Source organism: Felis catus, chromosome C1, assembly GCF_018350175.1.
Source record: "Felis catus isolate Fca126 chromosome C1, F.catus_Fca126_mat1.0, whole genome shotgun sequence".
NCBI lineage: Eukaryota > Metazoa > Chordata > Mammalia > Carnivora > Felidae > Felis > Felis catus.
The window spans coordinates 205,933,219-206,221,576 of NC_058375.1; the positions used below are offsets into that span (position 1 = coordinate 205,933,219).

Below are 288,358 nucleotides of genomic sequence, written 5' to 3' on the forward strand. Positions count from 1 at the left end.
AGGCTCCGAGCTGTCAGCACAGAGCCCAACGCGGGGCTCGAACTCACGAAAGTGATTTCATGACCTGAGCCGAAGTCAGACCCTGAACCGACTGAGCCATCCAAGCACCCCCGAGAAAATGTAATTCTGAATCTTCTGAGGTTCCAGTGAGTATTCTCTTAGATACCCCCACATTCTACCCCTTGAAGGAGGAAGGTCAGTGATGACAGTCATTGACCTGGAAAATTCGAAGCAAAACCTTAATATGACTCCTCAGTCATCAGATATGAGTAAAATTATTTCAAGGCCAATGGAGTTTGCATCTGGGTCAAAAGATTCTGGAATCTCTTAAGCAGTACTGACAGACACTGTTATTTTGTGAACCGTGAAATGGTGACTTCTGATACTGTGATCTAGCATTTGAAGCTGACTTCACAATTTCAATTCAAGCGTGACTATGTCCATGATTTAAAAAAAGAAAGACGCTAGGGGAAGGAAAAAAAAGCCCCACTGAAGGATAAATGCTGCTGAGAGAAGGAGATCGGGCAGTGAAAACTGTGTAGACTAGAGCAAAGAGCGGGTCTCAGAGTTCCTTGGAACCACGCGTGGCAGCGAGGACAGAGGCATCCTGGGGGCCAAGACCAGAGAACGACTCCAGCGAACATATGGCGGTGAATTAAATTATCTTTTAAATGAAAAAATGACATGTTCCTGGAGCCAATTAGAGCTGGACCCAGTCCTGGCTCTTGTAATTGAATATGGGAAATGATTTGGGGCTGCAGTTTATGTTGACGAAGAAACAGGACCTGTGATACAGGCTCTTTTCTTTCAAAGAAAAGCGCTTTCCTGGTTTAGAGCTTAGAAGCACATTATTTGCTAGACCACTGAAAGTGAGGTGAGATATGCCTTCAAGACACCTGATTACAGTGACAGACAAATCACCGATGTGGAAAAGGCTTCGACTTCATTGTGTCAAGGAGTCACGCAAAGATTTTGGGGGGGGGTCTCGGCACAGTCATTATCTTCGTATCATAGAAACCCCATTTCCTTTGTCTGAGGTAGGACATTTTTGCATCTGAGGGTATCCCTTTATGTCTAAAACGGACAGGAAAGCCCAGTAGAGGGCTTTAGAAACCACGTCAGCCCTTCCTGGCCGAGGTCACAGGCTGTTGGGAGACTCCGTTCCTAGAAGTCACTTTTGGGGGGTGCTCCTGCCAAGGCTTTCTGGACCCCAACGGGGCACCGTGCAGCTGGCAGGCATTATGTCAACTTCGCGTGTTTCTAAGCAGAGCTCTGCTGTACACAAACACAACTCGGAATTCCCTCGTTGAACATGACCTTCTGTTAGAGCCAGAACTGTGCCGACAAAAAACTTCATACCAGAGACTTCGCAGTAGAAGCCACTGCGGGAGCTGGGAGAGGGAGGGAGACAGGGAGGACCCCACCAAGCATAGAAGGAGTACAGCATGTCTGGGCACTCTAGGGAGCAACAGAATAAAAGCAGAAGTAAATGAAGGGGAAGCATTTACCAGCGAGAAATAATCTAAGTGAAACGCCGCTCCGGTCAGCGTACTGGAAAGCATGTCTGCAAGGGCCAGAAATCGGCCTTCCAACTCTTACTCACCCCTGCTCTGCGTATACTGTGGCGACTTGTTTCTTACACCATCGTCCGTTTCTACTTCTTTTATTATCGTTGGCTCAACTCTATGAGAGCAATAAGAAAGGGGAAAAAAGGAAAGCAGATCACTGAAGTGGGCTTGGAAACGAGAAAAAGGCTGTATCAAGATGACATTTGAAACACTGGCCCAACGTTTCCTTTGAATTGCACAGTTAAGATCACAGAACAATATGGGAAATGAGCCAGATTACACGGTACATTAAAATAAACTAGAGTTATTTCCTCAACCCCACAAAGCCGGCAAGGCCACGGACCGCTGCCTTTCCAGGAGATGGCGAAGCCCTTCCCATCTTTTGGAGAGGTTCTATTTTAGTCCTTGGAAAGCAGATTTGGATTTCTTTATTTTATTTGCTTTGTAATTCTCTCCCTCGTTAATATATTCTTTAGAGCATAAGGCCTAAGCCTCTTCCCTTTGGCTGGTAATTCTGTGAGTTGGAGCAGTGCCGTGTTGCAGGTTTTTCAAAGTTTATCTGCACTTGGCTACTTTCGTGTTGTAGAGGAGTTAAGAAGGGTATTCCGAAAGTTTCTTTGCAAGGGTGTTGGTTTTCTTTTTCCTCTGATGAGAAGCAATCTACTAGTTACTACCAGTCTTAGACAATTAGGTTTCTTTATATCCATTTGCATTAAAAACATGAATCACTTCAAATTAACTTAGTATCTTTTATGCAGGTTGGCCTTTGAGGCCCACAGGAATGACTAGAAGAAAGCCAACTGAACTAAGACCCAGCTGCCAAAAGTTATATTTAAAATTAGAGTTTTCTTGCTTGCTTCTCTTTGATAGACTTTGAGGTTAATGCTCCTGCAGAACATTCTTCAGTAGTCATTTTAAAGCTACTTTAAAACCGTTCAGCCTAAGGTCATAACCGAACAAAGATAAGACTTCTTGTTAGTTCACTCGGTCCTAAGGTCAGCTTCATAGAATTTCAGGAAGTATTCATTCCTACAAGCAAGGTTCATATCCTATCTGGTTAAACTAAAGATGACAGGAGACCAATACTCCATTGAAACCTGAAACCATGCTCTTTTAATTAATGAATAAATAAGTATTTTGTCCATGAAATAAAGACAAAAGAATATTAACTAGACAGCTTTTTATACTCTGGCAAGCAGATCTTACACATTAAACTATGGAGAAAAGAATTTTTTTTAGTAAGGCAAAGTATATTTTATTATCCTATTATCGAAATGGAGAACCTGTGTTTGTAGGTTGTGTGGCATAAAATGTAAGTATATCTATTCTAGTTAAAGCTGAAAGTTTTCTCTGCCTTCAAAGTTGTATTTGTATCTTGTTTTCATTTTTTTAAGACGCTGTTACAACTCGGACATTTCCCCTGAGTGTTCTGAAAAATATAATCCTGCCCTTTGGGCTCCCCATTCTGCACTCAGAGTCACCCTTTCTTTCTCATGAAAGGTAACCCATATTTGTAGCTTCAAAGTTTTTTGTTTTTTTTTTTTTATCAACGTTTATTTATTTTTGGGACAGAGAGAGACAGAGCATGACGGGGGAGGGTCAGAGAGAGAGGGAGACACAGAATCGGAAACAGGCTCCAGGCTCTGAGCCATCAGCCCAGAGCCCGACGCGGGGCTCGAACTCCCGGACCGCGAGATCGTGACCTGGCTGAAGTCGGACGCCCAACCGACTGCGCCACCCAGGCGCCCCTCGAAGTTTTATCAGCTAGTTTCCTGACTGTGGAATTTGAGAAGTGTGTTAGCCTGCTTTCATCTTGTCCTCTCTCTGTGCCTCTCGATCCAAGTTGGCCGTGTTTGTGACAGTGTAACAATTCTCCAACAAATTGTGGGTCTCTTTCATTTGTCATGGAGATTTACTCCATTAGACAAGAGGTTCTCCACAAGTCTGTCCCGAATAATCCCACATCTATTCCTGGCTTCTGGTGAGATGGTCAAGGGGGGGGGGGTCCCTGAGTCATATGCTTAAATCTCTTCAAAGAGCCTTCTGTGTGATTGAATATAAAGCCGCTTTGACCCTTCTCGGAGAAGAACTGCAAAAGGTTGTCTATTTTTCCCAGATTACTAGTGAAGAAACAGAAGCTTGGAGATACCGTTAACTCGCCCAACTCTCTCTCGGTCCACCAGAGCCACACTGTGGTCTTTATTATTCCTCTAATAACAGAGCCTCACTCATCTCAAGGTCATTACTGTTCTCGTTGCCTAGAATGTTCTTCCTCCAGGTATCTATTGAGCTGAAGGGTTTCCTGGGAGGTGGGACTCAGTGCTAAAACTGGGAAAATTGAGGCAAATTGGACAAGTTGTTTACCCAGCTAGAATATGTGCTTTACAAAGGCAGGAGTCTTGGTTACGTATTGGGGTTTGTTTCTACAGCTCCTAGAAGGGGCATATCGTAGATGTTCAAGAGATATTTGTTACATGAATAAATGAATAGTATGCAGAGTCCATTCTGGCAATGGGAGGCAGTTGGGACAACCAGACAGAGTTTCCAGAGGCAGCATCCGATATCAGAGTTGACGATGTTGGAGGCACTGTACGGGGTCTAACGCACAGTGATGTGATGGTTTAATTTATGCATCAACTTGACTGGGCTAAGGAATGCCCAGATAGCTGGTAAAACATTATATCTGGATGTCCCTGTGAAGATGTTTCTGGAAGAGATGAGTATTTGAATCACAAACTAAAACACAGAAGAACTGGCAGGGGAGGACAGAACAGAGCATCTCAAGATCTGTGTGACCATATCATTCAGTTTAACATACATGAAATTTGTTTCCCAGGAATAGGGGGCAGATAGAATGGGGGGGGGGGAATGTGTGAAAAGATGTCAAAAGCACTCCAAACGATGAGTGATATGAATTCACAGATCCTAAACTCAAAGCAGGATAAATACAAAGAAATCCATGTGTATGCACAGCATAATTAAACCAAAAATGAAGGCAAATCTTCAAGGCAGGCAGTGAAAAAGACACATTGCATTCAGTAGACACGATATAAATAATAGATGATATCACCAGAAACAGTGGAGGCCAGAACACAATAAAATGACATCTTTAAGGCACTGAACGATAACTCCAAGCTTTTGTCTTGACTTCCAAAATGGTGCTGTCATCCGTGGAAGCCCTATCTCACCACAGGCATTGCTGGGTGGTTAGAGCTGGACCACCCAGTCAAGAGATACGATGAGCTCTCAGAAGTAGAAAGAGAAAGTGAGGCCTTGACTAACACAGATTGGCAAGAGGGGAAAACCAATAAAGGAAACAGGGCAAGTAGAGGTACAATGGGACTGCCCCTTTCCAGAAACAAGTGTGCTCTTTGCACACAGCTCCTCAGGATGTTTGACATCCTTAGCTCCAGTCATTCAGTCATCGTTACCACCAAAGGGATGGCATTGCTCCTCGCATCTTCCAATGCCCCTCGAGACACTATAACGCTGGTTATGGCAGGATTCCCCAACCTTGGCGATATTGACATTCTGGGCTATAGGGTTCTCTGTTGCAGGGGCCATCGTCTGTACTATAGGATGTTTAGAAGCATCCTTGGCCTTTAATTGGTCAAGGTCAGGAGCACCCCTCTCCCCCAGTTGTAATAGCCAAAAATATCTCCAGGCATTGCCAACGTCCCCTGGGGGCAAAATCCCACCTCCTCTTTCTCCTCTCTGTTGAGAACCACTTAGGTATAAGATAGCAACCCCCCCCCCCCGCAAGAATCTTTTAAAAAGCGGGGGGGGGGGAGGGGGGAGAGGGGGCGGGGATCAGAAACAAAGAGGTAAAGGAGAATGTTCAAGAAAAGAAAACACTTTTTATATGGCAGTGGATACTGAAGTTAGAGTGTAGGGTAGAGAGAGAGCGGGTTGAGTTAATAAGACAGCAGTAAAGGGACATTGAGTCGGGAACTTGGACAATGGAAGAAATCGGAAATACCAAGAGAGGCAGCAGCGTACTTTTGTTTCATGTCGCTTTCTCAAAAGAATGAAGAACTTTGAAACCTCAAAGGCAGAAGGAAAGAAGCTGATAGAAAAAGGGAGCTCCAGGATGAAGGCAAGGGAAGAGGACTGAAGAGGCAGAGACACTCAGACCACATGAATACCACTGAAACCAGATTAAGCATGCAGATGCTGTGATGTAGGTAGTTTAGAATGCGATAGTTCTCCCAAAAGCCATCCACCTTTTCATAAACATAAAGTTGCTATCCCTCCTTTGTTTCTGATTGAGACAAATGAAATCAGGGAGTCAGAGCTCTTTGTTTTTAATCTACATATGGTCATGCCCCACCCGGATCTCTAGGGTGACAGGCTTCCTCCAATCCCACTGCAGTTTGAGAATCATTGATTTGCAGTATGAAGGCAAAATCAGTTCTCACTTAGAAACAGTGACTGATGAGAAGAGGAAGAGGAGGAAGGGGGTTGGGAAGGGAAGGGGACAGAGAGGGAGAGGGAGGAGGAACAGAAGGAGGGAAGAGGGGAAGGGAATAGAGACAGAAAGGGGAAGAGATGGCTAATGTAATACATACATTCAGCTGAATCCAGGGCGTCTCAGCTTCTGCCCTTAGTAGTTAATGCGTAGGAGCCATCCCACTCTCGACACATAACAAGAAATAGACAATGATGGGAGGTAAATCTAAATTGGATTGGGAGAGCTCAATCCCTACCTCATTCCCTATACTAAAATAAATTCCAGACCAATCCATGTTAAACTTAAAAACTGAAATAATGACAATACTGGAAGGAGATGTGGGGGGATTTTTTAAAAATAATATGGGCGTATAGAAGACCCTTTAAAGCATGTTACAAAACCCAAACTAACTCCAGGAAGGCCAAAAATTGCTAAACACGACTGTACACAATTTTTAAGTTCTGCATGGCAAAACTAACATCATCAAAGTAAAAAGATAAATGAAAACAGGGGGAAATTGCCATAAGTACTATGGACAAAGAGTACAAAGAATCCATAAGCAAACAAGAACAAAATATTTGGAAAAAATAGAAAAACGAGCAAGGGAAAATTGATCAGGCAGTTCACAGCAAAGGAGATACATGAGGGCAGTAAACCCTTCTAATTATAAAGAAGCAATTAAAGTAATGAAATGACCTTTTCACCTACCAAATATTTAAACGATTGATACTGGTTAATATCAGCAACTGAATAGGAAGTGCATTTCATAGCCTCTTAGAGGGCCTTGGAATTGGTGACATCTCTCCTCAGGACAATTTTGGAATATCTTTCCAAACGAAACACGCACAACCCTTTGGCCCAGCAAGTTCACTTAATAGAAGCTCTCCACCACGACTATGGTGGGACGCTCCCTGCGTCCCTGTTTCTGAGAGCGAACGCTGGGAACAGCTCCAAGTGTCCAGCAGTCGAGGGCTGGTTATAGAAATGATGGGATTGTTTTCCTATGCGTGAATCACTGAGGAACAAAACCCTTAGCTCTAAAAAGCAAGCTGTTACTTTTACAAAAAAAAAAAAAGAAAGTTCAAGTGCTCGGGTGCATCTGCATCTGGTGAGTCCAGAAGTTGCAGGCTGGGATAGGCTGCCGGAGGACTGGAAGCCCAGCCGCTGGCGGATGGGGCCACCAGAGGCAAGAAGTGCGTTCGTGCGAAAACCGTCTCTCCAGGGGATGTGTGAACCAACAGCAAAAGTGAATCGACATTGATGCCGATTCCTCTCTTCTGAGCCAGGATTTGTCTTAGAGAGCAAGGCAGTGCTGAGCACAGGGGAGAGATGGCAAAATGGGGGTGGTTAGTGGATAGCTCGGGTGGAAAATCAGAAAGACCTAGATAGACAGCACCACCCAATGCGTATGCGCAGCTCTTTTAATAAAGAGTTTCAGGAAGGCCTGGGTGGCTTAGATCACGATCTCCCAGTTTGTGAGTTCGAGCCCCGCATCGGGCGCTGTGCTGACAGCTCAGAGCCTGGAGCCTGCCGCGGATTCTGTGTCTCCCCCCTCCCCCTCTGCCCCTCCCCTGTTCACGCTCTGTCTCTCTAAAACAAATAAACATTTTTAAAAATTAAAAAAAAAAAAGTTTCATTTTTTACAGAATTCTTTAAAGAGTTAGGTGTAGAAAAGCATACCGGCATTGCTCTAAAAGTACATCTTTAGTAATAGTAGGGGCTTAGAAAGTCAGAGCAAATACATCTGGTGCATTATGCTAGTGTGAACCAGTTATCATGAGTAAAGTGAAGCTTATGCCAGAACAATTAATGACTGAATGAATTTCTCTAAGACGAGTGAGCTCAAACGTCATCTTCCATATCATCAAATTATGGTTTGGAAACAATTATTGTTTCCATAAAGACATTTCATAAGAATGAAGTCGGTGAACCAAAGGCTAAATATTTGGAAAACATATGTATGTATCCAAAGTACATTAAAATGGGTGGTGCACCTGGGAATCTTGTGTAAATTATATTAAAACCCAGCGTTACAGTTCCAATGAAAGAGACAGATTGCAACACTTCGCCGGGAAAGTATTGCACATCTATGTGTTCATCACTTGTGTATTTTAAATGAGGGCCACTTCCCTTGCCCAGATTTTGCTCAAGGTATTGATTCATACCTTAGTTCGATAGTTCTTAGAAGTTTGCTCTAAATATATTTTCTACCAGCGAAAACATTTTCTCTTTTTAAAAACACAAATCAATATATGCCTTCTTGGGTCCTGTTATCGCTGTTTTTGTGATTCACCTGATGTATCTATGGTAAGGAGTACATTATGGTCAGTACAGAAGTAGACTTCCATTTTGCAATTAAAGCAGTTCTCGCTATAATTATTGTTTACATGCCCGTGTCCTCCTCCCTCCCCAACCTACACATCTACACACCCACACGCCCACGTGTCTGTGCGCATGCACGTGTACACACACACACACACACACACACACACACACACACACACACCATCTTTGTAAACCTTGGGCCTTACCCTAATAGATACTCAGTAAATCCATCTAGTTAATTATGCTGGTGTGATTTTGTTGAATTGATGATGAAATGCCCTTTCCAACTGTGGGAAACACTATCTGTTGCCTACTCAATACCCATTCTTATCTCAGCCCTTCTTATGAAGAAAACTTTGCTTTGTTGAGGTGGTGACAGGTATCTCTACCCCAAGGCAAGGGGATGAATTGTGATTGGTCTAAACCAATGAGTGCGGGTAAGCTCAGTCCCCTTGGCCAGTATCGCTCAACAGTTGGCCATGTAATCCAGATGTAAATGAGTTTTCTAAATAGGCTTTCAGAAAACATTTTGCTTTCTCAATAGGAAAGATCAGACTCAGTTGGAAAAACCCTTTGCCCATCCTTTTCCTGACTAGAAAACATGAGGTGCCCAGAGTCATCTTATCATCATTGGCACTTGAGAACAAAGAGCCAACAAATTAAAAATGGCGGGAACTTGGAAAGATAGAAAGGACTCATGCCACACCAGCTCTGCTTGTGCTCTCCGTGGTCAATAGCAGTAGTTGAATATTCCATTACCTACAACCAAAAGCTCTCCTTACTGACACCACCCTTAAATGTATATCATTAAAGGACATATAAGTACTTCAATATAGGGAAGCCATTTCCGGCTCTTCCCACTCTCTCATTCTCAGTATTCCATTAGTTGGTGACTTTAATGTGTCTTACCCAAATTCACTTCTATATTAGTTTTCTGTTGCTGCATAAAACTTACCACAAACTTAGCAGTCTGAAACAACATTAACTTATTATCTCACAGTTCCCGTGGGTCAGGATTCTGGGCGTGGCTGAGCTGGGTTTTCTGCTGAGGGTTTGACAAGGCAGAAATCAAGATGTCAGCTGGGCCACATTTCATTCCAGCTCACATGGTCCTAGAAAACTTCAGTTCCTGCAGTTGTGGGACTGAGGTCCCCATCTCCTCGTTGGTCATAAGCCAGGTCACAAGCTGCTTTCAGCTCCCAGAGGCCACCCGCATTTCTTGCGCCTGTCATCTTTAAGCCAGCCGTGGACAACTTCTCACACGTCAAATCCCTCTCATGCTTCAAATCTCTGACTCCCTCTGTCTCTCTAGACGCTGATTTAAAGGGTTCATATGGTTAAGTCAGGCCCACCCTATCTTAAGGTCAACTGATTTGCAACCTGAATGACATCTGCAGATCCCTTCAGAGCGGTATCTAGGTTAGCATTTGATTGGATATTTTGGAGACAGTGTGTGTATGTCAAGGGCTAGGAATCCTGGGGGTTGTCTTAGAACTCTGCATACCACAGCTTCTTGAGGGCAGGGACTGGGCCTTACACGTATTTTTTTTAACTCCCTATCTTTTCTACTCTAAGATCTGTGATGTTTTCCCTCTGCAATCAGAAGTTCGGGTCAAATGAGTTTATTTCAGTGATTTCATATTTATGCTGAATGCTTCCTAAAAGTACAGGTCTGTTTTATGGGCCACCTTTGTAGAGTATCAGCCAATGGTTTATCCCTTGTGGATCTGATTCAGCAAGTCCAGGGGGAATCTGGGAATTTGCATTTCTAAGCAGTACTGTTGAAGAGTTATGAGGTGGGTGGCCTGCTGCTGGGGCAAACAATTCCCTAGACCGTGTGCCTGGAAGGGACGGGCCATTCTTTCCAGGGCTGCCATGAGGCACTGATGATACAAAGTATATAAATCTCCTATGGGCCACCTGGGTGGCTCAGTCGGGTAAGCGTCCAAATTTGGCTCAGGTCATGATCTCGCGGTTTGTGAGTTCGAGCCCCACGTCGGGCTCTGTGCTAACAGCTCAGAACCTGAGCCTGCTTCAGATTCTGGGTCTCCCTCTCTCTGCCCCTCCTCTGCTCGCGCCTTGTCTCTCTCTCAAAAGTAAGTAAACGTTAAAAAAAATTTTTTAAAGTATATAAACCTCCTGGCACGTCATGGGAGTGCAGTGAATTTTTCTCTACTATGTAGCACAATACCCGCCGTGTAGAACGCATTAAATAAATATTGATGGGATGAAAACTTAAGGTGTGTTAATTAGGAATGCTTTTGACTGCAAGACACCGAAAACCTGACTAACAGTGGTTATTAAAAGCCAGGATTATTTTTTGCCCAATAAGCTGTGTGTAGGTACGCTGTTGCTCACACTGGTTCAGCAGCTAAAGATCAGGGCTGTGGGCTGGTGTCTTTGTGATTCTCTTTTTTAAAGGATGTTTTTTTTTTTTTATTTAAACACACTTCTCTTGGGATATAATTTATATACCAGAAAGTTCACCCACTTAAAGCATACAATTCATTGGCTTATAATGTATTCACAGAATCCTGCAACCATCACTGCGAATCTAATTTTGGAACGTTTTCATCATCCCCCAAAGAAACCCCATTAGCAGTCATCACCCACGACTTCTCTCCTCCTCCAGTCCTAGGCAACCACCGATCTACTGTCTGTGTCTTATCGATTTACCTATTCTGGGCACCTCGCTGCAGTGACTTTGCAAGGTGTTCTTAGCGTCATGCATTTGGTACTGGGTCAGCCATTTGATATCTAAGAGCCAAACACTGACGTGTATTTTTAGCAACATGACTGTGCTTTTTCCTTTATCTGCAGAAGCCGATCTCTTTGCCGGTTATAGGACCCATTCGTTGACCAGCTGCCATACATGCCCTGCTCTGGTCACCAGACACGGTTTTCTTCCTGCTGATCATTTTTAGAGGTGCCACCCGCTCCTAAAGCAACACAAGTTTTACCAAATAACGGGCCTGAAGTAGATGATTTACTAATATATTTGTCAACCTAATTAAAGGTGCTGCAGTGAAGTTTTTCTTCTTTGTTTATATTTTGAAATAAAGATATTCAGATCCAAATCATCTGGGAAAAAAAAAAAAGATCCTAATCCATTTTAATGGTGTCCTGTGAACCAAGCATGTAACTACTTGTGTTAAAATAAAAATACCCCATTTATGTGACAAACATCCAGGGATACTGGCTTCTAAACATAATGGAATTCTTCCTTAAATATGTAGGGGCATCTGGGTGGTTCAGTCGGTTAAACATCTCCCTCTTGGTTTTGGCTCAGGTCATGATCTCACGGTTCAAGAGTTTGAGCCCAGCATCGGGCCCTACGCTGACAGTGCTGAGCCTGCTTGAGATTCTCTCCCTGTCTCTCTGCCTCTTCCCTGCTTGTGCTCTCTCTCTCTCTCCCTCTCAAAATAAATAAACTTAAAAAAAACTTTTAAAAATAAAAAATCAGGGCACCTGGGTGGCTCAGTTGGTTGAGCGTCCGACTTCAGCCAGGGTCATGATCTCGCAGTTTATGAGTTCGACCCCGCATCAGCTCTGTGCTGACAGCTCAGAGCCTGGAGCCTGCTTCGGATTCTGTGTCTCCCTCTCTCTCTGCCCTCCCCCACTTGCAATCTCTCTTTCTCAAAAATAAAACATTTAAAAATTTTTAAATAGATGTTTAAATGTTTTAACTGTTTAAATAAAAATTTAAAAATTTTTTCAATAAAATAAAATCTGTAATCACTACAAGGAGACCTATCCTAGTTCGTAAGATGACAACTGGTTTTGCTTTCATGTTTTTAAGACAAACACATGTAGTTTAATGACTGTGCTAACACTGAATAACTACATAATTTTTATAAGTTAACATTTAGTAAAATTTTATCAGTCTGACTTCATAATTAAATTTATTTTCATAAAACTATTTGGATCATTGTCTAGAATGAAATGGTTCCTGTAATTTCATCCACACACGGCCTCTTGCTGGCCCCTTGCAGATCATGATGGGGCCATTTTGTTATCTCTTCCCTCAACCACTGACCCAACTTTTACCCTTCACGTTACTCCCTGACTTCCACCCACACTATTCTGTTTCGGCTTTGCTCTGTGCTGTGCCTTCTGTCTTCCCGGATCTCTAGTTGTCAGCCTGACATTCCTTCAGAATGGACCAGTCCAGTCCTGCCTTCCTTACCCTGTGCTGAAAGTTATTTACCGTGTTGGCTGTCCCAGTGATTTTGTAGGTGGCTGCTGAGAAAGGGGACTAAATGGGACTTCCCCCCAACAGCTTCTTAATGGAAAAGAAACTCGCTTTGCCCTAAAGCAAAAAGAACCATTGTTCTTCAACGGTTAGGCCACTGGTGAATTGATAATGCCAGTTAATAATGGATTAAAGTTATATTTTATAGCAAATGACTTAACCTTTCCAAATCTCGGTGTTCTCATCCGTCAGAGTCATAGTAACTTCTCCAAACTTTTCAGTCGCTGTAATGATTAGAGATAATGTTTGTAAAGGGCCAGCTTACACGGCGGGCTTCCCTGGTTCTTAGGCCTTTAGACTCAGACCGGAACTATAGGATACCGTTGGTGTTCCTGGGACTCCAGCTGTAATGAGGAATCTGCCACTGGCGTTTAGGTGATCAGGAAATAAAGAATCACAGGATGGTGTGGTGAGTCACAGGAGGCGGGTGAGTCACAGCAAGGCACCCAGAAGCTGCTGGCCAAACCTCACGTCTGTCATCCTGCGGAACCTTCCACACTAGGCTGCCGGTGCTCCAGGAGCAAAATGGCTTCTGCTACAACGATCTCACTACCATCTTCCCTGTGAGGGCTCCAAACCAGAACTACGCCAGTAAGAGCGAGTTTGGGAAATGTTTTTAGGCCTCTAGCCCTGTGATAAAAGGGAGAGCTTTGAAGTATTATCTTAAGAAATCAGAGAAAAGGCATGGATCCACAAGGTAAAATTATATTAACTTCAACTACCAAAAAATTGGCCTCCTTCCTCCCACACAGCAAAGGCCAGCAAGAGCTCACGCTTTTAGCTGCGAGGGCCCTAGCAGGTGATGCGGGCACTCCTGCCCGTGGGCTCTGTGGCACTGGCACGTCTTCCTGGAAGTCCGTGAGACATGGGGGATGTTTACTATTCACAGGTCACTGACACTGGCACAGATTCTGTTAGGCTGCTCTTCCAGAACCAACGACCAAAGCGAAGGTAAACCAAGTCGAGAAAAAGAAGATCATTTAACCCCGGCGAGGGAGAAGACTTTGCACCCACTCCAAAAAGGGGACAACTTCCTGTCTCTTATGAATTAAAAGCTCGCTTGTGTAGGGGCGCCTGGGTGGCCGAGTTGGTTAAGCATCTGGCTCTTGATTTCGGCTCAGGTCATGATCTCCCAGTTTGTGGGATCGAGCCTTGAGTCAGACCCTGTGCTGAGAGCACAGAGACTGCTTGGGATCCTCTCCCTCCTCCCATGGAGTGCCTGGGTGGCTCAGTCACTTGAGCATCCGACTGCAGCTCAGGTCGTGATCTCACAGTCCATGGGTTCGAGCCCTGCATCGGGCTCTGTGCTAGCAGCTGAGAGCCTAGAGCCTGCTTCAGATCTGTGTCTCTCTCTCTCTCTCTCTGCCCCTCCCCTGCTCGCACTCACGCTCTGTCTCTGTCTCTCAAGAATAAATGTTAAAAAAAAAAATGTTTTTTTTAATTGCCAATGTGTAAACATACCCTTAATAGAAGTTCCACAAATGTTCAGATGGATGAAATTTAACCTTTTCAAGGAATTTCAAACGCAGGATCAGCTACTGATTGCTAGTTATGCTTAAGGAAGACAAGAAGGTTTGAGGGCCAAATTTATTGCTAGATTTAATGACACTGATGCCTGTCCTGTCTTCTCTACTGCATTCCAGATTCCTTAAGGTAAGGAACCATCAGTGCAGAGCCCGATGCGGGGCTCGAACCCACGAACCATGAAATCATGACCTGAGCTGAAACCAAGAGTCAGACACCTAACAGACTGAGCCACCCAGGTGCCCCTGGACTTCCTTGTTTTAAATGCAGTACACTGAGGAAGGCACGTGTTGGGATGAGCCCTGGGTGTTGTATGTAAGCGATGAACCACAGGAATCTATACCAAAAACCAAGAGCACACCGTATACCCTGTATGTTAGCCAGTTGGACAATAAATTATATAAATAAATAAACAACAAATAAGTAAATAAATAAATAAATAAATAAATAAATGCTGTGACCGTAAACACAAGTCCTTCAAGGACCAAGCCAGCAATGAAATGAGAAATGAAGGAAAGGATGGAAAGTAATACAGAGTGGGGAGAACTGTAGACAACCCCAGAATGGTGCCCCGTCTAAAGAGGGCAGTGGAAGGGGGCGCCTGGGTGGCGCAGTCGGTTAAGCGTCCGACTTCAGCCAGGTCACGATCTCGCCGTCCGTGAGTTCGAGCCCCGCGTCAGGCTCTGGGCTGATGGCTCAGAGCCTGGAGCCTGTTTCCGATTCTGTGTCTCCCTCTCTCTCTGCCCCTCCCCCGTTCATGCTCTGTCTCTCTCTGTCCCCAAAATAAATAAACGTTGAAAAAAAAATTAAAAAAAAAAGAGGGCAGTGGATATTCAGCTCAGGTGAGTGTTGCCACAATGAATCTTGGCCCTGTGGTATCAGTTGCCAGTTATTAAAGTGAGGCTAGAAATGTATATCGTACACAAAATCACCCGATTGTTTTAGGTTTGCAATTGTTTAAAGGTTGGCAATGGAGTCTGCTTTTAAGATCCCGGTGTGGGCCAGATTCTGAAACCTCTTGATGTTGGTTCCCGTGTGTCAGTTGGCTCTAACTTTTGTTTTCGGACTTGCTCGTGGAGCCTCTCTGCCGAAGCCATGCTGTAGCCCTGATTCTGAGAGCCTGTATCGGCAGGCCTGGTGGTCAGGGCTCTCGTAAAGAGTGGGTGCTGGTCCTGTGTGCTCGGGCCAGTTACAGATTGGCCATCTGCACACTGTTAGACCACAGGTGCTTCCGTTTAAAGGATCATATTACAGTCCGTGAGTTCGAGCCCCGCGTCGGGCTCTGTGCTGACAGCTCGGAGCCTGGAGCCTGCTTCCGATTCTGTGTCTCCCGCTCTCTGCCCCTCCCCCGCTCATGCTCTGTCTCTCTCTGTCTCAAAAATAAATACGCATTAAAAAATATTGTTTTAATGTTGAAGAAGTGCTTGTAATATCTGGTGGCTTCTAGCCACATTTCTATGACTGTCACCTCTTGGTATAATTACAATGATCTGTTTTTCATAAGCATTTTTTTCAGGAACTGGCTCCTCTCACTAGCCAAGCCTGACCAGTGAGAAGGGTTTTAAAAGAAAAAGGGGCGCCTGGGTGGCTCAGTCGGTTAAGCAGCCGACTTCGGCTCAGGTCACGATCTCGCGGTCCGTGAGTTCGAGCCCCGCGTTGGGCTCTGGGCTGACAGCTTAGAGCCTGGAGCCTGCTTCCGATTCTGTGTCTCCCTCTCTCTCTGCCCCTCCCCCGTTCATGCTCTGTCTCTCTCTGTCTCAAAAATAAATAAAACGTTAAAAAAATTAAAAAAAAATAAAAGAAAAATAAACCTTTGCAAATTACAAGAGAAATACATGCCTGTGAAAAACCCCAACAAATCCCAGGTGTATATAGTAAAACCCCAAAGTTCAGGTTCTTCCTGTTCTATGCTGGGAGGCAGCTACATTAGCAAACGGGTGTTTTTTATCCTGGATCTTCGTCTCTCTCTCTCTCTCTCTCTTTTTTTTTTTTTTTTTTTTTTTGCATCTGCACACACAAGCACATGGACACACACACACACACACACACACACACGTGCATTTTGTGTATTTTAGTAGCTTACCCATAGCAAAATGCTATACGTCCTGTTCCATATTATTCTGGGGCTTGCTTTGTTTACTAGACGCTGTGTGTTGGAGGTGATATCTGTGCAGTTTTCCACCCAACTTTTAGCTTGTAGATGACTCATGAATATATGCATGAAGTGTAACTAAAACTGCTTCCCTTCGATTTGGAAGTTTATTTAGAGGCCTTAAAATTGCGATAACCAAGTGCTACAGTTCTACCCAGGGCTATGGAATAAACACGGTCTCAGAAAGTGTTAGGTTTGCTGAATTTGTGCTTGGAATCCATTCTACAAATGCCCAGGAAACCGGTTATCGGAAGTGGCTCAACAATGAGTGATATTCATTGGAAATGTTCTTTAGGAATAAAAATGATCATCCCTAATACACCACTTGTAAAGAGTCAAGGACATATTTTTGTTTGTTTGTTTTCAATTGGAGCACTCAGCATACGAGCTCGACCCAGCCAGCACAAGCCTGATGGAATGGGAAGAAATTGTTCACTTTTCTTTATTGCATGTTTTGATGTTTTCTCAAAGCATAAGCCAGAGGGAAGGACTGACTTAAAATTGGTGGGCATGAGAGATCTCTCCCTTCCTTCGGGTTCTCTAGGTAGATATTGCATGCTAGACTGCACAGTGTTCCTCATAAAGTGCTCAAAATCCATCAAAATTTATTGGAAGAGAAGTATTTTGTGTCATGTGATTTGATTCAACTGGATTCAAACCAAGAAATCCTGGCTGAAATCAAACTGTTTACCAATATTCATGCTTATGAGAGTAGGCACACTGGACCCCTCCTCAAATGTTTGCTGGGGGGGGTGGGGGGGGGGTGGGGGGGGAATCCAAGATCCCAGCCTTTCTTCTTATTGCCTGCCCTCTTTCTGCCCCGTTTGCAGAACATCACCTGTAACTGTTTTCTTTTCTTTTTTTTTAATGTTTACTTATTTTTGAGACAGAGAGAGACAGAGCATGAATGGGGGAGGGGCAGAGAGAGAGGGAGACACAGAATCGGAAGCAGGCTCCAGGCTCTGAGCCCTCAGCCCAGAGCCCGACGCGGGGCTCGAACTCACGAACCGTGAGATCATGACCTGAGCTGAAGTCGGACGCTCAACCGACTGAGCCACCCAGGCGCCCCTGTAACTGTTTTCTTTTAAAGCAAGGTTTTAAGCTGAAATTTCTCCCAGCCTGAGAGGGTTTGTTTTTTTTTTTTCTCCCTAAGAGAATTTATGTTTGATGATTTATTGAAAGTGTCCCAACAGAAAAAAAACTGGTTTTCATTAGTTAGAAGCAACGAGTAGCACCCTGAACAATGCAAGAGGAGTTTTATGCTTTTACATTTCAAAATTTCCGCGAGCTGGTTAGTCCGTGGAGCCTAGGGCTTTGATCAATTTACCAACAAATGATATGTCGCCAGTCTGCTAAGGCTGTTTGTTACTCCTCAGGTACTTTACATAGTATACATGAAAAGATATAAATATGCATTAAAAAACAACCTGCCAGCAATGCAATTCATATATAGTAGTTTGCAAATTCTAAGAGGGTTGTGTGCCAAGAGATCGCTTGGGTCTCAGAATGTGTTACCCGTATAAAGTGACGAGATTTTCAGCAGAGCCCAGGAAGCAATTTGATTCATCATGAGGTGAAATACTATCAATAGATTCACTGAGTTCCAGAATCTCTTGGGAAGCCCCGACTGTGCAGGGCTCTCCAACACTCCATGGGGCTGGGGCAGGTGGGGGTTTAGGGAGGTGGGGTGGGAACTGGTGGTTTCCATGGCAGCAAGAACTGGGCGGGGGGAGGGGGGGCTGGGCGGTGCCCTGAGGGTGACAGAAAGGTGGGAAACTGCCCAAGTCTGAGTTCTAGAGCCTCAGTTTCCATGTTCTGCCAATTCCTGGATATCTGAGTTAGGCCTCTTTGGGCCACAAGTAATAGAAATGGGGAACTTGAGACCAGGGGTTCAAGGGTAGCGCGGGAAGAGCCTCCCAAAGACTGAAGCAGGCACCATAGAACCGACTTGGGGGTGGTCTGCTCCCCTCGCCTGCTCCCTGCACACCTGCTACATTTCTTCCTCACGCGATGTAGGCTCTGGTTTCTAAATTTTCTTCTCTTTCGTCCAGCAGATGCCGACTGGGGTCTGGCAATTGCCAAAGAGGAAGCATTCGGGGAGCTCAAATTAGGTCAAGTGTCCAGCCCAAGGCCAGCTCACTCTGGCTTGGTTTGGGGGGAGGGAGGGGGTGGGGGAGCGGGGGAGGGGACCTAGGACTCCAACATGACCGCCAACCTCCTCTCCTGTTCCTCTTCCTTCCCGCAGGGGAGCCAGCCGGTGGAGGGGAAGGGAACTCCCCCCAGAAGAGCCGCGTCCGATGGCAGATCCTGCAAAAAGTATCCAATACATTTTGTAATTTGGGGGAAAATCACGTAAAATGGAGGTAAAAACCACTTGCCTCTCAAGGTCGTAGAATTTACATGCAACAATTTTGAAAATGCGTTGTAAATTCTAAGAGCTCTGAAAACGGCGAGATTTTACTCTTAGTCTAGGTCAGTAGTCATTGAAGGGGGATTTATGGAGCGCTTAGTTCATGCCGGGGATGCTTTCCAATACAGACACAAAGAGTAAAAGACAAACCCTGGGACTAGAACGTAATGTAGTAATAGAAGAAATTTTGGAGTCACACAGACCTGCACCGAACCCTCCTGCCACTTATAGTTGGGGGCTTTGGACACGTTTCCTCTTTCTGAGCCTCAGTTTTCTCATCTGTAAAGTGGGAGTGTTACTCCTTATCACAGCCTACACGGCCCTACGGGATCCAGCCTCTGCTCACCCCTCCCCAGTCAGTCCCTGCCCTCAAGCCTCTCCCACCTTGCTGGCCTCTGGTGGTTCCTCCAACTGGCTGAACTTGGGCCTGCCTCAAGGCCTTTTCAGCCATCGTTTCCTCTGTCTGGAATGCTTTCTCCTGATCTGGGTAGGGCACGCTCCTTCCTTTCCTTCACTCTACACAAATATCCCTTCCTAAATATGTCTCCCCCCTCCCGGCACCGTGTTCCTTACCCTAAAACTACGTATTTACTTGATAGTTATTAGCTGTGTCCCCCCCTAAAATATAAGTTCCATGATCCAAGGGCACTGGGGTGTTTTTGAACTTCTGTGACCCCGAGCCTAGAACAGTACCTGATATTAGTAAATGGACATACTGTCACACAGGGAGAGCCCCATGTGACAACAGAGGAAGAAGAGACTGGAGTGACACTCCCACAAGCCAAGGACCATGGAGGAAAACCTCCTTTACTGAGAGGATTTTCTACTGCTCTGAGAACACCTCCCCCCCCCCCCCCCCGCCCCAGTTCACCTTGGGTTGGATGGGTTTTCCAGACCGGGTTTGGTCCCTTTACCTACCTCCAAGGTAGTCCTGTGGCTTCCACAATTACTCTAGGACCAGAATCAGCTGCCTGACACCTTGAACCCTGGACCAGAGCTGCCTGAACGTGACATGCAAATCAGGAATAGCATTGTTTGGAAGCACCCCAAATGTTCTGCAGTAGATGACTGGTAAGATAAATTGTAGTGTCTCTTCCACTGATACGGAACAATCTCCAATTATATCATAAGCGAGAAAAGCAAGACAGAGAACATTATGTAAAGAATGTTACCATTTGTATATTAAAAAAAAAAAAAACCCAAACAGTAGATTCACATTTGCTTGTCTATGCAATTAAGTAAAATTCCACTTGAAAAAGTCTTAAAAAATGAGTATTATTGGGGCGCCTGGGTGGCTCAGTCATGACTTGGGCTCAGGTCATGATCTCACGGGTCGTGAGTTCGAGCCCCACGTTGGGCTCACTGCTATCAGCACAGAGCCTGCTTCGGATCCTCTGTCCCTCTCTCTCTCTCTCTCTCTCTCTCTCTCTCTCTCTCTGCCCCTCCCCTGCTGTGCTCTCTCAAAAAATAAACACTTTTTTAAAAGCGGAATTCTCGAAATGGCGCTGAAATGAATCTCCACATCCCTAGCTGCTGCTCCCTGCCTCCACGTACCATTCAGCCAATAGCCAGCCTCCCAAGTCATTGTCTGGAAGCACTGCTTTCCTCAGGTTCCTCATTTGCTTTTCAGTGGCTTGTCATCACCTCAAACATACACCACCAACTTTATAATCTGCCATTCAGAGCCCTCTGCGTACAGGCACAATTTATCTCTCCCGTGCAACTCCACCACACAGTCCGGGGTCTCTCCCCTCCAACCAACACCAAAGGCTCACTGACCCCGGACACGACAGCCATTTCTATGTGACTGAGGGGTTTTGACAAGAATGAGTGCTGAATTTTGTCACGTGACTTTTCTGCATGTGTCGAAATGAGCCTATATTGGTTTCTCAGGGCTGCTGGGACAAAGTGCCCCAAACTGGGTGGCTTGAAGGAGTAGGCTTTGTTAAGTCACGGTTGTGGAGGCTGGATGCCTGAGATCTGGGTGTCGGCAGGACCACGCCCCTTCTGAAACCCCTTTGGGGAGGCCTTCCTTGCCTCTCACTAGTTTCTGGTGGGTTGTCAGTGATCTTCGGTCTTCCTTCCAGCCGTGTAGCCCCAAGTTTCTGCTTTCATCAGCAATGGCGGTCTCCCTGTGTGTCTGTCTTCACGCAGCGGTCTTCTTAGAAGCACACGAGTCCGATGGATCGGGACCCACCTACTCCAGTAGGACCTCACCTTAACTAACTACACCTGCAGTGACTCTGTTTCCCAAATAAGGTCACATTCTGAGGTACGGGTGTTAGGACTTCAACCTAGCTTTTGGGGGAGACACAATTCAACCCACATAAGAAATCCTATGACTTTTCTCCTTAGCGCTATTAATAGGATGGACAATACTGATGGATTTTCGTTGTTGTTGTTATTTAATTATACCTGTTAATGTTACAACTGGAACAAATTGCACTTAGCCGCGATACATTCTATTTTAAGTGGACTGCTAGAGTTTAGCTGTTGATATCTTAAGGTTTTGAACCCTATTCGCAAGTGAGAATATTCTGTTGTTTTCCTTTTAATGCTCTTTCAGTTTTGAGGTCGATATCATAATGGCTTTATAAAAGGAATACTGAAAAATTCTCTCTTCTGGAATAAGTAGTATTGAGATTATCCATTCTTGAAAGGTGGGGGTAGAAGTTCCCTGTGAAGTTATCTAGGGTAAAGTGCTTTTTATGGGGGAGAATTTGAACCCCTTTATCTAGTTCTGTGATGATTGCTCTGTTAGACATTGTTTACCGGGATCAATTTTTAGTGAGTTGTTTCTTTCTAAAAAAAATTGTCTGGGGGCGCCTGGGTGGCTCAGTCGGTTAAGCGTCCAGCTTCGGCTCAGGTCATGATCTCACGGTCCGCAGGTTCGAGCCCCGTGTCGGGCTCTGGGGTGATGGCTCAGAGCCTGGAGCCTGCTTCCGATTCTGTGTCTCCCTCTCTCTCTGCCCCTCACCCGTTCATGCTGTGTCTCTGTCTCAAAAATAAATAAATGTTAAAAAAAAATTTTAAAAAAATTGTCTGTTTCAGGGGTGCCTGGGTGGCTCAGTCGGTTAAGTGTCCGACTTCAGCTCAGGTCATGATCTCAAGGCTCGTGAGTTTGAGCCCTGCATTGGGTTCTGTGCTGACAGCTCAGAGCCTGGGGCCTGCTTTGGATTCTGTGTCTCCCATTCTCTTTGCCCCTCCCGCACTCATGTTCTGTCTCTCTCTGTCAAAATAGATAAATAAAAACATCAAAAAATTGTCTGTTTCGCCTACATTTTCAGATTTGTTTGCATTGGGCCATGTGAAGTACCTTCTAAGGACTTTCCAAATTTCCTCTGCTTTTAATGATTATTTTTCCTTAGCATTTCTAATTTTGAGCTTTCATGGTTTTTTCCTTTTATTCTTTCTTTGTTATGCTAATGATGTTTCAATTTTGTTGATTTTTTTCCAAAGATTCAATTTTTGGATTTATCAGTTGCATTGTTTTTCTGTTTTCTAACTTAATGATATTTGCTTTCAGTTGTCTTTTAAAAAAATTTTTTTACCATTTGTTTATTTCTGAGAGAGAGACAGAGACAGAGCATAAGTGGGGGAGGGGCAGAGAGAGGGAGACACAGAATCCAAAGCAGGTTCCAGGCTCTGAGCTGTCAGCACAGAGCCCAACACGGGGCTCAAACCCACAAACCGTGAGATCATGACCCAAGCAGGTGTCAGATGCTTAACTGACTGAGCCACACGGGCGCGCTCCTCAGTTGTCTTTTTTTTTTTTTTTTTTATTGTTTTTGTTTGTTTACTTACTTAGAGAGAGAGTGAGCAGGGCTGGGGCAGAGAATGGGAGAGAGAGAGAGAGAGTTCCCCCCACAATGTGGGGCTCGAACTCATAAACTATGAGATCATGACCTGAGCTGAAATCCAGAGTCAGATGCTTAACTGACTGAGCCACCCAGGCACCCCTCTGCTTTCAATTGTTTTAAGGCATCTGTAACTTTGTGAGGTAACTCTAATCCCAGATTTGAGAATTACAGCTGGGGTATATGTAGTTTTTCACTAGTAATCGGTCTTCGGATAGCCTATGTTTTTCACTACACCAGTTTCCTATTGCACATTTTTTTGGTGTATATGTATCTTATTTCTACAACAGATGGACACTGTTTGAGGCCAAGGCTATGTATCATATTTGTTAGGGATGATAAAGACTGATATGGCAGGTATGAAGTTAGAAAATTAACATAGATGTGAAGAACCTATAGTGGGAAGCTTCCAAAATGGAGGTCCTGGTAATCCCTACACCCTACCATTCACACTTTTGTCTTATCCCCTCTCTCCTTGAATGTGGGCTGGACCTAGTGACTTGCTTCTAATAAGTAGAATATGATAGAATATCGGTGTACGACCTCCAATATCTGATTATAAAAGATGGCTACTTTGTCTTCTCTGATTCTCTCAGAAGGAAGGAAGGGAGCTGGTGGGCTGTGAGCTGTCCCATGGAGAGACCCGTATGGCAAGGAAGAGAGGGTGGCCCCTGGCCAATAGCCCACGAAGAATGGAAATCTACCAGTCACCACTTCAGTGATTTTAGAAGCTGATCTACCTTCGGTTGAGCCTTGAGGTGACTGCAACCTTGTGAGAAACCCAGAGCCAGAGGACCCAGTTAAGATGTTCCTTGGATTCCTGACCCACAGAAACTTCATGATAATAAATGTTGTTGTTTTAAGCCACTATTTGTGGGACAATTTGTTATGCAGCTGTGGATAACCAATATACAATCCCAACCCTGGCCACCTGTCTTGATCTAAGGAATACTGCCAAGTTGAAAACTGAATGGTCTAGTTGCCATTTGGAAGTGACCTGCTCTGTAGAGAGAGAACTCTAAAAATTTAAAATGCAATAATGCAATCATTACGAAAGTTTTTCATTTAAAAGGCATTTTAACACCATGTTCTTCTAATTTTTTTTTAATTTTTTTTAATGTTTATTATGTTTTAGAGAAAGAGAGAGACAGCAGGGAAGGGGCAGAGAGAGGGAGACACAGAATCTGAAACAGGCTCCAGGCTCTGAGCTGGCAGCACAGAGCCCGATGCGGGGCTCGAACTCACAGACCAAGAGATCACGACCTGAGCTGTAGTCGGACGCTCAACCGACTGAGCCACCCAGGCGCCCCACTCGTTTTGATTCAATAAAGATATGACAGTTTTCCCTTCGAATTTACTTATTTTTAGTGCTTTCTTTTTTTAAAAAAAATTGTTATCTGCCCATGAGTATTTAGAATGTGTCAAATCAAAGACAGACTGCCTAGATAAAATCGAGCAGGCCATGGGTTGAATTATAACATAGATTTATATTGCACAACATTTAAATCAACATTGGTTCGAATCTGTCCTCTTTTTCACAGAAATATAGTCTAAGCGGGACATAAGCTGCCCTCTAAGGATGACATTTCCAAGCCTGTCTTGGGCCATGTACCAGTGTGCTTACTGATGCAACATAGACTGCTGTTTAGGACATTCACTGGATTTCAGACGTGCCCATAGCCCAGCTGCAATCATGCAGAGGAGGACAGTGACCTTCGGCTTGGTCCCACGGGGTAGTGAGGCAATAAGATGAAAAGAACCTGAGTTACTGTGTAGCATCATGAAGCAGAACTTCCCACACCCAGACCTCTCACCTGGGAACTGTTACATGAAAGGGAAATCAAATAGCTGTGCTCTTTAAGCCACTGGATTTTGGGGTCTCTTTTTTACAGCAGTTTAACCTTCGCTCTAATGAATACATCCATCGTCGTTCCTTTGCAATATGTCACTTGGCAATTATTATATACACAACGAAGCAAAGTACAAAAACCTTGACTTCTGCCCCGGGCCAGGGGTGGGGCGGGGAGAAACAGCAAAAGTTTTTTCCCCCAGGCATGACTAGTGCTAAACTGTCCAAAAAGCTACAGGTTATTTTTCCTGCATCCAATTTATTTATTTATACGCATGACTTCAGGCTACCCTGTAAGTTCTCCACTAGATGTTATGTTGGCACAGTCCTTCAGTTTACCACTTCGCTTCTCGAAGACGGTGATTTTTGTTAGATTGGTTGGGAAATTTATTGTCAGGACATCAGCCTGTGCTTAGAAGACAGGATCTGGGGAAGCATACGGATCCCTGCCAGAGGTCACCAGCTTTTCAGTGTCACTCGAGACGTTCGGGGCCCAATCCTCCTGAAGATTCCTGCCTAAATTGAATGTTTCTGGCACATGCAATGCTATGTCACCCGGTCGCCTTCTAAAGCTTTTTCACAATAGCCTTGTAAGACAGGAGGCGCGGGTTATTCTTCTATCACAGGAAAAGACTGAGGCACACGGTGACATCACAAGTCACTGGAAGCCAGAGCCAGCACATGGCCCTCCAAGGAGGTAAAGTAGACTGTGTGAACGTACAGTTCTTTGGCTTTATGTTACAGGGGCTGTGCTCGCCTGGCTTCTTTTTTCTACGTGAGAGGAAAGAAAAACGGAAGCATTAAATTGCAGAGATACATCACTCCAGTGTCTTCATGGGAAAACCTGTTCCTTTAAACACATAAAAACAACAGGTCACGGACGACTCCAACTTTAGCCTTTAAAACTAAACTATAGGCTTTGGGCCCAGTGGCTGTAAATGACAGCAACGTTGGGGAGAGGGGCCTTCTGCTTCCGGGACCGGACGTCTCCACCTGCTTGTGACAGCAGCCCTGTGCGCCTTCTGTAAGTTAAGTATCTCCCAAATTTCACTGCTTCCTCTGCCACCTTGATCTTGCTCTCCATCAGGCTGGGGAAGGAGAGCAGAAACCAAGGCATGAGGGAGACCAAATCATCCTTGGACGCTACGTCCCAAAGGCTTCCTGATCTAAAAGGACAACTGGAGGAATGGGAAAGCGGCAGGTGTTTGTTCATAGTCATTTGTGCAACCAAATACTCAGAAGGCTTTGCATGGCTACCAGGGGGCACGGGGCCTGAGGCTGTAAACAGACGCAGGACTAGGATTGTACTTTTGTTGCACACTGAGCTGCTGGGCCTAATTGACCTCACTCCATGTGAGGAAGTGCAGAGGCCCGGGCCGTGGGGGGGGGGGGGGGGGGGAATTTCTGAGCTTCTAGGAGATTCTAGCAAGAGGAAGACAAACCAAGGCCACCTGCAGGACATTTCCTTTGCTTCTCTCCTGCTGGGATCCTTAAAGCAGGCCTGGCTTCAGCTGCAGCGAGATGTCAAATCCTCCTCCCAGCCCTACACCTTGATCCCTCAGGGTCTAAAGGTCACGAAAGATCTCCTTCCGTCTCTCCAGCGCCCTTGCCTAAAGTAAGTAGAGGCAGAGCAGAAAAAAGTAGAAGGGAGAGGCAGCAGCATCTTTCTCAATGCAGAAAACCGAGAAAGAACAGCGTTTCCTCCACACCCCTCTGAAGGTGTTCATGAACCGACTGCCAAATCACAAGAGCAGGGGCAAGGACTCGGAGGATGATTCAGGGTGTGCTTTCAACTCCCTCCGTTCTTGAGCAAGGTCGAGGAGGTCGGGCTTCGGGGAGACGTCGCATCAGTTTGGGAAGAACTTGGGCACCTTCCTGAGGGGGCCCATTCTTGCGCGAAGCAGGCCAAGAAAGGCAGGAGTAGACGGCTGGGTGAGGGAGCTGGAAGAAGTCCGACCTCACCTTGGGCTCAATAGTGAAAGTGGGGTCACTACGGGATCAGCCCGCGCATGGCAGGAAGGACCCGCTCAGGTCCGCACTGTGCTCGGCCGCTCCCATTAGGTGGCACGTCTGCACCGGCCCGAAGGGATTGGGGGTGCGGGGGCGCGAAGAGGGGTGCGGTTGAGACACCTGTGCGCCTCCGCCCAGTAGCGACCGGGCCGGACGCCGGGGACTGCCCGAGCCCGTCCGAGCCCGCCGGGAGGGAAAGGAGGGCGGGACGCGCCCCGCGCAAGGTGGAGGCAGCCACCTGGGCGCCCGCGCGCGGGGCGGCGCTAGGACCCGAGCGGCGCACCTGTTGGCCGGCGCCCCGGGCCCCGCCCGCCCTCCGCCCGGAGTGCCCGGCCCGGCTGGAGCGAGAGCGGCGGGGACAGTGCGAGCCGAGGGCATCGGCGTGGCGGCGGCGGCGGCGCGCGGCCCCGGGCTCACCATGGCCGAGCTGCTGCGGAGCCTGCAGGATTCCCAGCTCGTCGCTCGCTTCCAGCGCCGCTGCGGGCTCTTCCCGGCGCCGGAGGAAGGCCCCCCGGAGAACGGCGCGGACCCCGCGGAGGACGCGGCGCGGGCGCTGGGGCTCGAGCATCTGTCTGACGCCAACGGCAAGGGCGGCGGGGGGCCGGCCAACGGGCTGCGGAGAGTCTCGGCCCCGCAGGTAACCGCTGCCAGGTGTTCTCCGCGGTGGGGGAGGGGGCAGCCTGCGGACGTGCTGGGCCTGCAGACTCCGCGACGCGGGGACCCGCGAGCGCCATCCCAGGCGGCGACCCGGCTCCCGGCGCCGGGTATGGGGGGGGGGGGGAGGGGGGGCTCCGGTCACCAGGATGCCACCTCTGAGGCGGCCAGGTCGCAGCCAGGTCTGTTCCGACATCAGATGCTTTAGATGCAGTCTAAAGACTTTCTGCCTTCGTAAGTGAAATGTATGTTCGCGAATATCCTCCCAAATGTGTAAGAGTTACGTAATTGGAAAGAGGAGGGGAGATGTCCTTGACATTTTCACGAGAGGCTTCTCCGGAGAGAAATTCTGCGAACCCCCCAGCCCCCACCCCAGGGATTCATGAGTTTCCTCCCATCCCCCCTTCCCTGGTCCACACCCAAGGGGCTCCGTGTGCCCTTCACTGCCCTGCATTTCCAGCTCGAAGGACAGAAGTTCAGGTTTAAATACCGCTCCTGGAGAGGTCCACAACCCCCACCCCCTACCAACAGGGGGTCCGAGACGCCACCCCTGCCCTGCCGAGTGGGTCTCTTATTAACTGGCACCAGGGACTTTTGACAGATGCTGTCAAGAAAAAAAGGCTCCCCGCGCTCCCCTCCAGGCTTTCGGAGAGTGTGGTTATACAACCCACTGCGGCTTCGGCTTCGGGGAGCCAGCGCAGTGCACAGAGACTCCGGGGCGGGAGGGACCACAGAAGCTGCAAATGCGGGGGCGGTGGGGGGGCTCTCTGCTGCGGTGACCTGCCCTGGGCACCCACAGAAGCTGCCCTTTCCCTGGGCGAGGTGCAAGGTGCCAAGGAAAGAAGCAATGTATTTACAATTGCAACTACTTTTGGGGGCGGGGAGCGGGTTTGGTGACCGGAAGGTGGCATTTATTTACGAGTAGATTTCTAGATCTAGTAACTGAAGAAAAACCTGGCTTCCATGTGGGATGGGATATTGTGAGCATCGAATTACAAAACTTACTGGAGAGGGTGGGGGTGTATTCCATTCTAGAAAAACCCTCTATAATTTTCTTTTTAATTGTTTCTTCTCGGCCCCACATGACATCTAGTAACTTCTAAATTTTTTTAAGCTTATTTATTTTGAGAGAGACAGAGACAGAGGGGGAGGGGGAGCAGAGGGAGAGAGAAAGAATCCCAGGTAGGCTCTGTGCTGCCAGTGCAGAGCCCAATGCAGGGCTAGAACTCACGACACCGTGAGATCATGACCTGAGCTGAAACCAAGAGTCAGACATTTAACTGAGCCACCCAGGCGCCCCAACATCTAGTAACTTTTAGATAAATTTGAGACCCACCCACCTTGCCTTTTGCCTTGTCTTAAAAACGGGACAGAGTCAGGAGAGAAGAACCGTCACGTACTGGAAATGTGGCACAGCTTTTTCTATGCACACACACACGCACGCACGCCATTTACACACACAGGTGGGTGCACAGACTGCTTTTTGTTGCTCTCTCCCCACACGCTTCCCCTGTTTGTTGAATTCAGGAAGCTGAAGAAGTGTGCATTTTCCCACTAGTGCTTTTCAAACTGTTTGAAACATTACCTTTGGTGCGGAAACTAAATTCTGGACAAGGACCCTGTTGTGCTTTAAAAGCACTCAGATAAGCAGGGTGCCTGGGTGGCTCTGTCGGTTGAGGGTCTAATTTCAGCTCAGGTCATGATCTCACAGTTCATGAGTTCGAGCCCCGCGTCGGGCTCTGTGCTGACAGCTCGGAGCCTGGAGCCTGCTTCAGATTCTGTCTTCCTCTCTCTCTCTCTCTGCCCCTCCCCTGCTCAAGCTCTGTTCTGTCTCTCAAAGAATGAATAAACGTTAAAAAAAATTTTTTTTAAGCGCAACAAGCAGATTTCTTACAGAGAATTGTCTTCTACCGGCTTAGAAAGCCGGGGCACTCAGCCACGTAGTAGGGGTGTCCCCCTTCCTGTGCCAACACATGACTTCACTTACTATAGATCATGAAATACTAAGAGGAAGCTAAAAGTTCATGATAAGAGGTCATTGTGTTGAGTGGGAAAATACCTCACAAGAGCATTTGATACATTTGAACATTTGAGAAGTTAATGAACGTTTTTAAAGAAGAGTCTGTTTCAGGTGACTTGGGAAGATTAGTATTTTGCAAATCCAGGGAGAGTTTCAAAAGGAAAATGATTGACACCTGCCCTGGGCAATTAATAGGACCTTAAGGGGGTGGTTGGAAAACTTCTCTCCAGCAGCTCTCCCCCCTCCCCCCACCCCCAGGACTTTTGGCCTCGACCCAGCCCGTGGTCTGCCTCCGCTGCTGCCTGTCCTTTCTCCAAACAGTCCCACTCATCCCTCAGCTTCAAAGGTCAGTTCAAGAGACACCTTTGCTCACCTTCCAATCTCACTCCCCCTCTTATAGGCTCTCTTTGTTTCCTGTGATTCTTCATTGTAGCACGTATCACATTGTGCAAACATGCCTTTGTGTGGCTGATTATTGCCAGTCTCCAGCGCGTGATAAGCTCTCAGAATGCAGGAAACTTGCCTGGTGTGCTCATGATTTTCTTCACATGGGAGATCAGTGAATTTTGTGAATGTGAGTGCAGACTGCAAAATTAAACCTGCCTTTTAAGAGCAAGATGAGCAGATTTCTTGCAAAGACCTCTCTTCTTGCTTCGGCGAACAGAATGGTAGGGGTTGTCCCCTTCCCGTCCCAAACACGACTGCACTCACTATAGATGATGAAAAAGGAAGAGAGAGCTAAAAATTCAAGATAAGATATGAAAGATTTTTTTTAGTTGAAGACTAAATATTGAAGATCAATTTTTTTCCCCACCAAGCCTAGAAGGCAGGCAGCTCTTGGACGCTGATTTAGGTCCTTCAAACAGTAGAGAAGTGTTTTCATTTGGGTGACTTTAGAATGCAACAAATCGAATTCTTCTCACCTCCCACATTTGCTGAATTTAATTCTTAAAACAGGACAAATGTGGAAATGATTAAGGGCCTCCTTTACAAATTCTCCTGTAACACCATAGCACTGATTAGTTAAAGATTAACTACATCTTTTACAAACCGGGGCTGGGCCGGGTTTGCACAAAGCTGTCATTGACTAAGTCAGAGTGGACCTCAGAGATTTCCTGGTAGTCATGACTTTCACAGGCAGGTTCCGACTCCTAGAAGGTTAAATGCTTTATGGAGGACTTCCCAGGTGTCCACACAGTGAGACCTTTTGACTCCCGAGTCTAAACTTCTCTCCACCATGCACCTTCCAGGGAAAAACTCCAGGGTTTCATTTTATCTGTCTCATTGAGCAGGTGTGAGGTGTTGGGGCTCGTTGGGAGCAGGGCGGAGGCTGGGTGGAAAGAGAACGCGTTGCTCTCAGTCTGCAAGGGTAACTGTAAGAGAACCCCCTTGGTAGTAGCCAAGATCAAGAGGCAGGGATCCTGGGACCGAGTAGAAGGGCAAACGCCTGGTTACAATTGTGGTGTTTTTTTGGTTTTGGGTTTTTGGTGTTTTTTTTTTTTTTTTCCTGTGATAAAGCCAGCGTGGATATAACGGTATTTTGATTTTTTTTTTTTTTTATCATTGCTGCTTACTCAACTCAGTTGCCTTCAGATAGACGGTACAGTGCCGTTTCCCGTCACCCTGTTAGACCGGAGAGGTCTTTCCAAATTGTACCGTGCTCAATAAATACTTTTTGATAACTATTTGCGCAGACATCGTCTTACAGTTGGGTTGAGGCAGGGATCGAAGATATGTTGTTTACGGAAGTCTTTGTACTCCTATTTCCTTCTTGAAACCTTTGGGGCCCTCCAGGTGCGTCAATCCACGAAAACCCACCCTTGATTTTACTGGCTTGCGAATGTGCAAAGAACCATCTTAGGAATCAGGACACCTAGATCTGGCTCCGCCTCTGTGACTCAGGGAACTTCCCTGGGCCGCATCTGCAAATGGGCACAATGGAACAGAACCGTGGGTTTCCACCTGTGGCTGGCCATTAGCGCCAATTAGAGGAGCTTTAAAAACAAGCAAAAAAAGCCCATGTCCGGGGGCCAGGTCAGAGGTGGAGGCTGAAGAAACTGGCAAACAGAGACGGGAGGCTCCAACTTCTCTTCTCCTGGGGCCGACCACCCTTAATGTGCTCAGGACGTGGATAGGGATGCTGGAGGCAGCGGTCGAAGTTGCTGCCACCTTTTGGCTGGGTTAAAACTCAACTGGCCAACAGGTCGAACTCCCCCTTTTGATGATCTTTGATGTTCCAGTTTGAAATGGTAAAAGCCCCTTTGAAAAGGAACCTTCGACCATTTTTTCCTAGTTACAGACGTGGTTCAGGTGAGAAACCTTGGAAAAATACCAAGAAGAAGTTAAACCCAAGCCCATTATACCACTGCCCAAAGATAATCATTCAGTAAATGTTCAACTTCATTTTTCGTAGCTCTGTGTTACTCCATAGCATGGTCAAAGTATAATTTAGTTAGCCTGTTGCTGGGCTTTTAGACTGTGTCTGGTTTTTGCATGAAAAATAACATCTAGGGGCGCCTGGGTGGCGCAGTCGGTTGAGCGTCCGACTTCAGCCAGGTCACGATCTCGCGGTCCGTGAGTTCGAGCCCCGCGTCGGGCTCTGGGCTGATGGCTCAGAGCCTGGAGCCTGCTTCCGATTCTGTGTCTCCCTCTCTCTCTGCCCCTCCCCCGTTCATGCTCTGTCTCTCTCTGTCCCAAAAATAAATAAACGTTGAAAAAAAAATTAAAAAAAAAAATAACATCTTTGTACAAGTACCTTTCCACATACCTTGATTGTCTTTTTTATTTAATTTTATGTTTTTATTTTTAGAGAGCAAAGGAGGGAGAAGGGCAATGGGAGAGGAGAGAGAGAGAGAGAGAGAGAGATAGTGAGAGATAGGTCTTGATCCCAAGACCCTGGGAACATGACCTGAGCCAAAATTAAGAGTCAGATGCTCAACCAATTGAGATGCCCCAGTGCCCCTGTTTGATTGTCTTTTTAAATTGAGATGTCATTGACACATAATCTATTAGTTACGGGTGTGCAACAGAATGATTCAATATTTGTAAATATTGTGAAATGATCACAGTAGGTCTAGTTAATATCCATCATCACGCGTAATTGCAGTGTTTCTTCTTGTGATGAGAACTTTTAAGATCTACTCTCTTAGCAACTTTCAGATATACATTATTAACTATAGTCACCATGCCATTACATCCCCATGATTTATTTATTTTGCGACTTCAAGTTTGTATTTTGTGACCACCTTCGCCCATTTCACCCACCCCACCCCCACTGCCTCTGGCAACCACCAATCTGTTCTCTTTTCTATAAATTCAAGTTTTTTGTTTGTTTCATATTTCATATGTAAATGAGATCATATGGTGTTTGTTTTTCTCTGACTTATTTTACTAAGATAATGCCCTGAAGTTCCATCCATATTCTCCAAAATGGCAAGATTTCCTTCTTTTTTATGGCCAAATATTTCAGTGTGTGTTGGTGTGTGGCACATTTTCTTTATTCATCCATCAGCGGACACTCAAGTTCTTTCCAAATCTCAGCTGTTATAAATAACGCTGAAATCTTTTGGAGTTAGTGTTTTCTTTTTTTTTTTTAATTTCTTTAATGTTCATTTATTTTTGAGAAAGACAGTGTGCGGCAGGGGATGAGCAGAGAGAGGGAGACACAGAATCCTCAGCAGGCTCCTGGCTCTGAGCTGTCAGCACAGAGCCTGATGCGGGGCTCGAACTCACAGACCGTGAGATCATGACCTGAGCCAAAGTCGGATACTTAACTGACTGAGTCACCCGGGTGCCCCTGGAGTTAGTGTTTTTTTTTTTCCCCTCAGATAAATACTTAGAAATAGAACTGCTAGATCATGTTGTATTTGTGTTTTTAATTGTTTTTAAAGATTTTATTTTTAAGAGTCTCTACACCCAGCGAAGGGCTCGAACTCCTAACCCTGAGATCAAGAGTTGTATGCTCTACTGACTGAGCCAGCCAGGTGCCCCTATTTTTAATTTTTTGAGGAACACCCGTGTTGCTTCTGTAGTGGCTGCCCCAGTTTACATCCCTACCAGCAGTGCTCAAGGGTTCCCTTTGCTCCACATCCCTTCCAACACTTGTCATTTCTTGTCTTTTTGATAATGGCCTTTGTAACAGGTATGAGGTGGTATCTCCTAGTGATTTTGGTTTGCATTTCCCTGATGACGAGTAGCACTGAGCAGCTTTTCATGTGTCTGTTGGCCATCTGGATGTCTTCTTTAGAAAAGTGTCTTTTCAGTACCCTTTGATAGCTCAGCTGCTACAGCAGAGGACTGTAGAGGAGGATCTTTCAGATCTTCTGCCCGGTATTTGAAAAACAATTGTTATTGAGTTGTATGAGGTCTTTGCTATATTTTGGATATTAATTCCCCTTCTCAGATACGTGATTTGCAAGTGTTTTCTCCCATTTGATAGGTTGCCTTTTCAAACCTTTGTTAATGGTTTCCTTTGCTATGCAGAAGGTTTTTTTTATTTTATTTTGTTTTGTTTTAGTTTATATATTTATTTTGGGGGCGGGGGGGAGTAGAGAGAGCAAGGCAGGGGCAGAGAGAGAATCCCAGGCAGGCTCCACACCGGAGCATGGGGCCCAGTGCAGGGCTCGATCTCACAAACTGTGAGATCATGACCCGGGCTGAAACCAAGAGTTAGACGCTTAACCCACGAGCCACCCCGGCGCCCCTGTGCAGAAGCTTTTTAATTTGATGTAGTGCCACTTGTTTGTTTTTGCTTTGGTTGCTTTTGGTTTTGGTGTCAAATCCAAAGACGAAAGAAACCAAAAAAACATCACTGCCAAGACTGAGTTCAGTCTTTGATTATTTCCTTAATTCAAATTTCTGCATGCGGAACTGCCGGGGGGGAAATACACATATAATGCCTTTCAACACCAGCTTGTCTCACAGAACAGATGTTCTAAGATATGTAACGGTGAGTGTGGATTTTCTCACCCCCTCACCACTGTCAGCTATAAACACCCTCTTTAATCTTGGGAGGAAATAGGCCACCTTCTGCTTCTATCCCATCTTTTCTTCCTTTATTTCTTGAGCAGCTACTGTGTCTCTGGGGTGGTCCTCAGCCTTAAAGATACAAAGATAAATGAGATCTAGTTCCTGCCCTGGGAAAGCCACAAAGAAAAAGGTGTGATGCAAAAAAAAAAAAAAAAAATACCAGAATAGAATATGTAGGCTAATAATAATTGGGTACGAGTTGATAATAATAATAATAATAATAGGCTGATAATAACATAATAATAGGATACATATGTGGCCAGGGAGACCCTAGCAGGAGTGGCTCACCATCCCTGGGGAGGCCCATGAAGTCTTGATAGGGGCTAAAAGTGCAGTAGGAATCAAACAGCTGAAAAGGTGAGAATTTTCTTTTCTTCACCTGGAAATCTCAAATGATAAAACACTCAGACACGTTGTCATTCTTGGTGAAGAGCGACACGTTCAGCCTGGGTTGCCAGCAGGCAAGAGATTAAAGGGTGATTGAAACCCCAGGGGCGCCTGGGTGGCTCGGTCGGTTAAGCATCCGACTTCGGCTCAGGTCACGATCTCACGGTCCGTGAGTTCGAGCCCCGCGTCGGGCTCTGTGCTGACCGCTCAGAGCCTGGAGCCTGTTTCAGATTCTGTGTCTCCCTCTCTCTCTCTCTGCCCCTCCCCTGTTCATGCTCTGTCTCTCTCTGTGTCTCAAAAATAAATAAACGTTAAAAAAAAAAGAAACCCTTAAAAATGGTTAAAATGGCAAATTTTATGTTACGTATATTTGACCTTAAAAAAAAAAACAACCCACCACAAGTCCAACTTCACCTTCAAGGAGGAAAACCGTAACTTCCCTTAAGTGTGAGTTGCACAGGGTACAACGGGGGGAAAAAGAAGGGGGGAAAGGAGTAATTTTCCAGAGTGGAAACTTGACAGACACCACGTGGGCCAGTAATCAGTGTTAACGTCAACAGCGGTCAAGTCCTGTTGACAGAATGTGGTTTTGATGCATGTAGGTAAATGATACACTCTTGATACATGTCGGAAGTGGCACTTCACATGTGTGTTCTTCTTTCCATGTAATCATGAGAAAGACACCAGGCAAACCCTAGCTGAGGGGCATTCTGCAAAATCGCTGGCCTGCACTCTTCGAAATCGCCAAGGTCGTAGATAACAAGGAAAGCGCGACCAATGTCTTAGCCAGGAGAACACATGAAAACTAAATGTAATTGTGGTATCCTGGATGGAACCCTGGAATAGAGACAAAGGATGTTAGGTAAAACCTAAGGAAGTCTGGATAGAGTGTGGAATTTAGTTAATAAAAAGGCATCTGGGGCTCCTGGGTGGCTTCGTTGGTTAAGCGTCCACTTCACCTCAGGTCATGATCTTGCGGTTTGTGGGTCCCAGCCCCGCAGTGGGGTCTGTGCTAACAGCTCAGAGCCTGGAGCCTGCTTTGGATTCTGTGTTTCCATCTCTCTCTGCCCCTCCCTCACTCGCTCGCTCTCTCTCTCTCTCTCTCAAAAATAAATAAACATTAAAAAAAATTTTTTTAATGCATCAGTGAAACCTTCTGCAAATTGAAAACTGCTCTAAAAACTAAAGTCTATTTAAATTTTTTCAAAAACAGGGAAGGCAATTGAAGGGAGTTCAAAGACGGGATCATTTCCAAAAGGTGTAGGCAGTGTGTGAAAAAAACCGACAGGGGAGGACAGCATCTCGGAGCAAATGACTTCAGCCTCAAAAAGCAAGGGGAGAAGACAAGGTCCTGGTAAGCTCAGACCCGGTGAGAGCTTAGCTGCCAGAGAGAGAGACTCCGGACAGGAGCCAAGACCGTTAGTAGAGAAACACAGCCACAGGCTGGCAGGAGGAGTGGGGGAGATCTGTTACCAACTCGCTCTCCATGTGCCCTCTCGTATGTTGCCAGTGTCTCCCTTGGACCAAATGCAGTCAGAAGCCGGGGAGATCGGGAGGCTGCCTGATGCAGTCGACATAGGTCAGCCTCGCTGGAGAGAGGCGGAGAGCGGACCCGGAAAGACAGATGGAGAACGTCGAGCCCAGGTTGCATGAAGACATTGGTATGGTGTTCCGAGCTGGCGTCTGGGGCCAGAGCCAGAGTTTCGGGCTGAAGCCTGAGTGTGGCTTCCTGCAGAATGTGGTCTTCATCCTGTAGACGAGGGGGATGGGAAATCGATTTCATGCCCTGTGCCCAATCAGAACTGGGGACTGGGACCTGGTGATAAGAAAGGCTCTTGGGGTGTCGCTGTGCCTGACGGAAAGGAGTGGGGGATTGAATGGTGATGTCTGTGGGGGTTATCGAGGGGGCCTGGTGCTGAAGCATTTAAAAAATGGGGAACAGGGGCGCCTGGGTGGCTCAGTCGGTTAAGTGTCTGACTTCAGCTCAGGTCACGATCTCGCCGTTTGTGAGTTCGAGCCCCTGCCAGACAACTCAGAGCCTGGAGCCTGCTTCGGACTCTGTGTCTCTCTCTCTTTCTGCCCTTCTCCCGCTCACACTCCGTCTCTCTCACTCTTTCTCTCAAAAATACACATTAAAAAAATTTTTTTTAAGTAAAAAAAAATGGTAACGGGGGACATGGCACTAACATGAAATCAAGCCTTGGTATCTGTGTGGGGTTCTTCATGAAACTCGAGTATCACCTTCACCCACAACCTCCTCGGGAGGAAAGAGACCACTCATGGTTTCTTAAGACCTAGGTTGCTGTTGGGAACCTTAAAAATAAAACCGTCAGTCATTTTGCAACAAAAATGGGTTTATTCAGGATTAGCAAAGAATTGCAATTCGGGACAAGCAAACCACAGCAAAACCAAGGCAAGTCCTGGGAACAGAGGAGAGGAACGCTCTTTTGTAGAGGGAAGGGGGAAGTTGGGAGGGCTGTTACAAACAAAACGTCCATTGGAATAAATGGGGAGTTTGTCGGATAATGGCTTTTCGTTGGCTGAGTTGTGACAGCCTCTCACTGGCTGGGCTGTTGCTGGGCAAGGAGAAAACCTTTCTTCCTGTGGCTGGGGTAGACTTCTTTCTCTTCCTTTTGGGTCTGCGATTGGCTGAGGAGTGGTGGGGTGTTGAGGGCTCCCCCTGCTGGCCGCTGGGTTTCTTTCCAGAGGAGGTTTCCTTTTACTAATTTTCATACCACCGTTTTAATCCTGGAACCCCATCGTTATGGCCACAAACTGATTGGATTGGGGAGCAGCCCTCCAATCAATGGCAGCTCTCTATAGGCTGGTCAGCATCTGATGACACGCTCTGGTGCGAGAACCTCACCGAGTTGGGACACTGCACCCTGGAGAGTGACTGATGGGGCCAATCTCATTGCTCCCTGAGGGAGTCTGAATGCAAGATCCAGAGGCAGGGACAGAAACGGTGGAGTGGTCCTGGACTTCAGAGAGAAAGAGGAGGCCATTGGCAGAAGGCTCGAGACAGAGAAAGCAGTGGAAAAGCAGAAGCCAGCGTCGCAAGGAGGGCAGAAAGCCCACAGCAAGTGTTGAAGCAGGAGAGAAAACTCCAAGTGGAGCAGGAAGCTGAGGCTTGAGTGTGATGGGCGCCACTTCTGAGGGCAGGTGCTGGAGGCACTGTTGACCTTCAGGATGGAAGGGCTCAGGGGGGGCCTCAGGGACAGAGACTGGCCGTGTGGCTGCCAGAAGCCTTTCCTTCCTTCCTGAGGAGTCACGCAACAAACTCCTCTCGCTGGAGGGGGCCGGTGTGGGTCTTCCCTTGCAAGCAGAATGTGCTGGTCCCTACTGCTTTGCCAACTTGCCCATAACTGCGATTAGATCATTAGTTTTATCCTTTTTGTGTAGTTGGGCGTGGGGGGGGGGGGTGGTGGCAAGGGGCAGATCCCTCTTTCTCCTGTGCACCCCCAGGGCCTCACATGGGCCTGGCACATGGCAGGTGCTTTCGTACTTCCTGTCGAACGAAGCACGTAGGGAAGGGTGTGCTGCACTCAACCTCTTTCTCGGCAGAAACGAGGTAGGCTGCTCTCTCCTGTGACAACCGGGTTCGTTTCATCCCCGACTACCTGGCTGTGTCTTCTTTTAGCATCATGGGTTTTTTTGTTTGTTTTTGTTTTGTTTTGTTTCTTCAGTGCCAGGTCCTTCCTTTTTATCCAGGAAAAGGATAAAGGGTTTTGATTAATGAACAACTTTTTAATTGGTCTACTTTCTTCGTTTGGACACCGCGAGGGGAGTTTAGGTATTGCATGACGTTGGTTATGGGAAAAATACTTAGCTTAAAAAACTGTGATTACATTACTATGTTTTGGAAAGCTGTCAGCAGCAGGCCCTGTCTAATTCTAATTTCCTTGACTTATAATGAAGACGTCAACATGTTTACGTTTTTTAACAAAAGCACTTTCACTTTCGTTGTTCCAGTTTTTTGTCAATTATTAAACCCTCTGCTGTCCTGATAAGAATTCTGTCTTGAGCAAAGGCACTTTTGCATTTTACTTGGCACGGAATTTTCTTGGGAGAAAATACTGTCACAGTTTCCTGGCAACACATGTAGAGTGCTGCTTTCTGTGTTAGGAATCTAGGAAAATGCTAAAATCGGGGGCCTCCGCTGGTCTTTATTATTCTCCTCGCCTGGTGGGATACATTCCACACAGGAAGCAAATGAGATACGGAAAAATCCAGTGACGACTACGAGGCACATTTTCTTCTCCTGCTTCGAACTCGGTATGGACTCCTCAGCAAAGTGTTTTAAGAATCGAAGAAAACAACTCCTCACGCGCAGGGCAGCATGGATGGAAGGGGAAGGAAATAACCACCTGAGATGTTGAGAGGGGGCGGAAAAGGGAGTAACGGTTTCCTTGAACCATTTTGAGTATTGCCCCAAAGTCCCCAGATGCTCACTGGCATTTTTACACTCATTCGTTTAATACAACAAAACTACCCGTCAGATTCATTCTTGCTTTTGTTAATGCCACTTTTTGGTGGTCGTGTCGGCAGGAGAAATAAATGCACTCTCTGTAATCTTCAGGTATGTTTTGATTTTTTCCACGTGGCAAAAATCTTCGTTGCCATAGAATTGTATGGGAAACGGCCCCCAAAGCAAGGACTCCTGTGGCTGAGAGGAAGACCGGGTAATGGTGAATAGAAGTCCCCCTGGGGTAGAACGTTGGGAACAGAGGGTCCAGGACCTCATTGGTGGAGAACACATTTCTTGGCAGTTAAAAAAAAAAAAATCACCCTCTCTTACAAGGTGACTTAAAAGGTGGCCGTGAAATAGACATCAGAGACTTTGTTAAAAACATGACAAGTGAAAAGAGGCTCTGTTAGAAGTTGGGTTGTTTTTTTTCCCCCCCTTCTTTCTGAATTTTGATCTTTTGATGATTTTCGGCTAGGAAGATATCAAATATCTTGAAACTGATCTTTATAATTGTCAACTCTTAAAGCAATTCGCGTTTATGTTAGCAATAGCGGAAGATACCAAAAAGTAAAAAGAAGAAAACAAAAATCCTGCACGAATTTTGTAACCTGGGGGAAAAAATGTTAATGTCTTAGAGTTTTGCTTCCTTTTATTTCTGTGCAAATATAGAATGTATAAGTTATGGATATGCATACGCATACGATTTTGGAATTAGCTTTTTTTACTACCATCATGAACATTTCCCCACATTACTGAACATACTTCAATTATGCGATTTTTCAGAGTTGTGTTATAATTCAATAGGTGATAGGAATTTAAAATTTTTTCCAGTGGTCAAAAAAATTCCTGACGTACATATCTGGATTGTTTCAGCGTTTGTCTTTGTACTTCACCTGGAGTCTAAATAGCGAATTATTTCCTGAGAACCACAGAAGCAGCTGAATTCAGTTGTCACACTTACTGCCAAATGGCCTTCTGGAAAATGTATCTCAATGATCGCTCCAAACGGCAATCCAAGACAGCTAGCCCATGGTCAGCATTTAGTATTACCTTCCTTTTGTTTTTGTTTTCCTTGTTCTTTATTATAAGCTTGGGATAGTAAGTACACGGATCGTAAATGTGCGACTTGATGCGTCTGACTCTGTGTCTCCCTCCCTGTGACTACTGTCCAGAGGAGGGTAGAGGACAATTCCAGAAAGTCAGAAGGCTCCCTCAGGCTCCCACCGAGCAGTAACACCCTCTCCCAGGGAACCACTCTTTTGCCTCCATCAACCAGGACTTAGTTTCATCTGCTCTCGAACGTCACATAAATGGAATCATACAGGATGTGTACCAGTGGTGGTTACATTTTTTATGCCACAGAGCATCCGTTGCACAAACATATGACAATGGATCCTCGTTACAGACCGTTTATGGACATTTGTTTTTTTTTTTTTTTTTCAACGTTTATTTAATTTTGGGACAGAGAGAGACAGAGCATGAACGGGGGAGGGGCAGAGAGAGAGGGAGACACAGAATCGGAAACAGGCTCCAGGCTCCGAGCCATCAGCCCAGAGCCCGAAGCGGGGCTCGAACTCACACCGCGAGATCGTGACCTGGCTGAAGTCGGATGCTTAACCGACTGCGCCACCCAGGCGCCCCTGGACATTTGGTTTTTTATGAAGCATCAAGTATTATTTTAACTATCTTTTGCTCTTAACGTTTTAGTTTGATGTAATTTCAGATTTTTGAAAATTTGCAAAAATAGTACAGAAACATCCCTATGCGCCCTTGACCGCTGTTTTCCTAACGTCAGCTTCATGCGTAACCACAGCGCAGTTATCAGGGTAACGGTATGCAGGCTGTGGAGCTGTTCAGTTTTCACGAATTGCTCTCCTAATATAATTGGCTGTCCAAGGATCTACTGCAGAAGCATAAACTGCACTTAGCTGATATGTCTCTTTAGTCCAACCAGTCCAATCCGGAAGTTCTTCAGTCTTTCTTCCTGAGCCGCAATCAAGAGTCAGGCGCTCAACTGACTGAGCCGCCCAGGTGCTCTGAGAACAGCTAATTTTAAATTAAAAAAAAAAAAAGAACATTTATTCATTTTTGAGAGACAGAGACAGAGGGCCAGCAGGGGAGGCACAGAGAGAGAGGGAGACACAGAATCCGAAGCAGGCTCCAGGCTCCGAGCTGTCAGCACAGAGCCCGACGCGGGGCTCGAACCCACGAACCATGAGATCATGACCTGAGCTGAAGTCGGACGCTTCACTGCCTGAGCCACCCAGGTGCCCTGAGAACAGCTAATTTTAAATTAAAAACTGTAAAAGAGAATTCCCTACACGTTAAAAGTAAAGTAGCTTCCCCTTTCTTTCAACTGGACCGCCAATGACAATGGCTGAAGTTATGGCCAGGGAAGCTGAATGGAGGCACAAATCCAGAGTTGAATGGCGGCCTTTTCCGGTTTCAACGTCAACAATAGCAGTTCCCCTGAATGGCAAACCCACTGCATCTGTTTGGTAGATGGATGCCCTTCTCCCACTGGTGGGAGAAAGCGTTTATCAGATATCTCATTGTAAAAGGTTTCTTCAACTATATTCTACAAAGGGAAAAACTTAATCATGACATCCAAAGGAGATCTTGAAAGTAATTAAAATTCCATATACTTGCGGACATGGAAATACTCGCCAAAAAAAAGCAATTTTAAAAATGAAAAATATCCAGAATATAATCCAAATTTCAAAAACTACACAAGCATGCATTGAATATATATTCTTCAAGGATCTGGAATGATTTTTTACAATAAAAGGGTAGCGGTTTTATGTTTAGAGAACATTAAGCCATTTTCATTTTACTGAAAAAAATTTCCCCTGAGGATGTCTTATACTTTTGAGGAATATTAGTTACTAAGATTACTAACATTGTTCCACATAAAACTTTTTTTTTAATTACCATGGACATCTTTGCAACCAAATATCAGCAGGGTTGCTTGTGTTCCTACCTTCAGGGGATAGTTATTACGCCATTGGAAGTATACCAAAACTCTCTTAAATGAAACAAAATGGCTGCCCCCTCCGTGCCTCTGCAGAAAGGCCCCGCGTGAAATTGCAGCACACCTTTTCCTGCTCGGTCCAAACTACCCCATGAAATGCCTAGAACTTAAAACACATAATGCTTTTCTACACTCGTGAGAATTCCTTAATGCACCGAAAAGAGTTTGGTCTCAAAACGATCTCTCCTTTACTTGGCCGAAACAGTATTATTACAGAGTCCAGGAAAGTCTTAAGAAAAAAAGATGTTGGGTGTTATCACCCAACCCTTCGGTCGATTTTTGGCAAGTAGTGTTTGCTGTTTCTTTAAAGGTTGTTTTGGAAGATCTCTTCCCCAACCCCCCTCCCCCACGGTAGACCCCTTCCTTTGTTTAGATATTTTCTTTTTTTTAAATAATATTTTTGCGTTTTGATTACAGTCTTACATATGATGCTAGATTTTCCCCCCTAGGTATTTGATGTTTTTGATGCTATTGTAAAAATCATTTTTAATATAATTCTGTGCTCTTGGTTTTGGGGGTAGATTCCCATGAGTCATCGCTTACATCCAAGGAAGATTCCTTTTTATTGTTGTAGATCCAAACAGTTGTGACTGGGTTTTAGTTCTTGGGTCACCTTCAGGCAGTATCTGTGCATGCTTTGTGTTGGAACTCAGTTCCGCCTACTGTGATGACAGTGTTTAAAGTAAAGGTACCCTGAAGTAGGATTCTGCGTAGGGGCATCACAGCCACCTTTATCTATTGTTTGGTGTGGTTCTTATTTGAATAATATAAGAATTGGTCCATTTTTATTTTAAGGTAAAGCACAATTACTAATTTCAAAGACCAAATCGATATTTTCTTTTATAAATTTTTTTTTCAACGTTTATTTATTTTTGGGACAGAGAGAGACAGAGCATGAACGGGGGAGGGGCAGAGAGAGAGGGAGACACAGAATCCGAAACAGGCTCCAGGCTCTGAGCCGTCAGCCCAGAGCCTGATGCGGGGCTCGAACTCACGGACCGCGAGATCGTGACCTGAGCTGAAGTCGGACGCGGATGCTTAACCGACTGAGCCACCCAGGCGCCCCAGGATATTTTCTTTTAAAAACATGAATATTTCTTACTTCCCTAAAGAAATGTAAAATAATGTTTGCATATGATTTACTTTCACTCAATGTCAATTGGAGTCATATTAAGTCTATGGGTTAATTTGGAGGTAATTAACATCTTTATGATACAGAATCTTCTTATCCCCGAACATGTTAGGACTTGCCGTTTATTGAACTCTTTTTAAATATCTTCCAGGAGAGTTTTATAGTTTTCTCCATAAAATCTTGCACCACTTTTGCTAGATTGATTTCTTGACACCTTATGTTTTTGTTATTATTAAAACAATATTTTGAAATTGGCTTTCTGCTGGACTGTTGGAATGTAATTGAATTTTGTGTATTGATTTGGCAATCTTGCCAAAATTTTATTAATTCTAACAAATTGGCTCTCATTTCTTTGTGTTTGCTATGAAAAACAGTCAAAAAGAAGATTTTTGGTTTCCTTTTCAATTCCTTTACCTTTCATTTATTTATTTTTTTCTACCTCACTGCATAGATAGGGCCTCCAGTATTATATGGAGTAGAAGGAGGGATAGCCCGCTTTCTTTCCGTGTCCTCGACTGTAAAGGAATGGTTTTTACATTTCCCTCCCTTTTAAACCTTATTTTCCCTCCCTTTTAAACCTTGTTTTCCCTCCCTTTTAAAGCTTGTTTTCCAAGAGATGTACTCATGAATTTTGGCTTAATTATATTGGCTATTTTTTCTGTATGTAGTGAAAGGATCACATGCGGGTTTTTTAAAAGCTCCTTTAATCTTATAGAAGGTGAGTTAAAAAAGATTTTCTTTGTTGAATCCACATTCCATTTATGGAATTTACTCAGTCTGTGTCATGATACAATCAATAGCAATGTTGACTGCTTATAGCAGACACGACAAAAATATTACTTAGTAGAATTTTTGGAGTAATATAGTTTATTATATTATTTAAAAAAATTTTTTTTAACGTTTATTTACTTTTGAGACAGAGAGAGACAAAGCATGAACGGGGGAGGGCCAGAGAGAGGGAGACACAGAATCTGAAACAGGCTCCAGGCTCTGAGCTGACAGCACAGAGCCCAACGCGGGGCTCGAACTCACGGACCGCGAGATCATGACCTGGGCCGAAGTCGGCTGCTTAGCTGACTGAGCCACCCAGGCACCCCTATTTTTATTATTTTTTTTTTTATTTTAATTTTATTTTTATTGTTTTTATTTAAAAAAAATTTTTTTAAATGTTTATTTACTTTTTGACAGAGAGAGAGAGACAGAGCATAAGCAGGGGAGGGGCAGAGAGAGAGGGAGACACAGAATCCTAAGCAGGCTCCAGGCTCTGAGCTGTCAGCACAGAGCCCGACGCGGGGCTTGAACTCACAGACTGTGAGATCATGACCTGAGCCGAAGTTGGACGCTCAACCAACTGAGCCACCCAGGCACCCCTTATTTTTTTTAATTTTAGGGAGAGAGAGCATGAGCAAGGGAGAGGGGCAGAAGGAGAGAGAGAGAGAGAGAGAGAGGCAGAGTGAATCTTAAGCAGGCTCCATCCTCAGCACAGAGCCTGAAGCGGGGCTCGATCCCACGGCCCTGGGATCATGACCTGAGCTGAAATCAAGAGTCAGATGCTCAACCGACTGAGCCACCCAGGCGTCCCTGAAGTAGTGTATTTTAGAAGTATCTTCCTCCAGCCCCTTCTCCCACCCTTCTTGGCTTTCTTGGGTGATGTGTCCCATAGGCATTGGACAACCTAACTGTGCAGGCCATCTTCATGGGTCTGTGAATATTGCGTATGTATCGTAAAATTTGCTTAATTACATAAATATCCTTGAACATGAAAAACAAGTTTCTCTTGGCTGAATATCCAGAATGTCTTTTTAAAAAGTGGTTTTTTAGGGCACCTGGGTGGCTCAGTCGGCTCAGTCGGTTGAGCGTCCGACTTCGGCTCAGGTCATGATCTCGCGGTCCGTGAGTTCGAGTCCCACGTCGGGCTGAGTGCTGACAGCTCGGAGCCTGGAGCCTGTTTCGGATTCTGTGTCTCCCTCTCTCTCTGCCCCTCCCCCGCTCATGCTCTGTCTGTGTCTCTCTCTGTCAAAGATAAAATACACATTAAATTTTTTTTTTCTTTTTTGGATAAAAAGTGTTTTTTTTTTTTTTTTTTTTTTTTTTTGCAATGTGTTCCTGAACTTCTATTTGAACTCTGAAGTGTGTAGCAGTTTATGGATCCACTATAATATAATGTAACATTGGAAAGGGTTGGCTCGGGGCCCTTAGCTTCCTCCAGAGCAGGACTGTTTTGTGGGGCTCAGTACTGCAAAGACTCCCCCCACAGGCACAGCAAGGTCAGTCAGAGTGGGGCTTGAGTGAACAAACCTGAACTCAGAGTAACCAAATATTCAATCACAGTATTACACCAAGGAACGCCTCAGAAGGAATCGGCACATTTGCGCATGGTGACCTTTAGAAAACACCCACACTTCAAAAGAAAATGACATTGTCAGTGCCTTCTCCCCCCAAAATAGTCACAATATTAAAATTGACAGTATATCATGCGAATGGTGACTGCGTTGCGAAGTCGAAGGTATCGCGTCCTGAAGCCCAGGTATCCCCGGCTTTCCTCTGTGAATCTTTTCTTTAATTTCAGCTTATTACCAAAGGAAAGGATTTACGAGGGGCCAGCCTAGAGGGAGGGAAGGAGTGGTGCTTTTCTTCTTAAACTTCCGAACCACATCACCTTGGGCATGTCACATGAGCTCTACTGCCTTGCTTTTCTCATCTGTGAAATGGGGGAAATGATCGTCTAAACCTCCCAGGGTTCTGAGATGTGAGTAAGATCACTGGGGGTGCCAATGAGTGCCATATTGTGTCTGGCATGAAGTGAGCCCTCAAACGCCGTCTACCCCACCGTCTCTGCTGTCCGCCCACCACCCTTGCTTCAGCTCCTACTAGTCCTAATGCCCCTACTGCAGACTTTTTCCAACAGGTCTTTCCTGGAATAAATTTCACCTCTTTATGGTGGGGCATGAGCGGTGGGGCAGGAGGAGTCGTACAGATCTTCCTGTAGCATTTCAGAACGGCTTCCACCCTAAAACTGGGGCCAGATACGTTTGACATTGTATTGAAGTATATTCAGGTTTGTATTCCTTCCTTCTGATAGTTTGGAGTATCCAGTCACTTGCCATAAAAATGCTTGCCCAAGTCCTGCTTCCCCTCGTCTGAGCTTACTGAGTTATGGAACGTGTATTATAGAATGTTTTTTGCTCTGAGATAATATTACCAATGGTCAGCCAAATATACGAAGCACCTAACAGTATGTCGGCTGCTGAATTACCCTCTGAGTGCTCAGCAATGAATCTGCCCTGCTTACCATGCTGTTGAAGGCCTGTCAGTTCATCAGGGAGACAGGTAAACAGATGAACATAACATAGTGGGGAGAAAGGACAGATTCTGAGAGATCATCAGGGTTCAGTTGAACAAGACCCTCCTTTCTCGGATCCTCCCTCACTCCCCGTGAGAAAACTCTAAGTGAACATTTTGGAAGAAGCTGCTTCTAAGATTTGTGATGGACCCATTCAGAGGAGGTGAAACTTACCAAATATCCAGTTCAGACAGCTGACGTTCTCCGATTTTAGAAAACAAGGAATGTGATGTCATGTGGAAAAATATTCGTGGAGATTCTGTTTTATTATTGTAGATGACGTGTTGATTTCATGCTTAAGACTAGAGTATTGTAAGTGAAGAGAATTCAAAAATGGGAAAAGACATTGTATGTGTGAGTAAGACGATAATGCTTTGAGCATGTAGGTGCCAAGATTCCTGCGCTCCGACCCAGGAGAGCATTAACTATGCAGTGACTGGGAAAAGGGGCCCTTTATGTTTACCCTTTTCCTTTGACTGTGTGCAGAGTTTTGAGAATAAGGCCACACCTCCAGGTCCCCACATGGGTATGGTAATGGTCGTCCCATGTGGGGTGAAGGTGGTAACTAACTGTCGCAGCCAGGAGGTAACCTTGCCTAGGGTGGTGGCTCCCTCTTAACCACAAAGCAGGGCCTTGGCAGTCCAAATGTTGGCCACATACGTGCTTTGTTCCCATGTGGTTTTACCTTTCTAGAGGTAATGAGACCTTTCTAGAATTTGTGGCTTCCGTGGTTTTTTTTTTTAACTTTTATTTTGAGATAGAGGTAGGCGGGAGAGAGAGAGAGAGAGAGAGAGAGAGCGCGCAAGTGCAAGTCGGGGAGGGGGCAGAGAGAGAGAGAGAATCCCAGGTAGGCTCCGTGCTGTCAGCACAGAGCCCGACGCAGGGCTCGAACCCACGAATCACGAGATCATGACCTGAGCCAAAACCAAGAGTCTGAGACGAAATCAAGAGTGAGACACTCGGGGCGCCTGGGTGGCACAGTCGGTTAAGCGTCCGACTTCAGCCAGGTCACGATCTTGCGGTCCGTGAGTTCGAGCCCCGCATCAGGCTCTGGGCTGATGGCTCAGAGCCTGGAGCCTGTTTCCGATTCTGTGTCTCCCTCTCTCTCTGCCCCTCCCCCGTTCATGCTCTGTCTCTCTGTCCCAAAAATAAATAAACGTTGAAAAAAAAATTTAAAAAAATAAAAAAATAAAAAAAAGAGTGAGACACTCAACCAACTGAGCCGCTCAGGTGCCCTGATCCTTGTTCACTTTAAACAGGGCAACGGGATGAAGAATGCAGATGATGAGACGGTTAATTTGGGGACACAGTACAGTAGGGGTTGAAATGGTGAGAGACAGGAGGTGGGGGAATGGCCAGCATCAGTGACCAAAGTGTTTTCCCTCGATTCTGGTATTGATGGGAGAAGGGAGACAGTGGGATGAATCAGAGGCACCAAAACCAAATGACAGAACTTTTTTTTTTTTAATTACATGAGCAGTATGTATTTACTATAGGAGCTATAAATAACCAAAAGTTTGAAATGAAATGGTCAGTCTCAGCACCCAGGCCACCCGTAGATACTCCCTGTCACTATTTTGGGGTATAACTTTCTAGACACTTTTCCTGTGCATGTATTATAGGCAACTTTAATAAAAATACTGTTTTCCAACCTGAGTTTCCAGTTGACCTACCTAGAGCTTTGTCCCACATCTACAAATATTTATTTACAGTATTTTAATGACTACATAATATCCCATTTTCTATCCATTGTTTGTTTGCCAGTCAATTAAAATTATTTCCATTTTTCCTGGTAGTGTAAACTCTACAATGGGTGCCTGTGTGCGCGTCCTTATCGATTTGACTGAGACATTTTTTTTTTCAACATTTATTTATTTTTGGGACAGAGAGAGACAGAGCATGAACGGGGGAGGGGCAGAGAGAGAGGGAGACACAGCATCAGAAACAGGCTCCAGGCTCCGAGCTATCAGCCCAGAGCCCGACGCGGGGCTCGAACTCACGGGCCGTGAGATAGTGACCTGGCTGAAGTCGGACGCTTAACCGACTGCGCCACCCAGGCGCCCCGACTGAGACATTTTGAATGGATTCGCAGGACTTAGATACCTTCTTGGCCTCTTGTATCCAAAGATAGCTCAGCATTCTGAGCCTGAAGAATTTGGAGTTATTGACAGAAATGAGAAAATATGGAAAGAGGAAGAATTACAATTATAAAGGGCAGAGTTGATCCGTTAAGGTTTTTTTGTTGTTGTTTTTGGTTTTGTTTTGTTTTGCTTTTGTTTTTTTGCTATGGGTAACAGTAAGCCCTGTTAAGAGTTGGCTTGAAATTTTGATTTTTCTCATGTAACAAGTCTAGGGTTGGGGAATGCCGACGTTTGTTCAGCCGCTTCACAATATCGTCGAGGACTCACGCTGCTGCTTTTTGCTTCTCCATCCTTAGTTTGTTGGCTTGTTGTCTCATGATGTGAAGATGGCTGCCGTTGCTCCTGGCGTCGTAGCCATGTTCAAGTTAGGAAGGAGGTGGGAGTAATGACAGCTGTCTCTGTCCTCTTTACAAAGAAAACCGAAGCTTATCCGGAGGCTCCTCCCTACCTCCTTACTTCTCACTGGCTGGAGTGGGTGGGGTGACACGGCCGCCCCCCAACTGCAAGTAAGTTAGAGAAAGGAGGCCGTACAATTGTCCAGATTGACTTGCCCCATTGCCCGAGGCTCGACCTGAGTTTGGGCTCTGCTAACAAGCCAGAGGGGGCCGTGGGGCGGCATCTAGTAAGCAGTTCACGATGTCTCTGATTGCTATGCTTTGAAAAGCTGAGTTCCCGGGACATTTCGGAGGTATTGCTGGGGGCAGCAGGGAACCCTGGGATCCGGGCCCAGGCTGCACGGTGGAAGAGAGGAACGGAAGGGCCATCGCGTGCCCATAGAAGGAACCACGGTAGATAAGTCAGGCACACGGGACAAAGTTGAATGGCAGATTATTCGGTTTGACGGAGCAAACTGTGACCAGTGGGAAGAACAGTACACTTACGTATTTATTTCCCCCGCCCCTTTATTACGCGGTATACCGGTGCTCTTATCTCCTCCTCCTAACGGGAACCTCTCCTTCTCCAAATACTACCGAGGGCTTTCCCTGTGCCGGGCCGGGCGCTGGGGAGCCAGGGGTGAATCGGGCGCGCAGAAGCCCGTGCACTGTTGGGTTTACAGACCAGCGAACGTGGCAGAACAGCAACCGGAGAAGCAGCTGCTGTCGGGTGGCAACAGCACCACGAGGACACACGCGGCTGGACAAAGGGGCGCGGTGTGCCTCCGGCACCCGCAGCAAGCCGGCTGCTGTCACTGCCTTACTGCTGAGGACACTGAGGCAGGCAGGCCGGTGTCCACGGCGGTATTCGGCAGCGCCTGGCCTCCGATCCAGATCGGGTTCCAGGGCACGTACTTGGGAACCTGCTTTTTGCCGTGACTTCTCGGCCGCCGGTGGCCAAGTATGGTGGTCGAAACCACCATATTCCATGCCGTGAGCTGCCTGGACCCACCGGGACCAGGTTTGGGCGCTGGATGAAGGCACGGCTCAGAGATCCCAATCTGTGAACTCCCCCCCCCACCCCACCGCTTGGGTTTGAACAAGTACTGACAGGTGCATAAACTTGGGCAAGTTAGCCTTGGCGCCGCTGAATCGAGTGCCTGCCTAGGAAGAGCATCCGAGACAGTCCAGGTGATGGGAACACGGCAAGTGCTTAGTAAGCACTTAGTAAGTGTGCATTGTTACCTTTGCTGGCTTTTAAATTTTTTTTTTTTCAACGTTTATTTATTTTTGGGACAGAGAGAGACAGAGCATGAACGGGGGAGGGGCAGAGAGAGAGGGAGACACAGAATCAGAAACAGGCTCCAGGCTCTGAGCCATCAGCCCAGAGTCCGACGCGGGGCTCGAACTCACGGACCGCGAGATCGTGACCTGGCTGAAGTCGGACGCTTAACCGACTGAGCCACCCAGGCGCCCCTCCTTTGCTGGCTTTTAGAGGCTCTTGGCGTCCTTCGATGTTCTGCTCACAATGCAGAGCCAGTCTCGGGAAGACCTCATTTCTTTTTTTTTTTTTTTCCTGTGCAGACGCCTCGCATTCACAAATGTATAAACTGCAAACAGCCTGGTGGCCCGGGGAGGGATCGTGTTCTCCTCATGGCACATTTCTAAGGCACAGCATGCTCAAAATTTTATCTTCCCATTCGACATGCTTTTGCAGACGGCACAATATGGAACTGGTCAGACCCCTAATCATGACAGTGATCCAGAGCCAGAATCCAATCATCCAGTTGACAAAGAACTTGGGACAGAGGACGGTGGCCAGCTGTTCCCCATCTCCAGTGAGTAGAGAGTAGGAGGCAATGGCTTTAAGCTGCGTGAAGGATTTGGGTTATTTATGGCGGAATTTCCTGACGGCGAAGGTTGCCGAACATTAGGGCTGGATGAGAGAGCGGGGTTGTAGAATTCCCGTCTGTGGAGATTGTGCAGCACGTTCTTGTGTGTGTGATTCCTGCAGGTGGGGTCTTCCAGCCACACCCTCTGTCTCGTGTCTCCCTTTCTACCCACGTGGTGCTCGTGACCAAGTGACCCTTCTCGGAAAGGCTAGGGAGGCGGAGGCTGGTCGGCAGAGAAGGGAAGGAGCCATCTTGGTGAGGACACCAAGGAGCCATTACGGCTGAGGACACATGAGCACGAACTGGGTTAGTGATCCTTGCACCGACAAGCCCACCCAGGCCAGGTGAGAAGCAGAGATGGTCCAGTTGAGCGCTTGGCTGGACACGGAGAACATAGGACAGCCGCGTAGGAGGATCACGGATTCTCCTCACAAGGCCCGTGGGCACTGTTGCTGGCCTTCAATCCTTAAAAGAAGGACAGAATCTAGGGAGTCTGAACGTTCTGGCAACGAATGTTGCAAAAGCCAGTTACGTGTAGGCTAAAGTGAGTGGATCCCTCGGCCGTAATTCAGAGCGCAGGGTGCTCTTCTGTGGCCCCTTCGATGCCAGGCCCTGTTGGCAAAGAGGAGGAAAATGAGCACGTCTCCAACTTCAAACAGGGGCTCAAGGCAGCAGGATCCCGCCTCCAAGTGAGAACCTCCGTAGTCATGGCTTAGGACCCTACGAACTGCCTTCTTGTAGCTCAAAACTTATCAAATGTTGTCAGTCAAGAATCTCAGCCTCCCCTGAGACTAGGAGACCATTCACCAACTGCTCCAGAGCCCCATGTTATTTCCTAGCGAACCATGCCTGGTGGACAAGGACGACATCAGCGGTCACGTGGTCAGCGTCCAAGTCCCATTAAGCCCGCCCTTCCCAAGACTAATGGCTCTGACACTGTGGAAGCTCTCTTATCCGTCATAAAGGCATTTGTGGAAACTTCTCAGAGGCCATCCTTCTCCTCTCTTCCCATCTTCCACATAGTTATAGGCTGCCATTTTCTACAAACACAGTTTATTATTTTTTTAAGTTTATTTGTTTTTGAGAGATTGCGCGTGCAAATGAATGAGAGGCAGAGAGAAGGAGAGGGAGAGGGAGAGGGAGAGGGAGAGGGAGAGGGAGAGGGAGAGGGAGAGAGAGAGAGAGAGAGAGAGAGAGAGAGAGAGAATCCCATGCAGGCTCCACACTGGCAGCAAGGAGCCCCAAGCAGGGCTCGGGTTCATCGCGATGCGAGGCTCGAGCTCCCAAACTGTGAGATCATGACCTGAGCCAAAGTCGGAGGCTGAACCCACTGAGCCACCCAGGCACCCCACGTACAATCGGTTTAAGACTAAAGGGACATCGCTGAGGATAGAACGATTGTTATCCACAGGCAGGCAGAGAGATTGCCTCTCCAAAGCAGAAAGAGCTCAACTGTGGTCAGGATCCCAGATTCCACAAGGATTCTGGCGGAGATCATCTTGCTTACTGATGGGGTGGTTGCCTTAAAAGGTGTACTGGTGGGAGAGCGGCTGGCAGACCTCGTCACGGGACCCAGGAGGGACCCACCTCCGACACCATGTCTCTCCTGAAGTCCCAGCTGGACTCCTGGAGGTGGGGAGCATGTGTGTGGAGCCTTGGTCATGTGAGAGTAGAAAGACATGAGAACACCCTGCTTTTCTGTCTCCTGCCTTCCTGTGTGTCCTAAAACTCAAACTCAAACCGGAGGATATTTCCAGTCAGTTCTGAGAGCCCTCTGGGTAAATAGGGTAACAGATTCCCTCTTTTTTTTTTTTTTTAACCATTGGAGGTTTATCCTGTCCTGAGTTATAAATATCAACCTCTTTGTGTATCTCCTTCATAGCATAAAAAACTGTATTCTGACCAAATGGATAACACTTTCTTGTTCTCATAATTCAATGGAATTCTCCCTCCCACCCCCGCCATTTCTTCACTCCGAGTAAGAAACAGAAAATGAATAGAAACCATACTAAAGAGAAGAGAGGGAGGAAAAGCTAGAGTCAGAGACTGAAAAAAACCACAACTCCGCTCTAAACTTTCCAGAAGCAATTTTTCAGAGTACCAGTGAAATCAATCATGTGGGGGATGTTTTGAAGGGAGAAAAGTGCTCTATAAAATGACTAGTGTATTTTCTTCGTGTGATCTGAAAAAAAAAGTATAATCCGTTTCTCGCCCCATTGATGGCAAATACTTTGACAGTCATATTAATATTTAGAAGGCACCTGTGATGTATGGCATTCTCCAGCTGCCTCTTTATCTAGTCTAATACGTGTATAAAAAATTATTTTGATGTGCCAAGAGCCTAAATCCTCTGCATTATCCGTGGCTGGCTTGGAGAGTGTGGAGCAGATGTCTGAGGGGCTGAAGTGCTCAGCCCTGAGCTGTTCTGGGAACCACAGCCACCCCCGATACAAATGCCCCTTCTCTTATCTGAGGGGAAAGAATTCAGGGCTTGCCATGGTTTCCCGTCGACTGCAGTCTCTTAGCAGCTCTGAGCTTCAGGTTTCAGACTGATAACATGACAAAGGCACGAAAACTAAGAGAAGATAGACATCCAACGTCTTAAGTGAATGAAAGGAAGGAAGAGAAGGAAAAGAACAGTGATACGTTGATTTAAAACTGAGTCTTCGTGGGGGCACCTGGGTGGCTCGGTTGGTTGAGTGCGGGACTTTGGCTCAAGTCATGATCTCGCTGTTCGGAAGTTCGAGCCCCGTGTCGGGCTCTATGCTGACAGCTCAGAGGCTGGAGCCTGCTTCGGATTCTGTGTCCCCTTCTCTCTCTCTCTACTCCTCCCCCACTTGTGTTGTCTCTCTGTCTCAAAAATAAACTTAAAAAAAAAATGTATCCCCATAATCAGTGAGTGTGGTAGCAGGGTACATGGGAACGTATTGCCTAGCGGTGGTTGCTGGGTGCCTGGTGGGGTGATGGGTCATTACCACGGTCAACAGCTTCCGTTCACTCAGCACTTTCTATATGCCAGGCGCTGTTCTAAATACTTGATGCGCATTGATGCATTTAATTTTCACAGCTCTGGAAGGTTGACGTTTTCGTCAGGGAGCCAGGGCCACACAGCTAGTGGATGGCAGAGCGAGGATCGAAACCCAAGTGTTCAGCCAGGGGGCCGAACTGCCTCTTTTGATTAGGCTGCCAGAGGCCATCTGGTAAATTTCCAAGACAGTGCAGGCATTTTTGTGAACATTTTGACTCTATCACGTCACTTTCTTCTGTAAAGGTCCCTTTGGGACCTCCAGGGATGAGACCTCTTCTACTTTGTGTCTTTTTTTTTTTTTTTTTGCCAATGCAAATCGGGGACTTTTCTCTTAAACCTGCCAATAGTCTGAAGGTAGAGGGAGGAGACGCGGGGGCGTTTTTGTCTTTCTAACAGAGATAAGGGAAGATGTATCCCCGCTGGCTCAGTGGATACTGTTCCTCTTGCCACGGTTCCGCGTTGTATATCCTTCTCTGGGCGTCAGACTCTGGAGAAAGGCAGCCAAGGTGAACTTGGCTACGGCTGTCTGCCACGGTGGAAGCCTTGATCCAGGAGAACCTCAGAGAGAAAGGAAGGAGTTCAGGGCTAATATGACTCTACGTCGTGATAAACTTTGAAGTGGCCTGTTATGCAAGGTCCTCACCTTGATGCAAATTAGATTTCTCCTAACCGTGAACCACAGAGGTTTCATAGCTAAGGGGGACCCAAAATACATGTGGATTTGTTCCTGGATAGTTGTGCTTCTTAGACTCGATTCCTAGGCTTTTTTGCTTGATTAGCTAGAAACTCGGCCGAGTCTGAGCCTCAGTTAGCTCTTCTGAAAATAAGGCAATTAGACCAAACAGCGGAGCTTTAAAAAAAATAAATAAATAAACCAGTTTGGGCCCCACTCCTGATCTGATAGATCAGACTGACTCTAGTGAGGTCAGGCATGTGTGTTTTCCACAACTCCCTGGGTGACCATTAAGAACTTCTAGGGGCACCTGGGCAGCTCAGTCGGTTAAGCGTCCAAATCTTCGTTTCCGCTCAGGTCATGATCTCGTGGTTCATAAGTGTGAGTTCCAAATCAGACTCTGTGCTGGCAGCGTGGAGCCTGCTTGGGATTCTCTCTCTCTCTCTCTCTCTCTCTCTCTCTCTCTCTCTCTCTCTGCCTCTCTCTCTCTCTCTGCCTCTCTCTGCCCCTTCCCCACTTATGCTCTCTCTTCTCTCCTTCTCAAAATAGATAAATAAACTTAAAAAAAAAAAGAACTTCTAGATCGTTCTAAGACCCCTTCTATCCAAACTGCATGCTGACAGCAGGCTCACCCTTTGTTGCTCTGTTCGTTCAACAAGTGTTTATCGGATGCTTGCTATGTGGGAGAACAGTAGCCACTGTGCTGGATGCTGGGGATTCCACAGGAAGGCGTTGGTCAGGGTCACTGCCTTCAACGAGCTTGCTGCCTAGTGTAGACAAACAGGTAAAAGAGTGAGAAACTCCCAGGTGGGAGCCATGAAGAGAACCATGAAGAGAATAGGATAGGGTTGTGCAGTGGGAGCCACTGAGAGGGTGGCCAGAAAAGGCGTCTCCAAGGGGAGGCTTTGAGGGGCTGGTATCTCAGAATTGAGAAGGAGGAGCCAGCCAGTGAGGCGGGAACATGCTTAAGGAACAAGTATTAAAAGAAGGCCAGAGGGATTGTTGTTCGACATAGTATTGGAAGGTCCTCGCCTCAGCCATCAGACAGCAGAAAGGAATAAAAGACATTCACATCGGCCAGGAGAAGGTCAAACTTTCACCCTTTGCAGATGGCATGATACTCTACATGGAAAACCCAAAAGATTCCACCAAAAAGCTGCTAGAACTGATCCATGAGTTCAGCAAAGTCGCAGGATATAAAATCGATGCACAGAAATCAGTTGCATTCCTACACACCAATAATGAAGCAACAGAAAGAGAAATCAAGGAATCGATCCCATTTACAGTTGCACCAAAAACCATAAAATACCTAGGAATACACATAACCAAAGAGGTGAAAAGTCTATACACTGAAAACTATAGAAAGCTTATCAAAGAAATTGAAGAAGACACAAAGAAAAAGGAAAAATATTCCATGCTCCTGGGTAGGAAGAACAAACATTGTTAAAATGTCAATACGACCCAAAGCAATTTACATATTCAATGCAATCCCTACCAAAATAACACCAGCATTCTTCACAGAGCTAGAACAGACAGTCTTACAATTTGTATGGAACCAGAAGAGACCCCGAATAGCCAAAGCAATCTTGAAAAAGAAAATCGAAGCTGGAGGCATCACAATCCCAGACTGTAAGATGTATTACAAAGCTGTCATCATCAAGACAGTATGGTACTGGCACAAAAACAGACACTCAGGTCAATGGAACAGAATAGAGAACCCAGAAATGGACCCACGAACGTATGGCCAATTAATCTTTGACAAAGCAGGAAAGAATATCCAATAGAATAAAGACAGTCTCTTCAGCAAGTGGTGCTGGGAAAACTAGACAGCAACATGAAGAAAAACGAAACTTTCTTACACCAGACACAAAAATAAACTCAAAATTGATGAAAAACCTCAATGTAAGACAGGAAGCCATCAAAATCCTCGAGGAGAAAGCAGGCAAAAACCTCTTTGACCTTGGCCACAGAAATCTCGTACTCAACACGTCTCCAGAGGTAAGGGAAACAAAAGCAAAAATGAACTATTGGAACCTCATCAAAATAAAAAGCGTCTGCATAGCGAAGGAAACATTCAGCAAAACTAAAAGGTAATCGATGGGATGGGAAAAGATATTTGCAAACGACACATCAGATAAAGTGTTAGTATCCAAAATCTATAAAGAACTTACCAAACTCAACATCCAAAAACCAAAGAATCCAGTGAAGAAATGGGCAAAAGACATGAATAGACAATTCTTTCCGAAGAAGACATCCAGATGGTGAATAGATACATGAAAAAATGCTCAACCTCGCTCATCATCAGGGAAATACGAATCAAAAACACAGTGAGATACCACCTCATGCCTGTCAAAATGGCTAACATTAACAACTCAGGCAACAACAGATGTTGGCAAGGATGTGGAGAAAGAGGATCTCTTTTGCACTGCTGGTGGGAAGGCAAATTGGTGCAGCCACTCTGGAGAACAGTATGGAGGTTCCTCAAAAAACTAAAAATAGAACTACCCCACAACCCAGCAATTGCACACTAGGTATTTACTCTAGAGGTACAGGTGTGCTGTTTTGAAGGGGCACATGCACCCCAATGTTTATAGCAGCGCTATTGACAATAGCCAAAGTATGGAAAGAGCCCAAACGTCCATGGACAGATGAATGGATAAAGAAGATGTGGTACACATGTGATACACACACAATGTGGAGTATTACTCGGCAAGCAAAAAGAATGAAATCTTGCCATTTGCAACTACGTGTATGGAACGGGAGGGCATTATGCTAAGGGAAATTAGTCAGTCAGAGAAAGACAAGTATCATACGACTTCACTCATACGAGGAATTTAAGATAGTAAACAGATGAACATAAGGGAAGGGACGCAAGAAGAATATGAAAACAGGGAGGGGGACAAAACATAAGAGACTCTTCAATTTAGAGAACAAACAGAGGGTTGCTGGAGGGGCTGTGGGAGGGGGCATGGGTTAAATGGGGAAGGGACATTAAGGAATCTGCCCCTGGAATCATTGTTGCACTATATGCTAACTAACTTGGATGTAAATTAAACAATAACTAAATTTAAAACAAATAAAAGAAGGCCAGAGGGGTTGGAGCATAGAAAAGGAGGTGGGCCCCTAGAGAGAAAGGAAAGATGTGCAGTGGTCAGACCTCCAGCCTTGAACATGCATTTGGACTCCCAAGTGCAAGGGAGAGTCGTTCGTTGGAGGGTGGAGCCACTGTTTGTTTTGTTTGTTTTTAGAAATGAATTGGTTCTCTCTGCTTTACATTTTTTTAAATGTTTATTTTTGAGAGAGAGAGAAAGAGTACAAGTGGGGGAGGGGCAGAGAGAGAGGGAGACACAGAATCTGAAGCAGGCTCCAGGCTCCGAGCTGTCAGCGCTGAGCCCGATGGGGGTCAAACTCACCAACCATGAGATCATGACCTCAGCTGAAGTTGGACGCTTAGCCTACTGAGCCACCCAGACCCTCCTCTGCTTTACATTTGAATAAGGTCATTTTGGCTGCTCTACGATACTTGACTACTTGACGAGGAAGATTTATGAAATTATCACTTGATATTTGACCAGTTGGGCCTTTTTAAACCGAGAATAACTCACACACCACCCAATTCAGCCTTTTAGAATGTCTAACTCCGTGGTTTTTAGTACATTAGCCAAGCTGTGAAGTATCTGTGCAGCTATGTAGATAATGGATCACCACGCTCTACTTTTAGAATTTAAGAATAAATTGTGTTAAGTTGCAAAAATGTGACCGTATAAGAAATCATAGTAGCAACAACAGAGTTAAAGCAGGCTTGACTGGAACTATAGAAGAAAACATGAAAACTCTCTTCCCATTCAGCACATGCATTGGAACTTTCTGTGCTGTCCAAATTGGTAGCCATTAGTCACATGGGGCTGTTGAGCGCTGGAAATGTGACTAGTACAACTAACTGGATTTTTTAATCTAATTAAATTTAAATGTAAATGGCCACATATGGCTACCATATTGGATGGAGCAGCCGTATGGCAACTTACAAATTCATTCTTATCTGAGATCATCTTTCCCATGTCCCCTAGCTCCCCGGTTTCCAAAATGATTGAAATTTCGAAACATGTGCTATACAAATTGTTGTATTTAAATTTAATCCTCACTACAAAGAAAGAGCTACAGAGTTCCCACAAGGAATCCAGATGATGGGGTGGGGAGCGGGGGGAGGCAGAAGGGATAGGGGAGCCTGTTCTGCAAATACATCTGAGTGGGAGGCAGTTTGCTTGGCATCAGGCATGGGTGACATCTGTACCCTCACGGGAGGGCAGAGGAAGGTTGTGAGCTTGGCCTTGGCTTCACAGCTCAGCAGGAAAAAAAGTAATTCCAGAACCAGAATAGTTTGGAGGGCGCAAAAGTGAGGTTACTTCTCCTGCTCAGATGTTGGGTTGTGTGTGCCAAGAACAAAATCGCCCCCTTCTAGAATTCTGTTACCAAACCATCAGTTACGAAGAATTGGACAGCCAGGAGAGACTCTGCAAACTCTCATGCTTAAACTCATTAAGTTTCTTCTTTCCCCCCAAAGTTCTAGTTAAGCTGTTTCTGTTATTCAAACAAACAAACAAACAAACAAAAAAAACCAGTTTCCAGCGGCTTGCTTTTTTTCCCCAACGATGTCCTTTTCCATCTTTTAGAAGAAAAGTAGCTCAGGAGTGCCTTTTCTCATTGCTTTTTAATTCCTGGGAGTTCCCCCCAAACACAACCCCCTTTTGTTTTAATCACCTTTTGTTTTGCAAATACGAGGCAAACATGAAAACTAACACATTTAAGATGATTCTTATCCTAAAGCTTCCTGTACTGTTGTGGAGCAAAAATAAATCCTTGGTATTTATTATGTATGAAGTAATGAAAAGATAAGATGGCCTTTAATGAATAATTAACGTTTGCCTATAAAATCTGACATGCTGGGGAGATCAGAAATACTCACTGCTTGATAAACTGAGAAGAAGAAAAAATGATCGACCTCTAAACCTGCAGGGTTTTAGGACAAGCGCACAACGGCACACAGAGATCCCATAGGTCAACATATTTTAAAGTCGTTCATTTAGCTGACGGAGCATTAAGTATGACACGTTGTGACCTCCTACTTTGACATCTGTATCTTCCCGCGACCTGGTAAGCCGGGTTCGTGTTTAGAATTCTCAGGCTTCCAGAGTTCCACACTGGAACGTTGCAAAGACAGGGAGCCAGCCTGTCACCCACTCAGCCAGGACTGCATGATGGACTGGCCATGTGCCTGGGCTCTGTCTACGTCCCCCACCAATGGCTAGCCCTCGGGTCTGGGGAGTGCACACTGGTGTTCCTGTCCAGACTAGGGAGGACAGACTTGGGGGGAGAGAAGGTGCAAGCCCTGTATGCAGGCTTAGGCATTTGAGCAAAGAATGCTGGGATCCCAAGAGCCTGGAGAACAATCTAGAAGACTGAACACCTTCCCTTGTTCTGTGAGAAAGGACGTGGTTCAAGGATGGTCAATGTGGGGCGCGAATCACAGAGTCCAGGGCGTGGGTCCTGGTAGCCCGGCTCTAAGGGCAGCACTGAATCCTGTAAGAGCCAGTGGACCATTTCAATGCCTCTGCGTTGAAAGAAACTCCCCTCCCTAACCGACCCCTTCAACCTCAGCCAACTGGGACCGCCTCTTAGCTGAGCTCCCCTTCAAGATCCGGTTCCCCACGTGGTCTCTGTTACAGAAATCGGAAGTTTTCAGTTTGGGATTTCCAAGCTTCTCCAGTGCTTTCTTTTGTGTCTCCTTTGAAGCTCTGTTGAGGTGTAATTCACATACCGTGCAGTTCGCCGCTGTCTTTGGTTTTTAGTCCACTCCCAGAGTTAGGCGGCCGCCACCGCGATCAGTTTGCAAGCATCTCCATCGTCCTAAAAAGAAATCCGTCCCCATTAGCGGTCTCTCCCCGCGGTGCCGACCCTCGGCGACCCCCAGTCCACTTTCCGTTGCAACGCACTTGCTTGTGCTTCCTGGAATGATTTCGTACCTTTCCAGTTGTTTCCCCTTGCGTGCTGCGCAGGCCTGGGGAGAACTGTATGGTTTCAGTACGTTCACACACGGTGTTTGTCTTCTCAGTATAGACAAACTATAGATTGTCTATATAGGTTTGCTAATATAGATTAGCGCTTCTCAAACATCAATATTCTCAACCTGTCATATGCATGCAAATCACCTAGGAGAGCTGCTTAAAATTCCCAGTGATCCTGCAGGTCTGGGATGAGACCTGAAATTCTGAATTTCAAACAAGTGGTCCCCATGCCGCCGGCGTGGGCGGCGAACAAGGACACACGTGACCCTGCAGTCATGATTTGCACCAGAGCAGCCTCCATCTCAGACAGTGTGTCGAGGACTGTCTTAGCGGGGAGGGTCGCCGTCGCGGCCTGGAGAGCTGCAGGAAGGGAGCCTGGGCGCGTGTGCGCGAGGCAGTGGACAGGGCTTTGCATACATGGGCCTCCGTCCACCCTTCTGAAATTGGGGTGGGAGGACCCCCAACCCTTTTCTTTTTCTCTCCTCTGCCTGCCCATCTGCGCCCTCCCTGATTCACCCTTGTCCCTTTCAGCAGCAGAATGCCGCGGCCTGTCGAACTTGGTCTGGTTCCCTTGCTCATCGAGGCTGCAAACCCCACGTTTCTCTGACCATCTCTGACACATCAGGGTCATCGGTTCTAGTCACACGGCACTTTCTGGAAATCGCGTTTTGTGAAAAGAAATGAGAACCACGTTTTCCGCGCGTTGGTATTTCCAGTGAATTCTGTGTCCTTAGGTCTAGGAACTGTGGTCCCCTGTGTGGCATCTGAATGAAGCATGTGGCAGCCGGTGACAGAGCTGAGCTGACACCTGGAGCCTACGGGTTTGTTCAGGGTGGGTCGTCGCGTGGCCCTGTGGCGTTCAGTCACCATCCGCGGAAGAACTCGCCTTCTCTGGGTTTCATCAACTTGTTTTTGTTTCTGTGGTTTCTTGCTAAATAACTGTATCATCAGATCCCACATGACTCGGCCAAGGCCAGAAACAGAAAGGAAGCTTTCTTCGTCTTCAGCGTGGCCGGTGGAGACTCTCGGAGTCGCCCAGCTTTTATCTCAGGGGCGAAATGGGAGCGGAGAGAAGCTCACGTTGGTTTGAGGGACTGTGGGCGGCAGGGGCCGACCGGCTGTCACACCCTCCGTGAGCACAGTGTGGGAAGCGGTTGGGGGCACCTGTGGTAGCCTGTCTGTGCCCAGCCCTTGGACGCTCTGCATCTGAAAGACGTGGGAGCTCACTGAGAAAGGACAGACTGCGAGCACGGTAGCCATTTAGAGCACATCTCTGACCAGGTCATTCCTGGCTCACACTCAGTGCCCCCCCCCCCATCACCCACGGTTCTCAGTACTCCTCTGTCTGCCTCCGGTCCCCTTCCGGCCCTGCCCCCAGCAGATCTCCTTGTAAATACCTTACAGTCTAGCTTACAGGACGTGGCCCACGTCCGGGACACCGGCTTGCTGCCTCCGTGGCTCCGCACTCACTGTCCCTTCGGCTGAATGCCCCCCTGCCCTTTGCCTTCTGTCACGGTTCCCCAGCCTCCTTGCCTCCTCTATGATGTCTTTGTTTTTCAAATCCTCTGACTCCTTTCCCTCTTCGTGTTCCCCTATAAGTGGCTACTTCTGATGTTTTCTTATTATTTATACTATTAATAAAAACAATGCAAATACAACTACTATTTATTGAGCCGCATACCGAGTGTCTGATGTGGCACAACGTGGCTTACATACGTGACTTCATTTCCTCTTCCACGCATCTTTGCGAGGGAGCTGGTCTTATACCCACTGTGTGGGTGAAGATACACATATTCGCTTCACAAATGAGAAAGTTCAGGGCACCTGGGTGGCTCAGTCTCTTAAGCACCTGACTCTTGATTTCAGCTCGGGTGGTGATCTCACAGTTCGTGGGTTCGGGTCCCACATCAGACTCTGTGCTGACAGCTCAGAGCCTGGAGCCTGGTTTGGATTCTCTGTCTCCCTCTGTCTCTGCCCCTACCCTGCTGTTGCTCTGTCTCTCTCTCTCTCTCTCAAAAATAAATAAACATTTAAAAAAAAAAAAACAGAACAAAACAAAAAACGGCATTCACAAGGCACAAAGAAACCAGAGTGTGCCAGGGACAGGCTGGGTGGGGAGGACCATTGTTCTGACCCAGCATGGTTTCCTTCTTAGTGCCCTTTCATGTGTGTACACACTATTTCAAAGCTTTTCTTGCATCTATTTTTGTGATGAGTGGCTTTAAACTTGCTCAGAGAGAGCCTTGCAGAGGGAACTGCAGTTTGAGAACATGATGGAAATTGGTGGAACCTCCCCAGCTTTTTTCATGCGGACGAGGTTTAAGGGGATTGCAGAGGGAGTGAGGGTCTTGGGAAACAGCCCCTCCCTTCCGTCCGTCCATCCACCTGTCCTTCCCGGATCTCTCCCATCTGATGCCCTTCGATGCCCACTGCCGGTTAGTGACAGTGCCCCCGGGTGTGGGGGTGGATCGAGAAAGAAACATGGTTCCAAAGTACTACGTTTACCGTCTTGGATTCCCGGAGAGCTCAGAGAAGTAGAAGGCTGGATTCAAGAAACGGGCACAGGTAGCACGGAGAAGGTTTATTTGCTTTTCTCCCTCTCCGTCCGTGTCCACACACACCCACTGACACGCTCGCCTTCGGCAAAGAAAACTCCAAGTTTTGGGTCCTGTATGGAAACCAATTTGACAAATTTCATATTAAAACAACAACAACAAACTCCAAGTTAAAAATTCTGTGTCTCTTTTGCCCAGAGGAACAAGAACCTCTGGATAAAAATCCCCTTGACTTCGGGCGCAAAGTGTCCGACTTCCATTTCATTTTTGTAGCACTTAAATGTTTTTAAATCTGTGTACACGAATGCTCACCAAGAAGAAAACCTTGTATGTGCCCAGATAACTTTCTAACATTCCGGTGGTGCCTCTTAATGCTGTAGAAAATGCCTTCTGAAGGGAATTAGGAATTGGGTAAGTTCCCGCCACGCTTTTAAAACAGAACGGAATCGGCCCTTCCAAGTTCTGGATGCGGAGTATGTGCGTTGGGGCGGGAGGGGTGGGTGAAATTCCTGGGTTAAAACTAATGAACTCCAAGCTTATGAGACTCCTTCTTGAACATATAGCTCTTCCAAATGTCATTTTGATAAGTTAATATAAACGAATCAGAAACATCTGCACCAAAAATCCCCCTGAATACGCAAGGGCTTAACAATTAGGGGGAAGAATGTTTCGTACAATGTGTTTCAGGTTTTAGCAGATCCAAAATGTTTTTGAAAAACAGTTAAGTTCTTAACACATTTTGAGAATTTAAAGGGTGGCTGGTTGTCCCATGCCTCCCCACCCCCCTTTAAAAATGGGAGTGGTTATTCCTGTTCTTTGTGTTGACTCCTGCCCTGTTCTTATTGCCTGGGGAGGAAATTCTCCCAGCAGAGGCCCCATCTTTAGTCTCTGCAAAGGGCTGTCTCTCTCTCTCTCTCTCTCTCTCTCTCTCTCTCTCTCTCTCTCTCTCATTCCTAGATTTGCTTCGTAAGCAAATAATTGTGTGTGTCAGGCACCGGGTTCTGAAAGCAATGATGAGACCGTGTTCTGTCGAGTTGGAGGACTCGTTTCTAGATTCAGGTGCGGGCACGGTTGCCGCCGTGGGTCACTGTCGCAGTCTCACCGTCTTTGACACCTACTGGTCCATCCTTTCTGCCGGTGCCCAATCTGAGAGCCAGCTCTTGAGGAACAGAAGCCCAAGATATCAGATGTGCAGAGGATGAGCTGAAAGGTGATGGGTTGGCAGGAGAAGAAAACAAAAACAAAAAGCACCAAAAACAAAGCTCAAACCCCGCTAAACCCCCCGCTGTGAACAAGGGCCACCTTGTGTTCAGTCCTCTCGAGCTCTTATTCTGGGACACAGACTGGGGGACCCTGACACATGCCGGCTGAGCAGATGATTACGGCTCACACACAGTCTCCTTTCGAGCTCTTTCATTCAGAGAAGTTGTCCTTCCATTGTATGTCCATTTTATTGACTTTCGGTGTCGCCATCCTGAAGTTTTAATCACCGAACACCCACTAGCCATCGGTGAGATCACCCAACTTGTCATTCTATCTGGATGTCAGGACGAGAGAAGAAACCCTTGCTCATTCTCGTTTCTTCTGTTTCCCCTTCAAGGGACACGGCCAGTCCTTCTCGGGCTTCCTGAGTAATCGTCATGTAATTGTCTTTATAGGTTGGAAAGTCTTGATTCTCTGAACTTAAAAAAAAATCGTAATAATAAGGGCAATTAATTAAAAGGGCTGGGAGCCTATTAGCAAAGAGATGTGATTCTAGGAAATCATGTGGCTACCTGACCGTGGGAGCAGCGTGACTCCACCCCAGTTTAAGTTCAGCGCTGCTAATTAATGGTATTTTCTCATAAAGTTTAAGAAATCAAAAAATGAAAGAATTAAAGCAGGGCTTCTTCTCACGGTTTCCGACCCAAGATTTGTTCTAGTCTTGTTGGAGTAGATCACATCAGGCTCTTATCTGAAACGGTTTCAGTGACTGTCGGTGCCTCCCTAAATCCCAAGCCGTCATGTTCCAGTGCACTTTGGGGTTTTTTACTAAGAGGTCTCTCTCTCTCTCTCTCTCTCTCTCTCTCTCTCTCTCTCTTTAAAAAATATTTATTTATTTTTGAGAGAAAGAGAAACAGAGCATGAGCAGGGGAGGGGCAGACAGAGAGGGAGACACAGGATCTGAAGCAGGCTCCAGGCTCTGAGCTGTCAGCACAGAGCCCGACGCGGGGCTCGAACTCACGGACCGCGAGATCATGACCTGAGCCAAAGGCAGCCGCTCAACAGACTGAGCCGCCCAGGTGCCCCTAAGAGGTCTCTAACCCTCAGACCCTAAAGGAACTGGCTCACCTCCCAAGGCGGGGCCCAGCTCAAAGAGGTGTTCCGTGAAGAGCAACCCCCAACACACACATGCCCCCTTTGTATTACATTATCCGGCTTTAATTTTATCATATTGCTAACTGAAATAATCTTACTTACTGTTAACCTTCCATCACGCAGTGCAAACAATGAACCAATGATCGACACAGACAAGACCTCTGTTTAGAAAAGATTTTCCATTTTCAATTTCCCTTGATTTTATTTTTAAGTCCTCTCTCTACCCAGCATGGGGCTCAAACTTACAACCTTGAGATCAAGAGTTCAGTGCTCCACCACCTGCCATAGCCCGGTGCCCCTTCAATTTTCTTTTTAAAGGTTGGGCATTGCTTGGTTTGCACTTGGTGGATGAACATGATAGTGTCTTATAATAGCCTGGGGGGCCTGGGTGGCTCAGTCGGTTGAGCGTCCAACTTCAGCTCAGGTCATGATCTCGTGGCTTGTGAATTCGAGCCCTGCGTCAGGCTCTGTGCCGACAGCTCGGAGCCTGGAAGCTGCTTCGGATTCTGTGTCTCCCTCTCTCTCTGCCCCTCCCATGCTGGTGCTCCGTCTCTGTCTCTCAAAAATAAATAAACATTAGAAAAAATAAAATAAGTAGCCTGAAGGAGTGTTTATTTTATAAATATTCCTGCAGTGTGCAATGGCACGTCCACCAAAGCCTAGTCTTTCAGAGAGAAGTAGCAGGACCAAAACCTTGCAAATTACAGATTCTATTGAAAGAAGAGTCACTGGGGCGCCTGGGTGGCAGTTGAGTGGCTGACTACAGCTCAGGTCATGATCTCACGGTCTGTGAGTTCGAGCCCTGCATCAGGCTCTGTGCTGACAGCTCAGAGCCTGGAGCCTGCTTCTGATTCTGTGTCTCCCTCTCTCTCTGCCCCTTCCCTGCTTGCTCTCTGTCTCTCTCTCTCTCTCTCAAAAATAATAAACAATAAAAAATTAAAAAAAAAAAAAAGAAAGAAGAGACACCAAGTTCTGTGAATTTGCCCTTCTCAGTCTCTGGGCTCTAGATTAGAAATTCTGGCTGAATAGCTACAAGGTAGAGTTTTTATCCTGCATCTGTTGCCTTTTGGGACATTTGTCCCAACCACAGAAGGTACTTTTCCGGGGAGGCCTGGTCTCCATAAATGGCTAATGATCTGGACACCATAGGCTGATAGCCCTCTTCTCCCACAATCCCAAGCACAAAAAGGTATCGCCTGTCTCGAGAAATGATCGTGGCCAAGCTTGTGCCCAATGTGGCAACCCTCAGAAATGGGTGAGGGTGAGCGTGCAGGTTGAACACGCGCACGCGAACGCAGACGTAACTCGAGGTGACAGAGAATTTCCCCAGTTGGGCTTAAAAAAAAATCAGAACTTCCTCCCAAACCATCAGTCTTAACGGGATATGGCATACTTTCTTCTTAGTTTTTACCTTTCCTTAAGTTCATTCATAATAAATAAATAAACAAACAAAGCTGGGGCGCCCGAGTGGCTTAGTCGGTTGGGCGTCAGACTCTTGATCTCAGCTCGGGTCATGATCTCATGGTTTGTGAGTTCAAGCCCCGTGTCGGGCTCTGCGCTGACAGTGTGGAGCTGCTTGGGATTCTCTCTCCTCTCTCTCTCTCTGTTCCTATCCCTCTTTCTCTCTCTCTCAAAATCAATAAAAATAAAAACCTTAAAAAAATAATAAAGCAAACTGCTGCCTCCCTATTAACAGAGAACATAAGAACAGACGCCCCTGCCTACAGAGGTCAGAGAACCTTGTTTTCGAGCCGGGATTCCGCAGGGTGCTAACAGTGGTACAAACATTCCCTTTAAGGAAGTAAGGTTTGTCATCCAGGAATTTATGCAAACCCTTCTCGATAAAGGCAAGGAGCCCAAGATGGCTGCCTTCTTTCCGCATTATCAGGTGGTTATTTGATCCTGCTGCTACTTCGGTGGGGCGTCTCTTACACCTGTCTTCCCTTTAGTCCTTCCTGCCATCGAGGTGCCTGTCTGGGTTCAGATCCTGTGTTCAGACCCTACTGGAGGGTCGTCCATGGACTTTGCTAACTGTCCCCTTCTGGTTTGCCACCAGCATTTTGACCTGTTGCTTTGATCACGCTATCCTATGCTCCTAAACTCCCATTGAGACTTCCTCTAACAGGGAGGATTAACTCTGAGAGCTTGACTTTTTTTTTTTTTAAATGTTTATTTATTCTTGACAGCGAGAGCTCGAGCAGGGGAGGGACAGAGGGGGGAGGGGGGACTGAGGATCCTCAGAGGGCTCTGCGCTGACAGTTTAGAGCCCGACACGGGGCCTGATCTATGACCTGAGCCGAAGTCGGACGCTCAACTGACTGAGCCACCCAGGCACCTCTTGACTTTTGGCTTTAAAAGCTCTTCAGGGGGCTGACCTTTCTACTCAAAGCGTGGTCCGAGGCTTGGCAACTTGGCAACATACGGATCACCTGGGAGATCGGTGGCCCGCACAGCATCCCTCCCCCCTCCCCAGGTGATCCTTCAAAAGCTGCACTTTAACAAGGTGCCCCAGGTGACCTGCATGCGTTTCTGAGAAATCTTGGCGGCTACATCTTCGTCCGTGGCTGGCAGCTCTTTTGTTTTCCCGCCCGGCTCTGCAAGGACTGCTTTGCACGCTCAGTCAGCGCTACTGATTTATTATATCTTGCCGGCGTCGCTGAGTGGTAAATACTGTTATTATTCCCATTTGCAGAAGGGGAAACTGAGGCCCTGGGAGATCACGTCATTGGTGTGAGACTCTTCAGGTAGCATGTGGGGGAGCAGCTGGGATTCACTGGGAGACCTTTGCCTCCGGAGCCCGTGTTGGTGACCCCCGGACATTGGGCCTTTCCCTCTCCCTGGCCTGTTGTCACAGGCCATCTGCTCTGCGTTCAGTGGCTTCTTCCTCCTCAGTCTGTAAAACTTCTCTAAAGCAAGGCCATGGTGAAGGGAGTGCTGCTGTTCTGTGTGTATTATAAAAGAGCTTTGGGTCTTAAACTTTTTTTTTTACATTTATTTAATGTTTTTATTTTTGAAGGGGAGAGAGAGACAGAGCATGAGTGAGGGAGGAACAGAGAGAGAGGGAGACACCGAATCCGAAGCAGGCTCCAGGCTCTGAGCTGTCAGCACAGAGCCTGACGTGGGGCTCAAACTCATGAACCGTGAGATCATGACCTGGGCTGAAGTCGGACGCTTAATCGACTGAGCCACCCAGGTGCCCCTAGGTGTATTTATTTTTTGACCGAGAGAGTGCAAGCATGAGCTAGGGAGGGGTAGAGAGAGAGGGAGACACAGAATCCGAAGCAGGCTCCAGGCTCTGAGCTGTCGGCACCCCAACGCGGGGCTCAAACTCACAAGCCGTGAGATCATGACCTGGGCTGAAGTCAGATGCTTAACAGACTGAGCCACGCAGGCGCCCCTGGGTCTTAAACTTATTTTTTTTTTTAACGTTTATTCATTTTTGAGAGAGAGAGAGAGAGAGAGTGAGCGAGCATGAGTGGGGGAGGGGCAGAGAGAGAGAGGGAGACACAGAATCTGAAACAGCCTCCAGGCTCTGAGCTGTCAGCACAGAGCCCTACGCGGGGCTTGAACTCACAAACTGAGAGATCATGACCTGAGCCGAAGCCGGACACTCAACCGACTGAGCCACCCAGGCGCCCCTTAAACTTATTTTTAAGGAAGGCCGTGCCATCCCCCACATAGATTTGATCCCCCTTAGCCCTAGATGGTGAGTTTCCTATTGCTTCCATTTAAAGTGCACAGCCGAACACCATCGCCCTAGAGGCGAATTCCTGTGGGCTCTGTCTCAAACTTGACCTTTGGAAAACGCATTTACAGCTCAGGTCTGAAAAAAACCAACAGAGATAAGGAAAACGACCTTGCAAGGACATTGGTGCAGAGTTTATCAAATCCTTTCAAGACCTCGAGGTCGGAATACCTATCTAGCCCCGGTACTCAAGGCCCAAGGTTAATTACAGAAAGCTACGGACCTTAATTAAGGTCCGTGGTTTTCAAACTGACTCTGACCTATTTCAAGGAGGCATTCCAGAAAAAGGCTTGGGGCTTCAGGGTGGGCTGGCCTGAAAATAGGGGTTCCCTAGACCTCCCCTCACTTTCAACCAGTTAGTACAGACTTTGTTGTTTTATATAGTAGGCGCTGGGATAACTTTCCCCATCTATTTTTGTGTGTGTGTATATATTAAAAAGCAGCTGAAATAATCAGACTCCATCCTTTTCAGCGGAGGCCCCTGAGGTGCAGAAAGGTGCACTGACTTCCCCAAGGTCACTTATTGTTTGGCTAAAAGCTATTCCTTGTATCCCTCCTCCTTTGAAAGCTCAAAAGCCGGGCCCTCTGCCAAGTCTGTTCAGTGTTCGCTCCTCCGCCCTCTGGGTCAGCCCTGATTCTATTCAGTGGTGCTGACCTGGCTGTATTTCCTTGGCGTTCAGGGCTCCTCCGTGCGTGTTTGGAAAACAAAACACCGTTCAGGTGTTCCCGGGGCGGCGCTGAGTCCAGAAGTCGTGTATCTGCTTGAACTTTCAGGAGAATAAGGCCACAAATAAAACACACAGAGGAGACTCTCCATGACATTTTTGCAGTTAGTAATAACGGGTATGTGGTCATTTCCATCTCACCGTTCCTGTTCGCTAGAAACTTCTTCATCTGGCTTTGCGACAGATAGGCACCCTGAGAAGTATTTTATTTCTTTTTTTTTTAAAATTTTTTTTTCAACGTTTTTTATTTATTTTTGGGACAGAGAGAGACAGAGCATGAATGGGGGAGGGGCAGAGAGAGAGGGAGACACAGAATCGGAAACAGGCTCCAGGCTCCGAGCCATCAGCCCAGAGCCCGACGCGGGGCTCGAACTCCCGGACCGCGAGATTGTGACCTGGCTGAAGTCGGACGCTCAACCGACTGCGCCACCCAGGCGCCCCAGAAGTATTTTATTTCTAAAAGTGGTTCTCCACCCGCCTAAGTGTTCAATGCCTTTATGATCTTTTGCCTAAAAAACTTAGCTGCTAATCCCCGCTGCCTCGGTTCACGCCCCAGAGACGCTGCCCACAGCCTGGCCTGTCAGCGCCCATGTGCGGCTGGTTCTACAGAAATATAGAAGCAGAGTTCTGGGACCTGGTTTCCTATCTCCCAGCTTTTACTCCTCTCTCTGCCCCTGGCTCTCTACCATTTCTATTTCTAACCCCCGCTTCTTCTCCCTCTAATTGTTCCCGATGGGACCAACACTGGCATTCTTGTTCTTTCCAAAGAGATACTGAAGTCATCTGCTCTGAGATCTCCTGCAAGGGAAACGTAGATTCTTGTTCTGAAAAGACAAGCACCCGATTGTTTTATTTAGGTACCTATAATTACCGAGAATTTGGACGAAGATATTGGCTCTCATGCTACTTAATTACATATTCAGAGATGTTATCTAAAAAATCCTTTGGGCGTCCTATATATACGCGGATATTTTTAGTTTCACTTTTGCTTCTTCTGTCCCTGAGAAGAGTTAGAGAATATCTAGCTCTCCTCCAAAAAAAGAGAATCCCCAAGAGCTTGTAAAAAGCAAGTCTGAAGGTATTAATTAGTAATCTGCAGCACTAAAAAGTGGTTTGCTATCCTCCCTGACAGTCTTTCAATTATTTACTAGGAGTAAGATCTTGAACTTGGTCTCAGGTAAACCTCTAGGGTAGGGAAATGGTTGTCGCCGCGTGTTTCTGATGTCCTATAACATTTGAGTACTGTGCAGTGACACGAGGGAGGAGTTTGACCCTTTTTCAGAGTTTGGGAAATTTCTCCCTGTAAAGCCTCCAGCAGGACTCCTTGCTGGGTATACTGGTAGCTGGTGGGTTAAAATAACTAATCTTTATGGACAAAGGGGCTTTTCACAGGCTTTGCCTCAAGGGCGGGCCTGCAGGATGGATGTTTATCAAACAAGCTGCAGAGATTAATCCTCCTATCTGAGAGAAGTTTTGTCATTTGTCACTATTTTATTGGTCCTTGTCCTGCAAATCCAGCCATAATATCTCGGCAGAGAGGTGAAACTATGCTCTTCCTCATTTAATTCGTTTTGAGCATTGTCGTCTTTCCTACTTAGGACGGATCTGTTTCCACTCTGACTTGAATTTACATTTAGAAGTAAAGCCTGTCCCTCGAGAGAGATGAATTTTGAGCTTACAACCTGTGCTTGCCCCTGACCGGTGACTTTCTCCAGGGCCACTGCAGGGTACTTTTTGGCTTGAGGCTGAATGTTTGAACTTCCCATGACTGGAGCTGAGAGCAGGTGTCAACTTCCCCCTGAGTCCTGTACCTGGGGGGACATAGAGGTGCTGGGATTAAATCAGGAACCTTTTAGGAGAGAGGAGTGTGTACTTGGCAGGCAGCCAACATTGTCAAGTCCAGTTAACATTCTCACAATTTCCAAGGTCATCTTTTTATTATTATTCCTAAAGTGTAAAAGTAATCTTGGCTTTTTGCAAGGCCTCAAACAGTTTGGTCCTTTACAAATTCATTCCCCCGAACAGTACTCTTTGGCGCCCCCCACAGGAGCTGCTTGAAGCCAGGTACCACGCCTGGCTCTTCTAAATATTCTTGGCACTCAGCACAGGTTCTGGGTCTGTCGTAGGCACATTTCTTTGCAGAATAAACATGTGCCACTTATTCTCCAAATTCTCTCAGGACTTAAGGACCCCGGACTTTGTGTAAAACAAAGCAAAGCCAAAGAAAGGGGCCACCTTCTCCCCCTTTCTCAGTGTTGGCATTTTGCTTTGATTTTATTTATATAAAGGCTATGCCAACTATAAATAGCATTAAAACTGATTTTTGGGGGGGGGTTTATTTAACAGGGTGACAATGTTTTTGTTAGCTTGTTACTGATATTAATTTAAGGACATTTGTCATATTTTAAAATAGGTTGTCTGCCTATTCCTATTTTAACCTACCCTTAAGTCCTTTTTTTTTTTCCACCTGCCCATTGCAGGGATAAGAGGAAGGGAAAGGGTGACAGAAAATAGAATTGCATTTTAACAGCCCCTGCGTGCACTTGATGTGTTTCTTAAACCCTCCCCATACTGCGTTGACTGTCCTAGTTCCATTTTAAAGATAACCTGGGGCACCTGGTTAAGTGTCCGACTTTGGCTCAGGTCACGATGTCCCGGTGGTGAGTTCGAGCCCCACCTTGGGCTCAGTGCTGACAGCTCAGAGCCTGGAGCCTGCTTCCAATTCTGCCTTTAACCTCTTCTCTCTGCCCCTCCCTTGCTTGTGCGCTCGCTCTCTCGCTCACTCTCCCTCTCTGAAATAATAAATGAATAAACTTTAAAAAATAGAAATTAAAGGTAAACTAAAAAGACACACTGGCAAGTGATTTTTCCAAAGTCTCTGTATTGGTTATCCACGGCTGCTGCCACAAGTTACCCCAAGTTTAGTGGCTTCAAATAAAGTTATTCTCTTACAGCTGTTGGAGGTCGGAAGTCCAAAATGCTTCTTATTCGGACGAAATCAAGGCGTCACCGGGGCTACATTGCTTCAGGAAGCTCAAGGGGAGAATCTGCTCCCTTATTTCTCCAGCTTCCAGAAGGTGCCCTGTGCTGACTCGCGGTCCCTCGCCCCATCTTCAGATGACACACCCCTTGACTTCCTGCCTCCCCCCTCCTATTTCGTAAGGATCCTTGTGACCACACTGAGCCCAACCAGATAATCTCTCCATATCAACATCATTCCTTATACCTGCAAGGTCCTTTTTTGCCGTGTAAAGCAGCAAATTCACAGATCCCTTGGGGTGTGGAAATCGTTGGGGACGTTATTCCAGCCCCCACAGTCCTAGCCCCAGAGCATATCCTAATATACAGAACTCCGTACAGAGTTCACCTTCCGTACGTGCACAGGGAACAAAGTTTTTGGCTCTTTCGTTCGCCCTCTCCTGATATCCTGTCTTGAATGTTACTTAATTTTATGAAGAACTAACATCTGTGTGTGGACAAATCGGGGCTGATAGATGTTCAACAATGAACCCTGATAGCAGTGATACTGTAATTGCTGAGCGATTACCTACAATTGCCGAGCAAAATACATACAATTCATAGTGGAAGCACCTTGGCAGTTGAATTCCTGGGGAGTTTTAGAGGTTTTTATTTATTTATTTTTTATTTTTTTTAACGTTTATTTATTTTTGAGAGAGAGAGAGAGAGAGACAGAGCATGAACGGGGGAGGGGCAGAGAGAGAGGGAGACACAGAATCGGAAGCAGGCTCCAGGCTCTGAGCCGTCAGCCCAGAGCCCGACGCAGGGCTCGAAGCCACGGACCGCGAGACCGTGACCTGAGCCGAAGTCGGACACTCAACTGACTGAGCCACCCAGGCGTCCCTAGAGGTTTTAAAAACTGGCCTTGCAGTGACCTGTTGGATGAACTCAGAGCCTTCTCACTTTTGTCTTCTAGGCTTCTGTACAGAAGTACATTGTGAAGAATTATTTCTACTATTACCTATTCAGATTCTCGGCCGCTTTGGGTCAAGAAGTGTTCTACATCACCTTTCTTCCGTTCACTCACTGGAATATTGATCCTTATTTATCCAGAAGACTGGTCATCATATGGGTTGTAAGTATCCTTATTACCTTCTAACCACTGCTACTCCCACAACCGTGACCTGCTTTGGCATTCAAGGACGTTGTGTATATGTTCTTTAAAAAAAACAAATCGCTTAGAGTTGAATTTTCATGTGGTTTACTTTGGAAAAGTAACAGGACAAATTAAAAAGCTATGAACACAACTTGTTTTGTTTGCAAACAGCAAGCAAACCCCTGGTTCATATACGTTGTCATACACCCCCCGTTTGGGCGAATAAAACCGGAAGAGAGAGATGATGTGATGTGCAGAGAAGAAAGGACATTTCTGGGAGCCCTTGTAGGGGCAGGAAATGCAACCTCCCAAGAGGCCAATTTTAGTACAATTTGGCCCAAAACTGGAAACTAGAAGCTGTTAACTAATAATTGCAAGGGGTCTCAGGAGACCATCTAGTGCCCAGAACTAGGGGCCTGACATGTGGGCGGACTCTGTGAGTCACTACTTGAACATGGTGATGCATAGCGACTGGTTCGTGAAGGGGAAGGAGTCTTCATGATCGATCGGTTGGAAGGTCAGGTGGTTTCACTGGAGGGAGGATCAGGGCAAGGTCACCAGCAAGGCAGCTGTTTCCCCCGACTCAAGGTTCTGCACTGAAAACAGAGGTTCAGAAGCACTTGGCTCTGTGAACGGAGTCTGGGTTCTTGTGCGGCTCTGCTCCGAGAAGCTGTGTGATCTTAAGCAAGTGACTGCACCACGCTGGGCTTTATTTTTCTCCTCTGTAGACCAAGTGAGAATGGCCTCGGTCAGAAGCCATAATCTCACATTTCCTTTAAGGCAGGGAAAGGGAAGTGAAACAGTGATACCCCGAATGGGGAGAGTGGGGAGAGTGGTGTGGGTGGTATGGGTGTCAGGGAGGGTCACCGTGTGGCCACGAGGGACACGGGGCAGCGGCCGCCCGTAGGGCCACCTGTGGCTGCCATGAGGCAAAAGGGGCTGGAGTTGCCAGATTTGTTTTTCATGGGAAGCCTCCCATTTTCTTAAATGTAGGCTTACATCTTTAAAACAACGTATGTCCGCTGAACAAAGAATCCTTGATGTCCACGCGTACGGGGCTTGGTTTGAAGCCTCTAGCCTAAGGAACCACTGAGGTCTCCAGGGCTATGGTTACGATTATTTGGCCCCAAATTCCTCCTGACTTTTTTTTTTTCCCTCCCTTACACTCGAAAACACAAGCCACTGGTTCCTTTCCCCATCCCTGTCTCCCAACCAGCTGAGTCTGAAATCTAGCTCCTCTATGAGAATCCGATCTGAGAATCTGCAAAAGCATATATGCATCTTGCAAAAGGGGAACGTTAGCGGAACTGTGCATCTCTCTTTCTGCCTCTCCCTTCCCTACCTGCAGAGCAGTGCGACCCTGGGGCAACTGGGAGGCGGGGAGAGCCGATGGGGGCAGGGAGCATTCCTGAAATGCACGAAAGGTGCATGGTGCATTTATTTTCTGGATATGATTATCAGTGTTTCAACATTCATAGTGGTTGAGTGAAGCAAATGATGCAAAATCACTTCTGATAATTTTTCAAGTGTACTGGACTGATTGTACTCCGGGCCAGCTGCGTCCCCCACTGAGGGTAGACCACTTTTCCTGAGGGGCCGGGAGGATCTTGACACCTGATGGTAGTTAGGGGACTCTCTGATTGTCGTCTTGGTTATTTTTCACGGTGGAGACCTCATTGCCAAGTGCTCAAAGGATTTCCTGTGTGAGATAGAATTATCAGCCTTTTGTTGGAGAGAGAGCTGATAAAATCTTTGCTCCTTTGAGGAGCAGGTTGTCTTGGGCTTTGGCGACCTGTCACTTGCTTTTAGAAATGGTTGCATGGTCACATGCAAGGCACCCGTGCTCGGGGTTCCATATCTGGGTGGTCAGCTGGGTCCTCAAGGCAGCGTGCAAGGTCCTAGCTCCTGGTGCGGACAATGGAGCCCATCCCAGGAGAGACAGATGGAGACAGAGAGATGGAAGGGGAAGGGCAGAAACTGGGGGCTGGGGAGGAGGGAAAGGGGGTGGAGAGGGAGGAGAGGAGGGGGAGAGAGGCCCAGAGAGAGACCCAGGGAGGAGAAGAGGTCCAGAGAGAGACCAAGAGACAGAGACAGAGAGGCCCAGAGACAGAGAGAGAGAGAGAGAGACGGAGAAAGACACAGAGAGAGAAACAGACAGAAGCCCTGAGAGAAACGCAGATTGAGAGAGATTGCAAGGTGGTAGGGGGAGCTCTGTGCTGGCTGCAGAGATAATAATGAGATGGTTTTGGCTCCAGTGGGGAAGGGGAATCCCCACAGTGGGGGGGGGGGGGGGGTTGGGAGGGAGGGAAGGGTGGAGCACAGTGAGGTGCTCCTGGATAATGAGCTTCCCCCGAGGGGGCCTCTCCCGCATAGGGATATCCTAAATCAGGGGCCGGGTCTCAGGGAGCCTGGAGGAAGTGAAGTTAATTACCCAGGGGCGGAGCTTGGAGCCTCCTAGCTTTAAACATCTGATCTCGCCCCAAATCCTTTGGAAGGCAGCTGCGTTCAGGAGGGCCAAACCTGTTGTCAGATTTTTCCACTCGGTCCACAGTTGTCATTGGATGAAGTCTCAACAGGTTTTATTGCATTTAAAAATCATTTGTTACAGTGGGAGTGACTCATACTGTCAGAGGTAGCCGAGCAGGATGTGTGGTTAGATGACGTGCTTCCTCGTCACAATTATAACTGTGCCCCCCCCCCCACACACACATTGTACATCTTTTATTGCTTTTATTGGCATCCGTGTTTATTATCTTATTTGATTTCATAACAATGGGTTAGTATCAGTTGCATCATTTTATAGGCTGCGATAATAATACTTCCGATAACAATTAGCCCTAGCCCATGCTGAACCCTCAGCGTCTGTGGCCACTCACTGGGATATTGCTTTACATATTTTTATCTCATTCAATCCTGCCGGCGATCCTGAGACGTGGTTACTGCCAGCCCATTTTACAGATCTGGAACTGATGTCTACGAAGGTTAAATCGCTCACCCAGGATCGCGCGGGGTTAAGTGGGTTTGATCCAGGCTCCCAGGGCCGCCTCCTGTGCGGGAGGCAGACACTGCTGTCGCTTCTTAGAACACGCTCCTTTTTTTTTTTTTTTGTAAGAAATGTTAAAGCTGAGGCTGTAAGCATGAAAACGCCTTGCCCAGTTACCTTCGATTGCACATTTGCTAGGATTGTGCTTCAAGTGTGCCCATATGGCATTTACTAACTATATTCTATTTAAGTGTCTTTGATATAACTTTGTCGACAAGCGAAAGATCTTTTATCCCAGAAAATGTAGACAAGCCTTTGCAGTTAGCCGAAAAAATGTCAATCCCGTCATCCTTCCCCTCTTCTAGTCACTTATCAGGGTTTTTGACCTGGCGTTGGGTTTCACTGAACAGAGAAGCCTGTGAATGGATTATCTAAGATGTGCTAGATCGTGCTTTACAAAGAGTCACCATCCAGAGTGATCATCCTGTCTCTTGACTTCCCTTTTGGTGTGGGGCAGGCCCATCAAAAAATAAAAACTTTACAATAGTATTACAGGGGCGCCTGGGCGGCTCAGTCTGTTAGGTGTCTGACTTCGGCTCAGGTCATGATCTCACGGTTCATGAGTTCGAGCCCCGCGCCGGGCTCTGTGCTGACAGCTCGGAGCCTGGAGCCCGCTTCGGAGTCTGTGTCTCCCTCTCTCTGCGCCTCCCCCCCCCCCCACTCATGCTCTGTCTCTCTGTCTCTCAAAAATAAATAAACATTAAAAAAAATAGTATTGCTGCATCTTTAAAAGGTTGGAAGCCGTGATACGGCATGGTGGTCGGCTTTGTAACAGGAGGCAAAATTTCACTTCTTTGCAAAAGCAAGTTTTTCTCCATTTAGTGAATAGCATTGCAAATATTGTTACCACAGTTAATCCTTGGATTTTTTTTTTCTCATTGTTAGGATATTTTACTTACTTATATATCTCTTTTCACAGCTATTTCATGGCAATTCAGAATGAGCTGCAAGAAAAAAATGGGAAAAGCAAAATTAGGGGGAAATACAGATAGAATAGGAGATTAAGGCCTCGTCTGAAGTTCAGTGTAGCCTGTTGATTCATAGTTGAGCCACAGATTGGCCTTTGAACTTTGTCGTGACCAAACCAAAGTGAAATGAAATTACATCCACTAGGAAATAATCAGCTTATTCCTAAGGGAGCAAATCTTTTCCTGACACGTAGAATCATTAAGCTTAAGGATGCCTGTGGCTAAATTATTTTCCTAGAAATATTGTTTCGTATCAGTACCCCCTAACACCTGTGTGAGTACCCATTTTGACTCTTCCTCATAAACTTTGTGTGTTCTCACTTTTTAATCACTGGTAATTTCACCAATGAAAAATGGCCTCTCGTTTAGTTTTCATATATTTTTAGTGAAGATGAAAGCATTTTTCAAGTTTCCGTCGGCCATTTGTATGAACTCTTCTGTGGTTTGTTAGGGTGCCTCTCGAGTATTTTTTTAAGTGGGCTTTGATTTTTTTTATTGATTTTTTTTTTCACCAGTTATAAAATGATACTGAACCATTGATCTCCCATGGATCAGAGGCGGTGTGTCTTTATAAGATTTTTAGAAGTTTGGGACTTTGAGAAATGATGTTGAACTCTATGGTATCATTAACAGTGACTTAAGAAAGTCCTTTACGATTGAATTTCCGTGCTTTTGTGCCGGGTGTGCAGTTGGGGCACAGACTTTAGCACTCCCTCTTGTCTGACCCTTCGTGACCACCCTGTGGCCCCTTTCAGGTATTTGAACTTGAGATTCCGATTTTCAGGCACCTAATCTTTCTGGCCTACGGTTTCTCTGGCCATAAACAGCTTACTCTTTGGGCAACCAGTCCCTAGGAAACCTGGCTGTGCTGCCTGAATCCAATAAAGTGAAAATTTGTCTTGAGTTCTTCCTTGTGTTTTCTTTCTCACCGGTAAACATTTGCCTTTTCTACCTAACGTCAAAAGATCGCATCTGAAAGATTCTTACCTAACCGTGATTTTTTTTTTAAGTTTATTTATTTAGGTAGAGAGAGCACACGCGCAAGTGGGGAGAGGGGCAGAGAGAGAATCCCAAGCAGGCTCCCTGCTGTCAGTGCAGAGCCCAACGTGGGGCTCAATCCCAGGAACTGTGAGATCATGACCTGAGCTGAGATCAAGGGTCGGCTGAGCTGCCCCAGCATCCCTAAGTGTGATTATTTTAAAGTTTTTGTTATCGTATCCAAACTGTTCTTACAGCTTTTCTGGTTGTTGCTTCTGAGTGTTGTCAGGCACGGTTAATCCCTCTTCTAATAATTCATGGCTTTTGTTTTTTGGGCTGGGGATAGACGGTTAATTGGGGCACAGAGCCATGGGCCAGGTTGGAATATCAAGGCTTGGGTGTCATCCAAGCAGTGATACCTGCTCAAGGCACCTCATGATTCTGGCCTGCAGCATCCCAGCTCTAACAAGAAAGGACTCAGCTAGAAGATCCCTAGAGGCTTGAAATGTGGTCACGAGTCTTCTTTGTATGTTCCCTGTATGACACTCAGAAGAGGTTCGTCTGTGGCATGGAGTCAGAAAGAAAGGAACCAAAGTTGGGCCAGATTACATTAAAACACACACACACACACACACACACACACACACACACACACACACACACACAAAAGGCACGCCCTCTCTTTTGCAGACTGAATGCTAATGTGCCTTTACTAATTTCGCCTTGTGTGGTGAATCCCCTCAATATTAGACAGTACAACTGAAATCCGTATCCAATCCACTGCTAAATAATTGATAGATTGCCTGCCATTTGTGTTCAACGTGATTGAAGAAACACTTTAAAGGAAAATGCTTAATTGCCTGGTGACTATAATTGCCAGGCCCTTCTGTTCCTACTCTCCCAAGTCCGATGAACTCACGTTGGGGAGTTCAAGTTTAAAATGATGGATTACCCCTGGCTTACATTCTGATTGTTGAAATCTAACTAGCTGATATCTACAGTACACAGCAGACCCCAAATTTACACTTAAATTGTGCCTATGACCTAGACAGTGTCCAATGGCTGTAGAATCTAGAGTATTATTTTATAAAACTGACCCGTAAATTGGCTAAGAGGCAAACTTCGTGATAAGCTACCTGTCGGAATGGGGTGCTGTCTCTGGATGTGGGCAGGCGGCTGTCTGGCTGTCCCACAGGGGAGTCAGAAGGAGAAGGGAAAAGCCTTCTCAGTCCCTGTAATTTACCCCCCTAGTCTGGGGTCAATTTTAGTGCCACAAGATGACTTTAAATGTGATTAGCTCCTAATCCTCTGTTTAAACTACTACCACGATTCACTTCAAAAGACTGCCCTGCTCGTTAAATTGGTTCTTGCCCGAGATTAATGAGTCTTGAAAAGTATCCAACACTGGCCGGATTGTAACCCGCGCTCACTTGCACTGAATGAAGTAGAATTAGGCGGCGGAGTTTGTGCCCCCGATTCTCTGAAGTAGAATCTTGTAATTGAGTCTTAGTTAAATATTAAGTAAATGTCTCTAGGGGGTTGTTATGCAAACTGTACTGGTTTCGTTTTGAAAGACAAGAAGGATATATTTTGGTTTTAGTCTGGGCTCAAAAAAAAAAAAAAAAGCCTTAAACTGGACTCCTAGGGTCGAAAGGATAGACTTCAGCCTCTCCCATGTGTCACCACCATTACCTGAAAGATGGTCCTCCCCTTCTCTTGTATGATGACGACTGGAAAATGTGCCCACGACCCTCTCTGTCCGGCCACCCCACCCCCAGTACTGTCCCTGCTCCCAGCCCTCCCTAAAGGCTGCAGTGCTGGGTTTGGGTTTGGTTTGTTTTTGTTTGTGTCTTTAAGTTTATTGAGAGAGAGAGAGAGAGAGAGAGAGAGAGAGAGAGAGAGAGAGAGAGAGAGAATGAGCAGGGGAGGGGAAGGGAGAGAGAGAGAATCCCAAACAGGCTTCCGCCCTGGAGCCTGACTCAGGGCTCAAACCCCCAACCCTTGAGATCACGAGCTGAGCCGAAACCAATTCAGATGCTTGACCGACTGAGCCACCCAGGCGCCCCAGGTTTGCTTTGGTTTTGCTTGAGCAGAATTGTATCCTCCCAAAGAGCAGGCGCCACTCCCAAGTATCACTTCTAAATGCATCACTTCACTCCTCATGGTTGTGCAATTGGTTTACAGCTTTGCGAGCTATGAAGTTGTTTGAAAGCCCAGGGGCCTGCAGGGGGGACACCTTTATGGAGCTTCTAAAATGATGCAAAATATTAAAGATTTCATAGAGTTTGGGGTGCAGTCAGTCCTTGTCTTCTGCCTTTGGGTTTATGGTAGCCTTTTAAGTCTCATGGTAAAAAAAAAAACCAAACAGGTAACATTAGCGAAGTCCTATCCAGAGCAGGAAACAAGCAGCAGCCAGGCAGGGAGGAGGGTAAGGCATTCAGTGTCTCTGAATCCACTGTGGGGGATGGCGGCTGTGGTGGCCCACTGTCCCCCACTGTCCGCAGCCATCAGACAGACAGGGGGAGGGCGGTTGGGGGGTTGGGAGGGGCTGGGGCGCTCAGTCCCTGTGGGTCTTTACAAACCACCCTTCTGGACTGGACTTTGTCCCATATTCCCTCCCATTCACTTGTAAAACAAAAGACAATGAGGTAATCAATAGACCATGGGGGTGGGGGAGAGGGGGGGGGTCTTTTAGATAAAATTTTCAAATAATATCTTCACAAGTCTACTATTTTTTTCCTACCAATCGATTCCATTTGCAAAGCTGCATGCTTGAATGGGTCTGCTTTACTAAGCCTCCCTTCCATGCCAAATGCTTTACATTCGAGAACCCCATTTCACAGGGGGCAAAAGTGAGGCCCAAGCGTTAAGGGACTTATCACAGGGGACGGCAACCAGCGAGTAGCATAGGGAGTGATCACACCTGATTCTGTCGCCCAGCGCCCATGGGTCCTTCTCATCCGGCTTAAAATGGCTGCACTTTACCCCCCACCCCCACCCCCCCGCCATCTAATTCCTCAGAAATGTGCGTGGCCTGTGAAGTTGGAATGTTTCATTCCAACTCATTGGAATGAGTTGTCTCATTCCAATTCTCATTCTTGTTGTGCAAGAGCCCTCTATGCACAACAGCTACCTCACGGATTTCCTAAACATTTGTCCCTCACTTCTCTGTCCTGTGGTCCCTGTGAGTAACCCTCACTCGTCAAGCTGTGTGCCCCAGACTTGTTACATGTGCCCGGGGGGCAGGAGCCTGGGACGGCGGAGAAGGGCTTTGGTACCTTTGTCTCAGGGCTGGATGCCTGAAGATGGCCGCCTGCTAACCCTGCCATGCCTAGGCCCATGCTCCGCTCCACCTCCTTCTATTTGGCAAAGCAGCCTAGTAGAAAAGGAGTAGCGAGGGAAAGAGTAGGCCTTTGTGTCATTAGGAGGTGGGGATTTGACCTGAAGGGGACTGTCCTTGCCTGAGGAGATGGAACCTCCCGGGGAAGGCATTTTTCTAGTCTCTGGGCCTTTGCTTCCCAGGCTTCTGGTCACTGGGAGCCTACCTCCGCCCTGCATCCCGGCCCACCCAGCCCTGCCACAGGAGGACGAAGAGCCTGACTTCCTCAGTAGGTCTCTTGTAGCTTTTGAGGATCCGGAAGTGTCCCCTGTGCTGGGAATGGAGAAGGAAAGGCCTTGAGCAGTTAAGTGCTCTGCCAGTTCACAGCTCGAGAGGTCCTTTATTTAGGCCTCTGGAATTTTCTGGAAGCTTGAGAGCTCCTAGACAAACCCAGTCTTACTAACCTAATGGCTGTCATCTGTCCTCCTCCCTGTCCTTTTACCAGTGCAGCGCAGGGGTGGGGGAGGGGTGGCTTCCCCAGAGAAGCCTTTTGTGGCCTCTTCTCCCCAGGGCAGACAGCAGGGGAGGCCTCTTTAGTCAGAGGCCCCGCTGCCACCAACACTAGTCAAGCCTTTTGCTCTGGTGGCCTCAGTGGGCACGCACAGTAGCTGGGAGGCACTAGGCCTGCTTGGAGTTGGGCCTCGGTCATCTAAGGGTTAATCTGGGAAACTGGGGCTTGCTGGCTCGACCGACCGACTCCCGGGGTACCAGCCCCCGTGTCCAGTCCACCTGCTGGTGTCCGAGCCCCAGCTCCAGCACTGCCCTTGCCGGGCTGGGTCCAGCTCACGTGCTCTTACTTCCTCTGTGAGGCCAGTGAATATACCACTTTCAAGGAGCCGCAGTGTAACTGCTTAAGAGTAAACAACATCCTAGAATTCAAAAGTGCAAGGCCACGTGTGGCTACGCGGGCACAGCCTGAGGATTCTTCAGGTGAGCGTGGCCTCTGTGCCAGCTTTCAAGACCATGATAACTGTAAGTGCAGCCATAGCCATCATTTATGGAGTCCTGACTCCTAGACAGGAAGCAGTGGACTTTACAAACATCACTGAGGGCAGTATAGGCGCTATTATTATTCTCATCTCAAGGGCAAGGGAGCAGCTTGAGAAGGTCAGCCAAGCTGACGTAGGCAATGGGAAACACAGGATTTCAACCTAGGACTGTCTGATCCCAGAATCCTGGCCATGAACCACCGTTCAGGAATTACGTTCAATGTACTCCTGCTTTTTTGCATCTTAAATGTGCTCGATTAATTTTATTTTTCACTTGATAAGTAGTGAACCACAATAATACAAAAACCAAGAAAATAAGAAAAAGTTCCCTAAATTCTACCTCATTTATTGATTTGAGGGTACTTCGCCTTTTCCATCTATTTCCTGGCCTGTCTACACAACATTGGATCACCGTATACAGTTTTTATGCTGCTTTGTGATAAATGGTGTGGTAGGAGATTAAACAGGACTCCCAAGTTCATGCGTGAATGCGTAAGAAAAAGAGGGAAGTAGGGTCAAGATGACTCATGAATCTTTTAGCCTAAAAGGAATAACTGAATCAAAGAATCGAAGAACCAAAGTGTTTGGGGCGCGTCGGTCACTCAGTTGGTTAAGCATCCAACTTTGGCTCAGGTCATGATATTGCAGTTCGTGGGTTCGAACCCCACATTGGGCTCTGTGCTCACAGCTCAGAGCCCGGAGCCTGCTTCTGATTCTGTGTCTCCCTCTCTCTCTGCCCTTCCCTTGCTCAGGCTCTGTCTCTCTCTCTCAAAAAGAAACTTTTTTTTTTTAATTTTTTTTTCAATGTTTTTATTTATTTTTGGGACAGAGAGAGACAGAGCATGAACGGGGGAGGGGCAGAGAGAGAGGGAGACACAGAATCGGAAACAGGCTCCAGGCTCCGAGCCATCAGCCCAGAGCCTGACGCGGGGCTCGAACTCACGGACCGCGAGATCGTGACCTGGCTGAAGTCGGACGCTTAACCGACTGCGCCACCCAGGCGCCCCTCAAAAAGAAACATTTAAAAAAAAAAAGGGGGGGGAAGGGAACCTTAAGAGTTAGGAGACTTGAATTTTAATTCAAGTCTACTTTGTTCCCTCTCTATTTAACAGTGTATGTTTCAGTGGTAGGAGTGGAAGCCTTCCTAGGGGGCATGGCAAGGCCAGAATGGACTCAGAGATGTGCAACCAATCATAGTCCAGAGCTTACTAATAACTACCCAAATGACATTTCTTTCGGGTCCTCAGTTTGACCATCTATGAAATACGGGGTTGAGCCAATTGAACATAGGACCCGTCTTACTTTAAGAGTTTTACAACTATACAAATATTGATGGTGATGTCTTTGAGGATATGCAGTCTTTAATCATATGTTCTGACTTCAACAATGCATCTGGCCCTATAAAATTTCCCTGGAATGACCCAACCACCCCTCCCCCCCCACCGCCCCATACCTTGACTGGGTTGGCTCATGTCACTTTTTCTTGGTGTCCACCCTAAAGAGCAACAGTGGTTCCCTGTGAAAAGTGTCCTTAAGGAGATAGTTGGACCCTCCCCAAGTCTGAGTTGCTAGGAATCATTTGGCCTTGCAAATTCAAGCCAGGGGGGCAGATGGAAGCACTGAGGATTCAGTACTCCTAGTTCGGGCCCAAGTGCAATGGCAAACATCAAGCCCACGAGTCTTCCTCTGAGCTTCCGTGTGTGTGTGTGTGTGTGTGTGTGTGTGTGTGTGTGTACACATATAAATTCATTGTACTGCATATGCTCAGATTTAACTAGAAAAAGATGTTCGTTTTTTTGTTCCTTTTAAAATTAAATTTCTTCTGGCATTCACAGGCACTGAAATCAGAAGGGAAAAATGTTTTGTTCAACTTGAAAATGTTTTTCAAATACATAGCAGTTTGACTTTAGAGGCTGGGAAATGACATCCTGGAGGTTTTTCCAAAAACTAACTTGGAAATTAGCAAGTTATGAGAAGCAGTAAACTCGCTTCTTTTTAAACGAACACTGCTACACAAATAAAAGCTAAATGAGGGAAATAAGGGAGCTGATTTCTTTTATGAGGCCATAAGAGAAGGTTCAGTCAAAGGAGAAAATGAAACTCTGGGTTTAATACGAACACTACAATTGATTACACACCGGTATCTGGGTTGCCGGTGGGAAGTGAGCCCAGCCCAGCCTGACCACGCCCCCATCAGGGCTTCTTAAATGACGGCTTCCTGAAATAAATCAAGGTTGAGCAATTTTCAGTGTTTGTCTACATAATTGGGGAAAACATTTAGCTAGAAAGAATGGACACAAGGGGACAGACGGAAAGTCTCCATTTTTCTCTAGCTAACAAGGATCACAGTGTGGATGTTTAATTAGAATTCATTAAAAAAAAAAAAAAAAGATGGGGCTCATTCACTTGGGTAAGCATTCCAAAGAAGCTGAATGTCCTTTGAGGCTCTTGCCTAGTGGGGGCTGGATTCAGAAATGAAAACCTAAATTTGTACTGTAGAAAGCAACGTAGAAGACTGGATTTTATGCTTAAAAAAAAAAAATACTAATCTACAAAGAATGTTTGACTATTTTCCCTGGGGACAACTAAAAGGGTATGTTTAACACTGAATGGACTAAATAACTAAAACTCTGTCAAAAGTCTGAGTTTCGGAAAACCGGGTGCTTGTCTTTATTTAAAACCATCTCAGTAACCTCAAAGGGTGTTTAAGGTGTGCTAATCTGTTATCTAGCTCTCCTATGGATATTTTGTATAATTTTATACCTTCATAAAGAATAGTTTGAGGAAAATCTATAAAAGAGTGTAAAACCACCTAGAGCCTTTTTAGGGTGTCACCTTTAAGATTAAAATATGAAGAGCCATTCACGAGATGGATCCTGGTTCAGAAAATATCCTTGGAAAATGGCACAGAAATCTTGGTGATTGAGATTATCCTGGAAAGGCCAAGGTGAACGGATACCCAAATCAAAACCCAAAGGCAAATACTCTTTGGGCGACACTTTGGACATTTCCCAGCCTTGGCGACGCGAGACGCTGAGGTCCTGTGCATTTAAACACCAGACGTTGATACGAAGCGGAAGACGAGAATGGCAATGTTTTGAAGGCCTCTCTGGAAGCATCTGAATCTTGTGTTCTTGCAGACACATCAGGCCGAAGTCTCTACCTGTAGTTTTTGGTTTGGGGATCTTGTAACCTTAGACACAATGCGTTAGCTATTGCTACCAACACCTCGTTCATAAACTACTCCGAGGTGTGCCCCTGCAGAGCCTGGGGGGAAGAAAGTAAAAGATGATGAAAATGTGCGCGCCTCTGAAGAACCATGAGATAGATGGTTCTCCAGTGTAACTGGTCTCATGCCAGCATTTCACGGCTGCCATGAAACAGCTGGACGTAAGCAGACACGGTAACATTTCTGTGTCTAAAACATGATGGCAGATGGGGGTGGGTGTGGACCCTGCTTAAGGTTCTCTTTCCCTCTGCTCGCGTGCGCTCTCTAAAAGAAATAGATAAAAATTAAAAATAAACATAAAAAATAAAATATGTCAGAAGCATGTTAGTAGGTGCCACACATAAGTTCCATGAGTCCTTCATTCTTTCTAAAAATAATATTAAAAATAAAGAAGCCTGCAACTCCACAGGTGGCATAGCACATCCAGATAGAATTCCTTTTCCCCCACCCCGGAAAATGTATTCCTATCTTAATCTAACATCATTTTGGTAAGATATTTAATACCTGTATTTGCTATGACAAAACTAAGGATGTGACGTTACTAATCCTTCTCAATCCGGCTGCTTGTTTAGGCCGTCATACTGTGTCCAGACTAAAATAAAGGGCCTCTAGGGAGGAAAGGGAGCGTCTTTGGAATGCGCCCGGCGGGTTAGACTGTAGGTGGTCGACGTAGAATATTTGTGGATGGGCAAATGCAGCCCTTTAGGAAAGTTCCAAGAAGAACAGTCATATAATGAGTCACTATAACATATACTGGATAAACGTAAGCAGGCTTTAGATTTACAGACCTTTAAATGTTTGGTAAAGACTGGGCCATTTTTTTTTTTTCTTCTAAAGGAAAGTTTGCACCTGTTTGCACGGTGACCCGAATTCTGATTTCGCCTAGCGTCAGCTTCTCAGACAGCCTCTGGCAGTTTTCTTCGGCTTGCCCTTAACCTAAGATGGTGGTTTGAGGGCCTTGAAGCATTTTGGCAATGTCAGAGCTGATCTCGTGGTACTTTCACCAAAGCACTTTCTCCTACAAATCAAAACCTGGTTAGATAAAGTGCCCAAGTTCTTCTTCCCTTTCTTTGACTTCTAAGCCAAGAGTATGGCCAGACTCAACCTTCCAGTTCCCATTTTTGTCTTGTAGATTCTTTGAACTCTGTCTCCCCTGGCCAATCTGCACAATACCTGGCTTGACCAAGCTTGAAACTTCTCTCCATCCCCAGGCCCTTGAACTTTGACCCACATTGACCCCCAAACAACTCCCCCAAAAGGGCCCTCCTGAGAATAAACTGAGCTCAGGGTCAACATCTCTGATCCACTGTCCTGTCCACCTCCCCATACCCAGGGAACGTTTTCATTCCTCCCTATTACAGAAAAGCCCTTCTCTGGCTAGTCTTAGAACACTTGCAGAACTCTGGACCAGAGGGGTTACCCTATTGCTAGAGGCCTTTCCCCTCTTGCAAATAATTCTTTTGAATAAAGCCTAGCCTTTCCTATATCCAGATTTGGGATTTGTTTGATAGAGACAATAGCGAATTCCACCCTAGAATACCTTTATGTGACTACCCTATCATTCCCTTTCAAATATCATTTTGTGGCAAATTTTAGTTTGTGTTTACTCCCCCTTATGCAACATACAATCTTCTGTATCGCAGAAGACCTTCCAGGAAGGCGTTTGAATTTTTTCTTTAACCAAGACAACAAATAAATAACAACAACAACAACAAATGAGGAGGGGGAGTCATTTTGTTTAAGGGTTAGTAAGGGTTAGTTGTTTAAGGGTTAGAAACCAGGTAGAGACCTAAATACTGCTGCTGGAACACGAAGTGGGTCCCTGACTTTATTTTTATAGCGTCAAATCACAAGCATTAGATATAACTGATGAGGTTATAATAGAGACAGTTGACTCTTGAACAACATGGGTTTGAACCATGCACGTTCACTTATTTGTGGATTTTTTTTTTTTTTTTGATAAATACAGCACAACACTGTAAATGTATTTTCTCTTAGGATTTTCGTAGTGTTATCTTTGCTCCAGCTCAACTTAAAGGTAAGGATACAGTATATAATACACATAACGTACCAAGTATGTGTTACTTGACTGTTTATGTTATCGGTAAGGGTTGTAGTCAACAGTGGGCTCTTAGTAGTTAAGTTTAGGGGCAGTTCAAAGTTACCCGTGAGGGGCACCTTGCTAGCTCCATCAGTAAAGCATGTGACTCTTGATCTCAGGGTCGCGAGTTTAAGCCCCATGTGAGTTAAGAGTTTACTTAAAAAAAAAATTAAAAAAAATTTTTTTTTAAGTTGCACATTTTCCACTGGGCCCCAACCTCCACGCTGCTCAAGGATCAACTCTCTATATAAATGTAACTACAAAAGCATCTTCCACAACCAAATATTATGCTATTTGTGTATATTCTCCCCTTTTATATATTTTAGAGCTGGCTTTCCCAGCATTCATGAGAACCGTTGAGAACCTGCTATTTAGTACCTCCTTCTCAGGGGGGTGGGGGTGGGGACACAGATAGCCTATTACCTTGTCTTATTACTATTTCTAATTGAATAGTTCACAAAGAACATGGATTTTAAAAAGTGCTGTATCACTTTAAAATAATATATGGAAAAAACTATTCATTCTATTAGGACATGTAGGCCATTGATTAACGACATCAACTGTGTGTTTTACTTTATATACTGGTTAATTCAGGGACCTTGATCTCACCAGATGCATGATCAGGTCGGTAGTAATCAGTCATACAATTTCTTTTTAATTTTTTTTCATGCTTGCTTATCCATTTTTTTGAGAGAGAGAGAGAGAGTGTGTGCGAGTGGAAGAGGGGCAGAGAGAGAGGGAGACACAGAATCTGAAGCAGGCTCCAGGCTCTGAGCTGTCAGCACAGAGCCCAACACAGGGCTCGAACTTACTTAGTTGTGAGATCGTGACCTGAGCTGAAGTCGGACGCTTAACCGACTGAGCCACCCAGGTGCCCCAGTCATACAATCTTTTGTTCACTCCAGTAATTGATCCTAGAAGTTACATAGTATTGAAGAAGACATTACCTAGTATGTTACACAAGATTCTCAATTACCTCCTAGAGTACTGATACAAGCTATAAACCCTAAATTATTTACCAATGTAAGTGACTTATTGACTCTTATTTTTTCACGAGGTTGCTAGATCCGAAAAGCAGGACTTTTTTTTTTTTTTTAAATATTTATTTACCTTTGAGAGAGAGGGAAAGAGAGAGGGTGAGAGACAGACGGCCAGGCAGGCTCTGTACTCTCAGCATGGAGCCCAGTGCGGCGGGGCTCGAACTCAAGAACGTGAGATCATGACCTGAGCCGAAACCAAGAGTTGGACACTTAACCGACTGAGCCACTTAGGTGCCCCTAAAAAGCAGGACTTCTAAATCAAAACATCTAGATGATCTCCCTTAACATAGGGAGCTGTGAAACAGAAAAGCTACAAAAATAAACACAAGCATCTTAAAACAGTTCGTGTCTACTAGGTTTTCACTTCTCAGATTGATGCATTTTCTATTTCTTTCAATGTGTGTTTTTGAGAGAAAGAGACAGAGTGTGAGTGGGGGAGGGGCAGAGAGAGACACACACAGAGGATCCAAGCGGGCTCTGAGCTGTTGGCACAGAGCTGGATGCGGGGCTTCAACCCACGAACTGTGAGATCGTAACTTGAGCCGAAGTTGGACACTTCACCCCCCTGAGCCACCCAGGTGTCCCTGAGACTTTGATACATTTTTTAAAGCAGTGGGCACAGCCATTCTCCTGGGAGCCACGGATTATCCATTTATTCATCCAGTAGAGATTTTTATTCTATACCCTGCACTTGTAACTTCCTGTTTCCTACATCTCTGGCAGCATTCCCTCAGTTCCAGCCTTCGTCATCTTTATCTGGCACTATCACATTAACCTTCTAATTAATCTCCTTACAGCTATTCTTAGGACCCTCGAACGCGTCCTGCCCACAGTGTTTGGGTGATCTATCTCATGCAGTAGGATAGCACACTACTCTTTAAAGCATGCTAACATCCAAGCACCGTAAAACTACCCGTAAGGTCTTTTACAACTGGATTTCTGCCTCAGTCTCGACCCTTAGCCCTTCCTCCTGTCCATTCTCTGGAATCACAGAACTCCTGACGACCCACGCTCCCACCCCTGGCTATGCATTTGAGGCGTATCGTGCTCCGCTTTCTTCTTTTTTCCTCTTATTGCCACTGCCTGTCATGATGCCATCTCCCCTGCCTCCTCTGAGACTCAACACTGGCATTATCTAAAAACAAAAATGACAGCCTAGACCTTGTATCTTCATTCCCTACCAGATGGTTCCTTATTGGCCCTTGAAGGTACCGCCTCAGAGCCACTCAAATCTTTGGGTAAAATGAATAAAGGCTGTTTCTACAAAGATGATTTAAGGGCTGGCCCCCCTACAGGGGACAGTCCTGTAAAGAAGTAATTAACTGTTCAGGGTGCTCCAGATACGCTAGAAAAATCCACCAAGTACTAAGATAGCACCCTAGAGATCTTTTTAAAATGGAATTTCCCCCCATCTGCAATGGCTCCCCAGTGTCCCTGATGGAAAGTCAGGGCGCAAATTTGGTCGAGAGTCCATCAAGGTTTTTTCGGTGTGAAAGTAACAATTCCGTTCGTTTCTGAACTGATAAATATTTGAACCCGAAACCAGATTTTTATTTGCTTTCTAACGAGAGTGTCAGATCTCCTTTCTTACCTTGTCATTGCTGAGTAACAGCTTAAAATTTAGTCATTCATTTAACCAACATCTGATGATACTTATATGCTAAGTGCTGGGGAATAAGCAATGACCAAGACCGACCCCAGCCTGCTTTCCTGGGATTCAGGAGTAGGCAAAACAGACAGTATTAAGTAAAACGATGCAGTAATTGAAGACTGTTGGTATCGTTTGGGCCACAACCGTGGTGAAAGCAGAGACCTACTTGAAAGAAGGTGGTCAAGAAAGAGTGCTTTGGGCTGTTTCATTTAAGTTAAGGCTTGAAGACTGAGGAGGCAGAGTGAGAAGCTGGCAGAGACTTTTTGGCTGACACGGGTGGCGAGGGCAAAGATTGCAAACTACACCAGGCACTGTTCCAGACTCTGGGTCACAAACAGGGTAGGGCATCCGTTCCAGGTGAGGATAGGGCCAATAAAACAGAAATACATAGTCTAAATGCAGGCAGCGTGAAATTCTACGGAGAAAAAGGAAAGGTGTGTGGAGAGGTAACTGTGTTAGGGAAGGAGGTCAGGGAAGGCCTTTCTCAGAAGGTGGCATTTGGGCACAGGGCGGACTTGATGGTCACTTGCAACTCACCTGTAAATGGCAAACCTAGAATGTTGCAACCTTAGCGGTCTTTCTGATTGATTTCTGTATTCCTTTGGAAACCGGTGTTCCCAAGCAGCCTGAATGGCCCATCAGGCAAGGCCCTCAGATTTTTAAGAGCGTGAAGCCAGCCACCTTCGAATTGGCCTTTTCCATCTTCGAAACAAAACTTGTGCTGCGATTCAAATCCGTAAGACATTTTGCTGAACGGTAGTTTTGTACAAAGATAGGCTTTGCTCCCCACCGTACGGGCCTCCGCCTTCCTGCATGTGGCAGTAAGAGAAAAGGGCTCAGGGATGTGCCTGTTGGCCCAGAAAGCAGACACCGGCAAGGCTCAAGTCAAGCCTCTCTCATTACAAAGGGTCACGGGGAGGTTATAGCCCCGGTCACAGGCCCATCTGGGGGCTGCTGACTGCGTGATCAACAGCCCCTCCTAATAGAGTTAATCACTCACTGGCCAACTGGACAATCAGTGGCGCCCTGCCCTCCTCTCTCCATGTCGCCTGTATTCCTCCAGACTCCTTCCTTTGCCTCCTGCAGAGAGCAGGCGTCAGCCAGGGGACCCTCTGGGATTCCTGGCCCTTCCTACTCAAAGACCGGCCCTTCAGGAGAGTCCTCTAACTCCAGGGGAGGAGAGCCCATTCTTCTCTGCCTGGGAGAAACCTTGCAGTGAAACCCTCCTGCCAGAGATGTAGAGGAAAACAGCGGAGATGGGGCACCAGACGAAAAGCAGACCGTGTTTTCAGAAGAAAGACATCACTGCAGCCAAAAGGAAGAGGAAACTTGCTTTTCAGAGATGATGGGCTAGAGAATATTTACATGTCTACACCCCCTTGTCAAATGCAGTATCATCTTAGTTCTTAGAATATGTTCGTTTCGGGAAGTGGTGAGTTGCAGGTTTTTTGGGGTTTTTTTTGGTTGAGCTCTAAAAGTTGGTGTCATTATATTTTAGCCAAGCAAGCCCTTCCATAGAGCTTACTAGAACCAGAAGTCTCTTGGCAGAGAGGCTGAAGGATCAGGAATTCCGGTGCCCCAGGTTAGAACTTAGAATGTTAAGGTCTCACGCTGGGCTGGCTCAGAGTATGTCTGAACCCTTTGGTTGGCAGAAAGGTATCACCAGCAGGTGGAACTGAACCAGTCTGGCTGACTGGTTTCACGCCTTTGGTACGAGAGCCTCTACCTGAACGTCAGAGCTTGGGTACTCTCTCCTGTACAGAAGACTGTCCAACGCTTAGACATTTCCCAGGAGAGAGGTTAAATCTTAGACCAGGGCCCGTTACATTTACAAATGGATGTGTGTTGCTGTTCCCAGGGCTGGTGATGGTGGGGGAGGGGAGCAGTAGAAAAATGACCATGTGGGTCCTGATTTTCATGAGAATGCCTCTTTTCAGTTTGGAGGGAAGAGAAGTATAACCAGAAAGGTGGGGGGAGGTGAGGAGTATATAAGGGTTAGGGTTAGGGTTAGCCGATTGAGGGTATTATGGAGATTGGATGCTTGGGTCTGTAGACCCCAAACTGACTTGGCACACGGAGCTGGCTATCATGTTGATAGTTGTTCAAAAATGAGTATGAAATCGCCCTTGGCCAGTGTTGATAGCATGGCCAGGGATGTCAAACTGAAAATTGGAAATAGATGTTTGGCTACTCCCCTGATACATTGAGTAGATAGATACGTAGCCAGGGCGCCCTCACCAAAAACTGATGTCATCTGCATTGTCGTAAGTGAATTTTCTTCCTTACATCCTATGATTATGGCTTCCATAATTTTGTTAGCTTGCATATTGAATTTTTATTCTTATGCATTTCCTTAGCCCTCCATTTCCTTCCCAGCCTTTTAACTGGTAATTTTGTTTGCTCAGGGACCGTAGCACAAGAAAGCACCTCGTGATGAAACAGTGCTTCTCCCATGAATGCGCAGTCGTTTGAGCATGAGGCAATGTGGCCCGCGCTACAGAGAACAGCCAGGCCTGAAGGTCTGGGACTACCGTCCACCGTTCCTATCACCAGTTAGCTCAGTGTTAAATTTCTTGCCAAGTAAGAGAAAGGGGAAGATTTGGACATACGTGACGGGAACCAAATCCAGGCAAGCAGAAGGCCCCTAACCCTTGTATTCCCTCCAACAAGGACCATTAGCACAAATCCTTCCTTAAGACTGCTTTCCTGATTAAAGATGGTTGTAATCCCTTGGAGTTACAGTAGCGTTACGTGTGCCTACACCAGAAGCCATATTTCTTTCTGTGCGGTGCGGTCAACTGGGCCTGTGAAAGGCAAGCCACTGAGATGCGGTGGACTGTGCTCAGAATTTGGATGGATGCGGTTGTGTGGCTTGACTCCTTGGAGTCTTTAATCCTTCCAGAAAGAAAATCTTTTGTGTTTCCCTTGAGTGACCACCATTCCGATCTTTTCTGAGTTGTGTAAGAATGTAGACTGATAGACTCTCTGGGTGACCCGCTCTCCTGAACCTGCAAGAGCCATCTCTTTACAGGAAGCCAACATAAAATGACCCAATTCCGATCAACTGTGGAAGGAGGGCCTGTGGTGTCCTGAAAGACCCTTAGCCTAAAATCAGGCTCAGGGTCTGTCAGGTCAGCGTGATGGCCTCCCCGACCTCACCGCCTCCAGAGACTTCCTCCTCCACAGATACTGCCGTAGAAGGACAGGCAGGGGCAGTGTGATCACATTCTCTTAGAGTAGTTCAAGGCTACACTCTCCGGAGCTAGAGAGATTTCCAGATCTACTGAGCCTGAATCCCATTTTAATCCCAATCAAATCCCATTTTAATTGCTTTTTCCAATTGAATATTTTTCCTTCAGGAAATTGACACACATCACAGAAACACAAGTACATTCGTCTACGTGGCTGTTTTTGTTCTAGTAAATGTTTGGGGTTTGGTGGAGCTGAAAGGGGACACGTAAGAACATTTGTTTTGATGACCAACGGTTTTTAAGACAGATGCTTTATGGTGAAACACAAGTTACCTAGGTGGCCAATGACCAGGGTTTTAAGAAGGGTCTGGGCAGATATTCATTGTGTCCCTCTCCTAAGTTTTCCCATTTGCTGGGCCCACTCCTAGAACATGAGTGATCGAATTGTGGGAACGTTTGTAAAACACGGATGGAACACAGAAATTGGCCTAGGTGAAAGTGAATTAAGTTTTGAAAAAAAATCACCAGAAATTAGGGTAGGTACACAAAAACATCTTGGGAAAATTGGAAGATCAAAACCTGGTCACTAAATATAACCTACTGGTGTCCCCTTCTTATATTTATGGAGAAAAATAAGAGAGTGCTTTGCCAGTGTCCTTTGAAGGTAGAAACTACTGTTCTCCTGAATTACGGCCAGAGCATATCCCTTATTTGCTTTATCATAGGCGCCCTATATAGGCTGCTGTTAGCAATGTTGATTTTTAACATCTCAATGGCTCCCAAGCCAACGTAGGTCTAAGCAAGCGAGGATTTAGGTACAGCCAGCAGCAGCTTATTATTAATGCACTATGCTGAAAAGCTCTAGCTTGCTGTTGCTAAAGACGAGAGCCCTGGGGAAAATGACAGCTCATTTTGGAAGCTAATATTAGAAATGGTACCACTCCCGAGGCCAGGCTAGCAAGCTGCTCATTCAGCTCAGGGATGACCTTGCACGCAAGTTGGCAGGACTAGAGATTCAGGAAAAAGGGCCATGGACATTACACCACAGCTTGCCCTTCTCATCCGTGACCACCATGGAACCATCATGATCTGTGAACAGTGATGGCACGGACCATGGTCTTAGGTTCCTCCACATTGCCAAGGTCATCGTGGAGAACCTCAGCCAGGAGGGCCAACCCCTCAGTCTGTAGATGGCATTGCTGACAATCTTAAAGGAGTTGTCATTGCCACAGCTCTCTCCCTTTCTGAGCATTGTGACATCAGCACAAGGGGTCAAGATGATAATCCTTTGTCTTTACCTTTCAAGTGAGCACCGGCCTTGTCTAAGATGGTGAAGATATCAGTGCGCTCTGTGAGGTATTGAGCACATCACCCCATCTGCTGTTGGTGGGATCTTGCTTCCGGAAAGTGGGGATGGAATTTCCATTGGCTATCAGCTTTCCATTCTCAGCCTTGATGGTTCCCTGAACACACTAAGGGTAGAATCACTTCTTAACATGTAGTCTGTGCTATCCAGGTCAAGGAAGGAATCCCAGTGTCCACTTTGGAAGCAGGCTGGTGACTAGACCCCTAATACAGGCGTGTCCCCTTAGCTTTTACCAACTTTTACCAACATGACGAGGATGTGGCTGGTGCCCCATAAAAAGGTGAGCTCACTTCTCTCGAGGGGGAACCGAGAGAGCGGCATGAGTTGTGAACATGAAAAAGTAATACATTTGAGGCCACGTCCAGGTGGCAAGGTTGAACAACAACGGTTATGATTGTTCCAGTCTGTCTGGTTCCTGAGTTCCAGATGGCAGGTGACATGAGGTTTAATGGCAAGAAATTCACCCAAACATTTACCTAAATGTCTTCAGCTTCCGATTTCAGAACACAAGAATTTGGATAGTGAGGGATACGTGCATGCTTACTGCCTGTTTGCATCATACCGCATGTATGCATTCATTTAGGACCCAGGCTTTTTGCTGCAGCCAGGGGATAAAACAAGCATATAGCCCAGATTAGAGATAATCGTATGAAAATGAGTGGAGATCGATAGCCGCTTAATTGTATAACTGTGATTTCCAGAGTGCTTAGTAGGTGGGGTGAGTTTCTGTTTTTTAAATATGTACAACTTGGTTTTAATTAGGTTGTAAAATATAGCCACGAATCAGGTCATGATTTCACAAATGTTTTACTAGAAGAGAGAAAGCCCACTTGAAGACCAGTATTAAAGAGAGAATCGCATGGGTCATCCATGGGTGTGGAAGAATCCAGACGGAGGTTTGTGACTGACCGTAGTTTGCAAAGTGTTAATGAGAGCTGGGCAGACTGATCTGGGAGCATGAAGGGGACCCCAAGCCCAGCTGGGTACGAGGGCCACGGACGGGGTCCCTGCAGAGGTCCAGACATGTTCCGGTTAAAGCCATGCTAATCTTGAAAGTACTAAAAAGCCAGTCATGTAGGCTGTTGTTGCCCCATAAAGACCAAGGCTGATGCTTGGCTGATTGGTGAAGCTCATTGGCAAAGAATCAGCTCTTGGGCTCTTGGCTCAGATTGCTTGGGGTGATTTTCCTGAATGTGTTGGGTTTCTAACCCGTGAAAAAGTCCCGTTGCAGATTTTACTGTTTTCTATGCAGGCAAAAACAGAAGAGTCTTAGGTTAATAGTCAGCCAAGACTAGAGATGGACTTTCCTTCCAGCTTAAATTCTGAGACTTTTCTTTTTTTTTTTTTTTTTTTTTTTTTTTTTTGCTGTAGCCTAGCCTGGCTGGCTGTGTTACACAGCTTTTTAGCACATACTTGGAGATGGGAACAGTCTGTGGCTTGAATCAGATAAGAAAGTTGAACTTAGTGAGTGACTAACATCTACTGCCTTTTTGCTTTTGGGGGGGTGTCTAGAAAAATAATGGTTTTGATCTTTCGGTATTATTTTACCATTTATTTTCCTGTGGTCAGCAGGACTAACAATGAAAACACTTAAAAATGTGAGAGAGAAGGGTCATGAAAAGGAACGTTCTTTGCAATGGTTACACTCTTCTCTGAAGCAAATTGTTGTTGTCGTTGTTTAGAGAGGGAACAGGAACAGGGGAGAGGGGCAGGGTGGGGTCCGAGAGAGAGAGAGAATCTCAAGCAGGCTCCATACTCAGCACGGAGCCCTGATGCGAGGCTTGATCTCATGACTCTAGGATCATGACCCGAGCCAAAATCAAGCGTTGGATGCTTAACCAACTCAGCCACCCAGGCACCCCTTGTTGTTTGTTTTTGTGTGAAAAACTCAAAACAGTACACACAGTGGCCACCCCAGACCTCAGTTCTACCCCCTAGTTATTCTGTCATCCACAATTTCCCATGTGCCTACATGCATTTATATGTAAATACATTTTTTAAAAATACAAATGGGGTCGATATATACTCTTGCAGCCTGTGGCTTTTTTTTTTTAATTTAACAGTATATTTCATAAGGCTTTTTGAACTGTTGCATAATTTATTTTAACTGGTAGTCTGTCATGGCTATTGAGAGTTGTTTCCAGATTTTCACGGTTGGTTGATTGGTTGAAGGAGGGTAGGCTTATGCATGATTTTAACTTTTGTACACGCTCTGTAATTATTAGTATTGAAGACACCCATTCCCGCAGTGGGTACCATTTTGGATGTGACATCTGTCCAGTGGCGAGTAAAGGACACTGGTCTCAGCCTTCTGCTGCACAGTTCATTGGTGAAATGGTACAGATAAGCATTTGGAAATTTTCTCAGCAGCTGTGACATCTTAATCCCTCAGTCTGAAGGGCAGTCAAGTGACCTCTATTGAGTGCTACATGGATGTAATGGGTTAGGATCATGGACTTTGGGTTCCTTAAGGAAAGAGACTGCTTTAACATATTATTCGTCAGATGCTAGCTGTTGGAGCATGGTGGAAAGACCATAGGATTTGCAATCAGAAAAGAAAATTCAAGTCCAGTTCCGCTGCACTGATGGTGTTATCTTTAGCGAGACACTCACCTTCTCTAAACCTCAGTTTCCTCATCCGTAAAATCAGAATGATACGAACATGAAATAATGTCTATGAAAATATACTCCAAAGAATTCCCTACACGAATATGAGGTTATCATTTTACCCAACTCCTTTCTAATAACGAAAAGGAGGCTTAGTTGGTTTGGAGTGACTTTCTCAAAGATGTTCATACATCTGTGACTGAATTACTAATCTCTGTACCCTTAGTGTTTGCCTTCAGAAAGGTCAGAAACAGCTCTGAGCTTGCAAAAATGTTGCATTAGAACGGCAAATGTTGTAACTTATTTTATTTTTCTCGCCTGTCGTTTGTGCTTTAGCTATTATATCTGCATTTCTACGGGACTTTGAATATGCAAAGACCAGTTTTCTGACAGTCTTCTGTGATTTATGGTGTTTGCTCTGTAATTTCTTTGTTTTGGTGCTTCAGGCATGGAATGAAATCTTATTAGTTTGAAATTACAGTTGCTTCTCTGAGTGACTCACCACCACCCCACCCACACAAACACACACAAGTACACGACACACACTGGAATGGGCTCAGAATTTTAAAAAGTAAAGAAAATAAAGTAATGCCATAAGCATGAGAAAACATTCACCAACTGAAAACAACTTTTCACACTGGCTGTTAGGCAGTGGCCTCTAGAATGTTCTGAAGTAACCATAACAAAGGACTGCTTTTAATTCACTCCCTGATGCCACAGAGCCCTGTCTTCCAGGGAGAAGAGAGGACCGTGTACCAAGTAAACAAGAACACAGCCCCATCTCTTTGTAAAAAGTGTTGATCTGAACAGTCTCCACAGCTAAAAATTGCTCTAGCATGAGTCCCCTGGTCCCGGTTTGGAGTAGGTGGATTTTCAGCAGCTTTCTCTCTGCCATGGGCGGTCCCCCACTCAGTGCCCTGCAGAACCGGATTGGGGCAGAGCTGGGCGGAGCTCCTGAAGCAAAGACTATTTGTAGCCCCCATAGCTGCTTATCTGGAATCAATACTGGAAGGTGTCGTCAATAACACTTTGCAACAAAGGACTTCAGGGACACAAGGAAGAGGTGTTTGGGGACGTATTTCGATGTCCAGTGTCTCTCTCTCTCTCTCTTTAAACTGTGATGACAGTCACATATCATAATGGTCGCCTTTTTGAAGAGTGTGATTCAATGGTTTTTCATGTATTCATGAAGTTGTACTCCATTACCACCATCTAAATTCAGCCTGTAAGATGGGGCGCCTGGGTGGCGCAGTCGGTTAAGCGTCCGACTTCAGCCAGGTCACGATCTCGCGGTCCATGAGTTCGAGCCCCGCTTCGGGCTCTGGGCTGATGGCTCGGAGCCTGGAGCCTGTTTCCGATTCTGTGTCTCCCTCTCTCTCTGCCCCTCCCCCGTTCATGCTCTGTCTCTCTCTCTGTCCCAAAAATAAATAAACGTTGAAAAAAAAAATTTAAAAAAAAATTCAGCCCGTAAGAAACCTCCTATCCCCATTCCCCTCCTCTCCAGCCCCAGACAACCACTGATCTACTCTCTGTCTCTATGGATTTGCCTGTTCTGCACATTTCATATAAATGGAATCATACAATATTTGTCCTTATCTGGCTACGCAACATACTGTTTTCGGGGTTCATCCATGTATACGGTCTGTATCTGTATCTCATTATTTTTTTATGGACAAATAATATTCTATCGTACTGATCTACATTTTGTTTATCCATTCAGCAGTGGATGGATGTTTGGGTTGTTTAAACTTCTTGGCTATTGTGAAGGATGACCCTAAGACCATTCACGTGCAAGTTTCTGCGAGGACCTATGTTTTCAGTTCTCGTGGGTACATGATAGGAGTAGAACGGTTGGGTATCTGGTCTGTCTTTATCCAAATCATCACATCAGTAACCTGAGGAGAAGGGGAACGCGCTTCCTTTGGTTGGACTAAGAAACAAGATGGGTATGTACTGGTGGAGCAGCTGTGGTCTCTGGATTACATCTTAGTGTTCGAATCTCCAGCAGTTAAGGAATGATATAACTAATTCCTGACTTTTTAAAAAATAAACCCATGGGTAGGCTATAAATCCCAAGGATTCAAAATGTTTCCATTTTGAGACCCGAGGGACATACTTTTGTTAGTGTCATTCCCCCATGGTAGAGGATAGCTGGAAGACAGACGTTAACATTTATCAAAATATGTGTGTGGATGGGGGTTGGGGGTTGGGGGGTTGGGGGTGTAATTTGAAAACAGATTCTTGTTGCTCCTTGTGTCATACAGAGGACTTAGCTTTTATTGTAACAATAGTGGAGCCTTTACACCATGAGAATGGGGATGCTTTGGGTTGGAGGGGGGAGGACAAATGGGGGGGCACCAGGCGATCTCAGTGTATAAAAAAGAACGAGTAGCTGCTGTACTAGTAATAATGTTCTTTCAAGGATCCTCTATTTTCAAAACTATCCAGGTTTCATTTATACTAATGTGAAGAGTAAAGTATTGTTAATCTGAGATGTGTTAAGACAGTGAAGGTGTCCGTTGGGATTGTAATAGCTAGACAGGGCTACCGCACTAAGAGAACACGCACTGTTTTCTGTGACTGTGCCTGATGGGCCCAGATGTTAAGAACAGACCCCAACTTAGAAGTCCTTCCATGCCGGTAAGACATGTTTTGTGTTGACAGAATTGATTTACTAGAAAAGCCTTTTGTCTTCTTGGGATCGACAGTAGACTATTCAGAGAACTGGATTTTTTTCCCCCACCTGTATATTTCCTTTATCTTGTAATCAGGACAGAAGTAAGCAAATAGGCTAATTCCTCATCACAAAATGCTACAGGGCCCCAGCACCGTGCAAGGGACCCAGACAGTTTGCTAAAGCGTTAATGATCTATAATTGCTTCCTGCCTTGCCTCCTCTCATGGATTTTTCCTTTACACATAGGCCTTTGGGGCCTCAGTCCAAAGGAATGTGATGGATGATGGAACTTAATTTGGTCCCTTTAGGTAGGAGGGCCCTTCAACAATACAGAGTGAAGCCCTCCATTTAGGGCAAGCCACGTCAAGTTAATCATTATACTCTTTAACTGCAAACTAAATGGAGAAATGGTTCTCTTCTGCCATAGTACTCTTTTTAATAGACTTTATTTTTTAGAGCGGTTTTAGGCTCGTAGCAAAACCGAAGGAAAAGTATGGAGACTTCCCATATACTCCCTTGCCCTCAACCAAGCACAGCCTCCCCATTATGAACATCCCACACTAGAGCGGTACATTCGTGAAAACTGATGACCCTAACTGACACATGGTAATCACCCAAAGTCCACAGTTTACAGTTCACTCTTGGTGTCGTACATTCAATGGGTTTGGACAAATGTGTAATGACACGTATCCACCATTATGGTATCATACGCAGTAGTTTTCCAGTGTTCCACCTATCCTTCCTCCCCTCCAATGTCTGGCAACCTTTGATTTTTTACTTCTTCACAGTTTTACCTTTTCCAGAATATTCTATAGATGGAAGCATCTAGCATGTTACCTTTTCAGATTTTTTTTCACTTAGTAGTAGGGATTTAAGGTTCTTCCACGTCTTCTCATGGCTTGAAAGCTCCCTTCTCTTAGTGCTGAGCAACACGCCTTTGTCTGGATGTACCACAGTTCATTTACCCGTTCATCTGCTGAAGGACATCTTGATCACATCTGAGTTTGGGTACTTAGGAATAAAGCTGCTACAAACACTTGTGTACGGGTTCAATGCACCCAATTCATTTGGGTTAAATACCAAGGAGCACGAGTGCTGAATCTTAGGGTCAGAGAATGTTCCGTTTTGTCAGAAACCACCAAACTGACTCCCGAAGTGGCTGTGCCATCTGGCATTGTCATCGGTGATGAATGAGAGTTCCTGTTGCCCCACATCCTCACCAGCATTTAGTGTTGTCAGCGTTTTAGATTTGGGCCATTCTGGCCAAAAGGCACATGAAAAGATGCTCAACGTCGCTCCTCATCAGGGAAACACAAATCAAAACCACACTCAGATATCACCTCACGCCAGTCAGAGTGGCCAAAATGAACAAACCAGGAGACTACAGATGCTGGAGAGGATGTGGAGGAACGGAAACCCTCTTGCACTGTTGGTGGGAATGCAAACTGGTGCAGCCGCTCTGGAAAACAGTGTGGAGGTTCCTCAAAAAGTTAAAAATAGATCTACCCTATGACCCAGCAATAGCACTGCTAGGAATTTCCCCAAGGGATACAGGAGTGCTGATGCAGACGGGCACTTGTACCCCAATGTTCATAGCAACACTTTCAACAATAGCCAAATTGTGGAAAGAGCCTAAATGTCCATCAACTGATGAATGGATAAAGAAATTGTGGTTTATATACACAATAGAGTACTACGTGGCAATGAGAAAGAACGAAATATGGCCCTTTGTAGCAACGTGGATGGAACTGGAGAGTGTGATGCTAAGTGAAATAAGCCATACAGAGAAAGACAGATACCATATGTTTTCACTCTTATGTGGATCCTGAGAAACTTAACAGAAGACCGTGGGGGAGGGGAAGGGAAAAAAAAAAAAAAAGATCAGAGAGGGAGAGAGCCAAAGCATAAGAGACTCTTAAAAACTGAGAACAAACTGAGGGTTGATGGGGGGTGGGAGGGAGGGGAGGGTGGGTGATGGGCATTGAGGAGGGCACCTGTTGGAAAGAGCCCTGGGTGTTGTATGGAAACCAATTTGACAATAAATTTCATATTTAAAAACATAGATTTGGGCCATTCTGATAGATATGTAATGATATCTCATTGTTTTATTTCATAATTCCCTAATGACATGTGATGCTCATATCTACAGTAATGTTTTCAATATTTTAGACTTTTTGATTCTATAAGATCCAGCGCACCTTTTTTTTTTGTTGTTGTTAGCATGATGATGTTGTTTTATTGAACCAGTAAAATGCAAAGAAGCTAAGCATACTTTTTGCTAATGTTTCCATTCATATGCTCCATGAGGACAAAGATCTTATCTGCGTTGTTCTCTGTGGTCATCCTGAAACCAGCGCAATGCGTGGTCATTCGCTTGCACTCACTATTTGCTGAATAGAGTGCATTAGATGGTCATCGTCAAAAAGACACATCTACGTCCTAATACGCGGGACCTGTGAACACTATCTTTTTTAGAAAAAGAAGGCTGGCAGATGAATTCAGTTAAGGATCTTGAGATGAGGAGATCCTCCTGGATGTCTGAGTGGGCCTTCAATCCAGTGGCCAGTACCCTCGTAAGAAAAAGGCAGAGGGAGAGTTGAGATGGGCAGAAGGGCCGGAGACAGAGGGAAGGGGAAGAGGCAAGTGACCACAGGGGCAGAGATTGCAGGGATGTGGCCACAAGCCTAGGAGGGCCTCCGGCCACCAGGAACGGGAAGAGACAAAAAAAAGGGCTCTGCCCTAGAACCCTGTAGGAATGCGGTCCCCTGACACCTCGATTGTAGACATCTGGCCTCCAAGCCCTAGGCAATCACTAATCTATTGTCCGACTTCATGGATCTGCCTGTTCTGGATATTTCATATAAATGGAACCAGGCAATATGTGGTCTTTTGTGTCTGGCTTCCTAAACCTAGCATGGTAGCACCTCCTTTTATATTCTAAATGTTTTATAGTGCCCGCTTTGCTTTCTTTCAAAGCATGTTATTCATAGATAATATGACCTACTTACATAATTTCGAAAACTCTGCCTTGTAATAAGGTGACTTTTAAGATAAGCAAATGCTGGGGCGCCTGGGTGGTTCAGTCGGTTGAGCATCCGACTTCGGCTCAGGTCATGATCTCGCGGTCTGTGAGTTCGAGCCCCGTGTCAGGCTCTGGGCTGACAGCTCAGAACCTGAAGCCTGCTTCATATTCTGCGTCTCCCTCTCTCTCTCTCTCTGCCCTCTCCGTCTCTCTCTGTCTCTCAAAAGCAAATAAACACTAAAAAAAAAAAAAAAAAAAAAGTAAAATAAGCAAATGCTGGGGCACCTGGGTGGCTCAGTTGGTTAACTGTCCGACTTCAGCTCAGGTCATGATCCCACGGTTCGTATGTTCGAGCTCCGCATGGGGCTCCACGCTGACCCTGCGGACCCTGCTTGGGATTCTCTCTCTCTCCTCTCTCTGCTCCTCTCCCACTTGTGCTTTTTCTCTCTCTCAAAATAAATGAACTTTAAAAATAAAAAATAGGGGCGCCTGGGTGGCTTAGTCAGTTAAGCGTCCGACTTTGGCTCAGGTCATGATCTCACGGTCTGTGAGTTCGAGCCCTGCGTCGGGCTCTGTGCTGACAGCTCAGAGCCTGGAGCCTGCTTCGGATTCTGTGTCTCCCTCTCTCTCTGACCCTCCCCCGTTCATGCTCTGTCTCTCTCTGTCTCAAAGATAAATAAACGTTTTAAAAAATTTTATAAAAATAAAAAATAAATAAGTAAATGCGAGGGCATGTCCACGTAGGGTAATAGTAGGATCCTTGCACCTATAAACAGTGTCACTGTGAGTGTGTCAACTATGGTGGTGTGGACACAGGCATGCGGTGTGCGAGCCTCTCACGCATCGAGCAGCCTTTCCATTGGTGACCCAACTGCCTCACATGGTTAGCAATTCTAGATAAAGTTTCAAATCAACCGAAATTTCAGTCTTCCCTCAGTTTCCTTGGTAGTTCTGTTCTCAGAAACTTCAGTGTGTGTTCAAACCTCGAAAGAAAATATTTGGTGTTTCCTTCTAGCAGAGAATTAGGCTCTCCATTCAGAGAGGATTACAGATAGGTGTTCACCTACAAGGATGTCTGGCAGAGCCCTCAAGAATCCTATTGGACACAAAGAACGATTTCCTAGGGTGACCATCTTGTGCGTTCAATGGCGTATCGTATCCCTGGCCTTCCCCCCTCTTAATGCTGCTGGTGCCCGTAATCATCGAGCTAGTCAGGAATGTCTGCCAGGAGATAGCATGTCCCTTGTGAGGACCTGTAGTTCAGCGCTTCTGAACTGAAACACTTCCGTGTGCACAATCACCTCTGGGTCCCTAGTCCATCCATTTCTGGGGTTTTTTTCCTCTCTTATTTAAATAATTTCTACTTGCCATTCTTACATTTATAAACCTGTTTGAAATTCTTTTGTCTTAAAAAGTTTTTTTAATACTTCTTTTTATTTTAAATTTAATGTTTATTTTTGAGAGAGAGAGAGAGAGAGAGAGAGAGAGAGAGAGACCCCGAGTGAGAGTGGGGGAGGAGGAGAGAGAGGGAGGGAGACACAGAATCCAAAGGAGGCTCCAGGCTCGGAGCTGTCAGCACAGAGCCTGACGCGGGGCTCCAACTCACAAACCGTGAGATCGTGACCGGAGCCAAAGTCGGACGTTTAACCGACTGAGCCACCCAGGCGCCCCAAAGCATTTAAAAATTCTGTCTGCTGCCCTACTTTTGCTGACCTTGATCCCACCTTTATCTCTCACCTGGATTTTGCAATATTCTCTTACCTGGCCTCCTTCCCTTTAGTCTTGATGTCTTTGCCCCCACTCTGCCCAGGGCACCAGAGGACAGATCAGATCTGGCTATGCTTCTTCCCCGAACGTACTAGTAAGCTGAACATCCAGATGCCCTTCCATACAGTGTCTCATGGCCAGACCCACCGGCACATCTCCTCATACTTGAGAAGAACTTTTGAAATGTTAACATGTTGAAACCTAGTACTCAATGGGATGGTATTAGGAGGTAGGGCCTTTGGGAAGTGCTTTGGTCATGAGGGTGGACCTTCATGAATAGGCTGAGTGCCCATGTAAAAGGCACCCCAGAGAGCTCCCTCACTCCTTCCGCCATGTGAGGACCCAGCGACAAGATGGCTGTCTGTGAGCCAGGAAGCAGGTCCCCATCAGATACCAGATCTGGTGGCATCTTGATCTTGGACTTTCCATCCTCTAGAATATAAGAAACAAGTTTCCCTTGTTTATAAGCCACCAGCCTATGTTTAGTCGCTATGGCAACCCAAGCAAGCTAAGGCAACCACTTGTTGAGATGTGATTGACCTACAATAAACATGTCTTTAACAGCTTTATTGAGGTATAATTCACACACTGTACAATCCACCCATTGAAAATGTCCAATTCTATAATTAGTGTGTTCGCAAACTTTCCACATACTTAAAATGTACAGGTTGGAGAATTTTGGCCTAGGTGCATATCCCATATGTAATTTCTTTACCGCCTTCCTGGCAACCATTGGTCTAGCTTTCTGTGCTCTAAAGTTAACATTTCAAGAATTTTATAAAAACAAGATCATACAGTATGTACTTCTTTTTTCTTTGTTTTTGTTCTGGCTTCTTCGTTCTGTCTCTACATATATAAGTATCCATAGGATTCGTTGGATAATTTTTTTCAAAGCGTGTTGGCATTACGATGAGACCTTCTGTTTGTGTCACGGGGACCTCATACAGGGCTGGGCTCATTGTAGCTTCCCTGTAATGAATGCGAGGGCAGAGACAGGACTCCCCGGCCCACAAGAGGTATTCCTTCCCTAGGACTTGAAAAATAGAGCTCTATTTTCTGTTTAAGGAGAGCTGTCATTACAGTAATTGGTATTTGAAATTTATGGGTCAGAAACAACATGCGGCGGTAATATTTTTTGAAATGAAACGAACAACTGTCCTAATTCTTAAAAACATCCTTCAAACGTAGCAGGCAAAATAGAAGTGGAGTCAGAGGGACTTGTGAACTCCAAGGAAATTTAAAAATTTGTCCACAGGCCCCCTGGCTGTCTTCACTTAATGATTTCAAGGGTTCCTGTCTGCGGATTTTAAGTACTCTTAAGCAAACTAGAATTACCATGCCTGCAATATTTCGTTTTTGTTGGTGAGTGGGGAAGGGCCAGTGTTGAGAAATGGATCTCAAGTGGCTTCTGAGACATTCCTGGTCGTCGGTGATGGCTGCAAGTTTTCCGTCCCCACACATAATTGTCAGTCTGATGCGGTTTTTACAGGTTCACAGGAGGGAGGCGGAAACATAAAAGAGCGAGCCGGTTTCCAGGACAGTAGTTCCTGGTAATAAGGGGACGGTAAAGAGGTTGAATTTCAAAGTCCGATTAGAAATCACAGCTATGGAATTCAGTGATTGTCACTGAGGCTTTAAAGCCTGTGGATTTGGCCTGCTGTGCACACAGTGGTTCTTGGTTTTTTAACCCAGAGCAAACTGGGCAGTGGGGCACAAAACACAAGCAGTGCCTTCTGGGGGACGTGAGTACGCTGGAATATTGCTCAGAATTAAGCGAGCTAAAAGAAAGCACCAGAATGTGGCCAGGCCCTAAAGCACTCATGGCCGGTCTCGTCCCAAAGCAAGGTGACTCCACCCATCACGAGCTGAACAGAGGCCTAGTAAAATCAATACGGTCGTGGTAAGATGAGGAGGTTTATGATTAAAGCCCGGGACAAAGGGACCCGTGCGAGAACACAGTGTCACGTGGGGCTTCTCCAGTTCTCATGTGCACACGAGCCACCTGAGAGTCTTGTGAAAGCTGGGCTCTCATTCCGTAGGTCCGGGCTGGGGCCTGAGATGCTGCATTTGAGACCGGGGCCCAGGGTGGGGCACACACGGCCCGTCTTCAGGCCACACTTCCGCATGGCAAATGCAGGCTTGAGTAGAGGGGCTGCTCTTCCGGCTTTGTGCCTGATCCTGAAAGTGTCCTCGAGAGCTCTCTGCCAAAGGAAGTCTGTGGTTGATAGTCCTTCCTGTTCGTCCCTGAAGGGTAACGGAAGTCGAATTCTGGTTTCTATCTTGTGCTTTACGAGAAAGAAGGGAGCGGAGCCGTTTCTTCATTAATGTCATCGTGAGCAATCACTTGAGAAAACTCTAGGTTGAGTTGTCTGGTATTTGAGGGTTGGAAATGCTCCTGCCATGTATCTTACTGATGCTCCTGATTACTGAAAGAAATTAAATTATATCCAGTGTGTTGCCTGCGTGCATTTAGAGTAACAGTGTAAGATTCAAAAATAGAGTAACATTCGAAAAAATTTTTATTTATTTTTGTGAGAGAGAGAGAGAGAGAGAGAGAGAGAGAGAGAGTGAGTGAGCACAAGCGGGGGAGGGGCAGAGAGCGAGGGAGACAAAGAATCGGAAGCAGGTTCCAGGCTCTGAGCTGTCAGCACAGAGCCTGACATGGGGCTTGAACTCACAGACCGTGAGATCATGACCTGAGCTGAAGTTGGACGCTTAACCGACTGAGCCACCCAGGTGCCCCCCCAAAAATTCTTAAGCAGAAGCTCTGTAACAATCTTTTCTTTTCTTTTCTTTTCTTTTCTTTTCTTTTCTTTTCTTTTCTTTTCTTTTCTTTTCTTTTCTTTTCTTTTTTAATGTTTATTTTTGAGAGAGAAAGAGAGACAGAGCACACATAGGGGAGGGGCAGAGAGAGAGGGAGACACAGAATCTGAACCAGGCTCCAGGCTCTGAGCTGTCAGCACAGAGCCCGATATAGGTCTCAAACCCACGAACGCAAGATGGTGACCCGAGCTGAAGTTGGATGCTCAACCAACTGAGCCACCCAGGTGCCCCCAGAACAGTCACTTTTCTGGTTAAAACTTGAGAACAAAGACTGTCTGATTTGAGAACTATCCCGGTTTTGAGGTATTATCATGGTGGCATAAGGCACAGATTTTGAAGCAAAACTCCTTGGATTCGAATCTTGTTCTCTACCTGCGTTCTGTAGGTGTCACTGGATTAAGTGAATTAACATTTGTAAAGCTCTTAGAACAGTACCTGGCACACATAGGAACTATGGAAATGCTTTTTATTTGTATATCATTCAAATTAAGGTATGTGTTAATGTCCTATCTTAAGGGCCCAGTGGTCTTCTGGAGTTCAGACGGCCTGTTTCTCTTTTTATGGACTAAGACGCATCCTACAAGACTTTCCCAGGAGGTAGCTGGGTCAGAGAGGAAGGGGATTTCCGCCAACAGACTGGGATCCCCCAAATAAATTCACACAACCGAGGGATTTCACTTACTCGGTTAGACTCACCCCCGTCCTTTGGTTTTGCAGTTGGTGATGTATATTGGCCAGATGGCCAAGGACATCCTGAAGTGGCCCCGCCCCTTCTCCCCTCCCGTCGTGAAACTGGAGAAGAGAGTGATTGCTGAGTATGGAATGCCATCTACCCACGCCATGGCGGCCACCACCATTTCCTTCACCCTCCTCATCTCTACGATGGACAGATACCAGGTGAGGCCACCACCCATGCCGTGAGGTGGCAAAGAGAGGTTTTGCTTCAGAGTTGTCTTTTCTGAGGGGCTTTGAGGTTTATGAAATCGAGACTCGGGGGGACTGAAACGTATTGAGCCATCAGTGACAGTTTCTTCGTAGAGAAAGGGACATAAGGGTTAGCATCCAAGTCAGGCTGTGCCTCAGAGTGAAAGGCACACCCTCCGGTAGTAACACCCCCTTCCCCCCCCCAACAAGCATGACATGGACTGCCCCAGGATCCAGGGTGTGGCATCTGCCCTCTGGAGCACCGTCACCCGGAGCTCCCGACCAGACAGTACGTGATCGGTTTTCTCATCTTCTGCTTGTGGCAGACGTGAGGAGCTTATGATCCTCGTACATGGTCCTCCAGGGCTGAGATGACTCCACCCGATAAATCCTCTTGCTAGACTCCCCGGGGCCCAGGGCAGGAAAGAGTCTGTGCCCCCCCCGTTGGCTCCCAAGGATGCCTCTGCCCCTGGTTGGGGCTCAACCACTAGAAATAATGGCTCCGTGTTTTCTAGATTCCTCTCTAAATGACAAGAGATTAATAACTGTTGAAAACGGAAGAATTTCACTTCATTAATATCTGCTTAGATGCCGATTACAGTCAGACCTTTCGAAAGTTACGTCAGTACCGCGGTCAAGTTTTGCTTTGCCTACCTGAGGAGTTTGGCTCCACGTTTGCGTTGAATTTAATAATTTTTCCCTTTTACTCTCTGGAAAATTTAGATTTCGTTAAACCTAGCAGTCATGTATGTAAACGACAGTGTCGTTTCGCCTTGTCCCTGCACCCTCGAAGCCCATTCTGTGTTCTACGTTGTGCAGAACTAGGGGGGGTCAGCCTGATGTAGTTGCACAAGGACAGGATTAGCGCTGGATCCTGGCTGTCTGCCTCTGGAGTCTTCTACCTGGTCACCTGGAGTCAGACCTCAGTTTCCCGGATGGGAAAGGGACAGGTCCCAGGAATATATCCAACCAGGTATAATCCTCTGCTGTAACTTAGACGTCACTCCAGGGTCAAAAGTGTGTCAGTTCTCCAGTACTGCCTGTCTGAATTAACGCAGACTTCTGAGCTGCATCATACACAGGGCACCTGCCCCAGCAGGACACGGTGGACCCAGGGCTGGTCCTCATCATCCAGAGAGGCCAGTGAGCATGCTGACATTGCACAGGAAAAAAGCCTCAACTAGCAGCGGACCGCAAGAAAACAGCAACAAGAACCATTTATATACTCGTTTCAAGGCCGCTTGGTCCTTCTTTAAAAATGCTTTTCAGCTCCCATGATGTAGCAGTTTTGAGCCTGAGTTGTTGCAGACTTCTTTCCTACTCAATTTTTTTTTTAGTTGAAAAATTCCTTTAATGTTTGTTTATTTTTGAGAGAGAGAGGGACAGAGCACAGGTGGGAGAGGGGCAGAGAGAGAGGGAGACACAGAATGTGAAGCAGGTTCCAGGCTCCAAGCTGTCAGCACAGAGCCCGATGTGGGGCTCGAACTCACGAACCGTGAGATCATGACCTGAGCCACCCAGGTGCCCCTTCCTAGTCAATGTTTAATGATAAATATGTGTAGCTATTTGGGTTCTTTGCTGTAACATTTCTAAATATGGTTTCTTTATATGTGTTTAGGCTAATGCCCAAACTCTAACTTCTGAATGCATTAACTCATTACTTTTCAACACTTTTTCTTAAAATCTGAGACCCGGTTAATGATAAATGTTAAGAAAAGACGTACGACCATGTGTGATTGTATTCACATCTTACATCAGAAAGAATGTGTTGGGGGGACACCTGGGTGACTCAGCTGGTTAAGCATCTGACTTCGGCTTAGGTCATGATCTTACGGTTCATGAGTTCGAGCCCTCCATCAGGCTTTGCGCTGATAGCATAAAGCCTGCTTCGGATTCTCTGTCTCCCTCTCTCTCTGCCTCTCCCCTGATAGCACTCTCTCTCTCTCAAAAATAAACATTAAAAAAAGAACAAAAAAGAATGTGTTGGGCTTGGAGATGAAAATTGTGGCTTCCGGTTCTGACTCTTACCCTTTACCGGCTGTGTGACCTTGGGCACAGTCTGCCTCTCTGAGCCCAGCTCCTATTGTGAGGATCAAATGGGATGATTAATGGGAAGGCATCTTTGTGCCAAAGTTCAATAGCGATGTAAGGGTTATCAAGTTTAAGGCTGTCTTCATTTGTGGAATGGACCTAATGATAGAGCCCACTTCGCAGAGTTGTGTGACGATTGACGGAGCAGGTGACTGTACAGAGCCTCACGTAATATGGACAGCTCTCTGTCATCTTTACCTTTCTCACCGTGAAACCCCACAGGCGTCAGTGCTTGAAGCACATGGATTTTATCTCTACGTCTCTGTTTATGAGCAGAATATCTGCATGTTCCTTATATGACTCCGCATGAGCCGGATTCTTCCGCTCATGTTACCCACCAGCGAATGTTGAGATTCGTTGTTGAGATTCGATGAGATTCATCATTGGCTTCATTGTTACCCGCCAGCGAATGTTGAGATTTAGCGAAGTCTGGATTTTTGCCTTAACATCCGTATGTAAAGGTGCCCATTCTTCGCTTGGGCCCATTGCCCCTGGGCTTCCTTAGGGAGCCAGCTGTTGCCAAACTTGACCACACAGCAGCACTCGGTGGGGACGGAGCTGGTTGGACTTCCAGGTGGTAGTACGGCCCATCCACCTTGCCCCTCGCTCAGCACCGTATACTTCATACATGTTACTCTATGGAGAAGAATAGGTCGAAATAAAAAACGATTTACTTCACTAAAACTGGCTTAAGGCCGAGTTCTAACGAAGTCTCCTTGGTATGTTTATAGTTTATATGTTGTGAAACTTCCTCCCAGCGCTACGGTCCTGGGCGCCCTCCCCTTTCCTTTGCTCCATTTTCCCACTTTTCAAATGGTTTTAGACCATCAGACTGCTGGTCTAGGGAAATGGAGATTGACTCCGGTGGCTATTAACCCAGGATGCTCTCCTCCCACGGCGTCAAACTACGTGAGCATGGTCTAATCGCCTTGTTTTCTCTTCTCCCCCCCACAGTATCCCTTTGTTCTGGGGTTGCTGATGGCTGTGGTGTTTTCCACCTTGGTGTGTCTCAGCAGAGTCTACACTGGGATGCACACGGTCCTGGTAAGTCCCTGTGGGCAGGTCTTGGGGGTGACTGTCCAAATAACACCGCGGCCAGCGTGTTGGTGTGTTTTTTACGCTGCATACTTCTACAGCTATTTGCATACGTGCTTTTACTTCCCATCAGGCCAGTGAGGTAAGTAATTATGATGTTGTGACTCTTGCATAATAATAATAATGAATCACTAAGATAATATCCAGGGAGGGGCGCCTGGATGGCTCAGTCGATTAAGCATCGACTTTGGGTCAGGTCACGGTCTCTCGGTTTGTGAGTTCGAGCCCCGTGTCAAACTCTGTGCTGGCAGCTCGGAGCCTGGAGCCTGCTTCGGATTCTGTGTCTCCCTCTCTCTCTGCACCTCCCCGACTCTTCAGTCTGTCTCTCTCTCTCTCAAAAGTAAAAACATTAAAAAAAATTTTAATAGAAAAATTAAAAAAGATAATATCGAGGAGGCTGAGCTGGGCTAGGCTCTCCTGACTTGAAAGAGTGGCTAGAATGACAACAGAGACTCACCTCATTTATTTTCATGCTGGTTTACCCGTGATGCAGGAGCAACGCCCAGGGTCAAGGATGGGAGCGTGTGGATACGGCTTCCCACTTAGGTCCTCACAGAGACGGGCCGGGATTGTAAGGATCTCAGCTGCCCTCTCCAGCGAAAGGGTCCCGTCGGGTCAAAAGAGCCCAGAAGTATAGGCCTCGCTTCCTTTCCAGACTGCTCTGGGCTGGCGGTTGTGGTGACACAGACGTGTCTGCATTTAAAGGTTCGCCCACCCTTTTACCGAATTGCGTATGTTTCTAGGGCTGCGGCGGTTCGCGCGGTTACAGTGACCTCAGAGCTCTGTTTCCGGGTGTGCCAGCCAGCTGCCTTGGAGTTCCAGAGCACGAGGCTGGCCATGGCTAACCACAGGGCACTATTTATCATCGTGATGGGCACAAGAAAGATTTCTCTAGAACGGAATGGGCCCTTGCTAATTGTGTGACTCTCCGTGTGACGCTCAAAAATTGTGTTAGCAGAAAATGGCTCTGGGGAAAGGCCACCCTCCTGCCTGTCCTCCTGGTGTCTGGTGTTGGCCATCGCAAGAAGGGTGGCGGGGAGCGGGGGTGGGGGGTAGGGGGGCAGAAGCAGCAGAGGTGAACAGATGGATTGAGAGAGCTTGTGCGAATGAGCAGAGGCAGAGGCTGGGAGGACGTAAACCCAGAGAAAGGGGGCTTATGGCCGCACGGGATGCGGTGAGAGACCCTGGTGCTTTCCTCTTAAAGCACAGGCTAACTCAGAAAAGCAAGGGAGAGCCGAAAGCCGCTGGAGTCAGGGCTGGGCCTCGGGGGAGGCAGGCCAGGTGCCACATGGAGGGAGCGCCAGACAAGTCCGCGACCAAGATAAATGATTTTAATGGAACACTTAGGAAAAAAGCAAAATTAATGCAAAAAATGTCCATGATAAACAAAATGTCCACATTTTTCTTTTAAAGTTTATTTATTTATTTTGAGAGAGAGGGAGACGCAGAATCGGAAGCAGGCTCCAGGCTCCACGAGCCATCAGCACAGAGCCCGATGCAGGGCTCGAACCCACGAACCGTGAGATCATGATCTGAGCCGAAGTCGGATGCTTAACCGACTGAGCCACCCAGGCGCCCCCAGGATATCCATATTTTAAATAAAGGCCAGCTCTGACCCTGAATTTGCACGACCCGGCAGCTTCCGCCCCATCCTCATTCCGGCCCGACCAGACCTTGAAGACGCTAGAGGAGCAGTTAGGGGACCAGGCGCTTCATCTCCCTCCCGAGACTCGTCCTTGCGGTCCCCGTCCCGTCACACACACAGCGTATCTGGCCTCTGAGCCGACAGGGGACGGGAGAGGGGAGCATTCTCAATTCGCCACACCGCTGCTTCGCATTAGGAGGAGGGTCCCTCCAAGTACGGCCGTGGACTTCAATGTGGAACCAGCCAGCGCTCTCGCGGGTGTTTGGCATTCCTTTCATCTGGGGCTACTTTTTAATTTCCGCAGGCTTTCATAAAAAGGGATCGCGAGAATTCAGGTCGGAATGCAAACCAGCATCAGCACGAGAATGTGGAGCCGCAGACATGAGTAAAGGGCACGGAAAACCCACCTCAAGAAAGACACAGCTTGGTGCCTGTCTTTGCTTTTTAAAGTGGGTTATGGGGATGGGGCAGCAGCTATTTGCAGGGAAGACTGTTTAAGCCTCCCATTCAGCTGCAAGGAACGGGCCCAGCTGCTCTCTTTGGGGCATCCGTCCCAGAAGAAACTGGAGCAAAGCTGTAGAAACTTCTTCCCCACCCTCACCCCCACCCCGTGGCGCCATCGCCAACCCCCCCTCCCCCCGCCCCGGGGTTTCTCCCACACGTGGAATTTTATTTCATAAAGATCTTAGAGCCGGACGCAGGCCCAGGCCAGGGTGTGACGGTACGTAATTCCTAGTAGCAGGAGGGAACAGTTCCTTTTAATAGCAGGATCGAGTTAAATTACGGATTGGCAAGTCTTTGTCACTCAGCAGCAGCTGAATAGTTTACTGCAGGTGCCGGGCTGGGAGCCAGATCTGCGAGATACACACGGAAACAAACCCTACCTCACCCTCCCGAGTCTCTGCGTGTTGATGGTGACAGATGTGCGAGCTGCTGACGCCTTGGCGTGACAAGTGCTGTACTTCGCGTGGAGCAGCTGGGCCGGGCCTCCCTCCTGGACCCCTTGCAGCCACCGGGGACTGCCTCGCACTAATGGTTCTCAGTGACTGCATAGTCACATCCCGGGGAAAGTTTTTTTTTTTTTTTTTTTTTTTTTTTAATATTTTTTTTTTTTAATTTTTTTTTTTCAACGTTTATTTATTTTGGGGACAGAGAGAGACAGAGCATGAACGGGGGAGGGGCAGAGAGAGAGGGAGACACAGAATCGGAAACAGGCTCCAGGCTCTGAGCCATCAGCCCAGAGCCCGACGCGGGGCTCGAACTCACGGACCGCGAGATCGTGACCTGGCTGAAGTCGGACGCTTAACCGACTGCGCCACCCAGGCGCCCCGAGAGAGAGCTTTTTTAAAATCTCCCCCGGGGGGTATTTGGACACCCACATGCATAGCAGCGGCGTTATCCACAATACCTAAAGAATGGAGACAACACACACACACACACACACACACACACACACACACACACAGATCCTAAGCATTGGTATTTTTTCAAAGCTCCTCAGTTTAATGCGCAGCCAGGGTTGAGAGCCATTGATTAGACTAACTGTCCTGCAGAACTGGCTGTGAGCACGGAAGGAGCTGGAAGGTGGAAGGCAGGTGGAGAGAGAGCCTGTGCAAGCACCCGCCACGTCCACGTCGTGAACTGCGCTCCTCGCCCACGACCGGGACGTGCCCGGCTCGTAAGTCAGGCAGGTAGCTGATGGCTTGATGCAAATGGCTGTCTGCGCACGAAGAGGAAGCAATTCAAGCAGCACAGAAATGTACTTATCTCGCCCCTGAAGAAACCACTGCGTGTCGGGGGGTGAGTGGTTTGCTCTCTGATGTCAAGGCTTCGGGGACAGGCTCCGGCTGACTCCCGGGCAGGCCTGAGTGAACCTACGCGTGGTGTCACCATCCTGCCAAACCAGCTCTGGTCCCACCTCAGAGACGGGTGTCTCATCTGCCAAGATGTCTCAGTGAGAAAGTTGGGCGCCGCCCTGGCTCCTGCCTTCCCACGCTCCTCGGGTGGTCACCGAGCTGAATTAATTCTGACTCACACCACTGCTAGAATCTTATTTCCGTATCTGATTATGCAGTCCCGTGCACGGGGAAGTGTCTCCATCTCCTGCTGGATGGGGATAATGCCACAGGTGGCCGCAGCTGTGAGCTGTGGCCATCTGTGAGCTCTGGGGGAATCGACCTCGGAGAGAAGTCGGTACTGTTCGTGGCAAAACACGGGGGTAGAACACGGTGGCCTTGATGACATCCTTGAGCTGCTGACGTACCACCGCTGGGGCCACACCACCTCTTGGCTTGGTCAAGGTAAAAAGTTCATCATTGCTCAAGCTGATTTTTATTGAAGTCTTACATTTCCCATAGGGAAAGGTGTCCTAACCAACGATTTACGGAAACGTGTGTGTGTGTGTGTGTGATTTCACGTTCTCTTGGTTTGAAGAGTAAACCAATTGTAGCCAGCTGCGGAGGGAAATAAAGGAAGAGAGGGCAGAATGCGTTGGAAGGACTGGGACAGCTCATGGAACTCAGGGTTGAGCAGCTAAGCCTCCAGAAGGATAGAACCAGGGCGTCTGAGAGCGCCTTCCTCTCCCACTAGAGTGCCACTGTTCAAAGAACCCCACAACCTCTCTCTCACGTCAGAAATCTTAATTTCCAGAGATGAAAGCTTGATTGCCCTGGGTGCTACCCTTCGGCCAGTGAGCCTCAGTGAGGGGAATGGGACCCAGAGTAGAAACAAGACCCCAGAAGCCACCCCTGTGGGCTAACAAAGGCAGTGCCCTGAAAACAGGGGCCAGAAAGTTCTCACTCCTGAGAATGCCCAAACCCAAGTGGTTACCATCTGCGCGAGTCAGGACTCCTTGAGGGCAAAGAATAGACACTAACTCAAACTCACTTAAGCTTAAAGGAAAAGTCGTTGTTGTTTCCTTTTAAGTTTATTTATTTATTTTGGGAGAGAGAGAGAGCAAGGGAGAGAGAGGGAGAGAGTGTGAGCAGGGAAGGGGAAGAGAGAGAGAAGGAGAGAGAGAATCCCAAGCAGGCTCCATTGCCCGTGCAGAGCCTGATGCAGGGCTCGATCTCACGACGGTGAGATCATGGCCTGAACCAAAACCAAGAGACGGACAATTAACCACCTGAGCCACCCAGGCATCCTTGAAAATGTTTTGGCTTTTATAACCACACTGTAGGAAGGGTAGAGGTACAGGTTGCCCTTGGGAGGATGGGACCTGAGGTCTGGATCTTTGTCGGAAGTCTCCCTATGCTTCCCTTAGCTTCTCTGCACATCTCTTCACATGGTGGGGCCATATTCTTGGGCTGTCTTCTCTCTGAGGCTAGACCCAAGGAGCTCTGGGCTTAAATTCTTCGTTTTATTCCTGAAAGGATTGCAGTGGGGAGAATTTCCGGAAAGCGTCTAATGGCCTGGCCCGGACAATGAGCCCATTGCTGCGTTAAATGTTGTTGGAGGGTGCCAGGGATGGTGGTTGGTCCAGCTGGGTGGGGAGCCGGCTTGTGTGAGCAGGGGCTGTGATAGGCAGTGATGGTCAGGGTTAGGATTAGGGTTGGCCTGTAGGAGGGGCACTTCTCCAAAATGAAATGGATCTGTCCTCAGAAGAGCTACCCCGGGGTACCCTTTCTACACTGACACCATTGCATCTTCCTGCGCTTTCAAGGACTCAAAACTGGACATTATACTTGTTTATGTGGGGAAAGGAGGATGAGAGCAAATCGAGAAGGTCGATCATACTCCATTTTCGATGCCTGAAATGAATCAACTTGTACAGAATTGATTTTAAGTCTTTTGACTGATAAGGCGATCATCCCCAATACGTTGACGGTAAAATTAGCCACGAGTTTTGTTGTTGTTGTGATTCGTGAATGGTTGTTCTGTTATTTTGAACTTGAATGAGCTGAAATGCTCTTCTATTTTATTGTCCCTGAATTGTTTGATGTGTGGATAATTATATAGATATTGGGTTTTATTTGCTTACTCATTTGTTTCGTTCCTCTAAGTATTGCTTTAGTTTTGGTTGCAGTTGGAGAAGGTTGAAAAGGCTTCTCAAATATTAAATTATCTGCAGCGCATACAAAACTGTATCCTGGCTTTGGACTAGAGCATTTTTGGTGGTTTTTTTTTTTCTTCAAGTTCTTTGAAACTACTTTAAAAAAAAAAAAAAAACGTACTTCAAACTGCCTTTCTTAATATGGAAAAGAAAGCTAATTATAATATAAATTATACCCAACCAAGCCTTACTTTCTGTTGTAGGATAAGTTCGTTACTGAGATAAAAAGGGAATTTGGTTGTGTTTTGGAGCACTACGTTATTATGCATATTGTTGTTTTCTTTACCTTGAAGAGCCGTGCTTTTTTACCCTTTTGTGAAAATAGAGAATTGTTTCTGGTTTCAAAAGTAATAAGTACTCATGGTAAAGCATTCATCCTCTCTTGTTTTTAAAGTTGGTGTGGGTTTTGTAAAGACTAAATCGTTATTAGTTAACCACTATAGAAGTCCACACAGCCATTTGTTAGGGTGATATAATGGGAAACTGAAGACATTGTTATGTTTTTGTATTAATCAAACTAAAATTAGGGCATTTCCAGTAAGGAATGCTTGTGGTAGGTATTCCTAGCCATCAACACAGGCAAATTAATTTTTTATTTCCTTTCTCCACCCTGTCCAAAAAGCCACAGTTGGGGCCCGGTTTTCCATCTGTTCTGCAAGTGTGAGTTGAGGGGGCCCAGAGGAGTGCTCGGGATCCAGGAGGGGAGCCAGACTGAGCCTCGAATGCAGCCCGCAGAAGCTAGGCAAAGGCAGAAGTTGGTCAAAGCACTAGCATCACCCAGAGGCCAATGGTCCCTACAGGGCAGGACCCCAAAATTTAAAGGACTGAAGCAGACACAGACTGGTACTGGGCCAGTTCGCCTCCGACCAGAAGCCGCTTGTATCCTTCCTGCGGCGGTAGAAATCGGTTGGCCTACAAAACTGTTCTAGTCTGGTGTGTGGTCAGACCTGAGGGAATGTGACCATTAAGTGGCAATTAGCCTGCCTGGGGAGGAAGGCCAGGGAACTATTTGAGGCTAATGGCCGGGCAGCCGAGTCCAAGTGGACGAGGCCAGCGGCTACAGAGATGGTCCCTCTCGGTGGTGTCAGATGGGCAAGGTGGCCAGAGGGAAGCAGGTAGCCTACCTCAGTGAGAACGTCCCCAGAGTGCCCTTATCTCTCAGACTGTGGGAGAGGGAACTCGGGCAAATGCTCGAAGTCTAGAATTGTATTGACAGTGCATTCACTTTTGCTTACGTGAATAAAAACAGCCACATCCAGGGACAGAGCACAGCTTTGAGGTCCAGCACTACTGGGTTGCATCTGTGTTTTAGGTGAGTTCCAGTTACTAGTAACATAAGAATAAGAGATTGGATTGAACCTTCCATGGAAGCCCAGTGTCCGGAGGTTTCTTTCTTTCATTAGGTTCTTGCTTTTTGGAGTATACAGCGTGTTATGGTTTCACTGAAGGGTGATGTTTTTCTATAAGCTTATAATTGTACGCCTCTCTTAACAGAAAATGCACTGGCTTCAAAATCTGTCCGATCAACTTTTGGAAAAGGAATCAGACCGTCCCATGTATTTACATATTTTTAAAAGAGATTCTTTGGCCCCTTGGGGAAATATATATATATATATATATATATATATATATATATATATATATATATATATATATATATATATATATATATGCATGCAAACTTTGACCATGATGCTCACTGCAGCTGTGAAAATATTCCACAAAATATTGGCATTCCAGAAAATATTGGCATGAACTTGCACCTTATCCCCCTTGCAACTTTGTAAATTGTAACTAGTTTGTCCTAGGGCGGAGAGGTGGAGTGATTTGCTGTGATTCTCAACTAACCACTGAAACCCGAGAATGGAGCCATTTCTGAATCAAATTCAATCATAAGGAGCATTCGGTTTAGTTCAGTAAACTATACACTATTCACCTTCTCCAGAAGGCAGATGTACCCTCTTAGAAAAGAAGAATCCTACACATTTAACATCAGTACCCCCAGGCCCGCTACACTGCACCTCCCCCAAGGTACCCACACCCCAGTTCTCTGACACCATCCCTTAGCGGAACACCCTCTAAATGGAATTCTGTTATGTATGCTTCTGCCTTGGGCTTCTTTTACTCACCATTTTCTTTGTGATATTCACCCATGTTGTCATATAGAGCTTTCGTCCGTTCATGTTTACTGACGTAGAGTATTAGAATGTATGCCCATATCACACTCTATCCCTCCTATCAAGGATGGATATTTTGGATTGTTTCCAGTTGGAGGTTATTGTAAATGATGCTACTCTGAACTCCCTTTTACGTGGCTTTTAGAGCAAATACGTACATTTTAACATTGGGCACGAACGCACAAGTAAATTGCTAGGTCATAAGGAGTGTTCAGCTTTAGGATATACTGTTGTGTCTCCTGAAGAATTATACCAATTTCCACCCCCTACTGGTGGTATATGAGATTTCCAGTTCTCTGCATCTCTGCCCACCCGCCTGATGTCGACCATTTTCATTGTAGTTATGCCCGTGGGTATCTAACAGTAGTCCATTGTGCTTTCATTTTGATTTCTCTGATGAATAATCACATTCAGTCCCTTTTCATATGTTTGTTGGCCATTTATATATCCTCTTTAGTGGAGTGCCTGTTTTTCTTTTGACCTTTGTTGTCGTCGTCGTTGTTGTTTTTACTGGGTTGCTTGTCTCTATTGGTGACTAACTGGTCAGATATCTGTACGGTATGGCAAATTTCTTTTCCCATCTGATGGCTTGCCTTTTTACTCTATTGGTATCTTTAGGGAAAGAGAGGTTCTTAATGTTAACCTAGTCCAATTATCACACTTATGTTTGTAATTTTCTGTGTCCTGCTTAAGATATTTTTGCCTACCGTAAGGTCATGAAGATACTCTCTTCTTATGTTTGAGAAGATTTAGTACTTGGCTTTTCTAATTTAGATCTACAGTCTACTTGGAATTGATTTGGATTCATCTTTGTTCTGTAGGGATACCAAATATGCTCAGCACTGTTTATAGGGATTATCCTTTTTCCATTCACTGAAGCATCAACTTGGTCATAAATCAAGTCACTGTGATACTCTCTATGTATATACTCTCCACTCTCTTGCCTATTTGTCTTGATGCTAATCCCACCCCTTATTTACTTTAGCTTTGTAATAAGTCTTGAAGTCAGGTGGTAAAAGTCCTCCAGTGTTCAAGTATTTTAACTCTCCTATTTTTGATCCTCTATTAGCTTGTTAGAAAGTCTTTATGGGGCGCCTGGGTGGCTTAGTCGGTTAAAGGTCCGACTTCAGCTCAGGTCATGATTTCCCTGTGTTGGGTTGTATGCTGACAGCTCAGAGACTGGAACCTGCTTCAGATTCTGTGTCTCCCTCTGTCTCTGCCCCTCCCCTGCTCGTTCTTCACCCCCCCCTCAAAAATAAATAAATATATTTTTAAAAAGTTTTTAAAAAAAGAGTCATGGGACGCCTGGGTGGCTCAGTCGGTTAAACGTCCGACTTCAGCTTAGGTGGTGATTTCGTGGTTCGTAAGTTCGAGCCCTACTTCAGGCTCTGTGCTGACAGCTCGGAGCCTGGAGCCCTCTTCAGATTCTGTGTCTTCCTCTCTCTCTGCCCCATCCCCTGCTCATGTTCTTTCTTTTTCTCAAAATAAACATTCAAGAAAAACTGTTTAATAAAAAAAAAAAAGCCTTTACAGATCATTTAGTGTTTACCCAAGAGATTATAACATGCAGCCTTGATTTGTGAGTCAAATGCAAATTAGTACCTTTACCATTCCCTGGGAATAGTGAGTCATTAAATGAAATTCAATTCTACATATATTTAAAGCCCACAAGAACTTATTTTTATTGTTTTATAATTAACATACATTTAGGCTTATCCACATGTTTATCCTTTCCGTTCTTCATTCCTTCCTGCAGTTCTATTCTTCCATCTGGCATCTCAATTCTTTCTGCCTAAATTAGTCTATTCAGTGTTTCTTTTAGCATGGTTATGCTGGCAATGAATTCTCTTGGTTTTGGGTTTTGTTTTCTTTTTTTTTTGGTGGCGGGAGGTGGAGGGTGGGGAGAATGGCTTTATTTCACTTTTGGTTTTGGAGGATATTTTTGCTAGGTATAGAATTCTTTGTGTCCTTTCCTTCAGTATCCCTGACCTGGATTTTTGCCATTTCTACCTGCCCACAGTGTGTACTAAGTCAGTGTAACCAGCTTGATCAGATAACAGTGAGTTTCCAGATTTCGTATTTGTCAAGCCAGGATGACTATTTTTTAAGATATGGATAATCCATTGGTATAGGCTTTCGGAGGGCATTTTGCAGAATATATGGCTGTCTAAAGTGCACATTCTCAGTATTCTGGGCTTCTATCCCAATTTTAGTTTACTCTAAAGCGTATAATTGCACACATGTAAAAGTGAAAATAGTGATAATAATAGAAAACATTTATAAAGCTCTTATGATCTTTCTAAGTGCTAAGCACCATTCTAAGTGCTTTGCATATATTAACTATCTCATAGCAACCCTACGAGGTGGGGGGAGGGGGTGCTATTGTTTTCCCAGACTTACAGAGGAAGCATACAGAGGTCAAATAACCTGACCAAGGCCCTGTAGTTGATAAGAGATTGGACTGAGATTGAAAACCAGGCAGTCCAACTTCAAAATCGTGCTTTTAATTACCACTCTGTCCTAACCCTCCAGGATGTTTATTAATGCATTTAATAGCACACAACAAGAACATGCTAAATGTTCATCAATCAGATCTAGTTAAGTAAGTATTTCCATAGAGTGGAATGTTCTATAGCCATTAAAGTAATGCAGTTCTGTAATCATGAAAAGATCTGGATGGCATATTGTCGATGAAAAATGCAGGTTACAGAACAGCTTATAGTCTATGGTGCCATTAGTTATGAAATTGTGCGTGTCAGGGGGTGGTTATGGATAGAGTCCTCTGCAATGCATTTTTAATAATGAGCCTGACTTGTTTTTGAGAAAAACAATAAAGCTATTTCTGTTTAATGGACAGAGACTGTATCTTACTCTTCCTCTATCCTCATATATTGCTTGGTATGTAATAGTCAGTTGAAAATAAAAGCACATGATGGCTGCTGAATCATGATGGATGAATTAATAAATATTTGAGCTCTATTATTATTTACATGAGGATTGAGGATTTCCTAGAAGGAAGATTTTAGACTTTATTGTCATGAATGTTAGCTCTCCTTTGGGAATTTGCATGTCTTAGTGTTTCTTTCTTGCACTGTCTGCCCCCCACCTCTTTTTTTTTTTTTTTTAAAGAAACAACACTTAATTTTGGCAATAAAACCAATACATGAGTTTCAAAGGGCTTACTTCCTGCGTCCTTTTATTGTTTGGGCCTCAATTAAATTGGCAAACCGTTGACTAGAAAAAGTCCCCTTAGTTGCTATAATCCTACCTCCCAAATCTGACTGAAAAAAAGGAACTGAGTCCTCAACAGAATTCATATCCATCCATCCCTTCTCTGTGGTGCTGTTTCAGAAGATGAAACTCACCTCGAAGAGTTTAGAGCTGTGCTGGCTCAGGTTGCCCTTAGAGAAGAATAGCATTTATTTCACTGGTCGCAAAGGGCAAAGGGACTGTTTATCCATTGAAGCCGTCAAACTGCCTGAGAACTAGTCTTATTAACAAAGTATGTCCTTCTGGGACATGAACGTGAACAGGGCCACAGCAGACAGATGCACAGGAGTAAAGGGGCTGCCTTGAATCTTATGCTCTGAAAGTCAACATAAGGTCCAGAATTTAATTTTAATCTCAAAGTGCTTTTGAGGTCTGTATTTATGTATGTCCGTGGGAATGTTCCTTAAAACATGCTCAATTCAGAAAGGAAGTGAATACTTCATGTATCATATTTCTTTTTTTTTTTTTTTAACGTTTATTCATTTTTGAGAGAGTGCAAGATGGAGAAGGGCAAAGAGAGAGGGAGACACAGAATCCGAAGCAGGCTCCAGGCTCTGAGCTGTCAGCACAGAGCCCGATGCGCGACTTGAACCCGTGAACTGTGGGATCATGACCTGAGTTGAAGTCAGATGTTTAACCGACAGAGCCACCTGGGTGCCCCTCATGTATCATATTCATAAATGCACACAAGGCTTCCTGTAAGTGCTGCAATTTATTTGATTCTTTTAAAAAAAAAAACAAAAACCCGAAGCCTCCACAAAATTATTTCATACGCATTGATTGATGGCACAATTTGGTTTCCACGCCATACCTCTGAGCTCTCACCACGCTTGTGCAAAGGATCAGCCGTGTACCACAATCTTATGCCTCATTGTATCTTGGATCTCACTTCTCCATTTAATAAAGCTACATAGTTTCGCCTTCTCACTTGGCGTACACTTAGTGGAAAGGAAGTGATAAGCCTGTAATTGAGATTGTCCAGCCTCATCAAGGACACCACGTGACTGTATTTGACATCACTAGGACGGTCTGCAAAGCAAGACCGATATTTTTCAAGTCTCTCGTAATCTCCAGTTCCTACTGGGATGCAAGGGCCACAGACCGTGCCCTCCAGAAGTTCTGTTTTGCACAGGGAGCCAGGACTCAAGGGTTCAGGCCAACGTTTCCTAAGGTCAGTGACAAGGGACTGGCACAGGTTTCCTTTTCCTCTAAATGTGAGCACTAGGTCAACAAAGAATCTTCAGACCTTTCTCTTGCATCTGGTTCTACACACAAGAGTTTCTACATCAGACTATCACCTTAGGACTTTCAAAAGCTGTAGTCTCGCCTTTGTGTGGTACTCCTGTGATTCCGAAATCATACTCTTCTGCATCTTTCAAAAAAGCACTCCAGAAGCTCTGACCTGCTACATTCACCATGAAAAGCCCATGCTGGCCTCAGGGATTTTTAGCAGGGTGAGATGGTATTGGGCATTCATATTGTAGTCCCCTGACCAGCAGCCTCAGCATCACCTGGGAGCTTGTTAGAAATGCAGACTCTCGGGGTGCCTGGGTGGCTCAGTCAGTTAGGCACCTGACTCTTGATTTTGACTCAGGTCGTGATCTCATGGTTCATGAGTTTGAGCCCCGCATCAGGCTTGCTGCTGTCAGCACAGAGCCTGCTCTGGATCCTCTGTCCCCCTCTCTCTGCCCCTCCTCTCTCTCTGCCCCTCCCCCTGCTTGTTCGTTCTGTCTCTCTGTCTCTCTCAAATAAACTAGAGAGAGAGAGAGAGAGAGAGAGAGAGAGAGAGAGAGAAAGAAAAAGAAAGCAAAAGATAGGAAGGAAAGGAAAGGAAAGGAAGGGGAAGGGAGGGGAGGGGAGGGGAGGAGAGGGGAGAAGAGGGGAGGAGAGGGGAGGAGAGGGGAGGAGAGGAAGGAATGCAGACTCTCCAGCCCCACCTGGACCCAGTGAATCAGAACTTGACTTTTAGGAAGCTTCCCAGCAGGTTCTAATGCAAGATACAATTTGAAAAGCACCGAAACACCCTACACACAATATCCCAGCAAATATGGGGACAACGCCAATTAAATTTCGACCTGCATGGGCCTGTTCAATTCTATTGCATTGAACATGACTTTCTTCTGTTCTCTTCTTGCTCCGAGGCCCCTCTGCCCACCCAGATTGGAGAAAAATCGCTTAAATGTTTGACAGTGCCTTTTGTGTCTTGAAGCAGATGGTCTTTCCCTATAGTTTCATTCTTACAAGCTGCCTAGCAGTTGTCAAAGATGATGTTATAACCTGTCTCGAAGCTTGTTTGATCTAATGTCATAATCCTGTTGACCTGCCTAGCCTTGTGATTCATCATAGTTAGAGCTGTTCATATTAATGCGAATTATGGGTGGGGAAATTCTGTCTGTTTCACGAAGGTCTACTGTTTGGACTTGTTCGATTCTGTGAAGCCAAGACAAGCAAATGATTATTTCCTAACTCGTGCTGTATATGGACTAAAGTTTAGACACTTATACCTAAATATATTTCTAGTTGATATTGTAAAAAGCATGCAGTAGTATCTTATAGCGTCATCACATTAAGAAACACTAACACGTTGGGGCGCCTGGGTGGCTCGGTGGGTTAAGCGTCCGACTTCGGCTCAGGTCATGATCTCACGTGAGATCTCACGTGAGATCCGTGAGTTCGAGCCCCGCGTCGGGCTCTGTGCTGACCGCTCAGAGCCTGGAGCCTGTTTCAGATTCTGTGTCTCCCTCTCTCTCTGCCCCTCCCCTGTTCATGCTCTGTCTCTCTCTGTCTCAAAAATAAATAAACGTTAAAAAAAAAATTAAAAAAAATTAACACCTGCCCTGTTCGCTTGTTTCGCGAAGCAGTGAATATACAACGTAAAACAAGAAAACCATTTTTGTTTGTTGTTATATGGAATGTACATATTCAATCATCCAAGATAATTAGTCACAGGAATAACCATTGAAATAATTACTTGCTAGACGGTAATTTTTAAATGGGAAAGTCATAACTCTTGCCCACATATAAACTGAGTCAAAGATTTTATTCAACTAATTAATTAATGACGGAGCCAGTAAGGTATAAGGAACTAAGTACTTACAATTTAATAAGTATTACTTGGAGACTGCTGGGTTATGTACAAAACTGGTTACTATCCTACAGAGTAACAAACTGTAACCTTTGGGGTTATCATTTCCACTGGACAGAAAGCTTTTGCATCTCTGCCTAATCTGTCAACTCGCCTGTCACTCCGTGAAGTCTGAGACCTCTAATCAGTAGTGAACGGGGCACTGTTCTTCTGTAATCCTTAGATGGCCTTTTCCCCCATATGACATTGAGGTGAGTTTATTTTTGGCAGCCTGGGTGGCTCAGTCATTAAGCATCTGACTTCGGCTCAGGTCATGATCTCACAGTTCTTGAGTTCAAGTCCTGCTTTGGGTGAACACGAGCCCTGCTTCAGGTTAAAAAAAAAAAACACGAGCCCCGGGTAAGCCCCACTTCTCTCTCTCTCTGCCCCTTGCTCTCTTGTGCGCGCGCGCTCTCTCTCTCTCTCTCTCTCTCTCAAAAAAGGTTATTTTTTTGCCTCATGTCCAAGTTTTATGTAATTTTTCTTAACATACTTACAGAAAACCATTTTCTGTTAAAAATGTCAACATAATTTCTAATGGAGGTTTAGATGTGCTCACTTGGAAAGTGAGCATTTATTTTTAAATTGCAGAAGGCGAAAGCTGGCATACTTTCTTCTCCCTCATCAGTTACTCCTGAGCTTAGTGAGTATTCAAAAAGTCTTCCTGGGGGCCCCCCCGGGTGGCTCAGTGGGTAGAGCATCTGACTCTTGATTTCGGCTCAGGTCTTGATCTCACGGTTCGTGAGTTCGAGCCTTGTCCTTGGGTTCTGTGCTGACAGGAGTCTGCTTGGGATTCCCTCTCTCTCTGCCCTCACCCCACTTACGTGCCCTCTCTCTCTTTCTCAAGTAAATAAACTTTTAAAACGAACTGAGAAAAAACTTAAAACGTCTTTTTCCAGGCTTTCTCTTTATGGCCATAGATTTCCATGCCTCATGATCCTTAGTCCTAGATTTGTGCTTGGGTATCAGGTGGTGCAGACAACAGCCATGACACGGCAGGGAGGGGCATCAGTGACGGAGTCCCCCCCCCCCCCCCCCCATTCAAAGAGCCGTGAATTTCAGGAGATTCTCCTGCTTCTGCTCACACCGTGTGGCAAGGTAAATCTGCCTTTGCTTGGTCCCTGTGAACAGTGGTGGGTTTCAATAGGAAATTGATATTTTTTTCAACTTACGCATTCACTCCTTCTCCCCTATACGTATGCTAATCACATAACATGCAGGTTTCTCGCTGTAATCATATTCATATTCATGAACTGTGTTGCCTCCCTCTTTCCATTTGGCTTTTACTGAATCTCATCGACATTATTCTCAGAAATTGAATTAACTGTGGGCTAGCGGGGCAACAAGCGAGTATTCCGAGGGCGTTAACTAGGAAACCTAGATCTGTCGCTGAAAGTTATTTGCTAGAAGATTTGTAGGAGCTTGGGATTTTTTTTTTTTTTTTCTAGTTTGTTTTTCATGTCAGGGTCTGCTCGCGTTGAGAGCATTCACTGCACGTACAAAGAAATAGGTCTTGGCTTTTACTCTGCGCCTGGCTTCAGCTTGCTCTGTGAAGGCGGCCAAGGGCAGAGAGGGCCCTTCACATTCTCTGCGGGGGACCTGGCGGAGGGGAAGATGCCAGAATCCTAGACCCCTCGGCATAAATGGTTCCAAGATCTGAATGCATTCTTTCCTAACAATTGAATGAATGGGTTTGTTCTCCCCACTTCTTTCTAGTTAGCTAACCTTGTGTTGTGTTGGTCTGCTCAATAGCATTCTTCAGCGAAGATGTTTGGAGATAGAATGTGAATTTGGCCCAGTGAGCTGCATATGGGAATGACACGTAGGGTCCGAATTCACAAACGCTGGCAGTTCTCAGGGTTGGGGCCTGTGGCTGAAATATCTAGAGATGTTCACCAGGAGGCGTGTTTCCGTTTGGCTAAGAATAAAAACACGATTTTTATGTGTTTTCTATAAGCACTCACTGAAGTTCGCCCCGATGCTTGGGCTAGCTTGATTAGCATTCTTTCCTGAACGTTCCAGATTGCCTGTCTTTATCATCGTTTTCTGTAATGAGACACAATAAAGCTCAAGCTCTTCTCTAAATACTAAGTTTTATAAGTGAAAATGAGAATAGGGACAAAAATCACCTTTCTGCATTGTAACTTTGGAAAATGGTAGTCCCCTGTAATTTTTTTTTCCCAAGTAATTTGAAAGGTTTTGCTTAAACCCAGGATGGTAAATTGAATTAAAGATTTATTATATTTTCAAACAATGTGCTCGGATTCAAACAATCCTGGCCATGGAGCTTATGTGCCCTTATTTTAAATGTTACTTACGTCGTGGGGGAATGATACGTTGAGCGTCCTATAGATGCATGGGGGGTTTCATTTTTTTGGCGTGATGTGAAAATTTATAAGCATCAGTTAAGTATTTTTTCTTTTCAGCTGTGTTGACACGTTCTGATTTTAACATCCTGATTTCTTCACCTGGATTACTTTTTCTCTGTATTAAAATGATAGGTGTTGACGAGAAAATTTACAAAATACCACAAAGCGTGGAGAAGATAATCATCATCTGCGATATGCAAATAGGAAAAAAAAAAACTACTTTTAACATTTTAGTTGATTCCTTCTGACATTTTATCCATCCATGCAAGTATATATTTATATAAATCTAGGGCATCCTTTATGGAAAGTTTGTATCCTGCTTGATATTATCTCACTTATGGGTGCTTTGAAACCATAAAAAATAAGGCTCCTAAATGTATCTTCTCAAATGTAAAATGTTCATGCTACGTTATTAAATAAGAAAGCAGTACATGTTTTTATCTTAATATAGTATGCTTGATTTGCATCTTCCCCCCCCCCCCCCCCGATTCTTTATTGTTACAATGTATGCCCCAGTCCTTGTGCTATTTTTGCTTATTTGTATTTTCGGATTGTTCTATAGCGGGGCATGTGTTACTTAGTTGACTTGATTGGTTGTGAATTGAATCGATCCAATGAGAATCATCCCTATACGTGGATCTTTGTGAACGGCTTTATTATTTTCTTTGGATTGTTTTTAGAATAACTTCCTAGGAGTGGAATAATGGGGGCAAGGCAGTGAGTTGTGTATTTGTTGTGCAATTTCTAGTCTAATTATATATGTTCTATGGAAAGACGTTTTGTGGGGATTTTTTTTTTTTTTTTGCCAAGTAAGGAATGTCTATTCTGCCATTTTTGCCCTCACATCCTTCCCTCCCATGCTTTGTCACCAGCTCTTTTCCTGATCTCCCGTGCCAGTCACATCTCCCTGTAAGCCACCTGTGCCCTTCCCCCTCTTCTCTCTACCCTGCCTGTCAGATCCACCTGCTCAGGACAGCTTTGTCCCAGAGCTGGCTCCTGGCTCCCCACCTCTGCCCTTGTGCCCTCGGCACTGACCCCTGCCCACAGCCCGTCTTTGCCTTTCCAGAGACCTGGGAACTGTTTTCTCTCTAGCCCCACGTGCTGTGCCAAACAGCAGAGGTTCCAAAGAAATCACCTGCTCGTTTAGAATTTTCCAGAATCAAAACAGCAGATCCAATTCTGAAATGGAGATTTTTGTCAGTTTCTATAGTTTCTGCGAACTGAGTAGCTCGAAAAAATTAACACAAAAAGTTGTTCCTGAATTTTCAAGCGTTACAGTCCTTATTTTTAGAAGCTGTTTAGGATAATTTTATTACTAGAGATTTAGAGCCCCGAATTAGAAAGCTCATAAGCGATGGTTCAAGTATTTTCCTTATAAAAATAACAAACCGTCGTTATTACAACATCACCTTTTATGGCAGAAAATCCAACTGTGTTGGCTAGCAGGGAGAAACCTCTATGCCAGCAGCCACGTTGGCTGAGATTACCGTTGCCTCAAACGCTAGGGCTGTGAACCAAGAGAGTCCACTCTTCCTGAAGCATTGGAGACGAACAGAATTCATTTGTGAAGAATATTCCAACCAGATGTCTGGGAATTTGGTAACCGCAGTTACAGAAAAAGACAGAAGGCAGGCAGGCGGGCACGTTTTCTTTTATGTGTTGCAACAGTGGGTATTAACGATTTTGGACATTCAGGAGAAGAGAAGGGCCCGCATGTGCTACAGGCCAGGCTCTATGCTAGAAGCCTGGAGACCTAAGAGAGCCTTGCTGATCAGCGTCTTTTAATCAACTCAGGGGAAGAGTGTGCAGACATATGGCCGCAGCAAAGGCACTATGAAGGAAGGGCTTTGGGAGTGATTTGAAGCAAGGGCCTTCACATTCAATTCAGGGAGGGTTATTTCCAACGGTGGTGACACACGAAGGTATTTGGGAAAGGAAGTGGCTTTTGAGCCGAGCCTTACATGAACTGACATGGTCTGCAGAGACGTGGTTCAAGTGTGCTATACGTAAAGGGAATGCAAAACGCTAGAGGGAATAGATTGCACTGGGCGTGTTTGGCGGAAGCGAGCAGCCCCCTCTGACCGTAATGGAGAGTTCGAATGGGAAAGCAGTGAGGGAACCCCCGAGAATGGTAGACGGATCAAACCCATGGCACGTGGACTCTGACGCTCAGTCTGGAGGCTAGTATTTCTCCAACTTTTTACCTCAGCATTGTGTTGGGTGTTAAATGCAGGCTCCTGGGCCACACTTGCATCCCCTGCATTTGATAAAATCTGCATTAAAATTTTTTTTTAATGTTTATTTCTGGGGGGGGGGGGGGCGGGTGCGGCGGGGGAAGGAGCAGAGGGAGAGGGAGACAGAGGCTCCGAAGCAGGCTCCATACTTTCAGTGCAGTGCCCAATCCGGGGCTCGAGCTCACGGACCATGAGATCGTGCCCGGAGCTGAAGTCTGGCCCTCGACCAACTGAGCCACCCGGGTGCTCCTGACGTCTGTATTGTAATAGTCTTCCTCAGGGATGCCAAAGTGTTCATGTTCCACAAGAACACTGGAGAACATTTGCTATTGAAACAGCCATCAGGGGGCGCCTGGGTGGCTCAGTCGGTTAAGCGTCCGACTTCGGCTCAGGTCACGATCTCGCGGTCCGGGAGTTCGAGCCCCGCGTCGGGCTCTGGGCTGACGGCTCAGAGCCTGGAGCCTGCTTCCGATTCTGTGTGTGTGTCTCTCTCTCTCTCTCTGCCCCTCCCCCGTTCATGCTCTCTCTCTGTCTCAAAAATAAATAAACGTTTAAAAAAAATTAAAAAAAAAAAAAAGAAACAGCCATCAGGAAGGCGGTCGGGAGAGTGGCAGGCAGGAGGTGACGTGAAGGTTTGACCTCGGGGTGGTGACAGCCGGAGCAGGGATTTGTGCCAGGGGGAGGACTCCGCGCAACACAGCAATGGGAGCTTATGGGCAGCGAGGGGAGGGAGCGCTCCGTGTGGCCAGCAGGACCCTGAGCTTCTGGGGCCAGGGAGACTGGGGCGAATCTCCCCGAACACCCACAAGATCACTCCAAACCTCCGACGCCATGCACACCTGTGTTTGTCCCCACCCCGAACAGAAATACCCCCACAAAATATTTCTGGGGTTTCAGAGGGAGTCTCCCCGGGGCTCTCCAACCAGTCTGAGCACCCCCGCCCCCCGCAGCGCCTCCTTGGGGTCAGACAGTATGGTGTCCCTTGCTCCCCGCCTAGGTCAGCAGGTTGGTCCTGCCTCCTTGCCTTCCAGGCTCAGCAGCTCGCAGGTACCGGCGGTCACTGCCCCGTAGCTCGTCTAGGAGATGCTGTGGCTGCTGAGTCCTGCCCCACCAGGCCCCTCCCCTGCTGGTCTGCCTGTCACCAGCATCTCAGGCCTACACCCAAGATGGATCCAAGGGCCATAGTGAATGAGGCGGGCCCTCTGCCTTCGTCCTGCCAGGTGGTCTCACCAAGGGCACTGTGGCCAACAGGTACGAGGAGGAGGAATGGGTTCTTCCCATTGGAGCGCCCTCCGCCAGAGGGACCTCCAAACAGCCTTCTTCAGCTCTGCGTTTTATACACTGAGGCAAAATGACTCTCTTCATTCTCTCCGACTCCTTCAGAACGCAGATGGGACTTTGGTGGGGCTGGCCGGGACATCATTTGAGTGGTAGAATCTTCTCTCCCCACTGAGAGTAAAGGCTTGTTTGGGGTGTTTGAGTTCATTGGACCTGGGTCTCCTCCTTCCCTCAGAACTGTGTGTTCCTTTAAGACTCGCAGACGAGATGCTCTCAGTCCTAAGGTGACATCTTAGCAGGCCATCCCCCCCTCCCACTGCCCCGCCACCGTTTTCCACGTACGCCCAAATCCCCCTGGAGGACACAGCTGGGCTCACCTGGGATCCCCACTCCATCTGGGAATTGAAAGGCAGATCCTGTTTGGAAGAGGAGACGCTGAATTATTTCACTTGAATTTTTTTAAGGAGGCAGCACGTTTACATGATAATAAAATTCAGAAGGCACACGAGGGTGTCCTGTGAAAAGTCTCCTTGCCCACCGTGTCCCCCGCCATTTAAGTGGACCTGTTTGCGTATTCCGGGAAGAACTTAGCTGTATATTCTCCCATCTTTTTAAAAATGAAAATGGCAACATGTTAGGCACACTGGCCTGCCCTGTGCTTTTAAAAATTTCGCCTCAGAGGGGCTCCTGGGTGGCTCAGCCAGTCAAGCGTCTCCCTCTAGATTTCGGCTCAGGTCGTAATCTCAAGATTCGTGAGTTTGAGCCCCACGTCGGGCTCTGTGCTGACGGTGCGGAGCCTGCTTGGGATTCTTTTTCTCTCCCCTTCTCTTCACCCCACCCCGGCTCAAGCTCACGCTCTCTCTCTCTCTAAACAAACAAACAAACTTAAAAAAGTTCCATGTCAGAACCTCCTCACCCATTTCATAGAGACAGAGTATTCCATTGTGTGGCACGACTGTGGTTCGATCTAACCGGTCCCTATGGGTGGAACTTGGCATTTTTCCAGCCTCCTGTTACCGCCAACACTACCACACTGGACAACTTGAAAATACACACCTCTTTGCAGCTAGAGGCAGGTGGATCCCTATGGCCAAGTCCCAGAATGAGACTGCGGGCCAGAGAGGTGAAATTCAAACTGTCTTCCTCCACAAGGGTTGTGCCATTTTGCACCTCCTACAGTCGCACGGACAGGAGTCCCCTTTGCTTTCTACTGCTTCCTCAGCAGAATGTTTTCGAACTTCTGGCTTTTGTTACAGCTGGTAGGTGAGAGGAGCATTCCCAGCACGGGTTGGGTGGGGGTGGGGGGAGGAGGGAGGGACAAGCCGGGAACCTGTAGGAGTCCAGACGCTGCTTTCCACACAGCCACAGACGGCCCACTGTGTTATTTAGTGAAAGCAACGGTGGAAAAAAAAAAAAAAACCCACCACCTTTTAATTTTTGGCTTGAAATGTGATTTGCAGTAACAGTAAAGTTGCCTTTGTTTTGGGTATGTGGCTCTATGGATTTTAACACCTGTACAGATTGGGGTTGGCCATGCACACAAAACGGAACGGTTTCTTTATCCCCCCAAACACCCTCCCCCCCACCCGTCAACCCTGGCAGCCGCTGATCTGTTCTCTGTCACTAGGGTTGTATCTTTTAGAGAATGTCACATAAATAGAACCATGCAGCATGTGACCCTTGGAGAGCGGCTTTTCCCAATCCGAATTCCCTGGAGATTTGCTTCCAAGCTGTTGCACGCATCAGGAGTGTGTTACTTTTTATCGCGCGGAAGCATCCTGGCCAATGAGTGTAGCACGCGTTCACCCAGTGAATGGCTTTGAGGTTGTTTGCAGTTTGGGGGGGGGGGGTTATAAGTAGAACCGCTATAAACATTCACGTAGTGACTTTTAGGTGAACATAAGTTTTAATTTCTTCTCCGCCCAGTTTAATTTCCACGTACTCGTAGGTTCAGGTATGTTTTTGTGTGCTGAAGAGGTGCTATTTCCTTTTCTATATACTCATTTCCTTTGCTCCTGTCTCTTTTTGCTTGTTGGTCGTTTCTATTTTAGCCCAGTTGGTGTGCGGGGCTGTCCATGTGGGTGAAAATGTCCAGCATTGGGCCAAGAGAAGCAGGACTCACGTTGGAGAGAGACCCCTGAAACCCCAGATCTGAGATCCCCATGGAGAGGCTGGAGGGGGGAAGCCAGTGTGTTATACTCCCCGAGGGAGGAGACACACAAGGCTGGAAGACAGAGTCTGGAAATGCCCGTGTCTCGGATGCAGAAGGAGGAGGATGTGGAGAAAAGAGACTTCTTGGGGATCGCAGAAGAGCCAGCGTGATGCAGGGTAACATTCAGAAAAGCTGAATATTAACGAACCGCTGAATAAACACAGGGTACCGCCTTCAGAAGAAGAAAGAACGTCTCTTCCCGAGAACTTGAAGTCAAAATGAATCCTAGACAGCGGCAGGCCACACGCCCCGTACATAGACAGGGTTGACTCTAGGTGATGGAAACAAGGATCTTTAGTAGTTCTGCTTTTCAGCATCTTTCAGAGTTCCGGTAATGCCTCTGTAGTACTTTCTGGTGCCTTCCAGATTTTCCGATGCCTCGGGGAAAAATTTTGAGTTTTCAACTGTAAACTTCCAAAAAAAAAAAAAAAAAAAAATCCTTGTGAAACGTTGTCGCAAAACCTCGGCAAGTTCTTCACTCTCTGAGTTGATGTGTGCCTCTGTTAATTCCAGTAAGACTTCGCCTTCTGGTGAATTTCACAATGAGAACCCGAAGGGAAGGAGACAATGGGTGACATTGAGGGGTTAAAGTATTTAACATTTTTTTTTTATGTTTTTATTTCACTTTTGAGAGAAAGAGAGGGAGAGAGAGAGAGAGAGGCATGAGCAGAGTGGAACTCACAGAAGGCAAGATCGTGACCTGAGCTGAAGTTGGACGCATAATCGACTGAGCCATCCAGGCGCCCCTTAAAGTATTTTAAATAAGCATTTAAGGAGGGAAGGAAAGGAGGGACTGAGAGAGGGGGAAAAAAATAATAATAAGGAAGGGGAAAGAGAGGAACAGAAGAAAGAAAGAAGACCACAGTCTAATATGTCCCAAAAGGAAGGATTGGTTAAGAGCAGCATGGAACGTCCACTGGCTGAGGTTGTCTGCACGCTGTTGGAAATTCCGTCTCAGAAGACGGAGCGCATCCAAAGTCTCTTCTCAAACCACCCCCCGTAAATGTACCTTAGAGGTGACAAAGGGCAGCTTGCTGTGTGCAGGGGCCTCCCCAGCACCTAACTTCCTCCTCCAGCCGCAGCCCCAGCCCCAGGCTGCCAGGAAAGGAGGACGCCCCCCCCCCCCGCCGTGAGATTTAAGGCAATACTTGTGATAGAATATTAAATGCAAATAATAGAAGATCTAGGAAAAAAGTGGTCCGGGCTGTTCGTTAAGAAAACACGTAACATCTTTTCCAAAGGACAGAAAAACTGGGAAATACGTAACGTGAATAGCGCCGTGGTTTTTCCTGTGGTCAAATTTGTACAACTTCCCATTTTTTACAGCAGTGTAAGGGAAAGCAATGCGCAAATCGTCCTTTCGGCGTCAAAGGGACCCGATTGGACTCCAGGGATACCTGTCCACAGGGAAGCACTCGCTGGCTTACACCCTTCTTTTCTCTCCTCCCCACAGGATGTGCTGGGTGGCATCCTGGTCACCGTGGTCCTCATTGTCCTCACCTACCCCGCCTGGACCCTTATCGATCGCCTGGACTCGGCCAGCCCCCTCTTCCCCGTCTGTGTCATCGTGGTGCCGTTCTTCCTGTGTTACAACTACCCCGTGTCCGACTGCTACAGCCCAACCCGAGCGGACACCACAACCATCCTGGCCGCGGGGGCGGGCGTGACTTTAGGGTTCTGGATCAACCACTTCTTCCAGCTCGTGTCCGCGCCCGCCGAGTCCCTCCCTGTCATTCAGAACATCCCTCCGCTCACCACCGACATGGTAGTTTTGGGTCTGACCAAATTCGTCGTGGGAATCGTGCTGATCCTTCTGGTCCGCCAGCTCGTACAGAATCTCTCGCTGCAAGTGCTATACTCGTGGTTCAAGGTGGTCACCAGGAACAAGGAGGCCAGGCGGAGACTAGAGATCGAAGTGCCTTACAAGTTCGTCACCTACACATCTGTGGGCATCTGTGCCACAACCTTTGTGCCAATGCTGCACAGGTTTTTGGGATTGCTCTGAACCTCAAATGGTTGGGAAGTAGCCCACTGGGCAGGCGAGCCAAAACAGGAGAGTAGTTGGGTGGGCAAGTTTCGAGCATACGTTTTTCTTAAAAAAAAAAAAAAAAAAATCCCGAGTCCCATGTTTCTTTTGCTGATGTCTGAGATAAATATCGCTGCTGCAGGTGAAGCCAGGCTAAACCCATGGTCCGTTCTTTAAGGGTCTCCCCACCCCAGGGACCCTGGACCTAGTCGTGGGCTGGCAGGAATCGTGGCCTGGCTTGGGAGATCCGAAAGAGACAGGCGTGATCGGAGAGGCTGGAGGTCAGGCGTCTCTCTTCAGTTATGACCTTGCCCATCACTGAGTCTCGGGTCCAAACTTGGTTGGTCCAGAGAAGGGGTGTCACCGTGTAGGACCGCATTCCTGGGACAGGGTGACTTGGCTGTTGTGATCACGCTAGACTGTGCCCGCTTGGGTGGCAAGGGCGCTGTGGACCTCCCCGTGGAGCGATAAAGAGGCGGGGGGCAACGCTGGGAGATGGTGGGCGAGAGCCTGTGTTCCTCCTGAGTCCCGCTCTCTGTGGGTGCACGTATTCAAACAGCATCGCTCCACCTCGTCTGTGCGTTTTGCAGAATTCCAGGTAGCATTTCTACACTCTTCGGATCCAGGAAACCTGGATCCCACCTCACTTCATCCGGGCTTCTCAGAGTGTCCCGCTCTCTCCTGCCTCCCAGGGACTTGGGACCAGCACTCTGCCCATCTGTAGGTGGTTTTTTTTTTTTTTTTTTTTTTTTTTTTTTTGGCTTCCTTACCAACTGGGGAGGCCCTGTCAGCTGCCTGTGAAAGTGGATCACTAGAACAGATGAACTTAATCCCTCCTGGGGCCTGACAAGGGGGGACTGGGCCTCCGGGGACATCACTCCTCCATTTCTCATCTACTTTGCGTAAACCTATTTTCTCACCTACTAAGTAGAATCGGGGCTCCCTCCATCTTCCCACCTCTTGTCTCTCGGCAGTTTTTAAGGGTAGTTAAGGCAGGAACAGGGTCGGCCTCTCTTGGGAAAAGAACATGACCGAACACAACACACCCTTTAAGCCTGTGCGTGTCCTCATTAGACTTAGGCGGGGGATCTTATGCAAACACCAGCAGCTTCTCAGCTTCTCTTTGGTTCTTAAGAATTAGGAATAAGCAGGGGTGCCTGGTGGCTCAGTCGGTTAAGCGTCCGACTTCGGCTCAGGTCACAGTCTCGCGGTTCGTGAGTTCAAGCCCTGCGTCGGGCTCTGTGCTCACAGCCTGGAGCCTGCCTCGGATTCTGTGTCTCCCTCCCTCCCTGCCCCTTCCCCAGCTCACACCCTGTCTCTCTCTCTGTCTCAAAAAGGAAATCAACGTTAAAAAAAATTTTTTTTTAAAGAATAAGGAACAAGCATCCACAATTTCCTGAAAAGTTAGCGTAGATGCATAGCTGAGGAAATATCTCTCACTATGGTACCCAAACCACTGAAATCAATGACTTGTGATCCCAACATGCCATCTCCATACACATTCTTTGGGGGACAGTTAGCCTGCCTTGAATGTTAGGCTCTTAACCTCTGCCCCAGTGCGAAAACCTCAAGCCCCATTTGTCCCGATTGCCAACATCTCCCTTGGCCTTTCTGTTGGGATGACCTTTGCTGTCTGGCTTAGCGCTCCTGTCTATTAAGAAGGACTTTTTTTTTAGGAAAACGTTTGACTTCTCCTTGAAATTCTCCTGACATTTTCCATAGTTAGAAGGCAGGGTTCGAAATGACCTGCTGTTTGTTCTTACAGCAAACTCCGACCAGTATTTGTGGTACCATGATGGGGGGGAAATGGGAAAGGAAAGGGGGGCCCCAACTTACGGGCCAGCCCCACCAGTGCAGTGGAGGAGGCAAGTCCCTGCAGCCCTGGATAATACTTATGCCAAATGATTTTAGTTGATTGTTCTGGAGCCAGTCAGCAAAAGGATCAGGTCTTTCCACTTGTATCTTTTGAAAGGAGAGGCCATAATGGTTGTCGCGGCAGTGGGTGCTGACACTTCACTCAAGTGTGTACGTGTAATTTTTAATGCTGTCCTTTTAAGTCCCAACAATAGGACAGCAATCCGCCGTATTAATGCATTTGAGGCTGTATTTACACAATTGGATTGAGGATGAATACGGTGGCTGTAGCCCATTAAATAATGACCCAAGGGCTTGTCACGGTTGGTCACTTTTTGAAGTATCTTGTTTTGCAGCTGGAGAATAAAAAGTATGCAGGGGCGCCTGGGTGGCTCAGTCGGTTGGGCGTCCGACTTCGGCTCAGGTCATGATCTCGCGGGCTGTGAGTTCGAGCCCCACGTCGGGCTCTCTGCTGACAGCTCGGAGCCTGGAGCCTGCTTCAGATTCTGTCTCCCTCTCTCTCTGCCCCTTCCCTGCTCATGGTCTGCCTCTCTCTGTCTCTCGAAAATAAAAACATTTAATAAAATTTTTTAAAAAGTATGTATATTGGTGAAAATTTTAGTTTTTGAGCTCTTCTGCTCTGTGGCCTGGAATCCGGCAGAAACGGATTGGAAAAGTCACTACCTGCTTCCTCCTCTTGCTGGCCTTCATCACTCATCTGACACCCTCCCAGGCGGCTGCCTCACACACCCCACGCGTGCCCCTTCAAAGAGCAGGCCCTATGGCTCCTTGGAGACATTTGGATTTTCTCTCTGGGGAAAGACTGCCCCCTGCTGGAATCGCCTCAGCGGTGGCCCAGAGCACCTCTCCTTCAGGCGACTTGGGGATTAAGGATTTAAAAGTCAAGCTCATCGTGATGTATCCAACATAGGCTTAGGACCTGTGGTCGGGCCAACCCTGCCTTTGGAAACCGTGACGCTAGAGTCCTCAGGACTCCTGGCACCTCTGGGAGGCAAGCCGAACATGCCTCCTTTCTAACCGTCCTCAGCCTGCCCCCAGCCCACTACCATTCCGGGCCGGGACCTCCAACCTGTACCGTCATCCTAAACAGCTGTCACTCCATGCTGATTTTGCTCAGGCCTGCCCCACAGCATTATGCAGAAGGAAACACAGAAGGGACCTTGAACTCAAAACCCGTGAATGGCCGTGGCCGAAATCACTCTACAACAGGCCTGTTCGTCGCACTGGTAACATGGGATTTTCTAGTCCGCGTCGGCAACTTGGGCTTCTTGAGTGTAATCAAAGCATGTGGTGTTTCGGGGCCATATGCTCCGGGTTTCTATTTTGGAAGGTTTCAGATGTCTTGCTCATGTAGTGTATGTAAATTTATTCTTTTTAAAATAAAATCATTTTTGGTTTGCTTATGACTTCTTGTTACATGTTTCAAAAGCTAGGGTTGTGCTCCCTTGGATTTTTTTTTTTTCCCTGCTAGACCTTTCAGGGTTCATTGGACCGGAGTTGAAAAGAGGTGACAAAAATAAATGGCAGGCTATAGAATTCTCTGTTGCTGTCGTAGTGCAGATGTTGGGGAGTGTCACGGCGGCCGTAGATGTGATTAGCAGGAAGTGGTAGGCGCACAAGCTCACATACCCTCCTCTGACTCCTTGATACTAAAAAGAATCTTCGGGGCGCCTGGGTGGCTCAGTCGGTTGAGAGACCAGCTTCGGCTCAGGTCATGATCTTGCGGTTTGTAACTTTGAGCCCCGCGTCAGGCTCTGTACTAAGAGCTCAGAGCCTGGAGCCTGCTTTGGATTCTGTCTCCTTCTCTCTCTCTCTGCCCCTCCCCCATTCATGTTCCATCTCTCTCTGTCTCAAAAAAATAAATAAACATAAAAAAAAAAAAAGAGGGGTGCCTGGGTGGCTCAGTCAGTTAAGCATCTGACTTCGGCTCAGGTCATGATCTCACGGTTTGTGAGTTCGAGCCCCACGTCGGGTTCTGTGCTGACAGCTCGGAGCCTGGAGCCTGCTTCGGATTCTGAATCTCCCTCTCTCTCTGCCCCTCCCCTGCTCATGCTGTCTCTGTCTCTCAAAAATAAATAAACATTAAAAAAAATTTTTTTGGGGGAAAGAATCTTACCATATTTGGAGACCAATGCCACTGTGAGTTGAAAGGTAAATAAATGCTATCGGTGCTGCTAGTTAAGGTAATACACGGTTTTCACGAATAAGTACCCTGCAGAGCCAAATGAATATTACCCTGTTTCATATCCACATTGTTACGATGATAGGCTGTGTCTTCACGCATCCCAAATACGCTATTTGAAATGGTGCAGAAAACTGCCACTCCTATTGGCAAGGCCAAGGCTAGGCCCCCGTTTGTACTTTCAATACCTAATACACCCGGCACCATGGGCCTGCGGAGCCGGATGGACGTAATCCTGCCCTGTGGAGCTCTCGCAGGAGACAGGAGCCTCTGGCTCAGGGAATTGGAGGGTAGGGGCGTGGGAGCCCGAGAGGAGGGGGAGACGAGTTCCTGCTTGGGGGCTGCAGCAAGTCGAGGGGGGCTCCCGGGAGAGGCAGCACACGAGCCAGGCTTACAGAACAGATGATGTGATGGGAAGCAGATACGAGATGATACTCCATGGCGAGGGCGGAGCTTGCCAGAGACGCGTCCCCCAAACACCTGCGGCTCTCCCGAGGCGAAGCCACACCAAAGCCGGGGTTGACGACCGTGTGCAGGAAGAGCGGTGGTGGCCGTGGCGGAGCAAAGGACGAGCAGAACCAAATCGTGAGAACAGGAAGGAAGGGTGAGGGAGCCCCTTAGTCCATCTCCTTACACCCATGTGGGGCCATTCCAGAGAAGATGACATCCGAGGTGGCTTCCCAGTCTCCCCCATCGTTCCTCCTTTGAACGTTTGACAGGCCGCAGGGGGCACCTTCCCCTTCCGCCGTCTTGGACCTGACCTCGCCTGCACAGTTTCATGCCCATTCTCGTTCCGCTTTCAGCAGAGGTGACAGTTGCGAGGGCCTCCGTCCGTTTCCCTCTTTTCTCTGTTCGGTTCCCTGAACTAGGCCCGTGGAACTTGATGTAAAAGTATTTTACCTTGATCTGGCTCCTTGAGAGACCTGTAAATGTGCTCGCTCACCCTCCCTCCCTCCCTCCCTCCCTGAATCCCTGGTTGTCTAGTAAGAGGCTAACAAGAACCAAGTGGTGTAGATGTATCCAGTTTTAGAGAATACATGTTTTCCTGAAGGCTGTCTTGATTTTTTTTAACTTGAATTTTAAGTGCACCAAGGGGTTCGCTGTTTATAAATGGCATTTTTAATCATATGGCAGTTCTTCATTTCTGTAAACATAAGGCTCTTTAATGGATTACTTTGGATACACCATGTGTCCACTGTTTTCTTAAAGTGGGGCACACCTGTAGTACAGACTTGCCTATTTACAGGACGCATATGAAAAGGAAGAGTTGAATGTGGACCATGAATAGAATGTTAAATTCCTAAAACTATAGCCACATGAGACAACAGAGCTATACGAAGCCAAAAATCCTTTTTCCTTTTCCACGCCTGTCTATATGGCATGCAAAAACAAACAAGAAAAGCCAGGGCGCAGCTAGTTCCGGCTGTGACGCTTCTTTAACGCACACCCTCGACACATCTGCTGGCCTTGCTCTTTCCTGCTATGACAGCAGGGTCCCCTTGCTGGGAGCACAAGCCATATTCTTCCCCAGTGGAGGTGTTCGGAGAATGTCAATGCCTCTGGACAAAGCTAGGCTAGCCTCGAACTGCTGAGGACAGGACAGGGTGCCGGCTGGTGCTGCCTCCACACCCTGTACCTGCGTCTGTGAGCCTAGAGACCATGAGGCCTCCTGGGCTTCCAGGCTGCAGCGTGGGTCACGTGGGAGCCAGGTGGGCGGTGCTGTGGGAGGGGCAAAGTATGCACAGGCCACGTTAGCCATCCCAATTAGGTGCTGGTAAGAATACTTGGCTGGGAAGCTATTTTTGTGAAACTTTCATGAAGTCCATCAGTTCTGCTGTTATTCCATAGGCATTGGTATTATTATCAGCTTATTCCTTTATCTCATAGTTTTCTTCTCTAGGAATTGAAAATCTGTACCTTCTGTGTTTCCACTTGTTCAGTCTTTAGCATCTTAAACATATGGAGGACAGTTACAATAATATCCTATTAATTTTATCACCTATGGCACATTTGTCAGTTTCTGATTCTTTTTCCCCCTTCCTCATTATTGGTTAGGTTTCCCAGCTTCTTGGCTTGCCTGGTAATTTTTGGTTGGATGCCAGACACTGTGAGTTTTACATTGTTGGGTGCTGGATATTTTGTATTACTATAAATATCCTGAAGCTCTGTTCTAGGATGCAGTTCATTTCTTGCAAATAGTTTCTTTTGGCCTTGTTTTTAAGCTTTATTAGGCACAACTGGAGTGGTGTTTAGTCTAGAGTTGGTTTTCCCCAACTACTGAGGCAAAATCCATCTAGCCCTTCTCCACATAACCTTTTGATTCCTGGGGTTTTCTAGCTCTGGCCTGCCCTCTGTGAGCTCCGGGAATGAATGGTTCAGTTCTCCGTGGATGGTTAGAGGTAGTCTCTGTAATGGGTGCTGCCCCCATGTGCACGGGCTGATCGATACTCAGCTAGAGACTCGGGCCTTTGCAGACAGGTTTATGTCTGGTGTCTTCCCGAAGGCATCTCACCTACAGGGTCCCTCTCTTCCCTACAGTGCAGTTTGCTCACAGGGTGCCCTTCCCTCTGGCTTACCTTGTGTCGTCTCCCCAAACGCTGTTTGGATGTTCTACCTAACACAGCTGAGAAAGGTCTACTCCCAGCCATCTCTGATTGGTCTTTTACTCTGTACGATTCCAGCGCCAGTGTGGGGGGTTACCAGGTTTGTATCCTTTACAACTGGTTTCTTGCTGGCGCTAAGCAGGTGTTTCTTTTAGAGAAATATTTTCATTCCTCAGGACAAAAAGTTGTGACTTGTGGAGTGCAGGAACTTTATTTCGCTACCAGGTTTCCTCAACATCCTCACTTTTCTGTCTTAAAGGTCAGATCTGCTTTGTATGGCTGATAAGATCTGCAACTTGGAACACCTAGCAGTCATCTCTTACAAGTGCCTCCTAAAACAGGGAGAGGGGGGCTTTTCAAAATGTTTTCTATGCAGAATCACGTCATGCTCCTTAAATAGAGACAGTCAAGGCCAAACCTTAGGGATGAGTCAAAGACTTGAATGGAGGCCTTGAGCGTATTCTTACCACACTGCATCGGTCCCATGAGGGAGAAGAAACATACTGGGCTTTAGCCATAACATAACTCAATCAAACCCTTTGCTGGAGATATTTCTTCAACCCGCAGCTGAGTTACAATGTCTGTCGCCATCCTGTTTACTAGGAAGTCAGAGGAGGGTGGGAGACTGGACAAGAAAGCAGGCAGTAGTAGAAACTAAAATTGCTCTGGGTCGGCTTGCCCTTGCTTGTGGCCCAGCTGACTTCTCAAGGATTGGCTGTTTGGTTCCTGTACCTTTACCCAAGGAGGTGGATCTCCTCGCGCTGAGCTGGGTCAGGGAGCTGCTTGTAGATTGTCCCAGGGCTGTACTGGTGCCTTGAGGTCTGTTACGTATGCCAGCCTCTACCTTTTTAAAAATAATATATCCAAGCTCCTTATAATAAGCCACAGCCTGGAAGATATCAGACGTGTCAAATGCTTCTGTTTAAAGGGCATATTTTATTGAAGGCAGTTGTGTCCCTTTAAGGCCACCTGTCTGCTTTTGGATAAAATGGACCAAAAAAGCCAACTCAATACCCAAGCATTGGCGTTAGTGGTATTTACAGAAAGCTTCAAGCACAAATAGCAGCTAAGACTGAGACACAGGATTGTAAGCAGTGCTCTTTTCCCAATGTGACGAGCCCCTTGTTGCTGAGGGCGAGTGCCAGCTGGGCCGGCTGGGTCCTAGTTGGGCTACTCCTGTTTAAAAGGTAATAATTTAACATTCTTTACACCTGGGAATGTAACCTACTGGGATAAGATACTGTTTGGGTGTAAAAGGCACACGTAAGAACTATCTAAGTAGCCCCTCGCCTCTCCGAATGTGTCTATCAAATACCAAATGTGGATGTTTGTACAGCCATTAGGCCTGGGTTTTCATGGCCTCTAAGCTAATACTGTTTTGGGGGCTGGCATATGGAGGTCCACTGATCACTGTACTTGCAGATTGGGAAACAAAGGTGAGCAGAGGAATAGAATGACGTGGGTCTACAGGTCCTGACCTAGAAAAATAAGACGTGGTGAGTGAAGTGTCATATGTAAAATACATACTACTACGTAAAATAGAAATCGAAGGTTGTTGCGAATCAGTGAGTAGAGTCTGGCCCCAAAACTGTGAGCCTACGTGTGGCTGACTGTCCAAACCAAGGAAAATGTCAGGAACAGCACAAGCCAAATTATTAACAGTGGTTAGTTACTTCAGTAGGAGACTGGGGGCAGAAAGGGTAGATTAGCCTGGGAAGGTCTAGCTTTGTACGATTTTCTATAGTTGAGATTTTTAACTTTTTCCGTGTTTTTTATAAAACTCAAAAACTCCAACATTTTGGATAAGTAGGTGACACAAAACACCAAGTGATCTAGGGAATCCAAGTCGCTCATTGTCCCAAACCCATTTGTTAAGCATGTGACTTTTGGGCATATCATTCATCTCTCTGAAGGTTGAATGTTCCCATAAGGCAGGGAGAATGCCTGCTTTATCTCCTATGATTATCATAAAAACGTAAACGTTGCAACAAGATCACGGGTGAAAATACAAAACTCGAGAGTAATACAGGAGTGTCGGGCTCTAGCAGTCTTCTGTAAGCTAGAACAAGAAGTCGATTATATCTAACTTCCCTCTTCGTACTAGGGCTCCCAGTTTTCACTAAGAAGGTGTGTTTTCTCCAACATAGGTTTTGGTAGTACCCACGACTGGCCCGGCCCCAGTTCAAATGCCTCAGCTGGGACAAGTGTAAGATGATCTGGCCGTGGAGCCTCAGTTCCTAAACTGGTGGTTCATTTCTCCTAACGTAGCCGATATCGGTTTTCTTCCTACACTTTCCCCACTTCAGAGGGCAGAAACATCCCCGTGATGGATGGAGTTGATCTTTCCCCTTTCATGCCGGGATATACAATCAGATGTCAGTGGGTTTTTCATTACAAGTAGTTTCTGACCAAAAAACATCCAGGTGGCTGCCTAACAGGGTATCTCAGGATATCCACTCACTTCAACCATGGCTATCACATGGCCCACGAACCTGGACTTTAACTATAGACAACCTGGGGGGACAGTATCTCCTGAAGAGCGGACCAGTAAACCACTTTAAACAGACACACCAATTCCACAGTTCATGCTTTTACCCTAGGCATAGATGTGGGGTGCAAGATTATGAACTACGTTAACGTGTTTCTCCCATCTTTGCTGAGGTAATAAGCTACAGCCTAACTACCATGCCAGTTAGGATAGACCCGTCCCATCGTCCCCAACAGCTTAGCCCTCTACCCTTTGCAGTCCTTTCCCCTGTGCAAGCTCGAGCCAGCCAGTGTACCACTGACTCTTTTAGAATTTCATTTACGTGCAATCACGTGTAGTCTTGGGTCTTTGTTTTTTTTCCCCTGAGCATGCTTAGGGACTCATTCATGTTCTTCTTCAGTAGCTCATCCCCTTTTATTGCCGAGAACTACTCCATGATACGGATGTACTATAAGTTAGCTATTCAGCTGCTGATGAACATTTGGGCTGAAGCTACTATAACACTGTTCCCTCTGCTTCCACCAGCAGGACACGGAGGCCCCACGGCATGGGTCTCACCAATGCTCGGTATGAGCCAGTCTTTCAAATTTCGGCCATTTCAATTCGTACTGTGGTTTCTATTTGCATCTCCCTGATGACTAATGAGAATTTTTCCCGATGCTGATTTCATTTATCTGCAGGAAATATCTGTTCAAATCTTTTGTCCATTTAAAAAAAACTGGGTTGTCTTAACTTGTAAGAAATCTTTAGGTATGCATGCTGGACACAAAACCTTTTGACGTACATTCTTTTTTGTGAGCTTTCTCTTCATTTAAATGCCCCAAACAGAACGGGAAAGGAGTGGTGAAAGTCTGTATGTTCACAAATCTTACTAGGCTGGACACTGCTGCCCTGATTCAGAGCAGTAAGAGGGTTGGGTTCCTCTGTAGTAGGCTCAGCACAAGCTCCAAGAACCTAATTCTTTCTAACTTTGTTATTTCTACTGGACTTAAAGTTTTGCATTTTATTGTTTCATCATCTTAACAGGAATTGAGAACTTATCTCAAACATTAGACCTTTTTTCAGTACCTATTGGAGGAGTCTAGATCAAAGAAATAAAAGTAAATTAGGAGGCAAGACAAGGCAGACCGACACACTTAGCGTCAGAGGAGAGACCTAATACTTCCCTGCAAAATAAGACAGAACCTAGTTGCTCAACTAAGTATTTAAAGCCATGATTTTATAGTATTGATTACAGCAGAACGTACAGCCTGGGGCAAAAATACTCTTTCATGGTTTCCGAATGTTCATACCGCACTGCTATCAACACGTTTAACTCGTCTAGCAGAACAGATGTGTGTTGTGTGAACTCCGTCTCAGGATATCAGAGTGGAAACACCCACGCACCTTCAAGCCCTTCAAATACTCGAGTCTTCTTTCACTTTCAAAGGACTTCGAAGGCTGTAACTGCCAGACGGCCGCTGCTCCCTAATCGTTTCCCAAAGCTACCGTTGTTTCCCACTGCTGGCTGCACGTCAGATGGAGAAGGAACAAATTCTTCCATTCTCCCGCATCAGCGCTGGTTTCATCAGCACGGCTCCGGCCTGCGGTCCTCTGGGCTTCTCCTCGTGACGCGGCTTCACAGACAGCGTGTTCGCACAAGCTGGCCTAATGCAGGGAGCGGGCGGCCTCTACACACGGGGCCAGACACGACTTTCTACTTTATTAAACATTAAAGCGCAAGCGAATGGTCCCGGGGGGGGGGAGGGGGGGGGGGGGGAGGGCGGAGACGACTCAAGGACACCAGGGAAGGAGCAGAACGCTCCGGGAGAGAGTCACACGGCAGAGACCCATCTTCACAAAAAGGGCTCGATGTTGATTTCCAGGGAGGAGCAGGGCATGGTCAGCTCAAATTTAGTGATGACATCAGGATGAAGGACCCCGAGCTTCCCGATGCTTTGACCCCTGGCCAAGATCTCGGCGCATCTCCCGGGGAAGAAAGCAGCACCTGAAAGAGAGAAATCAATGTTTCTCCCGGCCAGAGAGTCAACAGACATTTAACACCGCAGGCTCACTAGTCTGCTTGAAAAATAACTCCTTTAAGCCACTGGCTAGTAAATGAAAAGTGCTTCCTCACACTTTCTAGTCTTGAAATTATTTTTGGTATTATAGCTAGCAACTCTTACAAGGAAAAGGTTAAGCAGTAAATATCAAATTCAGGGTCCTGTATGGTTTGTCTTTTTCTTTCTTTTCTTCCTTCCTTCCTTCCTTTTTTTTTTTTTTTTTTTTTTTAATCCCAGAGCTCCAGGCAGGAAGGATCAAGAAAAGGAGGCTGACAAGCACAGCTGGAGAAGTCCTAGGGGAACCTGGCAGGGAGGAAGGACAAAGGGGAAAAGTGAACCGTAAAACTGATGACCTGACATGGGAAGAACCTGCTTTGAAACAGGTTTTTCCGTAGTCATCCTTGCTGGTTAAAAATTCATTTACTATTCCACCCTCACTCTTTTCTACCTTCTTGCACAGAGAAGCACAAGCTTGCGCTGTCATCGGCAGGCTTAGGCCTTGTTAGCAGAAGGCAACCCCCATTCCTGTCGGAGAAAGCACTTTCTCAGCAGTTCTGGAGCCTCTCCCGTAAAACCACAGCAAAGGCCAGCACCAAACAAGTCTGGGTTGACCCCCGATTTACTTCAAGATAGACAGGAAGTGCTCTCTTCATCTGGTGTCAGTGCAGAGACATGGCTCACCAAACCAGGAACTGGTACTGAGGCTCAAACAGCCAAACACAAGCAAACCTACAAGCCCCTCCAGATTCGCCGGCTGGCCAGGGCCACAGAGTTCAGCAGTGCTCACTCCCTCCTCAAGGTTGGGGTGGGGGGTGGGGGGGCGGAGCTGACTCACTTCTCTAGCCACCAACTTGAAAAGAGATCAGGCCCACAGCTCCTGACCGATTCAACCGCAACATTTACTGGCATGAACTATAAATACCCAGCAGGTCTGGGCCACAAGCCTGCAGCCTGCCGTTTCGGAGCGAGTGCATTATTTATGAAAGGATAAACTGCTGAGTCTGTACTAATGGCTCCAAGGTCAGCATGATGGAGAGGGGTGGAGGGGGACCACGAACACGTCAGTACCAGCTGCACCACGAAGACATGGGGGACAATTTCACACCGTTCCCAGTCAGCCCAGAGGGATGTATGTTTATGTTCCTGAAAAACAGTGTTTTGTTTCTTTTTGAGAAAGAACGAGTGTGCGAGAACACGCAAGCTAGGGAGGGGCAGAGAGAGGGAGACAGGATGGAAAGCAGGCTCCACATGGTGAGTGCAGGGCCCGACGCGGGGCTCGACCTCACAAACTGAGATCATGCCCTGGGCCAAAGTCGGACGCTTAACTGACTCAGCCATCCAGGTGCCCCCACCTAAAAAACATTTTTAATTGTCACTCTTAACTCTCAGAGCACCCTGGGCTGAAATACAAAATGGTCTGTTCCTCACCTCCCCCTAAACAATTCTGTTCCAATGTCTTATTAGAAAATTTCACTGGACTGCATCTGGAGTTTGTATTTGGCTGTGCACATGCATCCACGCTTGGACAGAGGGGGGACGCAACACAGAAAGCAAACCGAACGGATGAAGTGAGAGAGATATCACTAAATCTGATGAAGACGGCACGCTTGAACCCCATTTACAAAACTAACCCCACCCCCACCCTCATAAAAGAAATCTTCAGACGACAAAGCGTGGAGCTTGTCTAAGTGTTGACGGTAAGCGGTGTAACGAAGAGTCGGACACCGGAAGGACCGCTGAGGTGGCCACTCGCTCCACCATCAGTCACCCCTTTACACACACACACAACGACGGCTGAATGCCCTACACTAACTGAAACCACCAGCGGCCTGTTTCTAAAGGCCATCCAGAAAGAAAGGAGGCTTAAGACCTTCCCTGCTAACCCTGCTCTGTTTAAGAATCCTCCCTGTGTATCAAAATCCTTTTTATCTATCTTCAAATTCCAATTTGATTGGATTCATTTTAACTGAAGCATAAAACCAGACTATTTTAGAATCTAAGCCAGATGTACTAGTTCTAACAATGTTAGCAAAATAAAGCTGAAGAGATAAGAACTCAGAATTTTTACTTCATAAAAGAACCTTTGGAATCAGCACTTTTTAGCAAAATTCAGTTACATTCTTCTTCAGTGAGCAAGCGTGCTCATGCCATCTGCCCCTTTCTCCAGAAGTTCCGACCACATTTGGCTTTGGCTTGTTAACCAGTCAGGTACTCGGTCAAACAAAAATGTTCCTATCACGAAATACAATTTCCCTCTTTCCAAAGAAAACTGAAATTCGCTATGATGCATTATTTAAGATCTATTCGAGTAGGAGAGCGCTCTAAATAACGTAAATGCCAAAAGCTCTCAGGCCAGCACACGGGTCCGTCCGAGTCATCACCACACGCTAACCTGGCCGGGGTCAGAGGACCCTGCTGTAGAGCAGCCGTCGCACCAAGGGGGCCTCGGACGCCTGGACCAGGGGGAGCCCTCCTCTACCCACCGCACGGAAGAGGGAAGTTCGGTAAAGGAGTTCTTCAGAAACTTCACTTTGCTGAAAACTGCACCCTTTAACCCGTGACACCACGATTGTTTTTTTGCAATTTCTCTTTCCTGACAAGGCCAGATGATGATAAGTACTTCTTTTTTTTTTTTTTTAAATGTTTACTTATTTCTGTGAGAGACAGAGAGAGAGAGGGAGAATATCAATCCAAAGCAGGCTCCAGGCTCTGAGCTGGCTGCACAGGGCCCGACGCGGGGCTCGAACTCATCAGCTATGATATCATGACCTGAGCCAAAGTCGGACGCTTAACTGACTGAGCCACCCAGGGGCCCCAGTACTTCTGATTTTATTGACTCTTCTGTTCAGTTAGAGCAAGGAGGAAGTTTTGGTCTTCCCACACACAGGTTGAGAGGCACACAAAGGGACTTCAAAGGGTATGGAGAGGACCTAAAAAATGGACCTCCTGACTGATGATGGGTACAGACTAGAGATACTGAAAGAAAATTTAAAATTATTGGAACACAAGCATTTCTTAGTGCTTTTTAAAACGTTATGGCTCAAACCAAACTTTGCAGGCAGAAATAAATCACTCCAAGGAAGAGAGACAAGAAATAAGAGAATTGCTTCACTATGGAAACAAAGGGAACAGACTGGAGTAAAGGAGCCATTAGGCCCGAGTTCAAAGATGACAACGTCTCCCATCGATAGCAGGAAGGTTGAGCTCAGGAACACAGGCAGATCGATGCATCGTAACGCACTGCCTGGGACTGGATGCAACTTAAATCAGTCCTTCTAGGAGAAGTCACATCTGAATGCAGCCTCACCACGGGTCTGGGCTTGTGAACAACCAGGCCTGGATGACAGAGGCTACTCTAACCTCCTCGACACAAAACAAACACGTTTCTGGAGAAAGAGTGGCCTGCTGGGTCTAGAGACATAAAGCTGCCAATTCAAGGAAAGTCATGGTGCCCTGTGAATGGGAATTCTAAAATTCAAACTCTACAAAATACATCTGCTTATTACCCTTCTTCACGTGTCTAAGCCCAAAGAGAGGTCCTGGTTTCCGGGGGTACTAAGGTGTGTCTAAACACGACAATTTTCGACCTGTGCCCGAAACGCTCCCTGGCAGAAAGCTCCTCGGCTCACTTTTCCACCCGGTTCCCTGCAAGGATTAAACTCTCGGCTTTGCCGGTATCCATCACAGTGAAGCGGCTTCCAACGGAAAGCAGACCCAGGGGAAAACAGTGCTCTCTGCTGAAATCCACGTGGAAGCCCAGACAAAAGAAACATCAGTTAAGCACAAGCAAGAATTTAATTTCCAAAACCTAGTGGGGTGTAAGTAAGTCCCTTAATTAAAGCTTTTGTAGCATCTCCTCCAGGTCTGTAATTGTCTCTCTGGCTCGGGCGGCAGGACCACTTTGAGGACCTTGGGGGTAATTCTCGGCCAGTAACTCGGCACCGCACCCAGTCTTTAGCACATTTTCTGGCTAATTGACCTTCAAAGCGTTGGTGAGCTCCCACTCTTGCTCGCTGCCAAACACCTTTCACAGTTTCTTTTTGCCCCTGTCTTTCTTTTAGGGTTATATTATAGGCCCAAAGTTTGGATAAGCTTCACACACAGAGCCATTCCTATAATTTTAGGAAGCATCGGAAGTAAAGGTTTAAGGCGGTAACTGAGCAGACCTCTAATCCGAACGTGGCGCAGCGTTATCAAGCACGAGGCTCTTCATTCCTTAACCTTAAACCCCTGCCAGTGGCTATATTCATCTGGCACTCTATTTTGACCATCGCTAACAATCTCTACTCACAATTTTACTTTTCCCTTCACATCACTGAGACATGCCTCAGGATTCAAACCCCCATATTTAACCGCCTGCAATCTGGTACTTCATCACTCAGAGTTTTCTCTAATAAAAAGGCAAGAACAAAATAAAAAGGGGGCAAGGAGCTCTGGAAAAGGACTGAGTGTATCTCACATGTGTCACAGCAAATAACAGAAAACACCACTATCGGCTTAAATACAAATAACCACACAGAGCTCTCCATAAATTCAGGGACAAAATACAAAATGCAGAATCATACAGATACCGTAAGCCACTGAGCTGACTGTATTTTAAATCTGTTCTAAATGGCTGATGATGTGATATGGGGTGGGGACAGGAATCATCATTTAACAGGCTGATTCTAGGGCTGGCACCTACCAAGCCTACCCCTTCCTCTCCGAAGTCCTAATTCTAAATACCATTCCACGGTGCGACAGTCCATCTAGGAAAACACGAAGGACAAGGACATTCCCAGCCTTCCATCCTGGTGTGACGTGGGCAGAGTGGAACGGGGCTGAAGCCACAAGCCCTACGCAGGGCTCCCCTCCTGGTTTCCCACCAGCTTCCTGAGAGTGCAGTGACCAGAACCGTCTAACTCTGCCGCGGGCATGTCAACCTCACTTTCCCTTTCTAAGCAGTGTTAGCTTAAAGGAGAGAAAGAACAAAATATAGGGCCTCTTTTAAAAAACTGAACACACACTTAAACCGAACACGGGTGCACGGCAGTTGGTTCTTGAAGTGTCAGAGGCAGTTCTTGGTGTAGCAGCGGAGTGGGGAGACCCCATCGGGCAGGGAGGAGGCACGACAGAGACAGCATGTTAACTTATAAACACAAAGAAAAAGGTTTTAGAAGGAAAAAAAAAAATCAGTATAATTACTGAGCTATAAACCTGCACATTTTTTTCCCCCAATCTCAGTCCACTACAGGTTGGGAGAAAAGTATCTCTACAAAGCTCATTCAATTTGTAAGTGGAGACTGAATAATTTCCAACTGGTAATATAAAACACCCGTTTCCCCCTAGATGTATATAATTCTTTGCCTTACATCTGAAGTGAAATATTTATGGTACCTAAAGTCTTTAAAGAGAGGGGACCTAATCCCTTGAGTTTAATGGCTATCTTTCATCCCTTTCAGAAGATCAAAAGAAAGAAAAAGCCCTGACACAACTTTACAGTGCTAATCCCAACACACCTGCAGACATCATTAACTCTTAAAGCAAAGGCCACCGGACGTGAGCAGAGAGGGTGCCTACTTAACCCCACAGCACGGGACCGAGGAGGAAACCTGCACTCACGGCAACAGCCTACGGAGACTGGGCAGGGCAGGGCAAAAGCCCTACTGCAGGTAAGGACTGGATCCTGTAGACTTTATTCTTAAAAAGGAATCAGCCGAGCCCAGACTATCTAGTCTTCCAACAAAAGGAAAATGTCTTCAATAAAAAATCTTTTAAAACAGTGAGGCTGTGGCCATCTACGGCGTCATCGTGGCAACTGTGATTAGCAACCTGGCTGAGCCTTTCAGTGCCACTGACCCCCAGGCCACTGCACATCGAAACTCCCATGCAGGCTACTGCACGTGTGGGGCTGGCCTACGGTGGGCCTGTCTAACCTCTTCTGTGGAGTCTGCGTGGGCATCGTGGGCAGTGGAGCTGCCCTGGCTGATGCACAGAACCCCAGCCTCTTTGTAAAGATTCTCATCGTGGAGATCTGGCAGCGCCAGTGGCCTCTTTGGGGTCACTGTTGCAATCCTGCAGACCTCCAGAGTGAAGATGGGTGGCTAGATGATCTGTATGGTGGGGCCGTGTCCCACTCTTCTTTGTGGTTTTCCTGGGACAGCTGGCCTTGCAGGGGGCTTGGTGTTCAAGGGCCCTCCCTGCACTCACTCGTTTGTCAACTTGGAGGCGCTGCCTGGCTGGAGCCTCAGTGGGGGAAGCGGGTCACTGATGACCGTGCGCAGCTGTGCACCTGTGTCCCAACTCCACCCCAACCCATTTTCCCGGTGTTTGTGAAATAAACGTGGTATCTGTCTGGGTCAAAAAAAACCAAACAAACAAAAACAAAACCTTTTAAAATGAATCACCACAGGGCACCTGGGTGGCTGTCATTAAGCATCTGACTTTGGCTCAGGTCATGATCACACTGTGAGTTCGAGCCCCACTTCTCTCTCTCTCTCCTTCCCCACCCCACCTCTCATGGGATTCTCTCTCTCTGCCCCTCACTCACTTGTGCCCTCTCTCAAAATAAATAAATAAATCACCATAATCACTTTATGACAAAACTCCAAAATTTCCCAGTTTACTTTCTATCAACAAATTTGTAACTTCGTGGCTATCACTTTTTAAGATCTACTTTAAAGTCTACTCTATGTCTATGTCTCTCTCATACCCACCTACTCATATTTAAAAAGCTGAAGAAGGTCAACAATGTTAGAATTTAAATGTGATCCATCCAGGGGTGCTTGGGTGGCTCAGTAGGTTAAGTGTCTGCCTCCGGCTCAGGTCACGATCTCATGGTTCCTGAGTTTGAGCCCTGCATCTGGCTCTGTGCTGATAGCACAGAGCCTGCTTGGGATTCTCTCTCTGTCTGCCCCTCCCCAGCTCATGCATGTGCACTCTCAAACATAAACTTAAAAAAAAAAAAAAAAAGTGACCCATCCAGCTGCGATTTTAAATCAGTCTCAAATTTACTTGTATAAAACCAAAGGATTTTTAACTCCTGGTTAACAAGTGTCCTCAGGGACTACTGATTTTGACAACTCCTATTCTAAATAATGCCATTGTCCTACATTTGTCTGATGCGTCTATCATTTCCCCTAACCTGTTACATTTCTTAAACACATTAAGACAGTTTTAGAATATCAACTTCAGAAATAAGAGGTAGGACCATCCTGCTTTCCTAGACTATTAGTTTTTCACCTAATAAAATCCTTTAAGGAGGCAGTTTCTCAAGGCAAGTATGAACGTTACACTTTCTCCACAATTATAGTGAAATAATAATAATCATAAGGAGACCATCGTAGGGTTAACTGGGGAAAGAATGGGAATGTTAAGTATATAAGACTGTATCTATAATTTCACAATTAGTTAACTTATTTCAGACCTTTGACAAACATGGAGTAAAGAGAACTTCAAGCGTGCAGTTATGGCAGATGGGCCGTAGTTTCAGAACTAGATTTCTGCTGACACGTAGGGAGTGCGCGCAAAAAGGAAAGAACCCGAGACTGTTAAACTCTGCCTTCTATTCCTCTCCTTCCGTGCGTAGGAAGGGCCGGGCTGCAGCCCCAGTCAGCCCTGGCCAGGCCCCCGAGGACGGGCAAGTTACAGATGGGAGAAAGCAAAGCACAAGGAGATTAGGGGACTCGCCCAAGGCAAGCCACAGGATCGGACGGTGCCGACGGCCACTGAAACGGGGCGCCTGTGTGTGTGTGTGTGGCCCAGAGCACAGATGGCCCACGGGATAATGTTTTCAACCTTTTGGTCAAGCTGTCCGTTCCATGTTTGCAAACTTCTTCTGGTTTAAAATAAAATAAACAGAACTTAAGAGGGGGAAAGAAACCTGACAACCTCTAACCTCAGGACAGACCCAAGCAGGCTCTGCAGAATTATCAATACAACATAATACTGACAAAACCTAGAGCATTCCAGGGAAAACAACTATGTTTTTTCAGAAATCTCACACATCATAGGCACACTAAGAATAAATTCCAGATTCTTGAGACAAGGCTAGAGTAACACGAGCAGATAAAGCAGCACCACAGTGACACCACCTAAAAGGCGAGGAGAACGGCGCATCCGTTAGAACCTGTGGCAGGGCCTGCTTTTGAAGCTCTGAAACTCCTGCATGATCTGAACCCCGGAAACGACTTCGGAGAAGATCTTCTGTGTGCCTTTACTTCAGAGACGAGAAAATGGCCACCAGAGAGGATAAGGAAACCGTACGGCTCGGTAACAGCAGAGCTGAGATCACAAGCCCCGTCTGTGCTGCCTGTACCCACTGCCACTTTTCGCAAGGGCAGAGCTGAAATCTCCCCGGAGTTTACTCTGCAGAGTATCCATCCCAAATGCTTTCCCAAACTCACCTGCCTCTCCACAACTGTGTGGTGCAGACGGACAGATGCCAGCATCCCTCTTAGAGACGAAGAAGCCCGCACGAGGGCATGAAGTCCTAGGTCACACGGGCTCCAGCGACACAAGGACTGGAAGCAACATCCGGTGTTTTTACTGCACCGCAGCTGACGCGCGTCCCCGGGTCCGACGAAACATACCCTTTCCTATCGTTTTCACTGCTGTCTACACCATCTTGGGATCTGCATTTCAACTTAGTTTATATCCACACGTCTAAAGACATTTTTAACATTCCCATTACATTTATGTCCTAGTTTGCCAGACTGTTCTTAAAGTATCTTATGTTGGAGTTGTTCCCAATTATTCATTGTTATATACAGGGCTTCTAGAGTATATACTGCTTTTTGCTTTCTTGGTTTCTTCCCCTTTGCCAAGAGTAATAGCACACAGTAAAAAAAATAAAATAAAATAAATAGGAATCCTTGTCTAGCTCATTATATACCAAAGTGTTAACACAACAGATTTCTAGATTTCTAGCAATGGTAAACCACAAACTTACATTCATGGGGGCCACGCTGATCCCATCTCGTACAACACCAATTAAACGATGCTTTCCCTTGCGTGGTACCAAGTCCTACCTTTCTTAGCTCTACTGAGGGGGAAAATGCATCAAAGCCGCCTAGGAAAGTAATTCCAAGAGGAAATCTCTGTTCAGAGAATGTAATTCAAACAAGCCAGCAGCCCTTAGGAATTAAGAGAACTGATCGGAAACTTTCCCCTCCTGGAAGGGGAGTGCCACAGTATAGCGGCTGAGACGACAGCAGTGACAGAATGCCTACCAGCTACTGATGGTATTACTCACCGAAACAGGAAGTTCTGGAGGCATTTAGAGCGAGGCATTTTGTCTTTTTTTTTTTTTTTTAATGTTTACTTATCGAGAGACAGAGGAAGACAGAGCATGAGCAGGAGAGGGGCAGAGAGAGGGGGAGACACAGACTCGGAAGCAGGCTCCAGGTTCTCAGCTGTCAGCACAGAGCCCGAACGGGGACTGGAACTCACAAACTGCGAGATCATGACCTGAGCCAAAGTTGGATGCTTAACCGACTGAGCCACCCAGGTGCCCCCTTATCTGGTATTTTTGCTCCAGGGTTTACTCTTTATGGCCTTCAACATCACTCAGAAGGAATAAAAATACTGTAACTACAGTCACATGGTTTATGTTTACAATAAGGCAAGTAAATAAAGAACTGCCTGTATTTGCGATTATACTGGGCAGTGCTGCTGTTCCCCCACATTTCTGCTTCCATGTCTCCCTAGATATGCTCTTTTCACATAGGAGTGTGGCTGTCACCATGGCATGGTTTTAGGGGGCAGGTAGATTTTTCTATCCCACTGAATTAGCCCCCATTCTTTTTGAAATTTTTATAATGGGACCAAACTGTTCTCCCTTCACAATCAGAAAGGTGACTAAAAATCAAAGCATCTCTTTAAGTTCACACTGATATGTATCAATGGAACGGAAGTCAGATCCCTTCCTGAAAATAAAGTATTTTTAAAGGATTAGAAGGGGACAAATAAGAACCCGGGTCCTACGGGCAGAGGGTGGGTAGGAAGAACACTAGAGACACAGAAGGATGGCGAGGGCCAGGGGTTCTCAATGTAAGCTGTCGATTTCACATTTGGCCCGTCTTGCCCAGAATAACCGTCAGGAGGAAGAGTGTGTTCCTGACCCCCAACCCGCCTGAATCTGCAGGTTCTCAGGGGTAGTTCCAAGTGCCCAAGTCGCCATGTGACTATCTGCATGGATTTCTCAAACAGGTCAAGATTAGACCAGAGCTATTCAACACCAACATAAAGCAAAATAACTCACCAGGATCTAAGCTCTCAGCTGAATGAAGTTAAACTGTCCTATCGTGTATATAAAAACATTGGGAGCACTTTATTTTTTTTTTTCAAATTTTTAATGTTTATTTTTGAGAGAGAAAGAGAACATGAGCACAAGTGGGGCGATGGGCAGAGAGAGAGGGAGACACAGAATCCGAAGCAGGCTCCAGGCTCTGAGCTGTCAGCACAGGGCCTGACGTGGGGCTCAAACTCACAAACTATGAGACCATGATCTGAGCCATTAACTGACTGAGCCACCCAGAGGCCCCAAATGTTTATCTATTTCTGAGAGAGAGAGAGAAAATTAGAGACAGAGAGACAAAGTACAGAAAGCATGCGTGGAGTTGGGGACAGGCAGAGAGAGAAGGGAGACACAGAATCCGAAGCAGGCTCCAGGCTCTGAGCTGTCAGCACAGAGCCAGATGTGGGGCTTCAACTTGGGAACGGTGAGATCATGACCTTAGCTGAGGTCAGACACTTAACCGACTGAGCCACCCAGGTGCCCCGGGAGCACTTTAAATGAATGTCAATCTATGGGATTCCTGCAATGATGTAGAGAGAAGACTAAGCTAAAAGGCAGAAAGGAGTCTAAGTAAAGGATAATATGGGAAGCAGAGAGAAAAGGTGCCGGCAGATGAAAGAACCTCTGGAGAAGACAGACCTCTAATGAACGTCTGGCTAGCTTTCCACTTCCCCAATGCCCCACCGTCCACAGTAAAATACGTGGTTTTCATTTTTTAACAAAGCAGATTATGGCTTAACATATTTTTATTAACCTTCAGTTATTTTTGAGGGATTGAGAGAGAGAGAGACAGAGACAGAGAATGAGTGGGGGAGGGGCAGAGAGGGAGACACAGGATCCGAAGCAGGCTCCAGGCTCTAAGCTGTCAGCACAGAGCCTGATGTGGGGTTTGAACCCACTAACCATGAGATCATGACCTGAGCTGAAGTCAGGTGCCCCTAGGTGTAAATATTTTTTTTAAATCAGGGGCGCCTGGGTGGCTCAGTCAGTTAAGCACTTGACTTCAGCTCAGGTCATGATCTCATCGTTAATGAGTTCAAGCCCCGGGCCACGCTCTGTGCTGACAGCTCAGAGCCTGGAGCTTGTTTTGTTTCCGGGTCTCCCTCTCTCCACCCCTCCTCTGCTCATTCTCTCTCCCTCCCTCCCTCCCTCCAAAATAAATTTTAAAAGATATATTTTTTTAAATCTGCAAGCATTAGTTATTAAGGCTCTCAGAGTATTGCTTGTTAAAAAAAGGGGGGGGGGAGATGTTGGTCAGTGATTTTTTTAACGACATTTTAATTTCTTAAACCATAATAATAGATGGTAAGCTATTAGCTACTAAGCAGTGAGAGTTACTATATCAAACTATACCTCTGGCTCAACTATACACAAGGAGGGAGCAAAACAGAGACTGAAAAAGGTGTTGGAATACAGAGGAATGACTTCATTATTAGTCTAAGAGGATAATACAAGTAAACAACTCCAAAAAAAAACCCCACCAAAAAACAAAAAGCCCACAACCCCACAAATACATCACTGTAAACAAAGTCCTTGGATGGGAAACCTGGTTATTAAGTTGCAAAGCGCTCTGAAAGGATGATGGGTATCAACATTTGCTCCAGCTCCTGTGTAAACAGGATCATACACAGAGTCCTCTGCTCTGATACATAATGCATTCTTGAAACAAAATAAACCCAACATATAAATACACCATCAGCTAAAAGGTTTTTATCAATTCCCTAGTTATGGCATAAATATTTCCTTTTGGAATCTGAATCTTTTCAATACTACCTGATTAAGGTCTCACTCACCTCAATTTCTAATTACCCACCTCTACATATAAATACAACATTTATTTTAATGTTGGGAAAGACTGCTAATAGACTACAAGGGCTGGGCTGATTAAGGACACTATCATGCCAATCTTTGCTTGCAAATTTCTTGAAACCGTTCTCCAGAGTTGAACAACACAGGTTTTCTTTTCTTGAAAGGGTCCCACCCATTCATATACCTGCGTGTTTTCTCCTGTACCTGGTTCAGTGTAACTAATGGACTTCCAAAACTCATTTCATCTTTTAAAGATATCAGAGATAAAAGTTTGGATCTTTTGTATTCCTTCATGGATTCCAAAAAGCATTTACCATAAATTTAGGAAATTAAATAGTACCATTTAAAAAAAGAGCAATAATTGGAAAACAGCATGTATCAAAATCTACAAAGCAAATAGAAAAAGAAAAAGACTGGATCTATTCCTCAAATGTACTCAGGATAAATTACAGAGAGGTTTAAATGTAAAATGATGAAACACTTAAGCACTAAAGGAAGCATGGAGAATTCCTCCCTCATCACAGAATGGAAGAAACTTTATGACTCAAAATCCAGAAGCAGTAAGGGAAAAGACTGGGAAGTTTTATTACATAAAAATCTACATGGCAAAAAAAAGATAATTTAAAAACTTATAAAAAATAGTTGGATGTACATCACAAAGGGTTAGTATCCCTAAATGTGTAAGATTCTAAAAAGAGGGAAGAGCAACATACCTAAAGAAAAAATAAGCAAGACCTGTGAACAGAAGTTCACAAAAGTAGGTAAAAATGTCCTGAATCATGAAAATACGTTTACTCGCTCACAAGAATAAGCCAGCTACAACTATGGTAGACACCCTTTTCCTCCTGAAAGACTGCCCCTCAAATGGAGAAGTCTGACAAGCCTGTGAACAAGGTTCAGGAAAAAAGGTCTTCTCATGTGCTGCTGGGTTTGTATGATGTTAGAGGACACAAGTCCTCCAGAGGGGTGTTTGCCACTATCTAATAAAAGTATGAATTTATCCTTTGTCCCAGTAATCCCAAACTTCTAGGAATCTTTCCCAAAGAAACACTAGCAAAAACACCAAATAACATATGCAGAGACATTCTTCATGGCATTATCTGCAGAAGCAAAAGACTGGAAACAGCCTAGCTATGTCCACTGATAGGGAATTAGTTGAGTAAACTGTGGCACTCCAGTACAGCACTCTGCAAACGTCATAAAGAGAGACAGAGAGAGAGAGAGAGAGATCTCCATATATGGCTGCAGGGTGATCTCCAATGTAGATTAAGTTAAAAAAAAAAAAAAGTACAGAACAGTATGTAAAGAAAGTATCAACTCCCCAGTTGAGAACATGGAGAACACAGACACACATTTAAAAAAAACTATAGAAAGATAACTGAAACTAATCATAACCTATACAGGCAGTGAGGGAACAGTGTGATCGGAACAGAAACGAAAGCTGGAATTCTTGAAATATACTTCATTTTGTAAGTTATATCCTAAGTACAAAGAAAACTGCAGATAACATTTAAATTGTTTTAATAATCATACTGATGTCATTTTGAAAAACAGAGCGAGCAAATAACTTCATCAGGAACCAAGATTTTCAATGTAAAGGAAAGAGCTATAAATATAAAGTCAAGTATAATAAGTAAAAATCCTCTAATTCTAAGTTGGAAATATCCATATGACTCAATGTTTTCTTGTTTAAAAGAAAAAAAACAAAAACAAATGAATGGTTTCCCCAGCCCTGCACACCAAAGTCCCAGAAGCAACAACTTCTTCGGTAGCAGTAAGCAACCTCGGCACCCAGACTGCGATCTAAATTTGATTTCTCACTAAAAGGAACCAGGGCCACTTGGCTATATACCTGCTTCCAGGTCTGACACAGAACATATATATGAGCCCAGAAATGTTTTCTACATTATTACCAGCTTTGGAAAAAGCTCCATTGTATACAACCATTTTCCCTCCCTGCCTACCTTCATTTTAATAAGAACCTCCTGACAAAGGTTTCTTAAGTCTTTCCGCCTACTTTTCCAGGACAATTCAGCCCTAAAGAGGCTAAAGAAGGCAGAAATCCCCACCCTAGGGACTGTGTGTCCCCCAGATTAAGAAAGAGAGAGTCAGCATGGAGTGTCAGAGCCTAAGGGGGTGGAGAGGACATCCACAGCTGAGCAGAGGACAGCCCTGAGGAGGCACAGCAAACATGCAGGGGAAAAGACAGAGTCTGGTTACAAACAAGGGCACTGATCCAGTAAGTAAATAAGTTAGGAATAATGCGAGCCAGGTTGAAGAGACACACAAACACGGAACAACAGAAAACTGGAATGAACCCTGAATGTCTGGGCTGGAATGGGAGCACTGCTATGGACTTAGGGTCTTAGAAAATACACACACACATACACACACACAAAGAAAATGTATGTGTGCGCACACACATACACATGCAAATAACTCTCACCTCCCAACAGCAATAAACACACCCTAAATCTTGGCTTGTACACGCCATTCCCTAATAAATAGAACCAGGATGGAGAAATGGGGCAATGAAAAGTTCTAGATAAGACTGGGAATATTTTCTTGTGCCCAAAGCAAGCGAATGCTAATAAAGAATAGGAACATGTTAAAAGGACACAGAAGCCAGCTTGAAGGAACCCTCACTGGCCAAATTGGGGACAATGTAAGCAACTCAATTATTATAATGGATTAAAATACTGAATAAGAAATAGTCCACACTGATAGAAATAGGAAGATACATTAGGAGCAGGACATTTAAATAATTTCAAAGTTCTTCCCACAAAATGTTTATTATAATAGAGAAAGGAATAACTTTATAGTAGTAAAACCTAGTACATACACATCCTGTAACGGTTAAAGTGAACACCATCAGTCATGAAATAAATGCAAACTGGGCCACTTGAGAAGACAGCATTATTTCTGTTACATTCCGCCAAATCCGAATCTAACAGTAAGGAAACCTCAGACAACCCAAAATCGAGGGATGCACTACAGAATAACTGGCCTGTAATCTTCAAAAGTGAGACGGTCATAAACGTCAAGTAAAGACTATTCTAGAACTCTCCAGAAAGAGACTAGAGAATCATGGCAGCTAAAGACAACACATGAGTCTCGGATGTAAAAGATAATAAAACTTGCATAGGGTCTCAGGATTAGATGGTGGTTAGCATTAAGATGAATGGGATTTTCCTGATTTTGATGATTACATTGTCGTCATACAGGACAATGTCCTTGTTTGAAGGAAATACACACTGAAGTACTCTGGAGTATTGGGTCATTAGGTTAGTAACTTATGCTCCAACAGTTCAGGAAAGGCTCTTTGTACTGTGCTTGCATTTTTTTCTTTTTTGAGAGAGAGAGAGAGAGAGAGAGAGAGAGAGAGAGAGAGAGAGAGAGAGAGAGAGAGAGAGAGAAAGGGCACACATGAGCAGCAAGGGAAGAACAGAGACAGAGGGAGAAAGAGAATCCCAAGGAGGCTCTTTGCTGTCAGGAGCCTCCTCCTTGGGGAGCCTCCTCCTTGGGGAGCCTCCTCCTGGGGGAGGCTCCTCCTGGGGGTGGCTCCTCCTTGGGGAGCCGATATGGGGCTTGATTGTGGGATCATGACCTGAGCGGTAATCAAGAGTCAGATGCTTAACCGACTGAGCCACCCAGGCGTCCCTGTACTTGCATTTTTAAAATAGCTTGTGACTACTTCAAAATTTTAAAAACAAAATGGGGTTTAAGTTATAGGAGTGTCCTGAAGGGAGCTTTCATCAAATTCTCAAAAATAAAACAAACAAACAACAACAAAAATTACCACCCCAGTTCTATACTTTGAAACAAAAGGAAATAATAAATACGAATACATCAAAAGGAAATGAACATTTTGAAGACAGGTAAATTCAATAAACTTATATGCTTAAACACATCTACTTCAAAAGAAGTAAGAGCTGTTAGTGGTTTTAAATAACTCAATTATTCCCTTAACTAACACCTCTCAAAGCTACTCCAACGGATAGGTGGTTTCCTTAAGATCTGTCCATCTATTTATCTAAATACATGCATCCATGTTTTGTTCTCTATCACAGTATTTCCTACTGTTTTGGAAAATGCAACACCTTATTTCATTTTGTTCCCTTACCCTGACAAAATATTAGAGCTCATCCATTATTTTAAGTGACTAATTGTGTTGAAGGATTTATCAGACTAAAACAAAAGTCATTGCCAATCTATATTAACTCCTATCATTAACTTTTCAACTTACCGAAGAAACCTTAAGAAATATGAGCTGAATCGATGTTTTGGCAGATTTGCCTTTCAAGTCAGTGTTGATGAAAAAGACTTAACGTAGCGGTCCCCACAAGCGTAAGAAGCCATTAGGTACCTGGTCTTCCTGAGCAACTAGAACTGGACAACACCCAAAGCCTGACATCTAATCGCTGATTTAGGAGAAGCTGGATCCACAACTACTCATTTCTTACAGCCACAAAGTACCTCTCCATGTGACAGGAAGACTTCTGTTACTAAAACCTTAACTTTAGCTATTCCTGGGGGGCCTGGGTGGCTCCGTCGGTTAAGCGTCTGACTCTTGGTTTCGGCTCAGGTCATGATCTCACAGTTTTGTGACTTTGAGCCCTTCACTGGGCTCCACACTGACAGCACAGAGCCTGCTTGGGGTTCTCTCTCTCCCCCTCTCTCTCTGCCTCTTCCCCACTCACGCTGTGTATCTCTCAAAATAAATAAAGTTTAAAATGAAATAAAATCTTAGCTACTCCTAACACCATGGCACCAAAAAGAACAGCATGTGAAGAAACACTGTACAGAGTGAGAATATCTACTCATAGTCACTACAGAATTCATGAACTTCCTGCTTCTCTAGAAAAATGGGTTTCAAACTAATTTTTTCAACAGGGACCCTTTGTTCAAATTTTACTTGGAAGTATACAACTACAATGGGTTTGTTGTTTTATGGGAACCCAGAAGACATTTAAAAAAAATTTTTTTTAATGTTATTTTTGAGAGAGAGAGGGAGACAACACACAAGGGGGGAAGGGGCAGAGAGAGAATGAGACACAGAATCCCAAGCAGGCTCCAGGCTCTGAGTTGTCAGTACAGGGCCCGAGCCCAACGTGGGGCTCGAACTTATGAGCTGTGAGATCATGACTGAGCTGAAGTCAGACACTTAACTGACTAAACCACCTAGGCGCACCCGAGAAGACATTTTTAAAAGCCACTCCTCTACAACATATTCCCTGGGAAGGGGCGGGCAATGTCTTCACTAGCTGTAAAAATGCCAACTGAAAATAAGTGCCAGTGGTTAGCAACAACACCTTCAAGGCAACAAGACACAAGTACGTCCATGAAACGAATATCCGTGAAGGTGGCCGGAATGAGACCACAGCCTATGCTGATAGGAGAAGGGGTCATCAAAATTGAATTCAAAAGCCAAAAGTAAAGGGATACAACAGAGAAAGAAAAAATGAGAATGGTTTTACTAAGAGTTAATTTTAAAATGACTCAAGAGGTTAGCATGAAACTTGATTCTATGATCTTACAGCTGGATAGCACTCAATTCTGCCAAGGAGTTCAGGCAAGTAGAAATTAAAATATAACTTGTAAGTTAGAATTGATTTTATCTTTGAGAAAAGAAAATCCCAAATACCAATGGTTTAAAGAACAAAGAAGTTTGTTTTATATCAAACACAGAATTACGTGCTCCAGGGAAGGAGGCCTTTATTCTGAATGGCCATGTGGACAGCTGACGGCTGCACAGCAACCCTACCTAGGGATTTATTCAATATGTTTACCTTTTTATTAGCCACCCAGCCACCCACTCTTTTGATCTTCTGGATTGGCCACTCGGGAGGGTTGGAATGTAGTTTGCCAGAACACATCATTCCCTAGGAACTCACAGGACGTTGTTCTCAACCAATATGCTGCAGCACACCCATGTGCCAAAACCAGGGTGCCACCAAAATGTAAAACTGTCTTACATGTACTGAGTAGTAAAAGTCACCCTAAAAATCCTCTAAACTTTCAGGATCTGGGCCCTTCACGCAAGCTAAAACTGAACTTCTTTCGCATCTCTTTGTATTTGGGCCACGGCGTTTTCTACAGAACAGTGGAGGCCAGGATCTAGTTAGGAAGCAGGAAAAAAAGGAGTGTAAGGTGGCAAATAAAGACAAATGGCTGAAGTGAACTCCAAAGAATGCATTCAGTTACAGCCTGCATGCTCGACAGGGGTGAAAACGAGCTCTTGGGGGCAGAAAGAGAGAGATGAAAAAAAATCCTGTAAATTACAGGGGCGCCTGGGTGGCTTGGCGGGTTGAGTGTCCAACCTCGGCACAGGTGGTGATCTCCCAGTTCGTGGGTTCGAGCCCATCAGGCTCACTGCTGTCAGCACGGAGCCCACTTCAGATCCTCTGTCCCCCTCTCTCTGCCCCTCCTCTGCTCGCACTCTATCAAAAATAAAACAAACATGAAAAAAAAAAAACAAAACTACAATGGTCTGTGGCCCTGCAATGCTGAACCCAAACTGACCATCTTACGCCTCAGTATTCTGTCCCTCCCACTGGGTTGTCCTGGGCGTCACGGGGGCAGCACCGACATGGAAGACAAAGCAGCCGTGAGCAAAGTCAGACGGTGCTACAAAACCATGGCCACAGACGGCCGGGACTCTGCCTGCCAGACTCCCTGTCGCTCGTGGAGCCACGCGGACGGGCGGCCTGCACGCACACGGGCTGCCATCAGCTGCCTGGAGGACGTGATTGTTCACATCCGTCGCCAGGAGCTTCCGTGCGGCTCAGGCTTCGACGATTAAATAAAAAGTGTCCATTCAGAAAGTCATTCAACACATCACTAATTACATCGTGTGCCGAAAAGAAAAAACAATAACCAGCCAGTTATTTTCTCTCAAGGAAAAGCTAAATTCACTGACAGTTAAGAAATTAGTTGCAGTTGTTTTACTTTTGCTGGAAAAGAAATGCTTTAAATGACAAAATGTGATTGGCACTTATAATTTGACACACAATTTATACAAGTAAATAAACATTAAAAGTTATTCAGTAGGTACAGATTTTTTAATTTAACTTTTTAGTTATTTTTAACCCTGGGTTTTAAAGAGGTTTACACTTCTTTTTATGCACGAAGCATAGCTATGCAGAGAGTACATAGTATGTGGTGTATCTGTGGTGTCCATTTTCAGAGAGGGGCAATTAGAAAAAGTCTAAAACAGGTTTCGTAGGGGAAACAGAAACACTGTTAGGACATCTGTCAGGTGGGAAATGGAACTGAGTCATTCAAGTGAGATGTGGTGGGAGCACTCCAATTTGCCGAGTACTGAAACATCAGGTAAGAACCAACCAACGCACGCACACACACGCACGCACGCACGCACGCAAAGTGAAAGGAACGTGAGTGGAGAGAACTTGGCCTGGTACATATGAGAGAGGGAGGAGAAACACTCACTCAAAACCACAGGGCCAAGCGAACCCCCCGATAACTGTGAAAGCTTCATACACACCGCGGCCCACGGTACGCTGCGGCTCTCCGCGTGGGGATCACGGCTGCCGCAACATTCGTTTCAGTCTTTCAATCCCTTCCAAGAAGGTAACAAAAATTGTATTTGAAGGCTTTCCTCAAACACGAAAAAGCAGACGAGCAAAGGAACAAGGGCTGTTTTTACCCAGAGTGCTAAGGTCAGGAAGCTTAAAAACTTCTAAACCCTTTTCCAAAAGAGAAAACTTGATGCGTTAACAGAGTGATGCCTTTGTTGGTGGCAACTAAATGTGGACACATCATATGGATCCCCTTCTACTCTGGTCTAGGACACTTGTGTAAGTCAAACCATAAACGTACACCGCTCCTTCAAAGGTTGTCCAACAGATACGCTTCCCACGTATTTGCAAGCTCGTGTTACACTGAAAGCCAGTGTGAAGATCAAGGGAACCTCACAGCTTCACCCATGTATTTCAGCATCTGAAATCCTTCACAGGTGTCCTGAAAGAGGAAAAGGTCACGACCTACAGGTCAAGTCAATGATCATTAGGTGTCACTGTAACAGAAGGGATCTACATAACCTCTGTAGCTACATATGGCACAGGATTAAATGCACATATTACTTACAGTGATTTTTCATCTCACAAAATGAATTCTGAGCAGCATGAAAACTAGAATTGTTCAAAACTACATGTTGTAAAACCTGTCTCTCAGGGATCTTGTCTCAAGTTTAAACTGAGGTCTCCTGAAGAACTGTGAATAAAACCAAACTGAACCAGGTAACAAATAAAAGGGGGAAAAATACACACTAGAGTCAATGCAGCCAAACGCACACAAAGCCTGCCACCTCCTACAAGAAATAATTTTTGCCACTGATTTGCCCACTAACCACATAACTGTCCTAAACACAAAAACACTTGAGATTTTTTTTTTTCTTGCCCAGAAGTGGTTTCTGAAAAAGGATAAATGCAGTTTGACATACATAATTTAGTTTGCAACCAACCACGAAGAGGAGAAGCTTGGCGGGGTGGGGGTGGGGGTGGGAGGAGGGGTAGGCATGTATGTGTGTGTGTGTATATATATATATATATATATATATATATATATATATATATATCCATGCTGTAACAATCTGATCAAACGCCATTAAAACAGCTGAATCCTTCTGAAACCCTCAAAAGGCTCTACAGTCTGCTGCAAAGTTAAAGGTTCTTTTTCTCCTCCTCCCACTTAGCTGACCTTACCCCATCATCACCTCACGTTCCTAAGCGCAAAGATGCTCGGCAAATGAAAACTCGGTAACGCCCTGACTTCTAACTCTGGCTGCAGTCCTTCTGCAGAGACTCCTCGGGCTGCAGAGGGCTGTCGCCTTCATAATAAACAAGGTTACGCTGCAATGTCAACAGAACACTTTGGGGTCAGTGCAGCGATCCGTCAGTCAAGCTTCCAGATTTCTCTCACAGTGGACAGGGCCGCATTTCTCAGAGGGGAATCAAGTTTTGTCCCACTCATCACTACCACCGAACAGCACAGCACAGGAGGAACTCGGTGCTGCTCATTACCAAAGACAGAAGAAACCGGGTGTAACTGCCAATGGGCTGACATTAGCAGGAACCTCTGGTGAAGAGACTTAGCTCAATTATAAATGCAAAGTCACTAGGGATTTTTAATTATTAAAGAGTAAACCATATGCTAGAGTAACAGAAGACAACTCCGTAATCAAGAATGGCAGGAAATGGTAGTTCTTAATCTGTTTCTATTCTTTGACACTCTGAAGACCTCTTCCTTCCAGAAAAAGTTATATGCAAACTAACAATAAATTGATAACAATGATGTAGCTAAACACACTCCAACTACCAAATTCCAGTGTTTACATAGCTACTTAGGAGATATATACGTATATCTATATGATATATATACAATATACATGTGAAGTTTTAGATGAATACCAGCTTTGCTCCGGACTTGTTTTGACAAACCACTTACTTTAAGTGTCGATTTCTTTAACCATAAAAAAAATGTCATTAATCAAAATAGACTTAGAAATGCCTATGAGAAATGAGGAACTATTATTTATAATGACAGTAATTCTCTTTGGTTTGATGGCTCTTACAGAAAGCACTCAGAAAAAAAGATGTGGCCAATGCTGGTGATAGGGGCAGTAGAAGTAAATACCCTGCTTTGTTTTTCTTTACCCCCCAAATAGTCAGTTTAGATATAATGAAACATGTACTGGTCCAGGCCACCCATATGTATAAAGAAGTTGTACCAAAGCTTTTCAAATTTATAAATCTAGGACATTTCATAGACGTCAAAACTTTAAGACATTACAATATTCTACTATGAAAGCCTAAATAAATTTAAAAGGAAACAGAATATTGACTCTGTCCTCATCCTAAATCAAAACCATAGTAACAACTTGGTCTAAAAAAGTGAATGTCAAGACCTACAACCACATCAGAAGGTACAGCTTATGAAGGCATTTTCTAATTAAAAACAAAACACAACACAACAGACATCTTTGCATTACGGAGATTAAGTACTAAGTATTACATATTTTAGCACCAAAAATAATAAAAGGATTTAAATACTATCCTAGGTTTAGAATTATAAAAATCTGACTTTTAAAAAGATCAACACAGATTTGCTTTTTCTATAATTGGTTCCAAGCAACACATACCATGATATTTTCCAAATGCTAAATGCTGTAGCTCCTCCCTTTCAGAAGTGTCTTAAATCAGTCTTCTTGGAATGGCTATGGCCAACACTGAAGTTCAAGTTTTAAGTCAACACCCTCACTACTGTCATATAGTGTATACTGTGATATGGAATCCACACTATAGGACCTTCCAACCATTCTCTACCCCTTACTCTGTGCCACCCAATCTCCATGCTGCTGCCAGATTAATCCCTCTCAAGTACAGGTCTAAATCCTATCACTTACTTGAAGAGAGAGAGAGAGAGAGAGAGAGAGAGAGAGAGAGAGAGAGAGAGAGAGAGAGAGAGAGAGAGAGAGAAGAAGCTTCAGTATTTTTTTTCCTGATTAGCTAAAATCCCTAGCATTATTCTAGCATTCAGGACTCTCAAATATAGCTTCTTCCTCACCCTATAGTCAAACCAAACTGCACTAGGCCACGTTTCCCATCATATTTTGTCTTGGCTCATGTGGCTCGTCTTGCTTCCCTATTCCTTCCTTCACAGGCCCATCCAACTTCCCAGAAGCTCAGTAATGCTTTGCTGGATGCCCTCAGGTGCACAGTTTCCCCTGTGGAAACCTCAAGGCTCCCGTCGGACGCAGTGGCTGGTGTGAGAGCTGGAATGTAATGCTCTTCCCCCTACAGGTTCCAGGATAGTGGGGCCTGTCCTACTTACCCTTGTCATCTTCAAACCTGCCTCATGACTGGGAACTCAGATTCCTTCGAAAAATAAATGTCTAAGGAGATTACTGAGGCCAGAGAAGCATCATATTAAAATGTCGGTTTATGGTTTATAGAAATATCATTAATATAAAAGTGTCCCATCCGTAACAGATTATGCTCCAATTCACCATTTCAGTTCTTTGCAATCTTACAAGAAAAGAACATTAGGCCTCATATACATAGCATAATCTGTTTCAGAGAACTGATTTTTATCCATCCAGTTAATTTATTTTTGAAAGGAAGTTTCTGAGTCTTTAGAAGGTAAAGAAGATACCAGCTTTCAGGTTGCTATTAACTTGGTTGACCCTATCTTAAAGAACTCTAGAAGAGCAAACTGGTGAATGCATGAGTAAAGGCACTGAGAAGGTGGGAACTTGGGCCTGTGGAAGGAACACTGGGCGGCAGGAGCCCTGGGTTCTGCACGTGACGTGCAGCCCAGCTCATTCAACTTGCCTACGTCTGGTTCCTTCGCTTGTGAAACAAGGGAATTGGATTTGCTGAACTCCAAGATCCAGTTCTAACACTCCGCACTTCTAGAGGGACAACACATGACTTCCTGGGTAATTTCTAATGAGAAATGTGGCAGAAAACAGTAACTCCCTGCCATATTTAATCTCTCAATTTTGTGGAAAAAAAAAAAAAGAAGAAAACCAAAGAAGAAAAAAAACTTCACAGGTCAACCTAAAAAGGCCCACATGTTTCAGGGTTATTGCATTTTCAAAGAAATCTTCAAGTTAAAAAAAAAAAAAAATTTTAAGACAAACCACCCACAAAAAAACAATCTATGAGGACTACGAAAAATAAATCTAAGAAAAACAAAAATATGCCCTCCAAAAGGCCTCATATCACTAGTAACTGCTAAGTAACACTTTAAAAAAAAAATGAATGTTCTGTTAGACATTTAAGATGCCTAACAGTTAAAAAAAACTGTCAGGCAGGCAGTAGGAAGGAGTGGTATAAAATATTTCAAGTTGTTTCTGGATCTCTAGTCTAACAAAATAAACTCAGGTTCCAACTACAGGGAAACGAAATGCAAAAACTTCTGCATCCCCGGCACAGTGAGAAGCCAGCACACTGGGATACGTGCTCCGTCCCGTTAGCCTAACTTAAACCCTCCAACAGATGTCGCTGCACGGGCTTTCATACAGGAGGATTCGTGTTCTTCCTCAGTCAACCTCACGACTAGATTAACGTGAAGCCTCTCAGGATAACTTTCCAGGTTTTTCTTTTGCCTTAAAGGCTTCAGACAGGCGGATTTGAATGTGAATCCTCAGTTTAGGTCCTCTCAGCTTCCAGTTTGGACTTCTGAGTTCAGAATGCCACCACGGTGCTGGTGGCTTGACCGTGTCAGTAACTAGGGGCTATCACACTCACCTGGAACAAAAGCACTTTACTAAAAGAGCTCTGCAGGTGTTTTCCCAAGATGCTGGAGGGAAGAGGAAATGTTTTCTAGAAAATACTAACAATTAATTGAAATTGAACCTCTATTTCCCACCTCCCCACCCCAATCAAATTGGAAAAAACTATCAAAACACAGGACCTGGACTCCTCATTACATTATCGCTAACTCTGGATTCAGCTGATGAGTCTTACCTTCTGATGCCTTGATCACATATCCCCCCTTCTTCTCACCGGGAGGCACATTCAGGAGCTGCATAATTCTGTCAAGTAGCCCATGGATGATCTCAAATCCAGGATTCTTGTTGTAATAGACAGCACAGAGGTGCCTGTAGTTTCTTGCACCTACATCTGAAAAAATAAAAGAATTAGACACAAGGCCATGGTGACCATAACTTAAGAAACTCCTATGGGGCTAAAAAGCATCTTTATGAAACTCAGAGCTAAAGCACATACTTAGAGTAAATTGGGGGGTGGGGTGGGGAGACCGTAAGTTCAAAGAGTCAAAATTATATTGTTTAAAGCATATACAAGGACACCTGGGTGGCTCAGTCAGTTGAGCGTCCGACTCTTGATTTCGCTCAGGTCATGATCTCACGGTTTGTGAGTTCAAGCTCCACATCAGGCTCTACACTTTCAGTGCAGAGCCTGCTTGGGGTTCTCACTCTCTCCCTCTCTCTCTCTCTCTGCCTCTCCTCCACTTATGCTCTCGCTCTCTCTCAAAATAAATAAATAAACTTAGAAAAGTGTTTAAAAAAGCATATACATTGGTTGGAAAACTATGAAGCGATTGCTTCTCGGCCTTTTGGCTAAGATCAAGTGGAAAACTGAAGCGAAGAAGGGAGTAACTATCACAAAAGTTAGGACAGTGGTTGTTTTAAGTAAAGAGAAATGGTAAGATGGGGAAGAGCCTTACAGGACGCTTGAGATACTGGCAATAAATATTCTATTTCTTAGTTTGGATGGTTTATAATCTTTTCAAATCATATGTTACATATATTCTTCACAATTAAAACATGAAAAAAAGCAATATAGGAAGACAAGAACAACACTGATGTAAATGTAAGCCAAAAAACTCTCCACACAGGAAACAGAATGAAGAGAAATATACCTAAATGCCAACAGAGATTCTATCTGGGCAGAGATCATGTTTTCCAAATTTCAACTATTTTCCAACTGTTCCCTGATTATACATATTATTCTACTTTGAAAATCAGCATTTCCAAAATATTTTAAGGAAGAGGTGCAGCAACCCAAATAAACCCTGACGGTGAGTGGATAAACAAAGTATGGTTCATCCATATAGTGGAATACTACTCAGCAATGAAAAGGAACAAACCATTAATAGATGTGACCACCTACATGAATCTCAAGGGCATTCTACTGAATGAAAGAAGCCAGTCTCAAAGGTCTACATACAAGACCATTTATAGAACATTCTGGAAAAGGCAAAACTATAGCAACTGAGAACAGACAGTGGTTGCCTGGGCTTATGTGGGGGAAAATGTAACTCCAATGGCACAACGTGGGGGGTTCTAGTGGCAACAGAGCTGTTTTGTGTCTTGTAGTCACGGTTACAAAGATATGAAACTTTATTAAAACTCCTTTTTAAAAAAAGTGCATGGCATATAGAGATAAACTCAAATTCAACAGTGAGCATTTAACTTGAACAGATACATATTCACTTGTGGCCCTTTAATTCTGAAGGAGACTGCTGCTCTAACACAAACATCGAATGCTGACTTCATTTTGCTATTCAAATTAGGGACAGAGAAAAAATAAAACAATGTCTACCTGGGGGAAACCAAAAAATAATCTACTTTATATTCTCATGGAGTGAGCCAAAGTTCTTCCACAGATTTATTCCCATAGCCACGACTGACAAAATACAAAATGTCTTCTACCTTCAAGATATCCAAATAAAACCTGGGTATTTTAAGACACTATACGACTGAAGTAATATAAAAGTGAGCACATAAATGGGGTGAAAAGGAAAACTCACAACTGATTACTATGTGCCAGGTACTTAGTACCTATCATTCTTCTATAATCTTAATTTTCAAGACAATCATGTACAGTGGGTTTTATTACCACTATAAAAGGGGACAGGAAAAGTTAGATGGAAAAACAAAGGCTCAGACAGATTTTACCCAAAATGTCAAGCAAACTGGCTGGAGCTAACTGTAATTACATAGCTAATAAGCTATAAACCCAGGATATGACTGGGATGGTCTGGCTCTAAAACACAGGCTCTTTCAGGGTGCGTGGGTGGCTCAGTCGGTTAAGCATCCGACTTCAGCTCAGGTCATGATCTTGCAGTTTTTGAGTTCGAGCCCCACACAGGGCTCTGTGCTGACAGCTCAGAGATTGGAGCCTGCTCCGGATTCTGTGTCTCCTCCTCTCTCTGCCCCTCCCCTGCTCATGCTCTGTCTCTCAATAATAAACGTTAATTTTTTTTTTTTTAAAACACAGGCTCTTTCTAGTAAACACTGCAAATGTTGAAGTCTCTAAAGGATTTAGAGATTTCTTAATCTCTGAAGCACTTAGATGAAAACAACATACAAGCTTAATACAGTCAAAGATGTACGTTCTTAAAATGGTTTTAAGAGGACACATTTTAGTATTCTCATGAGTTATTGGTCAGAAGTCCTTCAACTGAAGTTTCAAGCCATCAACAATATTGTAACTCGTGGAAAGAAAGCGTATTCGAAGTGACACTTCTGACTAAATACAGTGAAGAAATAACCATTCTTGCCATGTAACATTTCTTAGTGCCCACTAGGTTCAAGGCACTCTAGTCTATGTATCCCTGGAGGGAGAAGGTCAAAGCCAGCACAGGGCCTGCACAGACTACACCCTCAACAAGTAATTTCTGAATAAATGAATAAAGCCCAGAAAGGGGACACACACACACACACACACACACACACACACACACACACACACACACAGAACAGTTAAACGGGGCCAGGCCCAGACAGTGGGCCACATTCTAAGTCCGCACAGGAGCCAGCTGCTGGAGGAAAGGAGTTCTTCACTGTTGTCATTCTCTATCATTTCCATGCGAGAATGAAGGAATTTGGTATCTAAAAGCTATAATTGAAGGTGTAAGAATAAAAACTAATATTAAGACCAGGCAGGCATAAAACCTCACTAAACCAACCACATGCATAAACTAAAATGAGGGGCTTGATTTCTCCGTCGGAACACACACACGCACACATACACCCGCATACTCCCTGAAGGGAAAACAATGCAATGAAACAGAACTAAATTATCCCTTTCATATTACTGACTTGCTCCTGGGTATCTCTGCCATGTGGTACCCATTTCTTAGTGTCACGTGCTTCCACTTTAACCCACAGACACGTATTCCAACTACTTTGTTGTTCCACTTTGGCTGGGAGAGAAGAGCCCAACAGTAATGCCAGCGTTCAGAGAGCTTAGCAACACAACCTGAAGCTTTGTTTTGGTAACCTCGGTGCCTTGGAATACCTCTTTCCTGATCTCCAAACCACGTAAAACTTAACTTTTCTGGTAAGAGGAGCAACATCTGCTTTAAAGACTTCGAATTAAGAAAAAGCAGGTCGCGTGATTTTGATGATCAGAATGATGAGCTTACACTAAAAATTACATGCCTTAAAATTATATTCTATTCAAGAAAGGTTTCAAGATGTTTGCATAACACACGTACACATACACACACAAATAAGCGATGTATTTTTAGATTCAATTTTGCAATATTTTTAAGAAAAGCCACGGATTTTTAGGGCCTTATACTAAACCCACTGTGAGAATTAAACTATTTAGATGGTCCCTCCAACTCCCGCCACTGACTGGCCTTTTCCTCCACATCTCCCCAGTGCTACCACTCCCTCTGGACTTGCTTCCTCACATCTTGCCAAGATATTGCCTCTACTGTAGCCAAATTGAATTAAAGGAGGAAATGACCACATATTCGGTTCCACCCATTCCTCCCTGGAGAAACCGCCAGGTAGAGTAAAATTCCGTCTCCTAGTATTTTGCACCGAGGGACCCTCTTACATCACAGGAAGTTCCCTGACTACATGCCGCAAAATAACAACTATTTAAATTTCATGCCAAAGCAAGCGTTTGTTGGAAGTGCCTCAGTTCTTCATAACTCCATTAACAGACCTCTTGTGTTAGGCCATCAAACAATTCTGCTTCTTCAATGGGCCTGCCAAGTATGTCAGCCTAAATTACCAATGCATTTTGCAGACTTCAAAGTACTGCCTGGAGAGGCTGATCTAAACCACCCGAAAGAGGGGATGGCTGGCTACAATTCTAGAAGCTGAAAGAACATGCCAAATGATTTTTTAAAAGAGGAGGAAAAAAAGTGGTACATGATGTCCCCCAGTAAAGAACTATTAGCTACAACTCAAATTATTCAAACAGGCTCCTGCTCAGTGTAGACCGTCTCTCACCACGGTACGAAAAGTAAGAAGCAAATTACGGGTGTTAGGTTATTATATACGGACAGACTGTAAAAGGGCAGAGTCTTCGAGGGAACAATTCCGTCTCTCTTCTCAGACTCACGTAAGGGCCCAAATACAGATGCTAGGAGAAAGCCTACTGGAAAACCAGAGGTCGACACTGAGCACTGAGATTAACAGTCTGGTCAAGGCAGAAAACAAAATGAAGCACCTTTGTTTTTAATCTATTCCACCTAATACATTTCTTTAATACTGGTACCCAAGAGACTGTAGTTAATGTGGCAAATTTTGCATATCTCCTGAAGCATGTCGATGTAATATTAAATGATTCACAAGAGCTACAAGAATTATGTGAAGACCTACACCTTAATACCTACCTAAGAAAACAGGAACATTTACACACTGGTGTTAGGGCTGCAAGTTTATAAAAAAAATCTTTTTTTTTTTTTTTTTTAAAACGTTTATTTTTGAGACAGAGAGACAGAGCATGAACAGGGGAGGGGCAGAGAGAGAGAGGGAGACACAGAATCTGAAACAGACTCCAGGCTCTGAGCGGTCAGCACAGAGCCCGACGCGGGGCTCGCAATCACGGACCGTGAGATCATGACCTGAGCTGAAGTCGGACATTTAACCGACCGAGCCAACCAGGCGCCCCAAAAAAATCCTTTTTGGAAGACAATTTAAGACAGCAAAAATTTAAGGTGCATACCTATGGACTAATTCTATTTGTACAAATACATATTTGTATAAGGGTACAAGGATACTCATTACAACAGACATGTTAGCAAAAATCTAAATATTCATCTAAATATTTAGATGAATGTAGATGTAGCAATCTAAATATTCATCTTAAGTCTGAACAAGCTATAATACAGCCACACAATGGAATATCATATAGACATTAAAAAGAATGCAATGGACAGAATGTGTTCATAGGCAAAAGTACATGATAGGAAAAACATAATTCAATTTTTTAAACACTAGAAAGTATTTATATGTATCTATGGCTCTACAGAGAAATGTAAAACACATGGTTGCATATGCACAGGAAATATAGAATAAGAGTGTGTGTGTGTGTGTGTGTGTGTGTGTGTGTATACATTGTAACACCGTATACACACACACACACGCGCGCACACACACACACACATAAAACCGTAAGAGTAGGATTAGGAAGAAGTTGGATATGTGTTTTGTTTTTTATTAAATATGAAAAATAAAATTGCTCTTAATATGTATTTGTGAAAGTCCTTAAAGATACTACAAATTTTAAAAACAGAAACCTTAAGGGGCGCCTGGGTGGCTCAGTTGGTTGAGCATATGACTTCGGCTCAGGTCATGATTTTGTGGTTCGCTAGCTCTAGCCCCATGTCGGGCTCTGGGCTGACAGCTTGGAGCCTGGAGCCTTCTGTGGATTCTGTGTCTCCCTCTCTCTCTGCTTGTACTCTGCCTCTCTCTCTCTCTCTCTCTCTCTCTCTCTCAAAAATAAATAAAACATAAAACAAACCAAACAGAAACCTTAACAGCAATTTTCCTTAAAACTTCTATATTAACACACCAAAGTATGGATTTTTTTTTCTTTTTTTAGATAATGCTGAAAGCCAAAACATAAATGTGACAAGGAAAAAAAATCTATGACCTTCTCAATGCATGCAGGAAAAAGTTATAACTGTGGGTTGCCTTTTAGTTAACATAAACCTGGAATAGATTTTTATCTATTAAAAAAATACAATATGCAATGCATGACAGAGCACATTATACTCACATTTGCAGATTTTAACTACGTGGAACCAAACACACTAAAATAACTTTCCATATTAAAAATGATGTTATTTACAGTTAAGATGCCATCATATAGGAGAATGATGCTACTTCAAATACTGTCAATGTCAATGTTCCTTACACCCATATTTTTTGAATTATTAATTGGAAATTCTACATGCCAAAAACATGAAGTAGTAAAATTAAATTAATCCAGACTGATGACATAAGCTTTCTTCAGAAAACCACATTCCACATGTGGATGCTAGATAATCTTCCTTTATTTGATGGCTGCAGAATTAATGAACAATTTCTCAGAGCTCAAGTATTTCACAAGCTCATAATGAAAACGCCTTTATTGAGCTCTTTATCAAGCAAAGAGTTATAGAAAAAACTATAAATATCTGGCCGCCGTATTCAGTAAGTTACAATATAGACAGATCCACGAACGGTACAGAGGAAGCTGGAAAGAACAAACCAAATCATGGAACAGTGAATTAGTTATGTTCTACACAGCCTTGGTGGCCCAAGGAGGAAAAAAGAACAAGAATCTCATATACTGTGATTAACGCTAAAAGAGATTCTGGATTTCCACATCTAAACAAGTCAGGGTCAGAAGATCATCCTGATTTAGAAAAACTACCGGAAGAGTGCAAAATTTTAGACACCACTTGAACATTCGGGGGAGGGGGTGGGCGGGGGCAGAGAAAACACAGCTCGTACCAGGACTGTAACGATGCTCTGGAGAAAGTAGGAATGGTCTGAGCAAGAAGTGAATGAAGGCTTTGAGCGAGCATGCTTGCTCGGGCAAGCGAGGTCACCGGAGCCCTCCCAGTGTTCAAGGGCCTGTAACCTGCTCCATCTACCGTAATATTAAAACCCCAAAGTCTTCAAGTGCAGTAGCTCAAACTCAAGGGCGTGGCGACGTGATCATCAGGATTCTCCACAGATATGACTGAATCATGCTAAACCTAAGGCACCTTATACCCTTTACGAAGCCAAAGCAAGCCGTCTTGCTGAGGTATGGTTTCTTTTAAACTCAGACTCAACCCGGCGATGTGTTCTCTACCGCCACTTCAGTGAGCTTCTAGGCATTTTGGCAGCTTCAGTGGCCATCATGAAATAAACTGTGATGGCAGAACTCAATCTGCTTTTAATAAAAAGCCAGAATGTTGGGCTTTGCAAAATCCAATTGCTTTTCTGGGCATAAAGATTAGCCCAAGTTAATTCATAAGTAGGTCCTGGGCTCCTCTAAAGTAATTTACTCTTGGGACGTCTGGGTGGCTGTCGGTTGAGCATCCAACTTTCAATTTCAGCTCAGGTCATGATGCCAGGGTTGTGGGATCGAGCTCCACGTCAGGCTCTGTGCTCAGAGTGGGGCCTGCTAGAGATTCTTGCTCTCTCACTGCCCCTCTCCCGTGCCTGCTCTCTCTCTCACTCTAAAAAAATAAAAAATTTAAAAAAATAAATTGACTACTTTGTTAATAGTTTAGTTTATATAGAGGGAACTATGAACAACTGAAATCCATAACTCACAGCAGCCTGATTTGATAGCTTCAGGGTTGCTTCTACCGACTTCTGTAATACAGCTGAAAATTCACCCCACACCAGAGTCTGCATTTAACTTCATTCCAAAGACACATGCCATTCTGCCCAAAAGGGATAAATCCGCTTAGCTGCTTGAGTCATGACTAATTTTTAACAATGGTGCAGCAACTTTGGATCCTACAGCTCAGTAAATGCAGTGACTGGCCTAGCCTTAAAGAACCAGGATATGTTGGACTCCACACCGAAGTCTTAATATTTGAGAAGTGTGTCTGACTTAGTTGCTCAACAGAAAGCTACCCTGATAGTCTCACAACACGGACGGTCAGTCAGTGAGTCCACACGAGCAGAAGAAAGTGTCCAATGAGGTCAAGAATGAAAACAGGCGCTGGTAACCTTTCATTTGCTCTTACAGAAACGTAAGAATACAATGTGTACGAGAGTACAGGCGGGCGAATAAAATTGGTGGGAGGCATATAATAATCCAGCACAGATTTCTTCTTCATTTCCATTGAGGAAGATACACCTGCCTATACAAAACTGACATGAGGCTGGGAATCGGGGTTTTACTTAATGTTACAAAACAAGTCAGTGGTGACTGTCAATCCTTCTCTGTGCTATCAGGGTCCCTTGTACATTCCCTTGGAGCACTATGTATAAAAACCTATTTACGGGGGGCACCTGGGTGGCTCAGTCAGTGAAATGTCTGACTTCAGCTCAGGTCATGATCTCGCAGTTTGTGGGTTCAAGCCCAGCATGGGGCTCTGTACTGACAGCTCGGAGCCTAGAGCCTGCTTCGGATTCTGTGTCTCCCTCACTCTCTGCCCCTCCCCTGCTCGCACGCACTCTCTCTCTCTTTCTCTCAAAAACAAATAAACATTAAAAAAATAAAAACCAGTTAATCTCCCTCAAGACTGGCAACTCTTTCTCTTATATTCCAAACAGACCCTGCAAAGAAAAGAATTCAAAGACTCTTCGGGGGCGCCTGGGTGGCTCAGTCGGTTAAGTGTCCGACTTTGGCTCAGGTCATGATCTCACAGTTCGTGGGTTCGAGCCCCACGTTGACAGCTCAGAGCCTGGAGCCTGCTTCGATTCTGTGTCTCCCTCTCTCTCTGCCCCTCGCCTGCTCACACTCTGTCTCTCTCTCAAAAATAAATAAACATAAAAAAAAAAAAAAGACTCTTCTACCAGTGCAATGAATGAGATGGTCTTGTTTACTCTTGCTATACATCCCTACCTTCTGAACTTTGGGTACAGCCCCCCCCACTAATGAAAATCTGGGATGTTTATATTACTGGAAAACTTCTCTATCGTTTCACTTTTGATACTCTAGATTTTTCTTCTTCAAAACAGTGTGACTATTTAGGAGGAAACGGTTAACTCCAACAGAAAAAAAAATGCTTACTGGCTTGAAAGGCAGTAAAAATGTATGTGCTCAATTCACTGAGGAGAAGTGGCTGATGAATTACTGAAAAGAAAACAACATTCCTGTTTTTAATAACCCCCCCCCCACCAGTACATTTTGGTTTTTCATGCCCTAAAATAAGAAGATAGAATACAACAGAGGAAAACCCAATTATATCAAAGGTTAGGACAAAAACGGAGCCCCAAGTGGGGCAGCAAGGTGACATTAACCCTTTAATGGCCGGAGGCTTACAAGTCATTGTAATGACGGACAATCACCACAGACCAGGACGCTAGGTACCTGGCCTCAGGGACTGCTAATACCCCGCCTGTAAGAGCAGACACCAAACGGTGCCTGTTACATGGCCAGAACTTTTCGAAACGCAAATTCATGTAATCCTTACAAAAATCCAGTAAGTGCAACCATCATCCCCACTGCTACAGATGAGAAAACAGGCACAGGGAGACTGAATAAATTGTCCGAGGTTAAGCAGCTCTTAAGTGGCAGAACCAGGACTCAAACCCCCAAACGCTGGCTGTACAGTCTTGAATCCATGGAGCTGAGCTGCCGCCGCTACAGAGTCCTCTGCGTACCCCCAATGACAAGCAGGGGGTCCACCTGCACATACGCAGAATAATCCATCAGAAAAATGACTTGCTAGGATAAAAACTCCGGGTCTCCCTCAAGAGGAAACCTACTCCAGAGGGTGAACTTACTGAGCACGCCTCCCTCCTCTCATTCCTCAAACCCCACTGGTGGAAAAGGTTAAAGACAACAAACCAGAATGGTGCGAGATAACAGGCAAATGTCTTATCAGATGAAAACGGCTCCACGGGGAGAAGAGCAGAATAATCACAAGTAAAAACCGGAATAAAAGGTCTGCTACAGAGATGAAAACTACTGTTTCTGATGACACAAAGTGTAGCAGAAATGCAAATCGGAGGTGACAAGTATACAGACTGAGTTTCTGGGGTTATCGCCAGGGCGATGTGTTACATGACAGCCCACAGCACTAGCACTGAACAACAGCTCGCTCGCTCTCAACAGGCGGCCTTCTCTCCAAGCGTGGTCCTCGCTTGCGGAGTGGAGTCTGTGCCTGGGCCTTCCCAAAAACACATGAAAGAAAAAAACAGCAGAGACATCCCTACCAAGGGCTGCACCACAGCCAAGCGCTCTGTGCTCACAGCGAAAATGTCCTCGCGGCAATCGTGGGGACCTCAGCTTGCTCCTCACCCTCCAGACTCTGAGCCGCCTGCTTACAAGTGTGCCCAGCCCTGAAGCGCCCTGAGGGAGCCCCTGCCATTAGGGAAGAGGCCTACCGCTGAAACAGTATTTCAGAACTTTTGAGGAAACTTAGTATAACTGACCTAATCCTATACACATCTCTAAATAGGTTGGATCACCAAGGATCAAAACATACAATTCAAAGAGCTAAGACGAAAGGAAAGGAGTCAAAATTAACAGAAAAACCTGACAGTGAAATCATAACAAATCCTCAGTTATCTGTACCGATGGAGGATTTGAGGCACAAGAACCCTCAGAACTACTTACAGCCGGCACTGAAAATGTTTTGATTTCTACCACCAAAGAAAACTGATACACCACCCAAAGAAAATGCTACACAGACTGATATTAAAATAAACTTTTATTCTCTAAGGATATATGCACAGAAACCAAATTCTGGCCTTAGCTCAGAGTCCAAAATCTATCCAGCCTTGGGCAAATTAACACTTTCCTGTCTTAATTTTCCTATATATTAAGCATGGACAGTGTTTTTGGTCCCATCTGCCTCAAAGAGATGGATTAACAATCAAAAGAGAAGAAGTACGTTTAAAAAGATTTTGAAAAGTATAAAGTACCATCCAAATGCAAGGTGATGCCGTTCGCCGAAGACAAGGCTGCACACTGGGAAGTGGATGGAATCCAGCTTTGGCCGAAGAGTTTGCTACAAAAGGTTCACATACCGTCAGCATGGACGTGCCTCTCTAGTGTCCATTTCCTAAGATCAGCTGATTTACAGCCAACGGTTCTCAACTACTTTGGGCGGTCAGAACAACTGCCATATGATCTGCTTCAAGAGAAACTGAGGAAAAGGCCTTTGCTGGTGTCAACAGATTCAAAAGAAAACATGGAGTTCTGCAGTCTGGGGTGAGGCTCCTGAATAGAACACAGGATTTGAACAGTTAAATCCAGGGAACCAGAGAAATACTTCCAGCAGTTCAGTCATTTGATGGCACCGCTCACCAAGAAATGATCTCCTATGCAGCTCCAAACAGACCTCAGTCTGAAGACAAAAGTTTGAATAAGACGGACATCCTTGGCAATCAGGTTTAAGTACTAACTAAATACAGGTTTCTTCAGGAATCTCTGAGTTCCAAATGGTGGACCAAGCAACTGGCTGTACTAAGAAGTCCAGACGACACTCGAGACAAAACCTGGTAAAACGTGTATAATAACTAGTACAAGAGTGACCGCGAACAGCCACTGCTAACTAGAATGGCAAGATATCAAGTACCTTAAAATGACATGCACATAAATCACAGGATATAAGGAAATGTCCTGTAGTACTTTTTTTTTAATGTTTCTTTCTTTTTGAGAGAGAAAGAGACAGAGCATGAGGAGGGGAGGGGCAGAGAGACAGGGAGACACAGAATCAGAAGCAGGCTCCAGGCTCCGAGCTGTCAGCAGAGCCTCACGTGGAGCTGGAACCCATGAGCTGAAGTCAGATGCTTAATGGACTGAGCGACCCAGGCACCCCTCAAGTTGAGGTTTTAATAGGGTACTTCATAAATGTTAAGTTCTTTACAATTTGCTTTCCATTTAAAGAAATAAGAGAGCAACCAAATATTTGAATAGCTTCCTTGGATGGATTCATATCAATCATGAAAACTAAATTTATGAAACAAATGGGAAAATTTAAACACGAGCTGGGTCTTCGATGATAAAAGAGTGTGGCTTATTTCTTAAAAATCAAGAGTGGCCTCTGTTATCTTTTAGAGATACATTATGTTCTAGAAATACATACTAAAGTGTTTGCTGATGACATGACAGGATGTCTGGGAACTACATCAAAAGAACATGGGGAAGCAGGCTAGAGTACAAACAGATGAAAGACTGGCCATGTGCTGATAACTGCTGAGCCGGGCGCTGGATTCACAGGGGTCATCATACTGCTTACCTTTTAATATGCAGGTGAAATTTTCATAATAAAATGCTTCCCGCGGGACTAAAAGGGGACTTGTTCTTACCTCTGCTAGAATCTTTTACTACAATGTCAGAGATTTCAAACAGTTTCAGAGGAAGGGGCATCTTCCGATTCGCAGCTATGGTCTTTAGGAGGCCAGGAAGAAGGGTAGTGCGTGCCACCTACAGGAGAACACGTGAAATTGCATTGACCAAAGGAGAACCAAACCGACCTGGTGATCAGGCCAGAACTCAACAGCTTCACAGCAAGACTCTTCTGGAAAATGCAATGCCTAAATATCCAAATCATTTTTAATTTTCAATTCTAAGACAAAAACTTAAAATATTCTAGCTTCCAAACTTAAAAAATGAAAAGTCACAAAACTTGATCCCAAAATGAGAAACAAGTATTATAAATACAATGCTTATATCTAGGATTGGTTATTTAAGACTTCAAATATATAAATTTTCATATCCTGCTTTATTTTATAAAGAAATTGAAGGAGATTACAAGAAACCCAAGTATTTATATAAGTTAAATCAGAATCAAATTCTTCAAAACCAAGACCAGGGAAAATGTAAATGCAATTAAAATACCATGACAACGAGAAAAAAGAACACAAATACGTAAGCACTAAAAAAAATTATGCAGTTGCTATGGGCAAGCTGTGACTATAGTTTTCAGCTTCGTAGCCAAAGAAATACAACCATACATCCTAGTTCTTAAAAACAAAACAGCTTCCCTACTTCTGTCTCAAATAAATTTCTCATTCTGAGCTCAAGGAGACAGGTGGGCTTTTGACGCATCACGTTACCAGACCAGTTTTATGAGCAGTAGTAGGAAACCATCATCAAGAACGTGGGCTCTGGAGTCAGACACGAGCACTGCCATCCTCTGCCCAGACGACTGCGTGAGCTCACACTGGTTTCTCGGCTTCCACTCCTGCTACCTTATGGTCTGTTCTCCACAATGATCCTTTAAAGCTCAAATCAGATCAGGAACCTCCCCTGCTCAAAAATCTAATAGGTTTCCACCCAACTGTGAAAAAAACCATGCCCTACACGGGGTCCTTGTATCTAAATCTGGCCCTGGCGTCCTCTCCAACTTCAACACATGCTGCCCCCACTGGGCGTACCGGGCTTCAGCCACACTCCGTGAGCAGACTTCCACCTCAGGCCTCCATGCCTCCTCCCTACCTCCACTTCATACGTTCTTCCTCTGGATTCACATGTGGCGGTCTTACTTTCTTTAGGTCTCTTCTCAACAGGTCCTCTCCCACAAAGGCCTGTCTGTCCTGACCACCCTGACTAAAACAGCAGCCCCTCTGAGATCCTACAGGCGTAACAGTAATCAGCCCCTATTAAGACCTGCTAGTAGAATGTGTGTTGAGGAAAGAGAACGAATTTCCTATCAATCTCACTCTACCAACCGCTGCGAGCAGCCTCAATCTCGGTGCTTTTCTAAATACTGCTCCCGTTCGCGAATGGAGAGAAAGTGCCCAAACCAATCAGAAACAAAACTGCAGTGTTAAAAGAAAGCTTAACTTACTGTAATACAGACAAGCTTCCTGTGTCAATAATTTTTCTTAGGTCCCCCCCCCATTTTACAGATAAGCCTTATTTGCTTGTTTAGAAACTCACGGCAATACAAAAAGTGAAAACTGAATCCAATCAAACTTCTCCATCTACCTACCGACATACTAGAAATATAGGGGACCAGTGGAACGTATTCCACAAAATCTTTTTTTTTTTAATTTTTTTTTTTAACGTTTATTTATTTTTGAGACAGAGAGAGACAGAGCATGAACAGGGGAGGAGCAGAGAGAGAGGGAGACACAGAATCTTAAACAGGCTCCAGGCTCTGAGCTGTCAGCACAGAGCCCGACGTGGGGCTCGAACTCACGGACCGTGAGATCGTGACCTGAGCCGAAGTCGGACGCTTAACCGACCGAGCCACCCAGGCGCCCCCACAAAATCTTAACTGTGGGAACTCTACAGGACAAATGACCCCGTTTCTTCAACAAATAAAGTGAGAGAGGAAAAGACAGAGATGGCTAGAGGAGCAATCTGTAAATTAAAAAGACTTAAGAAACACATCAATTTTGTACGAACATTTGAATGCCAAATCAAACTATTAAAAAACTTGAGACAACTGGAAAAATGTGAACAATGATTGGCTACTTAAGGATACTAAAGAATACTATTGCTGACTTGGGGGAATGTGGTAACGTTCTGTAATTTTGTTTATAATTATAATAAAAATTTACATGTTTTAACTAAATGACATTTCTTCTTACATCCATTCTCTAACATCTCTGTGAGAAAATACCCCCAAATTAAGACTTATGCAAGAGAAAGAATGGGCTTAGACAATAAACGGAGTTACAAGTCCACAAACAACTTTACATTTAACCATAAGCAAACAGAAACCCGTCAGCCCCATGAGTAGCAGTAGGATATATCTGCTAGTAAACCATGAATAAACTGCAGAATCTGTCGCATCCAAAAGATAGCCTCTCATCTAATGTATTTTATGCAGAATTATTGATTCTGAAAGTGTGCTAAACCACTATTTATAGTGATATTTAATGTGCTTCTGATTTGTTTTCCTTCCACTTACATAGAAAACAGAATGTGAACCTAAAGAACATTACCTCATCTTACATCTATCAAGCTTGATAAACAAAACTGGGAGAAAACGGAAAACCTGGAATAAACGCAAATAAAAACCCAGTTAAGATTTACTGAAAGATCCCTCTACCCAAATGATTTTGAGTGTCTCCTATTAAAAAGAACACCATAAGAGAGAGCAGTAGAAAAGCTAGTGGGCCTCAAAGCAAACTTATGATCACAATCCTTCCAAATTGGCATAATTCTTCAAAGTTCTGACACCGAATACCAAGAAACAACTCATGTACTTGGTGCATGTTATTATCAATTAGTTCTTTAAACAGCCTCGCCCTAATATACCGCATTAGTGGGTAGCCCTATAGATTAAATCTAACTTTAAAAAAAATCTAAATTTTAACATTTTTAGAACTTTAAAAATTTTTAGAATTGAGCCTTCTTTTACAGATGTGAAAACCACAGAACTATCTCAAGAGTTCACATGTTATTAACAGCATTAATTTATTTGAAAGCATTTCTTCCCAATTCTAAGATTCCCCTTGATTCCAAACCCGGTTAAAGAAAAATCATCAAGAGGGGCACCTGGGTGGCTCAGTCAGTTAAGTATCCAACTTCGGCCCAGATCATGATCTCACAGTTCGTGAGTTTGAGCCCTGCATCGGGCTCTGTGCTGACAGCTCAGAGCCTGGAACCTGCTTCGGACTGTTTCTCCCTCTCTCTCTGCCCCTCACCTGCGTGCACTCTCTCTCTCTCTCAAAAATAAATAAAACGTTAAAAAAATTTAAAAGAAAAAAAGAAAAATCATCAAGAATTGCGCCTGTAAGCAAAACAGAATGAGAGCGAGCCAGTATGAAAGAGGGGAGATGGTTTAAAGTCATTAATAAGCAAAGGTATCATAATCTATAAAAAGAGCGCTTCGAGGTAATATCGTAGTCTATAATGTAAATCATTTAACGCTTACTAAGGTAGTATCATTCGCACTGACATATTCCTACACCCTATGTGAAACTGCCATTGAACTAAAGGATTAACCATGAAAAAAAATGGAGACGGCTTAGTCAAAAACTGATGTAGCAACTAATTTCAAAGTGAATGACTTCACAGAGGTACTGTGAATAGTTACTGACTCATTTACTACAAATGCGTAGAAAAGATGAAAACTTCAAGTAGTACTTAAAAAGTCAACTGATTTGAAAGGAATGAAATGGTAAGTTCAGATAAGACTGGGCTACACAGCACAGAGCAAGCAAAGACCCACTGTAAATCAATCAAGAAAAGATTACAAAAAGGTGTTAAGAATTTGTCAACAAAGTATGCAGGAACCAACTATCCTCCATCCAAGAAGAGACTTTTAAAAAGCTCTAAGACTTTGTTATCTGAAGTATAATAACTTATGTACCACCTCTCGGTATTTACTCAAACTCTTAGCTACTTAGAATTCTCACCTGGAATTCAGCTGTCTTAGGATTACTTATGTGGACTGCCTTTGTTGCAGAGATGTCCAAACCAAGTTTATCAGCAATATCTTCTTGGGAGCACTAAGAAGTACATACAAAATAAATAAGGAAAAACAATGACTAAATTGAATATACAAAGTATTTAAGGCTATAAGTCAACTTACAGTCTTGTAGCAATGTAGATTCTCTGCATAAAGAAGTTAAAAAAAAAAGAAAAGAATACATGTATCAACTACTTCAGGGCCACAGCAGATATAATTTCACATTAACAGTTCTTTTACAAGGAGTTCTATCTATGATACAGAGGCAAAGTAAGTTTTCCACATGTTGATGGTGCTATAACTGTATTTGGGCCCTTCCTAAGCTAGCCTCTCACTTACCAGTCTAGTCTCTTACAACTAGCTAGCCATTCCCTGAATCTTACACTCTTCCTTCCTTCCTCTTACCATAAGTGCCTTCCCCCAACCTACCTACTACCATCCCCCAACAGAGTTCTACCTCTTCCATAGATATATTCCTAGTGACTCCAATTTCTCTCTCTTTCCTTGGTGTTCCTATGGCTTCGTTTTGATTACCATTATAATATCTGCTAAATACATACTGACTTACGGTAGAATGACAGGAGTAAGAGCAGAATTCAAGTGGCCTGAATTCTGCCCAACATTCTTTCTACTTGATCATTGAACTTCTGTGCATCTGTGCTTGATAAAGCTCTGAGGAATAAACTCTTAAGCACTCACCCACCAAACAGAGAAAGAGGCTGGTCACAAAACCAGGATGATAGGCAGAAGGTATGAAAATAAAACTCACTATTAGATGCATTACATCTAACAAATGAGTTAACAAGATAATGCAAATAAAGTACCTGGCACAAACTAAGCGCTCAAAGAAATATTAACAGTGATGCTTAATAAATTACTAAGAACAAGTATCACATATTAATGCTAACTGCTGCAAAGGAGTTTAAAACTTAACATGAAAACTGATGTACCATCAGGGTACTGAACTATCTCCAACATTAGGTGATGTTGCCTAATCGCACTATTTTACCAAATGGTCTTCAAGGGCTAGTTAGTCTGCATTTCTCTTGGGGGGAAAAAAACACGGATGGGCTCAGATTTTATGTCAATGCCAGTTCTAATGATTCTTGCCATCCTCTCTTGGGAAGGATACTGAAGCCACATCCAGGCAGAGCAGAAAAAAGCCCCCTGATCTGCCATGGCTGCAGAGGTAGAGAATCATGGCAGGCATACTGGGAATAATCAAATTTTCTCTACAACACGGAGGCGGTTTTATAACAAGATATAATGTGATGAATTAGGAAATGCAATTTAAATAATGCAATCTACTCTCAAAAAGAACTCATCTGTATTAAAAAAAAAAACATCGTTCTGCACAGCAACAACACAGGTAGGTATGTGAGTGACCTTGTACTTTATCACAACAATGGAGGATAATGGACTGAGATTAGAAGCAGTTTAAATTTTTTCTTTTTAAACACTACTTCTGCAAAAAAGGCAGGGAAACACACATGCCGAAGTCTAAACAGCAGTTAGTTTTGGGGAGGAAAATAGGGTTAGAGTCCAGAGGGCCAACAGAAGGGAACAGTCATGGTTTACTCTACATGGTTCTGTACAGGTTTTGAATCCTTTCAAATCAATCCTATGTCACTTCATTTAAAATTTTTTTTTTTAACATTTATTTATTTTTGAGAAAGAGCATGAGCAGGGGAGGGGCAGAGAGCGGGGAGGGACGCAGAATCCAAAGCAGGCTCCAGGCTCTGAGCCGTCAGCACAGAGCCCAACGTAGGGCTCTAACCCAAGAACCATGAGATCATGACCTGAGCCAAACTCGAATGCTTAACTGAATGAGCCACCCACCTGGGTGTTAAGTGTCCGACTTCAGCTCAGGTCATGATCTCACAGTTCGTGGGTTCGAGGCCCGCGTTGGGCTCTGTGCTGACAGCTCGGAGCCTGGAACCTGCTTTGGATTCTGCATCCCTCCCCCATCTCTGCCCCTTCTCTGTTTGCGTTGTGTCTTGCTCTCTCAAAAATAAATAAATGTTAAAAAATAATTTTTAAATAAAATAAAATGCAATACATTTCTTGGGGCACCTCGGTGGTTCGGTCAGTTAAGCGTCTGACTTCAGCTCAGCTCATGATCTCAAGGTTCATGAATTCAAGCCCCATGTCAGGCCCTGCGTTGACAGCTCAGAACCCGAAACCTGCTTTGGATTCTGTGTCTCCCTCTCTCTGGCCCCTCCCCGGCTCATGCTCTGTTTCTCTCTCAGAAAGAAATAAAACATTAAAAACAATTAAAAAAACAAATTTAAAATCTAAATAAAGGACTAGTGAATGAGCAAAATGAAAATGTTGACCGAGAAGATCCGTGAGATCCCTTCCCATGTTAGCATCCTACAAATACAAATGCTCACTAAAAGGACCCGGAGAGGTTGCATCTCCCTCTCCCCACATACGTAGTAGCGTAGCCCCCACTCCTGCCTTCTGTAAATACAACACTGAGAAGTCTATGTCTGGAGTCGAGCTGAGGGGAGAAAACGAATTAGTTTTGTTTTCCTTTGGTTTGGGTTTTGCCCTACGTCATTAAGCAGAAGCTTGCTTGAATACTCAAGAACCACACTGTAGGCACCACATAAATGCTCAGCAAGAGAAGAAGGAACTATAAACGGCATACATATTTTATTCTTTTCAAATGGTCAATCTGCAGGGGGAAGGGGATTTCCTTCTATTTTGTAATAAAATTCATTTCCTGATTCAAGCCTTTTATGTCAGCTTTTCAACTCAAAGCAAATGTTGTGAACATGTTCAAAGACCAGTTTAATGTGTAACAGTCCACAAACCCTTAACCAGGGCGGCATCTAGTGGGCACAGACACAACCAAATTAAGACTAAATATTCTAACTTCATCAGTCTGGTTATGAAATTCATTGCGAATTCAACCCTTAACATTTCCATGCTAATAAAAAATACACAGTTATCTGTCATTTAAGACTGTTTTGTCCTTCATGATTTTCAGTGACTAAAAAGAAAACATTTCTTCACTAGAAATTGTACGTTCTCAAGTGAAAACATTTTTCTAGAACCTGGAAATGTTAGCAGTCCGGCTTTTGTAAGTTCGTGTCAGGAATCAGAGAATACAGTAACTCAGGGATTCACTGTCAACAATCAGCTGCACAGAAAAGCACACAGGACATACCAGAGCAAAGGTAAGCGCTTCGGTGAATCCGGCGGCTGCCATGTCATACCGTAGGAGCTCTGTGAGCTTATTCAGAGGAAACTGAAAAAAAGATATTTCACTTTATTTCACCTCAATAAAATTTCCTACTAGCAAAAGGTTTAAACAAAACATGTCATTAAAAGGAAAACCCCCTTCCATCCTAATACCGCTAGCACCCCCGTTTTAGCCCTCCCCACCGCCCCACTACCCCACTATTCCTACACAGATGTACAAACCCCCACTTCACCTCTCCCACACCAAACTTCTGCCTTCAGGCCAGGTTGAGGAAATGAATATCCCAGTTAAAGATTCAAAAGGGCTCCAAACTCGAAACCTGTCTTTCTTCAAGTACTAGCCATCACAAGTTTTCAACTTACTCTAATCCACTGGGCATCTGTTTTGTATCCTCTCCACAGCAAATGCCTCTCATGGCACAGCATGTCCAAATGCTACTTAATTCCTATGTTCTGTTTTTCCCAAAACCTTCCTGCCATTCAATAATCAGTCTCTCACAATAAGGAATATTTATTTAAGGGTGCAATCTTACTTGATTAGCTATGGTGTATGTTTTCGGGAGAGCCATCTGAATGTTGTTATATCCGTAAGCAATAGCTGCGTCTTCCACAATATCACATGCGTGGATAACGTCAGCTCTGGTTGGAGGGATCTCAATCTCAATCTGATTCCCGTCGCCTATTACTTCTGACTTTAAATGCATCCTGGTTAGAAGCTTGGCAATATTTTCTGGAGTTTCTCTGAAACAGGAATGTACAATCCATAAACTTCACTGGTTTACTTAAAATGTGCTTATATTTTGGGGCGCCTGGGTGGCTCAGTGGGCTCAGTCATGATCTCATGGTTTGAGTTCGAGCCCCGCGTCGGGTCGGGCTCTCTGCTGACAGCTCGGAGCCTGGAGCCTGCTTCTGTTTCTGTGTCTCCCTCTCTCTCTGCCCCTCCCCTGCTCACACTCTGTCTCTGTCTCTCTCAAATATAAATAAACATTAAAAAAAATTTTAAAAAATGCTTATATTTTGTTTCAAAATACTCTAAGTATCACCTTTCTTTCGGAGTTCCGTTAGACACTAGATATCACAACAGAGGATTTATTATCACTTACTCTGAAAAGATATGAAAACCCTAAGCATTCTTCCAAGAAAAATTAAAGTCCTGTGGGTACTTCATTCTTGAATTCTCTCCAACAGTAAATAAATGTTTTCAAAGCGTACCTGATTCCAACTTTTTTGTTAATTAGATCAGCTCTCACTATCTCTTTTCGGTAAGCCAGTTCCTTCAAAGAGAAAAAGTTTGAGAAGCTTCAGTCATTCCCTGTCAGCTACAGTGTTAGACTCTAATTTTATGTCATCTTACTGTGCAGTTTGCCCTCCCAAAAAACCGTTGTTAGAGCGAGACACTGAAAATAAACATAATGTTTCGAAAACATTATGGAGGAATAAATCTGCTACATTACGTTCATAACTGAACATTCTACTTGCTAGACAACAGGAACTTCTCAGAAATATAAAATGTCAAACACTTTTCTCTTAGATGATCAATCACCACTCTCTACAATAAAACCCTGGTACATCATTTCTAAGATGCTTATAAATCCTAAGGATTTTGAATCTCCTCTCATGCAAGCTGGTGTATACGACCAAGAAAGAGTTCAAATACCACCGTGTACGAACTATCAAATATCACCATTAAGCTAAATCTAAGTGTTACAAAGAAACTCCTTTCTTATCATTTATTCTGGTGGGGAATGCGACCAGGCGCCCCCAGGCAGTCCTAGCGATCATCAATCTGCTCTAGAAGGTACGGCTGGAAGCATCTCATAAATCGGTACTCACTCTCCTTCAAACAGCACATAACTGTGCCATGTTAGGTAGGAACAAATATGTATAAAACTCAGGCTTTTCAGCATCTTTGCACACATATCTATGAATGTTTCTTATCACTAAATTACTCTCAAAAGTGTAACTACCACTAGCAAAAAAGGCTATATCTAAGAATGTTTGGATTCAAGTAAGGACAATGGGCCAGAGCCCTGCCATTCAAAATGCAGTGCTCAGGCAGAAACATCATCATCACCCAAGTGCCTCTTAGAAATGCAGACTCTTTGGCCTTGTTGCTGGGAGCAGTGACAATGGATCTACTGAATCCAGATCTGATATCAAGATCCTGAGCTGAGGTGACTGCACGTTAGGGTTTAAAAAGTACAAAACCAGATGCTACTGACTGCCACAGAAACAACCTTCACTGAGTCGTTAATATGAACTAAACAGTACAAGACACTTTGAAGATACTTAAAAGAACCTTAACCCTCACAACAGATACTATTAGATTTCTTATTTGTGAAATGAGAATAGTAAATTTTAGATGAGTAACTATTCCCCGATCACAACAATGGTAAGCTGCTGAGGTTGTGATGCTATATTCCCAGTGCTTACAAACATGCTCACAAGAGAATAAGCACTTGGTATACAATTAATGAGTAAGTGTGTCCAAGTAGCAAATGAACAAACACGTGAACTGACATGTTCAGGCAGCCTAATTCCAAGGCTCACACCATCAACCACCAGCCTCTCTCACTGCCTTCCACTTATCTTTTCAGGTCCTCTTATTCTTTTATATGAAATAACAGAAGACTAGGAAGAACTTCCAAAGTGTTTTAAAAAACATGCTATTTCACATGAGGAACAATCAGTTCCTCAGAAGGTCATTCTCTTCTGGGAGGACAATCCGAGAAAAGCTGTTTTAATCTACATTTATAAGGAAATAAATTAACAAATGACAACACTGATACAGTACTCCTGTTCAGAAATCCCATCATTTCAAATTTATGAAACCTCTTTATAATGCAAAAAAATTCAAGGAATTAGCTACATGAGAAAAGTCAACCAAATTTTAATGTATCTTTTTCTTCCTCAAAGTACATATTTCACTTTTGTTAATACTTGACGATTCTTGGGGCGTCTGGGTGGCTCAGTCGGCTGGGTGGCCGACTTCAGCTCAGGTCACGATCTCACAGTCCAGGAGTTCGAGCCCTGCATCAGGCTCTGTGCTGACAGCTCAGAGCCCGGAGCCTACTTCGGATTCTGTGTCTCCCTCTCTCTCTGCCCCTCCCCTGCTCATACTCTGTCTCTCTCAAAAATAAACATTAAAAAAAAAAAAGTTAAAAAATACTTGACAGTTCTTCACATTAAAGAGAAAAAAACTTTCTCAACTCGAGACATCACTGTAAAACAAACTAAAAAGCTATCTCTGGCTAATTCCAAGTACTACTGTGGTAAATCACATAAACGGCCAATTCTTCCCAACTCTGCTGCATCCATGGACTCACGATATAACACTTAAGGCCCCCACACTGAGAAATGAGAGTCTATTTCACCCTCCTTGAATCTAGCAAAATGACTGGCTTAGGCCAACAGGACACCATGCTTAAAAATACTGAAGCACTGGACTTGCTCTCTCTCGCTGCTGGGAACCCTGCAACTGCCACCATGTAATAAAGACCAAACTACCTTGCTGGATGTGACAGACACTTGACCTGGGTACTCCAAGGCTAAGCAGGCTTGAGCGAGGCCATCAAAGGTCATCTAGCTGCTAGCCTACCAACCAGCTGATGACCCGGAACAAGGCTGGCAGAGGTTAGTCAAACCAGCTCAGACCAGAACTACCCAGCTGACCAACAGAATCATGATTCTATTGTTCATGGTCATGAACAAATCTTTGTTGTTTTAAGTCACTAAGTCTTAAGATATCAATTAATTATATAACAAAAGCTAACAGCCACTAAAAATTTTTAACTGATACTGCCCATAATTTCAACACTTTCTATATTATACATTTATTTTGAATTATCATCAATATTCTAGAATAAAATAGGATGCTAAATTACTGTTTTCAGGACGGGGTGTTCTGACCTCAGCAGGTTTCATCTACTTTAAAAGCTATTTAAATAGTAGAAACTATTCCAGGCTGTGATCCACTTTTTAAGTGACGGAGGAATAGTGAAAATTCCAAAGAAAAAGAGCTTAAAGAATGGCCTCACTGAATCATAACCACAACTAAATGACTAATACAGTCATGTGTTGGAATGGTCATCTTTATTTACAAAACCATCTTAGGGGAAGAAAAAAACCCAGTCAGTTAAGAATAATGTTGGTTTAGATTTCTTTTTCTTTTACTAAGATCCTACGTCTGGACAATAATCGTGCTTATTCCTTAGTCCTGCTAATACATTCGGAATTTTTAGTTACAGTGATGGCCTTTAGCAACTGTTAACTCAAACGTGAACAGATTAATTAGGCTTGGAGGGCTGAGTTATCTTAAAAGGGGTCAGACTATAAATTACCCAGTTAACTAGCTAATAGAAGAAATCAGAGGAATTCTGGCCACGTACTGTGGTCATATAACGGAGCTGGTGGCTGAAGCCCAACTGTCACACAGCTCTACCACTTAACAGCAAGAGGCAAGCTATTTAACATCTGAAGGTCTCTAACTCCATCTGGGAAAGGGCATAATAACAGCACCCACCTTCACAGGGTCGATGTGATTATGTCCATGTAATGCACATAGTATAGTGCCTGGCATGTGGGTGGACGGATGGACGGACATACAACGAACACTCTAGCACCATTATTGTTACCACCTGTGTTATCAAGTCCACTTCTTAAATACTTACTGGAAAGATGTATGATTTTCCATTAGGAAAAACTACCTCAGCGGCTTCAACCCTTAGAAAAAAAAAAAGAGAAAGCCAGAAATAAAACACTTAAAAAAAAGGCAGTGAGTTCTAGAAATGAACGTATGGCTCACAAGTCTCTCACTCGGCCTGGAACAGTAGCCTCAACACATTCAATCCATTCACGTTCCAACACTGCCGCCTGGATCAATCCCCCTGCGCTCGCCGCCCCCCTGCTGTTGCACTCCCCGCGGCTCCCATCTCTCCTGGGGCAGCGCACGCCTGACGTTCTCTTCTCGGTGCTGCAAAGCACGCTTCCCCTGTGGGCTCCCCGCCAACACGGACGCACACACTCCAGCTTTCACCAGGGTGCTGTGTTACACCACGAAAGCTGGCTACGCAACCGCTCAGGGGCGCATCAAGCGACAAAACTGGCACTGCCGCGCGATTTCAGGCGTGGGCTCTGCAGTGATGCAGCTATTCTGAATTATAATGAACACTTGAATGAACAATGATGCTGATACGCAGCAAGGGCGGTTTAAATGTTGCCTAAGCCAATAGGCTCTGGAAAAAAATACAGAGATCTTAGTGATACATAGAGGATAACTGCTTTGCTCTCCTACGTGCTTCCCTACTTGTTTAGCTGTTCCTCAGCTGCCCCTCCATGTTTACATCCTCAAATCCAACGATCCTTAAACACAGCTTAAATTTCGTTGCCTCCACGAGGTCTGCCCAGGTGCCTCAGCTGGCAATAACCTGCCCTTACAGCCAGAACGTCACTGAAATTTATTTTAAAGTACTTATCACTTTTTATTTTATACATTTATCTTCGGATCTTAGCCCCTGCAAAGAGCGGATATATTCTAATCACCAGAGCCACGTTTTTCATCTTTATGTCTAACACAAGGCCTCACTGCTTTGCCTTCAGAACAGGCTGTCAATAAAGGTGTCAAATGAACTTACATGAACGGATTCTCACAATATTCACTGAACATGGTGACAATAACATCGAGAACTATTTTTGCCTGCAAAAAAAAAAAAAAAAAGGAAAAGACAAATATTGTCATCTACAGATATATTCTCTCTTCACTCAGATGGAAGTGAAAATTTAATTTAGTCCTCAAACATCTAAAAATGAGACTTTATATATACATTCTAAAAAAAGGAGTGGAATAAGAGCTTGTGAGCTAAAGTAGGCCTAGCCGTACCTTCAGGTGGTCTGCATTTATTCAGTTCTCTGAGAGTTAACAATCCATGACTGAAACAAATCATCCACTTCCCCCGGCCCTCCCCCTTGGGTTCACCAAGTTCCAAGGGAGACAAACGGCTAAGTCTGGGGGTAAACCTCATCAGTGTCCTAGATCTCTGCAGCCAGGCGCCCGACTCCTGGCTCGACCACTCACTAGTAACCGGACTTTGGGCCAGTCCCTCACCATCTCTGTAGTTCACCATCTTCATCTGTTACATGGAGACAGTAAAATTCCTACAGTCTCATCTGGTTATTATGAAGATTAAATGTTTTAATGTGAGAGCAATGCCTGGCATACTGCAAGGGCCATACAGATTTCTTAAAGTTTTTAACTGGAAAAATATTCTCAGAGAAAAATACAGTAAACTTATTGGGATATAGGCTTTGCTTTTACATACCCTTCACTGTTTAAATGTAAGATTTAGGAAAGCTACCTAAAGGTGTGTTAACGTATGAATTCTTTTGAATTGGTGAATAGTGTAAGCCATTATCACTCTAGGATTTCTGACGGCAAATATGGCCCATAAAAGTTATAAATGAAATACCTTACAGTGGTGTCCAATCCTGTTAAGATGTATTAGATGCCATTTATCTGCCCTATTTCTACAGGCCAGGCTTCTCCTGCCGTTCAAGCTTATCTTTCCCAATTTGCTTACCTGTCACCTCACCTTACGACTTACTTAACTCGTGTAAAGAAATCGGGGGTGGGAGGTGTTTCATAGCAATCTAATATACGTATTTACTAAAAGTGACCGAACTAGTATTCTACATACTCTAGATATCATCACATGCACATGCCCTTTGTCAACTTGCTAATATAACGCTTCTTTATAGCCAGTTCATTTTGAAAAACTTATTACCAGGTACACAAGGCACCAAATTACTCAGCATTTAAATTAAGCCAACTAAAACAAACAAGTTATACAACACTTTATTCCATTTCTCAATTTTACAGTTAGGTATATGGCTAATTCTCCCACCAGAATGAGTTCCTTAAAGTCAAGAAACTTGTACCTCATTAAATTCAAAGCACTGGAAAGACAGAAGTACTCATTAAAGGTTTGCTGATTAAATGAACACACCATTACCAAGTACAGAACATCTACAGTTTTCTAATTTTCTAAATTTCTGAAGTATGTTCCCATCTACGAAATCAACACTTTGTAGTTCAGCCATATAGCCTTGGCCAGAAATAAAATTTGTCCTGTCCGACAGTATAAAAGTGGAATCTGTTTCACTTACCTTAGTAAAGTCCGTTCCTGTGCATTCAATAAATACATTTCGAGTATTTACAGTTATTTTGGAATGATTTCCTGCAACAAACACAAGGTAACAAAAACAATCAGTTTCAGAAATACAGGTGCACTAAAAAAGCTCTCCAACACAGGAATGACATTTTCAATTAGGACACGATATAAACTGATATCTCAGAGGTAAGGTGAAAATGCAACTTTTATTTTAAGCCCCCACTGCAAGCAGGTGTATCAAAACAGTAACCAGCTGTTACTAAGTGCATTCAGCCCACCAGCTGCTCTGCCAGCACCGGAAGAAGCCGTCTCCTCGCACCTTCACCACAACCCTGTGCCAGAGCTGCAGGTAGAACGAACACTCAGAGCTTGCGCTCCTTGACCCTGATCCCAATCCATGAAGCAGCAAGGCTATGATATGGTCTCAGTCCGGCTACTCTGAAGCTCAGGTTCTGAACCACTGTAACAGCTCAAGTCCAAGACCTCAAGGACAAGAAACTCTTCTCATCATGAATCAACTAAACCTTCTCCTCTCCAAAAGGGTAACATCTACGGCTCTGAGGTCATTAAATTTTGTGAATACATTCAAGTTGCCTCATCAAACAAGCCCTCAGGACTGAGAAAAAGAGGACTGAAATTCAGCTTAAAAGTTTTAACTATAAAATAGCAGGTTACTGATGAATGGATAAAGAAATTGTGGTTTATATACACAATGGAGTACTATGTGGCAATGAGAAAGAATGAAATTTGGCCCTTTGTAGCAACGTGGATGGAACTGGAGAGTGTTATGCTAAGTGAAATAAGTCATACAGAGAAAGACAGATACCATATGTTTTCACTCTTATGTGGATCCTGAGAAACTTAACAGAAACCCATGGGGGAGGGGAAGGGAAAAAAAAAAAAAAAAGAGGTTAGAGTGGGAGAGAGCCAAAGCATAAAAGACTCTTAAAAACTGAGAACAAACTGAGGGTTGATGGGGGGGTTGGAGGGAGGGGGGGTGGGTGATGGGTATTGAGGAGGGCACCTTTTGGGATGAGCACTGGGTGTTGTATGGAAACCAATTTGACAATAAATTTCATATATTGGGGGAAAAAAAAGAAAAAAAATAGCAGGTTAGACAGAATTTGAGCTTAACCAAGCAAATCACAGGCTAAAACCAAAATATCAACACCCTCTGGAAGAACAGGACAGAATCCAGAGACTGGCACCAATAAGTACCTATGTACCGATATTTACACATTTAAACGTTATATACTGGGGGACCCTGGGGGGGGGGGGGGGAGCTCAGTCAGTTGAGTGTCTGACTTCAGCTCATGTCATGACCTCACAGTTCCTGGGTTTGAGCCCTGAGTGGGGCTCCACACTGACAGCCTGCTGGCGATTCTCTCTCTCTCTCCCTCTCTCTCTCTGCCCCTCCCCCACTCATGCTCCATCTGTCTCTCTCTCTCAAAAATAAATTAACACTAAAAAAAATAAAATTAAGGGGCGCCTGGGTGGCTCAGTCGATTGAGCATCCGACTTCTGCTCAGGTCATGGTCTCACGGAACATGAGTTTGAACCCGGCACTGGGCTCACTGCTGTCCGTGCATAGCCCGCTTCAGATCCTCTGTCTGTCTGTCTGTCTGCCCTTCTCATGCTATCAAAAAATAAAGGTTAAAAAAATTTTTTTTTGTTATATAAAAACACCAGTAAAACGTTTATTAAATAAAAACCATTACAATAAAATCTACAAAATTCTGAGATTCCAGATGAAGATTTGATTTGATTCAGCCAAGTCTAAAGTTCAATTCTGCAGAAATATTGAATGATAAAACAGAAAAAAACCCAAAAAACAGAAAACAAACAAAAAACCCTGAGGCTCAAGAAACAACTCACCATTGATGATTGGAGGCATTGAAAGGACGACACCGTTGCTATCATAGATAACTGGGAACAGGGGTTTATTTTCAATGATATGTAAGTAATGTTTAAGGTGGTTGTCAGTCTGAAAAAAAGTAAGCCAAATTATGAATTAGTTTACACACCTATCTAGCACAGAAAAATAATAAAACGGTCCCAAATGAGAGAAAGTTCTAGATTTGATTTGCTAATATAAATATCTCAATAGCCTTGTATACCTCCTCTCCAACAGAAGAGAGATGAGAACACAGCCTGACCATTTTTCAAGACTGAAAACAGATTTGCAAGCCTGAATGGTCTCAAGCAAAACACAAACCATCACAAAACTACCTCAACAGGAAGGAAATCACTGGCCAATCAGCCAAGGATAAGAGCTGCTTTTTCTGAATGATACCTACTACTTTTATTTTTCAAATGCCATTTAAAGTGACTACTAAATGATTTTAAGTGCTGGAACCTAAAATGCCAAACAGTAGGAGGTAGACATATTGTAATATTGTTTCTCACAAAAAACTAGCTTAATCTTATTCTTCGTATTCTCATGAGGTTTAATTATACCTGGACAGGAATATCACAATGTGGCATATTCCACTGCATTGGTTCTCAATTCTAGCTGTAGATTAAAATCACCAAGAGGTTAAAAAAGTAACAAAAATATGCCCAGGCCACACTCTAGATCAAAGGAATCAGTAGCTCGTGGATGGAGCTAAGACACAGTTTTTTATTTTTTTTTTTAATTTTTTTTTTTCAGCGTTTTTATTTATTTTTGGGACAGAGAGAGACAGAGCATGAACGGGGGAGGGGCAGAGACAGAGGGAGACACAGAATCGGAAACAGGCTCCAGCCTCCGAGCCATCAGCCCAGAGCCTGACGCAGGGCTCGAACTCACGGACCACGAGATCGTGACCTGGCTGAAGTCGGACGCTTAACCGACTGCACCACCCAGGCGCCCCGACACAGTTTTTTAAAAGGACTCATTTAAAATAATTTTTTATTTTTTTTTTAATTTTTTTTTCAACGTTTATTTATTTTTGGGACAGAGAGAGACAGAGCATGAACGGGGGAGGGGCAGAGAGAGAGGGAGACACAGAATTGGAAACAGGCTCCAGGCTCTGAGCCATCGGCCCAGAGCCTGATGCGGGGCTCGAACTCATGGACCGCGAGATTGTGACCTGGCTGAAGTCGGACGCTTAACCGACTGCGCCACCCAGGCACCCCTAAAATAATTTTTTAAAATAAAAATTAGAAGTAGTCATTTACATCTCCCTATTCCAAGACCAGACATTAAAGGAATTTTCTTGATTTATGGAGAGCTATTGCATAAGATAAAAAAAACAATCTACCTTGTATATGTTCATCAATTCACAGGCTGTATACTCCTTGGTCTTATTTAGAGGCTTGAATTTGATATCTGAAGGTCGCTTTGCAGTGTAAGTAAAAGGGCCTGACAAAGTGTCCAAATCATGGGTACCAATAGCAACCAAGGCTCTTTTCCTAAATGTTGAGAGAAAAGAGAGAGAGGACAGACAAAACAAGTTCTAATAGTCCAAAGCAGATATTCGGGAGCTAACAGACATTTTAACAAAACGATTTTTGACACTTCCCTAAAATAGCCTGTTATGACAAGGCAAGTTTAGAAGAGTATAATGAACAAATTCTCACAGCCATCCAAAGTAATGAGAAATTGTAAAGCTACTTAAAACACATTTCAGGAGCCAGAATAGATTCCTTGCTGCAGTGCTCTCCTAAGTACTGTGTTAACTAGGACATTAGTGAACACACTCTTTTTAACTCCTCTTTGGGTCTTCAAGTGAACAAATGTTTTATTAGAATAAACTACCAAACTGCTGTGTTTTTTGGTTTTTCTATATTTTCCTTAATTTTCTGTCACAAAGCTGTATGACTTCAATAAGGGAAAAAATTAAAGAACTGTGAATTACATTTAAAATTTAATGTGCAAGGGAAGTTCAGAAGGTATTAATTTCATTTGTTCTACAGTTTATGTGCAAAGGATTTAAGGAAATTTTAGGAATTTATAGCAAGTTAAGATTAGGAGAGAAAGAAATAGAAACAGGAATATAAAACAGAGCCAGGAACAATATTAATACTAATTTAGAATCTAAAGGCCTACAGTCTTAGCACACAGTGTCACAAATTTAGCTCTAAGCTTTCTGAAAGACAATTCAAAAAGAAACTTGGTCAAAATGTATGCCATTCTTAAGACTTCTTAAAATTAGTTTTGGAGGGAAATACAAACATATTTTAGTATTTATGTATAAGTGCATATACACACTAGATAAAATGCGTTGGCAATCAAGGATTTTATGAAGGTCCACATTACATGACCTGTGAAATAGTTTTCAAAAGTTGTAAGAAATAAATCTTGGTCATCCTTCAAGACAGGTAACAAGAAATTTAAGAAATAAAACTGTTAACAAGCACAAAGAAGTGTTACTTTACTCTGAGTTATTTGCTTCCGGAAGATAGTAACTCCAGAAACATCATAGGTTGTAATGCACAGTTCCATAAGTTTAGATACATTAACTCAAATCCATGTGTAAGAAGGTCCATGTGTGTGTGTGTTTTTTTTTAATTTTTTTTTATTTTTTTATTTTTTATTTTTTTATTTTTTAAGACAGAGAGAGACAGAGCATGAACGGGGGAGGGTCAGAGAGAGGGAGACACAGAATCTGAAACAGGCTCCAGGCTCTGAGCTGTCAGCACACAGCCCCGACATGGGGCTCGAACTCAGGGACCGCGAGATCATGACCTGAGCAGAAGTCGGCTGCCCAACCGACTGAGCCACCCAGGCACCCGTGTGTGTTTTTTTAAGATAGTAATGATTCCTTAATCCTAAGAGTATCCCCACAAAAGGTCACTAAATTTCGATATCAAACCCATCACAAAAAAATAAATTCCATATGAATCAAAGAGCTATGCCTTTGGAAAAACGAGATAAACACACATACACTCACAGAAGGAACTACAAAAATTATTCAAAAGAAAATACAGGACAATGTGTAAAACTGGAGTAGGACACCCCTTAAGACACAAAATATATCCCAGATACATGAAAATATGCAACCTAAAAAGAAGTTAGAAATCAAGATTTCCCTATCATACTGGCAAAAATTGTAACGTCTTGCCCTGAAAAAGCAGGGGAGAGCTGAAAGAACAGAGTGGGAAATTCAGTGGCTGCCAACTGCAAAGGTCTCGCCTAGCTAAGAGTTTTGAATCTGAATCTAAGTATTCAAAAGTCTTTGCTGGCAAGACAAAATCACTCCTCAGAGAAAATCAAGAACCTTACCAATAACATAACATTCTATGTGCAATCAAAAGACAGGGAAATGGGACTCCTACTCTAGACAAAAAACCAGTCTGTAAAAACCAATGCTAAGATGACCCAGACTGTCAAATCACCATGCAAATTTTAAAGCTCCTACCATAAAAAATGTTCAAGAATTATGGGGAAAATATGCACATAAGGAGCAGAAAAGGAAATAACAGCAAAAAAAATTTTAAAAAAAGAAAGAAAGAAACACTTAAGAAGAAGCCAAGAGGGGGCACCTGGGTGGCTCAGTGGGTTGAGCATCTGACTTCGGCTCGGATCATGATCCCATGGTCAGTGAGTCAGAGCCCCACTTAGGGCTCTGCTGTTAGCTCGGAGCCTAGGGCGTGCTTTGGATTCTGTCTCCCTCTCTCTCCGCGCCTCCCCTGTGTGTACACTGTTTCTCTCTCAAAAATAAAAAAAAAAAGTTTTGTTTGTTTAAGAAACCAAATGGATTCTAGAGATGAAAAAGGTAAAAATTCACTGGACACTTCCGGCCAAGACGGAGTAACAGACTAGATTTACAGTCTTGCCTGAAACCACAAAAGGGGAAAATACAGGAAACTGTTTCATGGGTGGCCCTGGACATGAGGCAGTGAAGGCAACCCCTGACAGACAGCAAATCAATGAAGGGAGCCCCACGACTGCCCGGCTTACTGCCTCGAGGGGTTTCCACGCTGTAAGGCAGGGAAGGGGGACAGGGTTGGAGATCAGCAGACTCCTGAGTTGAAGAGACGTAACGGGGAGTCTGGGGAGACCAAGACTGCTGGAGTTCACCGGAAACAGTACTGAAGTGGACAGGGCTATCAGAATCCTGCGCATCTGCAGAGGAACCCCCTCAAGGGTTCCGCTGAGTACTGATCAGCGCACACACCTGAGGAAGTTACTCGAGGACAGAGAAAGAACTATGGGAAGAACAGTGTCCGTGCAGACCGAAAACCTGTTTCCTGTGGGAAGGGATCAAGTAGACAGAAAGGTCTTGCCTCCGGATTAGCAGTTTGCCCTACAGAGAACCTAATCAAAGAGGGGAAAAGTCAATAAAACCAAAAGCTGGGTTTTTTAGATCAATACGATCGATCCTCCAGCCACAGTGAGCAAGGGAACAGACAGGAATGAAAAGCTGGTATCACGACAGACATTAAGAGGGGCACCTGGGAGGCTCAGTCGGTTAAGCTACTCTGGATTTCCCCTCAGGTCATGACCTCCTTATTCGTGAGATCAGCCCCACCTCAGATCAAGCCCCATCTCGGCTTGGTACGTTCTCTCTCCCCCGTCTGCCCCTCCTCCACACATAACACACACTCTAAGAAAACATCGTGAACCACTTTATGCCAATACATTTGATAACGTAAATGAGATGAGTGTATTTCTTGGAAAAAAGTTTCCAAAGCCCATGCAGGAGGTTAATTAAGATTTCATGACAGGTAAGGACACTGGCACACCAGAGTATCAGGATGTAGTTTATTTCTCCCCGTAGAAAAAGCTCAGGATTCCCAGAAACACCACATAAACGGAGGGTAAAGCTGAGTTAAGTGAGGAAATGCCTTCCAATTTAGTTAAAAATAGATTCTTCAAATAAAGTATGTCCAGAACATATAATCGGGCTCAACCACTTACTAGCTATACCTATGCTGGTCAGAAATCTTTTGGGGCGCTTGGGTGGCGCAGTCAGTTAAGCGTCCGACTTCAGCCCGGGTCACGATCTCACGGTCCGTGAGTTCCAGCCCCGCGTAGGGCTCTGGGCTGATGGCTCGGAGCCTGGAGCCTGTTTCCGATTCTGTGTCTCCCTCTCTCTCTGCCCCTCCCCCGTTCATGCTCTGTCTCTCTCTGTCCCAAAAATAAATAAACGTTGAAAAAAAAAAAATTAGAAAAAAAATCTTTTGTTTTGTTCATTGGAGATATTTAAATTTTTATTGTTTTGCTTAATAATGACATTAACAAGCTAACACACAGACTATTTTTACAGCAGAACTGGGAATACTGAGAAACTGAAAAAGTTTCTTTTACCACATAAACAAAGATGTTTCTGGAAATAGAGACCTACTGATGTTTTATTTTTAAAACACTTCATCCCAGAAGAAAACATCCAGGGTCCCCTCCACCCCTTCCCCATCACTTACACAAAAGCCTCTTCTAGTCTCCAGTTTACCAAACTGCGATTACCGCAATTAATAAATTTTTCTATTTTTATTCAAGACATCTGTAACTGCTAATCATACCTTTTGATCAGCATGAGATATGCTGATATATTTCAGGACCAATACAAAAAAACCTTGCTATGTTAGCTAAAGCTTGATTTTATCCGTAAATATATCATTTACTTCCATTAGGATTTTTTAAATGCTGAAGTTAGTGCAAAGACTCCCACTGTTACCTTCCTTGACCTTTAGGAGTTCAGGAATTATAAAGGTTTGAAGATCACTGCACTAAAGGAGCATATGGGAAATGATGAATAGTAATGTCCAATAAGTAAGAAAATTCAGTTACTTAGAAGTCTCAAGATTCATCTGTCAAATTTATAATTATACTCAAGAAGAGACATCAAGCCAAAATTTTTCCATTTAAAAAAAAAATTTTTTTTTTCAACGTTTATTTATTTTTGGGACAGAGAGAGACAGAGCATGAACGGGGGAGGGGCAGAGAGAGAGGGAGACACAGAGTCGGAAACAGGCTCCAGGCTCCGAGCCATCAGCCCAGAGCCCAACGCGGGGCTCGAACTCACGGACCGCGAGATCGTGACCTGGCTGAAGTCGGACGCTTAACCGACTGCGCCACCCAGGCGCCCCCAATTTTTCCATTTTAAAATGACAGGTCATACTTCAAATTACCACCATTTAACATTTAGTAGTATAATGCACTACTAAGAATTTGAACCAAACGACAATAACACAAACATAAAAACCAAGGAAATCTCTAGGACTAGGTATTTCTTCTCCATATAGTTTTCCCAATAGAGCTCTTGTTTCTCCATCTATGCACTGTTTATAAGCAGTAACACATAGCTGTCTGGTAAAATTTAAACTGATTGCAATTTAGCTAAGCAAATTTAAACTTGTTACTCACAGATTAATTTAGAAACGCTTTGAAAAAATCTGCGGAAGAAGAAAGGAAGGAGGGAGGGAAGGGGGGGAGAGAGAGGGAGGGGGAGAGAGAGAAAAGGGTAAAAAGGAAAAAGGGGGGAAGGGACAGAGGAAGGTAAGGAGGACAGAAGAGGCAACGACAAACCTGCAAATGTTCTGATGTAGTTTCTCCTGAAGTTCAATGAAGCTGTCGTATCGATCTTTAGTGAACTTGATATTCCGGAGAACCGCAGCCACAGCATAAGGGCGTATTCTTGCTGTCTGCAGTGCATCAGGCCGTTAGATAGAGTCCAGACTAGGGCCTTTCTTTGTAATAACGTCTTGTAAAACAAAGTTAGCTGCACTCTCAATACTATCACAAATTCGCAAACACGTATATTCATATATTCATATATGAATATAACATGTATATTCATATATTCATTCAATCCAAGATAGAGTGGTGACAAGAGACAAAGTCGTCATTCTCATGGAATTTACATGTCAGCAAAATTTCTGAAAATTTACTAAATAACTGAGAAAAAATTAGTGTTTTTAAGTAGCTTTCTCATAGTTGATGTTTTTACCAAGGTGATGTCCCCTCAAAGTTTCTGTAAATTTTATTAATGTATCACAACTTAAACAATTATATCTCAAAGTACTTTAAATAAACACATGGGTGTTATTTTCCAAAATTATTCAGGAAAACTGATGCTTTGCTGTTCCTGAGAAATGAAAGGGAACAAACTGACAGTTTTTAAGAGCTAGAGGCTAAATATACGTCCATTTTTAGCAAATGATCAAAGAAAATTATATTTGGCAGGGGGTCAGCTTTGTTTCATTTTCCTCCCCACCTAATAAATATATACACCAAGGAAATTTTTTAAGAAGGAAAATAAGAATTTATCTTTATTACCTCCTCTGTGATGATCAATTTCTGGATTTCTCCATTAGGTGTTACCCGTTTATACACTGGAGCCTTTATCCTAAAAGGCAATTAAAACAAACTTGCCCATTTTTCACCAAACCATTTTATCAGCTGTAGTCTGTGTAAAAGTATATAAAATGAATAGATCTAGGACAACTGGCTGAAGTTAAAGAAAATCAAATTTAGGCTGAATATCAAAACAAAAAGCAAACTTTCTAACATTTAAAGTGTTCCAAAAATGGTATAGGATGCCCTAGATATAGGGGAGCCCTACTAATGCAGGATCAGCAGAGGCTAGAAAACACTAAGCAACCATGGGGGGGGGGGGGAGGGGGGCATTTACATCAGCTGAAGGACTAGATTCAATAACCTTTAAGCTTTATTCCAACCATGAGATTCTGAACCTCTAGGAAAAACAGGGTTTATTAAAAATACAGATTGCTGGGGCCCCTGGGTGGCTCAGTCAGTTAACCGTCTGACTTGGGCTCAGGTCGTGATCTCACAGTCCGTGAGTCTGAGCCCCGTATCAGGCTGTCTGCTGTCAGCACCTCTCCCACTTCGGATCCTGTTTTCCTCTCTGACCCTCCTCCACACATTCTCTCTCTCAAAAATAAACATTGAAAAAAAAATGTTTAAAAAAAACATTGCCTGGGGAGCCTAGGTGGCTCTGTCGGTTGAGCATCCAACTCTGGGTTTCAGCTCAGGTCATGATCTCATGGTTCATGAGTTCAAGCCCCACATCAGGCTCCACACTGACAGCAGGGAGCCTGCTTGGAGTTCTCTCTCTCTCTCTCTCTCTCTCTCTCTCTCTCTCTGCCCCTTCCCCACTTCTGCTCACTTGCACACACTATAGCTCTGCCAAAATAAACAAACTTTAAAAAAAATACAGATTGCCTGGTTCCATCTGGATGTACTGAATCAGGATATTCAAGGAAAGGCCTGGTAAATGGTATATTTTGAAGGCACAGTCCAGGTAATTCTTATAAGAGATTGGGAACTACTGTTTTAATCAGTACTTCTCAAACCTTAACGCGCTTATAGTCAAGTGGGGAATTTGTTAAACCACAGAGTGATTCAACAGGTCTTGAGGACAGGCTGAGATTCTGCAGTTCTGACAACTCTCAGGTGAGAGAGAGAACGCTGGTCCACAGACCACACTCTGAGCAGCAAGTCACTCTCCTAATTTTGTCTGATTGTAAGTATCACATGAGGTGCCTGCTAAGAGTAGAAAATTCTAATCAAGCAGATTTGGAAAATGCACTCTAAGGGATCATCCCTGATCCTAAAATAAGAGGATCTGTCATGCAGAGAGAATGAATGGAGTCACCCACCAAATTTTAACCATCTAAACCAAATGCCTCATCATCACCCTTTCACCCACACCCATCAGTCATCTGAAACCTCACAGTTGTAGAATCTAGCCCACCGGCCAGAGGCTCTTATTCTTCTGCAGCTAACCAAATAATACATATGTAATCAAAACCAAAAATAATTATTTTTGATAGCTGTTACTGTTTCACCTTTTTCACTTTGTATATTCATTACTTTCTGTATTCATTACATGAATAGTTGGAAGGGGACTTAAAAATATCCATTCTAAACTAGGAGACTAAAATCAGAGAGGCCAATTAACTTGCCCACGGTCAGACAGCCATCACAAGACCCTCAGTTTTCCAGTTAGGAAGCTCCACTCCTGAGTCTTCTTAGAGTTCTTAAGCAAACAGCGTATCAAGGTTTGACACCTCTACTTTCCTCCCAACGTCTACTTCAACTGGATTACTGAGGAAATTCACATGAACCCACTAAAAATTTTAAGAAACCATAAAATCATTAACCACTCCAGTTTTAAATACGTTCCCAAAATAAAAGGCTAGGACTCAATATGCAAATTTTCAGATGGCTAGAATCTGCATGAATCTTACTCTCCAAGCCTCTCTCTATGCAGCCCCGATGCTGTGTACCTGACCCACAAGTCTTTTTCTGAAGACTTAAACAGGGTTGCTGATAATGACAGGCAAACGAAACCTAACTTAGCAAAGTATTTACTAAACATTTTCTTACCTTTCTTTGAAGACTTGAAGTCCTCGAACCAATCCTTCCAAACAAAGAAGGTCATATCTATTGGCAGGGACATCAATTTTGTAAAGAACAACATCAGAGGCTCCCTCCGCCTTTTCATTACCTTGTTCCTTACTTATGATTTCTTTCTCAGAAGTCTAAAACAAGCCCCAAAAAATAAAGTGAAATAAATGTTAACTCTTCTGAAAAAGTAGTAATCAGTGCTATAAAGCAGTAATGACATTATACATGTTCTTTTCGGCAGTAAAATGTGTTTATTATATTTGCAACAAAAATAAAAGTATTAAGTGTTACAATCACAGCACCAGAAAATACTCCAACTTTTGCTGAGTTCTGACATCTAGCATCCTCAGTCATTCAGAACAGCACTAATTCATCTGAAGCAAGGGTCAGCAAACTACGGCCCACTGGCCATTATCATGCCTGCCACCTGTTTTTGTAAATAAAGTTTTAATGGAACATCACCAGGACCATCTGTTTATATCTCACCTATTATGACTTACATACTGCAACAGCTGAGTTGTAACAGAGACTACACCACCTACAAGGCTACTATCTGGCCCTTTACAAAAAAAAGTTTGCCCACCCTGGATTTAAAAGAAAATACACCATCACCAAGTACGGAGGGCAACAACAACGAAAAGTGCCAAAGAGGCAAAGTCAAGATGATTCACCAAGTAAAAGAAATAGGGCTTATAATGACTCTCAAAGCTAAATCCAGTAGGCACCCATGTGAATGAGAGTAATATTAAAACAAACAAACAAACAAACAGGGGCACCTGGGTGGCTCAGTCCGTTGAGCATCCGACCTTCGGCTCAGGTCATGATCTCACAGTTTGTGAGTTCAAGCCCCACGTTGGGCTCTGTGCTGGCAGCTCAGAGCCTGGAGCCTCCTTCAGAATCTGTGTCTCCCTCTCTCTCTGCCCCTCCCCTGCTCACGCTCTGTCTCTTTCTGTCTCAAAAATAAATAAAAATATTTTCAAAAAAATAAAATAAAAAAACAAAAACTAAAAAGTATGAAGCGATGAGAAGCTGTGGTACAAATGAGAAGAGATTACAGACACAACGGGAAGCAATCTAATGACAGAAAAGGTATGGAGCAGCAAGAATAAGGCAACCAAGAGAGAGAAGAGAGAAGAAATACCACTAAAATAATTTTAATACAGTGCCAAAAGCATAGAATATCTCAAATGCCACATCACAGCAGATAATAACAGATTTAAATTTTTTTTAAGTTTATTTATTTTGAGAGAGCAAGTGGGAGAGGGGCAGAGAGAGAGAGAGAGAGAGAAAGAGAAAGAGAGAGATGGAGAAAGAGAAAGAGAGAGATGGAGAAAGAGAAAGAGAGAGATGGAGAAAGAGAAAGAGAGAGATGGAGAAAGAGAAAGAGAGAGATGGAGAAAGAGAAAGAGAGAGAAAGAGAGAGAAAGAGAGAGAAAGAGAGAGAAAGAGAATCCTAAGGAGGCTCCTCACGGATAGCATGGAGCCTGATGTGGGGCTTGAACTCAGGAACCGTGAGATCATGACCTGAGCTGAAATCAAGTCAGACGATTAACCGACTGAGCCACCCAGGTGCCCCAGTAACAGATATTCTTAAAGATAAACCACTGTCAAGAAAGAGAAGAATTACTATGGTGTACACCTGAAATAAGATACTGCATGTTAATTATACTTCAATTTAAAAAATAAACAGCAATTTCATTGACCCTCTTTGATCGAGCTCTATTTAAATTCTAATTCTTCCTCCTCCCTCTGCCTCCTTTCATGTTGCGTTCTTATCTCCCCCATCATAGGAGATGTGGCATTTCAGAGAGGACCCTTATGAAAAAGGGGAGAAAATGTGGGAAGCAGAGAAATGAAGACCTCTGAAATACAGAAAAAAGGCCTACCCCCTTTGCAAAAAAGACACCAGCTTAAATCTTTCATTTCAGGATCTCAGATCATGCTAGGACTGTATGTGAAGACTGGGTCTGTGAGGGCTAATAAAAATCTTACTGAAATCAAAGACCACAGAAATTTCAGAGCTGGAAGGGGTCTACATCAATCATATAGTCCAGCCCTTATTTCACACATGAGAAGAAGGCCCAGAGAAGCGATGTAATTTAATTGTCAGTGGTTACCCAGCTAGTGAATGTGGGAGCTTAACCTATTACTCAGATTCTCTGATATCCAGTCCAATGCTTAGATATCACACAGCCTCAAACATAAGCCAAGTGTAATTATCACAGCAATTTAACAGAAAAATCTCAGTCAACTTCAAGAAAAGAGATGCTCATTAACAAAACAAAGGTTTCCTGTAACATCAGTTAAAGCAGCAGAAAAAACAAGGCAAATCAATTTACACTACGTCAGCCTAAAGATTTAGCCTCACAGTGTTGTAACACTGCAGAGATCAAGAAGATAAAAGGTGTAAGAAAAAATAACACTAATTACAAGAGAAATATTAAATCATTTTAGTTATAAATACAATGTCTATTACATGATCATGAGTAATATATTTTGCAAATATGTTATCTAATTTTCAATATTTTAATATTATAGTAATATTTGATGTTTTTTAAATATTTTATTATACTAATTTAATAATTATTTAATAATTGAAAGACTAGGGATATGCTTCATAATGATTTTTACAGGCAGCCCTTCAAAAAACAGAAGATCATTTTACAAGGCCAATGTATACAGTAACGAGTGAGGAATGAATTAATATTGGTTACATAGGAAGAGAGGAAGGTACGGTAGGGCAGAGGAAGAGAAGTCGGGGGAACCACAGGCCAGTGAGACATAAACTCTGGCTAAAGTAACGTTTCCATCGCTCCCCAGGCCTCTTTCCATAATTTATAAAAAGGCACCACACTGCAAAGGAGCACACCCTCATTCTGGGGTTACTCGAGATGGTCTATCCGTCTCCCCAGCATTAGCCCAATAACTTTAGGTGACAACGTAACATGGAAACCCTCTCTGAGATTTTAAAGAAAGCAACAGACTCTCTTAGAACTGAAGCTCAGCCCCTTAACACCAAGAACACAGCAATCACCATAGCCCACAAATATTCAATGTCAGTCTAACCATAAGGTAACAAAATACAGTAGGCCTCTACAAAATGCGCTTATACACAAACTGTTGAAAAAATATTCAATACATACAATTTCATCAAGTTCCAGACCAAATTCAAAACACAGTTCATCAAATTCTTCGTCAGCTGGAAAAAAAAGGAGATTGCTAATTTTAATTTGTTCAGCTTAAATGGGAGTAGTATATAAACTGCATTTTCTTTTAAAACTGCCTTACACCAAGCATATGAAATATCAGGCATCAGCACGATTTTAAAACCGAAAGTGAGGGGCGCCTGGGTGGCGCAGTCGGTTAAGCGTCCGACTTCAGCCAGGTCACGATCTCGCGGTCCGTGAGTTCGAGCCCCGCATCAGGCTCTGGGCTGATGGCTCAGAGCCTGGAGCCTGTTTCCGATTGATTCTGTGTCTCCCTCTCTCTCTGCCCCTCCCCCGTTCATGCTCTGTCTCTCTCTGTCCCCCAAAAAATAAATAAACGTTGAAAAAAAATTAAAAAAAAAACCAAAAGTGACAAAAAAATATTAAAAACAAATGACTATTTAAGGGCTGATTCATTTAATATCAACTAGAGAATTAGGTTACCTGCACTGGGAAGTTTGGGTAGGGATCAAATGTAAAGTGGGCTCCGAAACACAGATCCAACACAATGGGATAATGTCACATAAGTCCTATCCTTTAAAATCCTGAGGCCTTGCGGCCCGGCTAGCCAGGCCAGAGTTTGACGACTCCACTTCCTGGTTCTAAGAACTGGCACCTTATGTAAACTTCCTGACTCCTAGACCTCATCCATAAAGTAGCATTTTACAGCCATTTATTTATAGCAGGAACTCTGGGAAAGTTTTCAACATTATTATGCAGGTAACAGACCTGCCACAGCACCCTAAAACGTACTAGGTCTGCAACAATTAACGGTTCTCTTCCTTAGTTACATTCTACATCACTCTACTACCTCATACAGCATTTTGAGGGACTTTCTTGTTGTCAAAAATTGAACACAAACCATCATTACCAGTATATTCTAGTGAAAAGCCGCTCTTAAGATTCTGATCTTGACAATGAACTTCAGTTCAACATTTACAAGAACCTACTACGTGGCAGGTGGCTATACCAGGTGCCAAGGCTACAAAAATAAAACAATTCCTACTACTTACTCCTCTATAAAGAAATCAGATGCGTAAACATAGTTAAGTGCAAGGTACGGAGGCGGCACGAAGAAGGTCCTTATCCCCTTAAAGTCAGCTAAGGCTTCACAGAAAGGATGAGTTCATTAGGCAGAGACCGTGAGGAGTGGGACAAGAGCATGGCAAATTTGGAAAAGTTCAATATGGATGAAGCCTAAGGTTCCGGTCAGGAAGAAACTCGACGCAACAAGTAAAAGAACTCACAACATGCCAAGGGACTTGCTCTGTCCTGCCTGTAGGCGGTGGGGGTTACACGGAAGGATTTTGCGCTGGGCAAAAGCAGGATCAGATCTGCACTTTAAAGGACGGCAGCAAGGTGGTGGATGGATTGGAGCAGGGAGGTTTCCCTAACAGTACAAGTGAGGCACAGTGAGGGCCTGACTAAAGGAGTGGCGGTGGGTATGAGGAAGGAAGAATGTGGGAAAGGTCAAAGAAGCAGGATCTGCACGGCTCAGTGACCGGATGGGAGGCGGGAGGTGAGAGCAGGGAAAGTCCTGGACCCCCAGGTCTCCCGTGTGGATACCGTTAACTGGGGCGAAAAACAACAGATGTCCCCAGTGATCTCTACCTCCTGGTATTCACGCCCTTGTGTAGACTGAGGTCTGAAGCAATCACATGAGTGATCCCGGGAGCATACTCTTTAGGCAGCCAAGCCTGGATGGAGACGACTGCAGGCCCAGCTGACATCTTGCCGGCAACCTGGTCAGAGACCCAGAGCTAGAACCCCCCAGCTAAGCCACTCCTCCATCCCTCTCTCAAAAAACTGTGAAATAGGGAGATGGGCTAGACCGGTGATGGGTACTAAGGAAGACACTTGTGATGAGCACTGGGTGTTGTATGTTAAGTGATGAATCACTAGTGCACTGCATGTTAACTAAAATTAAACACACACACACACACACACACACACACAACTGGGAAATAACCACCACTTGTTTTACAGTACTGCATATTGGGGCAATTCGTTATGCAGGGATAGAGAATACAGACTTCAGTCCCTGGAAGTGGAGTGATGCCAGAACAAAACGGGGAAAATGTGGGAATATGGCTTTGGAACCAGGAGGTAGGCTTTGAGGCAAGTGTAAATCAAAACCTCAAGTGCCTGTAACAAGAAGCCTCATAGTCTTTAATAGGATACAGGTGAGCATATGGAGGAACCTGAGGCAGTGTTACTAGAAACTGGCAAAGGGGAATCCTTTTTACGTAAAGGCAAAAGTTTAGCAATGCTATTACCCGGTTATGCAGACTGTAGAAAATGTACCTACTCAACTAGGTGATGTAACTAAGATTCCCAACCAGTGCTGTAGGTGTCGCTTGTTTTTTTTTTCTTGCTGTTTATGAGAGAAGAGACAAAGTAAAGGCCATTAAAAAGGAGCCAGGACTTGACAGTTTTAAAAATTCACAGTCTCCTAAGGTGTAAAATGGTACTAAAATAAAGAAATGACTTCTGAGCAAACAGTAAATCCAGAGCATTGCCAGGAAAGCATGGTCCAAAGATGAAATCAAGGATATGACTGTAAACTCTTAAGACTCAAAAAGATCAAAGGTACTATTCATTCAGAAAAAAGGCACTATCAATTAAGGGTGTGCCTCACAAGTTCAGTCACACAACTGAGCTTAATCAAGGGCCCTGTATCAGTACAAATCCAAGGTACAAAACACCTTATTTCAGAAATTTGTGAGTGCGATGGCTTCTCACTAATGAAATGGAAACTAGCAAAACTCACTGAAGACCCACAAAGTTTTTAAAAGAAATATATAGGCAGAAACATTACAAGCTTGAGCTGAAAGGGACAGAGAGAGGACAAAATGAAGTCTCTGAACCGCCAAAAGGCTATTGGCAAGTAGTAGAGAGAACTAATCGGATGTAAGACACGTGCTTTCTTTCCCCCGTAAAAATAAGGATCACTCAGAGAGCGCAGCCAAGAGCCCAGAGGGTAGGGCTGAAAGCCATGGAGAAGGATCCTAGGCCTTGAGACCTCATCAAGAGAGTCGAACACGTGCCAGTTCAATTTCAGAATGTGTCTCCCATGTTCCCTTTGACGAGGAATGTGTATAGCGGTCCTCCTATGCCTGTCTCCCCGCTGGATGTTAGTTGTCGGTTGGGCAGATCATCTCTTTAGTCTCTGAGACCAAGAGAAACTATATTCAAGCAGCTGTACTTAAGAAACTACACCTGAAGAGCCTCATCCACACCGGGCCGTGATTTAGAGGAGATTCTGGATTTTGAGATGCTGCTGTAATGGGATAACACTTCTGGAATCCTTGGGAAGGGGTGAGTACGTTTTGTATGGGGGAGGAGCATGAATCACTGTGGGGGGAGGGGGCAGAGGGCAGACTGGCAGTCAGCCTCCAAAACTACCCGCCTCCTGGTATTCATACCCTTGTGTAGTCACCTTCCACACTGTGAAATGGTCTGTGTGACCTAAAGAATATGAGAAGGGATGGCATGTCACTTCTGACATGTGCTTCTATCGCTCTGAACACTCAATTACCTGCTCTCTTGGGACCTCTCGCTCTGGGACAAACAAGCCACCATATTGCAAGCAGTCCTGGCGAGAGGCACTGAAGTCTCTGGCCAAACATGTGCAAAGAACAGAGGCCTGCCAACAACCACTTGAGTGAACTTGGAATTAGATTCTCCAACCCCAGTTAGGCCTGGAGAGAGGACTACAGACCTGGCACCCTTAGACAACATAATGAGACATCCAGAGCCAGAACCACCCAACTGAGCCACTCCTCACTCCTGGACCCTCAGAAACCATAAAACACACGACCATCTTAAGCTGCTAATGTGGGGGGTAATTTATTATGCAGCAATAGAAAACAATTTGATCAGTAACCATTTAGTTTAGAACCGTTAAAACACTGCATCTTTCAATGCCTCATTATACAATTTGTTTTATTCCTATCCGCTGTAGTTCACGTGCTTCGAAACAAGAACAATATTGTGATTCATAATTCTAACAAAACGACACATCTAAGTGACTACCCCTTAGAGGTTTGTAGGACATATACAGGTGGCTCTGACAGTCCCGTCAGCAGTCACACCAAGGCAGAGCAGGAGCAGAACCGAACGGTGACAATAAATCAGTTAACAAGAAAATGTTAACTGTGGCAAAAGGAACACACCTGAGCAGAAAAGTGATTAAAAAAGGTAGACTAAGGAGATAAAACGGCCCCAGAGAAGGAAAAGGACCAGAACAAAAGCACCTTGAGAAATCTCCCTGGTAAGCAAAGAGATGGTGAAGGCAGTGACAGGGAGAAACAATGGAATTTAGGACAAAAAGCAAACCTTGGAAGGACTGAAAAAAAATAGAATGTGCATACAAAAGACTGAATATCTGAGAATAAAAAGTGAGGAAGACTAATAAAAAAAAAAAAAAGAGGGTAAGCAACAAGATGGACCCATTCTACTTGCAAACTAGATGCTTTGCTAAACATGCTTTTCGAACTTTGACCTCAACCCAATTAAGTTTCAAGAAAAAATACAGGAAATATAAACTGACTGGTATTTCTAACCTGCCTTAAGTACACCTCAATAACATCAACCTTCATGACTGAAATTTTAAGTTCATTTATTTTTAACTTATTTTCAGAGAGAGAGAGTGTGCGAGAGCACATGCATGCACAGGGGAGGGACAGGAGATGGGGGTAGAGAGAGAATCCCAAGCAGGCTCTCCGCTGTCAGCATGGAGCCCTGATTCAAGGCTCGAACTCATGGCCTGAGAGATTATAAACTGAGCCAAAATGAAGAGTCGGACACTCAACCGAGCCACCCGGGTACCCCTCTGACTGAAATTTGAGTCATTAGCTGATGGATACTTATCGGGGGGAGTTGAAATCAAGCTTGCCTGATCACTTTCAATAAGAAAAACATGGGGGGGTCGCTAGCGAATCTATGAAATCAGATAGACGTAAACAGATGACAAATCTCACCATTTTAAAAACCTAGAGTATTTTTTACTTTCTCAGAAATGGATACTTGGGTGGTAACTGATCACAGATGTCTTAAACAAATATTTGCCCCATACCATCGTGTATAATTCAGGCATATACCATTAGTAAGAACATGGCTTAGAAGAATGGGTTAAGAAATATAAATAAGCACATTGTAAAATAAAACAGTGTAGGGAATTAGAGCTGAATTCAGAAGTCAAAAAGTATTACCTCTATTTTCAGGGACTTACGGCAGAACCCGACAAAGAATAATACTTGAAGAATATGTGGTATCTAAAAGTGCGACTTTAGAAACGTTTTAAAAGCTATCTTCGTGGTACATTCTAGGCAGCAGTACCTGTTACACCGACTAGGTCTCTCTTATACTGAACCTTAAAATCTAAAAATAGTTCTCACAAATCAGTTGCCACAGCCCTTATATAAGCTGATAACTACGGGGAGAGACAGCTATCATTTCAACCGCTACAACCATATGGCCGCTGATAATTTGCACTGTTTCCTCCCTTTTCTAAATGGGGATGTTTTCAGAACTAAAAAAGACACCAAGTGTAGCATGAAGACTGAGCCCGCCCGGTAAAGACTCCTCGTCGTCATTCAGGTCTCAGGTGTTACTATCCTATCTAACGTTGTTCTTAGCGCAGTATTTTTGTTTCCCCGATAGCCTTTAACATAATCCAGAATCAGTTCATTAGTGTGCTGGTTAATTATTGTCTGCCTCCGTCATCAGAACGTGAACGGGGGCCTTACGTGTCATGCGCACCGCTGGATTCCCAAAGCGCCAGGAACAGCGCCTGGCACCTAACAGGTGCTCAGAAAACATTAATAAAGTAAGATAGAATGCCACCACTTCCTGTTCAAGCTTTTACCCCCTAATCCCTCATAAATGGAGTTCCTACAGAGCTCTTCTTGTCGCGCTCAACTAGCTGCACTCGGGATGCAACCCAGAGCTTCATTCCTATTCTATCCCCTGACACGAAGCACGCAACAGATGCTCCATGTGAGACTGCTGCACGAATGACATGGCCAGCTCGGCACGTGCGAATGATGCAACACCAGCCCTGGCAAGGCAGGTTGGGAGAGACTATTTCAGCCCAGCCCGGCCGCTTCGACCGCCAGACATCCCCGTCTCTACCCGGACCACCCGAGGCCAAAACCTGCCGGACAGCGTGAACGTTCCCACGAAGCCCTTTGGGGGGGGCGGGGGGTCCCAGCCTCGGAGCAGAGGCACAAAGCCAGGCCACGGCGCCGGCACTTACTGTAGGTCCGACCCAGGGCTCGGAAGAGCAAATCCCGCTTCACGCTGACAGTCGGCATGGCGAGTCGGGATCTACTGCGCCTGCGCGGTGAACCGGCCGGGGCTCAGCGCGCGAGGCACGTAGGACCCGGCTCCCTCTTGTGCGGGCTCCCTTCAATATTGCCAGTCGGCTCCCAACAGCTTCTGCCTCGTTTTTCATCTGGAGGCACGTAAATTGCGACAGTTAAACTCCTTAAATCCATATGCGTGGTATGAATAACGTGCAGGCTGAGAAAGGAGACAACATTGGCCACAACGTGCTAGGATTTGATAGGCAGTAGAATAGGCAGATTGCAAAGGCCCTCACGCCTCCAACCCACTATGGGCGGAGGACGCCAAACTAGTGGGAGGGGCACAAAGGAGAGGCCCGTCGGGGGCGGGGCCTGGAGGTGGAGCATCCTCTCCCGGGGGAGGTGAGAAGATGAGCGGGAGGGGTCTCTGACAGCCTACGGAGAAAAATGTGCAAATCTGAGCTGTGGGATCTGGAGAAACCGTCCGGCCGCAGTTTGGGCTTCAGTCTTCGCGCTTACGTACAGTCTCCCTGGTACTCTAGGTTTGAGCCTTGCAGCAGCCCTTTAAGACACAGGGTCTTAGAGACATTTTTAGAAAAGGAGACAAACTGATGGTTAGGCAGTGCTGTCTGCTGGCAGATACTGTGCTCAGTCCTCTGCCATCAGTAGCGGATTTCCTCTTTATGACAACCCTAAATGTAATAGGCTGAATAGAGGCCCCCAAAGATATCAGGTCCTAACTCTTGGCCCCTGTAAATGTCACCTCATCTGGAAAGTATTTGCAGATTAAGGATTTGGGGATGGAGAGATTATCCTGGATTATCAGAATGGGCCCTAAATGCAATCACATGCATCATTTGAAGACGGAGGCACAAGGACATTTGACAGAAACAGCAGAGGGGCCGGCAGTATAACCGTGAGGGCAGAGATTGTGATGATGCAGCCACGAGTCGAGGAATGCCAGCAGCCACCAGAAACAATGATGGACTCTCCCTTACCTCTGGAGCAGGCCTGGAGGGTCTACAGACACTTTGATTTTGGCCAAGTGAAACTGATTTTGGACTTCGGGCTTCCAATTGTGAGAGAATAAATTTGTTGTTTTAACCCACCAAGTTCATGGTTACTTGTTACAGGAAACTAATATACAAACATAGGCACCCATTATTCCCATTTTACAGATGGTGAGACTGAGGCACAAATGGAGTCACTCACCTCTCAAGGCAGAGCTGAGGCGTTTTCATGAGGGAGACCTGCCTTTATCCTTTCTAGTATTTAGTGAGTGAGGCCTCCAAAGCCATTCAGGTGGGGGGCAGTAGGGAGTGGAACTTAGGCCTCTCTGATCACCATCAAGCAAGTTTTCACTATATTAGTTTCCCTCCGTGACTGCGGGCAATCCCTTCCCAGTGCCCGACATAACCGATTGGCAGAGGTCAATAGCAAACATCATGCCCAACAAAATCTTCTGCCAAATTGGTACTCAGCTCTCAATTAACAAATAAAGGACTTCATAAATTATTGCATGCTGACCTGCTCTCCTCTGGGAACCCCAAAGTGTTCTGTTGCCTCTGAACCTCACTTTCCTTATCTACGAAACAGGGATAATATACACCTTAGAGAATTATCCTAAGGATCAGAAATGCTCATAAATGATTAACATGCTTAAGTCCTAGACCCTAGAAGTAAGGCAGCTGTCATTATCATCTATCCTAGTCAGTTTCCTGTCTGTCTCAAACCACCAGGGGAATCCTGTTCTCATCTCCCTGTATCCCCCAATACGTCCATCCTGCTTTTTCATCCTCTGTACCTTTGCTAGGACTGAATGTTTAGAGGATTCTAACGGAAAAGAGAAAACTAGAACACCAGTGTTCATGACAGGTGCTCAGCTGACTGATAGGAAAGACACTTGGAAAACGAGAGTGTATATCACAAATTGTAGGGAGGTGCCTCTTTTGTCTAATTTTAAAGCCAGCTGAGAGCAAGAATGAGATGGCAGCATTTCCTAGAAACAAAAGATGGGCTGGCCAATACACACACAAAAAGTCCTCCTTCCGTTGGAAATTAGGGAAATACAAGTTCAAATTATAATGAAATATTTTTTAATGTTTTATTTATTTTCAGAAAGTGAGCACGTGGGGGAGGGGCAGAGAGAGAGGGACACACAGAATCCCAAGTAGGCTCCACAGCTGCCAGCCCAGAGCCCAACGCAAGGCTTGAACTCATATACCGTGAGATCATGACTGGAGCCGAAATCAAGAGTTGGACACTCAACCAATGGAGCCACCCAGGTGCCCCATAAGGAAATACATTTTCATCCCTACCGGACTGATAAAAATGTGAAAGTCTGACCAAACTAAATGTTGGCAAGAATTGGAAGTATAAGCTTTGGAAAATAGGGCCTTACTTAGAAGAGCAGAACCGGTGCATACCCTAATGCCATTAAACTCCCAGGAATATTTCTCTGAGAAACTCTCACCCAGGTGCCCCAGGTGAACAAATAAAAATGTTCAGTGTTACATTGTTCGTTGTAAAAAAAAAAAAAAAAAAAAAAAAACCCAAAAACCCAAACTGGAAACAAGACATTTGATCATTATTATTTTTTCCACTTTAGTCTCAAATATAATTCTTTTTTTTTTTAAGTTTACTTATTTTGAGAGAGAGCGCACACACAGGCACAAGTGGGGAAGAGGCAGAGAGAAATAATCCCTAGCAGGCTCCACACTCCATGCTGACCCTGATGCGGGGCTTGATCTCACAACTATGAGATCATGACCCGAGCAGAAATTCAACCAACTGAGCTACCCCCTTAATTTTTTTCTTAACAGTAGTTGTCTTTAGATGGTGAGATTATTTCCTTCACTGTACCCTTTGTATTTAACAGAATTGTAATTAGCAAGTATCTTTTTGTTATTTTGAGATTATTTCCTTCACTGTACCCTTTGTATTTAACAGAACTGTAATTAGCAAGTATATTTTTGTTATGAGGGAAAAAACTACAAGGTTCCTATAGAACACAGTCACGTGCAGTTCCTCTGCCTCCTCAGACATGTGTAGACAGTCCAGTTCTTCCGTTGCTACGTGACAGGAGAGCCTGCGTAGATCTGGGCGAGCATGATTGTTTTTGCCTGTAAAATGTGTAACACCCAGTGAAAGTTTCTGAAATGATTGTGCCACTTTCCTGTTAGGCTTATGGGTTGAGCAGCAACTGAGAAAGAGAAGCTATGAGGTCTGCAATCCTTCCCGCACTTAAAAATGCAGTATTATGCCTATGACATTTCACACTACAACAGCAGATAGTTTCAAGTGGTATGCCCAAAACAAACATTTGTCCATTCCCAGCCCTCAGTTTCCTCATCCATAAATTGGAGACAGAACCTCAGCGGATGGCTGTGAGGACAACGTATTTGGAAACAATTTGAAACCTGCCAAGCACCCTGTGAATATTAGATGTTTATACTCAAGGTAACAGCCCAGTGATCTGAGACTATAAATTTGCCCTGACATTAAGCTTACTAAAACTTAAGCTGATGCCTCCAGTAGGATGAGACAGCGCTATAAGCTCAGGTTGTAGATGATACAATTTACCATAAGGGGCCTTGTTTTAATTGTGGTGCATCCCAAACTGGTTCTGTTCTGGCTAAAACCTTGTATGTCTTTCCTGTAAATTCCAGGACACTAACCCCTTTGTAGGTTACCCTGAAACTTTTAGGACAAGATCAAAGCCCATCTTTCTTCTTGGGTTTCTACCGACAGATTTATCTAGAAGGTCTGCTAGACCTGCCCAGTCTAGCAGTTGATTGGCACTGACTTCCCAGTTGTCAAACCAGTGGTCATCTTAAATTGTATTTTTTTTTAATTTTTTTTTCAACGTTTATTCATTTTTGGGACAGAGAGAGACAGAGCATGAACAGGGGAGGGGCAGAGAGAGAGGGAGACACAGAATCGGAAACAGGCTCCAGGCTCCGAGCCATCAGCCCAGAGCCTGACGCGGGGCTCGAACTCACGGATCGCGAGATCGTGACCTGGCTGAAGTCGGACGCTTAACCGACTGCGCCACCCAGGCGCCCCTTAAATTGTATTTTAGAAATAAACTTGATAGACACTTTATATTATTGACCATCCCCTCATTCTAGAAATTCTCCTTTCTTAGTTTTCCTGACTCCAGATGCCTCTGTTTAGCTCCCTGGATTTTTCTACTAGCTCTCTGTGAGAGACAATACACTGTACTGGTGAGAGTTCTATAATAACAGATGCAAACCTTGCATTTACTGCTCACTGAGACCTTGAACCAAGTACTGATTATTGATGAGCCTCCGTTCCTTATAAAATGAAGGTGACAATAATATGTCCATCATTGGCATACCACAGGATGGTTCTGCAAATTTTAAGAGCAGTAGTTCATAGTAGGGTTTAGCATGTGATAAATATTAACTCTCATGGCCTCCTGTACCTCGCACACTCCCCTCTCCCTTTCTTCAGTATAGGATTCCCTCCAGAGTTATGTCTGGTGATCTTCTCCCCAAACAGTCTCATTTCCACTACTATCTAAACACAGATGGCCCCCATTCTAACCTCCAGCCCATCTCTTCTGTGCACGTTTCTTACCAACTTCTGAACATCTGCACCTGGGTGGCCAACAGGCTGGCATGTCATACTCAAAAACGGAACTTTCTCCTTACCCCTAAACTCTTCCTTCGTGTGTTTCCTATCCTTTTCAAAGTCACCACCATCCACCAAGTTACCCAGGCCCAAAATACTTAAATTGACCTAAACTCCTTCATTTCTCTCTTCTAACTCATTATGATTGAGGAAACTTGGGTGAATCTGCCTAGGATGCCTTATTTCTCACAGCACAAGGTTAAACCTTTGTGTCACCATGTTAAAGCAACGGAACCCTGTATCTCATGCCAGTCTACCAGGGATAAGCACCTGATCCTACCTGGATCTTGGACTTGGGACCACAGGGAACCTGAGGAGGTCCATTTTATTTAATGGTGGAAGCAGCTAAGGTACGAGTCTGGAGCCATTGGTGGCCATGTTTCCCACCACTCAGAGAAAATAAACTGCGATGAGATAAAATGATACTGACACCAAGAGAACAGATAGTGGAGAGAAACCTAGAAGCATTTAAATGGTTGTTCTCAAGCCCCAGGTGTCTCCCTCCTCTTCCTGAAATTTGGTTGTTTAACTGCATGAAGTTCAGATGGCTTAAAGCATGAATGGTAGAGGGTTACACCTGAGACTCAAGAGGTCAGTAGATGCCCTATAATGCAGGGCCCAAAACTACATCAAAGAGTTTGGACTTTATCTTCAGAACAATGAGAGGAAACTCCAAGACTTTAAGCAGAGAAATAACACGATCAATGAAGTCTTCTGGGAAGACCACTTTGAGTACATTGTGTACACGGAATTAGGAGTGTTAGATCAGAGGGCAAAACTCAAGGCGGGGAGGTCAGGTAAGAGGCTGCAGTAATCCAGGGGACCAATGATAGCAGCTAAGACGGGGGCAATTGCGTGTGTTTGAAGAAAAAAAGTAATAACAATAGGCCAGCATAATCAACAGGTCATATACGAGTAGCCATAAACAACTAGAAAGATACAAACGTGAGTGCAAGACCATCCATTGGATTGGCCCTTCTTGGAACTGGAAGTCGTGGGCTGTGCTGTGCCACAACTCCAAATACATTGCTTTTGGACCCTGCTGACTGCTTCTTTCAGGAGCTGGCCCTGGCCCCAGGTGGGTAGCAGATCATTCCAGTCTCTTTCTCCCATTCCTCCCTCACTTGGGTTGCTGGAACCTCATAGGTTTCCAGGCCAAGTGCAAACAGAAAGTGTGGGTGAGGGTCATGAGAAGAGAAATCATGATGGCTATAGAGCCTCACTATCTCGGGCAAGACTCCTGCATCTCTGCCCAGAGCACTGGGCAGATTGCTCAGATCAGTTGAGAGGACGATAAGAATACAGAGGGTCCATAACAAATTTCTTTAACTTAGTTCAAAAGAGTGTTAAAAAACAGAACTTCCTGAAGAACATTCGACTGAAACTACCATAATGATGGCCTTCTATCAACTTTAACCAGATCTGGTCACTCCCAATGAATTATGGTAACCAGGATGTTTGAGTTTCATGGGTGTGTAGAGAGAGAGAGCGAGAGAGAGTGAGAGAGAGAATATTTACCTTTATGATGAATGCACCTTACGAAAACTGGAAAAGTGACCTTTCTCTTAAACTATCCCCTCTGAGAACTCTCAATCCAGGAAGAATACTATTTCCTTTTCAACTTAAAAACAGGAACATATTAACTTAGGTTACGGCAGAATGTCGTGTTATGGAAAAACATCATTCTCTTCCTGTTAGTAGAGATTAGCTGTCATGAAATGCACAGGAAAAAAAAAATAGAACAAGGAAGTGATGTTTAAGTTATTCATTTCCACGAGTAGGCTTTTGTAACCTATGAGGCAATCGGAACTGTCATCTTCTTAACTAGTGTTGAGGACTAGAAAGGGGAACCATCCTTGGTTGGTGGAATCAGATCTCCAAGCAGGACAGTGTTGATTTCTATCCACATGATCTCATCAAGACTTGCCACAGCAGAGGTGTCTATTTTTGTTGAGTTTTTAAAATTTTACGTATGTTTTATTCACTCGCATATACCCAATGCCAGGCCTACAGAATGCGGTTGATCAATATTTGCTGATCGAATAACTAATCCCAACCTAAACTATGACACACTTTGTCCTCTGATTCTTCTGCTCATTGTTCCATGACTTGTCTATTTCAATGACATTCCCTTCCTTCCTTGCAATATCATTTAGGGAACAGCTCAGGGGAGCCTGGGTGGCTCAGGTGGTTAGCGTCAGACTCTTGATGTAGGCTCAGATCATGATCCCAGGGTCAGGGGACCGAGCCCTACTTCGGGCTCCATGCTGAATGTGGAGCCTGCTTGGGATCTTCTCTCTCTCTCTATCCCTCTCCCATGCACTCTCTCTCTCTCTAAAATGAATAAAATTAGAAAAGAAAAAAGCTCAGTATGGCAGTTATGCGCTCAGGCTCTGGAATCAGACAAACCTATTTTCTTTCTTTTCAGTGTTTTATTTATTCTTGAGAGAGAGAGGGAGGGAGACACGGAATCCAAAGCAGAGTCCAGGCTCTGAGTTGTCAGCACAGAGCTCGACGACGGGCTCGAACTCACGAGCTGTGAAATCATGACCTGAACCGAAGTTGGACGCTCAACGGACTGAGCCACCCAGGCGCCCCCAAACCTATTTTCAAAACACAGCAACTTGGTTTTCTACTGCTTACTAGATGACCAATTAGTTTCACCTGTAGTCTCAGTTGACACACTGGTAAAAGATAATCGCACCTAAACCGGAGCGCTATTATTATGAGGTTTAAATCACACAACACCAAAAAGTATGAACACACTAGTTGCTAGGTGCTAACCACCCAGTAATGTTGACATTATATGGTTTTTTAAACTGCAACCCCATTCAAACTCTGTATTTTTCCAGATATTAAGATGCCCACCCCCCCCCCCCCCCCACACACACACACAAATAGCCAAACAATCAGTAGTTTCCAACCTGGGTTTTGCAAACCCTCAGAGCTTCTGCAACTGTTTAATGTCAATTTCATTTTGCTAAAAATACAGCCACTTCGGGAAGGAGGGAGATGCTGAGAAGGTCACTTCTTTTCCACTTAGAGCAGATTCACTTGGATCTCTTCTAGAAGTCAGAGTTCTTTGAAGATTGAAAAAAAACTCCCCTGCTAAACTACAAGTTTGCAACCATTATCTCATACCACCTTGCTTCTCCTCCTCTGTTTTAGTATGGCTATGAAGAGAGCTGGGTCTATCCCTTGTCAGTAACTGGCTGGGTTATCCTGGGCAAATCCCTTAATTTCTCTGCTCTCAGCTCCCCATTCCATGAAACATGGGGTTAAGAAAGATAATGCTTACGGTTGGTGTTTTCATGTCAACTTCAGTTCCAGAAATCAACAAAATTCATAGAGCAGCATTGTTTTGAATAGCTCGATAAATGAAAACTTTCTCACCATTTAATTCCAGTAATCATTTGGCTACAATAACCTGGGACATAATATATACACAAAGGAATGTGCTGAATACTGAATGAGTGATCTAATAGTTGCTTAAAATGGTGAGAGGCTGTTACACCAACTGAGCCCTGGTGGGGCCATGCTTTGCTGCAGTGTGTCGTGCTAGGCTACGACGGCTGTTTTCTACTAGCTGAGGGCCTGGGAAGGTGACAAAAACTCGACTCAGTACAGCTGATTAGTAGGACTTGTAGCAGTAGTCCCACTACTTGATTAGTAGGAGTCTGGAGGCCTTGCGCTTCTCATTTACGAGGAAACTGTGAATTCAGCTAATCAACCAATCCTACCATTTATTTTATTTTATTTAAATTTTTAATGTTTACTTATTTTTGAGAGAGAGAGAGAGAGCGCGCGCGCGCGCTCGCGAGTGAGCACAAGCGGGGGAGGGGCAGAGAGACAGGGAGTCAACAGAATCCGAAACAGGCTCCAGGCTCCGCCCTGTCAGCACAGAGCCCAACTTGGGTCTCGAACCCACAGACCGCGAGATCTAGCCCGTACTTTTCAACCTTGTGCCTGGCAGAAGCCTTTTCATAAATAACCAATGACAGAATGCTCTAATGCTCAGAGACCATGTCTTCATTTACCTTGGTCATCAACACCAGGGCAAAGCAAGCACTCAGCAATCCTTTGTTCTATGTGACGTTCATTTAGTGAAGGGATGGCTCTTCTCTCTAGGTTTGAGACAAAACTGTATTTGAAGCTGCTCCACTCTGCCAGCTGGGTGACATTGGGCCTGGATTTCCTTGAAATTCTTGAAAATGCTTCCCTTGAAAAGCTAATGCTTCTTTCACAGGATTGCTCTAGGATGCGTGAAGGGCTCCCCACAACGTCGGAGAGTGTTCTCATAGTATCCCCACTAGCACCGGGGGGAAGGTTCAGGGAAGAAGTCTAAATGAGAAGAAAGTGATTCCTCAACTAGGAGAAAAACAAAAACAAAAAACCCAAACCAGCAAGTTTTGTATTCATAAAGTCACAAACAACTCTGCACTACTTTGTAGTATTTGTTTCTTACCCAACTTTCCAGTAAAATGTTGATGGAGAAAGGGGCATGGTGGGGATGGCGAGTCAACTTTGTTGATTTGTCCTGTTGCAGATCTGTTCTAGCAATGACTGGACAGCCACTTGCCACTTGGAGTTGTCCCACTACACATTAACTAATATTTATAAAGAAAAGGGAGGGAGGGAGAGGGGGGTGGGTGATGGGCATTGAGGAGGGCACCTGTTGAGATGAGCACTGGGTGTTGTATGGAAACCAATTTGGCAATACATTTCATATAAATTTCAGGTCCTCACAAGGATTAGGCAATTATTGAGAACCTATCCATTTAATGCATCAAACTGAAACCCTTCAGCGGCAAGTTTCAGCGTCAAGACTTGAACCCTAAACACAGCCTTGCAAGGATCTGGCCTTTGGCTGCCATTTTTGCCTCATTCCACCCTAATCTCCCTGTTACCTGAGCTTCCACTATATTAGTTTTGAGTTTCAGCTCCAGGACCTTTGCACATGCTTCTTCGCCTGGACGACCCCCTCAGTTAACTAGATCCACCTTTACAGCTCCAGTCAAGGTCACTTGTTCAGTGACTTCCCTGACCTCCAGTCTAAGTCCTAGAACCTTCCTTCAGTCATTCGCAGTATGGTTTCACTTTGCAGTTGTACACTCAACTGTGTGGTTATTTTGCTTAATGTTTGTCTCTGCCCATAATCCATGCTCTCTGAGAGCAGAATGAATGCGCGACTGGGTTACCAGGCGTATACGCAGGGACACAATGGTTCCTGGCATGTGGTAGATATTCAGTTAATATCTGTTGAATAAATGATTAAGCGGAAGGTCTCCAGGACTAGTGTAGAAATCTGAGTACCCAAGTGAGGAGACCAAATCCCTGTTCCCTTCTCCCCGCCCCCCCCCTTTCCTCGGGGCTTATGGGGGTGGCGGAGGGGATACAGACCAGTAAACACAAGAGTACCCTGCGACCAGAGCAGCTACGTCCCGCACCTTCTTCCACCTGGTGGGCGATCCTTTGAACCAACACTTCCCCAGCCTCAGAGAGTTCGGAGGAAGGGGTGGGTTTAAGGGCGGATGCTGAAGGTGATCGATCAGCCGAACAATAGATCCCGGTGGAGATCCTAGGTCCTCCGCAAGGCTGCCGGAGCCCACGCTGCCGAGCTCCGACGGGCGGCCAGCTGACCCCTCTGGCCACCCCTAGTGCCCAAAGCGGCGCGCTCTCCCCAGCGCCGCGGCGCGCCAGCCAATGCGCCCCGGGCGCGCCAGCTGCACTGGGGCCCGGGCGCGCGCGATTGGCAGCCCCCAGCCTCAGCCCTCGCGCCCCACCCCCGGACGAAGTTCTGCCCACGCCTGCTCCGCGGCCGCCGCCCGTCCCCCTCTTTCCGCCCCCGGGGGTGTCCGGCGCGGGGCCCGGATCCGGCCGCACGCTCCTCCCACGCGCCGCGGAGCCACCAGGTTCGAAGCGCCCGCGGTCGGCGCAGTCCCCTCCCGCGCGGGACCATGAAGGTCGAGTTTGCGCCGCTGAACATCCCGCTGGCGCGGCGGCTGCAGACGGCCGCGGTGCTGCAGTGGGTCCTGTCCTTCCTCCTGCTCGGTAAGGACCCCGCGCGCCCCCGGCCGCGCGAGACCCAGGCCAGACGCCGCAGTGCGGGGGGCTCCGTTTCCTCCCTCGCGGCCAGTCCTTGGCCAAGGACGAGCTGAGATTCCAGCCCTTCTTCCGCCTGAGCCAGAGCAAACAGGTCAAGGAGGGAGTTCGAGCTAACTTGGGACTCTCCTTTTTGGTTTCTCTCCCCGTGTGAACCTCGTAGCAAACGAACGACTATTTGCCAACTGTTTTAACCTGTGCTTTTTTGTCTTTTTGATTGAGGCGTAGCTTACCTACCATAAAAGGCAAAGATGATAGGCATACAGATGAATTTTGGCAAATGGACGTACCCAAATATAACCAGGACCCAATCCAGCCATGGAACATTGCACTGTAGCCCCTCAGAAGTTGCTAAACTCTTTTCTTGAACTGTCGATTCGTAAAAGGAAAACCAGTGCCCGATTATTTACAGCCTGATTCCTTCCTCTTCCCACCCTCGTGACCAACTGCCTTGTTGACTTTTCTGTGTTTAAGGTCATCCGGGTGCAGAAAGGCACCTTTCTACTAGATAGACTGGGTTGAGTTGGGTTGGGTGGCTTCTGTATGTAAATAACTCGACCCAAGGGGTTCTAGTGGGTTCCCAAGTTGATCCCATCTGGAAAGGGCACGTGAGGCAGTCGCTAGATAGAGCAGGGTGGCTTACCTGAGCCCCTTTTTCTCCCCTGGATGTTTGTCCAGCGATTGGAGTAGATGGGGGCTGGTATGAGAGGAGGGAGGAATTATGGAGAACGTGCACTCTTCTGAAGGCTAACGTCACTTGTGTGCTGTAAGGAGCTGACAGGTTGTACGTTGAGGCCGCAGTACGATCAGTAATAATAAGCCCACTGCACTGTAGACGTCTACACTTTTGAAATGGTTTCACAGTTTTGAATGCCTAGATCAGTGGTTCTCGACCCTGGTTGCACATGAGAAACACTGGAAGAGCTTGTAAAAAAAACGCAGACACCCAGGCTCTATCCCCGGAACGTCTTAATTCATTTGTTACAGAACGGAGCCCACGCGGCAGTATGTGTGTGTCTCTGTAAATATGTAACTGTGTGTGCGCATATACGCACACAGATGCTCCACGTGACTCTGCTGTACAGCTAGGGTTTCCTGAAAAAGGAACTTCAAAACATTAGCTCATGAAGTCCTCGCAGGCCAAACGGAGACAGGGGTGGTAGCATGATACTCCATTTTGCGCTGAACCATCGAGGTAACAACAAACACATTAGGGCATAGTACGTTCCAGATCCCATTCTAAGCACCCTACACTATTAACCGTTCGGCCTTCACCACGACCCTGTGAGGTAAAGGACTGTTCATTTCTGCCCTCGTTGGACAGATGAGGAAACGAAGAGGTGAAGTAAATTGTTCAAGGTCACGCACAGTGGGAGGTGGAGAAGCTGGATGGAAACCTAAGTGTTCTACCCAGAGTCCCTGCCTTAACCACTCTGCTGCCCACATGTATGGCTTGAACTTGGAGACGATCTTCCCTGCTGGTCAGTCAGCTCCTCTCTGGTAGCCCGTTGTCCTTTTCTTGTGTTTGTCATTGCTCGTGTCTGTGTATGTCTGCGGTTACTCGAGAAAGGTCCGCATTACCATCCTTGTCCACCGGCTCAGTGCGGGAACACTCAGCACGTGCCGAGCCCATGGAAGGTATGAAACAAATACTTGTTGAATGACTGTCTCACTCTGTCACCCAGAGGGGAAGCTATCCGCCCCATGGGTCGCTAGTTGTATTAGCCCATGTCATCCTCACAGCAGCCCTGCGAGGTAGGAGCTACCCCTGCACTCATCTTACAGAGGAGGGAGCTCAGAGGTGAAGTTGCTCAAGGTCACATGGCTGTACATAGCGGGCGGAGCCACAGGTGTTAAATGTGCGTGGACTAGTGACTTACGTATGACCAATGATTCCTAATTTGAGTTGGACTAGACTGACTTGCAGACCATTTAAATGTCTGCATAGACAGACCATAAAAAGTCATTGCACGCATTTGACTTTTGTGTTACTAGGAGCATATGACTTTGTGTTATATATTTTGATAATTTTATTTGGAAAAATTTCAAACATACAAAAAATAGAAGTGTGTGAACTCTCATTTACCCATTACCTGGATTTATAATTATTTTGACAATTTGCTGTATTCGTTTCATCAATTGTTTTGCAAAAACGTTTTAAGACAAAGCACGTTGTTATATTTTAATCCTAAATATTTTAATACGGAGATATAGAATTAAATATCTTTTTTACATAATCAGAGTACATATGTGGCATAATTGTTTAAAATCATTTCAAAAATTTTTCAGTTTATTTATTTATTTTGAGAGAGACAGAAACAGGATGAGTAGGGGAGGGGCAGAGAGAGAGGGAGAGAGAGAGAACCCTGAGCAGGCTCCACACTGCCAGTGCAGAGCCCGATGAGGGGCTTGAACTCATGAACCGTGAGATCGTGACTTGAGGCGAAACTGAGAGACGCTTAACCGACTGAGTCACCCAGGCAATCCTGCTTAAAATCATTTAAACTAAGTTCATATTTTCTGAACTGTGTCAAAAACACACTTTGGTGATATATCTGAACAAGGTTCTCAACGAGACCTTTGTATTGCATTTGGTTTTGTTTTTTGTTTTTTTGTTTATGTTTTTTTTTCTTAATGTTTGTTTATTTTTGAGAGAGAGAGAGTGTGTGAGTGAGAGTAGAGAGTGTGAGTGAGAGTGAGAGGTCAGACAGAGGGAGACACAGACCGCAAAGAGGGCTCCAGGCTCCGATCTGTCAGCACAGAGCCTGATGTGGGGCCTGAACCCACGAACTGCAAGACCGTGACCTGAGCCGAAGTTGGATGCTTAACTGGCTGAGCCACCCAGATGCTCCTGCATTTGGTTTTTGCATGTCTTTTAATTTAGAACAGTGTTCCCTATTTGTTTTCTTGTCGTGAAGCACTAAGGAGACCAGGTTATCTGTCCTGCAAGATGTAGCCCTGACTGCTTCTTTGTGGTGGTAACTTGTTCCTCGGTCTCCTATATTTCTTCGACAGTGGGAGTTAGAGCTAAAGCTTGATTAGATGTAGATGAACCCTTTGTGTCAAGGCCTCTTCCCAGGTACTGCTCTGTGCTTCACATTCCGTCAGGATGCACAGAATGTCTAGTTGTCCCATTAGTTGTGTCTAAGAGTGGTCAGTGGGTCCAAATAGGAAGTCATCTGAGGGCTGGCCGGTCATTGACATGTGCAAATGAAAGTTCTCTGTTGATCATTGCCCTGCCACCTAGTGACATAAGTCTCCATTAATGATGCTCGCTTGAATGAACTGTTCTTTGGGGGACTGCAAAATGGCGGTGTTTTTATTCTGTCATTTATTCATCATAGCTAGAATTTATGCAACGAATAATTTCCCCCCATCAGCTAGGGCTGTTTGACTACCCTACAATTCAATTCTTACTGGAAAAGGTAGGGTAAGAGCTTACTTATTTCCTTCCATTTAATTGTCAATTTTGAAGTAAGGAGTTGATGTAGGTACTTTCAGTGTTGGCGAGAGTTTTTTTCTTTTTAACGTTTTATTTAGTTTTGAGAGACAGAGACAGAGCGTGAGTGGGGGAGGAACAGAGAGAGAGGGAGACACAGAATCTGAAGCAGACTCCAGGCTCTGAGCTGTTAGCACAAAGCCCGACGCGGGGCTTGAACCTATGGACCAGATCATGACCTGAGCCGAAAATGGATGCTTAATCGACTGAATCACCCAGGCACCCCAACAAGAAGGTTTTTATTAGGTGTATCTTTTAAGATCTCTAAATCAAAATCTTGGAAGGCATTTTTCTTTCCAGGAAATGAGTTTAAGCTATTAGCCCTTGAAATATGAAATCATGAAATCAAACATCTTTTCCTTGAGATAAATGTTAAACACCTGTCATCCAATCTTACAACATTGTATTAGGTTTTGGTGTATGACATAATGATTTGATACATGTATACATTGCAAAATGATTACCATAATAAGTTTAGTTAACATCTATCACCACCCGTAGTTACAAATAATTTTCCTTGTGATGAGAACCTTTAAGACTTACCCTCTTAGCAACTTTCAAATACAACACAATATTGTTGATTCTAGTCACCAGGCTGTGCATTACATCCCCCGGATTTATTTATCTTCTAACTGGAAGTTTGTATCTTTTGACCCCCTTTGCTCATTTTGCCCACCCCTCCACCCTCCTGCCTCTGGCAACCGCCAATCTGTTCTCTGTACCTATGAATTAGGTGCTTTTGGTTTGTTTTCTTTTTAAGATACACACACAAGTGAGATCATATAGTATTGATCTTTCTGTCACTTAGTCCACATAGCATAATACCCTCAAGGTCCATCACAATGGCAGTATTTCCTTCTTCTTTTTTTAATTTTTAAAGTTTACTTATTTATTTTGAGAGAGAGAGGGAGAGAGTGAGCAGAGGAGGGGCAGAGGAGGGACCGAGGGGGACAGCGGATCTGAAGGGGGCTCCATGACAACAGCAGAGAGAACCTGATGTGGGGCTTGAACTCATGAACTGTGAGATCATGACCCGAGCCGAAGTCGGACACTCAACTGACTGAGCCACCTAGGCGCCCCTCATTTGTCTATCTTCATGCCAGTACAATGATGTTGTGATTACTGTGGCTTTATAATACTTTGTGGAGTCCGATCTTGTTAGCCCTGAAACCTTGGTCCTTTTTTTAAAGAGTTGTTTTGATTATCATAGATTCTTTGTGTTTCCATATGCACCTGAGAATCAGCTTGTCAGTTTCCACACACACACACACACACACACCTTCTGGGATTTTCATTGGGATTGATTTTTGATTGAGATTAGTCTATAGGTTAATTTGGAGAGAATTGATATCTCAAAAGTATTGAGTCCTCCCCTGTGTGATTTTATTTATATCAGAAGTTTTTAAACTTTAGAGCGTATTTTTTGAATATTTATTTATTTTGAGAGGAAGAGAGAGAGAATGAGAGAGCATGAGCGGAAGAGGGACAGAGAGAGAGAGAGAGAGAGAGAGAGAGAGAGAGAATCCCAAGCAGGCTCCTTGCTGTCAGCATGAAGCCTGACGTGGGGCTCAATCCCACAAACTGCAAGATCCTGACCTGAGCAGAAATCAAGAGTCAGACACTCAACCAACTGAGCCACCCAGGTGCCCCTAAACTTTAGCGCACATTTAAGATTCCCTTGGGCATTTTTGTTAAAATGCAGATTACTCAGGGACTTTGATTCTGTAGGTCTCAGGAAGGGCCGTTAACTTTTTAAAACTTTGTATTTTGAGGTAATTCCAGAAATAATAATTCTAGAAAATAAAAATTCTAGAAAGTTACAAAAATTCCAATATTCCTTTATCCCATTCCCCAATGTAACATTTTACCATGTTTTTTTCTTTCTCTGTCCCTCTCTTTCTTCACACACACACACACACACACACACACACACACACAGTTATTATTTTTTTTAACTATTTAAGGATAAGCTACGATTTGCTTTCTCTTTATCCTTGAGTCCTTTAGTGTACATTTTCTAAAACCAAAGACATTCTCTTACATAACCGCAGTACAATTATCCAAATGAGAAGAATTAACAGTGATGCAGTTCAATGATCTAATCCATACATAGACCCTATTCACATTCCAGTAGCTGCCCCACAAATGTCCTTTATAGCAAAGGAACCCACATGTTGTATTTAGTTATGTCTCTCTTTTCTTACAGTTTTCAGTTTGTGGCTATACAAAGTAGTTCTGTTTATTTTGTCCTTTAGCTTGTAAACATTTCAGAAATATTAAGAACATGGGACTAATTGTACCTGGATCCTTGTAATTTATTTGCCTTTATTAAATGAAGAAGTAGGTCCAATAATGAATTTACTTAAAAAAAATTTTTTTAACGTTTATTCAGTTTTGAGAGGCAGAAACAGAGTGTGAGCTGGGGAGGGGCAGAGAGAGAGGGAGACACAGAATCCAAAGCAGGTTCCAGGCTCTGAGCTGTCAGCACGGGGCCCAACGCGGGGCTCGAACTCGCGGACTGTGAGATCGTGACCTGAGCCAAAGTCGGCCGTTTAACCGACTGAGCCACCCAGGCGCCCCTGAATTTGCCTTTAAATAAGAAAAATGCAGTTTCCTCTCCATAAAACTTTTTAAAAGCATTGGGGAGCGGACCCACATTCGAGGAATACTGAGCTGCAAAATTCTGCAGAGGGGTCTGAGATTTGTCTTTTAGTATCACCCTAAGAAACTCGGGGGGGTAAGTGCTCTTAAAATAGGAATTTTAAAAATCAGAAGAATGTTATGCTTCCATTCTTATAATCAACAGATGACTCTGATTGTGTTTTGAAATACAATGCCTCGGGAACAGGAAAAGAAAAGAATGTGCCCGCTGGACTCTGAATTCCATTTTCGTTCCCGATCCTCTGTTACATGGTTAAAATAAGTATAGAAACAATTTCCATAGGGGAAAAATGAAAACTTCTTGGATACAAATAGGAAGGCTACATATACAAATTAAATATTTTCAATTATTTCTTAATATTGGTCACTATTAAAACCCAAGTAAACAAACCTCAATGGTTTTTGTAATATTTTTCTGATGCTGTTTGCTCATGGAAATTTAATAGAATCATGTTCAAGATGAGACTATTGTTACTTAAGTAGATTTGTTCTTCAGTTTTGTGTAGTTTTTTCTTTTCTTTCTAGTGGAGCTGTTTTATTTCTTTTTTTTTTTTTTTTTTTACTTTTTTTTATGTTTATTCATTTTTGAAAGAGACAGAGCACAAGCAGGGGTGGGGCAGAGAGAGAGGGCGGGACACAGAATCTGAAGCAGGCCCCAGGCTCTGAGCTGTCAGCACAGAGCCTGACGTGGGGCTCGAACTCACAGACCGCGAGATCATGACCTGAGCCGAAGTCGGCCGCTTAACAGACTGAGCCACCCAGGCTCCCCTCACTTGATATTTTCCTGGTTTTCCAAATAACACATACTCAGGATAGAAAATTTGAGAAATACACACATAAGGCCTTCATTAAGCATGTGTTGGATGAAGTGTGTAATGAAACATGGGGAAAAAAATCACCTACAGTCCCATTGCACAGAGGCCACTATTTTTTTAAATTTTTTTTAACGTTTATTTATTTTCTTGAGACAGAGAGAGAGACAGAGCATGAACAGGGGAGGGTCAGAGAGAGAGGGCGGGACACAGAATCTAAGCAGGCCCCAGGCTCTGAGCTGTCAGCACGGAGCCTGACGTAGGGCTCGAACTCACGGACCGCGAGATCATGACCTGAGCTGAAGTGGGATGCTCAACCGACTGAGCCACCCAGGCGCCCCTATATTTCTTTTTTAAAAAAAATAATCTTTTGGGGCGCCTGGGTGGCTCAGTTGGTTGAGGGTCCGACTCTTGATTTCAGCTCAGGTCATGATCCCAGGGTTGTGGGATCGAGTCCCGTGTCGGGCTCCGTGCCGAGCATGGAGCCTGTTTGAGATTCTCTGTTAACATTTTGGCATATTTTCTCTTGCTGTTTACCTTTTTTAGATTTATTTTTACTGAAGTAATATATGCGCTGGAGAACAAATCAACTAGCATTTTGGATTGAGCCCTGTGACATTGGTATTTCCGAAGGTCCCAAGCGGTCAGTGGTGGCTAATAGCATTTGTTGAGTGTTTCCTATACACCATCACTATTCTTTATGCTTTTCGTGGTATCTGTATGTTTCATTAACCAGTTATTTTTCCATGTTACAAATATTACTTTCTTAAATGTTGAAAAACTGATAAAGTTAAACCTAGAATGTAAAGGAATTTATGTACGCCAGGTCTTTGAAGAAGTGCCTATAGACAAAGCACGTTTTTAGGATTCACTGATTTATCAAATTCGGCTACCACTGTTGGAGCATTGGCCCTGGATGAGACATTGTACAGTGCCCTTGTTCAGCACCATTTCACTGATGGAGGCACAGGTGAGCCCACTGGAGTCAGAAATGTGGGGGGCAGGGGTAGCAGAGGAAGATCATTGCTAAATGCTGCAGAGAAGGCAGCCTTTTGTAACATTGATATTTTCTAAACAGCCCCCGGTAATTATCTTCTAGAATGTCCCAAAGTCTGGAATTGCCTAATTATGTTCTTACGATTGGAGTCAGGTTCAGCATTTTTGGCAAAAAGCCGGCAAAGGTGATGGGGTGTATTTCCCATCAAATCCCATCAAGAGGCATCATGTCATTTTGTCCCTTTATCGGTGATGCTGAATTTAATGACCATGCTACACATTTTGACTGAGTCTTATTTGTTTCTGATGTTTAGCCCTCTTGAAGCGGGTAGGACATTGCAGCCCTCTTCACGGGAGCCAAAAGGTAGAAACAACCCAGATGTTGAATGATGAATGTTTTCTTTTTCTTTTTCTTTTACATTTACTACAAATGAGATTTTGTTTTCATTTAGACTGCAATGTACCATTGTATCTGGTATACCTATCTTGATTTCGTTTCTTTTCTTTCCTTTTTTTTAGAAAGTGAAAAAATTTATTTATTTTTTTTTTTAAATTTATATCCAAGTTAGTTAGTGTACCGTGCAGTAATGATTTCAGGAGTAGAATCCAGTGATGTGGCCCCTACATATAACACCCAGTGCTCATCCCAACAAGTGTCTTCCTTAATGTTCCTTGCCCATTTAGCCCATCCCCCGACCCACAGCCCCTTCAGCAACCCTTAGTTTGTTCTCTTAAGAGTCTCTTATGTTTTGTCCCTTTCCCTGTTTTTATATTATTTTTGCTTCCCTTCCCTTATGTTCATCTGTTTTGTCTCTTAAAGTCCTCATATGAGCGAAGTCATATGATATTTGTCTTTCTCTGACTAATTAGGCTTAGCATAATACCCTCCGGTTCCATTCATGTACTTGCACATGGCAAGATTTCATTCTTTTTGATTGCAGAGTAATACTCCATTGTATATATATACCACATGTTCTTTATCCATTCATCCATCGATGGCCATTGGGCTCTTTCCATACTTTGGTTATTGTCGATAGTGCTGCTATAATAAATGTTGGACTGCATGTGCTCCTTTGAAACAGCACACCTGTATTCCTTGGATAAATGCCTAGTAGTACAATTGCTGGGTCGTAGGGTAGTTCTATTTTTAACTTTTTGAGGAACCTCCATACTGTTTTCCATAGTGGCTGTACCAGTTTGCATTCCCACCAACAGTGCCAAAGGGTTCCTCTTTCTCTGCATCCTCGCCAACATCTGTTGTCTGAGTTGTTAATTTTAGCCCTTGAATGATGAATGTTGAACAGATGAATGGATAAACGAATTATGATATATCCCTATATATGGGAATATTATTCAGTCCTAAAAAGGAATGAAGTCCTGATACATGTTTCAGGATGGACGAGCCTCAAAAACTTGATGTTAAGTGAAAGTCTACAGAAGGTTACATATTGGATCATTCCATTTTTATGAAATATCCTGAGTAGGTAAATCCACAGAAATAGAATGTACATTGGTGGTTGCCAGGGGCAGAGGAGAAGGAAATGGGGAATAACTGCCTAATGGGTTCAGGGTTTTATTTTCGGGTGATCTAAGTATTTTGCAACTCGGTGGAATTGGTAGTTGCACAACATCGTGAATGTGCTAAGTCTCCCTGGATTAATTTCCTTAAAGTGGATGATTTATATTAATGTGAATTTCACCTCAGGAAAAAAAGTGAAGGGGGGGAAGCTTCTTAATGATGTAGAGGAAGTAGAATCTATGGGAATGAAATCATAAAAGAGTACGAACGACAGAGGCTGGCTTGTACAGCCTGCACCCCAGTCAAAGCAACTGAAGTTCAGGCCTCCCGTGCAACTTGGAATGTGGATCAAGGCAGTTTTAAGAGATGTCAACCCCAGTTTTGAGAACTGCACCATGGGTTGGAGTAGACTTTTGTATCTTTTCTCTTTGACCTCCAATTTGGAAGAGTCATGTTACGTTGGATCGCTTAGTGAGATAAAAATAGAAAATAGAGGTGATCCAGTCACCTAGTTTTCTTAGTGTTTTCTTCTTTCAGTCCAATTTAGGACCACGGGATTTAAAAAGCTATTTTGGTGCTGTTTGTGATACGAAATATTAAAGAATGTGTGCCATGTGTGGAGTGGGGGGGTTTAAATTAGGACAGCTCCTTTGGATCGTAAGCTCTCAAAGTATATCAAGTGACAAAGGCGTTTCTGTTCAGTGGTGTAGTGTTTTACTAATTGTCCTATGGAAGTAAACTAAAATGTGGGGAAATGTGATGCCAGATTATGTGTATAGAGAAAATTTGTTAGAAGCCCACATTTTCAAAAAGAGAAGAATGGTTGATGTAGTATTGACATTCAATGGAACGTTCATCAGTTCTCAAAAATACCATTTATGAAGGTTTTAAGGCCACATCGGTGTTATTAAACAGCTGTGAGATAATCATAAGCGATAAAATACAGAAATAAAAAAAAAATGTGATCAGCCATGTTTAGGAAACATAACCTGTTCATAGGAACAGAAAAGGCCACAAGGAAAAATTTGAACAGTACTTGTTGTGGAGTGACAGGAACATGAGCAATATTTTATCTGCTTTTATTTTTTGCGTTCTCCAAGCGTGTAATAGTGAACACAGTTACCCTAACGATGGCTCCCATTGTCAAGTGCTTGCTCGGTGCCAGGCACGGTGGCCTCTCTGCGTCTCCTTCCCCACGGTCCGTGGAGGCAGGTGCTGGTATTAGCCCATCTCACAGGTAAAGGAATTGAGGCTCAAGGAGCGAAAGAACTTCGCCCCCTGTTCGGCAGCTAGTCGGTGGCAGATTCCAACATAAGCAGTCAGATTCCAGATCCGTGTCTTAACCATCGTACGTGCAGAACATCTAGTGGCTGTTAAAGACATATGCAATATGTATTCAATTAGTGCGTATGTGGTTGGGTTAGTGAAACACTGAATTAATGGCCGGGGGATTTTATTTCTGGACCTGCTCTTGACTGCCTCTGTGGTTCAAATTGAGTCAGTATGCTTTTGGTCTCAGTCTCTCCATCATTGTAGTAAGGAAAACAGAACCTCCCATTTACCTGATTTTTTATGCCTATGAGCCTGCTTATCCGCTTGTAATAAGTACTTGTAAGTTTATGGTGCCATTGCCATAAGCTAAGAATAGTTTGGTTCTGTTAAAAAAGAAAAAAGTGGGTGGGTTTAAAAATTTAGGCAGATCCAGGTTCAAATCCTTTGGACCCTCAAAATCCCTGAGCCTCAGTTTCCACAACTGCAAACTGGGTGCAGTATTGTGTGCCTTGAGGGTTGTGAGGAGGAGAAAATGACACTGCCTGTGGGAGATGGTCACCCCTCATGAACTGTTCTCTCCCCTGTCTTAGCTCACCTGATCTACCATACAGTACAGAGTAATGAGATCTACCTAAGTTTTCTTGTACACTTTTTTTTTTTTTACACATTTTAGTAAAATAAAGAGAAGATTAACCAACAGTGGTAAATTGTCAGCACTCAGACCTGGGTAGAGGCAAGCAGGTGAAGCAAGATGAAATGATCCTGGTAGGAGTGAGAGCAAAGGACACCCTTTTGGCTGTGCCCCCGGAGTCGTGGAAACTTCGCTGGCTGTTCCAAAATGCGACAAAACACCCCACGGAGGGTTAGAGGGCACATACTTCCTTAACTTTTCATGCACCTTTTCGTAAACAAACCTTACCCTGGAGAAAGCAGGTCAGTTCTCTTACTGGGGTCCATTTAGCGTAAATCTATGCTGGGATATGTATGGATTTATATATCTCCAGAAATATAAATACTTGTTCTGTTTTTAGCCAAAACAGACAAACAAACAAATTGTATCTAGCAAACTGTCATAGTTCAAGGTGCTGTTAATCCGATCATGATCGTTTGGGAACAAAACTGTAGCAAAGCTGATAGAGAGTAGACAGGAGTTTGGGGGACTGAAGTCGGCTCTAGAACAGAGAGTATAGCACATAACAGAAAGAAAGAGGCAAGGACACTTCCTAAAGTAGTGGTAGTTGCTGGCATTTATTGTGTCGAGCTTTATGACTTTATGCTCCTCTCTTTCTATTTCTATGTATTTCTCTTTCTATAAATATTTTTTTAGTATGATTGCACGCATATAAAATGTCTGTCTTAGCTTAATGTATTACTTTAAGGCAAACGGTCTTGTCACTACTACTTAGGTCGAGTTTTGTCTGTCCTTGCTTCACATATTTTGAAGCTGTGTCATGAGGTGTGTCAACCATTTGGGTTTTGCTTTGTCGTTGTGAAATGTCGCAAGTAGTGATAGGTAAAGGAAGATGTCAGGAGTTCCTCCTATACTACCTCTGACTCTCGCAACAGAGTTCCTGAAAACAGAGTTTGTCGCTGGAATGTTCTCTCTTTGTGGGCACATAAATAATGGCTGCTTAAGCAAGGTAGACACCTGTAGTAGGGGACTCTTCTGCATCCTTTCAGCCCTGATTCCTCCGTATATTGTGCCAGGGAGGTGGTGTAGACCATGGACTTTGAGAGTGGACTGTGAATTAATTAATTAATTAATTAATTTAATGTGTATTTTTTTTTTTAATTTATTTTTGGGACAGAGAGAGACAGAGCATGAACGGGGGAGGGGCAGAGAGAGAGGGAGACACAGAATTGGAAACAGGCTCCAGGCTCTGAGCCATCAGCCCAGAGCCTGATGCGGGGCTCGAACTCCCGGACCGCGAGATCGTGACCTGGCTGAAGTCGGACGCTTAACCGACTGCGCCACCCAGGCGCCCCTGATGTGTATTTTTTGAGTGAGAGAGAGACTGTGAGTGGGGAAGGGTCAGAGAGAGAGGGAGACACAGAAATCCGAAGCAGGCTCCAGGCTCTGAGCTGTCAGCACAGAGCCCGATGTGGGGCTTGAACTCACGGACCATGAGATCATGACCAGAGCTGAATCCAGGTGCTCAATCCACTGAGCCACTCAGGTGCCCCGAGAGGGGGCTATGAATTTAGATCAACCGCTTCCATTCTGTGGGACTTGGGCAATTCATTTAACCTCATCTGCTGTCTTGTTATATTACCTCACTTGAACTGAGGCTCAGGTTTTTTTTGTTTTTTGTTTTTGTCTTTTTAGAGAGAGTGCGTGTGAGCAGGGGAAAGGGGCAGAGCCCGATGTAGGGCTCGATCCCATAATTCTGGGATCAGGACCTGAGCCGAAATCAAGGGTTGGATGCTCAACTGACTGAGCCATGTAGGCGCCCCGAAATGAGGCTCAGTTTAACACACTTTGTGTGTATTCAATCCCCCTGCCATGGGCCAATGGTGATATAGTACAGTGAGCAGATGCTAACTGACCCTGACTCCTGAGGTCTTTCCCTTTCTTACAGCACAGGTGTGCATTGGGATCATTGTGATACTGATCACACACAACTATTGGTTCCTCTATGTCCCTTATATGACATGGCTTTACTTTGACTGGCGTACCCCAGAGCAGGGGGGCAGGAGATCCAACTGGGTCAGAAGCTGGACCGTGTGGAGGTATTTTAAGGACTATTTTCCAATTCATGTGAGTAGAATTGTTTTGTGTAGTACTATTTTGAGTTGGGAGAAGAATGGAAATTTGTTTTTATCACACACAGTTTAAGCTTTTCCCTTTTCAGAGGGAGAAAGCCAGCAGATCAGCCCAGACTAAACGGGATCTAGAAGGCTGTGTGTGAGGGGCCCTGGACTTAGGAAATAGTTTAAAAATTGGGAAACATCACTAACCCAGAGAACTACATGAGTCATGTTCTCTATTTCCTTTTGACAGAGGAACTAATCATGAGGGGGTTTCTTTGTTTCTTATTGGAAACTGATCAGGGAACTTTTTTTTTTTTTTTTTTTTAACCTCAATACATACTGTAGCTCATCAAAACTTGGGATTTGGATCCAAGTCACAACTACATATTTGGGTTTCATCCCCATGGAGTGCTCGTTGCTGGAGCCTTTGGAAATTTTTGTACGAATTATTCGGACTTCGAACAGCTGTTTCCTGGATTCACTGCATATCTCCACGTGCTCCCATTTTGGTTCCGGTGTCCTCTCTTTCGAGAATATCTGATGAGTAGTGGTAAGTGAAGGCAGATCACTATTTCTACCATGTTCTAGGGAGGCAGGACCACACAGAATGTTCCCTCCCAAACACAGGTTTACAGTTTTGTAGTAAAACCCTTTGCTTTTTTCCCTTTCTGATACTTCACATGCTGCTTGGATGATTCTTGCCACTGGACTGAAAGTCCCAGGAAGACACAGACTGTGTCTTTTTTTAATACACCTAGTGTCTAGCTCGTGCCTGGGATATAGGAAAGTTCAATAGATGTTAATTCAAGGAATAAATCGATGAGTGCATTTTGTGTATTGAGATGTGGAAGAAAGAATCTCGGGTCAAACAAGTGATAGACGGTGCCTTTGGAGAGGCACTTTGCATGTTTTTATAAACATTAGAGATGGAAAATGTGCTCCAATATGTCTTAAAGCAATGGCGGTATGTAAACTAAGCATACTTAATCTGCCTTTTTCTTCCCGGATTAAATATCATTTGGCTCAGAAATGAGTTCATTCTACTCTGCTACTCTGAACTACTGGAAAACTCTTTGATTAATGAAACCATAATTCTACCAACTCCAAGAATAAAATTTAACTGGAATGCTGGAGACACTATATTAATGTGCACAGAGGCTAAGCTTGTGTTTACAGCTCTCACTGTAATTTGAGGGGTTCAGTTTGTTTGGTTTTCTGACTGGACCAGCTTATTGACTCCACATGAACTGCAGTAACTCACAAAGCGCTTTATGTTTATGGTCGCTGTGTAGGCTAACTTTATTGTCTTGCATTTCTTAGATATAAAGAAAAGCGGGTAGTCTCTATGTGAACACTTATAATTTCAGGATCAGTAAGTGGCATATTCAGAGACAGAATTTTCCAGGGTCTTCCAGGTTTTCATTACTTCCTATTGATTTCTCAAGTCTCTGTTGTCATTATATACCTGATAGGAAATCACTAAGCACCGGAGGATCGGGATCCCTGGCTGGGTTTTTGGGTTCTGTCTACGGACCTTCACCCGCAAAGCCCTGGGCTCTCTGTTCAGTCTGGGCTGCCACTGTATCTGGCCTCTAGAGGGCGCACCAAACCTCCAAACTACCATAGAGGCAAAAAAAAAAAAAAAAAAAAAAAAATCCCATCTCTTCCCTGTTTTGGAGACACTGATTGGGTTCGTTTTATAAAAGGAAAAAAAATTAAAGGGAAATTTTTTGAATTGCAAAAAAAAAAAAAACACAGAAATGTATTTACAGTACACAGTTGTGGTTCCAAGCCACAAGTGCGTTTGAGTGGCATAACTGAGAGCAGGTGTGGCAATTCATGGCCCGAGAGATCTAGATACACCCCTCTCCGTGGCCATGGCAGATACATATAATCAACCTGAGAGTCTTTCTCCAAGTAGTGCCCTCACACTCACTGCCATTTACTCGAGCCGGCATTTGAGATTAAACTTGTCTGTTCACTCAGGCTTATGACATTATGAGATCTTTTCCTTTTTCCTATGACCTGAGATCTCCTAAAGGCTAAATAAAAATATCCACACTTGAAGCTCTAGGGTGTCCTTAAAGTTTAGAGAGTTCTTGATTTTTCCTGGAACCGGCTTCCTAGGACAGCCCCTTCTACTCTGTGCCTGCCTTGGCAGCCGTCCGTCTGGGCATGAGAGACAGACGGACATGTGTACTGAACCCCCGGTAATAAAGAACCAGTAGGGTTTCAGAGGTCCTTTGCTGACCAGTGCCTGTTTTGCTCTTACCCAATAGATTTCTGTCGCTGTAAGTCCCTGTAGGTCCCGCCTCCAAACCATTCCTCTTGGTCCATTTTCATGAGTCTGTACTCACCAGGTGTCAGGCGGGACACATTCTGTGTTTCAAGACTCCTGTTCCTTCCTGTGTACCGAGTAAGGCTGGGCAGGTAGCAGAGATCAGCTCACAACAGCCTTATATACTACACAGAGGACCGAGTAAGGCTGGGCAGGTAGCAGAGATCAGCTCACAACAGCCTTATATACTACACAGAGGAGGTCAGTAGGAAAAACAGCTGATAGATTCACCGAGACTTATTGATTGCTGCGGGCTCGTGAAGGTAGCAAGCAATGTATATGTCATCATCTCATCAGCCTCTAGCGCAGTGTCTGCCTTGTAGCAGGTGCTCAGTACGTGTTCTGAGTGAAGGAATGACTGATGTGTCGACATGATTGCTAAGAAGGGGGAATATATATGGGAGGAGCCTATACTTTTGACTTGGGTGACAGAGTAGATGATGGCCCCATTCCCCCTGAGAGGAAATGTTGGCAGAAGGACAACCTTGAGGAAGAATACAGCGCACTGGGTTTGGCAACATGGAACCCGAGGTGTCTTTGAGTTGTCAAGGTAGAAATGTCCCCTGGGCCATTGGAAGTGTGGGTGTAGGGCCTCAGGAGGAAGATGTCCCAGGAGATATGTTTGGGAGAACTCAGCAATTGTAAGTGGTAGTTGAATCCATGTATGTAGATAACGTTAAAAGGTGTTAGAAACGAGGAAGGAGCCTGTCATAGATCAACCTGCTGTAACGAAATACCATAGACTGGGTGGCTGAAATAATAGACGTTTATTGTTCACTGTTCTGGAGGCTGGATGTCCAAGATCAAGGCACTGGCAGATCCAGTGTCTGGTGAGAGCCCCATTACTGGCTTGCACACAGCCAGCCATCTTGTTATGTCTTCACATAACATAACCTGTCTCTCTTCCTCTTTTGATAAGAACACCGATCTCATCTTGGGGCTGCATTCTCATGACCTCATTCTTTTATTCTTTCCAGAGGTCCTACTTCTTAATACCATTCTATTGGGGATTAGGGTTTATAGAAATTTTGGAGGGATACAAATGTTCAGGTCTTAGAGCCCTAAGACATAGCAGCATTTACAGAGATCCTGTAAAGGGAGCCTAGAAAGGGACACTGAGAAGTGCCCGGAGGAGAGTCGGTATCTGGAAATCTAAAAGGCCCGGAAGCTATGCCTCCAGTTTCCACTGAGGGCACATGGGGCACAATGGCCGTGCCTTGAACTCAGAGGAAGTTCAAACCCATTGAGGCTCAGGGTTCTTTGCCCTCTAACCCACCACTCTCTGCTTCTTCTCTCTTTGTCTCTTTTTTAAATCTTTATTGATTCATTTATTTTGAGAGAGAGAGTAAGCAAGCACAGGTGGGGGAGGGGCAGAGAGGGAGAGAGAGAGTCCCAAGCAGGCTCTATGCTCAGCACAGAGCCCGGTACGGGACTCCATCCGACAACCGTGAGATCACGATCTGAGCCAAAATCAAGAGTCGGACGCTTGCTTAACTGACTGAGCCACCCAGGCTCCTGCCTCTTCTCTTAAGAAAGTGGTTGGTCACTCAGAATCCTGCATTATTCTATATTCCCCCAGTAATAGGAGCTCACAGAAAAATAAGCATATAATTTTCCTTTGAGAGATGAGGTGTGTTGTGTCTTAATAAAACGTGTCCGACATATTCTTTTATGACCAAAAACAATGGATAAAGCCAAGAATGGGAGGAAACAATAAGACATTAAAAAGGAATTATCTCTGAAATACAGGTCATGAATGGCTTGTGTTTTCCTCTTTTTTCTTTTCCTGTAAGAGTTCATGATGTTTTCCTCCAAGAGGACATAGTACATTCAAAATCTGAAAAGGAATCTTTAAAGTTATTTTTATGTGGGAAAGCCTGGTACAAAGACCGAACAATTGTATCACGGTCTTAAGTAAACATTTTACCAAAGTCAGACTAGGCCTTTTGGAACCATGTAAAGATCTGGTTATTTGTTAAACGTCTGAACTTTTAAAACCATTTACAATATAAACGTAGGTTTGGGAAACAAGAATCCATGTAGAATATCTGACAACAGGCCCTTGTGTGTTCAGAAGATCTGTTGCAGCCTCTTGAAAAGGATATGCTTTTTGGTTCTGAGCCAGGATTCAGCAGGCTACTGATCAAGGCCACCAAATACAGCCATGCAGGCTGTGACTGAACAATTGCAGGGGGCCCTTTTACTTATAATGCAGTATGAATAGAGTCCATAGATAGAATTGAGCAGTGCACAACCTATCCAAATAAGCGGTAGATTTAACAAGTGACATCTTAAAAAAATTTTTTGGATAAAATTTTAATGTTTATTTGTTTTTGAGAGACAGTGTGAGTGGGCGAGGGGCAGAGAGAGAGGGAGACACAGAATCCGAAGCAGGCTCCGGGCTCCGAGCTGTCAGCACAGAGCCCGACACGGGGCTCGAACCCACAAATGGTGAGATCGTGACCTGAGCCGAATCGGACACCTAACTGACTGAGCCACCCAGGCGTCCCAATAACAAGTGACATTTTAAAGACGCAGCCAAACGATAGATCTAATTAATGGAATACGTTACCAAAGATCTGGCTGTGTCAAAATTATAAACTACAAGTTGTTCCATATGTAAGCAGGGTAGGGAATTTTGTTAAGTGTTCGCAGATGCCACAGAATATTATGATAAAAATGATGTAATTTTTTTTAAATTTTTTTTTCAACGTTTATTTATTTTTGGGACAGAGAGAGACAGAGCATGAACGGGGGAGGGGCAGAGAGAGAGGGAGACACAGAATCGGAAACAGGCTCCAGGCTCTGAGCCATCAGCCCAGAGCCCGACGCGGGGCTTGAACTCACGGACCGCGAGATCGTGACCTGGCTGAAGTCGGACGCTTAACCGACTGCTCCACCCAGGTGCCCCAATGCTGTAATTTTTAAAACACAATAAGTACTTAACCTTTTTGTTTTATTCACTAAGGACCAGTCTCAGTTTCTAAGAAGAGTGTGTCCCATGTGCTGAGCAAGGAGGGCGGTGGAAATATTTCAGTCATAGTTCTCGGGGGCGCAGAAGAATCGCTGGATGCCCATCCTGGAAAATTCACTCTGTTCATCCGCCAGCGGAAAGGATTTGTTAAAATTGCTTTGACCCATGGGTAAGTAGTTTCTCATTTCAGGTACCTGGGTCAGAGAAGTTAAGACATTATTTAAAAAAAAAAATTTTTTTTAACGTTTATTAATTTTGGAGAAACAGACATGGTGTAAGTGGGGGAGGGGCAGAGAGAGAGAGAGAGAGGGTGACACAGAATCCGAAGCAGGCTCCAGCTCTGATCTGTCAGCGCAAAGCCCGACGTGGGGCTCGAACTCACGAACTGTGAGATCATGACCTGAGCCGAAGTCGGACGCTCAACCGACTGAGCCACCCAGGCGCCCCTAGAAATTAAGACGTTATTAAATGAACCCAGAGAAATAAGGTATTGTTTCTTGTCCTTAAAGGCAGACCTCCTCTTAGTTGACCTGACACTAAAAGTAAATGTTGGTGTTCATGGGGAATGGAATACGACCTTCCCAGTAAGGTAGTTCAGTGTCACGGCATCCAGCACCTACACTCACCTTGCAAAGCAAAGCAAACAAAAAAGGTACAAAATTTTATATTCACAGTACAGATTTCCAGTCAAATGAACAAATGAACCATGGCCCAAACTATAGGTGGAAAAGAAGTTTCCTGGAGCTTTGATTGGCTCTCGAATAAACTTCCATAAATTGCTAGGCTGCTGAAGTCCCTTCTCAAACGATTTCAAGTATAAGTTTCATGGTGTGGAACATGAAATTAGCAGGATAGGGAGGCAGAGGAACATTGAAAAATTGTCAGGAATAGGTTGCAAAAGCCAGCTGGACAGAATAAAATACTTAAATCCCTTCCATTGAAAATCTGTACTCTTCCCCTTTGTTGTTTGTAGCGCCTCCTTGGTCCCAGTGTTTTCTTTTGGAGAAAATGAGCTGTTTAAACAAGTGAACAACCCTGAAGGCTCATGGCTTCGAACCGTGCAAGAGAGGCTACAGAAGATCATGGGGTTTGCTTTGCCTCTTTTCCATGCCAGAGGGATTTTTCAATACAATTTTGGCCTGATGCCATACAGGAAACCGATCCACACTGTTGGTATGTACCTCAAGGACCAAACGCTTGTTAGAATAAGTAAAAGTATTACCTAACTTTGAGCCATGTTACTGTTATTGATTGTGGTGTTAGTGCGAGAGAAGTGGCTTCAAGTAAGAACTTCCTAAAATAAGAATCCTATAGATGTTATTTCAGCTTTATTTATGATACATCTTTAGCTAAGAAATGACTATTTTTCACTTGGGAATTGAATACTTTCAAGAATACTGCTATTGAACTACAGGGACAATCCAATTTAGACATAGAGTTTCTTCCTTTTTTCCTTTTTTTTTTTTAATTTTTATTTATTTATTTTTAAGAGGGAGAGAGTGAGCAGGCTAGGGGCAGAGAGAGGGAGAGAGAGAATCCCAAACAGGCTTTGTATTGTCAGTGCACAGCCCGATGCGGGGCTCAAACCTATGAACTGCAAGATCGTGACCTGAGCCGAAATCAGGAGCTGGACGCTTAACTGCCTGAGCCACCCAGGCTCCCCTAGACATAAAATTTCTAGTGCTGTATATGAATCTATTTCTCTGTTCGAGCAGATCGTAACGTAGCAGTCCTTTGATGAATGCATTACATCACAGTCTATTAATGTATGCAGATTTCTGTGTAATGAATATCTTCATTATATTCAGTTCACATAGGCATCAGTCTGTAGCAAAAACGATTTTGGGAGGCCACTCACTGTAGTTGTATGTATTCTAATATAGACTGATCTTATTTTTAAAAAGTTGTATATTGGGCAGACTTGAGATGGGGGAGGAGGGTGACAGACCATGTTGACAGAAGGACTGAGGAGCAGAGTAATTAGCTCTTCACATCAAAAGTGACCTGGACCGCCCAGCAGGAGAAAGGGCAGAGCCAGACCCTAGTAGCACAATTAACCAAACTGTATATACTTCATCTGAAACTGGAAGTAATAGTTTCACCAGAGACAGTCCATTAAATGCCATTCAAAATGTTTTTAGGTCTGTTTCCCTAGAACGGGATTTTACTGCTTTCAGTTTCTGAGAGCATTGCATTTCACGTGCAGTCACATGACACTATTTTTAACTGTGTATTTAACTCACATGGAATGTTAGCAGACTGTTGATTAGTTGCTGTAATGGTAACACAGAGATAAGTTTGCCGTTGTGTTTTTCCAAGAGAAGCTGGTTACATTTCTTTGGCTATATATATAAATAGGTTGCAAAATATATATATATAGGTTGCAATATATATATATATATTTATATTATATATATTTATATATATTTTTATTTTATTTATTATATATATTTTTATATATATTTATATTTATATATATATTTTGCAACCTATATATATATATATAAATATATATTTCGCAACCTATATATATATATATATTTTGCAACCTATATATATATATACATATATATATATATATATGTATATATATATTTAAGCAGGTAATCCACATGTTTCAGAGCATGATTTTTCTATGTCCTGATACTGGTTTTGGTCCCTTATGTGCAAAGTACTATAGTTGGCATATGGGGGGATATAAGGAAAATTGAAAGCCATTATTTTTAGGAACTGAAGTTTAAGCGTAACTCATACACGCGTGAAATAGGTTGCCAGTGTTGAAAGCCAAGTGTATTTTGTTGGATTAAATGATTACAGTTATCACCCAATGGGGTTACACTTTAGTTTTAAGTGGTTATCACTTGACACAGCCCAGTTTTAACTCTGCTGACAAATAATTATTTGGTCAGGGCTCAGATAGCAATGACCAGGTCTGAATTCGTTGTTGAGACTAGCAAACAGAGCTCTGGTTTTTTGCTCATGCCTGTCTAATGTGCTTCTCTTTAACATTTAGAATAAGGGAAACCTGCTTCAGTCCATCCTTTCCGCTTACCTCCCAAACAATTACATCGGAAATACCACGTCTTATCTCTGGCATCTTCAGTGTCCTGCCAGTATTTGAAACCTTTTAAAAAAGCAAGCTGAGAATATGAACATTTACATAACACCTCAGCCGCCACGAGATTGATTTTATCATCAGCCAGATGACTGAGGCCCGCCTGATTTGAGTGAACCAGACCCGCACAGACCATGTGCATTTAAGGACTTTTATTTGAAATAACCCAAGTAAGGATAGAATATGGACAATTCCTTAGACAAAAGCAGAGCTATGTATCAACCCAATGCGATGTGATATTGCAACAGAGACCTAAGTTGCTGTGTTCATTTCCGTTTTAAATTAATGCACTTCAAACCCAGAGTTGTTTCTTTGCTGACTCCCTGACAGAGCCCAGGCAGGTCAGGTAGCATCCAGACCAGCAACTTATTTTGTGATCTCTCTGCTCCCCTTCTACTTAATTAAGAGTTTATATTTAAAAAAATAAAATAAATGGGGCACCTGGGTGGCTCAGTCGGTGAAGCATTTGACTTTGGCTCAGGTCGTGATCTCACCATTCGTGGGTTCAAGCCCCACATCAGGCTCTGTGCTGGCAGCTCAGAGCCTGGAGCCTGCTTCGGATTCTGTGTCTCCCTCTCTCTCTGCCCCTGTCCCGCTCATGTGCGCTCTCTCTCCCTCTCAAAAATAAACAAACGTTTAAAAAAAAAAAGTGATTAAAATAAAAGAGTTTGTGAACTTAACTCTACCTCGCATCGTAAAGACTCAGCAAATATTAGTTCAGTTCATCCTCAATCATCACTTCATCTTTAATTCTCTCACTGACAGCTGTCTGGAGATGCTCAGATTATCCATCCTACACATGTGCACACATCTGTGGGACTTCACTTCCTCATCGACGTTAGAGCATTCATTTCAGCGTCAACGATTCTCTAATACTAGTGAGAATTACTAACACTGCAAGGCTGTGTCTGTTAATATCCTACTAATTAAATCCTTTTAGAAGAAATATGTTCTCATTAAACCCAAAGTGCCATCATCAGGTCACAGTTACCCTCCGTGTATTTCTTACACCAAACCTTGCTAAACCACCAGGTTTCTCTGTGTCCTCCATCAAAACCCTCTTTCCTCTTTGCTGAGGGTCATTCAATGCTTACGAAAGGGAAGTTGGTGGTGGAATGAGTGAAATAGGTGATGAGGATTAAGGAGTTTACTTGCTGCGATGAGCACCGGGTGATAGATCGAAGTGTTGAATCACTATATTGTACACCCGAAACTAATATTACACTGTAGGTTAACTAATATTATAGTGTAGGTTACACAGGACTAGAATTAAAATGAAAAAAGTAATATAAGAAGCTACCATAGGGGCGCCTGGGTGGCTTGGTCGGTTAAGCGTCCGACTTCGGCTCAGGTCATGATCTCACGGTCTGTGAGTTCGAGCCCCGCGTCGGGCTCTGTGCTGACAGCTCAGAGCCTGGAGCCTGTTTTGAATTCTGTGTCTCCCTCTCTCTCTGCCCCTCCCCCGTTCATGCTCTGTCTCTCTCTCTCTCAAAAATAAATAAACATTAAAAAAAAATTTAAAAAAAAGAAGCTACCATATATTTCCTTTATACATTTCTTTTTTTTTTTTAATTTTTAACATTTTTTAAATTTTATTTTTGACATAGTTTTTTTTTTTTAATTTTTTTTCAACGTTTTTTTTTATTTTTTTATTTTTATTTTTGGGACAGAGAGACACAGAGCATGACCGGAGGAGGGGCAGAGAGAGAGGGAGACACAGAATCGGAAACAGGCTCCAGGCTCTGAGCCATCAGCCCAGAGCCCGACGTGGGGCTCGAACTCCCAGACCGAGAGATCGTGACCTGGCTGAAGTCGGACACTCAACCGACTGCGCCACCCAGGCGCCCCTTAATTTTATTTTTGAGACAGAGAGAGACAGAGCATGAACGGGGGAGGGGCAGAGAGAGAGGGAGACACAGAATCGGAAGCAGGCTCCAGGCTCTGGGCCATCAGCCCAGAGCCTGACGCGGGGCTCGAACTCACGGACCGCAAGATCGTGACCTGAGCCGAAGACGGACGCTCAACTGACTGAGCTGCCCAGGCACCCCTATACATTTCAAAAATAGTATATAATTTACGTATATTATGTTATTGTTGGTTTATCAAAATACAATAAAGCGTTCACAAAATCGTGATTCGTTACATAAATAATGGAGAGAAACTGATTTAACTATTGTGTGCATCATAATAATCAGGAGGGATAACTGAAAGAAGTTTAGACTCTAAGAACAATGTGTAAAGGAGTGCAGTTCCTGGGAATTGTTTCTTTCCACAGTATAGAGCTCCAGGAGGCCCGCCGGGATTTTGTCTCACTGTTCCCCGCTGTATTCCCAGGGCCCACAGAGTAGGAGCTCAAGACCCGTTTGTAAACAAATCATTCTTCAGTTATGCCTGTCTGATGATACTTCTCAAGTTTTTAAATACCTAACACGTAGACGTTAAAAATTTTAAGGCAGGCGACTTTTCAATTCACGTCGTAGAGCCCGTGCGCGTAGTATGATGGGAAGTTGCATGTTTGGGCAAGAAAGCAAGCGACAAGGGAGGCTTGCCATTTAAAGGGGGAAATTTCATGTACCGTTGTATGTGTTGATTTCAATTTCTGTAAGTTTATGTTGAAAAATTTCAAAGGTTCAGAAAAGTTTCATGAGTAGTAAAATGAACTCCTGTGTGCCTTTTCTCCCACACTTGTAACATTTTGCTACAGTGTTTCTCTAGTGGTCTAATACAGCCCTGAACTTTCTGATAGGAGCTGAAATCATGACATCTGCTTCTGTGTCTCTTAAGAGCAAGATGATTCTCTTCTCTGATGTCAGTGCAATTTAGGAAATTGAACGTTGATCAAGGACCGTTAACCAGTGTACAGCCTGTATTTCAAATTTCACCAATGGCCACAATCGTTGCCTTGTTAGCTGTGCTTTTTGGGAAATGGGGTGGGTCACGTGTCTTTTCCCCCAAACAGAATCATGCGTCGCATTGAATTTTCGCATCTCTTTAGCCTGCTTTAGGCTGGGATCATTTTTCGACTTGCCTTTGTCTTTATGACAGGAGCGATTTGGAGGAGTATAGGCCAGTGGTTTCTAGAATGTTCCTCACTGGGGGTTGGTATGGTCCGTCGTGGTTATAGTCCAGTTACGCGTCTGTGGCAGGAATTCCACAGGAATGCTGGTGCGTCTTCCTCAGGACCTCGTGTAGCAGGAAGCTGTTGATGTCAGTTTGTCCCACTGTTGGTGATACTCACTTTGATCACTTGAGTGGGGTGTTTGCCAGGTTTCTCTACCATAAAGATAAATTACAGAGATTTGTGTACAGAAACCTTTATATGTTTACATACGTAAATATATCATGTATCTTAGATTTATATTTACAAATATAAAGACTTTTTCCTTTTCATCAACAAGTAACCTGGGGATAGTGTTACTTAGACACTATAATTGTCCTGTTCATCAGACTTGACTTGGTGGCTTTACTATCCATCGATAATTCTTGCCTGAATCGATTATTGCAATCATGATTGCAAACTGGTGGTTTTCCAGCTCTAGCATTCCTTCTGTATTAATTAGCTGGCATTTACCATAAGGAAAAGTCCTCCTTCCTCCTAGTGTTAGATTATTTGAATTCTGGATACCCAGAGAGGCTTATCAGCTGTGTTTGCATGGGTCATGGGAAAGGCTCCCTTCCCATCTTGTCCAGCCCCATAACTTCCCTTGACTTTCTAGTTCTACTCATTCCTCAGCCTAAATTTTCTTATGGATGTGATAGAAGTGTTTGTTTCACTTTTTTAAAATTAATTAATTTTTAAATTTGCATCCAAGTTAGTATATAGTGCAACAATGATTTCAGGAGTACATTCCTTAATGCCCCTTACCCATTTAGCCCATCCCTCCTCCCCCAACCCTTTCAGCAACCCTCTGTTTGTTCTCTATATTTAAGAGTCTCTTATGTTTTGTCCCCCTCCCTGGTTTTAAATTATTTTTGCTTCCCTTCCCTTATGTTCATCTGCTTAGTATCTTCAAGTCCTCATATGAGAACTTTGAAGTCATATGTTATTTGTCTCTCTCTTACTCATTTCGCTTAGCATAATACCCTCCAGTTCCATCCACATAGTTGCAAAAGGCAAGATTTCGTTCTTTTTGATTGCCGAGTAATACTCCATTGTGTGTGTGTGTGTGTGTGTGTGTGTGTGTGTGTGTATATGTATACCACTTCTTCTTTATCCATTCATCCATCAATGGACATTTGGGCTCTTTCCATACTTTGGCTATTGTTGATAGTGCTGCTATAAACATTGGGGTGCATGTGCCCCTTTGAAACAGCACACCTGTATCCCTTGGATAAATACCTAGCAGAGTGCAATTGCTGGGTCATAGGGTAGTTCTATTTTTAATTTTTTGAGGAGCCTCCATAATGTTTTCCAGAGTGGCTGCACCAGTTTGCATTCCCACTAGCAGTGCAAGAGGGTTCCTCTTTCTCCACATCCTCGCCAACGTCTGTTGTTGCCTGAGTTGTTAATGTTAGCCGTTCTGACAGGTGTGAGGTGGTATCTCATTGTGGTTTTGATTTCTATTTCCCTGGTGATGAGTGATGTTGAGCATGTTTTCGTGTGTCTATTCACATCTGGATGTCTTCTTTGGAGAAGTGCCTATTCGTGTCTTTTGCCCATTTCTTCACTGGATTGTTTGTTTTATGGGTGTTGTGTTTGATAAGTTCTTTATAGATTTTGAATACTAACCCTTTATCTGATACGTCATTTGCAAATATCTTCTCCCATTCTGTCGGTTGCCTTTTAGTTTTGCTGGTTGTTTCCTTAGCTGTGCAGAAGCTTTTTATTTTGATGAGGTCCCAATACTTCATTTTTGCTTGCTTCCCTTGCCTCCAGAGATGATTTGAGTGAAAAGTGGCTGTGGCTGAGGACAAAGGGGTTTTTACCTGCTTTCTCCTCTAGGATTTTGATGGCTTCTTGTTTTACGTTTGGGTCTTTCATCCATTTTGAGTTTATTTTTGTGTATGATGTAAGAAAGTGGTCCAGGTTCATTTTTCTGCATGTCACTGTCCAGTTTTCCCAGCACCAGTTGCTGAAGAGTCTGTCTTATTCCATTGGATATTCTTTCCTGCTTTGTCAAAGATTAGTTGGCCATACGTTCGTGGGTCCATTTCTGGGTTTTCTATTCTGTTCCATTGATCCGAGTGTCTGTTTTGGTACCAGTACCATACTGTCTTGGTGATTACAGCTTTGTAATACAGCTTGAAGTCCGGGATTGTGATGCTTCCAGCTTCAGTTTTCTTTTTCAAGATCGCTTTGGCTATTCGGGGTCTTTTCTGGTTCCATACAAATTTTAGGATTGTTTGTTCTAGCTCTTTGGAGAATGCTGGTGCTATTTTGATAGGGATTGCTGTTTCACTTTTATATTTACGGCAAAATGAAAAAAAATATAATCACTGCCATTAAGAAATTGCTTCTTTCCATTGTGGGCCCAACGTGATGGCAGGCCCCAGCCACACAAAGAAATCAAAATGGACATTAAGAAGCCATTTATCGTGCCTCAGCCACATGTACAGAAGCCAGTGATACGGTCTTGGGGTCTGATTCAGAGGGACTTAGGTGGTTTCATTTGTCTTCCCTGAGCCTCAGATTTTACGACTCTAAAGAGGAAACTGTTACAATTGTCCTGTCTTCTCCAAGGGTTATTCTGTGGATCAGATGACATTGTACGTGAGAAAGCACTTTGTGCACCCCCAGAATAGGAGAGTAGGGGCTGATGTACAGCCCGGAGGGCTTCCTGACCAGACTGTTGAGCGCTATTAAACGTGTTTCCATCTCTCTGTGTAAGTGTCGTTGCCGAAGTGTTCGTTGAAATCAAATCATGAGGAAATTGACAAATTCAGATTGTGGGACATTCAGATTGTGTTAAACAACTGGCCTAGACTCTTCAAACATATTAATTTCCTGAAAGACCAAAAAGAGAGAGTACTCAAAGACACAGCAGCTGTCATGGATGGTTGTGGGGGGTAGGGGGTGGCAATCAGCTGTAAGGATATCATGGAGACAGTTCATCAAGTTTGAATGTGAACTAAGTACAAAATAATTGTGTAGAGGTTAGATGCCTTGGGTATGAGAATGGTGTATTTAAAAAGGACAGCGTTCTTGGGGCGCCTGGGTGGCCCAGTCAGTTAAGCGTCCAACTTTGGCCCAGGTCATCGTCTCACGGTTCGTGAGTTCGAGCTCCGCGTCAGGCTCTGTGCTGACAGCTCAGAGACTGGAGTCTGCTTCGGATTCTGTGTCTCTTCTCTCTCTCTGCCCCTCCCTAGCTTATGCTTTCTCTCTGTGTCAAAAATAAATAAACTTAAAAAAAATAATGAAATAAAATAAAATAAAATAAAATAAAAAGGACAGTGTTCTTGAGGCGCCTGGGTGGTTGAGTCTGTGAAGCGCCTGGCTCTTGATTTCAGCTCAGGTTATGATCTCACGGTTTGTGGGATCGAGCCCTGCATCAGGCTGTGTGCTGACAGCACAGAGCCTTTTTGGGATTCTCTGTCTCCCTCTTTCTTTCTACCCTTCCCTCTCACTCTCTCCCTCTCTCTCAAAAATAAATAATAAACATTAAAAAAGAAGGACAGTGTTGTTGTACTTAAGAACCACAAGCCAAAATGTTTAGGGATGATAATACAATCGAACCATTGATGTCTACAACTTACTTTCAAATGGGTCTACAAAAATAAAAATAATACACATGTATATCTGTGCGTGCACACGTGGGTACCCGCGCTTGTGCGCAAAATGTTCAAAGCTAGTCTAGAAGAGTACTCAGGTATTTATTGTATCATTCTTGCATTAGATGGGGAAAGGAATGTACTTTAATAAAATAAAACTGGTTTGAACCCACTTGACAAAAGTAGTGCATTATGTTTCATGTCATGATTATATCCTGATGAGGAAAAAAAAAAAAAGCACATAAGGGATTCTCTGAAATACAAAGAAAGGAAGGGGAGCCTAATTTAAATTTAAATGTCAAGTAGGGGTTTAAAGAGATAATGTTAAGGGGATTAGTGTGGTGCCCAGTGTAACACAGTAAGTGTTTAATGAATGTTCTTGAGTGTGTGTGTGTGTGTGTGTGTGTGTGTGTGTATGGAAGCACACACACACGCATGCTCTTTCCTCACGTCAGGCATATTATTTGAGCCTCCACCATAAGCCAGAGTTTCAATAAACCCAGGTTTCGTGGGCACCCACCTGTTGACCCTTTCCAACGCCCTCTGCCAACAGCCTAGCCTTTCTCTAGGGTCCAGCTGTGTAGCAGCCCGAGAAAGAGCAATTCCTGTGTGAGATCAGTCGAGAGATCAACTCTGTGGAATTTTCAGAATTAAAGAAAAACAGCAAAGATTTCTTGTTGCCAAAGACCTACTCTTGGTCTCAGTGAGAAGAAAATAATGCCCATTTCCAAACTCCTCTCCAGCTGCCTATGCAACGGCTCATGAAGCTGCTCATTCCCCATCTGAGGTCGATACGACACGACACCGTAGAGACGAGGCAAGGCTGCTTGCTGTGTGAGGCCGTGAGCGCGTAGCTCAGCTCGAATTGCTGGATGGGACTGGGAAATGGAACACACGAGCGGCCAGCTCTAAAAAGCACCAGAACGTGAACAGGAGCAATGATTCCCGACTCTACCACCAGGAGAGATGTTGGCTGATTTTTTCCAGGGCAAGGAGTTTCATGTCTGAGGGCAGCCATTTTTTAACCCCTTTGTGTTGTCAAAAGAGAGTAACAGGGCAGTTTGCAGCTAACATAGGCTTAGCTTTGTTTTCTTCCTCTGAGTGATAAAAATCTCCTTTTTTGTGGAGACCGAGGATTCTGGTCTTCCGGGGCTCTGGGGACTCTTCTCAGATTTGCATGGTTTTGTTTTGTCACCTCTGTCTTTACCCCTCAAGAAGTAATTGAGAGGGGGCGCCTGGTGGCTCAATCAGTCGAGCGTCCGACTTCAGTTCAGGTCATGATCTCGCAGTCCGCAAGTTCGAGCCCCACGTTGGGCTCTGTGCTGACAGCTCAGAACCTGGAGCCTGTTTCGGGTTCTGTGCATGTGTCTCTCTCTCTCTGACCCTCCCCCATTCATGCTCTGTCTCTCTCTGTCTCAAAAATAAATAAACATTAAAAAAATTAAAAAAAGTAATTGAGAAAGATTTCTTGCTCCCCGGTCCAATTTTGGTAATGAGGGACAGGGGCACCAGCTTTATATTTTTAATTCCTGTTTTGTTTTGTTTTTTTTTTAATATAGTTTTGAAATTTCCAGTACCTCAGTTTCCCTACACATAAACAAGAGAAAGGCAAGGAGGAAGCTGTCCATCTCACCCTTTAAAAGGGGAAAGTCTTATGATGAATTTAATATCTATGGGCATGTTTGAGCTTTCTGGAAGAGCCACCTGAAATATACAAACAACCATGAATAAGAAAAGAACAGGATTGAAGTTATCTGTAGGAAAACTCATAGGAAATAAGACTTGATTAATAATTCAGAATCCATGGGTCTTTTTTTAATGTTTGTTTATTTATTTATTTATTTATTTAATTTTTTTTTTCAACGTTTATTTATTTTTGGGACAGAGAGAGACAGAGCATGAATGGGGGAGGGGCAGAGAGAGAGGGAGACACAGAATCGGAAACAGGCTCCAGGCTCTGAGCCGTCAGCCCAGAGCCTGACGCGGGGCTTGAACTCACGGACCGCGAGATCATGACCTGGCTGAAGTCGGACGCTTAACCGACTGCGCCACCCAGGCGCCCCTAATGTTTGTTTATTTTTGAGAGAGAGTGGGGGAGGGACAAAAAGAGAAGGAGAGAGAGTCCCAAGCAGGCTCTGTGCTGTCAGTGCAGACCCTGACATGGGACTTGATCTTACAACCATGAGATCATGACCTGAGCCAAAATATAGAGTCAGATGCTCAATCGACTGAGCCACCCAGGTGCCCAGAATTCATGAATTAAAAAAAAAAAATTTTTTTATAAACTTTTTTTTAACATTTTTTATCCATTTTTGAGAGACAGAGACAGGCTGTGAGCGGGGGAGGGGCAGAGAGAGAGAGAGGGAGACACAGAATCTGAAGCAGGCTCCAGACTCCGAGCTGTCAGCACAGAGCCTGATGCGGGGCCCGAACTCATAAACTGTGAGATCATGACTTGAGCTGAAGTCGGATGCTCAACCGACTGAGCCACCCAGGTGCCCCTAAATTTTTTTTTAATGTTTGTTTATTTTTGAGAGAGAGAGAGAGAGAGAGAGAGAGAGAGTGCAAGCAGGGGTGGGGCAGAGAGGGAGGGAGACACAGAATCCGAAGAAGGCTCCAGGCTCTGAGCTGTCAGCGCAGAGCCTGATGTGGGGCCGGAACTCATGAACCGTGAGATCATGACCTGAGCCGATATTGGACACTTCACTGACTGAGCCACCCGGGTGCCCCAGAATTCATGAATTTTATTTAAAGTAATCTGGGAACAACATCTTCTTAGATCACTGTGCCTCTTTCTAAGTCCCCGGCCCCCCGACTTCCACCTCGAATAATCGTGCATACTTGACCTCTCTTGGGATTAATTTCACTTAACAGAAGCTATTTCTATAAAACTGTACATTTGCTAGTAGATTGGCAACGGCTAGTAGATTCTCAAGTCACCTGTAGATTTCTCAATTTTTTCCTGAAACAAAAAGGTCAGAGTTAGAAGGAAGTTTCAAGATCATTGAGTTCTACTTTTTTATCCTATACATGTGAAAATTACGACCAGGGAGGAAGTTACTCGGTAGCTCGGTACGCTTGATAGTCTAGTGTTTTCTGTGCAGCCCCAGCTCCTCTTCCACCCCACTACCACATTAGCCTTCTCCTCAGCCGTATTTCCAACCACAACTGACAGTAAGAGAGTTCCAGTTTGTGGAATGACAAAGGACTGATGTCTACTGTATGTAAATTTGACATCCAGGCTCTCAGAACTGTATGTGAGATTCCTGAGGCTACATCTGCTTTAAAATTTAGCAATGTAAGAATATTAATACTGCAGTAAGGTGATATATGTGTCTACTATATATGTCTCCTAATTGCACCATTAGATAGATGATAGATTGGTAGGTAGGTAGATAGCTAGATAGCTAGAGAGATAGATAAAGTGATAGAGGTATCTTCTTAATAATACATTTCGTCCTATGTGTGTGTGTATCACTACCTTCTCTGCACCTCCTTACCTCCCGTACTGATTTTATTACTTCCTTCTTTCTCTGTGACTTAACATTTGCTTGGTTTTCTCTTAACTCACCCACCACCTGTTACTGACATGGGTTTGAACCTTGGGTGTACCACGGAATGACTTAGGGTAGACCAAAGGAAACCTCCTGTGTCCCCTCTGGGTTCCATTCTATTACCCATGGCCCCACTTGACCTCATGCCCAAGTTGCTCCTGGGTCATAAGAACCTCTTTGCCGCGGGTCACGGAACACCCTGTAGGTTTTCAACTCTTGGCATCAGTAAGCTGCATTAGGCCAGCAGGGGGAGCAGTGAGCAGCAGGGAAAGACCCAGGAAAGCAGGTGCCAAAGCCATGTGTATCTTGTAGTTTCTAAAAATCTGAGACAACTCTAGACACCTTTTGAAATATGTAGAGAAGTTGACAGGTTAAAAAAATAATTAGTTCATTTTTAATTACAGGTAAAACAACTGCATTCTCATTGTAGAAAATTCCTACAATACAGTTAAAGTGAAAACTACCCCACCTCTACCTTCTTCCCAGTCTCTCTTTCTAGACTCTTTTAAAGTTTATTTTTATTTATTGTGAGAGAGAGAGAGAGAGAGAATACGAGAGAGAGAGAGAGAGAGAGAGAGGGAGAGAGAGAGAGAGAGAGAGAGAGAATACTAGAGGGGGGGGAGAGAGAGAATCCCAAGCGGTGCTTGAACCCACAAACTGAATTCATGACCTGAGCCAAAAATCAAGAGTCAGACACTTAACCAACTGAGCCACCAGGCACCCCTCCATTTTTTAATACACTAAAGCTTATAATACACCTAGAAATATGTTTTTTCATAAATGGGATCATATTGTATTATTTTACAATTCTTTTCCCACTTCATACATTTTAGACCTCAGTGTGTGTGTGCGCGCGCGTGTGTGTGTGTGTGCATACACATATAATTTCATTTTGTTTAAAGATTGCTGCCTAGGATGCTGTTGAGGGACTGTTCTGTGGCTTATTTAATAATTTTTCTACTGAGACTTCGGGTTGGTTTTGTTTTCGACTCTTAACAAACAGTGAGAGTCTTGTGATGATGTGTGTTTTCTAGTACAGATTCTTGGCTCTGAAGATATACATTCTTTGGATTTTTTAGGATGACATTAAAAAGAGAGTAAAGAGCGGATGCCTCATGACTCAAGACTTCACCATCGGTCACAATAGGGTCCTGTGGCCTGGCTGTCAGCTGTACCAGAGGGAGAATGCTAGTGACATACACACACAGCTATGTCCTCTTACTTCACAGCTGTGGTCAGCACAGTGGCTCATTTGACTCAGAGTCAAAGCCACCAGGGTACCTAACACTCCAGCAATCGCTGAGAAGGAAAGTTCTTTATTTGTCATCGAATAGGATGGTGTGACCACTGTAGGCAGCCAGTAAAATGAACAAGGGATTGGAGTGAGCACGCCTGACAGATTCTGATTGGCAGATCTTTCCAGAGCCATCCTTTAGAGGCAGCGGTTTGTGACGGAGTGGTTTTGGTTTCTCCTGTCTGATACGTTCTCTGTTTTTGTAGTTGGCCGTCCAATCCCCGTTCATCAGACTCTGCACCCAACCACGGAACAGATTGAGGAGTTACATCACACCTATATGGAGGAGCTAAAGAAATTATTTGAGGCGCACAAGAGGAAGTATGGTATTCCAGAGCACGAAACTCTCATTTTTAAATAACTGTACGCTTAGAAGGCACACCAGAGGATGCGAGAACATCCCATTGGAGAATACATATTTTAAATAAGGATGTTCTTCTTTGACTATGGAGTCCAATGTGCAACTGGAAAATATTATTTATGGTGACAGATGTTGGTGAGTGTCCACGGGCAATAAAAATACAACAGGTGACTACAGGAGAAGGGTGGAGAAGACTATAACCCTTCTAATCATCCTCCTCGTTTAGGAAGGGCCATTTTGCAGGTGAAGAAAAGGTTTAGAATTATTCATGTGCTCAAGAAAAAAAATATGACAGCTTCAAAAAATAATTAGACCCTTTTACTAAACATCACAATAATTTAAGGTAGTGTTTTCACTAAGTATGACAGCTGTTGTTTACCACAGCTGGAGCAGTTAGGAGACCATGTGTGAAATAATTTTCCATACAGAGCTAGAGGAGATCTTTTTTTTTTTTTTTCTGCTTGAACAGACCATTTTTGGGTGAATAATGTTACTTTTCAGGCTTAGATAATTTGATCCCTTTAGGTCATGTCAACCAACACATTCTTAGACAATAGTGCAGAATTTTTATGCGGTGGGTGAGAGCATGTCTCTTCATTTCTATTCATGCTTGGAAACATTCATGCTTGTCGTTTGCTTCGAAGCATGTGCATTTGCTCTGGACAAGGAGGTCTTTGGGGACACATGCTTTACAGAACATTGAAATTCCGAAAGGTTTTCGTGGTCGTAGAAATGATCTGAATTTTCTTCCCAAATAGCCTCTTTGAGGAAGACCAGCTATGAAAGAAAGCGCCCTCTCTGGTTGTCGTGTGTCCAGTTAACAACCGTCTGGTCCGGAAGAGAGGCAACCCTGTGCCTCCTGTTCACTGATACCTCCCTAGTGCCTGGGCCGGGCACAAAATAAGTACTTGTTTAGTGAATATATTTACGGATGAGCCCACAAAGGTGAAGAGTTTTTAAAGCTGCACCGTAGGATGAACCTATTTTAAGAAAAGACCCAGTTTCAGAAGGAGAGAATGTGCGGGGTCTGATTGTCTCATGCCAGTAACGGACGAGACCGCAGGCTAGTTTATAAGAGGCAAGTGAAAAGGAGGTTTCTGATCATTAGGCACTAAAAGTTAAGTAAAGTATTCGGTAAATAAATGAGAAGAATGTCTAGTTTCCAAATGATCTCCGTTGCTATATGTTGCTTCTTTACCCCTTGTGCTCTGGGTATTTGGGGGCAACTTCTTGGAGTTGTTCTAACTTACTAGTAATATATCTTCAGGCCTCTAATTTTTCTTTTTTTTTTATTTTTAAAAAAATTTTTTTTAATTTTTTTTTCAACGTTTATTTATTTTTGGGACAGAGAGAGACAGAGCATGAACGGGGGAGGGGCAGAGAGAGAGGGAGACACAGAATCAGAAACAGGCTCCAGGCTCTGAGCCATCAGCCCAGAGCCCGACGTGGGGCTCAAACTCACGGGCCGCGAGATCGTGACCTGGCTGAAGTCGGACGCTTCACCGACTGCGCCACCCAGGCGCCCCCAGGCCTCTAATTTTTCAAACATGAAGCCTGGGCTGGAGCCTGGACTGAGTTCAGCATCAGCCAAACAAATCCTGCTGGGTAATGTCTTGACTAGGAAAGCATTTCACACAGGAAAAAAATGAACATGCCTCTGGCTTCATACTGGTTGAACAGTCCAGGAGTCCACTGACCCATGGCCCTGAACTTAGATCAATTTTTTGTCAAAGCAGGGAATAGGGCACAACCTATTTTTAACAGATGCACAAAACTCGACTATAAATCCTTTTTGGTATTACTCGACACCAACAAAGTATAAAAGGAGCACCATTTACAGAAAATGACACCCCAGCTGGTCATGGGTCGGTCTTTCAGAATGCCACAACGACTAGAGACCTTTATTATAAAGTGTGTGAATTTCATCCCTTTAGAGAAGTTCATTAAAGTCTCTGTGATTTCACAAAACTATGACTTTTAATCTCATACTTGGTCCCGGGAGGCCAAGCTGACCCTGACATCAGCTGGATCATCCAATAAAGCAAAGTTAAAGCCCATAGGTAGTAAAGCAAAGGCACTGAAAAATGAGCAAAGTTCCCCTCTGACGAATTTGCTAGAATTTTGCCATTTCAAAACCCTAGGCATCAGCAAACTTCCATTCTGGCGTCCATAAAATCTTATTTTTAGATACATTTTAGGGGTTTTATCTCTTTCTTTCTTTCTTTCTTTCTTTCTTTCTTTCTTTCTTTCTTTCTCTCCTTCCTTCCTTCCTTCCTTCCTTCCTTCCTTCCTTCCTTCCTTCCTTCCTTCCTTCCTTCCTTCCTTCCTTCCCTCTTTCTCTAGAGGTCATAATCTAGCCAGAAGTCCATTCATAAACCCAAAGCATAGTTGTAAGCCCCATATAGTCCTACAGATTGCAAGTGAAGGTTTGGACATGAACTTTTGCTACAGCACAATTGTGGGCTATATCTTGTACTCACTAATATGGTTTGACACAGAGTGCCTCTATTTTAAAGATTCTCGTCTACTCTGCAACTGTACCTAATGTTTAAACAGCAAAGCAAAAAATAACAACAACAAAGATAACCCCAGGACCCAGTAAGAGAAACTGACCTAATTGCCTTGAGAAAATGTACGTTTGTGCTATTTGACTTAGACATTTCTTTGTCCTGTTTCTCTTGCACACTGGGCACCGGCTGAGTCATTTGCTTTGTCTTACGGTTAGAACTGTTGAAATTATCTAGATCTGGTTAAGTCTGTTATGCTCACGTTGAAGATTACAGCTCCAGTGCTTAGAAAGGCCAGCCAGTTTTGCTGTGTCCCAAGGGGAACCAGGACAAGGGAGGCTACATGATTTATGAAAACCGCTTCACTAGAACCCTGGAAACAATCAAAGTATATATACTTCAGGGATGAAGGGTGAGCCTTTACTGTATGTATAGCATTTTAAAAAAATACTTTTTAACGTTTATTCATTTTTGAGAGACAGAAAGAGTGCAATCAGGGGAGGGGCAGAGAGAGAGGGAGACACAGAATCCGAAGCAGGCTCCAGGCTCCAAGCTGTCAGCACAGAGCCCCACATGGGGCTTGAACTCAGGAACTGTGAGATCATGACCTGAGCTGAAGTCAGACGCTTACCTGACTGAGCTGCCCAGGTGCCCCATATGCATAGCGTTAAAAGCAGAATCCCTGTTTTCAGTAGAAGGTACGCTTTGGTCATGGGAAATACAGGAAGATGTAACCTCACATCTCTTCCAAACTACCTCACCCGCCATGCAAATGGCCAAAGTACATGATACATCTGAAAACAAGTTTGGGGTCTATTTACTCTGTCTCCTTTTCCTTTGACAGGAAACAGTATTGATGGGATTTGTTGATTGTTTTTGTTTTTTTTTCCCCCCAGTAGCCCAAGGATAAGCCAGTTCTTAAACTGTATTTGTATATATATATTTTTTAAGCTAAGCGATAAGATGTCTATTTCTGGGGCTGGGAGAGTTACCTCAAATAGAATTTGTGTATCTTATGAAAGGAAAAAAAACAAGGCAACTTCTACATAGCCAATCACTCGGTCCAGTCTCTCTGGGCTGGCAAATACAGAAGCAGTTTTTTATATTTAAAAAAAACCAAGGGATTTGTCTAACACCTTATATTTCAGTAATGTTCATTAATCCCTCCCAGACGCCCATTGCTTAGTGCCTTAATACCGCATATGAAGGAGAAGGTCTGTCCCAAACCCTAGTTTACTCATGGAATGATGGGTTCCTCAGTAGCAGAGTCTGTGTCCTGTGAGTGTCGTGATCCTGGCGCCCACAGAGCAGGCTGGCCGCACTTTCTCGAATGCTTGTGGTGCCACCTGTGTCATAGGAGCCAGGCTTTGGAGCTATAAGGGGCTTTGCAGTCTGCGGGTTATTCCTTCTACAGATGAAGCAGCTGAACCCCAGTGGCTTCGTGCGTGTTGGAACCACGTTCATGTTACTCTTCTCTGGTGGAACGGGAGGTAGCACTCGTCCGTCATTGTTGATGAATAAACCCGTGCACCCTCTTGTAGAACAGAGGTGTCAAAACATAGAGTTGGGATGAAAAATACTCGTAAAGCAAGGGATTTAGCCACTCCGAAGCGAGCTCTGTCTTATTGGGACCTAGAGCATGTTTCTTTTGTGAGACCGGCACACCGCATTGTTGATGTTTCCCTTTTTGCGAGAGCTATTTTGGTGATGTGCTCTGGGTGACATCCAAGTTTTCAACGACAAGCTGAGCCACAAGAGCCTTCGGTAGTGAGCAGCAGGTTAAGGCAAGGGGCTTTATGCCCAGGATGAGTGACAGACCCCATGAAGGATCCTCTCTCTTGGTCATGTTGTGACCGTTAAGACAGGTCGGAGCAGAAGTGGAAGAGGACTGTGGTCACCTCAGTGACAGCCTCAGAGCCCCAAGCCCGTTCTGGCTGTGGCTTCATCCAGCTGGGTTGTTAGAGCTGCCTTCTTTCTTTCTTTCTTTCTTTCTTTCTTTCTTTCTTTCTCTCTTTCTTTCTTTTAAGGCTCTTAGATTCTGATTAAGAATTTTCTTAGGCCCTCTTGAGAATAAAGATAAATCTGACCGTCTTGTATTCCCAAGGGCTGTACAATTCTCCCCCTGTCTATTTCCAGACCAACGTGGAGCTTCCTGGTCGGATTCCATCTGTCCAGTCTGGGGAATGGTCACGTGGAAACAACCAGCAAACACAACTGTGCTATTCTTTTTTTACCTTCCAGACTTCGATTTCAAATAACCCTTTAGCCTCTGGGTCTCCACTAACTGGCGGGGTGACCTGGGCCCCTTCCTTCCTGTTAGGAGTGAATGATCTCCAAGGCTCCCTCTGGCTCTGTCTCTGTGGTGGGTGTCTGCCTGTTCTGTCATGGTAATGACATCTGGTGAGAGATGCAGACTTATCTGTAGACTTCTTTTTCCTCTGCCATCCTCACTCTGGACATGCAGAGAGTTCAAATGACGGTCTCCTTTCGTAGTATACATAAAACACAAATTGCTACGGAAGTTTCTCCAGCATCACAGTGACCTTCAGTCATGGTGTTTCCACAAAACAGTTGAATTCTCTAAATAAAAATCGGAGACATTTTTCTAAGAGATTTCCTCCTTTACACACTTGAAAACTGTGAAATAACAGTTTATTCCGTGTTAAAATCTTTATAGGAGATGGCGGGCTTTTAGATTTTCTACACCGTACGTGTTTGCTGTGTGCTTTTTAAAAGCTCTTGGTTGATAAAGTTGTGACCAATAAATGTGTTTTATGCCCAAGTTGTAAATGTGTGGGTGTGGTGTTTTATCTGAGTAGAATGGATTCTCTTTCCACGCCTTGCCAATGCTGAATTCACTTGGACTTGAGGACAGATACAGGCAAGGGAAGTGCAGCAGAATCGTGAGCATTGCAGATTCTCATACTGAAGAGCCCGGCCTTTTAGATGCCCTGCATGAGAGACAAGACAAAACAGAAGGCAGGGGCAGAGCCGAACGAAAAGCACAGATGTGCCGGATGAAATAAAAGCAGAGAACAGGAAGAGGAAACAAGACAGGAAGCTGCCGTGGTCCAAATAAGAGTGAAACGTGTTAGTTACAGAAATGTTCAAAAACTCGTAGAAAAATTGATAGATTCCAAATCAAAGGAATCATTGCTATGGGTACGGGGTTTCTTTTTGGGTGATGAAATGCTTTAAAATTTGGCTATGGTGATGGCCGCACAACTCTGCAGATACACTAAAAACTCCTACACGCCTCTCTTCAAGTGGGTGGATTTTACGATATGTGAGTTATACTTCAATAAAGCTCTTTTATACACTCGAGTCGGTCATCCACTTGGCAAAATAAGGGAAGAAGCAAAAAACTAAATTCCTTTTTTTGTGTGTGTCAGCAGTAAAATCGCCTCCCTTTGATGTCAGCATTTTGGATGACAGAGTTTTCGCCTTGATTTTTGAGACCTGGTGGTGTGTCCGGTGTTATCAAAACAGGTGTTTTCAATACTCTTAAAATATTTTATCGGATAAAGAACATGCTGGTTTATTATTGTGTAAAAACGCTGCTTGAATTTAACCTTTTCCAGTATTTTATTAATACTGTGGCTAATAATAAATACTGTCATATAAAACCCATCAACATTTATTGACCACCTACAATGTACCAGATACAGAGCTAGGAGAGTTTATGTACATTATGACATTTAACTCTTAAAATAGCTGTGTGAGATCAGTACTATTTTTATCCCATTAAAAAATTGGGGTTAAGAGGGGCTAAGAACTTTGCTTGAGGCAACCCTCATGTTGGGGGTGGAGCTCAGATAGGATGCCGGGTCCTCTGGCCAGAGCCCATGCTTTGGATGTAGGGCTCAGGAGCCCTGGGGCGTCCACCATCCCCATCACTAACTTGTGTGACTTTGGGTAAGTGACCTTATACTCTTCACCTATGGAAGGAAAAGGTGGGACATGATTACTAAGATTCTTGGTGGGTCCCTCTATTGGCGATTCTTTTCGCAAGCCGTCTACATTTCTGAATGCCGCGCCCCCACACCCCCACCACAGTCCACCCACACATAGACCCAATAGACACGGGAGCCATTCTCAGCACTGAAACAGTCGTGAGCACCAATTGTGAGATGGCAAAGTGTTGTGGCCGCCATTAGCAGGACAGAGTAAGAAAGTTTCAGTAAGTGGACCAATATTTGTGGTCCAAGTTAAACATTCAAAATGTTATATTAAGAACACCTATTTAGCTGAAAGGCTTGATTTTTTTTCTCTTTTTGGTAGCTGTGACTGCATGGGCACTAGTTGGGGGAAAGGTCATTTCTCCCAACCATGTATTTTTTTAAGTTCATTTCTCCCATGTGTATATGTATATGTGTGTTTGCAAGCACCTTTTAAAATTTTTCGTCATGAAATTGTCATGTGTTCCAAATTTAAGAAGAAATGTCTCCGGTTTGATGTCTCCTTCCCTGCCTTCTCCAGTCCATCAGCAACATCTTTAAAAACTCTAGAGAGAAAGGCAATTTGATCTTTAGTTTGGCCTGGCATTGACATTTTATGTGTGATGCTAAAATAATGGGAGGCTGTCATCTATCTTATATTGGTTGACTCTATAAGAGTGGGATCATATAATTTGTCATCTGAAATTCACTTAATTTTAAAATAACATTGAATTCCTAAACATAGAATGTTAAGTCATATTAAATAATTTCAGTGGGATTTGCAGAAGGGTTTATATATTACGTACATAAATAGAGACATTGATGGGGAGATACACAGTCATTACTGTTATTGAAATAATACCCAAATCAAGGGAGATTTAAATTACGGGGAATAAAAGCAAATGTGATTCATTTGGGAACTGGCTATACTTTTACGGACGAGTTTGATTTATATTTTGAATAGTAGGTAGGTGATTGAACTCAGTGCCATCGTTATGACAAATAAACGCAGGAGACGGGACATAACGTTTCTGTAGCAAGCCGCCTACCGTGTCAAACTGAAGACACAAGCATAGCCAGGCCTTCAAAGCAGTTCCAAAGGAAGCAGAGGGCAAAGTTAAATTGCAAGAAGCAACTAAGGACCTCTTGCTGTCTGTCAGAGGTAAGGTCAAGGACAACAGAAGTAGGGAAACGTTGAAAAGGAAGGGAGGACGCTGGGAGGAGGAACAGACCCAGGGAAGAGACAGACGTCTTACCATCATACGCTTCCCATTAAAGGAACGTTCACATTCTACTCCACGGTGTGTCCCTGTCCCAGAGGGTCTTCTTTTCAGTAACAGATGACAGGAACGCATCTGGTGCTGCCTAAGAGAGGTGTTATCTCAGAAATGGTATTCTTGGGAGGAAGGTCACGTCCTCTCGTTGGCCCCTGGCTGGTGATGTGAAGGAGTGATTCCTGCATGAACAGCCCACACGTTCTTAGCCCTACCAGGCCACTATGATTAGGACCTTTGCTATTGCCTGATTACTGTCATGACTCCACTCTGACCTAGTCAGCTAGACAGTTGCAGATCTTAGCTGAAAATCATGGGAGACCCTGAAAGCCCTCTCTGTCCCCATCGCTGTGCCAAGTTGACAGATGATACGATAGCAATGACTCCAAAGATCAAATAGGCAAATGAAAACAGAATGGGAAAGTCGCGTTTGTTCAAATCTCCATAGGCATTGGGATCTTTACAACTATCTGTTTCCACTATTACTGTTGAGAGTTCCGTGAACCAAACCATCAGGATGATTTGGCCACAGAGCTGAGTTTAGATGTTTAGATGACAGAGTTTATGCAAAGCAGCGTGCCCTACTGGTCAATTGTGGCCAGAGAAAATGCTTTTCATAAGGAACTGTTGACATTGAACTTTTGAATCGCTCTGAAGCTGTTACCACATCCTTTTGGCCTGGCTCTATTGCAGGGTTTATTTCCTTTTCCACATCTTGATAGGCTTAGAAACCGCCCCGGGGCCATTATTTCAAAGGAGAAATTTCTCTTCCATCCTGCCCGTGATTTCGCTTTGCTCTGGGCTCTAGTTTTTGTGAAACAGGGATGCAGTGGCTTCAGTCTGATCCTCTATCTGGGGTATGTAATGTGTTTTCTGCTAATTCACAGAGTTCCATCAGGGATAGTCTCTGCCAGGATTATTTGGCAAGAGTCCACTGAAGAATTACTTTCAGCTTTGTTTGCGGTTACTAGATTCCATTGGAATTTCCTGCATTTCCCAGCGATTCAAAGATTCTCATGGAGGGGTGGAGGCTGGGGCTGCAAGGTGTGTTTCTGCCAGTAAATTCAAGAAGCCCGGGTGCTGCGTGGAGGTAGAGGTTCAGGGCCCGGTTCTTCTGAACATCTTCCCAGTTAATTGGATGATCTTGACCAAGCACTGACTTGGTGAAAAGCACCAAGGCGCGGGACCCGTGTGCTCCCCTCTCTGGGCCCATAATTAGAGAGCTATCTCATTGGAGAGAGAGGGAAGCAAGTGTCTCCAGAGCAGCACCAGTCCGGAGCTTTGGCCCTGGACTTGCCTGGCTTTAGCAGTGAAAGCTCCCGTCCTCGGAAGCCCCCCTCAGTCACAGGCAAAGTGGGACACCGTGGGCGGGAAGGCAGAATACTTCATGGCCCTGGTGTTGAGGGCACAGCTAGCCGTTCTGTCCACCTTTGGGAGGGACAACAGGGAGGCATTTTATGTAAAAAATGCTCCAGGGCCACCTGGGGCTCAGTCAGTTAAGCGTCTGACTTCGACTCGGGTCGTGATCTCTTGGTTCGTGAGTTCGAGCCTCACATCGGGCTCTCTGCTGTCAGTACAGAGCCTGCTTCGGATCCTCTGTCCCCGCTCTCTCTCTCTGCCCTTCCCCCACTCTCTCTTTCTCTCTCTCTCAAAAATAAACATTAAAAAAATTGTTTTAAATGCTTCAGAGATTAGCTTTTAAACTAATTTTTGGAAAATGAATCTCCAACTTAGCTGTGTATCCTATGATACTCTGAAATTTCTCAGTCTCTGTATGTTCAATGTGAATGATGGTCTTAAAGGTTCTGGAAGGTCTCTGTACCTTTGAGTGGGATTTTGTTGTGAGTTCTTCTTAATGCACTGTCTTGTTTGAGTGGCCTCAAAACTAACGACAGTGAATATTCCCGAAGAGCCTGGGTCCTGTGGAGAGTGTTGTGTGTGTATGTGACTGTGACTGTCTTTTCTGGGCTTCCGTTTCCCTTTCTTCAAGGAGAAATTATTTTCTTCTACAATGGATTTCTAAAATACTTTTAATGAAGGGGTGCTTAGAGACTGGAACTTTTGGAACTGAAGTTATACTTAGAGATCTGAAATGTTATAAGGGAAGGGAAGCAAAAATAATATGAAAACAGGGAGGGGGACAAAACAGAAGAGACTCTTCAATTTAGAGACCAAACAGAGGGTTGCTGGAGGGGTTGTGAGAGGGGGGGATGGGCTAAATGGGGAAGGGGCGTTAAGGAATCTACTCCTGAAATCATTGTTGCACTAGATGCTAACTAACTTTGATGTAAATTAGTAAATAAATAAATTATTCAAAAAAAAGAAATCTGAAATGTCAGGAAATGCCCTAAACTTTACATAAACTTTACTGTAGGTTTGTTTTTTTTTTTTTACTTTTCATCATTCTTTTTTTTTTTCAATATATGAAGTTTATTGTCAAATTGGTTTCCATTTTACTGTAGGTTTTTGTTTTTTCTGCCCTTTGTTAAATACATATTTTATATATAAACAATAACATAATAATTAACATAATACTATATTAGTATAAATATATAAACATAGCTATATAAATAATATAATTATTAATAACTATATATATATATTCAAATCTTATTTTTTATGCCTTATTCCCAAAAGAACCATATGTGGAATAGCTCTCTGAGAGATTTGAGACTCTTAATTGTCACATGAAACTTAATAAAAATGAGAACTGAATGTAAGAATATAAAATTTTGAGTATTCACTTACAATAGTAAAATTATCTCTCCTACACAGAAGTTCCACCGAGTGGTAGAAACTAGCAATCGTTGATACTTTCACATCTTTGCCACCATTAAATGAGCACATTGAATCTTAAGACACAGGTTTTAAACTTGTTTTTTTACCCTCCCCACCCCAAGACCCTTGGCAGGTTTAACTTAGACTGAAGTTGAACTCCCCTCAATTGGAGTCTGGGGTTACACGACCACGATCAAATTGCTAAAGAAAACAGAAAGTTTCCCGTGACAAGCATCTAACTTATTCTTTCCACAGTGACCATTCTTGAGACTAGGTTTAGAAAACCTCGAGACTGCTTGAAATCAATTCCTACTCCAGAGACTCGAGAAAGCCTTAGCTCGTCCACCAATATAGCCAATAATATAGCAAATAGAAATGTCAACCTCATGCTTGTTTTATTGTGGAGGCAAAAAACATCACACCTCCAGATACCACAGGCATGTTTAGGGCAGGAAGAAGAAAAAAGGTGTCCATTTTCTTCCTTTACTTTGCTAGAAATCTTGCTGTCTTTCCCAGGATGCCTCTTGCAAACCTTACTTGACATCTCATTGGTCGAAACTGGGTCCCATGGGTCACCCCCAGGTACAGATATGGCTGGGAAAATGCCTACTGACTTCCCATTCTCTCCAGCATTGTCTCTCAGTGGACTTTTTCGGGAAAGACTAGGATAGTAAATAGCTTAGTCAATAACTACTCAACTCCGTCACGGTTGTGCAAAAGTAGCCGTAGATAATTACAAATGAGTGAATGTGGCCGTGCTCCGATGAAACTTTATTATGGACGTGGAGTTTCAAATTTCATTTACTTTTCATGAAACCTTCTTTTGATCTTTCTTGAACCATTCGAAGGTGTGAAAATCGTTTTTAGTTCGCAGGCTATATAAAAACAGGAGGCCGACCTGACTTGATTTGCGGACCCCAGGGGAGGGTGAGAACAGTTTGTGGGGGACACGGTATAGCTGCTGCAAATAGGCTCCGTACCTTGAATATAGAATATAGGAAAGTGATGACAAGCTCAACCTATCAAGCCTACCTTAATTTTCCTGATGTCAGCAAGCAAATTCTGCTTCCGAATCATGGTCTTTGTCATGAACACATTAAAGTCTACCAGATGCCTTTAACTCAGAAAGTCTGTATCGCTGATATTCTAGGTCAGGAGATCTTTATATATGTTTACATATTTTGTTTTAAATTGCCCTATAGTGACTGCAAAACTGGATCAGACCTACAGAGAAAACTCTAGAATGCAGTGTAGAACTGGAACCAGATAATTATTAACACTGTAGCCCAGACATTTGCATAATTGCTCAAAGGTCTGTTTGTATGAGCTTCATGAAAATTCAGAAATAATGCTACCCTAGATAGTGGTTAAAACAGAAGAATGGTATATTAGATATGTTGATCTAATGATTATTCTTTTTGAAACTATTTATAACATGTTACCTGTTCGTTCCCTTAGAAACTCTCTGTCCTCTTTTGAACTTTACAGCTAATTTTATAATCGTGTTGTGTGTATGTATTTGTATGTAAGTATAAAAGTATTATATATGTACATATGTAGACATATATACATATGATATAACCTAGGCATGATATGTTATATATACTACATGTAATATATGCATATAATCATACATATATAATATGTACATACATATACATAATAAGCAGCACTCTCTCCCTCCTCATAAAGGAAATTTGAGTCACACAGCTGAAGGGTCTAGGGATTCAGGCGTGGATCCAGATGCTCACATGATATCATCAGAACTCAGTCTGTCTCCATCTATCTTCTCTCCCCTGTGTTGACTTCTCTGTCAGACTCCCTTCATGGTCATAAGACAGGCACCAACAACAGCAGGCACACATCCTACAAGATCAGCACTCCCAAAGGAGAAAGAACTCTTTTTCCTAGAACTGGGTCTCAGTTGAACTGATTTGGCTCATGTGTCCATCCCTGAACGCATCATTGTGGTCAAGGGTGGGGGGGATATACTGACTTGCCTGGGCTCTGTGGTTGAGTGTCCCTTCCCTAGAGATGGGGGCATTGTGGGGCTGGCTGGATTTCTAAACCACGTGGACAGGGAATAAAGGAAAGTGGGTCCCCAAAGGAAATCAGGGTGAATAGATTCTGGAAAGGCAAAAATAAGGGTCCACTATGGTGACATTAACATTTGATATTTAGGGGTGCCTTGGTGGTTCAGTCGGTTGAGCGTCCGACTTAGGCTCAGGTCATGATCTCATGGTTCATGAGTTCGAGCCCTGTGTTGGGCTCACTGATGTCAGCACGGAGCCCACTTGGATCCCCTGTCCCCCTCTCTCTCTTTCTGCCCCGCCCCCCTCATGCTCTCTCTGTCTCTCTCTCAGAAATAAACATTAAACAATTTTTTGACTTTTAACAAAGGAATTGGGAAGAGAATATGGAGACTTCCAGAAAATGAATGAGGAATGGGAAAAAACCATAGGAATGTGAGGAAAATGTTTTATAGGAAACTGGGCGCAGTCAGTGGTTCATCATCTTGGCAATGTATCAGAGAAATCTAGGTAGTTAAAAAACAAACAAAACAGATTTCTGTAACTTACCCCAGACTGAAGCAGAATCTGAGAAGGTGGGGTCCGGGACTCTGTATCTTTTTAAATCTCCACAGGCAATAGATGTGCAGCTTATTCATAGACTTGTTTCGGGCACTACTGAATAGGGTCGCAGAGTATGGGCTAAGCTGCTGTTAACGGAGAGACCGCAAACTACAGACGCCTGAAGACATTAATCTCTTTCTCATGTAATAGCTTGAAGGTGAACAGTCCAGGATGGTGGGGGGGTTTATTCAAAAACAAAGTTCCGGGGTGCCTGGGTGGCTCAGGCAGTTAAGCAACCAACTCTTGGTTTCAGCTCAGGTCATGACCTCATGGTTTCGTGAGTTCGAGCCCCGCATTGGGCTCCGAGCTGGCAGCACGGAGCCTGCTTGGGATTCTCTCTCTCCCTCTCTCCCTGCCCCTCCCCTACTCATGCTGTTTCTGTCTCTCTCAAAATAAATAAATAAACTTAATTTAAAAAATTAAAAAAAAAAAAAACCAACACAGTGCCTTCCATTTGTTTCTCCACCGTCCCCTCGGGTGTTGTCCTTGTCTGTACAGTTGACACTGGCTGCCACCCCGTTCACATTCTAGCCCACGGGGAAAACAGAGAGAGGGCGGAGAAGTGCCAGGTTGTCAAGGCCAAGGTGCAGAAGTGCACACATCACTGCCACTTTCATGATATTGGTCTGAACTCAGTCCACATCGCACAGCAAGAGGAAGGGAAGCTGGAAAGTATAGTTTTTCTCTTGCCTGAGATATAAATATGTATTTTTTTTCTTGTTTCCAAAAACAGACCCTCACATACATACATAAGTAGACAGGTGGATGTCTGCCCAGCTAAAATTGGACCCCTAAAAATTAAACATTTATTACTTTCAGTTAAACGTGACAAATTGAACGGCACGAGTCTTTATTGTTTTTCATGAAACTCCTCAAGTGAAAATAAAAATGATAAAAAAAAAAAAATGTCAAAGAGAGCAGGGGAGGGGTAAGAGGAGAAAGTGATGTCAAAACTATTTCGCAAGGTGGAAAACAGATGGGCAAGTGGTGAGTGACTCGCCAGCACAGAAAAGGCAGAAACTTAATGCCAGAGAGAGTCGGGGGGAAGAGTCCTGTAAAAAGCAGGTGATTCCCATTGCAGGATCTCTGGAAGGCCAACCCATTGAGAGCACCAACTATTCGAAGTTGGGTGTGGAGGGGATCAAAACCAAAGAGGATCGTCACAAATCTCCTTAAGGAGCAGACTCACAGATTCCCTACCCTAAAGCCAGCAGCTCTTGCCCCTACCCGAGCAGAGCACAAGAGTTTTGCTCTTGGAAATTCTAGAGAAATTCTACACTCTGGGAATACCAGGCTCGGTAGAGAGAGATGGGGTGGTGAGGTGCCTTTAAAGCTGATTGAGCGACAGTCTCCATTTTGAATGGTAATTCCCATCCCCCTCTTCCCACACTAGGTTCCCACTATCCTCAGCACCAACTTCCTATCACCCCAATAGGAGAATAGATAATTCCTCTGTGGGGAAACCCACGAACCCAAGAGAGAAGACCCACAGATTCCAATTTATGTGGGTCTCCATCTGCCACAATCTACTGAAGTCCACCAACGAACAAACTATTTACACAGGGCTGCTGGTCAGCATTTTGGTGTCCGTAAGGAAGATTCAAGAATCATCAGACATTTAGGGGCGCCTGGGTGGTGCAGTCAGTTAAGCGTCCGACTTCAGCCAGGTCATGATCTCGCGGTCCGTGAGTTCGAGCCCCGCGTCGGGCTCTGGGCTGATGGCTCAGAGCCTGGAGCCTGTTTCCGATTCTGTGTCTCCCTCTCTCTCTGCCCCTCCCCCATTCATGCTCTGTCTCTCTCTGTCCCAAAAATAAATAAACGTTGAAAAAAAAATTAAAAAAAAAATCATCAGACATTTCAAGAATGCCTTCAATGGGAAATAGAACAAATAAGGAACATGAGAGAGAGGGAAACTTCAGAAAATTTACCTTTAGAGAGACAAGAGAAGAGTTTACAACAATAAAACAAGAACAGAACACTACGTAAAGACGCGCATTTAGAATGGAGAAAGTGACATAACTATAGAGAATAATGGGGGGAGGGGAGGACAAAAATAGGTGTGGGAATGTAAGAGGGAGCCAAATCCTCATACTGCTTAGAAGAGAGCCAGCAGATGAAGTCTCATTTTAAAAAAGTCAAGAAATAGCAATTTAAGCATGTAATTTAGAATGTAGGTATAAACAGGGGCCCCTGGGTGGCTCCGTTGGTTAAGTGTCTGACTTCTGTTCAGGTCACGATCTCATGGTCCATGGGTTCGAGCCCTGGATCGGGTTCTCTGCTGTCAGCTCAGAGCCCACTTTGGAACCTCTGTCTCCCTCTCTCTCTGCCCCTTGCATGCTCTCTATCTCTCTCTCAAAAATAAATAAACATTAAAAAAAGAAAGAATGTAGATATACATACATAAAGGAGGGGCACTTGGGTGTCTCAGTTGGTTAAGCATCCGACTTTTGATCTCAGCTTAGGTCTTGATCTCAGGGTCATGAGTTCAAGCCCCATGTTGGGCTCCATGCTGGGCATGAAGCCTACTTAAAAAAAAAATACATAAAGGAAAGGGCAAGTGAGTTGAAAATTATCAACTCTGGAAGTGGGAATGGAGGGTTGGGGAGGGGAGGCAGGGGCTGCTGCTTTTCATTATAAGCCAATACTTGGCTTGCTGATTTGATTTGCTAATCCATGCATATAGCAGAAAAATACATTCTCAGACTTTTATTAGTTTTCATATCATTCTAAAATATTTCGCATATACCTTAATTAAGAATGTTATTACTTCATATTGTCGAGACTACCTCTTCGCAAGAGGTGCACGAGATGTGTGAGAAGACTCTATGTGAAGTAATTAGTGAGAAGAGATATAGACGGACCAGGGGGAAGAGGCAGTTTATGAGGGGACTCACAGACTTAAGACATGAAGGCATTTGGAAGAGTCCAGAAACTTTCAGGAGGGAAAGTGAGAACTTCTATTTTAAGAAATCTGAGCAAACCATTATAGACCAAGCTGCCAAATATCTACAGAGAGTTGGCAGATGTTGTAGAACGCACAGATGCTCTGTTTTTAAAAATAATTTTGTTCGAATGTTTTAATAATCGGAAGTCATTTTGTTTGGATGATATTGGGAAATGAAGGCTTGTATTTCCCTTTAAGTTCTCACCAGAAGTGCTTTGCAGAGCAGTAAGTCAGACACTACAAATTGGCTTCTCAAAACCCCGCCTCCCTGACTGGCATCCCACTAAACAGGTCAGATACTTGCTTTCTCAATCTTACTCTAAGCTAAGAGTGCCCACGTGTTCCAGTTGTGGCCAATGAAATATGAGGGAGTCTGGTTAGGGGCTTCTGGGGAGTTCTTTTCTTCCTGATAAGGAGTTGGTGCACTGAGGGAGATTCCGCATGATACCTTTGGACGATGTGACGATGTCATTTTGGAGCTCTCTGTGGCCATCTTGAAACCACAAGGGCAAGGCCAAAGGAATCTCCCAAGACACCAATCCAAAGCTCTGGCATCAACAAATGTTAAACCGATAGCAGTAACTGTCTAACTCAAGTCTCCCTGTTATGCAAGCACAAAAAAGCCAAGGTGAATTTGTTATGCAAGAACGAAAAAGCCAAGTTTTCTGTTTTGTGCAACCAAAAGCATTCCTATTTTCATCATGGGTCCAAAATATGTCAATGTATTGTTTTTATAAGTAATGTAATGTCCGTGATTGGGCAGTGTCCCCTGTAGTCATTGAGTGAAAGAAGGTAAAATGATTTACTCACATCAATATGATCATTCCATTCCATTTGTACACTTGTATGAACGTTTAAACAGCTTCTCAAGACATGTGCCTTGACATACAGATACTGTAGGTGTGACGACATATTGACCCCCTCATCCCTGGGGGTTGCTTGGAGAGGCCTGGGGTGGTAGGAGTGGCTAGTACTGTGAGGGTCCCTGGGGCAGCGAGAACTCCTTCTAGGCTGCCTTATCCATTTACCCTCAATGCACTCGTCAAATATAATCCTTAACCCTGAGTGCCATCGAGTGTAATGGGTCAGGAAACCATACTCTACAACTTGTGCGTGGCACTTGTGTGTCCTGTCTCTCTTGGTCTTTGCAGGAGTGTTGTGCAGTTATTCTTAATCTCGTCCTCCAAAGGTAGAAGTTGAGTCCTTCGATAAGTTCGACATTTTAGGATTTAAAAAAGTCAGACATTGTACCACTACACAAAGAACTGTACCCTACAAAATTTGATTTTTAAATTTTAATCACCCGTGCTGGGTTGAGCCATTTTCACCTTTATCTGTTGGTTCCCGTGACAGATGATCAGGAAGCATTTGCTGAGTACCTCCCATGTACATAAAGGCCTCAAAGAAGACCACGTTGACTGAAACTCCCTGAAAAACAAGCCAACAATAGGCAAAAATGAGAAAAGGGTTAAGCCTATTAGGTTTGCCTCTCAATTCTTACCACATTGGACCTGTCCACAGGGCCTGATATTCTGTTGGTTTCCGTGGATAAAAGTTGCTTTAAGCAGTGAAAAGAGAGTAAAGTACAGAGGTGATGTATGGCCAGAAAGATGTAATACTCCCCGCCAGGTCTTTTAGCATTGGCACCCCCAAAGGAATATCATTATACGGGAAATAAAGTTTACTTGTTGACTTCAGTCCCAATTAAAAAAAAAGAAAAAAAGATAGTAGAGTGTTCCAATTCACACAGCCATTTGGTAGCTGAGTCAGAATTTGGAACTAGGTCTCCACTCATTCTATGCTGCAGAGAGAAGAGGCATACTTATCCCCAGGTCTCCAACCTTATTTTATACTTCCCTCCAGAACTACCAGACAATAATGAACTTTGACGGCTGAGACGGGGTGGTGGGAGGAGGGAGCATTTAAAGTGGGGTGATGGGTTGGAAGGATGGTTTGGCAACCACAGAACTGAAAGCTCAGAGGATGAGGGTGGTGCAGCCGACTCAAATCTCTTTATCTGTGGTCTGTGGAGACGTGACGAGATTGGAGAAGCCAGAACAGAAGACAGGGGCCACATCGTTCTGCTGGACTGAGGCCTCATGTCCTTCCTCGCCATTTGTTTCTTTGGCCTCCTGAACTCCAGGAGATGGCATTGTCCTTGTTCCCTGTGCCAGCCGCTTATGTGGAGAAAGAGGGGAGGAATCTGTGTGGGACCAGGCTGGGCTCCGTCCAAGCCTGTGTGGCATTTCTATTTGTGTCTTTAACTGCTGGGGCTGTTTAAGTATTTCAGCCCTGGGGCGCCACTGCTGGTCAGACGTTTTGTTTCCACTTGTGAACCAAGATGGTGGGGCTCTGATAGGGAATTAGAGGTGTGCCGGGGGATTAGAAGGCCAGTCCAAGCTTCTCTTTATACACGTGAGAAAAATGAAGCCCTAAGGGGGGGCCAAATGAATTTCCCCAAATCTCTAAACTACTTAATGACAGAGGCCAGAAATTCTCCCTGCTTGGGAGACTGCTAACGTCCTGGGTCTGTGCCCCTGGCCAGCCTGACGTCTCCAAGCTGCAGTTTTCGCATCTCTAGAGATTATAAAAGAATATTTTCTATAGGGACAGGAGATGTAGGTAAGATCATGCATATAAAGAGCATACTGGAGGGGGACCTGGGTGTCTGTCGGTTAAATGTTTGACTCTTGATTTCGGCTCAGGTCATGATCTCATGGTTTGTGAGGTGGAGCCCCCGTTGCTTACGATTCTCTCTCTCCCTCTCTCTCTATGCCCCTCCCCCGCTAGCGCATGCTGTTTTTTTTTTTTCTCTCTTAGAAATAAATAAACTTAAGGGGCACCTGAGTGGCTCAGTCGGTTAAGCATCAGACTTCAGCTCAGATCATGATCTCCCAGTTTACGAGTTCAAACCCTGCATTGGGCTCTGTGCTGACGGCTCAGAGCCTGGAGCCTACTTTGGGTTCTGTCTCCCTCTCTCTGCCCCTCCCCTGCTCACGCTCTGTCTCTCTGTCTCGCAAAAATAAAATAAACATTAGAACAAACAAAGAAACAAAGGAGCGTGCTGGAAATGTTAGCTGTACATAAGTACTGCTTCCTAGCCTGTCTCTCTCCATTCAGTTCTGCACATCTTTACTGTGCTAATCTAACTGTGGGAATCACAATAAAAAGCATCCCATTTGTGGGGCACCTGGGTGGCTTAGTCGGTTAGCGTCCGACTTTGGCTCAGGTCATGATCTCACGGTCCGTGAGTTCGAGCCCCGCGTCAGGCTCTATGCTGGCGGCTCAGAGCCTGGATCCTGCTTCGGATTCTGTGTCTCCCTCTCTCTCTGCCCCTCCTCCACTCATGCTCTGTCTCTCAAAAATAAGTAACATTAAAAAAAATTGTTTTTAAAAATCATCCCATTTGCCAAAACTCATGGAACTTTACCACCTAAAAAGTGTGATGTTTGCTACATCTAAATTATAACTTAATACACTGAAGGGTTTTTTTTAAGGCCTTTATTCCATTTCAAGCTATCAAGTCTCATTAAACTCCTATAACACTGCCATTTGAAAAGCCCCTACACAATTACAGCGGCCGACTTAAACTATGAAGCCCAAAGGTATCAATTTAGAGGGAACGGGATTTAAGTACTTTAATCTTACTCTAAGTATAGACACAACTGAGGTCAACGTGGGTGCGGTTCGATATATTTGCCCTGAGGATTGGTGAAGTATTCTAAAAGTCTCAGCAGCCAGTTAAGAAAATGTGTCCCGTGGTTAGAGATCGTTTGTTTGGGTGATTTTAAGGAAACTGCTGATTTTCCTGTGCAGTTCATGTTTGTTAATAAATAGAAAACTTGCATTTGAAGACTTGAACAATTTCCATGCACTCCAGAAGTTCTTCCTCTGAAGCTCTGTGAGGTCAGCATATATTTACTTGCTTTCCTTTCTCCCAAGCAGACGTGACTTCACTCCTCTGGGACCTCATGACACAGGGTAGCCTCTAACGGTGTCACCGAGATCTACTCTACATCGTACTTACTTGTGGTTCTGTCTTATTTCCTCGTTTGGATTTTTAGCTTTTTGAGGTCAGGGCTATGTCTGAATCATATTGCATTCCTCATGGTGCCTGGGATAGTGCTGAATGAATGAAAAAAAAAAAATCAATCACTGTTGACTGCTAAGACAGAATTAAGAAGCAATACATTGTTTGAGAGATAACTGAATAAATGGGGAAAAATCAACAAACAAAATGGTGTTTCATTATTGTTAACTGGTAGAGGCAGAATTAAGAAGCAATATATTGTTTCAGAGGGAACTATAGGTCCTGGATTTAGTAAATAGACAATCTTCCATTAACATATCCATTATTTTTAAGTGAATGCTCTGACTGAACCTAGTATTAGGACATCGGGGCTGTAATCCCAGATCTGTGATTACCCAACTGTGGGAACTTGGCCAAGTTACTTGAGCCTCTGAATATCAGTTTCCTCCTCCGTACAATGAAGGGATTGAAGTCATTATTAGATCATTACCAAAGTGCCTTCCAGTTTTAGCGTCCACCAAGTGTGGGTCTCTCTGTGTCCATCTCAATGTCTTGGGCACAGTGGACCCTCAGGAAATCCTGCGACAGAATTGAAGCAGTTCGTTAAGACGTTTGACGTTAGCATTGTTTATTTTGCAAACTCTTCATCAATAGGATAACCTGGATCTCAACAGTATACTTAATTTGGAGGCCTTATCACTTTTACATCTCTCAAACCTGTTCCACGAATTACAGTTTTGTTTTGTTTTTAGATAAAAGGGACATTTAGAGATTATTTTGGCCAAGGATTCTGAATCTGGGTCATCTTAAACCCAAGGGCGTTAAGGGCTTTATGTATCCCTAAATTGTAGCCCTTGGAATTTTTATTTTTTTCATCAAGTCTGTGTGAGAGCTGTACTCATGTGCATGCTAGCACACACACATACACACACACACACACACACACACACACACACACCTAGACTATAAAGCTCTAGAAGGAGAGCACCTCATTGTGTCTTGCTCACCAATGCATCCCAGCGTCCACAGAATGGGGCCTGGCATTCAGTAGTTGCTCAATAAACATTTGTTGACTGAATAAATGTGCAAGCCAAAAACAAGTGGATTATTTTGGAACCAATCGCAATTCAATATCCCAAAACTCAAACTCAAAATTCTTCTTTTTTAATTTTCATTTTTGATTTACTTATTTTTTTTTTTTAGAGAGAAAGAGAGCACGAGTGGGGAAGAGGGGGCAGATTGAGAGAATCTTAAGCAGACTTCATGCTCAGCTTGGAGCCCAGTGCGGGGTTCAATCCCACGACCCTGGGATCGTGACCTGAGCTGAAATCGGGAGGTGGACACTCAACCAATGGCGCCACTCAGGGCCCTCCCCCAATTCCAAAATTCTTGAAAAATATGTAATTTCTGAAGAATCCAACAAAAGAGAGTGGGATATATCCCAGATACATATTAAACTTCCTAAAAACCCTCTTTACCTCTCCATCTCTCTCACATTTCATACAAGGCCAGGGGTCTTGAACTTCCTTTTCTCTTTCTTCCCCAAAGTCTGACCGGCTCCCTCATCTTCCTTATTTATTCTCTCCCCCTTCTACCTCCTGACCTTTCCTTTAAAAAAAAAATCTGAATATAATTCTCACACAATAAAATTCACTATTTTATTTTATTTTTTTTAATGTGTATTTATTTTGGAGAGACAGAGACAGAGTGCAAGCAGGGAAGGGTCCGAGAGAGGGGGAGACACAGAATCTGAAGCAGGCTCCAGGCTCTGAGCTGTCAGCACAGAGCCTGACGCGGGGCTCGAACCCACGAACCACGAGATCTTGACCTGACCCAAAGTCGGATGGTTAACCGACTGAGCCACCGAGGTGCCCCAAAATTCACTATTTTAAAGGGTACAATTCCAGGGGGAGGGTTGTGTATTAACAAGGTTATACAATCATTGCCACTAATTCCAGAATATTTTCATCACTCCATAAAGAAACTAGAACCCACTAGCCGTCATTCCCCATTATCCCTTCCCTCACCCCCTGGCAACCACTAATCTTTTGACTCTCTCTGAATTTGTACCTTTTGGACATTCTACACAAATAGGTTCATATGATATGTGGCCTTTTGTATCTGGCTTCTTTCCCTCAGCATAATGTCTTCAAGGTTCATACATATTGTAGTATAATGTATTGACCTCATTCGTTTTTTATAGCTGAATAATATTCCATTGTATGGATTTACCACATTTTGTTTATCTATTCATGCGATGATGGCCGTTTGGGTTTTCCTCTTCTTGGCTATTACAAATGATGTTGCTGTGAATATTCATGCACAAGCTTTTCTGTGAATAACTTTTTCTGCATTTTCAATTTTCTTAGGTATATACCTAAGAGTGGAGTTGTTGGTCATAAGATAACTCCATGTTTAACTTCTTGAGGAATTTCCAAATTGTTCTCCACAGCCACTGAAACGCGTTTGCATTTTCACCACCAGTATATAAGCCTTCCCATTTCTCTACAAGTCAAAACCACGATGAGATACCACCTCACACCTGTCAGAATGGCTACAATGAACAACACGAGAAAGAACAGGTGTTGGGGGGGATGCAGAGAAGGGGGGAACCCTCTCGCACTGTTGGTGGGAATGCAGACTGGCACAGCCGCTCTGGAAAACAGTATGGACGTTCCTCAGAAAGTTAAAAATAGAACTACCCTACGACCCAGCAATTGCACTACTAGGTATTTACCCAAAGGAGACAAAAATACATATTTGAAGGGGTGCATGCACCCCGATGTTCATAGCAGCATTGGCAGCAATAACCAAATTATAGAAAGAGCCTAAGGGACCATCGACTGATGATGGATAAAGAAGATGTGATATTCATATACAATGGAGTATTCCACAGCCATCAAAAAGAATGAGATTTTGCCATTTGCAACAATGTGGGTGGAGCTAGAATATATTATG

At 44.5% G+C, this 288,358-nt stretch overlaps 3 protein-coding genes, 4 long non-coding RNA genes and 1 pseudogene across 21 annotated transcripts; 5 read left to right on the forward strand and 3 right to left on the reverse strand.

Annotated features, from left to right (window-relative positions):
- The first annotated feature begins 18,449 nt into the window (after positions 1–18,449).
- LOC111561910 lies at positions 18,450–23,405 on the forward strand. Of its 4 annotated transcripts, none has more exons than XR_002744943.2 (4): positions 18,450–18,587; positions 19,637–19,752; positions 20,769–20,953; positions 23,135–23,405. It is a non-coding gene; the product is annotated as an uncharacterized LOC111561910 (long non-coding RNA). The 4 variants fall into 4 exon arrangements; XR_002744942.2 differs by having other exon boundaries at positions 18,468–18,634; XR_002744941.2 differs by having other exon boundaries at positions 18,468–18,587; positions 19,607–19,752.
- Positions 23,406–26,749: 3,344 nt separating this feature from the next.
- Positions 26,750–137,547, forward strand: SGPP2 (sphingosine-1-phosphate phosphatase 2). Of its 8 annotated transcripts, none has more exons than XM_023259722.2 (6): positions 27,277–27,296; positions 35,700–35,840; positions 73,948–74,106; positions 109,675–109,854; positions 112,927–113,016; positions 136,881–137,547. In XM_023259722.2, the coding sequence occupies exons 4-6, from the start codon at positions 109,681–109,683 to the stop codon at positions 137,430–137,432; spliced, it is 816 nt and encodes a 271-aa protein (XP_023115490.1). In that variant the 5' UTR covers positions 27,277–27,296; positions 35,700–35,840; positions 73,948–74,106; positions 109,675–109,680; the 3' UTR covers positions 137,433–137,547. The 8 variants fall into 8 exon arrangements, with proteins under 8 accessions (XP_023115489.2, XP_019694292.1, XP_019694293.1 ...); XM_045034535.1 differs by lacking the exons at positions 27,277–27,296; positions 35,700–35,840 and adding exons at positions 68,083–68,206; positions 69,969–70,131; XM_023259721.2 differs by lacking the exons at positions 27,277–27,296; positions 35,700–35,840 and adding an exon at positions 26,750–27,034.
- Positions 111,451–113,819, reverse strand: LOC123379291. The gene is made up of 2 exons (XR_006583567.1): positions 113,525–113,819; positions 111,451–112,608 (listed from the first exon to the last, which is right to left on the reverse strand). It is a non-coding gene; the product is annotated as an uncharacterized LOC123379291 (long non-coding RNA).
- A 4,501-nt stretch (positions 137,548–142,048) lies between the features above and the next one.
- Positions 142,049–154,404, forward strand: LOC123379290. The gene is made up of 2 exons (XR_006583566.1): positions 142,049–147,168; positions 154,085–154,404. It is a non-coding gene; the product is annotated as an uncharacterized LOC123379290 (long non-coding RNA).
- Positions 147,800–220,781, reverse strand: FARSB (phenylalanyl-tRNA synthetase subunit beta). Of its 2 annotated transcripts, none has more exons than XM_003991201.6 (17): positions 220,636–220,778; positions 214,314–214,369; positions 211,150–211,304; positions 209,077–209,146; positions 208,327–208,442; positions 203,117–203,267; positions 201,750–201,858; positions 199,870–199,940; positions 198,342–198,403; positions 197,379–197,430; positions 193,921–193,982; positions 193,242–193,449; positions 192,674–192,754; positions 189,446–189,538; positions 185,438–185,555; positions 173,220–173,375; positions 147,800–148,588 (listed from the first exon to the last, which is right to left on the reverse strand). In XM_003991201.6, the coding sequence occupies exons 1-17, from the start codon at positions 220,691–220,693 to the stop codon at positions 148,437–148,439; spliced, it is 1,770 nt and encodes a 589-aa protein (XP_003991250.1). In that variant the 5' UTR covers positions 220,694–220,778; the 3' UTR covers positions 147,800–148,436. The 2 variants fall into 2 exon arrangements, with proteins under 2 accessions (XP_003991250.1, XP_044890467.1); XM_045034532.1 differs by lacking the exon at positions 147,800–148,588 and adding an exon at positions 167,658–168,708 and having other exon boundaries at positions 220,636–220,781.
- On the forward strand, positions 154,410–155,102 carry LOC102900533 (annotated as a pseudogene).
- A 7,472-nt stretch (positions 220,782–228,253) lies between the features above and the next one.
- On the reverse strand, positions 228,254–231,050 carry LOC109502892. The gene is made up of 3 exons (XR_002161789.3): positions 230,788–231,050; positions 229,806–229,947; positions 228,254–229,681 (listed from the first exon to the last, which is right to left on the reverse strand). It is a non-coding gene; the product is annotated as an uncharacterized LOC109502892 (long non-coding RNA).
- A 117-nt stretch (positions 231,051–231,167) lies between these two features.
- On the forward strand, positions 231,168–266,466 carry MOGAT1 (monoacylglycerol O-acyltransferase 1). 4 transcript variants are annotated; one of them, XM_045034540.1, is made up of 7 exons: positions 231,260–231,391; positions 242,875–243,134; positions 244,781–244,959; positions 245,298–245,502; positions 250,259–250,433; positions 251,238–251,437; positions 265,142–266,466. In XM_045034540.1, the coding sequence occupies exons 3-7, from the start codon at positions 244,849–244,851 to the stop codon at positions 265,294–265,296; spliced, it is 846 nt and encodes a 281-aa protein (XP_044890475.1). In that variant the 5' UTR covers positions 231,260–231,391; positions 242,875–243,134; positions 244,781–244,848; the 3' UTR covers positions 265,297–266,466. The 4 variants fall into 4 exon arrangements, with proteins under 4 accessions (XP_044890472.1, XP_044890473.1, XP_044890474.1 ...); XM_045034537.1 differs by lacking the exon at positions 242,875–243,134 and having other exon boundaries at positions 231,168–231,391; XM_045034538.1 differs by lacking the exons at positions 242,875–243,134; positions 265,142–266,466 and adding an exon at positions 253,278–253,841 and having other exon boundaries at positions 231,168–231,391.
- The last annotated feature ends 21,892 nt before the right edge of the window (positions 266,467–288,358 follow it).

Excerpts from the sequence above, each read along its gene's own strand:
- FARSB (XM_003991201.6), bottom strand. The coding sequence starts at position 220,693 with ATGCCGACTGTCAGCGTGAAGCGGGATTTGCTCTTCCGAGCCCTGGGT. Across the intron at positions 209,147-211,149 it reads CTTCAAGTCTTCAAAGAAAG|GATAAAGGCTCCAGTGTATA; the intron begins GTAAGAAAATGT and ends ATTGCCTTTTAG. Across the intron at positions 198,404-199,869 it reads CAGGAACGGACTTTACTAAG|GCAAAAATAGTTCTCGATGT; the intron begins GTAAGTGAAACA and ends TTTTTTTTGCAG.
- MOGAT1 (XM_045034537.1), top strand. The coding sequence starts at position 231,298 with ATGAAGGTCGAGTTTGCGCCGCTGAACATCCCGCTGGCGCGGCGGCTG. Across the intron at positions 231,392-244,780 it reads CCTGTCCTTCCTCCTGCTCG|CACAGGTGTGCATTGGGATC; the intron begins GTAAGGACCCCG and ends CCTTTCTTACAG. Across the intron at positions 251,438-265,141 it reads GAAACCGATCCACACTGTTG|TTGGCCGTCCAATCCCCGTT; the intron begins GTATGTACCTCA and ends CTGTTTTTGTAG.
- SGPP2 (XM_023259721.2), top strand. The coding sequence starts at position 26,816 with ATGGCCGAGCTGCTGCGGAGCCTGCAGGATTCCCAGCTCGTCGCTCGC. Across the intron at positions 74,107-109,674 it reads GACTGGTCATCATATGGGTT|TTGGTGATGTATATTGGCCA; the intron begins GTAAGTATCCTT and ends TTGGTTTTGCAG. Across the intron at positions 113,017-136,880 it reads CTGGGATGCACACGGTCCTG|GATGTGCTGGGTGGCATCCT; the intron begins GTAAGTCCCTGT and ends TCCTCCCCACAG.